The sequence below is a fragment of the Crinia signifera genome, chromosome 1 (assembly GCF_055691185.1).
Source record: "Crinia signifera chromosome 1, ASM5569118v1, whole genome shotgun sequence".
Classification (NCBI taxonomy): domain Eukaryota; kingdom Metazoa; phylum Chordata; class Amphibia; order Anura; family Myobatrachidae; genus Crinia; species Crinia signifera.
In genome coordinates, this window is record NC_139217.1 from 186,489,867 (window position 1) to 186,778,224 (window position 288,358).

Here is a 288,358-nt window from a genome sequence, read left to right on the forward strand (position 1 = left end):
GCAGTCATATATGACTGCTTTTTAAATTACCCTCCGGAACACGACTTTGCATACGGCTGAAACAGCCGTATGCAGTCGTAGGGAAAAATACTAATATTTTTTCCCTATGTGTTATTTAACCCTACAACCCACACATTCACACAACATTCATTTGTTACCCTTCACTTGAAATTACGTATATAAGTTACATTACACATGTGTATATGTACCTATGTCCACATGACCTTACAAACACTCTAACATAATACTATAAAAACCACAGACTACTGCTAACTTTTCCAAAACTTTAATTTTAAAAACAAAAATAATAATGCAAAAAAAAAAAATTATTAATGAGGCCATGCAGGCGGCCAAGTAGGATGGCCACATACCTTAATGCCCACTGTAATTCACCCACCGTGTGGGCCAACTCCTCCTGGTGCTGTTGATTTTCTGTTTGGGAGGAAAAAAAATGATTTTAGTTTTTTATAAGTTAAACACAAATTATTTTTCTGTTTTTAATGAAGAATAAGCTGTCAGTGAAATGTGAAGGACACACACATTTTAAAAGAGCATTGAAGATGGACCTGCTGTGAAGATGTTACAAACTACTATGATGTTGACACAAATATATATGACATGACTTCAAATAAGTGCCCTCCGCCTTCTTTTGTAGTTCCACAGTAAAAAAAATAGTTAAATAAATACACACTGACACATAAGAAAAATAAAACTTTAATACATACATTACACACATACTGATACTTACCTATCTTGATCCCGTAGGTAGGTCCCAGGATCTTGATCCGGTGCCTTGTCTTGCTCCATGTCGGTGGTGGGCTCCATGTCGACAGCGTCTGTGTCGCGGCGTCTGTCGTCGTCCATCTGGTCCGAAGAAATCCATGGGGGACCTGTGGAAGGAAATCCTACTCACCCAGGTCCACCATGGAAGCTCTGAAGTCTTGATCCGACATAGTCCTGGTCTTCTGTCACCTTCTGTGACACTCCGGCAACTCCATCAGCCCCGGCTCTTTCAGCCTGGTGCTGGTTACAGCCTTGGGGGGGGGGACCCCACGCTGTTTTTTTTATTATTATTTATTTTTCAATTTTATTTTTACACCTTGCAGCCTGCACGGATCTGACTGATCCGTGCAGACTGCCTCCACTAATTCGTATTAGCAGCCGTATATACGTCCGTTAATACGAATTACTACGACATAGGAGGGTTACAAAGCAGTCATATATGACTGCTTTGTAAATTACCCTCCGGAACACGACTTTGCATACGGCTGAAACAGCCGTATGCAGTCGTAGGGAAAAATACTAATATTTTTTCCCTATGTGTTATTTAACCCTACAACCCACACATTCACACAACATTCATTTGTTACCCTTCACTTGAAATTACGTATATAAGTTACATTACACATGTGTATATGTACCTATGTCCACATGACCTTACAAACACTCTAACATAATACTATAAAAACCACAGACTACTGCTAACTTTTCCAAAACTTTAATTTTAAAAACAAAAATAATAATGCAAAAAAAAAAAAATTATTAATGAGGCCATGCAGGCGGCCAAGTAGGTTGGCCACATACCTTAATGCCCACTGTAATTCACCCACCGTGTGGGCCAACTCCTCCTGGTGCTGTTGATTTTCTGTTGGGGAGGAAAAAAATGATTTTAGTTTTTTATAAGTTAAACACAAATTATTTTTCTGTTTTTAATGAAGAATAAGCTGTCAGTGAAATGTGAAGGACACACACATTTTAAAAGAGCATTGAAGATGGACCTGCTGTGAAGATGTTACAAACTACTATGATGTTGACACAAATATATATGACATGACTTCAAATAAGTGCCCTCCGCCTTCTTTGCTGAATGTTTGCAGCATCACAATTGGGAAGTTTGTGTTGGGGAAAACAGCTCAAACCTCTGAACTAACCTATGTAGTGTAAGGATCATTACATTGTTGATGCTTAACCACATTATCCTTCTCAAACTGTAGGACAGTGGTGTCAAACTCATGGGCCTCCAGCTGTTGTGGAAATGCATGTCCCAGCATGGCCTGCCACAGTATTAACAACCCAATATATAAATGTATGTTGAAGATCATGCTGGGAAGTGTAGTTCCACAACAGCTTGAGCACTATGAGTTAAACACCACTTTTTAGGATCTTTCAATGGATGTAAGGTATGTCAATCACTGAAGGGGTGAGGCATGTCCACACTCCAAACCTACACCAAGGGACCCATTGTTCCTGGAGGAGGACACCCCACAGGTCACGGTGGGACTGAAGTGATGTGGAGGAACTAACAATGTTTTGGATTGCACATATGTGGGTGTAGTGAATGTAAATATGTATGTCAACATTAGGCACATTGTTTACTTACGTCTGCCATTGCCATTCCTCATTTGAGGTCCTGATTTGGCCTGGTTGGGGATGGGGGACCAATGAGGGAGGAGGCAGGGATGGGAGTAGGGATGAAGGTTGTGGGGGGGGGATTGGTAGGGGTTGGGGGTGGTGAGTAGTAGGCGGGTTGGAAATGGGGTGGGGGGGTGGGGAGTGGATGGGGGAAGGGGAGTGGATGGAGGAAGAGGAGTGGGTGTAGGGAGAGGAGTGGATGGAGGCACGTAAGTGGGTGGTGGTAGAGGAGTGGGTGGTGGTAGAGGAGTGGATGGAGGCAGGAGAGTGGGTGGTGGTAGAGGAGTGGGTGGGTGGGGGCAGGGGAGTGGATGGGGGAAGGGGAGTGGATGAGGGCATCATCCTGTTGGTGCTCCTTCTCCTCTTGCACTGGTGCCTCCTCCACATGCTCTTTTGCTTCTTGTGCCCGGATGCGTGCCCTGGCGCGTGCTGCTATGTGAATGTTGTTTGAATTGTTTTTGAAGGTGGTGGGATATGAAATGAGGAAAAAACAGTTAGTCATTAAAACAACAAACACAATTTATAATTTGTTATTGCGTGTTTAAAACTTACAAAACACACAAACACACACATACATACACACACACATATTTAGCATACATTTGCATACATTTGCAAACATTCGCACATACATTAATGTATAAACTACTTACAGTGGCGGACATGACGGCGGATCCTTCCCAGCAGATCCGGCTGTCTCCTCCGCAAATCCGACCACCACCGCTCGAGCTGAGCGTCGGTTCGCCAGACTCCCGTCCTGTTCCTGATTCTGTGCCGAGCCGCATAGTAGGCCTGGTGCTTATAAGCATTGCTGATATAGGGGCCCATGGGCCCCAGGCAGTGGTCCGTAACCTCCACGCGGGCCACTAGTTCCCTCAGGGAAAAGGGTGCGGCCCTAATGGAAGAAATATTGGCAATGGCGCAGCACATAATTGCAGGTACATATATAAGGTAGTCTGTTCACTGATTGGTTGGAAACATTCATATTTGAATTAAACTTTATTAATCCTTTCAATATTAACAGTATGTGTGCGTTAAAATTTACGCCACCCTTTACATCTACACAGGCGTACACATGCTTACACATACCGTCCATGTAGGGTACTATTCCTACGTATGAATTATACCACACACAAAAAAACAGCTGCCCTACCTACGAGCATTTTTTTCGCCGATTATTTCGCATATTCATGCAACCATACCTACAAATGAATATACATATCACCTAATGAGATCTGTTCTGGTGTCCATTTTGGGAAACTGTGGCATGGCATTTCAATCCGGATTGCATTATAACACTAAAACACACAAACACATATACACAAACTCTACCTACATAGTGAATGAAGAATGACTGTTGATCACATTGGGCCATGGTCCACATATTATACAGAGCCTGTGTGTGAGCATGCACAGGTGCGTTAAGGCAGGAGTTTCGCTTTAAATAAAAAAAAATTTAAAAAGGCGGGAGGCTGCATGTATATAGGTGGTCACCTAGAAGGGAAGGTTGCTGCAAACATGTCTGACTCTGGGTCTGATGGGTCTGGCTCTGACCAAGAGCTGATTTTAGCCAAGCTCCAATCCATGACAGAAGCTATACAGAGGAAGGCAGAGGAAAGGAGGAGGAGGAGAGAGCGCCGCGGCCCAATGGTCAGCCTCACAGCCAGAGGCAGGCCCAAGTTCTGTGGCTCAATCGGGCCAAGCAACCAGGCAGAACCAGATGTGCCATTACTTGAAACATCTGAGACCCAGCAGGTGCCTGCTGAGGTGACTGCCCACCTAAGCAATTGGCCTACATCATCTAGGAAGCGTGCTAGCCAGGATCCCAGCAAAAAACACAAGAACACTGAATTTCTGGAGCCTGAGCTACAGATTTTGGTACCCCGAGCACGGGAATGGATTGAGTTAACCGCCAGGAAGCTGACCCCCTCTGCGAAGGAGAAGATTTGGGGACAAATTACAGATGAAGTCAATAAGGTGGCACCACTGCAGACGCATGTGAAGTCTGTGTGCAAAAGGCAAGTGTGTTGTTTGAACTGATATGTAGTTATTTGTCTACAAATATAAAAATTGGATATACCATTTAGTATAAAGGTGTGTTTGTTAATATGTTGTGACTTCATTTAGTAACTAAATCAGTCTGATTTAACCATCTGTGCTGAGTCATGGATATAGTTATAACCTGGAGTGTTGTGGTGCACTGAGTGCCGCCTTTGGGTTACTGTGGTGTATGTGATGTTTCACCCATAATTGGGTGTGGAAAAAATAGCCAAAAATAAATGTGTGGCATGACTCCTCTTACTGAAACTTTACCAAACATGTTGTTACCCTTCAATAGTTGGAAATATGTGATAGTGTGTTGCTGTTTTATGGATGCAAAATTTTTGAAGCTGCTAACTTACATTGATCCATTCCATACCAGCCACAATGCTAACTTTTCAATAGTAATGATGTGTGGTAGCAGATGCCATGAGATATGTAGAAATTATACATTATTGACTTTGTTTTTTTTAGGTGGCAGGACTTCAAGTGTGGGCTGAAGAGGAAGCTGAGTGACAGGTGGATCCACAGCATGACCACTGGGAGTGGCCCTATGCCATCACAGCTGGAGATGACCCCACTGAAGGGTACTGCATTGGATGTGATCGATGAGGCAGAGATCAGGGGGGTAGCTAACATGGATAGTGAGCTCCCGGTGGAGGTTTTTGCTGCAGAGTTAGCAGGTAAATTTGGCAATTTTATTGTTTTTGTTAACATACATTGTTTATTGATGTGATGGTGCCATGTTTTTTTTATTTTCATAGCTGAGGAGGAGCCTCCACTGTCACCAGCAGCTTCCCCTTCAGGCCCACAAAAACAGCAGGCTGCCACACAGCCTGAGGAGACCATCCAAGCCCAGCTGCTGAGCAACATTTTAAAGCAAGGGGTGGAGAGTGCTTAACGCTATGAGCGCTAAGTGGTATTAATGGACAAGGTGGTTGCTGCCATTAGTAATATGGGGCAGCAGACCAGCCGCCAGAATGACACTCTGGGGGCTGCCATTAACAATCTTGCGCAGCACACCAGCCGCCAGAATGACATTCTGCCGGATCTTGCCAAAAGCACCAGGGCGCTTGTAGCGGGCCAGGCAGCCAATCCATTAGCCGCCCCACCCGTGCTGCCAGAAGGGCCGACAAGGACGAAGACCGGCTGCCCCCAAGTCCCCACCACCCAAGGGGAAAAAAGGGCGGAAGAAATAATTTGGTGCCACCTTATTGACTTTGTGTGTGGTTTGACCCAAATCTTCTCCTTTGCTCTGGAGGGCCACTTCCTGTGGGAGAACTTATTCTATTCCCGTGCAACGGGTACCAAAATCCAACGCCTAGCATAATTCCTGCATGATGCAGATCCTATGCTGGGGTGTGCTTTAATTTCAGCACGCACCTGTTGTGTCTCACATGTTTCATTTAATGGCACATTTTGTTCTGTCAGGTTTTTTTCAAATATATTTTTATTGCAGCACCAAATGCAACAGGTACAAAATAAGAGAGCATAGTCAAATTTTGAAATGACAAATAATGTGAAGTACAGTACATTGGAAATTGTCTTACAAAGAAAAATATGTCGTGGAAGATCTTATACATTTTCAGGAAATGTTAACAATATCCAATTTATGTTTGTTAGAAGTTATAATAAACAAAATAAAAATAAGAAGGAATATAAAACAAACAAACAAACAAACCCCCCCCCCCCCCCCACCAAAAGGCAGTGCGACTATGCACCGTTTAAAAAAATATATATTATTAAAAAGTGGCAATAAAAATTTAACAAAGCACTTAAATGAACAAGTTTTGTGTGCAGTGTTGAACATTAATTAATTATTTGTGTGTATGTGTCACACACATACTGTGTAGGGTCTTGAAGTGGATGAAGTGATGGGTTAATGTGAAGTTTGTAAGAGAGGAATAAAGATGTGTGCACACTTCCCAAACAGCAGTGATGGATGGTGATAGCGAGTGGTAGAGGGAAAAATGTGTATTTCCTCCAAAAGTGTAAAAATGGAGAGTGGAAAACAGTCACCTAATAAGCTCCCAAATTTCATGTTACAGAGTGGTGGGCAGATGTAGGAATCCTTAACCAGATATAGGTGGTGGCAATCATGTCCTACCTGCCATCTTACATACATAGTGTGAAACATACAGTTAGGAGCAGATTGTCTGCTAAAATAACAGTGTCCAAGGTAACAATTTGTAAGCTTGTTACTTGTTTCCCATAATGTGTGCATGAGCAGCACCTATTTCTGAACATTGAAAGGAAAAACGGTTTATAAACACATCAGTGGTGTTGTTGCAGCCGATAGAGGTGTGTCATTTAATGATGTGAAGTGTATGTTTTTGTTGAATTGTGAAAGTTGGCACATGTCGACTCCTGTGAATGGTGTGTTCTGTTGTCCTAACATGACAGGCACACTTGCATGAACGGTATTGATGTTTAAAAGAGACCTAATTACATACCTCCCAACTTTTGTCGTCGTCGATGCAGGACGCAGTTCCTGCGCGCCGGAAATTTCGGGGGGTGTGGCCTAATTTTGGGGGCGTGGCCTATACTAGCGGCTCTCCCGCGAGGCCACGCCCCCATTTTGCCGCTATGGGGGCATGACCCAGAGGCTCTGTGAGCCTCTAGCCATGCCCCCAGCCCCCTGGCTGCGGAATAGACGCTGTGCGCATGCGCACAGCGTTTATTCCCCGCTGTTTAGCAGCCGACAGGGGGGACTCCCAACAGCCCCCCCACACCGCAGGACACTGCCGCCCGCGGGTGGGACAGCGGGACAGGCCCTGACAATCGGGACTGTCCCGCTGAAATCGGGACTGTTGGGAGGTATGTAATTACACATATTCCAACATGTGTATTTGGCCTACAAAACAATACAAACAATCCTACCTTGGAACGGTGTAAAGTGTAGAAAGTGAATCTTCCAATGTGTTTCAGGGCTGTGTATGGCTTGCAGGTACTCAAATTAGCTTATTAACTAAATTGCTTATTATTGTGTTCAGGTGTCAGTACTGTAGGTGTGTTGCACGTTAATTAGCAGACCGATTGCGGCCGGACTCTGGCGGATGGTCTTAGAGTGCCATGGAGCATTCTTTGGTGGTCTGATGGTTTTGGGGCAGAAGCGTCCCGACCACTCCCCGAGTGAGGCGGATGCACCTCCGTGCAGTTTGAGTACACACCCACATGAACGCCCAGGGATACGTCCAGTTTTGCCCTATTTTATGGCCTCTTCCCTAAAAACGCCCACATTATGCCAACTTTGTTCGTCTCTGATCGGACAGGACTTTTTGATCAGATAGTTCCGTCAGCGTTGTTTGGGGTTACCCACTGCGCTGTCATTTAGGACAGTATAAATGTAGATGATCTGAGGTATATGGCACACCAAGCAAAATGAGGAGGACACGCTGTGTTTAAAACAATTGAATTTTATATAGACAAAAATAATAATAAGTCTCAGGTTGGTATAAAAACACAAATTGGAATATAATACATATATAGACAAGCACTCATATACTCATATATAACATTTGTAACAGGGCCAGTACAATAACTGTAAGGTAAAAAGCAGACTTGGTATGATCACATATATGGGTATGCTGGCGTCCCAGCGGGAAAGATTTTTCAAGGTCAGAAATGGGAGAAATCCCCTCAGAGAGAAGCCAGTTAATATACACACGGTTAGGAGAGTTTATGCAACGGCAGATGAAGAGTTAAGCCAAAGCCGGACCTGGGTTAGCGAGTAAGCTGACACGCAGAAAATTCATGCAGGTAGAGGCTTTAGAGCAAATTGCTGTACCAGCGTGTTAGTAGGCAGATAGACACAGTTAATAAGCCTAATTATAGGCAGCCCGTATTGTAATATCGGGTATGGTAACACTCACAGGTTTTGCGGTGGAGTAATGACACCTCTGTGGATTGAAGCGGCAACACTGTGAGTTGCTTTGCAGGTAGTGTGTCTAGATGTTGACAGCCTCCCGTGTGGAGGTAGGCGCCGGCGTCCACGTGGTTTTGCAGGGAAGTAAGTGTAGCTTCTCAAGCTGTGTGCCGAGATGTTGACAATCTCCCGTATGGGAGCAGGCGCACGCTGGGTAAGGGCGGAAGCGTAGCCGGATGTAGATGTAGATGCGGCTCCAGTCTCTGGGGAAGTGGGCGGAAGTCGATACCAAGTTTGCAAACAAGTTTGCAAACAGTTCTGGCGGAAGGGGCAACGCGTTTCGTCTCCAAAGCACTGGAGACTTTTTCAAGCAGTCCGTCAGCGTGCGGTGTGCTGTCGTTGCACATGCGCATTGAAGCCGGTACGCATGCGCAGAAGAAAAAAAACAGAACCGATCAAACCAGAATAACCCCCATAATGCCTGGTACTTTATCACCGGCCAATCAGCTCCTGACTGTTAAGTTACAGACTTACTTTTATTTCCGATGGGGATAAAAATTATTCGATGGTCAGCGACCATTGAATGATTTCTCTCCCCTTCAGTCGCAAGCGAGGGGATGTGATCGCGTACATCTGCTCGCATGGTACCGAGGGCATTCAGCGGTGGGGGCAGATGGGGCGCATGTTCGGGCATTCGACCAGGCGGCAGCCAATGTGAAGGGGCTCGCTAGGCAGCGAACGACTGCTGCCTAACAAGCCAACCTGAATCAACCCCTTTGACATGATTTTAGGCTGCTAGTCTGAAAGTGGCCCGAGTTTTCTCTAAATAGTCTGCTAACCATGCACACATTTTCTATGCACTAGTGGAATGCAGTTAGAATACCGGTGGTCGGGATGCCGATTGACAGAATCACAGAGCCAGAAACCCATCAAGAATTCCAAAACTCTGAAATATAAGAGAATCCTAACAGCCAGCATCCTGATTGTAAGTATGTGTAGCAAACCGTTGACCTTGGAATAAGTTCTCCATGGGCTACCACAATAGCAGTGACAGACGAGTCTCTGGAGACAATGTTACCTTTTGGTACATGTGGAGATGTTAGGTTTTTGTGAATTATTTTGTTTCTGTGCAGGGTAAATACTGGCTGCATTAATTTTACACTGCAATTTAGATTTCACTCACCCCACCCAAATGTAACTCTCTCTGCACATGTTACATCTGCCCCACCTGCAGTGCACATGGTTTTTCCCATTTTGAGAACAAGTTTGTACTGCAATCAGATCAGAATAAGGGCCCTTGTCTGGTGAAGATGTTTTTAGGAGGAGATAGTTTGAATATGGGATGATGGTAATACTTTGTTGACAAAGAGACACAACCATGCATGCCATAATCTTTGTAAAGACATGCAGAGCTGATGACAGGCCAAAGGGAAGAGCCCTGAACTAGAACTGTAAGTCCTGAATCGCTAATCGCATAAAACTCTGGTGTTGTTTCCAAATCAGCACATGCAGGTATACCTCCTTTATGTCTAGCAAGAGTAGATACTCCCCTGGTTCTAAGCTTGCGATAACTGAATGGATGGACTCCACCTTCAGGGGCAAACGCAGGATTTTCAGAAGGGGGTTTCCAGAGGGGCGGAGCAAAGCTGGGTCAGTTAAAGTATTATAGATAGACCAAATGTATATAAATAATAATAATAATAAATATATACTGTATAGTGGAGTGGGCTTATTATTCATAATTTTCAGGTGGGAGGACAGCTTGCTTGACTGCAGATATCTCCAGTTCCCGAAAATAGATTTCTTAGATTTTAATGGAATTAAAAACTAGAGAATCCCACCTAGCAAATTGTATTGGGGACTAGGGGATCAGAGTTCAGGAGACAGAGCAATCTGCCAATGAGAATATAAAACTACATACCAGGTGTGTGGAGCTGGAGCAGTAACCAGCTGCTGGAAGGCTGATATCTCTGGTTCTGGGAACAGTAGAGACAAGCTACTAGTGCTCTTCAAAGGGGGAGAGTCCCAGCTTTTGGAATATACACTCATAAAAACTCTACATCAGACAGAACCTGAAATATCTGACTGGGAAAGCAATTAACAGGCTTGGATGGGGACCACTGCTTTGAAGTCAGATATCTCCGGTTCCCAAGGGCCGATTTTTAAAATTCTTGTACCCATGGAAAGAGGGGACCCTCATCTTTCAGCCTAGTGCTGTTAGACTCCTGGAGGGGTTGCTGGGTACTCAGAAACCCCCCCTGCATGCGCTACTGCCCTTGAATTTGTGGTACGTGATATAAAGATTCAAGGACTTGAGGCTCAATATGGGACGTACTGATCCATCTGGTTTGGGTAAGACAAAAAGATTGGGATCGAATCCGTGACCTCTTTGATGCAAGGAACCGGTACAATCATTAAGAACTGGGAGGTTAGTAAGAGAATTCCAGCCTGTAGCCATGTGTTGTGATGTTCATGACCCAGTTGCCATCTTTCTGTTCAATATTGTGATCCAACGTAACAAAAAACATTCTGTGGAAGTCTACCCATAACTGAAAACCAGCCTTAAACCTTTAAAGCAAGGCTGGTAGTGAAAAAAAATCAAGGAAAAATGATGTGGGGTTCCCCCCACTTTTTTTAACCACCACTAGGCTAAACTATCCAGGACTGGTGAAAACATGGTAGAGAGACAGTCAGTGTGGGGTCCCCTTTCCACAATGTCAACCAGTCCTAGGGCAAGATGCATCAAGATTCAAAAATGATAAAGTGGAGAGTAATATAAAAACAGACAATCAGCTCCTAACTATCATTCTTCAAACCCAGCATGTAAAATGAGAGTAAGGAGCTGATTAGCTGGTTGTTTAACACTCTCCACTTTAGCACTTTTTGAAGCTTGGTGCAAGTGGCTTCTCTAAACTGTTCAGCTCATGACTAGAATTCTGTTTCCCCTTCCCTAAAAAACAGTCCACAAGTAACCCTAATCATCTCCTATGAATGTGTAAGTGACAAATTGGTAAGTTACTGGTGTTGCAGGGTCTTTCTTCAACAACCAATTCACACATAATTGGATTCCTCTTAGAAACGGTATCACAACTTAAAATTATAAAGCTGGGGACAGACTATATGATTCACAATATCATTACAGTGCACGTGGATGAATGATCAAGTGCTCAAATCGTTCAGTGCCCCCCTAAGCAATTTTGAGAGAGATTTTGGCTAGATGCACTGGAGATTTTGACTAAGCAATTTTGTCTAAGTAATGATAGTCTATGATCTATTCAAAATTGCCTTGCCGGCACAGTCACTATTCTAAACAATCTATGCTAGACACTATTGACTAAAGGTCCATACACACTGGGCGACTATGCCCAGCGTGTATGAACAGCGATGATGAAAATCATTGCTGCGGGGAAAGCCGCTCAGTGCATACACACTGAGCAGCTTTCCCCCTGCCCGGCGCCAAGGGAGGGGGAGGACGGCATTGCATAGCAGAGCGTTATGCAAAGCCGTCCTGAAAGCCGTTCATCTGCTGGTATAACCAGCAGATGAAAGACTTTCCCAGAGATTAGAAAAAAACGTGGGGCACTTGGGTGAAACAAGAGAAATTTACAAATTATTAAAAACAAACATATAGCACAACAGTACATACATATAATCAAACAATCTAAAAACTGAAGTGTCACTAGGACACTAATACGTGACCACTGGAAATAAGCACTTGGAAATACTTTTCCCCTTAATATTGAAGCGGGAATAAGGATTGAATAAGTATCAGTCCAATTTTTCATAGTGTCCTTTCTCCTTTTCAGGACAGAAATAGTTCACAATGATAAATTGGCTAGTGTGCACACTTTAGCAGCTGCAGCAATGGCGCCTTGCTTTTAGGTGGAATGTGACAGTCACAGAATGGGAACAGGACTTCTGTCACAAGGGTGTCAGTGACAGTGTCCGTCCTGTTACCAAAGATGATTCTTACCGCTCTGTAGCGTAGGCAGGGGTCAAGATAGTATGCAGATGGATCTGCGCCGCAGCGCCTGCTCGCTCCGTACCTCTCGGCTGGCTCAAATGATGTAATGTGTGCAGCCGGCTGTGGTTCCCGGCAAGTGCCGTCTCCTCGCCGCAGTTTGTTTCTCCTGATGTTTTCAACCACGCGACGCTCTGCCACAGCGTCTGCAGTGGGGGGAAAAGTCTGCGGCTGGTGGAGGCAATCTTCCCTCTCTGTAGGCAATGGTAGGCGGGTTACATGGGCAGGTAATCCAGGTATCCTTTGGAACGCGTTTCGCCGCACACTGAGCGGCTTTCTCAACCAGGTATGGAGTTCATTCTCCATGCCCAGCTTAAATAGATGCTCTACTTATTTGTGCAGGTGTTTCTTGTTGGATAATCACCTCAGTCTCAGGTGATGGCTATCTCATTCAAAGTGCTTAGGGTTTCATTTTCCCTTATAAAGGTGTTCTGTTACGCTCTTGTGCCTATATAGCAAGTTGTCATTCCGCATGTTTAGCTCTATACATTTCTAAAATCACATACATTCTTTAAAAAGCATTTAAGTATTTTGGTTTTCTTGCTATGCAGGATAGATTCACGGTATCTAAACTAGGTAAGTATATAAAGACATGATACAGTACTAAAAAACATACATTAAAAATATATATATATTGTTCTATACAATGTTATAGCAGTGCCACTATTACTGCTAAGTTTATTAGCAGAATCTGATCACGTTGACAATGGAATAAACATTTAAAGGTGCAGGTCGCAATATCCAACATAAATCAGCAGGGTATTTTCAATATGTATACCATACATGGTGCATATCGATACTGGTCAAATTGCTCCACAATATGTTGCAAAACATATATAAATAAACTTCCACTAGTCAACATAATGTACATATAGAAAGTAGTTTTCTAGTTTTTTATTATTTTTTATTATTATTTTTTATTTTATTATTATTATTAATTATTGCAATAAGAGATAAGAAGAGGGATTGGTGTATTCATATACATACATAAGGGGGATGAATAATGTGTGCATAATAAACCTAGGGATAAAGGCCATATTTAAACATGAAAAATAGTCTAAAGGCATAAGTAAATGTATCAGCCTATTTATATATGCATATCTTAGCAAACAGCTCGATTATTTTATGCACTATACACTTACACCAATAAGGTATCATAGCATCAGATCTTAAAGTAGGACACGGCAGGAGGGGGCATAGAGAGCTAAAAGATGTGGGGGAGTTTTATTAAACAAATGGTACTTATGTAGTATCTGGGCTACCGATTTCTAAATCGGGTACATCGCATCGCATCGCATGCGACCATCGGATGCGATGCGATGACCCGATTTTTCCATAGGAATCAATGTTAAAATGGACTGAGTCCATTTTAACATGGAATTCAATGGGAAAAAGGGGTCCTTTTCATACCCCTACTATCCAAGTGGGCATGGAGTTGGATATAAACCTGTGGCGAGCGTAGCGAGCCACCGAGCCCGAAGCGTGGCGAGCGTAGCGAGCCCCGCGAGGGGACACAGAATACCGTTCGCTCGCCACGCTTCGGGCTCGGTGGCTCGCTACGCTCGCCACAGGTTTATATCCAACTCCATGCCCACTTGGATAGTAGGGGTATGAAAAGGACCCCTTTTTCCCATTGAATTCCATGTTAAAATGGACTCAGTCCATTTTAACATTGATTCCTATGGAAAAATCGGGTCATCGCATCCGATGGTCGCATGCGATGCGATGCGATATCGCATCGCATCTGATTGTATGCCTTAACTTAAGGCATACAATCAAAAAATCGGCAGCCCAGATACTACATAAGTACCAAACAAATATATATGTAACCATAAACCATCCTATCTTTCAACATTGTCTATGTTAGATGAACTCGAGGTCAATATTGTCATTGAGGCCTTGGGGTTTTAGGGATTGCAGCCTCAGGATCCATGCCACTTCTTGTTTGCAGAGGGTCCTGAAGCGGTCCCCACCCCGACTTGTTGTTTTTATTTGCTCAATACCGACCACCAGCATCCCTTTCGGATCGCTATTGTGTGCTTCCAAGTAATGCCTGGGAACACTGTGATTCATATATTTTTTCACAATATTTCTCCTATACTCTGTTATTCGGTTCTTAAGTTGGCGTGTGGTACGTCCCACATAATATTTTTGGCATGGACAAATAAGGAGGTAAATAACATAACTTGTGGTACAGTTGATAAAGGACTCTATCTCGAAGGATTTCCCAGAGACAGAGGCCTCAACTGTCTGTCTTTTATTGCTTACAAATTCACAGGTTATACATCTTGTGTGGTTACATCTGAAGAAGCCACATACCTCTGGGCCTATCAGGGTTCTCTGTGCTGAGTTTTTTCTGCTCTGCTCTCTATCTTTGAGCATACTTGGGGCTAGAATATTTTTGAGGCTACGTGCCTTTTTGAAGATTATGGTTTTTTTTTTCTCAAGGTTTGGTTTTAGTATTGGGTCGGTGCTGAGGAGTTTATAGTTCCGTTTAATAATGGAACTAATTTTATTTGCCGCTACGTTATATGTGGACACAAAAAAGGGAGTTTTATTTTCATAGCTATTCTTTTTGGTTGAAATTTCTTTGTTGTTATCTCCATTTTTGTTTTTATTCTTATTAAGCATATCATCCCTATTGAGATTTTCAGAATAGTGTGAAGCTTCATCTAGCAGTTTTTGTGGATACCCTCGCTTTTTGAAATCACATAGTAGAGACTCTGCTTGTTCCTTGAACTTCTCATTTGAGGAGCAGTTCCTCCGAATTCTGTGCAGCTGGCTTTTTGGTACATTATTTAGCCAGCTTTTCTTATGGTTGCTAGAATATGGAATGAAGCTACACACATCCACCGTTTTTTTTGTAGCTAGTAACTGTCACTATTCCCTCCACCACCTCCACCAAAATATCAAGAAAGTTAATCTGTGTAGGATGGTGTGTGCAGGTGAAGGGTAAACCAAAATTATTAGTGTTTAAATAAGTAACGAAATCTGTGGAAGTGTCTCCGTGCCAAATAAAAAACAGGTCGTCGATATAGCGACCATATAGGACCAGGTTCGACACATAGCTTCCTTCCCAAATGTATTGGTTTTCAAATGCACCCATGTATAAATTTGCGAAGGTCCATACACACTGGGCGACTATGCCCAGCGTGTATGAACAGCGATGATGAAAATCATTGCTGCGGGGAAAGCCGCTCAGTGCATACACACTGAGCAGCTTTCCCCCTGCCCGGCGGCAAGGGAGGGGGAGGACGGCATTGCATAGCAGAGCGCTATGCAAAGCCGTCCTGAAAGCCGTTCATCTGCTGGTATAACCAGCAGATGAACGACTTTCCCAGCGATGTTGCGGGAGCGAGCAGCAGCGCTCACCGATCATCGCTGGGGCATAAACACTGGGCTGATTTGTGCTGAAAGCCACTCAAACCTACTGTTTTGAGCGACTTTCAGCTCAAAGTCACCCAGTGTGTATGGGCCTTAAAAGCAGGATAAAACTAAAGATTTTGGCAAACCTTCTAGGAGATTTTGACTATCTAGTCAAAATCTCCTGCCAAAATCTCACCGTGTGTACACCCCTTAAATGTAACTGCTTGTTTAGTCCTCTTGGTTTACCAGTATCCAAGAGGTGTATATATTTAGCTTCATTATGTAGCAAGTACTTGTGAGAGATCTCTCAAGAAAGGAGTTTGGGAAGAGGATCTTGCAGACCTACTTTTATGCTCCACTGGCTCTGAGGGACTGTCCAGGGGATGTCTGTTCAGCTGCGTTGAAACTGCTTCATAAGCAGAGGATCCCACTGACGTTCAAGGGAGACTTTATGTTAGAGGGAACGTTACGTTTCGAAGTGCCAATAATCGTGATTGTCCACGTGAGGAATGGAGAGATGGACCATTTCTTTCTTAAATGTCCTTTCAATATAAACATTTATCAAGATGTCTCAGTTGCTCTTATGGGAATTTTGATTTATGCACAATTTATATGATTAGTTTAGCAGTCAGGTATCACACGTGGAATGCACGGTGTCATTTTATATTGAGACAAAAGATCTTCCCTGTTAGGACGGTGGTGGGTCTTATTCTACATGAGGTGAAGGTTATGATGGAAATGGAAAAGGAGAAGCTGGATGCCATCCGCCGGTCTCGCTTGTGGGGCCAGATGAAACCTCCTTAGTAGGTGGCAAATAGTAGAATCTGGAACATACTGGGACTCTGTTCTTTTTCTTTTCACACAAAGTAGGGGGAATATGGAATATGACATAAAAGAATGTTTTACATACATGTTTTGCTAGTACCAGATCCTTCAGTTAAAAATAAATGTAAGTGGAGAAAGGGGTTGGGGGGAGTAAATGTAGAGATGAAAGGCGTCTCGTGGGTAAGGGTAATGAATGTGTTATGTATTAAAGGTGATGGGTATAGTGGTGAAGGTGGAGGGGATGTTTGATAGGTATGAATGAAGTGGGAATGAAGGTGGAAGGATGGGAGGATAAGGTAAGAATGATTGTAAGTATAAAGTGGAGTGGAAGGAGGGATGAGTATGAGAGAGTATGAGTCAGGGTGAATGTTCTGGAAAAGGAAAAAAAATGGAGAAACTCAAGATCAGGAGAAAGTGTAGAATAGGAAGGTTTATTTTTTTATAAGATTGTTAGGTGGTGAAGGTAAAGGTGGAAAATGTTTCAAAAAGAAAGGGGGGTGGGGTGGGGGGATGGTGGGAAGTATGGGGATATGGAACAAATTGATGTTTGTAAATATATGGGTAATTATATTTTATAATGTATATGAAATGGTGTATATTTTTGTATAAAAGGTTGTAATCTTCAATAAAGAAGCATTGTATATTTAGCTTCTTTATGTAGCAGGTACTTATGTCTGTCACCCATTTATTTGTTTTTATGGACATTATCGATTATGCGATATCTATAGCTATATAAATTACGTTTGTAAAATGCCTAGCCAGTGAGTGCCATTTTTTTTAAATGTATATATACACTGCTCAAAATAATAAAGGGAACACTAACATACAGGGCTATTTTTTAGCAGGCTCCAGCAGGAACTGAGGCCCTTATTCTAGTTCACTCTTTCTGACAAAATATTTCTTAGATGGACAAAACCATGTGCACTGCATGTGAGGCAGGTGTAAAACCCCACCCAAATCTAATTATCTCTGCACAAGTAACACCTGCCTCACCTGCAATGCACATGGTTTTGTCCATCTAAGAAATATTTTGTCAGAAAGAGTGAACTAGAATAAGGGCCTCAGTTCCTGCTGGAGCCTGCTGAAAAATAGCCATGCTAACATAACACATCCTAGATTTAAATGAATGATATATTCTTATTAAATACTTTGTTCTTTACAAATTTGAATGTGCTGACAACAAAATCCCACAAAAATTATCAATGGAAATCAAATTTATTAACCAATGGAGGTCTGGATTTGGAGTCACACTCAAAATGAAAGTGGAAAAACACACTACAGGCTGATCCAACTTTGATGTTATGTCCTTAAAATAAGTCAAAATGAGGCTCAGTAGTGTGTGTGGCCTCGATGTGCCTGTATGACCTCCCTGCAATGCCTGGGCACTGTATGACCTGCCTGCAATGCCTGCTCCTGAGGGATCTCATCTCAGACCTAGACTAAAACATCCACCAACTCCTGGACAGTCTGTGGTGGATGGAGTGAGACATGATGTCCCAGATGTGCTCAATTGGATTCAGGTCTGGGGAACGGGCGGGCCAGTCCATAGCATCAATGCCTTCGTCTTGCAGGAACTGCTGACACACTCCAGCCACATGAGGTCTAGCATTGTATTGCATTAGGATGAACCCAGGGCAAACCACACCAGCTTATGGTCTCACAAGGGGTCTGAGGATCTCATCTCGGTACCTAATGGCAGTCAGGCTACCTCTGGTAATCACATGGAGGGGTGTGTGGCCCCTCAAAGAAATGCTACCCCACACCATTACTGAACCAATGTCAAACCGGTCATGCTGGAGGATGTTGCAGGCAGCAGAATGTTCTCCTTGGCGTCTCCAGACTCTGTCACATGCTCAGTGTGAACCTGCTTTCATCTGTGAAGAGCACAGGGCTCCAGTGGCGAATTTGCCAATCTCTGTGTTTACTGGCAAATGCCAAATGTTCTGCACAGTGTTGGACTGTAAGCACAACCCACACCTGTGGACGTTGGGCCCTCATACCACCCTCATGGAGTCTGTTTCTGACCACTTGAGTAGACACATGCATATTTGTGGAGGTCATTTTGTTTAGGGCTCTGGCAGTGCTCCTCCTTGCACAAAGGAGGAGGTAGCGGTCCTGCTGCTGGGTTGTTGCCCTCTTACGGCCTCCTTCCAATCTCCTGATGTTCTGGCCTGTCTCCTGGTAGCGCCTTCATTCTCTGGACACTACGCTGACAGACACAGCAAACCTTCTTGCCACAGCTCGCATTGATGTGCCATCCTGGATGAGCTGCACTACCTGAGCCACTTGCGTGGGTTGTAGACTCCATCTCATGCTACCAGTGGTGTAGCTAGTTGCCACGGCGCCCGGAGCAAGGGCATATTTCGCGCCCCCACCAATTTGTAGTAGGTGAGGCTCCTGCGCAGTGAAAAGTGGATACGGACCAACATTATACCACACACCGTAATGCCCATTGCACATTTTAGTGAACTTTGTAATTCCAATTACACATAAGCCCACACATGATGCCCATTGCATACTATACAACACTCCACAATGCCCAAGACATACTATATAACACTCCACAATGCCCGTGACATACTATATAACACTCCGCAATGCCCATGACATACTATATAACACTCCGCAATGCCCACGACATACTATATAACACTCCGCAATGCCCATGACATACTATATAACACTCCTCAATGCCCATTACACATTTGACACAAAAGTGCCACTTACCTACATGCTCAATGCTAAGGGGCTTCATGCTCGATGCCAAGGGGGACTGAATTTGCTCATTGCCAAGGGGGACATAACTGTGCAGCGGCCCACTCCCTGCCGCTATTTTCAATTCAATGCACCGCCAGTAGTGTGCAGCAGGGAGTGAGGGAGCGGTAGTGTGCAGCAGGGAGGGAGGGTGAGAGCGGTAGTGTGCAGCAGGGAGGGAGGGTGGGAGCAGTAGTGTGCAGCAGGGTGGGTGGGTGCAGCAGGGTGGGTGCAGTAGGGTGGGGGCAGTAGGGTGCAGCAGGGTGGGGGATGATGGCAGTAGGGTGTGGGAGGGTGGGTGCAGTAGTGTGCAGCAGGGTGGGTGCAGGAGGGTGGGTGCAGTAGTGTGCAGCAGGGTGGGCTGCAGTAGTGTGCAGTAGGGTGGGTGGGTGCAGTATTGCAGTAGGGTGGGTGCAGTAGGGAGGGTGGGTGCAGTTGCAGTAAGGAGGGTGGGTGACTGCAGTAGGGTGGGTGGGTGACTGCAGTAGGGTGGGTGACTGCAGTAGGGTGGGTGACTGCAGGAGGGTGGGTGGGTGTTTGACTGCAGGAGGGTGGGTGACTGCAGTTTGACTGCAGGAGGGTGGGTGACTGCAGGAGGGTGGGTTTGTCTGCAGGTGGGTGGGTGGCTGACTGTGGGTGGGTGACTGTGGGTGGGTTTGAATGCAGGAGGGTGGGTGACTGCAGGAGGGTGGATGCAGTTGCAGTAGGGAGGGAGGGAGTACACCTACATAGCCAGCCGCTCACCTTCCCCCTGCCAGTGTGCGTCCTGTCCTGTCCCCCGCTGTGTCCGTGAGACAGAGAGAGAGACATGCACTGCTTAAAATTCATATCTTCCGCGCTGGACCGCTAGCCAATAGGCGCTCGCGGTCCAGCAGCCACCAGTTGATCGGCTGCTGGACCGCAAGCGCCCATTGGCTAGTGGTCCAGCCGTGAGAAGTGAATATTACATATCAGCAGTGGACGTCTCTCTCCGTCTCCCGGTCACAGCGGGCAGGGGAGCGGGGGAACGGGCGAGCTGGCTGTACCAGCACAGCTCCGGCGCCATGCTATCTTCCGGCGCCTGGAGCGTGTGCTCCACCATCGCTACGCCTCTGCATGCTACCACTAGAGTGAAAGCACCGCCAGCTTTCAAAAGTGACCAAAACATCAGCCAGAAAGCTTAGGAGCTGAGAAGTGGTCTGTGGTAGCTGCCAATAATGAGCGTCACTTCGGGTCTTAATAAGAAAGGTGCCATTCAATGCTTATTTGTCTACGATGTTTCGGGCCTACTTCCAACTTAAGGTGTGTCCTGAAGACAGGCCGAAACGCCATAGACAAATAAACACTTAAATTACACAGTTCTTCTTAAGACCAATATATATTTATTTATTATTATTATATTCAACATAAAATAAACTGCATGCTGTCAACGAAAGATACACACAATAAGAAAACGCAGATAAGATTTGCATCATTCAGTAAAACATGTTTACAGATCCCTTCAGCAGATGAAGGCAGATAGGTGTCCTCAGTGACCCCATCTTATGCTTTGATGTATCTCTTATTGTACTGTGCAGCTATGTATTAACTGACAGATGGTTCCAGGAAGCCACATTCCTGCAGAACAGCAGTCACACATACAAGTCTCTATAGTAATCCCGTCAACCAGCCATGATAAGCACACTATTTATTTGTCTGTATAATATAAACAGCCACCATACATATAATAATCCAGCAGGAAGCAAGCTGGGCAGTACATCCAGGAGAGCCAATAAGGGGGAGACTGCAGGCGGCCAATGAAGAGCCTTAAGAGAGCCTCCAATCTCTGAGCAGATAACATGCTGCATTCACATACACAAGCATCCTGCCTGATTGCTGCTGCTGCTGCTGCTGCTGTTGTGTGTTTGCTGCATAGGAATCGTTCCTAGTGGCTGCTGGGGCTTCTCCCTGCTGCTGCCAGGCTGCTCCCAGCACTGTGCTTCCCTCCTCCTCCCACTCCTCCTCCACTTCCTAGTCTGCAGCCCAAGTGACAGCAGAGAGAGCCATAGTAACACCACTGAGGGCTAGGGAAGGGAAATACCTGAAAGGGTTCCTTCTATTGATTGATGGAACAGCTGAGCCAATAGCAGCTGGGAGAGCTTGAGCAAGGGGCGGGACAAGAGTTGTAACCCAAACTGGGTGGCTGAGGATAGGTTGGGAGCTGATGGTGTAGAGCGAGTGTTAGTGCCTTTGGTGCATGCATGTATGTGTGTGTGTCTGTGTGAGAGGGAGAGGGTGAGTGCGTGGAGGCAGTCAGGGAATACAGTGTAGCAGTGTCTCTGTCTGGAGATAGGCTGTTGCATTTCAGTGCTAACTGCAGCAATCTGTGTCTATTCTTTTATATTATTGTATCTGGGGGGAGGGCTGCTGCTGATATACATATTCCTTCTCTTCATACTGGAGAACCATATCTGAGGATCCGCAGGAAAGGACAGAAACTTTGTCGCTAAAACGGGATTTAAAGACACTGAGCCCAGTGACAGCTTCTGTATCACACGCGGTGCACCCTCCATCTGGACATGTCTGAGCACAAGGCAATAGATCCCAAGTTGTCAACGTTGGACAGGGCGGTGAAAGGTAAGGTGGCTGCGGAAAATGGAGGTGTCCTGTGCTGCTGTGTGATGGTGCTTGTCTTATTCTGCATATGGGGGTCTGGGCGAGGGGGAGGCTGCTGCTGCTGCAGCTACAGTCAGCTCTGTGGTGTTGTGGCTCAGTGTTACATTGCAGTATTTGGGGAGGGGGGTTGTGGTTGTGTAGGGAGGTGGGGACTGCACAATCCTCCCAGCAGCACATACACACCAGGCAGAATTACACTATTGGGGTGTCAGTATGTGGCCATTGCTCTGTCGTGTCGTTGGCCCCTTACTCACTACAAGTGCCAGGGAGCCCATTGTACTCCCCACTACCACCAGTGAAATGAATCATTAGGATGGCATTGGGTGGGGTGGTGTTAGGTTGTAAGGGGAGGATCTCAGAGTCTCATTCCCTAATCTACAAAATAGGGACTATGACAATTCTGTCTAATTCTTACAATGCTGCAGAAATGACATGTCAGATGTGTGTGGGCGGCAGATTGTTCGCTGAATTATGCTGATTTGCTCCCAATAGTGTGGCCTCAATGAATTATTTGATATCGCCTTCAGTATCCTAGCAGTATGTGTGCACCTATCAGAATTCTCACCCAGTTTCATTATCATGGATGGATGCGTGCTAGATGCACATTATTTGTGGTGGTTATCCCGTGCATTGTTTTTTAAGGGGAGAAGGTGTCTTTATCACAACATATGATATATACAGTTGTAACATTCCAATGCTCTGTATAACACCAGAGGTTCCATCTTTCACAACAAATGGTTGCTTTTATGTTTTCTGCAAAAAATACCTTTTTTTTTATACAAAGACTAATTGTGATGTTCTCTATAATGAGTATAGTGTAGCTCAGATTTTTCTATAATGATATGAATTATTAGTTACTACAATGTGGTACAGGGATTGGGTTATGCCCTGGAGGAAGCTGTATTACTCAAGAAAAGCCTGCAGTCAATATATGTCCTCAAATTGGTGTTTCCCCCAGAGACCGCTTCCATTATTATACATGCTGTACCTACCACTTTATAAGTTTTCATGCTTAACCCCTTCGATGCCAGTGGAGGCCTTCAATACAATATTATTGCATATTGCTTTATGTGAGCAGTGTCTTTTGATACAATACTTCTTAATAGAAATACCCTTATGATTAGCATCGCTATTCTTTATTCTGGGTGTTTGAAGTCATATATACTGTTATGGGGATACATTTTGGTGTATACTGTAGGAGCAAAAATACATATAATGAAGCAACACATTTTGCATGCGTACATATAGACTCATCCTTGATATTGATAATAGTATGGTTGTAAACATTGCTTATATAGAATGTTTATTTAGCATGATAGAATATGTTTGCATTTTCTATGGCAGGTTAGATGTCTGTGCTTTGGAACATATCTATTTTTTATTTTATTTTATTATTCTATGATTGGGTCTTTTGCTTGTCATCTGGTATGGCCTATCGGTAAATAAATACATGTTGGCATTACAGCCATATGCTTAAACATGTATATATGTCTACCTCACTATATCAATATTGAAAATGTCATGCTTTGGGCTTGCAGCATTCTTATGACCCTGAGTCATTGTTGTATACCGTAAAAAAAATTGCATAATTAGGAACTGGTTGAACAGCTTTAATCCTTTTTCCTTTTTTTTTGGAAACCTTGCTTACCTACATCATAATTATGATTAGCCACCCACGAAAATTGCAGATGATTACCTTTTTTAACTCCTGTTTCTCCTCAGCTCACTTAAGACACCATAGAAAATAACTTGAATTGCTATTAACAGTAGAACAAGATACACAGGCTTATTAATATGTAAAAACAGAAGTACTTTATTGCATTTTTTTTTTTTTATTCACAGTATGTCAAAGGTGAATTTTGATCATTGATATCTTGCCCAGAATGTATTTGTGGATTTCATTTGGACTAATGTTGATTTTGGTCACACAAAATGAATGCTGTGTACGACTGTGGTTTTTCGATTCTGTGTATGAAAACATAACAGGAGACTTTTGATAGCACTTGCCTCGGTAATTGGTTCTGAAAAATTCAATATTAATGGGGGTATTTATTAAAGCTTGAAGAGAGTTATAATTGTGAGACAGTATTAACCAATCCGTTTCTAATTTACGTGTTACAAGCAGTGTTTGAAAAATTGCAGGTGCTGATTGGTTGGTACTTGTCTCTCAGAATTTTATCTTTGATAAATACCTTTCCAAGAGTTTTTGCATTGTATAGATTTATTTTCTACAGGTGGTACAGTACTGTATGCATGTTAGACACAGCTATGCTGTGCTCTGTGCCTGCAGTCATAGCCATTTCTTGGCTGCTGAAGAGAAGAATGTGGTAGTTTATTTAAGGACATTAATAATATATGTGTAAAAGTGGAATCCACTGTAACAACACACCTACTGTGTACCGGGTTATTTATCAGGTGACCTAAGAGTGGGGTTGGTAACTAAACAGAAGCCAGTGCATAATTTTGTTGATATATTCACTTTGGCAATTCAAAGCCCAAAAGTATTTTTTGCATATGCATCATTTAAATTACTCATGTTTATTCCTGTTTTTAAGTAGGAAACAGTGGAGTTTCTTTACTTCAAGGAGGAACTAGAGTAGGGTATGTGATAAAGAGTGTGTGTGAGAGAGGTTAGGCAAAATTCATTCGGTTTTAGGGTTTAGAAACTTTTTCAAATATATTTTTTTTTTTTATTGGGGGTGGATATATTCTGCTTACCAAGAGACTGTAAATATCTATATTCATGGATTATTTCCTGCCATTATATAAAAAGAGGGAAGTTAGGGGTAGATTTATTAAGCTTGGTGAAGTGATAAACGGTCTGTTTTTTATCACCGGCCAATCAGCTCCTACTTGTAATTTTTCAAACCAAGCCTGTAACTTCACAGGTAGGAGCCGATTGGCCAGTGATAAAAACCAGACAGTTTATCACTTCACCGAGTTTAATAAATCTACCCGAGTTCCCACAATGGCAGGTATTCAATGCTGTTTGCGAGTGGTGACAGAGAGCAGGGCTTCCTGCTCGCTGTCACCACTCACCCTGACAGCATTCAACACAGCCCCCTCATACGCCAATTTCCCCTCGCTCCGTTTTTTGAGCGAGGGGGAATTGGCGGATGCGGCTCCAGAAGCAGCTAGACCCGCGGCTACAAAAGCTGCGAGTTTTCTGCAGCAGCCGCGGGTCTCGCTGTTTTGGGGAATTCTCGCCGTCCTGTGACGGCAAGGATTTCCCCAGAAGGTTGAATAGAGCGAGCGGCCGGCGCGGGGGTTAAACAGCGTGGATCGCTGGTTTTCAGCAATCCTCGCTGTTTAACCCCAATGCCGGCCGCTCGCTGTGGCATTAAATACCCCCCAGTATTGCATGCAAAGTTAGAACTGTCAGATAATACTGTATACAGGTAAAGGTGTTTTTAGGTGAAAACAAATAGTATATTTATAGACGTGCAACATTTATTTGGATATCAATATTGGATATTTTTTTTTTTTTAAAGCGCCAAAAGTACTTTTAAGGTGCCCATACATGGTGCAATACTTTCATGCGCTTTGATCTAGATCGCATTGCACGCAAATTGCACACAAGCGATTCGATCAGGACCTAGTTCAAAAAGTATGTGCTGCACATACTTTTCGATCTGTGCGATGGGTTGTGCTCGGGGGTGCGCAACACATCGCACCTGCAAATCACACAGTGTATGGGCACCTTTTAAAGATGCTGATTTATGAAGGGTTGTGCACTGTTACACGTAATGAGGGCTGTATACTGACACAGTGGATAGTGGTTGCTACTACTTTCTATAGGGCCTTGGGTTTAATTTCAGTCCAGGTTGTTGTTTGCATGGAAATTGTATGTTCTTTCTGTGATTCTCTAGCTGGGCTTCAGTTATTCTCATAGACAAGTTAAGAAATTGTCTTCTGATTAAATTTGTCCTGTTGTCGCTGGCTGAAATTTTTGTTTTGTATGCTTCACTGAGGATTGCTTGTATGACTTGAATATAAATACTGTATTTGATTTAAATAGTTTCTGTAATTGTGTAGCAAGTAACTATAGCTTAACAGAGATTTGCCTCCATCAGACCAACTTGTAATTTTGCTGTGTAATTGCTGTGAGGTATCGTACTTTTAGAGTATTTAGCAAATTAAATGGGCCAATAACCAGTTTATTAATGTTTTACTTTTTAAAATGATTTCAAATGGGACATACTATAGTGTTAAATGTGTCGGTATAATATAGTATTACTGCTTTTATTGTCTTCATTTATCCAAAGCAGTGGTGGCAGTACCAATGTTTCTGTGGTTGTGGAGGATGGAAGTGAGAACTATAGGGCATCATGGTGCTTACATCAGCCCAAATGCATGTTCAGAAGAGTAGAGTGTGGACCTCTGGCACAGACCAGCATTGCTGGGCATTTCCATGCAAATTTAGTTTTCCAATGCGTCCACTGAAATTAAATGTTGCCAATAGAAAAATAAATGATTTGAAATAATTTGATGCTTCAAAAGTTAAAGTGCATACCCCCCCCCCCCCCAAAAAAGGAATTTTCTCCGTTATCATTAGCTACTGATACGCCAGTTACGCTAGCCGCTACGCCATTGTCCCATTGCAGGCTTGGTGGCTCGCTCCGCTCGCCACAACTTTACTAAAGGTAATACATGGTGGCATATTACCTTTTGGTGGCTTCGAGCGTAAGCGGTGGCTGCAAAGATGAGGAAGTACCAAGAAAATATTTATGGTCTCAATATCTAGATGCATAATGGTAACGCCACTGTGTGAGTGTAGCTTAAAGCTACAGCTGTAAAAATAATAATTTCTCCTCGGAGGCCAATATTGGCAGTGGATGGGAATAAAGTAGCCAATATAAGGTAATATATAAATGCATTATATAAATGCATATTATGTATCTCTAGCATTTACTTTCAACACCTGCTGGGCTCAACTCACCTAGCCGGCCTGTTAGTTACCACGGCAACTTCTCCCCTCTCCTGCTAGCCAGGCTACACCCAGCTGCAGGAAGACAATGTTACTGCAGATGGGCTCTAAAAGCTCAATGCAGTTCTCGGGACCAAGAGCATAGGGCCAACATGCTCTATATTTTTTTGTAGCAAATTACGTACAGCTATTTTAACTTTGTTCATTATTATTTTATTAAGAAATCAGCATATTTGTAAAAAGAACATGCTTGATCATGTTTAATTATCTAGTGTTTACATAATTTAATTTAACAGAATCAACAATTTTGGGAACAGTTAAAAAACAATCTATGTATATTTTTCAGTTTAGTGGTTGTTATTATTATTATTGTTTATTTATATGGCGCCACAAAAGCATTAAGGCAAATTAGTACAAGTACATGGTAAATAAAGACCGTTGCCGGGGGACTGGACACTGACGCAATTATATCAGTGATCTATTATGTCAGTGATATATTACACACTGAGCGATTTTTGAGCTAAAAGCAGCTCAGTTTTGCAGTTGGAGTTGCTTACAGCTCAAAAAGTCGCCTAGTTTGTACAGCTCGGGTGGGCAGCTTTCCATAGCGTCCTGCTTAGATGGGTGAAAATCACTCAGTGTATGCCCTAGGGTGGCCAATCCAGATTAGAGTATTCAGGATTAGACTACATACAGTATGCGCAGTGTAATGCTGGTCAGCATCTGAGCACCTGCTTTGCGCAACGTGATGGTCAGAGGTCATGCAGTGAAGGCCGCACCACTGCCCCCCCCCTCCGTTTCCGGTGTCACCCCCGGAAACGGTGCTTGTTGTTGTTGTTGTTTTTTTTAAATTAGGGAGGCCAATCCCGTGATTGAGCATTTTTTCAATCCTGATTTCCAGGATTGAAAAAAAAAATTGGATGTGCAGGTTCAGATTTAACCGGAAATCAAAATGGGATCTTATTGGCTATTGGCTGTCACATGATTTTGAGTCAAAACATGTGACAGCCGATAACCAATAAGATCCCGTTTTGAGTTCCGAGTAAATCCGAACCAGCACATCTCTAAAAAAAAATGCCCTGGGATTGGCATCCCTAGTATGCATTGAACGATTTTCAGCCCCATGATTTTCTCCAATGCTGTGCATACATGATGGGCAAGAACACCCAGGGGGAAATTTACTAAGATGTGAATCCTACTTCACATGTGATGTTGCTATGGGAAACCAATCAGAATCTACTTATTTATTTAGCACCCTCTAGAAGATAGTAGACCGGATCTGATTGGTTGCCCATAGCAACATCACATGTGAAGTAGAATTCACATGTTACAGTAGTAAATCCCCCCCCCCCCCCCCCCCCCCCTATGAGGATACCGGGTTCCCTAATCATTCAGACACCGAGCAGATGAAACCAAAATAACGGTTTATTTTCCACAGCACACACAAATAGATAATAAACATGAACAACAGGCAAATGTAGCATAGAAACAATATCCAGGTAGCAGTTCAAACAGGCAGTCCTTGTAGTGTCACAGTTCCAAACCAATTCCACAGAGCAAAACTATCGCTTATCCACACAGAGGTGATAGCAGATTAGTCCTCCGAATTCCACAGGGATCCACACAGCCGTGATAGTGCAGGAAACCTGTATTTGTAAGTCCACACAGCACTGGACACTCAACACAGGATTATAGTTGGGCCCACCCAGAGCAGATGATGCGTTCCACAAGATACCTAGGCAGAGTATGACCTCTTAGCCCAGGATCGCGACTAACACACTGAGCTGACCTGCGCAAGCTATTTTAAAACCTCCCAAATTCCCACAAGGTTAGCACCATCGGGGGGGGGGGGGGGGGGGGCTGCACCTTTTCCTAATTGGTGGGTTCAGATATCTGGCCTCTTCTTCCCCCTCCCTCAGCTGTCACTCTCCTGTTGCCCCCCTGCTGTGTCAGGCTCCACAATGTCGTATGCTGTGTACACACGGGGGAGATATATTGCTCAGCCATATATGGCTGAGCAATATATTGCTTAGTTTCTACATGACATCAGCGACCAGAGATGGTCGCTGATGAAAAAGAAACTGCCGGGGGGAGCCCGGCAGTGGTAATCAGCTGGTCGCAGGAGCATGTTCCTGCGACTAGCGATCACCACAGGGGCAAAAACGGGAGCGCGCACCCGGTGCACACTCCCATTGCGGGCAATATGGTCGCTCAGCGACCATATTTCCCGCGATTTTGCACAAAATCGCCCCTGTGTGTACGCACCTTTAAGGCCCCCATACATTAGGCCGACTTGTCCTAGGGACAAGTCGGACCCAATTTACCTGCGAGCCGCCCGGCAGCTCCCCGGGAGGCTCACATACAATTTGGCACTTGATGTGCCATTTTTTACATGGGATAAATCGCATGCGATTTATCCCATGTTAAAAAAAACCCGGGGAGCTGCAGGGCGGTGAGGAGTAGTGGGGGCGGCCAGCGGTGGTGGGGGCGGGCGGCCAGCGGTGGTGGGGGCGGGCGGCGGGTGCGGTGAGCGCTGCTGACCTGGCCGGGCAGTGTACTTACTTACACATAGCAGCAGCGGGGACGGGCAGCGCAGTGGCGGCTATTAGATTTTTAAAATACTTGTCAAATGACCGGCCGCTCTCTGATTGGCCGGAGAGCTCTCAGCCAATCAGAGAGCGGCCGGTCATTTGACAAGTATTTTAAAAATCTAATAGCCGCCACTGCGCTGCCCGTCGCTGCTGCTATGTGTAAGTAAGTACACTGCCCGGCCAGGTCAGCAGCGCTCACCGCACCCGCCGCCCGCCCCCACCACCGCTGGCCGCTGCCCGCCCGGTGTCTGCATGCATATGCCTGTCAGGTGGCAGGCATATGCATACAGGGAGGTCGGACGTGATCGTATGTACAGACCGTCCGACCTCCCTGATCCGGTCCGATGCGCACGGGACCGCGCATCGGATCGGATCAGATATCACACGCATATACGATTTTGGGCCGATTTCATCCGATTATCGGCACAAAGTGCCGAAATCGGATGAAATCGTACCAAAATCGCATAGTGTATGGGGGCCTTTAGAGTTCAGGAAGGCACAAGGGAGGGTAAATCGAAGGAACAAAACAGGGTAATTGGATCATCCCCTGTGGAGATTGTCTTTTGGTGAGATTATATAGTTTCTCCTGGGATCCTTCCTGTGTGTGACCATACGGATAACACCATATGATGTACAGGGTGATACTACAGTTGGAGTCCTGGAAATGTACCCACCAACGGGGTCACATAAGCACGATGGACATAGGGTACAGACGGACTAAAAAGTACATTAATCACTACACATAATAAAATACCATCATTGCAGTTTTGCTCTAAGCATGATTCCACCCCCCCCCCCCCCCAGTGTGTATGCACCTGAGAAGAGAGCACCCTGCTTGTGTGGGATTACATTCTAAAGCAGGGCTGGGCAACACCGGCCCTCCAGATGTTAATGAACTACACATCCCAGGATGCTTTGCATTAGTTTTGCTATGTGGTCATGCTGAAACTGATGCAAGGCATGCTGGGATGTGTAGTTTATCAACATCTGGAGGGCCGGTGTTGCCCAGCCCTGTTCTAAAGGGTAAAGTGGTGTTTCTCAGACCGGGTACTCATGCATGTACTAGATCATCTTGCTGGAATTCAGGTGTGTTGATTGACTAACACAATAGACCTACAGATGGCAATAACTATTTCTGAGGATACCTTGAAAACATGCTCTGTAGGGTTCCATGAGGACAGAGTTTGAGAAACCTTTAGGCCAATGGTTCCCAAACTGTGTGCTGGGGTTTCTTTGGGACACTTGCAGGGGTCCCCTGGTTTGGTGGTCCAGGACCAATTGAAATTATTTATGGTCAATGTACCAGGCAAAACCAGTGGTTTTGGCTTCCAAGTCTAAAGCCCTGTACACACGCTTAGATTTTTGCCTGTTTTCGATTCGATTTTGCTTATAGAAGCAAAATCAAATCGAATCCTAATCGAAATCGAATGGTTTTTGTGTCACTTTTGATCTGCTTTCGATTCGATGCGCGCTCCCGTTTTCACCAAATCGAACACAAAAATCTTCTATGCAGCCAAGGAAATCTCAATTCGATCCAGTAAATAGAATGAGTACATTGTGCCTACATTGTGAAATCCTAATCGAATCGAATGCAAAAGTACAGATCTAATGCCAAATCTAATGGGAAGATCCAATGCCAGATCTAATAGAAAATCGAATCTAACATCAAATCTAAAGCAAATCTAAGCATGTATACAGGGCTTTAGGATGACATATAAATACAATTTACTTACCCCTTTGAGTGCCAAGTGAATTTGTCAAAATTGGTGTGAAAATTACCAAGCAAACATCATAATGACCTGTAATGTTTACCTTTTTATAGGAAATATAATCTTTTTCTACACAACATTTTTTATTGAATTCATATAATATGAGCGATGCTAGCATTTTAAGATATGTGAGCTGTTGAAACTCATATTTTGCGCATCTCTCACAGAGCTATTAGCACTCAAAGGGTTAATTCCATATTTTTTCCCCTAAATTTCTCAATAAGAAACTTTTGGCCTAGGCCCTGGATTCTGATACTCTAGGGCAGGCATTCCCAACCCCGGTCCTCAAGGCACACCAACAGTGCAGGTTTTGTAGATATCCAGGCTTGAGCACAGGTGACTTATCTGAGGGATTCTAATTAAACCATCTGTGCTGAAGCCTGGATATCACTAAAACCTGCACTGTTGGTGTTCCTTGAGGACCGTGGTTGGGAATGCCTGCCCTAGGGTGCCATGGTTCAAAAAAGTTTGGAAACCTCTGCTTTAGGCACTTCATTTTGCCCATGGCTTTTTTTCTTTTCTTTTTTTCATTCAATTTTGTTTATGAAGTTTTGGAGACTGGCATGTCAGGGACACATATTGGTGTTTTTAATTAGTTTTGTTTATCAACATTTGTTATTGTTTGCACTGATCTACATGTCTAAACATCACTGCAAGTTCACTTGGTCTAGTAATGTATTTGAGACGGATTATTTCACATGAGAATCTGCAATAAGTGTCTGTTATGAGCAGTGCTGGGTAGTGTTTTGCACTCCCATCCGCTATGGGAATAAGGCACTATAAGGGTTTGCAGCTCATCCATTTCAAGGCAGATGCTCCTGGCTGTTTATCATTACTCCTAAGACATGTCAACAAAATTTCTTTTCAAGTGTTTATTTAATTTTGTTTTTATTAATTTAGCTTGGAGCCGGCTCAGTCTTCCCATCATTTGCACTTCTGGTTGCAGTTTTCAGGCATTGTAGTTTTCCAATTCTCAAATGAGTTATCCGTTTGTCATGTATGGTTTTACTACATAAGTTATAAACAACAAATATTGGGCCAGATGTATCAAGCTTTAAAAAGTGATAAAGTGGAGAGTGATAAACAGCTACCATGTTACAGGCTGGGTTTTAAAAATGACTGTTGAGAGCTGGTTGTTTATCACTCTACACTTCATCACTTTTTAGAGTTTGGTATGTCTGGCTTGTTAATATTTTTAGTTATTATTGGAGACTTTTTTTTAACTAAAAACTAATGGGACCTTTGAAATTCTAAATGATGATTTGTCTATGATGAAAATCTTTGAATATACCTAACTATCTCTTACATATAGATAAAAGATCTAAGAGTGCATTATGTAAAGGTGTGTACGCAGTAGGTGATTATTTTGCATAATGAAATATTGTAACAATATTATTGTGCATGTGTACTATTTTATTAAAGATATGGGCTCCTCCCCCCTGACAAGGTCGTTTCAATACAAATTTTATTCTCCCTAGGACCGCACTGTTCCGTCCCCCCACCACTCCTCCCAATTCCCTCAATTCCCACCTCTCTCTATTCTGCTTCTTTCTTTCTCACTCAGGGGCAGATTTATTAAGCTCGGTGAAGTGATAAAGTGTCTGGTTTTTATCACTAACCAATCAGCTCCTATCTGTGAAGTTACAGGCTTGGTTTGAAAAATGATAGGTAGGAGCTGATTGGCCGGTGATAAAAACCAGACACTTTATCACTTCACCAAGCTTAATAATTCTACCCCTATCTCTTTCATCTTTACTCTGTTGAAATTTTGTGTGTGTATTACCTTTTTTCTTCGCTAGATAACTCTACTTTCTCTCTATTGTTAAATTGATTTTCTGAGCATATAGAGGTGCTCACACTTGCCATACTTTGCATACTATTCTATTGCAACCTCTGTATACACCTGTCAATTGTAAACACCAAAATTCTGTATCTGTATTTCTGAGTGATATTGTTCATATGTTATACACTAATATGATAAACTAATAAATACAGTTTAAAAAAAAAAGGGTACTTGTGTATTATCACGGCGCCCATCGCATCGCAGACCATAAGGCATGCGATGCGATATCGCACGATGTTCCCCAATGTCATACAATGTTAAAATTGTATGGCATTGTATATGGCATACAATGCCATACAATGCGATGCGATTATAAATTGTATAAGTACCCTTATGGGTGCTTACAATGTTAAATGCACCCCCACGCCACCCCCACTATTAATGTGAACCCGAAGCGTGGCGAGCGCAGCGGTACGCGTCCTCCGACCTTTTCATACCCCCACTATCCACGTCGGCGTAGAGTTGATTTTATATATTGTGGTGAGGCCCGCGAGGGGACGCGCATTACTTCACAGGTATATGCGTCCCCTCGCGGGGCTCGCTGCGCTCGCCACGCTTCGGGCTCGATGGCTCGCTGCGCTCGCCACACTATATAATGTCAACTCAACGCCGACGTGGATAGTGGGGGTATCAAAAGGTTGGAGGACGCGTACCGCCGTGCATCGGGTGTATGGCATGCGATGCGATCAAAAATCGTGCGACTAAATATCGGGGGCGCCATGATAATACACAAGTACCCAAAAAAGATATGGGCTCCTGCAGGTTGTTAGCGATAGTGTTCATTCTAGCAGCCTCCATCTTTGAAAACCCATGCAGTTCCTGTTCCCTGCCTGGGGTGTCGCTGTCTGCTGAGGTGTTTGTAGCACAGGTCTGGTTTGCATATCAGTGCTGATATACAGACCACACTGTGTTAGAAGCACTACAGCAGACAGCGACACCCCAGGCAGGGAAGAGGAACTGCATGGGTTTTCAAAGATGCCTGGTGCTAGAATGAACACTAAGCGGTGTCCTCCAATGAACACTAAGCGGTGTCTTCCATCGTCTGTACATGCATGCAACAGAGGATGCACCATGGCTCCTGTGCTCACCCTCCTCCACCCGTGTGTCATCGCTTGTGCCCGGCACTTGTAGGTGTGTATGCACTTGCTGATGCCAGGTCCCATTTCTCCCGATATTGCGCTGGTTACATTGTCTAATGTGTACCCAGTTTAATAAACAGGATGACACTATTTACCCTTCAGAGAATCATGTAGTTGAAAAAATTATTTGGTCTAGGATGGGAAGGAGTCCCTGCAGCAGGGCCCTCCTACCTCCAAGTCTGTCTGTTGTTACCCAGTTTGTTTTATCACTGTCTACTATTGTAAAGCGCAACGGAATCTGCTGCGCTATATAAGAAACTGTAAATAAATAAATAATATATGCCACGTGGAAGGAGCGTCTGCCTAGGGCGCCGTGCGCAAGGAGCGTCTGCCTAGCGTACTGCTTGGAATGAGTTTTTGCATATGCTATGATGTGTATTTCTCTTTGACTGATGACAAATCCATCATTGTGGTAGAGCACGTGCCTGCCATTATGGAAAATATGCCCACTATAGCTGGTCTGATTTCCCTCCTCACTATCCCCCGATCTTTTTCTCTAGTATTTAGTTAGGGTGAGGGTAGCATCAGGATCGGATTAAGGGGAGAGGTGCTCAGGGGATCAGTACCCCTGGGCCCCCCTCTATCTAGGGCAGCATGTATTTTTTTTTTTTTTAAGCTAAAGGCTTTGCGCATAGGAGTGGGGTACTGCTGCAGCTTCACCTATCTGCCAATGTTACAATGATTAATGGTGCTGAGCATTGTGAACCAAGGCACACGGACTGCACAAGGTTGCAGTGCATTACTGGGGGTTGACCCATGAGACTTTGCACAAGAGGTCACAGGCTGAGAAGCTTGTGCTGAGCTTTGATTGATGGAGCTCATCACATGCTTATCAGGCTCATGGAAGACCGCAGCAGCAGCCTCGTCATGTGAAGAGTTTTTAAGCAGAGGCAGCACTGAGCCTGTGAGGTCTCGTACAGAGGGACAAACACAGGCTTTTAATGTGATATATATATACCCATTGACCAAGTTTATGCTGCCTTTACTCTATGTTTAGACAGTGTAATATTCTCTAATGCAGTTTACGGGCGGTAATGACAAATGGGAAGGGGCTATCTAAAGTGTCCCGGACCCCCAAAGTCTTATCCCCCCCCCCCCGGTAGCATGGCTGTATATTAGAACAGTTAAAAGCCTGTTAAAATGTTGCTTAGGTATTGTTTTATTTTTCCATTAAGTGATATTTGACTATTATACATAACAAACTTTTCATTTTTTAATAAGTATATTGTATTGTAAGTAGCAGTGGGGGGAAGTGAGATGCATGTTTTTTTAATGGCATGCAAATAAAGTACTTTCTGTAACCTAAAATTGTGTGAAGTGTTTAGCAGATGAGAGATCGGAAGGAAAGATCAAAGTGAACCTGCTGTTCTGAGAGCACAGTGTGTGGTTTCATCTGTTTTGTTGAGAACTTGTCAAGCAGTGATCCACATTGTACAAAGAGGTTTTTTTTTGTCTTCTATACTTTATATGTACATGAATGTTCTTTATTGCTTTGAAAGCATTTTTGAATCTGTTGTGGCTTGTTCAGTGGTTGCTTCGGGATTAGACAGAAGTAAGGGAAGTAACTTATGGTTAGTACAAGACTCACATGAAAACTTGTGCAGTTTACTCTAAACAGGCTTTCTCAAATCTAACTTCTGTTTATTCTGTTATTGTCCAAACGATGAGCCTGATTTAGAGGTGGATGCTTAAGCAGTAGCGGCATGCCGTTTTATTTGCAATACCGAACTGTGCCCCATAGTGGTAACTATCTTGGCACATGCTCAGTGCATCTCTGACTCATGCGTGTTGGTAAAACATCTTGCGACCACCGCTGAATCAGACACCTTTATCTTTAATAAGGAAATGAGGATGATGATGATTTAGCACCAAAGAACTAAGTCAAAAAGTGAACTACAAAGGGATTTACATTTATTTCTGTAATCTGTGGTTACGCTGATTGCCATATTAAGGTGTTTAGAGGAGATCAGAACTATGTTTGTGTGTGTATGTATGTGAGAAAAAAAAAAAAAATATATATATATATATATATATATATATATATATATATACACAGTGTATGTATATGTATATATATATATACTCATAAGCACAGTTAAGAAAGCCATATCTCGTAGACTATAAACACAAATTCACACAATCCTTTTTCTGCAAAGCCTCTGGTGGCTGCTTGCTGCTAAAAAATCTGCCTTTTATGCAAATGCAGTAATGCAATTTATCTGTAACTCTTTATTTTAGGTTTTTTTTTTTTTATACAAGAAGGTAATGTATATCCCACAACACCGCCTACTAGAGCATGCTCTTTTTCCTGCGCACTCAGTGGCTGCAGGGAAACATTACTTGCATAGTAGCTTATGCATCCATGATTGAGGCAGATCAGTGGACTCAAAAATTTCTGTATGCCAGAACTCTGTATGAATCAGGCATTGCTGTCGCAAGTATGTTGCTACTGTTCATTCTAGCACCCTGCACCTTTCAAAAGTTCCTCTTTTCAGCAGCAACTTACACTGTGTGCCTCACTCAGATGGCTGCATGGATGGTTTCTTTATTGGCAGGTTGCACCACGTATTGATATGTAAATGTGTGGCTGGCATTCTTGGCCTTGGTCCTCAGGGTGCACTAGCAATGGGCCACAGTGCAGGGTTGTTAGGGGTCAAGGGTGCAGGTGGAGGAGGGAGAGGACTACTTTGCCCATTCTCTCTACCTGCTGCCTTATGTCCTGAGAATCCCTGCTATGCTCACTTCTTGCCTTCAGGTCTCCTTACCTGCACCTCATGTCACCTGTCTGTCTCCCCCCTCCCTCTAGACTAGTGGTCAGGAAACTCGGTCCTCATTACCCCACACAGTGCATGTTTTGCTGGAAACCCAGCAGGTGCACAGGTGTACTAATTACTCAGACACATATTATAATACTGTTCATTCTAGCACCCGCTATCTGTGAAAACCCATGCAGTTCCTCTTCCGTGTCTGGAGTGTCGCTGTCTGCTGTAGTGCTTTTAGCACAGTGTGGTCTGTATATCAGCACTGATATGCAAACTAGACCTGTGCTAGAAACACCACAGCAGACAGCGACACCCCAGGCAGGGAACAGGAACTACATGTGTTTTCAAAGATGGCGGGTGCTAGAATGAACACTATTATAAGGTCCGCAGCTGGAGTTAATTATTTCACTTGTGATTCTGTGAGGAGACCTGCAAAACATGCGCTGCGTGGGGTTAATGAGGACCGAGTTCCCTGACCACTGCTCTAGACTCCTTGGAGCAGGGCCCTCTTCCCTCCTGTTCTCACAGCACTCTTCTTGCATTTCAATTACAGCTCTCTTACTCACCTACCATCTATACCTGCTTCTCTTCTCACTCAGGTAGAGATTTATTAAGCTCAGTGAAGTGATAAACCGTCTGGTTTTTATCACCGGCCAATCAGCTCCTACCTGTGAAGTTACAGGCTTGGTTTGAAAAATTACAGGTAGGAGCTGATTGCCCGGTGATAAAAACTAGACCGTTTATCACTTCACCGAGCTTAATAAATTTACACCTCACTTCCCTATATCTCAGCTGTATTGTGTACTAAGAATGTTACTGTTAATTGTGCTCTGTTTTTGTTCTTCTGTTGCTGTTATGTCTTGTTATGTCTTGTTCTGTGTATCCTGTACGGTTCTACTGGCTGTCTAGGATCTGTGCTGCTGGTGAAATATGTACCCCGTTTCACCCCTGTAGTGCCCTATATCTGTACCATTTTTTATGGTGCAGCTGATTGGCTGCCTGGGTGCTGTACAGCTCAGTAAATATGTCCCCCATGTCCGTGTCGCTCAATAGAGTACATCTAGTATATATTTGTAGGTGTACTATATCTGTACTGTTTTACTTGTCTACCTATCTGGCTGGTGCAATCATCAAGTGGCGCAGCTGAATGGCTGCCTGTGTGTTGCACAGCTCAGTAAATATATGTTCCCCATGTCTGTGTCCCTCATTAGAATGCGTCTAGTGCAGTGGTTCCCAACCTGGGGTACTAGTACTCCTGAGGGTACTCTGCAGACCAGTTGGGGGTACTTGAAAATTATATTGGTAATGGCGGAAGAAGAAAGTGTCTCCCAATGGCAAAATAAGTCTACCATTGACATGGAGACGAACCACATTGTGTCATTTCCGGTTCCATCTGCAGCGTCATTGTTGTCTCCTTGTGCTTTTGCCCATCCAACAATCCACTGAGAGCTACCTGCAAACATCTGCCCCACACTGACATGGGTGGAAGAAGCATTCATTTTACAGGTGTTAGCGGGAACTCTGGAGACAATACACAGCCAGCGGCCAGACAAAGACAGACCTGATTCCTGACCATATACTAGTCCACGGCTACTCCTTAATATTAGGACACGCATACTGCTCAATTCCACTCATAAGTACTGTGGATATTTTATATTGAGAGGAGGGGTACTTATAAATGAAAAGCCTAATCAAGGGGTACGGGAGAGAACAAAGGTTGGGAACCACTGGTCTAGTGCATATCTGTACGTGTGATGTATATCTATACTGCCATTGTTGCTCGTTCTGATGACCCTTTGTATTACAGAATGTGCATTATTTTTAATGTCTGTAAAGTGCCTTGAGTCCTGTTGGAGAAAGTGCGCTATATAAATAAAACTTAATTTTCTGCCTGGGTGTCACTGTCTGCTGGGGTGCTTCTAGCACAGTCTGGTCTTTTCCCAATACAGACCATACTGTGCTAGAAGCACCAGAACAGACAAAGACATCCCAGGCAGGAGAGAAGAACTTCATGGTTTTTTGAAAGGTGCAGGGCACTAGAATGAACATTATGTTGCAGGGGATGAAGTAAAAAAAAAAATATATATATATATATATATGTGTGTGTGTGTGTGTATTCATTCATTCATTCATACAATAAACAAACAAACCATGTGTTTGGTATGCACAGGGAAAATAATGTGCTGCCCCCAGGTTTGCTCCAAGTGATATTTGTGCTTTAAATGGGACAACAGGACAATATTGGGCGGTATTCAATGAGCCTGATTCGCCATGTTTTTATGGCGAATTTGTGCTGTTTGGCGAATTTTTGACTAAAACGGTGAATCACCCTATTCAATGACCACATGGCGAATACATTTGAAGGTTTTTTTCGCCATGATTCACCGAGTAGCAATCGCTATCTTTTTATGGAGAAGTGGAATTTGAACTTATAAAATAAAGTGTTTTGTTTTTTACATTTGGTGTCAAAAAATCAGGAATTTTATTCTGAGGAGGGGCATGCTACTTTTATTCATGTGCTGTAAGCACATGAATATATATTTAATTGTTAAACAAATTTTTTTTTTTTTACACAGCAGCCAGCAGGGGGCGCCGGAGCCGAGCCGCTCATTACATATTCATATATTCACTGCACCCGATCATTACGATCGGGTATAGTGAATATAGGTCCCCTGCTGGCACCCCCGGGGGGCAGCCTGTGCTGCCTGGCACCCGGGGAGCCCACCTAACCCCCACAAACGTTCTGGGCTATGCAGAGAGACTTCCATCTCTCTGCCTGCCACCGTCCTCAGGCTCCCTGCGGCATACGCCGCAGGAGCTCATATTCGCCAGTCAGGGGCAGCGAGCACCTGACACGTTGAATACCGGAGCCCGCCGGCTCCGGAACGTGGCGAATGTGCAGCGAATCCTAAAAAGGATTCGCTGCACCTCGCAGGTATTCTCATTGAATACCGCCCATTGTGGTTACATTTGAAAATTGCTACAAGCTGCTTCCCCCCTGCTATGTTCTATCCTGAAATAGGAGATCAGGAAACTCTCTCAGCACTGGTTGACATGAGTACTTTTTGGGGAACCTTTAAAATGGTGCTGTGCAATTAACTTTTTGGTATATTATTATAATTGCATATATGACAAAAGCTTACAATGAATTTTTAAAGGTCCATACACACTGGGCGATTATGCCTATCATGTATGGACAGCGATGACCGCTGTCATCGCTGGGGGAAAGCCGCTCAGTGTATACACGCAGACACTTTCCCCCTGCCTGGCACCATCAGCAGAGGGAGGACGGCTTTGCATAGCGCGGCACTATGCAAAGCTGTCCTCAAAACCGCTCATCTGCTGGTAATACAAGCAGATATGCAGCTTTCCCGATGATGATGTGGGAGTGGGCAGCAGCGCTCACTGCTTATCTCCGGGCCATGCACACTGGGCGGCTTTGAGCTGAAAGCCCCTGAAACTTGGTGTTTTGAGCGGCTTTCAGCTCAATGTCCCAGTGTGTATGGGCCTTAAGAAAAACACTGGCACCTATGACCCAAAGCTGACTCACATGATGACAACATACAGGGAGGCAGCAAGAGCTGTTCCGATGTGAAAATGCATTGACTATACGGCATTTTCCTAGAGGCTCAGATGGGGTGGGGACTTGTGGAACAATCCCATTCAGCACATGCATTTGGAGACACTGTAAGTTTTTGTTTTCAACACAAACCGTGTGCAGAAAAAAAGATTTAAGTAGCTCCCATTATGATTAATTAGTATGATTATGGCGATGACTTAATAGACATGCGATGATAAAACATAAATAGCCACAGATGTACTACAGCATTTAGCCTGATACAGAGCAGTGCACAAACCTGATGCTTTGTGTTCTACTCTACGATGGCGGGTGTACTGCACATGTGTTGCGCAGGACCGGTGGTCGCTTGCTGTGCTTTCAAGTAGCAGCATGATTGGGGGCAGTGATGGGGACGCTACATGGTTATGCAGTGACCCTCAGAAAAAAAAAAGCTCAGTGATTCTGGATCATGATTACCCTTCTGTAAACAAGATAACTCCATTATTTTTCTTTATTCATTTCATTAGTTTGCTTTTAGGTAATGTAAGGTGTTTTTTTTTTTTTTAAATGCATTTATTTATTGGACTTTAAAAAGGTTGCATCTCCCCGGATATGGTGAGATAACATCCACTTCCTATTCCAGACATCTTCTTCAAGTAAAGGCTACAAATTTAGTTTCTTTTTTTGTTGATAAAGTGTTTAGATGGAAATGTATCCTTCTGTGGCATGATGCCATACCCACAGAATGTGTAAATCTATCCGTGCTCCGAGCTGTGGAAGTAACAGAGAGTACGTGCATGTTCATCCTTTTGCCCTGAGCTAAATAATGTTTTTCTCATGACTTCATTATCTTCTACCCTTATATGTCATATTGGATGAAAACTGAAGCTTTAGGAGACGGACATGACTTGCAGAGCATAAAGGGGAGTACACCAACAGTACTACAAGTGTAGCTTACTCAGAACCATAACAAAAACCCTACGTGAAAGAGTAGAAAGGCATTTTTTTCAAACTTGCAGCATATTTGGAAACTAGGGTTAGGGAACCAAAACAGTAGCTTTGCATAAAAACAATCTTATTTAGATATAATCAGTCATTTATATGAATAAGGGTGGCAAAATTACCACTATGGGCCTATTTTTGTTGTCACCCAACAATTTCACTTACTTCCTTAGGCAAGATCCCGTAGGCAAGGTATTCCTTTAACCTATCTGAAAGGCCGTTCCAGAAGGCAGATTTTAAAGCATTGACTGCTGTGTACACCAGATATATCTTTTGAATTGCATTGTTCAGACATATCAAGTTTACCCTCCAGCACAAATAAATCTTTCAGTTATTTAAGCATGTGTGGCTGTGTAAGTGCAACCTACCGACTGCTCGTACACAGGGTGTACACACTGATTCGACCCACTGGGTGGGAAAATTGAAATGTTGGGATAGACTCCAATTGGTTAATGTAAGTGTGTATGCTTACCAAATCGGCAGTAAAGTTGGTGTGTCTGTCAGTTGCGTCAAGCAGTGTTTACTGTGATTTAATGCTTTTCGCATTGTGGTTTTGGTGCACCTGCCACTTAAGACCAACCTTAAGTTCCTACTTTATGGAGGAATCTGTGGTAAATGCAATCTCAAGTCCTGGTTGCACAAAACATTTGAATTCTCTTCTGATCGTTTTAGACAACTCAATGGTCCCCCTAAGTGTGAGTGCACTAACTTGAGAGCTGGTCCTAGTCTACTGTAGCTAAAAAGGCTAGCATTGATAATGCTCACATTGCTATACTCAAGTCACTGCGGAATGCTCATCCCATGTCACATGGTGGGAACACTTGTACTCTGAAGATGCTGCATGGAATGACTTCACAATGTTCCCTTGTCATTTCCGTGTCTATATTGTGCGATTTAAGCTTTGGGAATGCTGGTGCTTTTCTATCTCTGTTCAAATCTGACGGTCATACAAGCATCTGACCATTGGAAAGATTTAAATGACCAGTCATTCGGTACAAGGCTGGACTCATAAGTAAAAAAAAATCATGAATTGTGTGGTCACTTTTTGTGTATTACTTCTACTACTGTACTAGAAAATGTACGTCAAATGGCATCTTAAGTACAGTGGAGAGCTCTGTGGGTGCTGGTGTGCATTGCAGATACTACACACATCTATGCATGACATAGAGAAATGGGTCATTTTAACACCACAATTTATTTTTTAAAGTCGACTCTTGTAAAGAAGCAATTTGTTAGAATTAGTTTGCAATGATAACGGTAATAGTAATAGCAGCAATAGAGTGAGATTTACTTATGGGGAAAAAAAACCTTACAAATGACCTACTAATTAAAGCATGGACATGAAAACTATAGCGGAAAGCAGTCATTGAGAACTAATGCATAGTAAAGCTAAAACAACATGAGGTTAAGCAATTAAAGCAGATTGTAAACATTAACAAGTAGCGATTTGTATACAGTGGTATGTTTTTATTATGTGTACTTTACATATTACATAAGGTTGGCCTACTGTATGAAATGACAAGGTGGTATGATTCTGTGTGTGAATAGCAACAACAATCCAGTAGACCGGGATGCAGTACACATTTCACATAGATGCCACCAAAATGGGGAAGTTTAATGTACATATGGCTGTCAAAAAATGTAAGGTTCATACAGTTTTCACATTGCCAAAACGTTTAAAAAACGGTATTTTGAAACTGTATTTAAAACGGGTCTGAGCCTTCACATTGCAGTAGATTACCATTTTAAATACCATTCACGTCAGTCAACCCGTTTAATCCCCTGAACACGTTTCAAGGCAGCCAGCCTATCACAGCTCTGTAATCTGTTGATTTTACTAAATATCATTTCAGAGCCATTCTCACTGCATAAAAAACGGCTCTGAAACGTGTAGGACTCTGCTATTTAAACGTTTTGAAATACCGGTTATCTTTAACCGGGAAATGAACTCTGGTGCTTTCCCACTGCAGCCTTAAATGTTTTAAAATGGAAAAAAAAAAGTCAATATACCATTTAACAAGTGCAGTGTGAAAGGGGTTTCAATTCAGCTCTCAACTGTTACACACACTGAATTTAGGTGCTGAATGGTCTTGGTCCTTGTATCACCTTATCTTCCAAAGCATTTACACAAGGCATTTTGGGACCTGCGTGTTCACGCAGGGGAGTGATGGTGAACGACTGCGCATAAACTGTTATGCGCATGTGCAGTGGATTGGTGCCAGCGGGCACGGCAAACTGCTTGTTCACTGTCTGGTTCACACCTTGGAGTGGGGGGGAGTGGGGCGGCAGCGACAGGCTGCGTCCAGGGAAGCGCCCAGCGTTTCTTAGGTGTTCTGATGAAAACGCTGGGCATTCCCATGATGATTTCCCAATGGTGTGTGGGGCGAGCAGCTTCCCGCACAGGGTGCTTGCAGATGTAAGACTCCATAGAGGTGTTTTACATCTGCGAGCATTGTATTTATTAACAGTTTCCTATATAGCGCAGCATATTCCGTTGCGCTTTACAAAGGAAACCGTGATACAACAAACAGGATATTTACAGACAGTCAAAAGGTAGGAGGGCCCTGCTCGCAGGGCTTACAATCACTGTAGAAATCCTAGACCATCAAATGATTTCCTCCCCGCACGCAAGCTGCAAATGGATGTTTATGCAAAATATCCATTCACATGCGTGCAAGGAGATTCAGCAGGGGGGGGGGGGGGGAGGTGTCTTTCGTGCGGGCGGCGTTAAAATGACACGCAAAGCTGCCAATTTCACAGCTTTGCGTGTCAATCCAGAATAAGGCCCATTGTGTGTGTGTGTGTGTGTGTGTGTGCTTCATACACTGACTATTCAGTTTCACTTTAGTCAAATGTAGAACTCAAGGGAATTTTAAAATTAAACTTTGGCAGTGCAGCAATCTTTGTTTGCTATAATTAGGGATCCACTTGTTCTTTTGAGGCAAATTAAGGTGGTTGTCTCAGTTACCAGGATTTGTGCAGTGATGGCAAAACATACAGAATTTCAGAAGTGTGAGTAACATCATTATTATTTCTTATTACATAGGTTATGGATCTAATCATTTATAAAAGAGTAAATGTCTATGTTTATAAAACCCAGTCTGTAAAATTTGAGTTAAGCAACGCCATCGACCACTCTCATAGTGCATGTACTGTCTTTCTTATGCTGGCCATACACGCTGCGATACGGGTGTGCATTCGGTGCTTAACTAGCATGCATCTCATCGCATTGCATTGTGATGAAAACGAAGTAAAAAAAGTGCAAGCACATACTTTTTGTACTGTGCGATGAGGTGCCGCGGGAGCGCGCACCTCAAAGCACATAACGCACAGCCCGCATCGCAGCGTGTATGGGCTGCTTTAGTAAGATTATCTAGCAAGCATAGGAAAAAGTGTTTAGTGCAGATCGCTCAGCACGTATCGCTGGTGCATAGCAAGTGTGTCAGCGATGTGTGCAGAGCCAACTGTATAGACCAACAATCCGAAAAGAAAAATTAGGCAACTCTAATAATTGGTGACATGCGGTAACAGGTATGGTGGAAGATTTGGAAGATAACTTAACTTGTCTTTAAGAGAGGTGGCCTATAAACAGAAGAGCTAGTAGCATAGGGGTCAATCTTGTGTAATCCAACTGATAGAAGAAGGAAACATTTGAATTAAAGGTGTTAATAGATAGGATGGTAACCAGTGCAAGATGGTGCTCTATAAATCTAAGGAATGCGGCATTGCATGAGTAGTGATTGCTTAAGGGTAGAAAATCACAGCAATGAATTGTCCAAGCATTACAAGAGCAATAGTGGGAGGTATCCAATTGGACACAAAGATATTCTCACGGTTAGTGACATTGTTTTTGTTTTCTTTTAGGGGCTATCTTAGATCATCTGAAAAAACAAAACACTATTTCTCCCGAATACAAGCAGGTTCAGTGGAACATATGTGTTTCTGGCCAACCCAAGAACAAGGCTGCTTTCAGTGAATTGGTTTCGCTTGCTTAAGGCAGGTAAAACAAAATCCTAGATAAACTGCGACCTGTGACGGCTTATCAGGGCTAATTGGATAGCCTTGGGTGTAGAAGTTGCCACAGTCAGTGATTATGGGTAACTACTGCCTTTAAAGATGGTCAAAGATTTGATCACTGCTTTATAAAAAGTCAAGTATTTGGAGTGAATGCATTAAGCACAAGGTAATATTTTGCCTAATGGGCAAATTTAATCTAGCTATTTTGGCTAGATGCACTGGGGATTTTACTACAGGTCGAGTATCCCGTATCCGAATATCCGTTATCCGAATTATTCCGAAATACGGACATTCCAGAAAGTGAAAAAAAAAAATTTTTTGCTAAAAACTCACTGGGGACATATGTAACAGCATCACTGGGGACATGATATGTAACTGCCACTATATATGTGCAAGACAATGATTGCTTGGCATTCAAATTCAGTGCTGAGATAGTACACACATTTTGTTTCACGTTTTGAAACCTTGTTTTTTGAACAATTAAAATATGTTTGTGTGTATTTTATGTGGTAATAAAATATATTTGTGTGTATATTATGTGTTTATACAGCATAAATGCAAGATACTTCAAAATACATCATTGAAATATTAAAATATTCCGAAATACGGAATAATCCGTTATCCAAAATTCTCCTGGTCCCGAGCATTTTGGATACGGGATACTCAACCTGTATCTAATGATCTGTTATCTAGTCAAAATTGCCTTGCCTGCACAGTCTGTCTATGCTGGCCAATGCTGACTTAGCGGAGGCTGTACATCGGTATTTTAAGAAGCGGAAACACTGTGAGATTTTGACTGAGAGGTGGCTAGTCCTTTTTTAGCTTGGTTTTGTTGTAGAAAATATATCCTGTAAACGTTTTTCTTCAGTGCTGTTGTAAAGTAAACAATAGCAAACAGAGGCAGCCCTGCTCTCATGAGAGCTTACTATTAATAAAAAAGGCAAAAATAAACAAAAGTAAAATCATATAATGTGTCATATGGAGGACAGTTTACCCGCTTAGGATGTGGTATAATAGAGCTACAATGTCTAGGTCAACAAGCAGTAGGTCGACTCACATTAAGCTGACAAGACAATAGCCATATCTTGTAATTCCATGTTATCTGACCACCATCAGTACAAGAGTCTACCCTTGTAGACCTACAACTTGCATCGCTTTGGACAAGGGTACTACTCTCAAAAGATGTCCATGTGGATTAGAAATGAAGCAAATGTTGGGAAAACAAATTAAATGCACAAACGTGTTAATCGTTGTCATGACAACCTTTTGTACGTGTTGACCATATGAACTGTCAAGCTATTACCTTGACGGCCCAGTATTATACCATCTGGATACAACCTATTTATGTATGGTATACTAAATGATATGTAGCCAGCACAACATTGCTATGTCTCTTGTCGATGGGGGGGGGGGGCATTTGGTAGCATGGCGTCACTAGCGAGGTTTTTCGATTAAGCTGCACGTAGGGCCAACGTTCACAAACGCAGGAGTGCGCATTCAGTACCTACACAGTGGATCATTTAATTCATTTTTCAGAATTGGGTAAATCGTTCAAAATATTGTTTGGTGTGTACCCAGCTAAACACCAGGTAAACACTAGCCAATGTGTATACCTGGTGATATTGTCTGAGACGGAATGCCGGTATTGGCAAGTACATACGTGTGGAGGGACTGATGGCGGGAATGGGGTGTCATGCAGAAGCTGCAGCATGGCCCTCATTAATGAGGTCCTCCCTCGTCTAGATGAGAAGATAGCCCTCATGAGGACCCTTCTCGTCTAGTATATATAGGGCTTAACAGTTTTATAGCTCTATTATTGGGGCAGATGTATTAAGCCTTAACAAGAGATAAATGCAATGGTGATAAAGAGAGATAAATGTCCAGTCAATCAGACTGACTTTTTTCAAACACAGCCTGTGACATGGCAGTTAGCAGATGATTGGCTGGACATTTATCTATCGATCACCCTTGCATTTATCTTTTGTTAATGCTTAATACATCTGCCCATTATTCTTAAGGAGCCCATACACGGTCCGTTGTGTAGGGCTCCGTTCTGTACTATGCGATGCGCGCTCCCGCGCATCACATAGTACGGTACTAAACTTTTTGTACTAGGTACACATCGGAACGGATCGCAGTGCATGCACACTGAATGCACTTGGGATGCGATCCAAAAAAAACGGACCATTTATGGGGGGCATCAGGGCAGTATTCAATTAACATAATTGCGGCGTGCAGCAAATCCTGCGGCTGATGGCGGCAGGCAGGGAGATGGAAGTCTCCATGTATGTGGAGGGGAGGAGGGCTCCCCGGGACCCAGGCAGCACAAGCTGCCCCCCCGGGAGAGCCAGCAGGGGACCGGGTATTCACTGCTACTGATCATGCATATGTAATGATCGGGAGCAGTGAATAACTGAATATCAAATGAGCGTCTCTCGGCTCCCGGCCCCGGCCCCCTGATGGCTGTTATGTGTAAAAAAAAAATGTTTTAATTAAATATATATTCATGTGCTATAAAAATAGCATGCCCCTTCACATAATAAAATTCCTCATTTTTTATACACCAAATGTAAAAAAAAAATTATTTTAAAAGTTCACATTCCACTTGACCATGAAAAGATGGCGATTTGCTACACAGTGACACACGGCGAAAATCACTTAGAAAGACAGCGAAAAGTGCCTGTTGAATAGGGTGATTCACTTTCTGACACAAAAATCACCTTCCAACGCGTAAACAGCGCAAATTCGCAGTGAAACATGGCGAATTGGCCACATTGAATACTGCCCTTAGTGTACGCTGATATTAAACTCAAACTTGTAGATAACCAATTGGTTTTAATTTACAATACAGTATCCTGTGCCTGCTCTGCCAGTAGTGTGTTCTATTAAGCTTATATTTGTAGTTATTTCAGGCAGCATTAGCCTTCATTTTCAGTTTATATAAATGGATGCTCATCTACTGAAAGTTACACATATACTTTTCAAATGCATTACCTAGTGGCCAACTGCATCCTTTATTGAACTTCGTCATATTTTGTGTCACATTGAAAGCAATGATGGGAAAAAAGAGCCTTTATTCTTCTAGCTTCTCAAATGTCAGGTATATAATGGCTGCTTACATAAAACATTACTGGGTAACGTTCCTGTAAAATGTGTGGGCTAACTGTAAAGCAGTATAGCCTAGGTACTAGTATTTAATGAGAATCGGCTCACGACAACACCCACAGACATCCCTGGCAGAAACCATACAAATGGCTTTCCTTTTGCTGAGCCAATAATAAGAGCACTTGGTAATTACATGTGGAAATTACTTTCTTTTTTTTTCTGTATAAGCTGTCATGTTATGTCATTCATCATGCACATACAGTAATCTGTGTAACGCTTGTCTTTCTTATACTGATAAAATGAGGTTGTACAGAATGGACTATAGTTTTTCATACTTTTTTTTTTTTTGACTTATGGATTTTTAACACTTGTGGTGGGGGCTGTGGCTATGTAAAACAATAGAGGAAGATTGGTAGTAAGTTACAGCTCACACAGTAATCTTGGTAATTGTAACTTTCCTCGCTTCTGTGTACAGGCTGCTTCCAACATAAGAAAGCTGTAATTGTAAGATTACATGGCTGGAGATAAATCATACCTAATGAAGGATCTGGGCAAAATGAGGGGAAGGGGACACCGTTTTGGATGACTTCATCAGAACACTTTCTTAATTGATAACTACATTTTTAAATACATTTTTGCTTCCGTTTGTGGAATGGCTAGTCCTTTTTTTCGGAATAAATTGTTCTGGATTATGTAGTGTATTAATTGGCTTTATTCCTGTGACCTTAGAAACCTGCTTTTATTACAGAAGACCGAAATTCCCCTTTACCACTGACATCGTTCTTGACTCACAGTCATGCCCTGACTGGTCATAAGTTCAGGAGTATTAATTCCAGAGTGATTTACGGCAGTCTCTTCTAACAGACCAGGCCTTGTCCCAGATACGAGTTATGATTTTATTACGAGAGTGGGGCTAATTCTTGTTGGATCTCATAAGCGATCCAACCCCCCAACATGCCCAATGTTTTTGTTCTGCATGTGCCCAGGATGGTTTCTGCGATGACTGTGCAAAACCGCAAACTCTTTTGCCTAATATAGAGGCAGAGCCGCTCACGGGGAGGGCCGGGAGCTGCCTGCAGTTTTTGGAAATGGGGGCATGTCACCCCGCTTTCCATGAGTGACCTTGCAAGCTGGGCTATGTCAGGCAGCTTGACTAGTTAGACTTACTCAAGCTGCAGTCGTTGAGGGACATCACTATCAATCGCCGCTATGATCCTCTAAACTACATTTGCATCACAGTTTGATGCAGGAGGAGGTGCATACCACCACCTGCACGCATTTGCATTGCTCAAGGATCGCATATGATAAGCTGCTCTACGCAGCTTATCATATGCTATCCAAGTTGGATCTGGACCTGTATCCTATAAGGAAGGGCTGCATATATCATTTAAATTATGGAGAAGCTGCTATGAAGTTCAAGCAATAAATACATTGTTTAAGGAATGATAGTAAATGCTAATGACTTAAAATTATTTCTGTAATTGTAAATAATTTTATTTATATTGTAGCTACTTCCCATCTCAACAATGTGATCACCATTAGCCCCGGATGAAAGCCGCACACAAAATTTAGTGACTGTAAGTCTCGCCACACTGCAAAGTAATTTTTGCAGTCCCTTTTATATCTGCATTATTCTACTATGAAGGCTTATCACATACAATTATTTTACCACAGTATCTGGATTATTGTCGGGTTGGTGACAACAAAGGTCTATATGGGCCAAGGTCGAAGTGCGGTAAGGAAGCACTATGCCTTATAACCCGGGTCCTCCAACCTGGCAATTTGACCCAGGTTTAATGTGAAAGCATTGAACCTGGGATCGTGATTCTGGGTTCAACCTGGGTTTGCGATGTGACAGGGGTAATACAATTTTATGAACAGTGGCTCCAGAGAGTTTTGTGGAGAATGGCGATTTTTAAATAGCCACTATAAATCTACAAATACGTTGATTCATTAGTATACATTTCTTGCAACAATTACAAATATATGCTGTAAAAAAGTCTGTTCTTCAGATGCCAAGTCTAAAGGCCCATACACATTGTCGACTTTTGAGTTCACTAGTCTGAGCAGCTTTCAGATCAAAAGCCGCCCAGTGTGTACGGGGCAGCGATAAGTGGTGATTGCTGAGGAGCACTCCCGCATCATCGCTGGCCCGGCCACTCATCTGATAGTATTACCAGCAGCTGAGTGGCGAAGTGGATGGATTTCTGTAGTGTCCTGCTATGGAAAGTTGTCCACCCCCAAGAAAATCATTAAAAGTGGTAAAAAGCTCAGTGTGAATGCACTGAGCGTTTTTCAGCCCAGAGATTTTACCCATCATCGTTATCTATACACTCTGGGCAAAAACGCCCATGTGTGGACCTTTTTCTTAAATGTCCTTTACGTGACTTAATAGCAAGATTCTACGTGCGTAAATGAATGGAAGTCATCTAAAAAAGCTTCTGTATGATCAGATATTTTTTTAAAGGCGTGTCTTATATTTTTTTTTTTCTGCTGGCCATTAGGGCTAATAGATCCTGTGGAACCTGCACCTTCAGTAGCATGCATTTATAAAAAGACTAGCTACCAGTCTGTCAAAATGGCTGAACAACATAACCATAATGTCAGTGCTGTAGACTCTGCCTGCCCAATGGAGTAACACTTGAATTGGTCCTTCAGGTGTCAACTAGTGCCCTCTGAAACGCACACATCTTGAATCCCCGTATAGAGGTTAGGAGCAGCATTAGCCTTTTATTATATAGGATCAGAAATTGTGTCAAATATTTAATATTTTCATTAATTGTATTACATTACAGATGACTAACAGCAGAGGGAAAAACTACAACAATTCCTCTGTTTTGCAGCTATTTATCAGACTGACAGCATTGTCCTTCAGTATTCATGACAAAAATATATCCCTCCTCCTCCTCCTAATTATAACTTTGCCTCAAATATAATCATTCTGCACAATAATGTGAATCTATTGGCTGCAATACCGTAGATTGTGATCGGTTAGGTACACTGGATTTTAGCCTAAGAAATCCAGCACTTTCATTTTCCCTGCGCACAGCAGCAGTGTGTGCTGCCAGCGGCATTCACAGAGCGTGTCCATGCTCATGTGACAGGAACTTGGCTCTCGTTTTGCCTACGTTATGAGCAGCACAGGGTGAAGAAGCAAGGAATATCCTGGCTTAAAAAAACACAGGTGTCCAACCCTTTGGAGTGAAAAAATAATGATGTATCTCTTATTAATTAATTAACTGCAATTTTATTACAGGTGTATGATATAATATAAGGCAGCATGACGTTTTACAAAAATGTATATGCTCTTAAGGAAATAATTTGTTTACTCATAGATTTAATTCATAAAATGGGTTTGTGATTGGTGACTAGTGCAAGTAATGTACAGTACTGTTGCTAGAACTCACAGGATCGTCCACAAGCAGTGACTACCTACAATAAGAAAACCGTTCTGTCTTTGGGAATCACATTTCATATTAGTGGATCATTTTACTTACATTATTTCATAGTAATTGCAAAGTCTGTGCTGGAAATACATGTTATTGCTAGAGCTATTGCAGAAAAATTGTTTTAAAGAAGCTCTCAATAAATATCTTTGAGTGATATTTTGTGGGGCCAGATGCACGTAGCTTCAAAAGTGATAAAATGGAGAGTCATAAACAGCCAGCCAATCAGCTCCTACCTGCCATGTCACAAACTGTGTTTAAAAAAAATGTCAGGCAGGAGCTGATTGGACGGTTGTTTATCGCCATTTTATTACTTTTGATGCTTCGTGCATCTGGCCCATAGTTTGAAAAGGGCAGTCTTTTAGAAGTAGAGTAGTTGCTTATAGCAACCAGATTCTAACTTTTCTCTTCTGGAAAGTGCTAGATTAACAATAAGTAAAATCTGACCGGTTGCTGTCTCCTTTTCTGAAGTCCAGCACTTATATCTTAACCTATGTTATGAGTCCTAGATGACTTCCCTGCCTGGTACTGTCAAGTGCAGGATAAGCAAAACACTGACTTTTTATGCAGTGATTATACTGTTATTTAACTGTTCATTTTATCCTTTGTATGTCTTAAATCAATGTAGTGCAGACTTGCAAATTGTAACCAAAGTAGTGTACCCAACATGGCTATCTCACCTGGTGCTCCCTGTAGAATGACAAAAGCATGGATCTTTTCTAGTATGTCTGTCTCTCATTATGTGTCATCCATTCCAAGCATTGCCTATCCTTCCCAATGCAATCATCTGTAGTGCAGCTAAAAGGGCTGCCTCAACTGGGTCCTTCATGGGTAGTATTGATGAACCAAAATGGCTGCCACACCATTTGTATTATGTGCATGATCTGTGTGTGTGTATTATCTGTTAGTGCCTTGTCCTTTTTTAGAAAGAAAAACAATAGAAATAAAATTATTTCACCCATGTAGCATTGTATTAAATTTACAAGATAATTTTATTTTTTTCTGTTCTTTTGATTTCAGCTATGGATAATTCTATTTATAAACCTAGTGGGTACAAGTTAAATGCTCAGATCCAAGTGATGACTGAAGTAATCTAGTTTTAGATGGTCATTCAGCATATGCTTAAAATCAACATTTAGTCTTCTATTCAGCTTATCTCATATTCAATATTTGCTCTTAGTGCTATTCTTAAAGCTACTCAATGTTTTTTTCTTTGTCTTTTTCGTCTCTCTCTCTCTCTCTCTCTCTCTCTCTCTCTCTCTCTCTCTCTCTCTCTCTACGCAAATATATCTTTCAACTTCTGACACCTTTTAATTCAGTCACTGCCCCTTGTTATAAGATTCGAATATTGGGGGTTATTCACACCTGATGGCTTCTCTGCAAAGTGGGCAGCTTTTGAACTGCAAGATGCTCAAATAACAAAACTGTCACCCAGTGTGTATGGGCCTTTAGAGTGAAAACCTGGCTGCAAATGCCTTGCGAAAATCAAGCCAATCAGCGAATAGCTGCAAATCCATTCACAACTTACTCACCATTGAATTAATTTCTAAGTCTTTGTGTAACCCTGAACCTAGCAATCAAAATGGGCTGTTCGAGCCCGGATCTGACATCACACACCTTCCCTAAAAACGCCTAAGCACACCTGCATTTTTCTCTGGCTCTCCCAGAAAACATCCAGTTACCACTCCTAAACATTGGCTTCCTGTCACTCAACTTGCCTACGGCTAGCAATCAAAAAATATGCTGGATTCTGAATGTTTTCTGCAGGTTACAGTCCTTACGCATACGCAGGTGCTCAATAATCATCTGCTGTATGAATTCGCACAACAGTGATCAGGTCTGAATAACCCCCATTGACTGTACTCTTACCACAGTGATCCCCTTTCATTTGCATGGACATGATTTAGGTACAGTACCCTTTGTACAAAGTAACAGTTGGCCAACCGGTTGCACAGCAGTCTGATCATATGCAGCTAATCTGCTCCACACTTTGCAGGTATGACAATTTGGGAAAGTTTTGACCTTGGGCAGGTTTTTTTTTCATAATGAGAAAGATTCTGCCTAGAGTCTGTTAACATTTAAAAATGGTCATCGGATTTCAGCACACTGTCTCTGCCCTTTCCTTGCTCATTAAAGTGTTAAGCTTAGCTTCTTATAGGGGGAAATTATGGTCTGGGAGAATTTCTCTCAGAATGTTGAGAGGTATAGGGCCTTGACCTTTCATATGTTGACATTCACACAATGTCAACATTGTGATTACGCCTAAAATCTGATTAATAATGAGGCTTCATGCAGACGTGCTGTTCCCAAGAATGCACCTCACCCCTTCCTTATTATAAAGGTATGATTTATCTACAGTCAAAATCCATATGGTCAAAAATAACATCCACCATTAGAAAAAATTTTCAATATCGACAGGTCAAAAAGAAGACATAATTGTTTACTATTTTTGAGTGTGTATGTCGACCTGGAGATTGTATGAGTGTACTGCGACCTGGAGATTGTATGAGTGTACTGCGACCACTCACTGCTTTCTGCACACTATTGTATTCCCCTCCAATGGGATGTGAAAGTATGGGGAAAAAAAATGAAAATCTAATGTTAACTTTTTGACCTTTTATGTGTTGGCATTTTGACCATGTTGGCATTTTTGAACATATTACTTTAGGTAAATAAGCTGTCACCGTGTAAACCTATTGGCCACTGATGCTGCCAGAAATGTAGGTCCCTCCTTGTTACAGCCAAGGGATCCAGATTATTTTTTGGGGATATCCAAATATATTTTAATGACTATTAATTATTGAATTCTTGTTAGAGAAACTTTTTGCTTTACTTGCTACAGTGCTACAATTTTTTCCTTATGGGGATAATACTTAACAGATAAAACAGCCTTTTTACTGTTTCCACACTTTTTTAGTTGTTCTCCAGTTGTTAACCGTCCCCAGCTAGTGTTATGGCTGGTGATTATCCCTGTGGCTAGATGACAGGTTATCATAAGGAAACACTGTGATACTAAATGACACAGATGTTTCCTGAGATCTCTCGTTATCACACAACATGCCATGTATATGTGGCATTAGTAGATGAAGTGCACACAGATTAATTCATTACGTTTACATAATGCCAACCATGGAGTATTTGCATCAAAATATTGCTCTTTGTATTAAAGTTAGTGAGTGGATACTTATTACAATACTGTAACTCCAACACTTCTATTTGGATATTCTGATGCTGGCTCACTTAACTCTTCCTTGGGAAATCCTCCATGACCGGAGTTAGAGCACTCTGTATACACCCTTGTGAGTTTATATGGATACAGCACACTTCTGTTTTAACATTATCCCATATAGCAATGTTTATTTTTCATTCAGACAAAAAAAAGATTTCAGAAATTAAGCTCGGATCAATCCGCGTGTATACCCCTGAGCGACGGCGATGCCCGGTCCTGCAAGTTGCCATTGTCTGACTACATTTATACTGCATGCACTAGAAACTTAGAGAGGTCACAAGTGTTCTCATGGACCGCACAGTTCGCTCAACACACATCGCTGGTGCCATTGCATGTGTACCGAGAAATCTTTGTTAACCTACATCGCTTAGCACGTGTCTACTGCTTTTGAGTTCCTGTTTTAATATAAACTTGTTCAATTTGCCACATTCAATAATACCACATACATGGACACATGCATCAAGGCTTGGAAAGAGATAAAGTACCAACCAATAAGCTCCTGTTATTTTTCAATAGCATAGGGGAAGATGAATGAAGCAGAGAAAAGTGTTTATAATTTTATAGAATGTATTTGTCAAATGTTATACATCAAAGCTTGTTGCCATGGGCAACTTCTCCAATGGCTCACTTCACTCTTGTTACCGCTTCGTACATTTTCCACTGAGTCTGTAAAGGGACTGCTAGGAGCTGATTGGTAGACACTTATCTCTCTCTCTCTACTGTATTGCTCTCCAAGCGTTAATTCATATGCCTCATAGCTTTATTAATTTGTTATAGTGATGATTTATGATAGTTTATCTATTATTGTGATAACATCACTGTGAGAAACAAATATATACATTTCATTTGCAGTTTGAGGTTTTGACAGGTTCACTGTTAAAGTCTTTTTGTGTGTGTGTGTTTCCCAGTGGTGTATTGCACAATGACAGTTCATGTGTTCTGTTCCTTTATTGAAGGTATAAACTGCTGCAGGTGAGGTTGCAGGTTCCCTGCATTAGGTCTTTATACAGTCTTCCGTTCCTTGTAATGATCAGCAGTTAAACTGTGTTCGTGGAAGGTTGCCTAGCAACATGTTACAGAAGAGGGCAAAAACAATGGGAAATGAAAAATATGCTGGCTTTTGGAATATTAATGCCATCGTGTTTGAAGCTTCAAATCAGTCACAGTTCAGTAGCAGAGTCATTATCATTTAGATGAGCAGAGGGCAGCAATAAGATGCTTCTGCCATTGCCTTCTGATTGTGTTGGATAAATATTGGATATTCTCAGAAAGTATTTCTTGAGAAATGTTTTCATTTATTACATGGCCACAATATAAAGCAATAAAAGTGAAATGCAAATGACTGTGCCAGCTGGCTCCACCTTACATATTTTCCACACTTTGCCATGGGCTAGACTGGTATACAGAGAATGCAAGAATTGTGTATTTTCCATTGACAACTGATTACATATCACCACATAGGGGGATATTCAATTAGCCGTAGCAATTTACCTGTGGCTAATTGATCACCTCCAGGATATCAAATTAGTCGCAAATGCCAGCAGTCATTAGGGATTTATTTCCACCTGCTTGAGGCAAGAAAAAAAAAAAACTCTGATAAAAGACCTGCTTTTGTGATCGCAACCACAAAAACTCATGGGTACAGGAAGTGAACCATGATCCTATGTGTTGTCACATGGGTTATTTATCAGATGAAGAAAAACAGGCCTTAATTAAATATCATGATAATAACCACCTGTCATCGATCATGATCAAAGCGTTTTGTTTTTTATCACAATTTTTGTTGGGGTGGAATTTGAATATTTCTTATAATAATCTTACATTCCATTTTGGTTTGCCTTTAAATAGTACAGATGAGGAGTAGTGGATGACTATGAAGGTACACCAGTGCAAAGAACAAATATGCTTTTTACAAAGTAGTAAGATATTATATCTTCTTAAACCATTTATAACTTGCAACTGTATATCAAGAGGTGTCTGCATACATCATTGCTGCGGTTACCCCAAATTGACTTCTCAGCACACATGGTCCCATGAGACTGCTAGTGTTGTGTGTCTTTTTTGCTGAAAATATAGTTAGTTAGTTACAGTATGATGAAGCTTAGACACACCAGGAGTCTCTGCTGATTAACATGACATGACACTTGCATATATATGTGTGCGACTGAGTCTCTGAATCTGTATATGCAGTGTTTTTTCCAATACAAGTACCATTCTTCTCTGTATACAGACACACAGTATAAGTGTCCTATAACAAATTAATTGGCAGAGTCTCCTTGTGCATGCTAGTCTCATTGTGTTGCTAGTAAGACAAATTTTTGGCCACAAAGGAGCCCAATGCTGGCAGAGTTGCACGGAGCCAAGCGACTCACTCACGCCAGGCGTCTCATGTTGAATGGCTTATCGAGGCTGAATGTTTGAGGACACATCTGAAGATGTTTACATTACATATGTACATTATTCTAGTTACAGTAAGTTGGAGGCAACACGCAGATACGCTGAGGCTATGTTTTTTTCTTCTGAGTGAGCAAACTTGTTTTTCAGGTCTGCCTATTATTCGTCAGCATTTTCTGTTCTGCTGCTGGTCTTTTATTTGTGCATGGCATTGTTTTACAACTTGTACGAGTTTGTTCTGGTGGAAGATGATCTTGTGATTTTGACACCTGTTCTCCGTCAGCTTGGGAAAAGGGCACCAAGTGCTCATCAGTCTGCCACTGCTTGTCCTGCTGTCCACAAGGAGTCTGGTTACTTTTCTATTAAAAGTTATGCTCACATCGTGGTTTGCAAGCAGAATGCATTCCTATTTCTAGATTTATTGATTGCATTACTAGTATTAAAGAAGTCAAGTGTTGTTTACAGATCTTTATTGCAGTATATTGCTACTGAGTAAATCATTTCTAAGAAAACCCCAGCATCTTCTGCTTTTTGAAATGGCAATGTTAGAGGACAGTGACACAGAATTGAGCAGTATGGTGTGATTTTTTTTTTTCTTTCCTGAGAAGCCTCATGTTGAAGTTGTAGGCATTCCAATTGCTGCTGTATGGGCTTCTGTTTAGTACATCTCCTATATATTTGGCTACATCTGTCACTCAAAGTGGGTGTCTGTGTCTATAACGCTCTGTTCCTGGACTTTCCTCTTAATGTGTGATTGCCTTCATCTGTGCTGAACACCTTTCTGAGAAATTAACCTGTTTAAAACAGGTGATGGCAATCATACATTAAGGGGAAGTCTAGAAACAGAGCATTGTGTCCCTCCTGGAGAGGGTCATGTTGGGAGGTATGTGACAGAGAACCAGCCCAGTGAGCCCACAGACAGTGCCAGACACCCACTGTCTTCCCATGTTGCCCAGCACTGCTACTCCACAGCCACCAGGTGAGCGCCCCCCTCCCGCGATTTGCGGCAAAACCTCCCCCCCCGCGCGCCCCCCCCCCCCCCCGCGATTTGCGGCAAAAATACCCGCTCCCCCGCGACCCCCCCTACCGCGATTCGCAGCAAAAACACCCCCGCGACCCCCCCTCCCGCGATTCGCTGCAAAAATAACCCCCCACGACCCCTCCCGCAATTCGCGGCATAACCACCACCCCGTGACCCTCCCGCGAATCGCGGCAAACCCTCCCCCGTGACCCCCCCCCCGATTCGCGGAAAAAACACCCCCCCCCCGCGGCCTCCCTCCCGCGATTCGCGGCAAAAAGAACCCCCCCGCGACCCCTTACACGATTGGCGGCACCCCCCCTGCGACCCCCCTCCCGCAATTCGCAGCAGCCCCAGGATTAAATGGCACATGCAAAACACTGACATGGCTATGGTCGACAATGAAAAAGGTTGACATGAGTTTTTGAAGATTTATTTTTAATTTTTTTAATTTTTTCATATTCATTGTCATGTGTCGACATGGACACCAATGAAGTGGCACACTTATGTCAACATTTACATGTGTTGACCTTTCTGTGTTGATTTTTTCTTGTGGCGATTCGCGTCACACCCCCCCCGCAAACCCCCCTCCCGCGATTCGCGGCACTCCCCCGTGACCCCCCACCTCCCGCAATTCGCGGCAACCCCCCACCGGAACCCCTGTGAACCCCGCCCTCCCGCGATTCGCGGCACCCAACCCCGCGACCCCCCTCCCGCAATTCGCGGCACCCCCCGTGATTCGCGACAGCTCCGGAATTAAATTGCACATGGAAAACAATGACTTGGCTATGGTCGACAATGAAAAAGGTTGACATGAGTTTTTGAAGTTTTTTTTTTCATTTTTTGAATGTTTTCATATTCATTCTCATGTGTCGACATGGACACCAATGAAGTGCCACACTTATGTCAACATTTACATGTGTTGACCTTTCTGTGTTGATTTTTTCTTGTGGCGATTCGCGTCACACCCCCCCACCCCCCCGCAACCCCCACTCCCGCGATTCACGGCACACACACACCCCCCCGCGATTCTTGGCAACCCACCCCGTGACCCCCCCTCCCGTGATTCACGGCACATCCCTCGCGACCCCCCCTACCATGATTCGCCGCAACCCCCGCCCCCGTAACCCCCCTCTCGCGATTTGCGGCAACCCACCCCACAACCCCCCCTCCTGCAATTCGCGGCACCCCCCGTGCCCCCCCCCCCCTCCTGCAATTTGCGGCACCCTCCGCGACCCCCCCTCCCGCGATTCGCGGACACCTAAGTTGCAATACAGGGCATCTTTCAAACAATTCTAACCATATTTCTCATATACAAACGTTCACAAATTAAGGGGGCGCAGCCCCTTACGACGGTGTGAAGAGCGCCCGTAGGGCGCGATGAATCACCTAGTGTGAAATAACTAAAGTTAAGGCCCATACACACTGGGTGACTTTGAGCTGAAAGCAGCTCAGTTTACTCGTTTGCTTTCAGCTTGATAGCCTCCCAGTGTGTATGGGGCAGCATCTGCCAGTATAACTGTGGACAACTCCATAGCATCCTGCTATGGAAAGTCATCCACCTTGGGAGAAAATCGCTAAAATGTGTGTATGCACTGAGCGCTTTTCAGCCCAGATATTTTCCTCATAATCGGTCTGCATACACGCTGGGAAAAAAGCCCAGTGTGTATGCACCTTTAATTGTGTTATTAACTCTGCCATGCAAATATTTGTCTCAACCTCTGTCCTCAAGGACCCCCAACAGTTCACGTTTTGCAGGTCTCCTCACAGAATTACAGTTGAAATAATTAGCTCCACCTGTGATCTTTAAAATGTGTCGATTGAATAATGAGTAAACCTGTGCACCTGCCAGGTGATCTGGAAAACATGCACTGTTGAGAACCACTGGTCTAACACAGGGTTGCCTACCTGACCCTCTCCATAAGGTAGAACATGCTCTGTTCCTGGACTTCCCTGCTAATGTATGATTGCCAGCACCTGTGGTGAAACACCTTTCTTATCAATTACCTAGCTCCCCACAGGTGATGGCAATCATACATTACCAGGGAAATCCAGAAACAGGGCATTTTCTCCCGCATGGAGAAGGTCAGGTAGGCAAGTATGACTTGCACATGGCATACTGTTGCATACAAGTTCTGCTCTGGCTGGCTGTATTTGTTTACAGATGTATTTAAGACAGTGTACAAACACAACCGTCATACAGTAAAGTTCATATAGCTTACCACGCAAAGGAAGTTCCTAGAACTGCTTAGGCTGAGGAAATATTTTTTTTCTAGAGGGATACAATAGATATCTGTGCAAAAATTAAGGAAGATCATTGTTTTAGTTTTTTAAGTAATTGACTATTTGAAGAATGCTATTACAGTTTTATGTAGAATTCCAATGAATCGCTACTAGTTGAGATTATGATTACTACACACTGCTTCCTGTACATATGTGATTTCTGTATGCTTTACTGTAGCCAGGCATTATTGATCTTTAGATTTCACAAATACAGCACAAATCGCTTTTTGAATCTCTTGAATTGTCTCCAATTTTCTTTATCATTAATGCACGTTACGATATTGCTTAGTGCATTGGATACCATTTATCTGCTTTGTACAGACACACTCTTGTTATGGGGCCTAGAACAATTTTTTTGCTGACCAGATTGGTCAAGTTTACGGAAAATCGGACAATCACGATCAGATGCACGCTCCCGCGGATCTTTTACTAAATCTTCTGATCTTACATGCTGCATGGAAGGTCGGAAGATTTAGCAAAAGATCAATAGGAGCGCACATCGGATCTTTGTTGAAAATGTGCGCTTGCCTGAAATCTTTTTTCCTGGATGGACAAAGATGCGCACATCTTAAGATTGCTGATCTTCCTAGTGTGTGGGCACCTTTTAGACAAGAAAGAAGTTGAATGTCTGTCTAAATCTAGAATCTACAAAATACTATTATAGCACAGTTTTACAGGTCCGATCAGATCAGTTTCCAGGTTATGGATAGACACTGTCTAAATAGAAAAATAGGTCAACATAGGCAAAAGGTACACAGGTCAAAAGATTGACAGGCTCAAAAGGTTGGCAATGGGTAATACCCATGTTAGACACTAGTTGGGTTCTTTTTTTTTCTTCACGTTTTTGGTTTACCATTCACATGGACTACAATTGGGAATAGTAACCTGTGCCCAGTGCAGCAAGGCACAGGTCAACCTTTTTTATGTCAACTATTTCCATGCTGACATTTTGTATCTAACTCTTACCTGTCAACCCTTTGACTCCATTGACCTTGCCGACCTAGTGCATGTCGATAATATGTGGTTAAGCTATTGATTGTCTATGTAACTGATTGTCTATGTAACTGTAGCTCTTATATACAGTACCACCCCTGAGCAGATCACTGCACTTTGTTGGCACACACACATTCTTAGAAGTTTATGTGCTGCTCTTTGTTGTTAGTATGGCTTTGTATTGGTTTATTGGAAATAATGATTATAACTTCATTAATTTAATGTAAAATAAACTTTTTATTTCACTTTTAAAATTTGTCAACTTTTCTTGTATGCTGAGAGTATATGATGCCATGTAAAAGCAGCTGACTGGTAATCACAGAGCTTTGTAATTGTGTGCACCAGGAGATATCAAAATAATACCTTATTGTTATGATGTTTTCTCTGTTACTGGTACTTCAATTCCCAAGGTTATCTCTAGGATGATTTCACATATTCTTATGGGGATTACTAGTTTGCTGGAGCAATCAATAACAATTTGTTTTGAGAAGTGTTTGGATGTCTTAATACAACTTTTTTTTTTATAGTAAATTTCCCCCTAAATCTGTAGGTGTGTGTTCAGCTTCAGGAAACAGACTTGGTGAGCACATTTATGATCTCCCTGCTGATGCGCAGGAAAAACCTGTCTGTTCCACTGAATACTTTTAATTGTAGCATAAAGGCATACTATATAGGTAAATCAGAGGACTATTCTCAGATATCTCATGTGTAGTATTATTGGGGTACAATGAGGTGTGTGTGTGTATAATATTTGATGTACTTTTTGATGTGATAAGCCCAACGGGACTGCCGCCTCCTGAGGTAGAATAGGCATGCCACAGGCATCCAGTAGTTACGTTTAAATAGATCACCATTTTGTTAATGGAGGATAGTAGCAAATAGGTTTACATTTTCCCACACTGGAATAAGCAAAAGCTATTGTAAAACCAAAATCCTTTCCTGGCCAGCACTTGGTAAGCAAGTGGTTTTCTTAGATTACAAGGCCTTGTGCCAATTCTCAACACATCTTTAAAGATAAATGCTAAATATGATGGCAGCAAGCAATTAACGTGGTTGCCCCTCAAGTACCCCAATAGGTCATTTTTGGAAGATTTCTGTAATTGGGCAAAGGTGCGCTAATGTATTTTGCTTGGACAGTAATTAGTACATCTGTATCCACAGATAGAAATCCTGCAAACATGGCCTGTTTTGGGTTCTTGAGGATTAGACTTGCAACCCACTGGCTTAGAGAGTGGCTGTCCTACCAAGCACATAGCTACTTACTCCATGGTTCCTCTTTCCATTGGCTATAGTTAGCCCAACACTCTTTTATGCCTTCCCAAAACATATGTCCAGTAGTTTTGAAAAAAACAAGGGCCAAATTTACACAGTTTATATGTGTGTGTAACTAGCAATCTACCTTAAGCATTTGTAATAACCAGGAAAAAGATTGTCAGTTCTTTTCTTTTCAGGTAAGTATTATTGACATGCTTAATTATACTGCAACTGGATAGGCCTCATTCTGAGTTAGTAATAATGGTTAGACCACAATAAGCAATCACATACTGTACGTCTCAAAATAATAATACCAGCAAATTACTAAAATACATTTCAGTAACACCAATATCATTACAAAAATAAACAAAGTTCACGCTTATTTTCTAACTGTGTTTGCAATATAAATATACTGCTCCTTTAATGCATAGCTTAAATTATGAGTCCTTGTTGTGATAGCTCTGTACTAATCTCCAATATTGAGATGCAAGAGCTGTTGCTTCTGACTGTTCTGTTTTTTCCTAAACAGGTCACTTTTGGGTGGCAAAGGACTAATGGTTTAATTTTGCAGAACAAAGATACTCTGATCCTCCTGTCTTGTATATATGTAATCCAGGGGAATTTTAGGTTACAACCTTAGAGGTTAATGGTCATCAAGCAATGTATCCTTCCTTACTTGTATAATAATGAAATACTTTTCATACTGTATGTGAAGTCTGTTAAACTCTATTTGAAGCAGTTCATGTTAAATTAGGTTTAAACTATAGATACTATATATATACTATACTATAGCTTTATATAAGAATCCACAACTGGAGTTTTGTGCACATGAAACTTGTACAAGTAATATTTATGACAGAGTCACTGCTGGCTCTCAAGATATAGTAGTCTGATTGTACACAGGGCTAAGGATCCTTAACTGAAGTAGTATGAGAGCATTATAACAGGTTCATGAAAATCAGTCTCTCTCTCTCTAAGGTGGTTAAATCTGTCTCCTTTTATATTTGCTGAGGCTCATATACTATTTTTCTTCTTTGACACGTAATTGTAGAGAACAATGCTCTGATAATCTGACTTTTATGCCAGTATTTGCAGTCTCTTACTGAGATCTGTAGGGAGTTCAGGGATTCCCTGCCAGTCCTTCCAGCAGTCCATTACCTCTAGGCTGCATCTCCATTGCCGCCCTCTGCCAGCCTCCTTACAGTTAGGCTGCATCGCTGTTGCTGGGTCTCCCTGGAAGGCTGCCACATCACCTGCAGTTAGGCCTCACCTCCTGTCAGCTCTGTCTGGCAGTCTCTCCACAGACGCCCTTCAAACCTTGTATGTCTGTAGGTGTCTGCTTCCTCACCCACCTCTCCTTCACAATCTCTACAGGGAGGCCGTCTCTCACCATCTGGCCCCGAGGTAACACACTGGGTTTTTATCATAACAGTCCAGTGTAGCTCAGTCTCCTCAAAATGGCTACCTTCAACCCTCTCCTCCGAGCCCAACTGTCAGTGCAGGGCTTTTATTTATAGACTGCAGTCACATGACCCACTGTCTGCACATGCTGCTGTAACTGTTAGCTGCCCCTCACAGTTCAGTATTAAAGTCTCATAACATTTTACAAACATTGGGGTGCCATGTATTTTCAGGGTATCACACATGTCCTCCGCAAAGATGTACTTGTCAACACTTAAGGAGAAATGTACTGTATCAAACCTTGTCAGGAAGAAGTTGCTCTTAGCTATGAATCAGCTTCTAGCTTACATGTATCAAGTACATTCTATAAAATGATAGGTAGAAGCTTATTGGAGTTGCATCCTGTATTTACAATCCAGATGGTTAGGCTGCAGACAGTAGCTACATCCTCTGTCCTATCCCTACAACTTTAGTAATTCCCTTCAGGATCTGCAAGGATCCTGACCACATCCTTTTGATTTGATTTGGTTGCTATGGGAAACTCATGCATCTGTACAGTTCCCTATTTCTTAGATGGTTTGATATGATCTCCTCCCTGGGTTAATAAAATGGTAATACGTAGGATCTTTCTGTCACTAGATTTGTATCTTGCATAATATGTGGTTGTGGTGATCGCTAGTGAGGAAAGTGAGGAATCCCTGACTTGACAAATTAATTTAGAGAAATGTGAGGTTGGGGTCAACCAATGTAAATGGACAGATGGCACAAGAACTGATTGGGCTGCTACAATTCCCCGGGGATAGATTTGGTCCGGGCAGCTGTTAATTGGAATTGATGTTTCTAGATGATGCAAAATGACTTTCCACAGCTTACCAAATGCAATGATTTACTAGTGTTACAAACTGGTAGAATGAAACTTGATAAATCATTTCATAATAAAACAAATATTTATGTTTAGAACATTTCTTCTTCGTTTTATAAGGACAACTACGACACCTATTTAATAGTTGAGTGTATTGTCTTGCACCGGCACATCATGTTGAAATATATACAGTTCCTTTAAAATATCAATCCAAAATCATTCTTCTTGCAAAAAGTTTTCATTTGAATTTAAAATAAGGCTGCTGTAGTGGTTTGATAGCCATCTATTATCACAATTAAATGTATCTATTGATTTACATAGCACAGTTGATGATCAGAAAATCTAGATGAATCTTCAAATGGGGCAAACAGGAGGATGGGAAACTGCAGTGATGAATAAGTCAATTAGATAATTAGATCCCATATCATTCCATTGTGAGGCCCTACATTAATGTTTTTGCAAAGTGTTTGCTGAACATCGTGACATCATTGTAGTAGACCCAAGGCAAACCTAGGTGGTCCAATGTATGATACGCTTACATAGTCCTGCCCAGCAACTGTAGTACAGATACACCACCAATTTTCTGGAACCCTTGGTTCCATCATTGTGCCGAATTATGAGTTTTGTCATACTAACAGAGTTTGGGTAATACTAATAAGGTAATAAACATTTCTATCTTTCCCTGAATCTTTTTGTTTTTCTGGTCTTGTGTTTCGACTTACCACCACCACTGACACTTGCACGGTTGGTCAAAGCCATAACCATGTGTTGTTTGCACAGAATTTAAAATGACTGAAAACACACAGTGCAACCATGTGTCCTAAATTAGGAAATCTAAAAAAGGTGCCTGGCCTTAAGTTGTTGGAAAATGTATGGTGCAATAAGAAGAGCTGAAATTGGTTATGTTTAAAACTGGTTCAGACACCTGTGTATGTGTATTATCCACTGCAAGCGCATTGGAACAAACTCCTAGCAAGGGGTGTATTTTGTATTTGACTATGTTTGCTCGGCTGATTTGTCAACCTCCTAGTGAGCTAAAATGACATGTGCGAGCATGATTTTTATCATGTTTGAAATATAAGATCTTTATGCCTTGTAATGTAGGGGAGGTTGCTTTTATTTTAAACACTTCCTCTTTTTCTACTAAAGCTTCTCTAAAGTGATTGCACAATATGCAGTTTACCCAATAACACATTTAAACTTGCAAAATATCTAGTGCTGAGTAGTAAATGAGGAATTCAAAATATTTGTCCCATTTACCAAAAGGTTGTACGCCAGGGGTAGCCAACTCCAGTCCTCGAGAGCTACCAACAGTTAACATTTTCCAGGTCTCCTCACAGATTCACAAGTGAAGTATTTTGAAAATGTGTCAGTCAGTAATGAGTGCATCTGTGTACCTGTGAGGTGAGCTGGAAAACTTGAACTGTTGGTAGCTCTCGGGGACTGGCGTTGGCTACCCCTGTTGTACGCCTATATTACTTATTTATATTATTTCTAATGTGTGTGAGGTTGACTCTAAGGGATATTCTACAGTGGTCTAAAGACTTGTTCGTAGGCATCATAGAATAGATCTACCTAATGAGAAAATCACAAAGAACGATATGGTTTCATTTGCATTGTTACAAAGCAACATGTTTCTAGACTCGATGATTTAAAATTATTCTATTCATCAAAAAGCTGTTGTATTCAGTTTGTCAGAAATTAGGTGTGAAGAGTGAAATATTGAGAATGCAGAAACCTCCTCCTCTACTAAATGGAAAATGAGCCATATACATGCAAAATTACAATTGTCTTGTTTAGAAATAATTGTTTTTCATATAATGTGTTCCCATTTGTAGCTCTGTGCTTCATTTTTCATTGGTTCGACTAACTGAATTTCGGTGGATGCAAGGATTCCTGTGTGTCCCTTCCCTAATATACAGTAGTGATTTTATCTTTATCAAAATATTCCATTGAAGGCAAAATAAATTTGACTGTTTAACCATGTCTAGCAATATTTATTTTGGGAAGATTTGGGTAATTTAGACCAGTACCATGATATGACCAATCCATGGCTGAATCAGGTGATAATGCACCCTTACAAAAGGTAGAAAATGGACCCGGCCATTCATTTCTGACCGTTAACAGGTAATGGAACATTTAAACTGAAAACGTGAATAAAATAACTGAAAAATTGTTTTTTAAATTGTCTATTATATTCCATTGATACCCCATTCACACAGAAAACCAAATCACCGGGTGAGGCAGTTCCACCTGGTAATTTGCACTTTACCAGGTGGAATTTAATTTACCAGTTCCACCTGGTAATTTGCACTGGTCCTTTTTCGGTGTGAAAGGGTCAACCTGGGTTGTAAATTCCCGGTCTCTGACCCTGGAATTTACTAGGGTCGAGGAACCAGGATTTACGTCCCAGGTGGCCATTTCACACAGAAGAAATACCTGTGTTATTCACAAATTACCGGGTTGAAATTTGCTGTACAGTGTGAAAGGGGGTCAGACTACACCCAGCCTAATAACCCGGCACTCTAAATGTAGTGTAATTGCCGGGTCATATGTTTGAAAAGGGTATTACTCAGCTTACTTCAGCGTACTAAACTGCTCAGAGAAATGACCATCATATAACTGCTCAGCTTGTCCCCTGCCTCATTCATCTGGTGTCTTGCAAACTACAAAACACCAGCGTTTTATTTATCCACGGCGTTAATTCCTAGGCCAGTATTCAATGATATTTTTCACGATGTGCAGCGAATCCGGTTTAGGATTCGCTGCACATTCGCTGGGTTCCGGAGAGGGCTGGTGGATTCGCAGACAGCCCTCCCTCTCCTCCTATTCAAAGCATCAGGGGCTCAATGCCCCTGATGGCAAATGGGGGGTGGTGGAGGGCTGGCGGGGATACAAACAGCACAGTGATGGCCGCTGTCATTGCTGGGGGGAAAGCTGCTCACTGCATACACACTGAGCGGCTCTCCCCCTGCACGGCACAGTTAGCAGGGGGGAAGACGGCTTTGCATAGCACATCGCTATGGGGGTCCCTGCAGCGAATGAGAACTAGTAGTTCCCATCCGCTGCAGGGACCACACTGTTGATCTCACATATGCCGTAGGGACCCCCCCACGCTATGCAAAGCCGTCTTCCCTCCCTGCTGACTGTGCCATGCAGGGGGAGAGCCGCTCAGTGTGTATGCTGTGAGCAGCTTTCCCCCCAGCAATGACAGCGGCCATCGCTGTCCATACACGCTGGGCATAATCGTCCAGTATGTATGGACCTTTTAAGACACAGCTAAAATCTGGTTTGATGAAACATCACACAGAGATAATGATTTTCCAAAAAGTGTCTGAAGGTGAAATCTGTGTAGAAAGCATGGAAATGTGTAACTATGGTAACAGTGGATTTGCAGCGTTAAATCTTTGTATTTCGATAGCAAGGTTTTTAAAAGATCAAGGCTTCAACACAAAGTAACAGATCTCCAATTAAGCCATTTCAGTCTTTAAAACCTAGTCAACAGTGATGGAAATGAAAATGTTCCCAATGCTAAGTAAAATGGATTGTAAATGCTAAATTAGAGTCCTGACGCACAATTATGCTACAGTATCCTTTTCCCTGTGATGCAGTGGCATTTGAAAATATTAGGTACATTCTATTGCTTAAGGTGCCCCTACACGTTGCGATTTTAACATGCAATTTGAACTTTTAAAGTTCGAATCGCATCGGTTAAAATCGCACCGTGTACCTGCGGGGATGCGATGCGCGTCCCCGCGGGTACAATATTGTATAGTACAAAAAGTATCTGCAGGCATCGTATCAGTTTTGTAGTACATGCGATGCGATGTCCATTAGGTAATTATAAAATAAAATAAAAAAAAAGGCTAAAATTGCATCGCAACTGCACAGTACAGTAGTTTGCATCTCATTGCATACCCCTACAAGTGCTAAAATCGCACGCACAAATGAAGTTCATAATGCACAGCACACATATCGCAATGTGTATGGGCACCTTTAGTATTAACATGGTCTTAAATCAATATTTATATCACAGAACTTGTTTGTTGTTTAGCAAAATGTGCTTGCATGTAGTGAAATGACAGTGCAGTTACAACTTATAAAGGACTGTTTTTCTAAAGCCATGTACACACTGGAGCGATGTCCATATTCCATTTAGTAAAGACATACTGCCTTCTTTGCTCAGTATTACACACTCAATATGCGCACTCCTATGGTCACATGCTACTTTGTCTGGTTTGGTGTGCTGAGTATCAAATCCGATGATATCATTTGTGTCCTGTAATATGCCGATGATGGACAGAACGTGATTGTTAATTTTATTTTCATCGCTCCGGTGTGTAATTCACAAAAAGGTCTTCAGGCAATGGTTCCCAAACCGTGGCTCCCTGGGGTGCCTCGGGACACTTGTAAGGGCGCTACAGTTGGTGGTCCAAATTCTTTATGATCAATTATTTATGCTGGTAGCTGCCAATCATAACATGTGTGTACAATCAGAAGCAAATCATGCCCTTTAACACATAACTGAACCTAAGAAGCACATATAAACACAATCTACTTCATTTTATTTGTGTGTGTGTGTATATATATATATATATATATATATATATATATATATATATATATATATATATATATATATATATATATATATATATATATATATATATATATATTTTGGCCTAGGGTTGCCGTGGAAAATTTCTGATACTTTAGGGTGCCGTGATTCGAAAAAGATTGGGAACCCCTGTCTTAATGACATTTGTTATGATGTTGGAACAAATGCCCTTTGCCAGCTTATACCTGTTTTAGAAAACTCTTTTCCTTTATTGCCAGTTTATAACCTAAAACCTAAAGAATGCATTAGATGTTTCTGCTATGTATGACCCCCATTTGACTTTACCATTATTATAGCAGTTCTTGGGGGTAGTTTAATTACATACACTATTGAATAGCACCAGTTAGCTGCTAGGTGCCCTGAACGTAGAACCTAGAATTCTATTTCAGCTGAAGGCATTTTAGGAGATAGTTGCTTCCTGTTAGCATTAGCCTGCATGTGGTTACATGCATCCATTTTGAAGAATAATGCCGGTGCCACCCGTGCTCCACCACTCAAATGCTGTAGCATGTCAATCTTGCTGAGAACTAATGTTTTAAGCTTGGTGTGTAACCTTTGGTAGAGAATTTGGTTTATGATGTAGCCACACTCATCATTGCCATGCATATCTACATGCAATATATGTGGCGATTGGCGAACTACCTTCACCATGCTCATGTGTAGAATTCGCTCCCGTGGCTCATAGAAAAGTAGCTAGTGGGATTTCGCTGTATGGCGATTCCATTCCGCAGGGCTATTTTGGCGAGACACACACATGAGTGGCCTTGTGGCAACGATTCGCATGGCAACATCTGTGGCAACTAAATGGCTTCTTATTGCAATCTTTGACTGCACTAGATAAATTACATTATCTATTTGGTTGCTATGGGCAACGTCTCCGCTTCCACCTCTCTCAAAGATTTTATGGTCTTAGGGGTTTATTTACTAAAATGGAAGTTCTATTTCAGGTGAGAGGTTGCTATGGGCAACCAATAAGAATCTACTTTTTATTTATGTAGTACCTTCCAGAAAATTATTTTCTGGAAGGTACTAAATAAATAAAAAGTAGATTTTTATTGGTTGAATATGTATAGAATCTGACTGATTGCCCATAGCAACATCCCATCTGAAATGGAACTCCCATCTTATGTAAATTAACTCATGCGGATAATACCTGATTAGTGAAAGAGATCAAATTAGTATTCTGATCAAAATGAAAGATGCAGTTTTGTGTGTGGGGTTTGCAGAGAGAAATTACATTATTCTCAAACTGGTGCCACATTTATTGAGAGAACCTGGATCAGGGGAGTGAAGGTGTGTATTGTTGATTTATTGTTATAAAAGTTTTCTTGCTTTGCTTTTTTAACAAGCAAGAAAGGAAGAGCCAATACTAAATGAAAGCATAATTCAGCTCTCTTTACAAATATGTTATGTTATTATCCACTACTATTCTTCTATAATATAGACTGTAAGCTTGCGAGCAGGCCTCTCCTACCTCCATGTTGGTTTGTATCTACCCAGTTTGTTTAATCACTGTTGTTTCCAATTGTAAAGCACAAAGGAACATGCTGTGCTATATAAAAAACTGTAAATAAATATATTTTTTAATGTTTACCTATTGTGGACGCGTTTTTCTTTTCTTTTTTATTTTATCGAGTTTTATTCAGATTTAATTTACCTTGACCCCACACCCTTTGAATGCTTGCTAGCCAACCTTGACTGCCTTTGCACAGATAGCTGGGCACACAGTGTATCGTGCACATGTGCTATCGTTCGATAATCGCCTGTGCTGCGAATTTGCAGTTGTGCGATCGGTTCTTAATTGAGCCCTTAGCACAGTGGCTCTATAGGATAAATATTAACTCCTGAAACGACTGGGGCCCTATTTCATATAATCTGGTACCAGGCAACTTTTAATATATACATTCCCACACCCCCCTAATACCACTTTAAGACCGCAAAAACAGGGTGGCATTGGGACTTTGAAACAGTTAAGTCTCGTGCGACACTGCATTTTGGTCTGTTCACATTGCATCAGTAAACTGACAATATTTCCAGTTCGCTGACGTCATGCAGGATCGGTGTTGAGCGGCAGGGGAGGAGGAAGGGCTTAGAGATGGCGCTGCCTCATCCATAGTGTGATCAGGAAATGGGTCACTCGACCCGATTAACCCGTTCACAGCGCAAAGCAACACTGCAATGAGCCAGTAATAACCCTTCTTTATTACCGGTTGGTATTGCTGTGTTGCCACAGGTTTGCTGTAACTGGTTACGCCTTTCACATCGAACAAAGTACCGCGTCGAACCGTCAAGAAACCGGCAGGAACCCGGTAAGTAGGTGCAATGTGAAAGGGGTATTAGTGTTTGGCACCGGCACTATAGTGTCCTTTACCTATTCTAATATGGGCTCTCTTTGGGACCATCAAACTGAAAGTTTTCCCTTAAGAAAACTTGCGTGAACAGCAAAAATAAAAATGTATAATTTATTCTCCTCATTTTGGCCACTGAGCATTATATGATAAACCTCTTACCCGTTAGGAGAACCTGGCCTGTATTTAATCACCATTTTTCCAGATCCCCCCAGGGTGGAATTGATCTCTAATGTATTGAATGCCTCTCTAATTGGAAAATCTGGGCAATTCTCTCTTTTTAGAATTACAAACCTGTTAACATTTATGCTTTAACTCAAAATGATGTTGGTTTTTGTTAACTGGCAATGACATTTTATTTATGTGAAATAAATTCCAATATAAATGCAATCAAACATAAATTGTTAATCTGTGATGTACAAATATAGTGATTCATTTTGGTGCATATTCCAGCACTTTTTCATCAATTAACTGTGACCATAACATGTATTACTTAGTCCTGGAACATGACAGTATAACAAGCTTCCTATGACAGATGGTTTTCCTCACTTAGGAGTTTTTTATGCAGGTGGAATTGAACTGTCCATCTGGTTCACTAACTACACATTCCAGCCAATCATTTCCTGCAGCTTGTGAGCAGGCATGGGCGCTTTGCAGATTTCCGATCCAACTTATGCGAGTTAGCTTATTTACAGGAAAAAAAAACATATCCAGCTTTCAAATGGATATCCTATTATTCCCTAAACGAGCAAAAAAGGACAATATGTGTTTTATATGGGATCCATGAAAGCAATATGAGCAGCTTAGGTTTATAGCAATAATTTCTTTACATATATTAATTTATTTCACATGGAAAAAGGTTGAGACTTGTTGGTAATCTTCCTCTATATCTTAAAGCAGGGCTTGACAATTTTTTCTAAAATCTAGGAGCCAAGACAAAAGTTTAGGAGCCAGACAAAGTAAATCTAAAGTAGTATGAAACATGACACACATATAACAAAAATGGCGGGTCATGTTACACATCAATACACCTCGCCAGTTGCGTAACTATACATTTTGCTCCCCCCCTGCGAATAAAGTTTGTGGCGCCCCCCCATGTGTGTGTGTGTACGTGTATGGTTAGTGTTATAAGCTGCAGGGGTGTGTATGTTAGGTTTAGGCTGTGGCAAGGGAGATGGGTGGTGTTAGGCTGCAGATGGGAGGTGAATGGTTGGGCAGTGGGGGGGGGGATGTAAAGATAAGGTTAGTCTATGGGGATGTAAAGTTAGGGTTAGGATACAGGGGGTGTATAAATAAGGTTAGGCTACGTGGGAGGGGATGTAAAATTAGAGTTAAGCTGAAGGGGAGGGGGTGTATTATTAGGGTAGAGTAGTAGTAGTGTATGATTAGAGTAGGGGGGGGGGGGATTTTGTCAGGTTTTAGGGAGTGTGTGCATCACTACTAACCTTTCCAGATTTGCTTGAAAGGAGACTGCTTCCTGTGTGCCAACAGTGCCGGGTCCTGCAGGAGAGGCTGTCATTGGCACTGCCGGGTCTAGCAGTTGGGGCGGCAGGGGTCAGCCAGGAGCTGTGTGTCATCAATTAATCGGGCCTCCTCTGCGCCAGGGTGCACGTCGGCTGCAGGTCCCGCAAGCCGCAAGGGAACAAGTTAAAATGCCGACCAGCCTGGAGCTCCAGAGCCACGCCCCCTCCCTAACATGCCGCTGGGACCTGTTTGGCTTCTGTTCCAGCGGCTGGCCTGGCAGGCACTGTGCTCACTTCTGCTTCCTCCAGTATCCCCAGGGGATAGGCGGCCTGACTCCTAAACAACAGCGGCGTGTGCGGACGCGCTGAGGGGAGGTACGCAGTACTGGCTGACAGGATGCCGCAGTGAAACAAAAGTTTCAACCACTTAAAGATTTTAAAAAAAGTCAGCGGCTGCGGGTCCTATGATTCTCTAGGCCAGGGACCTAGCTGGTCTGGGACTGGTAGCTCTCGTGCATCTTCCCCCCGGTGTCACTCGGCAGCTGCCCCCGGACCTCTGTCTCCTCCTCCCCGACCGTAGCGATGCTGGAGACATCAGTAACCCGCCGCAATCGCAATGTTCTGCTCTATTACACGGCTGAGCACTCTCTGGCTACATGTGCAGCGCGCGCGCGGGGCGCGGGGGGTTGTGAAAGGATGTGGATTAGGCAGGAGCTGCTGGGACACACTGCTCCTGCATGCTATCTCCGCAGCAAACGGCAGGCCAGAATCTAGTCGCCAGACAAGAAAATCTGGTCGCCGTGGCGACCTGGCGACCGGGGTTTGTCGAGCCCTGTCTTAAAGGAACACACACACACACACACGATACGGTCATTGGGTCTACAACAACCCCATGCCGACCAACTTTGTATGGAAGGCCGGCCACGGGATTGCTTATCTTCTGGTAATACATCAGAGAAGGGGGGTGGCTTTCGAGCTGAAAGCTCAAATGACAAAACTGAGCAGCTTTCATCTGTCACCCACTGTGTATGGGCAATTATTTATTTATTATTTTTCTATCAATTCACATTTTTCTTTGTGCCTTTTATTTAAATTCTATAAGGCAACAAATAAACAGGATAAGCTCACTCATGTGTTCAAAGTGTACTTTGAGTGCCAAGTGAATTTGTCAACATAGGTGTGAAAATTGGCAAGCACACATATGTATTCATCATGACCAGTAGTGTTTACCTTTTTATATAGGAAATATAATCTTTTTTTTACACAACATTATTTATTTGACAAACGTGAGCATTTTTAGCGGACATTTTGAACATCTCTTATAGAGATGTTGGCACTCAAAGGGTTAAAGGGAAATATGTTTCAACCAATATGCTTAAAGGGTTTATCTCATTTTAAGCAAATCTACTGAAAAAATTATTTGTAGATATACAATTTTAAAAATCAAAATTGCTGTTAAGAATTAAAAGTATTGAGCTGAGAAAATGCCATGGCAAATTTATGCTGCTTTCACACTGCAAAAACAGCATCGACACGGTATTTTAAAACGTTTCTAAAAACGGGTCAGACAGCTAAAACCCCTTTCACACCGCATATCTTAAACGGTATATTGCTGGTGTATTACCATTTCAATGCCGTTTTTGTCCCTTCACATTAAACCCGTTTTAAATAGAAAACAGGGGATGTCTTGTGGGCAGCGGCGTAGGGAGGGTGGAGCCGTCGGAGCACAAGCTCCGGGTGCCGAGAGATCAAAGGGCGTCGGAGCCGTTCACTACAAACTGTGCCGCCGGCTCCTCGCCCGCTCCCTCCCCCGCCCGGCTGTGGAACTTTACAGGCGGAGACCAGCAGCAACAGGATCTCTGGGTGAACCCAGCGGCTGCCGGCTGTCAGGTGAAGGGAACAGAGTTGTCCCAGCAGCCACAGTCCGGCCGCTGTCAGTGCTGCTGAGGGCGGCCGCCTCCTTTACCTCCCCCTGTCTCAACTGCGCCCGATGCCACCCCCATCCGTCTCTCAGTTGCTCCCCGCTGCCCCCTCCTCCCCCTCTCTCCATCCCGCCCTCCAGCACCGCTGCTGCTGCTGCCATCCTCTCCCTCCATCTCTGTCCGGCACCCACTCCCTGCCCATGCGGCCGCCGGGACATCCATGCCTGCACCATAATGACAGGCATCACTTCATGCGGCCTCCTTCTCCAATGCCTGCCGGTTTGGTGGCTGCGGGCTCCACTTCACCACCCTGACCGAGCTCTTTGAGGACAACCATATCAGTGAGTACCAGCTATTTCCACACCCACCTATCACCCTGCTATGCCAGAGGTGGGGGCAGACTATAACATTGCTCCTGCCCAGTATGCCCACGCTCAAGACTGCAGCCATGCTCTCATCAGCTTTGCCCCTGTAATAGCAGCATGCCATGCTGGGGGTACCCCATATGGGGTGCATGCTTGCACTGAGGACATGAGCCGGGCACGGTGCCAGCCCCAGCATCACATAGGCTCACCTACCCAGCCACCACCTCTGGCCAGGGAACATGCACCACTGCAAGTAGCGCCCCTCTCTGCATGCCCTGCTGCTGCTTAGGTGCAGTGTCCAGGTGGGGCAATCAATGATGCTGCAGCCACCCCTGCCTGGGTGCACATGCCATGCCAGCAGGATGAAGGGCATATGTAATAATAATAATAATGATATTTATATAGCACTTTTCTCCCAATAGGACTCAAAGTGCTTCACACATTGTCTTTACAGCTCGAAATACAAAACAAGCTTAACAGTAGATGTCAGTGAAATGCTTGAGTAAATAAGTATGTCTTTAGTCTATTGTATATATATGTCTATGTATACATATATATTAATAGAGCCAGGGGCGTCTTAACTGCTTGCTCTGTGCAGCATTAGATTCACAGTGGTGCTGCCAATAGAGAGTGTGTTGTAGTGGGGTTAGGCCTGAAGAGGAGCAGGAGGGGGTGTGTGGGCATGTAGCATGGACCACATAGTGCCCGTTACGTATATCCGAGGCAGGGAGCAGTGGAGCAGCAGTGGCTGGCAATGGGCACCCGTGCGCGCCATGCACCCGCAGCTGCCCTCTTCTGTGGCTGCATGTCACAGTGTGATGACACTGCTGCAGCATATAGCCACCATTGCATGTATATGTCTCCCTGCAGGAAATTACTTCCAGCAATGACAGTGGTTTATCTATATCTATATTCAGTGGCGTAGCTTGGTTTGGGGCGCCCCCCTCCCGCCGTTAATGGATATGCACTGAAGTGCCCTCTTAATGACTGGCTTTTTTTCATACTTATTATTATTATCTTTACTGTTCTTTATGCATTTGTGATTCTTGTTATATTTAATCATTTTAAATCAGTCTCAGATGTGTTGTATGGCTGCTGTGAATGTGTTCCTGAAACCACCCCACTACCCACGCCACCCCGAAGCGTGGCAAGCGGCGGCGGAGCGTATCCTCCTTACCGTTTCATACCCCCACTATCCACTTCGGCGTGGAGTTGATGTTATATAGTATGGCGAGCCACCGAGCCCGAAGCGTGGCGAGCGCACGCGGATTACTTTACATGTTTTCCACGTCCCCTCGCGGGGCTCGCCAAGTTTCGGGCTCAGTGGCTCGCTGTGGCTCAACACACTATATAAAATCAACTCCACGCCGACGTGGATAGTGGGGGTATGAAAAGGTCGGGAGGACGCATTACGCCGCCGCTCGCCATGCTTCAGGGTGGCGGGGATAGTGGAGGAACGCTGCGCTTGCAACGCTTTGGGGTGGTGTGGATAGTGGGAGGGTGGCTAAAAATGGCAGTACAGTTAATGCCATCACACCCTATAAAATCGCATTGCATCGTGAGGTGCAATGCGATGCGATAAGCCAGTGGAAAAATAGCAGTGACTAAATGACTTAGTAATATCGCATCACATCGCACGCATCATATGCCACTAAAACTGGTCATGCGTTGCGATGCGTTTTTCTTACGCAGAATAGACCACAAAGCAACGCTCAACTACTACATAAGTATAACTGCAAGCATGACGGCTCCCGCCGGCGGTGTAACTAGAAATGTTGTGCCCTCCTTCCAAAAAAGTTTTAGGTTTTATGTTTCAAATGTGTAGTAAGCATTGGGGTTTGTTATATAGTATGTAATTGACATCATGTGTGGCCTTATGTGTAATTGGAATTACGGCATGTGGCTTTATGTGTAATGGGCATTACGGTGTGTCTTTTAATGATAGGCTGCGCCCTCTTTTTTACGTGCAAGAGCCATGCCTACTACAAATCAGGGGGGGGGGGGGGGGGAGGGTTGCGTGCTTGAAACAGGTGGGTCCCTGCTTTTTACCAGTTAGAAATACCTGTAGAAGAACCTGTAAATTCACGTTGGTAATACTGGGTAATAAGTGCAGTCTGAAAGGGGCATACTAGTAATTTAATTGCCATTTTTTCTATCATAGTGGGTCCATTCTAACACTCTGTGTTTGTAATGTGTTGACGCTATATAAATTTAAGGATAATAACTACACTGCACAGAATTTTTATATCTCAGCACACACGCTGTAGTTAAGTGACTGCCAATTAGAATAACTCAAAAAAAGCAGGTGGCACAAGGCTACTTAGCAGAGACTGTTAGCCAGAAACCAAAACATCTAATCAGTAGAGGTGGTAGGGTAAAGCAGGCTCATGAAAATAATTGGGTAATAATAGAAAACTTTTAATTAACACTAATTGGAGTACTGTACAACTTTCCACATTGCAAGCATAGTGCATATATACACCTTCATTGTGTGCTGATTAGTCTGGGCACATTTTAAAAACAACAATGCATATTGGTCTGTGTGCCCAGCAGGAATTATTATAGATTGGTGTGTTATGCACACGGTATCTGCTCTGTAATATACGCCTTGCCTGCCAATTGGCTGCACTATTAAAAGAAAGAAGAAGACGACAGAAAAGTGTCTTTGGCAGATATATTTTGATGTCTCTTCTATGAAAATCATAGTATGTAAACAGTGTTGAAAAACATATGCTGGAGCATACATTGCTGCTAATGGTGTAGTTTATTTATTAATCCAAGATGATGAGGATGAGGATGATGATGATAACTATGGCAGCATGCAATTTTCAAATAATGATTTATTTTCTTGTTAGCCAGAACTGTTCCAAAAACTCAAATATAGCATATTCTGATCTGTATGGATGTTTATATTTTTGCATGTCTTTAGTTCTAATTTAAGAGATACTTAAGAATAAATTGGGTATTTTGAATTAATATCTTGCATATACTTTAGTTAATTGCAATTTCATAGAGCCTAAAACATACAAGTCAGCACACGTACAAGATGTTGGCATTAGTAATACATTGAAGTGCTCTATTTTTTCTATATTTTTACCAGACGCAATTCCTTTTGATTTGCAATCTAGTATTTCATATTAGGGCTCTTTCAGCGATTAGGCAGAGGCGCGGCGGAGGAGAGGGAGCGGGGCAGTGCTGAAGCCAGCTGAGTTCAGCAGCGCTGCCCGGCGCTAAACAATGGCAATCAAAAGAATTTTCCAGGCTGGCCAGTCTGGGCATTAAGGCATAGCCCGGAAAATTCTCGGGATTACCATTGAAGGGGTTAACAGCCATAAATAATTCTCTCTTCATGATATGTTTCAATTAAAATGTATAACCGTTAAGTTGATTTGGTTATCTAAAACTAAAATAGTCTGATTTATTTATTCAGATTTTGAGATATTACCTGAAACTTCTGTTTTCTATTAAAGTTTACAATGCTTATTACCCACTTGGTGATTCCATTACAGGTTGAGTATCCCGTATCCAAAATGCTCGGGACCAGGAGAATTTTGGATAACGGATTATTCCGTATTTCGGAATATTTTAATATTTCAATTATGTATTTTGAAGTATCTTGCATGTATGCTGTATAAACACATAAAATACACACAAATATATTTTATTACCACATAAAATACACACAAATATATTTTATTTGTTCAAAAAACAAGGTTTCAAAACATGAAACAAAATGTGTGTACTATCTCAGATATTGAATTTGAATGCCAAGCAATCATTTTCTTGCACATATATAGTGCCAGTTACATATCATGTCACCAGTAGTGCTGTTACAAATGTCCCCAGTGAGTTTTTAGCAAAAAAATATTTTTTTTTTTCACTTTCTGGAATGTATGGTTTTCGGAATAATTCGGATAACGGATACTCGGATACGGGATACTCAACCTGTACCACAGTATGGTGATAACATTATTTAAAAATATTTTCAGGTTACCTAAATGGCCATACATTTACCAAATGTATCTAGATTCATCACTAGGATGTTCCCATCTTGCAATGAATGTATGAAAATCTAGAAGATAGCACATAGGCTAGTATGGGATTTATTGTGGGCTGTTTGGTTGGGATGATTTATTCACATTAGTGGTGGCAGTTGTATAATGAATAGAGTTTATCACTATACAAAGGTTATTGCCTTTAGATAATGAATTTTTTTTATGTCTTCAAAATGTCACAGCCACATTTTCTGTAGTTACTATATGCTATCCTGTTAAGCAGCGGTTCTCAACCACTATCCACATAGTGTTTGTTCTAGCACCCGCCACCTTTGAAAACCTGTGCAGTACCTCTTCCCTGCCTGGGGTGTCGCTGTCTGCAGTCGTGTTTCTACCACAGGTCTGGTTTGCATATCATTGCTGATATACAGACCACACTGTGCTAGAAGCACTACAGCAGACGGCGACACTGCAGCCAGTGAAGAGGAACTGCATAGGTTTTCAAAGTTGGCGAGTGCTCGAATGAACACTATTCACAGGTTTCAGTCTGCAGAAATAGATGTGGTAATTACTAACCCAGAGAAATAGATTACGTCACCAGTGCATGATTATAAAGAAATCCCACATAATATGTTGGTGGTATTTGAGGATTAAAGTTGACAACCTGTGATGTAATGGGAAAAAGATGTTCTCTTCTGCAGAATACAGGTATTTATCAGTTGGTGCAGAGTTTAACATACTATAAAGGTGCGTACACACAGGGGGAGATATATTGCTCAGCAATATATTGCTCAGTGTCTCCTTTTCATCAGCGACCAGAGATGGTCACTAATGAAAAGGAAGCTCTGCCGGGGTAGCCGCAGAGGTAGCAAGCTCCTGCGACCAATGATAAGAATGGGGCTAAAAAGGGAGCGTGCTCCTGGCGATTTTATCACCGGGGCACACTCCCATCACTAGCAATATGGTGGCCAGCGACCATATTTCCAGCGATTTATAGCCCATATCGCTGCCGTGTGTGTACACGGCTTTAGCCTATTTGTGTTGCATGTCTTGAATTACTTCAAACTGCTCATGTTCATAAAATGATACATGCAAATGAGGCTACTCAGAGTAATACGCAGTTTGAACATATATCATACCTCCCAACATGACCCTCTCCAGGAGGGACACACTGCTCTGATTGCATGATTACCATCACCTGTGCTGAAACACCTTTTGTTATCAACGAACCTGTTTAAAACAGGTGATGGAAATCGTGAATTAAGAGGGAAGTCCAGAAGCAGAGCATTGTGTCTCTCCTGGAGAGGGTCATGTTGGGAGGTATGCTATATAAATATAGACCCTTAAAGGCCCCCATACACTAGTGAGATTTGATCCGATATGTATTTGACATTCCATCCGACCCGTTGCGCAGTCCCGTGCACATCGGAACTATTCTGGAGGTCGGATTGGCTGCACATAAGATTCGATAAATCTTATGTGCAGCCCAGAGCCAGGCAGGGAGATGCACAGAGGCGGCAGACATGGGATGCCGCAAGCCTGCAGAGAGGCAGGCAGTCACCTTTTTTTAATGCAGCTTGGCTGGCACCCGGTTCCTGGCTCCCCCCTGCCCGACTCTCCGTGAACCCCCCCCCCCCCCCCCGGCTCCCTCCTTCAGTCAAGTCGGCCTAATGTATGTGGACGTTAACACTGAAGATGCAGAACTAGGATAGAAAGAAGAGTTCTCATCTAGGCAATGGTCATGTATTTACAGTGTGCCTATTGGGATTCCTATCATGTATAAAGGTAAATGCAACTTGTGGGTCTTTTATTTGCGGAAATGGTTTCTGTTGTTTTTTTTTATTTGCTTTTGTTTTTCTGTAAATGTTCTACCATTTCACTTCCAGTTATGCATCAGCCTCTAATTAATTATAAAAAATAAGTACGCAGGATGCAGCCACCATGTCGACATTCTACATGGAATAGGTGGTTACGATGTGGGTGTGGAGGATGTGGAAGGGAAGTGCTAAGGTTAGGCACAATGGGAGGCTCAAGTTTAGGGGTGTTAATGATTGAACCGCTGAGGGATGTCCCAGAAGGCCTCGTGACTTCAACACTGGATTGAAAGACTCAGGCTAAAGCCGCCAAACTTTTTAAGTCACTGCTGGACTGTTAGGAACTTTGTTGTCATAATAATCCTGCTGACATATTGTCCCTGTTAACATAAGGAATGTCAACATGTTGAGAAAATATAACAAATGCTATGCAAGCAATATTCCATTTTAATTGCTTAAACCTTTTATTAAGAAGGTTATGTTTTTTTATGGCATTTTTATTGCTCAGATGATCACACTATTAAATGTGGACAACTTTTTGCCAATAAGCGTATACAAGTTTCAGACTGTTCAAAGTAGGACTTCCAGTAGAAGAGCAAAGAGTTGACTATGGTAGTTAGCAGTTTTATGGCGTATATGTAGGTGAGTGGAGGCAAGCAACTTTTGATGATGTGGCATGATATGAGAACCAAGGAGGTGACATCATTTGAGAACCAATGAGTCCAAACTGCATGTTATTTTCAATGCAGGTATTAAGTAGCCCAAAAAATTTACTCTAAACTCTAGGGGTAGAGTCATGGTGTTTCCAATTACATGCAAGTTAGTGTCTTGCTATGCATGCAATGTGGATATTTGCAAAGATTTTATTACTTATACTAGGCCTATGGTATTTTAGGGTAATCGTGATTGATGATCATTGTATCTTATCCGGCCAAATGTAATACAGTAGGTGAGAATCGGAAAGTGAGAGATTTTGGGATCAACCTGTTTTTTCAGTGTAAATGATTGCCGCTTAAAAAAAAAAGAGGGAAAACTCTCCTGAAATCTCTCACTTTCTGATTCTCGCACCCTATTATATTTAGCCCATCATCCGTAACCTGCGCACTTAAGGTGGCCATACATCAGAAAGATATTGTACCCAATCATACAATCTCAACTGATTGTAAGATGGATTGTATGCAGATTGTGTGCACATCTTATGTACATAATCATACAATCACCAGCAGATGGATTGTATGACTGATTGTAAGATGGATTGTATGCAGATTGTGTGCACATCTTGTGTACACAATCATGCAGTAGATGGATTGTATGATTGATTGTATGATCGATTGTGTGTAGATTGTGTGTCCAAAAACCACCAAGGACTGCCGGGGATTTCAAGGGAAATTGTACACAATCATGAGCGCAATCGATCTTAAGATCGATCTTTCTGATGTATGGCCAGCTTAAGGTTGATATGACCTATGAGTGGCTGCAGCTAGCTTGCAAGCCCCCCGCCTTGCTAGTATACAAAAAATTGCTTGATAACACCCATAGGTGTTATCCAGACATTTATGGTATTTGAGATTACGCACCCTTTCTGCATCATTGGTTGACCAAGAGGAAGCCATTATGTGTGACGTTGATCAGGGTTCACCCTGCATGCTTCCTACCTGCCATAGTGAGGGCCCTTGCTGATCTGTCTCACTGTTAGACTGGCAGACTATAATGTGTGGAACTAAATTGGCCAAACTATTTATGGGCTTGCTGTTCAAACAAATAGCAAAGTAATGACTTCCTCAGCCGAAACCTGCTGCTGTTTCTAATCCTCACAAAAACGTAATTCTTATTTTCAAGCAATGTGTTTTAATAGCACGTATTCTAATAGCTTGAAAGTCAAAAAGTGATTTGTTCTTAAGTGCTTATGTCAAGTTACACATTACGACACAAGAATTATATCATTATTCCAATGCTAGATGTTTGATATTTTAAGGAACAAAAGGAGCTCTAATATGGGATTACTAGAATTGTTATCAGCACTTGCTTTTGAAAGGTTCTTGTATTAATAATCCTGATGGCTTTTTAACTTCCCATTTCTCTTATAATTAGCTTTCGCTCAAAGTGCACCCATTATCTGCAGCAATCTCATATTACTCATACTGACAGTTTGTCTCCTATCTTGTGCTGTCCACTAGTGATATGTCTTGATGATGTTTGACAACGTCAAACCTTTCAGAATCGGCTGAATGTAATCACTCACAAAACATCACAACTAAAACTAATAGTAGATTCTGCCTTTGTAAGATGTGACAAACAAGCTAATGCATGCTTATTGCTTATTCAGGTGCATGCAGTACATGTATTGGGTTTGGTTATCAGGAAAGCAGAAGGGCAAAGAGGGGTATGCAGCACATTCTAAAAGATATTACCTTTATTCTTGTTGGTTGCTATTGGCAACATCTCCACTTCTAGAAAAATGACAGAAATGGTAGTGGGTAAATGGAATAGCTTCCCCTCAGAGGAGCTAGATGTTTCAAGTGCCCATACACTAATACGATTTGGGCTGATTTCACCTTATCCTGAACGATCGGGCCTAGAAATTGTTTGTTTTTTTTATGTCCCCCTTGAGTCCAATGCACGGCCCTTGTTTGCATTGGACCTGAGCCAGAGGACGTACCTGCTGCCTGTGTGGTTTCCGACTTTGCCACCCTCACGGCGGCAGTTAACTTGGTCGCATAAGATGGTATTGCATGTGATCCTGCTGCCTGGGTGGCTCAGGGGGGTTGGACCAGTGTCCCAATCCCGGATACATCGCAGCAGTGTATGGGCACCTTAAAACCTAAAGTTGCTAAAAAGATAAATGCAGAAGGGTAGACTAGTTGAATCGAAAGTCTCTTATACCCCTTTCATACACGACCAGGGTTGAACATGCCTGTGACCTGGTGAAATAGGGGGGTTTTCACTTGCGCTAAAGTAGTGTGAAAGCTGCTCAATGAATATAGTAATGCAATTGGAGGGAATGAGCGCTAACAAATAAGAAAATAATTTAGAATAAAGAGACAGCGAAGAAGAAAAAGGCAAAAAGCACCTGCAAAGAAAAAGTGCGCTTGGTGCATGAAACTCATTGATCCTTGCTGCCCGTGGAGGAGAGAAGATCCTGACTGCCTCACCCCGCTACCCAGATTAAGCCCAGCGACAGCTTCATCAAGCAGCGCTAAGACGCGCCGCAGCAGTGGAAGTGACGGAGCGGAGAAAGACGCGGCTTTAACAACCACCGCCGCCAGCTCCATAAGCACCACACGCAGAGCCTGGATAGAGGTAGGGATAGTGACAGGACTCCCCACGGACTTTTAAAAACACTCCTATAAAGGAGCATAAACATATTTTTTTTTATTTTTCTTTGCAGGTGCTTTTTGCCTTTTTCTTCTTCGCTGTCTCTTTATTCTTAATTATTTTCTTATTTGTTAGCGCTCATTCCCTCCAAATGCCTGTGACCTGGGTTGCTGTGCTATAGAGGAGGCAGTGCTTGGCTACAATGTGGCTCCGAGCGCTACCTTCTCCTCTGCCCCCCCCCCCCCCCCCCCACGGCGCTGCTCCGCCCTGCCGACATCTAACGTCAGTGACCCGGCAATAAGATGGGTCACTGCGGGAGCTTTCAGACCACAAATGCCGGGTCACTCCTGGGACGGACCCTGATCCCGGGTGCGACCTGGCATTTTTTATCTGAAAGGGGTATTATTTGCAGTCAAATTCTATGTTTCTAAAAACCAGCACCTTAGCCCAGATACCTCATTAGTGGGCATATTTACAATGTCGGGTCATTCATTTTTGTGGAAAGTGTCTGAAATGTGCATTCGTTTTCTAGTAAGTTTGGATTGCCTGTGGTGTGTATTTACAAAGCCTTTGGCAAGAGATAAAGTGAGAGCTCTGAAGGAGCTCCACCAATGCTGCGGCCCTATCAGCAGAAAAGCAGAAAATATTTTCACATTCTCCCCCTCTGATCTGGTGATATTTCAAGCAGTGACTGTTGTTACTGACATATTGCCTGTAGAATTATATGCAGGACAAAATGGAGAAGCAACAGGTATGCTTACAATTAGAAAGCTCATCCTGTATGTAACCTTCAAGGTCCTTATGTCCCTTATAATACTGGATATTCTGTTTCCAAATTGAATTATCATTTTGTAAATGTTCCCTTAGACATAGAATAAACTGTATTGGCTGTTACACCCCAAATTTTTTCCCATCATTTTGATTTAGTCTTCCTTGTAAACAATTTAGCTCAGCAGATAAAAACGCTACAGGAAAATTTGCTTCTATTGAAAGCAATGGCATCTGACAATTACCTAGGATACAGGGCATAATTAAGCTGTTAAGTAGCGCCTTTAATCTGAGCTGCAAGACATGGTCGTTTCTGTTGCCTACAGCTTTAAATCAGTTGTTAATTTAATGAATTTAAAAAAGCTGTTATTACTGCCTAAACAAATCAGAAATTCAGCAATGATAGGCATACACATATAAACCTTGAAACATGTTTGTGTAATACAATATACATTTGAGCCTTTCCTTGTAGTAAACGCTTGTGTTCATGACAATTCATAATCCTTATGCTTAATATAACTACTATTTATAACTTTACGGACGTAGATGACATTATGAAACCAATATGTTGACAACCCCATGACTTGGTTTTGATGTCTGGAAAAGTGTTCACCTTAGAGAACTCTTAAGAAATATGCCTGATCTATACACATGTATGCAAGGCTGCACTCCTGGATCTCTCCTCTACATGCAGATGTCAACAGGGGGCACACGGTTGGCAACAAAGTCTTGGAGCTTCTGAGCTGTAGGAAACTTACAGATAAAACAGGCTGACTACAGTCAGACTCAGAGGAGTTAGCTATCAATATGCAGGACTCTGAATCTGTGAAAAAAACTCTTGTAACTAAAGGTGCATGCACACTGGGCCCAGCGTGTATGCACAGCGATGATGGAGAAAATTGCTGGGCTGAAAATCTCTCCGTGCATACACAGTGTGCAATTTTCGTTCGTCTAAGCGATTTTCCCTGGGATGGATGACTTTCCATAGCAGGGCGCTATAGAAAGCAGTCCACCCCGTCTCTCAGCTGGTAATATCAACAGATGAGCATTGGCAGCCGGCGATGATGTGGGAGCATGCATCAATGCTCGTGGCCAGGCCGTACAAACTGCACGGCTTTTCAGCTGAAAGCTTAAACCACAAAACTGAGCTGCTTTCAGTTCAAAATCACAGTGTGTATGGGCCTTAAGTGTAATATGGGGTTGTGGTGGGATGTCATCTGCGGCACCAGGAGGGGTTGTTCCAGAAAATCGCATCAGGGGAACATGGAAGGAAAGGAGAGGAGAACTGAGCACAGACTTTGTGGTATGTGTCTATGGAGGGGAGAACAGGGAAAAACTCAATAAGTAAAACCCACTGCCTCACTCTTCCATACCCACTGCCTCCACACTGCTTTAGCAGTCACTTCACTTGTGCCTTTGCAATGCTTTTGTGCATATGCAGTCTACTGTCCATTCTGCGGTGACATACTGAGGTCCTGCACTCATTTTTCATTGTCCAACGTGGTCACAGAGCAAAATAAATTGAGAACCCATGAGCCAATGTACAGTATTCTCTACATAGTGGCATAGGATATATCAGCTCAGGGGACCTTACACCAAATAAGGTAGGCCAGTTTTCATACAGTTTCCCTTTCAAATACACTGGTAATAATAGAAGTTTGATAAATAAGTTAAACTTGATAACATAGGTCAGAAGTTATGGAAACACCATTGATTTTTATTGCCTAGTCACTCATGCTGTGCATATCAGTCAGTAAAGCTGGGTTTGCACTCGACTGATCAGGTAAAGTCTTCCAATCAGCCGAGTAGTGTGAGCCATCTGCGAGACCCTTACAAACTGTAAAATACTAGAAATATCTTAGTGTGCACAGGCTGCTAGGGGATTGGGAGGTCTGATAGATAAATATTAAACCGCACAAAGGATGCAACCTTCCGATCCATTGCAGAAGTATTTTGAGCTGTTTATTGGCTAATGGTCCTGCATGCACACTGATGCAATTAGGTAAATGGGCCAATGATTGTATAGCTGTCTACTCTGCTTAATGCATAATGGATGTTAATATTAACAAAAATAAATGAGAAGAACAATTAGAATACAAATGAATAAATATCAATGTAAAATTACTTTACAAGTCATATAAAGTAGCTCTGTTACAGGAAAGGTGACATGCTAGCTATCGTTCTCAAGCAGTCATGTGCATTGTGTGGTCTGCAGTGTCAGATGTCAAGATATGTTTAATTCATCATTGCTTCCCTGTAAATTCCTAAGTGGGATAGTTGTATATTTGTGTGGGTGACGTTTGGTCACTACATATATATACAAATATTGTCCTGGAGGCAATTGGGACAAATTTAGCATGTATACCCTGTAAAGGAATGTATCTACAGATGTGTCCACATACATCTATCCATGCACTATACGTTGCGTTACACATTATTATTATTATTATTTTATTTATAAGGCGCCACAAGTGTTTCACCGCGCTGTACAAAGGAACAGTACAGGGAGACAAAACTTAGTATTACATTGAATAAATAAAAAAATAGAGTACAGCTAAAGAGCGCCACAGTTCAATACACATTGCAGCTTAAATATAAGTAATGAGGACGCAATCAAGATACTACTAGAGCAGGCCTTGGCAACACCGGCCCTCCAGATGTTAATGAACTACACATCCCAGGATGCTTTGCATTAGTTTTGCTATGTGGCCATGCTGAAACTGATGCAAGGCATGCTGGGATGTGTAATTAATCAACATCTGGAGGGCCGGTGTTGCCCAGCCCTGTACTAGAGGCTTGTGGCCAATGATGGAGATGAGCATATGCGGACAAAGATGGTCACTGAGTATGGGAGTGCTGTTAGTGAAATGTAAAGAGAAGAGGGCTTTGACAACCGGAGGGAAGAGGGCCCTGCTCTGAGGAGCTTACAATCTAGTAGGAAGGGGAGACAGACAGATTACATGAGGTGCAAGCAAGTGGGCGGTGACTTGATAGCAGGAGCTTGCTTCTTACTGAGCTTGAAGGAGCCGGAAGTGCCGGTGACTTTCACCTGGGTGAGAGTTTCTTTGGTAACCAAACTTTTCACACCCAGTATCAACATTGAGATACAAACCAGACTGTTCCTGAAGTACCACAGCAGACAGCGACACCCCAGGCAGGAAGGAGGAACTACAAAGATTTTATAAGGAGCAGGGTGCTAGAATGAAAACTAGATATTTCCCATAGCAACCAATTAGATTCTGTCTATCATTTCTCTATTGCATCCTAAAAAATGATAGACCGAATAATCTGATTGGTTGCTATGGGCAATATCACTACTTTTCATTTTTAGAAGCTTTCGTAAATGTACCCCTTAATGTGAAGAATGTCACACATACTTTGTTTGATAGACTGTCATGCTTCCTGCTTGAGAGATCTTTTCACATTAAGGAATTAAAACTGGAAAACCCTGACCTCTATAAAGAGAGATTAGCCAGGCCCATTGCACTGAAATAAAGCACCTTCATTATCTTAGCTTTCACCTATTCAGTGTGCTCTTTACAAAAGCATAAATGTATTTCAATTACTCTACAAATTATCTGTAAGATTCAAAGTTTAGTATGAAATTGATTTTTCTTTCAATTCTCGCTTAAATGAAATCATTCCCTGAAAACATAAAAGCTTTATTTAAACGAAATCGCTTCTTAGCGCAATACTGGGAAAAGGAATGTAAAATGAAACGTTAAGAATTTTATTTTTTTAGCCTTCTGTCTATACTAAAGATGGATAATGATAAATCCAGGTGATAGCTTGACATTACACATGGGTAAAAGAAACAGAAATTGAAAATTTGATCCTTTCTTTGGGATCTCTAAATAGAACTATGGGAGTTTAGACTTTTTAGAAATTGGTCTTTGTTCATTATTTTAATTTGTATGCTATTCATTGATATTCAGTAGTATTGAGCAGACCTTTTCTATGTGGGGAAATATCAGCAATGAATTGTATTGTTCTATAGGTTTGCATGGTATGAAGAAATGATTTATATGGTGCTACAGAAATATTCTTCTGTTAGGTTACTTTTTTGTTTGGTATAATCTATATGTGAGATTAGTTTCTACAAAACTGAGGAGAGGTGTATAATCGAACTCTCCAAAGTGCACTAAACCTTAGAGAAAATGTGACATTGTAAGTAGTTCCTCATAGGAGGTAAAATGGTCAAGATATGGTTGACAGTGTGCAGTGTTAAGGCCCCCATACACTATGCAAATTCTCCAAGGGGCGAAGTCAAGTACATTCTCACTTGAACCAACCATCAGCTTCCTGGGTGGCAGGATATGATACATAGGGTGACATTTAATAGGATGAGAAATTCAGAAAGTGAGATTTGGTAATTTAGCTCCAGATTTTTTAAAGCGGCAATCATTTACACTAAAAATCAAACTGATTATGCTGTGTAAATGATTACCGCTTTAAAAAACCTGCAGATTTCTTTCCAAATCTCTCACTTTCTGAATCTCTCATATTAAATATCACCCATAGTATGGGGTTCCTTTGATTTCAGCAAGGCCTGCGGGATCAGATACATCTATAGTGCAGATACAGATACATCTATATTGCCTTGCAATATCCGGCACAAATCCTATGAGGACGGACCATGTATCAAATCGGAGCTTAATGCGACACTTTTCATCCAATTTCTAAAACCAATCTGTCAAAAAAAAGGGTGTAGAGTGTTCTAGAGTTCTTTTGAAGATGATTTTTTTACACCTTCTGGAAGATAATATATTATGATTGGTTGCCCATCGCAACATGCCATCTTCAATAGAACTCCCATCTTAGTAAATTAACCTTAAAGTGCCCTAATTGCACTAGATTATGGGCACCTTTTACTTGTGGTGGAGTGTTGGCCATGTACTGATGTACAGTATAAGCCTGAAATACACACATGGATTTCCCCTAAAGTTTTGTAGATCTAGCTATAAACTGTGCTGATTTGGATTGAGTTTACAACAGCAAAAAAATAAATAAATAAACTATTTGTCAAACAGATGTTTCTGTGTCACAAAGCTAAAGCTTGGTTTCAATGTCCTGATTAAAAATATGCATATATATATATATATATATATATATATATATATATATATATATATATATATATACTTTGTGGCCACTTTATTATGGGTTGGGTCCAGGTACACCATATGACGACATCCTGGCAGCAGATACCTGATGTTAATAATCCTGACAGATAACCATAAGTATTATAATTAATTATAATTCTTAACCCACCCCATCTGCAGCTTAACCCAGAACAACCCTAGCCCCCGTAGTGCCTATCCCTATCCCCAATACTTGACATCAATAGTCCAATTATTTTGAGTGTCCAGATTCTGCTGTCAGAATTCTGAACTTTGACATTCTATGCTCCAAGATATTTGCTATGTATCCCTCCTTAGCTACACGTGGGTGGAACCCTTTTTGCCCAAGGAACCACTTGAATTTTTCATGGCATAAGCATTGTGGTCCATAATGTTAGCTTCGCAAAGTTACTGCAGATTTCTCAACTGTCTGTTCATCCTGCAAATCTCTCATTTAGCAATATGCTAAAGTACATTGGACATTTTCATATATGTGTGGTATATAATAAAGTCCAAGTTCTGTAGGAAGTGCAGGGTTTTGCCGTGTAAATGATCGTCCCTCTGAAAAAAGTCAGATGTCAGCCAGCATCCCGCATGGCCACCAAACGTAAACTTCATTACTTACTGCCCAACGTGTGTTTTGTGCCCTGCCCAAGTAGCCATCATGCACCTTGTCTAAAATAATACTTTAGCTGAGACATATAGACTATGCTTAATGGACTACTTTTTGGCAGATAAAAACTTCCATGGTCACCAGCCTGAGCTGCTCGTAGAAGTCATTGAATTATGCTACTTGTACCAAACTCTGGCACAAAGAAGAAATTTGTCAGACCAGGCAACATTTTTCCTCTTTTGGTGCATCTGTGTCCACTGTAGGCTCAGTTTCTAACAATTGTTGAACCCACTGTGGGCTTTCTGCTATTATAGCCTGTCCATTACAAGCATTGTTGCATAGTTAAAAAGATTAGTGCTCACAGAACTTCCAACTCGACACGTTTTGTATTGAGTTCTCCTTTTGTAACTCTAGATTGTTGCGCATGAAAATCTCGGTAGGTCCGCAATTTCTTACCACAGCTAATTGCTACAGAGAGGTGAGACCTTGTATCTTTGTTTCATTATACAAAGTATCTGCTGATATTGCCTGATTGTTCTATAAAAGAGGACGCCTCACATCTGTCTCTTTAGTATCGACTCCCTGCCTCTGTGGTTAAGGGTGCTCAGAAAGCACACTAATACTAATCTGAGCATTCAAACTGCATGCACATCCGGCTCAGCAGATTTGGACACCGCTCATTCAGCCAGTAGCACGCCACTGCATGAAGTCCTTTTCCAGATTCCAATGGATCCATACTTTTAAGATGCATACACACGGTTCAATTTGAGCTTTCAATTTTGACTATAAATTCAATATGCGCACCCACGTGGAATTGGAATCGCAAGATACAATGAACACCCTTATTGAGAGAGACTTCTCTATGAGACAACCCAAAATGTGATCAGGGGCGAGGAACACACTGAAGTTTTTCTTTGTGGCAAAATAAAATAGACTGTGCAGGAAGGCTAATTTTGGCTATATTGTATACAGTCTAATCAAAATCTCAAGGAAATCTAGTCAATATTGTATGGCTCTGGGGAGTTCAAGGGAAATCGCATAGCCAACATTTTTTTTAAGGTGGTGAGCCTATTATACTGATTTTAATAACCTGAAACTGTGGCTATAGGAGTTTCTTTGAATATTTTATTTCATATCCACATATGTTGTGATGATAATTTTGTAACCACAGTTTAACAATTATTTAATACAACATTAGAATGTTGTGTATCCTTCTTGTCATTTGTTGTTTCTAGACTGGCTACCTTACACAGCTGCCAAGCATTGCTAATTGAAAATATCTCAGTTTAGATGGCCAGACAGCTCTAGGAATAGTCTCGGTGGTTCCGAACGTCTTCTATTTATGGATGATAGAGGCCATTGTGCCCATTGGGACCTTCAAAGCAGCAGATCTTTTTCTGTACTCTTCACCAGATTTGTGTCTCGTGACAATCCTGTCTCAGAGGTCTAAAGACAATTAATTTCACTTCATGCTTGGTTTGTGCTCTGACATGCACTGTCAAGTGTTGGACCTTAAGGAGCCCATACACGGTCCGTTGTGTATGGCTCCGTTCTGTACTATGCGATTCGTTCTCCCGCGCATCACATAGTACGGTACAAAAAGTATGTGCTGCACATACTTTTTGTACTAGCTATACATCGGATCGGATCGCAGTGCATGCACACTGCATGCACTAGGGATGCGATCCGATCCGATGTGTGCTGTTTAAGCACACAACGGATCCGATTAATGGACCGTGTATGGGGGGCTTTATATAGATGTGTGTGTGTGTGTGTGCCTCTCCAAATTATGTCCAATCAACTGAATTTACCACAGGTGGACTCCAATTCAGTTGTAGAAACATCTCAAGGATGATCACTGGAAACAGGATGCACCTGAGCTCAATTTTGAGCTTTGTGGCAAAGTCTGGTAATACTTATGTACATGTGATTTCTGCATTTTTTATTTTTTTTTATTTTACAAAAATCTCCCAAAAACTTTTTTCATGTTGTCACTATGGGGCATTGTCTGTAGAATTTCGAGTGGGAAAATAATTTGTTCAATTTTGAAATAAGCGCTGTGAATACTTTTCGGATGCGCTGTATAGCATTTTACAGCTACTTTCCAACCGAGATCATAAGCAGCATTCTATCTCTTCCCAATGTGATGGTTGTGAAGTAGCATTCCCTGTACATTTTCATTGATCCCCATAGGAATAACTATTTCAGCCTACCGTACAGTTCCCATGTGCTTCTCTAAGGAAAAGAGCAGCTCCTTTAAACTTTAACATTTAACCTGGAATGCAGCTTCACTTCTGTTTCTTTTACTTATTAAACAAAAGTTGTTTTTAAAAGACTGGTTTGTGTGGTCGTTGATGGCAAATGAAGAGAAACGGTGACAGTGGAAAGTGGTCTGGTAAATCCACCAGTATAAAGTTGCTGCTGTGGGAACACCTAACTTAAAAATAGCCATATACTGACCTCTGGCCATGTCATGTTCAGACAGAAACTGTGCAATAAATTCAGTGGTTGTGACAGGTATTTTCTAGCAGTGTAATTCCATTTCAAGCAGTTTTCCTTTTCGTAACATCAACCTGCATTGCAACTCAGATGATTTTCTCTTTGTCATACAGGCTTGCATTGTTTTCTCAAAGATTGGTACTACAATTTTATAGTAAACATCCATCCATTGGCACTGCTTGTGAATTTACGCATTATATAATATATTTGGATTTTTTTTTTAACAGCATAATTCATAGTGGTATTCAAACATATTTCTTGGATTCGTTAAGTCTGTTATAAACAATTGATCAGCTTAGTTGCTATGGTAGTCGCATATAACTGCTGAACAAGGCATTTGAGGTAGTAAGGCTTTGAAAACACCCCATCACCATTCTTTGGTCAAAAATAAATGAGAAATGGCTCCTCCTAGCAGGAAAACAAATATGTGTTTCTTAAAAACAAATGTATGAATAGAAAATGGGTTTAAATGGCTAGGTAGAGAATTTGCAATCCGGTCAGCCATCGATTAGCAGGTACGGTACTTATGTATTATCTGGACTCCCATGTTAAATGCACCCCATTTTTTCATACCCCTACTATCCAACTACGCATGGAGTTGATTTTATATAGTGTGGCGAGCGCAGCGAGCCACCGTGCCCGAAGCGTGGCAAGTGCAGCGAGCCCCGCGAGGGGACACGGTCTCATAAGAAAACCGGGAGCCCAGATATTACATAAGTACCGCAGGTACATTTTTATTGTCAAGAAGCCAGCATTAAGGGCAGAAACATTGGGCTCGATTCCGACCTGTTCGATAGGCCTCTGATCACCGAATTGGGGGCAGGCGCTAACGTCATGTGATATCAGCCGCACGCCCTACGCCGCAATCGGCACGGCTACGTTCCCTGGGGAACATTCTCACTGTGAGAATGCCTTGGCGAGTGTGATGCTCCAAATGGGTCTGAATCTGCCCCATTGTGCTTTCTGGATGTGTTATCGATGATGCAGGTGGGCCAAGGCGTTTTTTGGCTGGTCTCGGATGTCACTGATGACCACATTACAGCAATTGTATCCCTATTTTTAAGCAATCTGCCTAGATCGCTTAGGAGTGAAGCACGTATCACTAGCATGCAGCATAAATCTAGTTAGAGCACCACTGGTCCATACAAGTCGCTCAGCACACCTCGCTGGTGCATCGCATGTGTGTCAGCGATGTGTGCTAACCTAGATCGCTTAGCATGGGGCTGAAGTATGCCCCGTTAGACTTGCTCAGGATGAAATACAGCAGTTTTTTACGAGTGGATCTGCGATGCTTTCGCAATTTGACAATGAGTGTTTATTCTTTCATTTGGAACGGTGACTTTTTGTTTGCATGCGACTGCTTTTTCCTGAATTATCAATCCATTCTGAATTAAGGCCTTATGCTGTGGACAACCAATCAGATTCTATCGTATCTTCTAGAAGGCACAAAATAAATAAGTACATTCTGATTTTTTGCTATGGGAAACATCCCATCTTCACTTAACTCTTAGTAAATAAACCCTGAGTTTTGTTTACTTTATAAAATATAAGTTTCATTTTATGAACTTTTTATTTTTCAGGTGGTGGGTAAATTTATGTTATGATATATTTAAACTTATTTTTTTGGCTGCATAGTTCTGTTCTTTCACTAATCTCTGATTACAGATGTGTCCTGCTACAGTGTTGCTGCATAATAAAGCAGGCATCGCTAGCTGGCTTCCACTCACTTGCATATAATACACTGCATGCGCACCTTTTACATACGATCATTGCCAGATTAAGCCTTCGGGGGGGCCCGGGCCACTTAAGACAGGGGGGCGACCTTGCACTTGCCATTACTGGCAGCAAAGTGCATGGGAGAATATTACATTGTCAAAAACGCAGAGTAAAGGCAGTATAAACTTGGTTAATGGGTAACTGCAAGGGGGGGATGTGTGTGTGTGTGTATGTATGTATATGTATATGTGTGTGTGTGTGTGTGTGTGTGTGTGTATGTATATATGTATGTATATATGTATATATATATATATATATATATATATATATATATATACACAAGACTGTGTTTGTCCCTTTGCACCTTACTCTGTAGGAGACCTCACAGGCTCAGTGCTGCCTCTGATTATAACCCTCCCATGACTAGGCTGCTGCTGTCCTCCATGGGCCTGAGAAGCATGTAATGAGCTCCACCAATCAGAGCTTAGCCCAAACCGCTCAGCCTCTGCAATCTTGTGCAAAGTGTCATGGGACTTAGTCAACTCCCAGTAATGCACTGCACACTTGTGCAGTCAGTGTGCCTTTGCACCCGATGCTCAGCACCATTCATCATTGTGACATCATTGTCACAAAAAGAAAGCCATTGTGGTTTGCAAAAGAAGTAGCAAGTATTGTGAAAGCAAAAAAGTTGGCCTTTAAGAAATTTAAGCAGAAGCAGAAGAATGAGGACACAGAGGTGTATCTTGTTAGACAGAAGGAGGCTAAGAAGATGTGCAAAAGCACAGGCTGAAGAGAAAATGGCCCAGTCAGTGGGTAAAGGGGGGGAAACTTTTTTTAGGTATATAAGTGAAAGGAGAAAAACAAAAAGTGGAATAATTAGACTGAAGACAGAGAGTGGAAGTTTTCTTGAGGGGGACAATGTAATTGCAGATAATATTAATAATTATTTCTGCTCAGTATTCACTGCTGAAAGAGAGTGGAAGGGGCCACAGTTAAGTTGCAAGTATAGTCAGAAAACTGAGGGAGAGACAAGTACATTTACAGAGGAGAAAGTCCTCACAGAACTCTCAAAACTGAAAGTGGATAAATCAATGGGGCCAGATGGGATACATCCAAGGATACTAAAAGAGCTTAAAGGGGAGCTGGTAAAACCAATAACAGAATTATTCAACCAGTCACTAGCTACTGGAGTAATCCCAGAGGACTGGAAAACAGCGAATGTAGTCCCACTGCACAAAAGTGGAAGCAAGGAAGAGGTAAGCAACTATCGACCAGTGAGCCTTACATCAGTAGTAGGGAAATTGATGGAAACACTCTTAAAACAAAGAGTTGTAGAATATCTCAAAACCAGCAATTTACAGGATCCAAAACAGCATGGGTTTACTGAGGGAAGATCATGTCAAACAAATCTTATTGACTTTTTTGACTGGGTGACTAAAGTAATAGATCAATGTGGGGCTGTAGATGTAGCTTATCTAGACTTTAGTAAAGCTTTTGACACTGTCCCACATCGCAGACTGTTAAATAAACTTGAAAGCTTGGGATTGGATTCTAAGATAGTTGAATGGATAAGAGCGTTGTTGCAGGACAGAAAACAGAGAGTTGTAGTAAACGGAGTACAGTCAAAGGAGGGAAAGGTTAGTGGAGTACCCCAGGGATCTGTACTTGGACCGGTGCTTTTTAATATCTATATTGGTGATATTGCAAATGGAATTGAGGGTAAAATGTGCCTTTTTGCAGATGACACAAAGGTATGCAACAGGGTAGACACACCAGGAGGGGTAAAACAAATGATTGAGGATCTAGGTAGATTAGAGAAATGGTCAAGAGAATGGCAACTACAGTTTAATGCCAAAAAATGCAAAATCATGCACTTGGGTCTCAGAAATCCAAAGACTCAATATAGTATAAATGGCACTATAATGGAAACTACTGAGGAAGAGAGGGATCTAGGTGTCACTATTTCAGGGGACTAAAAGCAGGTAGGCAATGTAACAAAGCAATGAAGAAGGCAAGTCAGATGCTTGGTTGCATAGGGAGAGGTATCAGCAATAGAAAGAAAGAAGTAATAATGCCACTGTATAGGTCATTGGTACGACCTCACCTAGAGTATTGTGTTCAGTTCTGGAGGCCATATCTCCAGAAGGATATAAATACATTAGAGACTGTACAAAGAAGGGCAACTAAAATGGTGCATGGCCTACATCACAAAACGTACCAGGAAAGACTAAAAGATCTTAATATGTATACTTTAGAGCAGAGAAGGGAAAGGGGGGACATGATAGAAACTTTCAAATATATCAAGGGTTTTAACAAGGTACAGGTGGGAGACATTCTTCACAGGAAGAGGAGCAGCAGAACACGAGGACATGCACTGAAACTAGAGGGAGGAAGATTCAGGGGAAATGTGAGGAAGAATTTTTTCACAGAAAGAGTAGTAGATAAGTGGAATAGCCTCCCAACAGAGGTGGTAGACGCAAATACAGTAGTACAATTTAAACATGCTTGGGATAAGCATATTGATATCCTTACAAAAAAATAAGGATCAAATATGGTTTGAGGTAACATGTTTAAAAAAAGGGGCAGACTAGATGGGCCAAGTGGTTCTTATCTGCCGTCAAATTCTATGTTTCTATGTTTACTTGCATATTGCTACTTGCCATAGCTGCTGCAGCTGCCAGCTCTCCCCATTGATCTCTCTGGGCAGTGGAAATCTGCACATGTGGCGCTTGGGCCAAGATGTCAGGGGACAGATCTAATTATTACCTGTATGTAGATACTGTGGAATATATCCCAGTCTTCAAAGTCATTTTAAAACACAACCTTATCATGAAACAAGTTTGTACAACCGGAGCAAATGATCAGGTAACAGGCTGTTTCATAATGTTGTTTACTCTGTGTTCCTATCCCATTGCTTTCTAACATACTTGGTATTTTGACAGGCCTCCTTATGCATTTTTCTACAAATAATTATGGTGCATGGATTAGATTTAATCTTATTGCTAATGCATTAATGTCGTGCTGAGCCATCTGGTGGTTGTATAAATAAGGGTTGAATTTCCCTGCCCCCTGTGGGGAACACATATCATCAAATTGTTACATTCATTGTTTTATTTTGTTAGGCTTTGCAGAAAAGCTAGAACATGACAATACTAGGAGACTATGCAGAGTAGTGTTTTTCCATTACTTTTTTCTGTATTTAACCTTGTTTTCTATGTGCTTTTTTGCACAAGCAAAGAGCCTATAGTAATGGCATGAGGTCTATGCGGAATAAATCCCTCCTATGATTCCAGGTGATTTGCATTAGGCAATAAAAATTGAACAATTTTTCTGTAGGCACAGGAAGTGCTTGATGTTAATAACATGTAGGCGGTCAGTGATGTTGATCTAGTATTCGTTGATTTGGTATGTCACTTGATCTAGTATTAGCCCTGGTATTAACATGTGCTGGTTTAGAGCAAGAGCAGCTGACGCTGAAATGTGAAAACAAATCTAATTTCCCATTCATAATGTTTTAGTGTAAGCGGGATTTCCATATCACAGCTGTCATATTTTACCAAACGTCATATTTTTTTTTCTCGTTCAGTGCAAAACGTACACACAGTGCTACATATATATTGAAATACCAAAGTTCTTGAGATTAGAACCAAAAGCTTGTTTGATCTTTAACTTTATATTCATTCATTACTAGCATTCTGGGTCTGTGTTGTGTTTTTTTTTTTTTATAAATGTGGTGAAGCATCATCAGAGTTTGTCTACTTTTAATGGTTTAAGGTCTAAGGTGGCCAATACCATCCTCGAGAACTACCAACAGTTCATGTTTCTCAGGCATCATGTGGATCTGTAGTAGAAAGGAATGCAGCATGTTTAAAAATGTGACAGTTAGTAATGACTACAGCTGTGCACCAGATAGGTGATTTGGAAAACGTGGACAGTTGGTAGATCTCGAGGACCGGTTTGGCCACCCCTGGTTTAATTCATACGGTCGGTAACTCAAACTGGCGATTCAAGTGAGAACCACTGACCTTTTCAGGCCCATATCAAGGATGAGACCAGAGCAATATAAAAAGATATGGATAGTTTTATTAGAAGCAATATAATTTTATTGATGAGATCACTTTCTTAAAACATAACTAAAATTGTTGTTTAATCTTCTGAAATGTTGAGATTATTACATTTGGCATACCTCCCAACAGTCTCGAACACCGCGGGAATGTCCCGGTTTTCAGGGACAGTCCCGCGTCCCTCCCACGGCCGGCAGTGTCCCACGGCGAGGGGGGGATGTTGGGAGTCCCCCCTGTCGGCTGGTGAGCAGCAGTGAATAAACGCTGTGCGCATGCGCACAGCGTCTATGCCAGGGGGCATGGCTAGAGGCTCCAAAAGGGGGCGTGGCCTCGCAGGTGAGCCGCAAGTATAGGCTACGTCCCCAAGATTAGGCCACGTCCCTGAAACTTTTCGGCGCACAGTCCCCTGTCCCTCCTCCGGCTCCCAAGAAGTTGGGAGGTATGCATTTGGTATTATATTTTCTGAACTTTCTACTGCATAGGTGGTCGCCTGCCTAAAAATCACATGATTTTGCTGGAAATAGGTACAGTGACTAGAGGTTGAAATGCTGCCAGTCAGACAGACAGCTGCATCCCGATAATGAAAATTCTCCCTATAGCTGTGTACACACGGAGGAGATTTCAACAAATATCGCTTGCAATATGGTTGCTGAATGACCATATTGCCAGTGATTTGTTTGTGCTGCAGCAATAAATTGCTGGGTGCATGCTCCCATGGTCAAGCTTCTGTGATCAGCTGTTTCCCTCTGCTGCTTCCCCGGCAGAGTCTCCTGTTCATCAGCAAGTGTTGCATGTAGTTTCAGCATACAGTATATTATGCCCACTTCTATTTCAGTAGTTCTGCACAATTTATTTGTAATTAGTTACCTAATTTAGACTATTGCAGGGCAAAGTTTTACTCCAAATCAAAAAAAACATACGGCACTTTAGGTGAGGCAAATGTAAATGCAGAGATTTTAGCCCCATACACAGTAGGCGATAATGTTCACATCAACTTTTGTGTCAGTATCATTAAGTATGCGTGCTCCCGCGCATTGTTAAAAACGCCCCCGATGCCGGCACCGCACTGGGTCTCCGGCGCTGCCAATATTGACGTCAATTGATCCATTTATATTCATTTTAGTTTTTCTAAAAAGGAACTGTGTATTAATGGTGTTCTGATAAATAATAGCATGAGGTTTTGCTAAAACTAATGAACAGATCTCTTTTATTGCACTTGAGGTTCCCACACATGATGAGATATTTTAAAATGATTGCGCCATTTCTGACTGATCGGATAGTCCAATTGTTTAATCATTACATCATATGAAAAAAAAAACATTACTGTACATCATCCGAGTTGCCCTTTTACACAAAGTCCAAGTGAAAGCTAATTAATGCACAGTGCAGTTTTTCAAATAGCATACAGGTTGAGTATCCCTTATCCAAAATACTCGGGACCAGGAGAATTTAGGATAACGGAATAATCCGTATTTCGGAATATTTTTTTTATTTCAATGAGGTATCTTGCATTTATATTGTATAAACACCTTGAACTCATGAAATACACACAACTATATTTGTGCAAAAAACAAGGTTTTAAAACATGAAACAAAGTTTGTGTACTACAGGTATCTCAGGCACTGACCTTGAATGCCAAGCAGTCCTTTTCTTGTACATATTTATTGCCAGTTACATATCATGTCCCCAGTAGTGCCAGTTACATACAGTATCATAGACCCCAGTAATGCCAGTTACAGATGTCCCCGGTAGTGCCAGTTATATATCATGTCCCCAGTAGTACTTTTAGTACATTCTGGAAACCATGGTTTTCGGAATAATTTGGATAAGCGATACTCAACCTGTATTTATCTTATATGAATTTCCAGCCAGCTTGTGGCCTGAACAGATAGAGGGACTGATTATACTAAGCTTGAAAAGTAATAAAATGGAGAGTGATAAACCCCCAGCCAATCAGCTCGTAACTGACATCACAGGCTGGGTGTGAAAAATGACAGGTAGGAGCTGAGTGGTTGGTGGTTTATCACTCCATTTTTCAAGGCTTAGAACATATCAACCAAATCATGCAAAAGGGGTTATGCTTCTTGGCTAAAGAAGATAATGTAATTAAAATAGCCAAATGTGTGCTAATCTTTTCACAAAATGAAGAGTATTCCCTCATTGGCTGATGAGACCTGTACATCTATTACATGTATAGCGAATTTCCCATTTTGCCAGGGTTGGGGAAGCTTAACTTGTTGGGCTCTCCTGATTCGCTGATCCCAACCAAAAATTATTGGTATCGCTGAGCGTCAGACCTTGACATCAAGAGACTAAGGGCCAGATGCACTAAGCTTCCAAAGTGATAAAATGGAGAGTGATAAACAACCAACCAATCAGCTCCTTCCTGACCTATTTCAAACACATGGAGTTTTTCAATGTTTTTTAACCCGAATGTTGACACTGTCGACATGGACACATTTTTAAAGTGCACCTCATCCCCTCACTGCGTTTGCCATGCTTTGGGCACAGTGCCTCGCTACTCTCTGCACACTATTTTATTCTCCCACCACACCCTAGTTGATGGTAGGGCATAAAATACCACCTGTCGGCTCAAAAAAACCCAGTGAAAACTCCCATGTCGACCTTTTGACTGTCGACATTGCCCATGAGAACCTAATGATTGTGTCGACCTAATGACCTGTTGACCTAGAACCATATCGACCTTCCTGCATGACCTAGTGGTGTCGACACAATGCTTGTCGACCTAGTTGTTGTATCCTATGACCCACCCCTTTCAGACACATGGGTATGGGTCATAGGGTCGTCAGAATTTCGGTCGACAGTCACTAGGTTTAATATGCATTAGATCGACATGGTCATTAGGTCGGCACAAGTACACGGTACAAGTTACACGGTAATGTAAGCATATGCTTGTTATAAGTGTTAAAAATACAGCCTTTGTCCTTGACTCAGAGTTCAGTGCAAAAACAAAACGGGAGCAATCTGCCCCTGGAACAAACCACATACTTACCTACTACAACCTATGGAGACTCCTAATTTATTATTTTAGAATCAGGCAGGATGTGGTTCATAAATATTGTGATCACAGTTGATGAGGGCAGGGATGGCCATGCATTCTTGCCTACCTTCCCCTCTCCATGAGGGAGAAAATGCTCTGTACCTGGACTTCCCTGGTAATGTATGATTGCCATCACCTGTGGGGAGCTAGGTAATTGATCAGAAAGGTGTTTCACCACAGGTGCTGGCAATCATACATTACCAGGGAAGTCCAGGAACAGAGCATTTTCTCCCTCATGGAGAGGGTCAGGAAGGCAAGTATGGGATGGGGCCAATATTATGCAATTCTATGATGCACATGTCTGGCTCCACCTCCATTCACTGTGTCTGACTCACTTCTCAGGCTTCTCCAGGAGAGGAGATTAGAGAAGTAGGTAGTTATGATAAAACATGTTGCAATGGAAAGAGTGCAAATTATTTTATTTATTATTGTTATTGTTAAATATAATTTTTTGCATACAGGGGGAATACTAGTTGCTTTTGCATGTAGTAAACAAATACTGGACAGCATTGTTTTTGCACTAAAATGTAGGGGATGCGACTGCTAGGTCGACACTATGAAGGTCAATATACATTCGGTTGACCACTAAAGGTTGACAGGGCTTAGGTCGACACAAGCATTAGGTCAACAATGTGGAGGTCGATAGTCAGTTTTACCAAGACCAAATAGTAAAACTGTAGCCGGGCATACTGGGCAGTGTAGTTCAACAACAGCTGGAGTGTCAAGTTTATCCATCACTGCACTAGGGCATTGAAGTTACATACAATAGAACGGTGCCGACCTAAGCCCTGTCGACCTCCATTGGTCGACCGAATGTAAGTCGACCAATAGTGTCAACCCTATAACCCATTCCCAAATGTAGCCTAGAGCCAGAACACACACCCTCCAAACTCTAGGTCAATAATTACGTTTAGACTTTGTCCCATTGCACATTTCTCAGTTTATTTTCTGCCAACTCTCTTTTAGATGCTTTTTATATGCTCTGAGCACAAGTGAGACATTAGATTACTTATTAATAATAATAATAATAATACTTTTTCTTATTATTATTATAATAAGAAGAATAAGAAGAATTATTATTATTTTATTTATATAGTGCTCTTTCTCCAATAGGACTCAAGGTGCTTATCGGATATAATAAATGTAGTACAGTACAGAAACAGTGAAGTACATAAAAGCTTTTCATAAACAATACTTAAGGGAATGAAGGAAATGCTTCAGTAAACAGGAAAGTCTTGAGTCTGTTTTTGAAGCATTTTAGAGTGGGGGCCTCTCAAACTGTGTGGAAGTGACTTCCATAAAGTTGGAGCCGCATGGCTAAAAGCTCGACCCCAGATGAATTAAGGGAGATTCTATGTACTGATAAAAGTGCTACATCTACAGATAATCTGGTGGGACATTATGGAATCAGAAGCTGCTTCAGATACTTTTGGCCTTGGTCATGTAGTGTTTTAAAACTCAGTTAATCTTGAAGATAATTTTATAAGCAGTCAGTGTAGGGAATGGGAGTTATGTGGCTAGAATTGGGCTGGTTGGTTACCAGCCTGGCAGCTGTGTTTTGTACCAGCTGTAATCGGTGCAGTTCTTTTGCTGGGAGACCAAGGTAGAGGGCATTGCAGTAATCCAAAGGGGATGATACATACGACTTTTGGCAGATCTTCAGAGGGAAATAAGTGTTTTATTCTGGCTATGTTCCTCAGATGAAAGAATGAGGATTTGATTGTGGCTGATATCTGATGTTTAAGTGTCAAGCAACCATCCAGCACCACGCCAAGATTCCGCAGATGATCAGAGTTTTGTAATTCTGTTCCCGCAAGTGTCAGTCCAGTTGGATGGCTGTGCTGCAGTCTTTTCCTTTGACGGTGAAGCCCTATCATAAGGACCTATGTTTTATCAGGATTCAGTTTCAGCCAACTGGCACTCATCCATTCCTGGAGCTCAGCTAGACATACATTTAGGGTTGTTATTAGGTTCTCAGTGCCCGGAGCAAAGGACAAGTACAGTTGTGTATCCTCTGCATAGCAGTGGTAGAGCAGGCCATGGCGCCTAATTATTTCATCCAGTGGCAGCATGTAAACTGCAAAAATCATGGGAAATAATATAGAACCTTGTAGGACACCACATGGCAGTGGCACTGATGAAGATGTGTATACTCCAGATGACACTCTCTGTGATGTGCCAGTAAGAAATGATTTGTACCAGCTTAGTACTGTGCCATCTAGTCCACAGAAATTTTTTAGGTGCTCAATCAGATGCCCATGGTTCAGAATATGCAATGATGCAGAGAGATCCAGACAGATTAAGATTGAATAGTCCCCTCTGTATCATTTTTTTTTAAACAATTTGGCCATCTTAAGTCATTTCTGAGAGACTTGTCTACAGTACAACAGAATAGCAACCATCTGATTAATTACTAAACAATGTAGGTGTTTGTACTGTGCCCATTCTGTGCTTTCCCAATGATGATCTGAAGTCCTGGAGGCACTTGCACTGTATATCCTGTAAACACACTCATAGCCTAGCCTCATAGTGCTCACGTTGATCAACAAACAATCCATCCGCTATACATACAGTAATTCTAAAATCATGAATAACTACTGGGTTGTTTAATTTATCTATAGATCCCTGACTTATTTTATTTTTATTTATTTTTTTGCAGTTCTGTACATTAAAGCTAGGTACACATTAGACGACACTGCAAATGATGCAATGGTGTCAACTATTTCCCTTGAACTAGCTTTTCTCCCTGGCAAATTTTATTGCGCATGCACATTTATACCTCTTTTTTCCAAAAACAAACTGGGTCACACCCAGGATTTTGTACATGGCTCCAACCTGGGTGCGACACGGCTTGTAATCCCTTTTACACTGGCATCCCCCACCCGGTGTAATGCCAGGCGGGTGATGTCACCTGAGCCGGTGCTGGGAGAAGTAAGCATCTCCCAGCGCCGGCTATTGCATTGCAGTGAAAGGGCCGCTGATTGCATCAACCCGGGTTACCCGATTTACACTGCCCCTTGACCCGGGAGCATCCTGGGTCCAACCCAAATAACCTGGGTTGGATTGCCATGTTGGTCGACCTAGGATTTTTACTAACACTCTTTCCACTAACAAAAAACTTGTGTCGATGCGCATCCCCGGCAAAATCACGGGTTATTTTTACTGGTGGAAATGGGGTATAAATTCTATCATTGCGTGTTCACATCCAGGATCATGCAAGCATTTAGGCAGGATTCTAATGCATGTACAGGTGACACAGGTGGTCGATAAGGATATATGGGAGTTGCATACACACTAAACTATGTGCAGAAAAATCATTTAATGTGTACCCAGCTTAAGTTAAGAGGTAACCAGACCTCATACACACATATACCAAAACTAGAGAAAAAGAGGAACCCAAACATGACTGCTGAAGATGTGTATTGAGAATGGAAACCCCAGTCATAGTATTTAGATTAGTGGTATTTTGCATATGCCGAATAGTTTTGCAAGAAAATGTTAATCAATATTTTGATGGTAATGTGTTTCCTAACTATACTTCTTACCTGACCTCCAGCTTTTCCAACACTGTTTCCAGAACTGTGCCCCTTCAGCAGAGTACACACTGGGCGATATATCTTTACCAAATGCACAATACCAATATCATCAACTATACATCGCAAATACCTGTTAGTGTGTGTGCTCTATATCGTAAACGATGCCCACGCATCGTTACCGACTCCCCTGTTGTCTCTGCATGCAGCTCAATCTGACCAAATAGTTATACAGTTAACGATGTTCACATTGTACAAGGGATACTCGATTAGTACTTTATACACACTTTGGGGTAGATGTATGAAGCAGTGCTAAGGGAGGAGAAGTGAGCCAGAGGATGAGTGGCCCATGGCAACCAATCAGCTGCTCTGTATAATTTTGTATTATGCAAATTATAGATGTTGCGTCATGGGCCACTTTTCCTCTGGCATTGCCCCTGGGGGATCCTGTACTGTACCTTTTGTATTGTACTTTTATCGCATTAGGGCTAATGCTGGTCACACATTAGACCAACTTTCCTACAACCATCCAACTAGTTGCTTGGATGTAATAAAAATATGGTACTAAATGGGAGAACATGTAATATTTGCTTCAGAAATTTGCTCCCAAAAACTCTCACTCAGACACGGTACTGTAGTAGAACCTGTTTGATTTAAACAATGTGAATGTTTTCCTGGGTTTGTGAGCACATTTCTGATTGTCCTTTGTTCCCATCCAGTACCATATTTTCATTCCATCCTCATTTATCGTCTTTATTGTTTTTTTTCATATAAAAAGACACAAACTTATTACAATACAACATATAACATTCTTACATTCTTACATATCTTACCCCAAATCATTATTTAGCTCCCTTGTCAGTTCGTTGCGTCCCTTGTCTATCTCTATCTAGATTTTCCCCTAGCTGTTCTTTTCTGTCACCCCTCTCTTTCTTTGTTTCTTTTTTGAGTTATATTCTATTACCTCCCTCCAATGCTGTCTCAATCTGTTGTCGTACTTGTTGATCCAACGTTTCTATGTAGTATCTTCATTTTTTGTGGAACCTCCTCCCCCCTCCTCCTTCTAGGTCCACCAATGCTCCCTGTTTCTCAAAGTGCATTTTTTTTTCCAGGAGGAGCTTTACATTTTCTATCCTTGGTGTTTTCTTTGAAATCCAGTTATTCAAAATCTCTTTTTTTGCAATTGTAACTATTATTGTTAATATAGGGGTTAGTCCCTTTTGCTCTTGTTTAAGGTCCCACTTCGAGATATCTGCAAATATCATAGCTTTGATATTCTTAGTTATTTTAAGTCCAAATGTATTATTTATAAAGTTTATAACTTTATACCAGAAACGTTGGATTTTAGAGCACTCCCAAAAATTATGTTTGAAAAGTATGTTTTGTGCCCTGCACTTAGGACATATCCCCTTTTCCTCTTGAAACATGCGCTTTCTTTGTCCTTGTGCTATATATGCTCTGTGTATGGTGCGAAAGTGTACTTCTTGAAGCATTGCCGAAGGCAGTTGCTTCATAACTTTTTCTATATGTGCTAGTGCATTTAATAGGTATGTTTCTTCTATTTGGTCTCTTGACCAAGCTGTCCATATTTTATGCTTATCTATGGGCATTAAATCCCAATATAGCTGTTTTACCTTATATGGGCTCACTCTGCTTATTTTCAATAGTCTTGTTATTGTATTTGCTTCATCACTAATATTAATGTGAGGAGTGAGATTCTGAATAAAGTGCCTTAGTTGGAGGTAAGCAAGCAACTAGTTGGATGGTTGGAGGAAATTTGGTCTGATGTGTGGCCACAAAATTTAAAGTTTGTGTACGATCGCAGGCACTAATTTTAAATGCCATGCAATCATTTTAATGCACGTATTTAGTGGCAGTTACATGCAGTATCATGTCCCCAGTAGTGCCAGTTACAAATGTCCCAGTTTTTAGCGAGGAAAAAAAAAGTACATTCTGGAAACGATGGTTTTCAGAATAATTTGGATAACAGATATTTAGATAACATATATTTAGATAAGGGATAATAATGTACATGAATCTTAAATATTATGCCTCTCTTATATCAAATGACTTCCACTCTGATACCTTTTTTATACAGGTGTTTTGTGCTCATGACATTCACTATCCACAGCTGATTTCCTCAGGAAATGTACACAGACCCGTAGTCAGAGGAATTTGCTGCAGGCTGACTATCCCATAGTTAATGATCCATGTGTCTGCAGCATAATTCTCCGTTCAGACTCCCAGTGCCTTCTGTGAGAAACTTACCAGAGCACGATGGACCACACATGCATACAATATGTAGCTGCTCCCTGACACTACACTGGTATCCTGACCCTTGCACATATTTTAAAGGGAAAATATACTTTGTTCGAAATTGTGCAGTGTTTATTTGTGTGCGTAGTAAATACTTTGTATTAGTTTACATACTCCAAAGAGTAACTTCTTCATTAATCATCTTTAAGTACAATGACCGGTTTATATAATAAAAGTTCTACGTGTATTACGGACACCTTCACAAATTTAAAAAGACTGACATGATTATCTGTATGTGGCATAGAAAGGATTGCAAGTAATCTGCATAGCCCATCAGGGCACCCACTCAAACATAACACATGTATTTGTGGGCTGCCCTATCCGTGTCTTCAGCACAAACTAATGCAGTCCAACTCAACCTTGCAACATAAAAAAATCACCCAGTATGGTGGTAGTGCTAACCCCAGCAGTGTGGTTTAAACTTCAGTCAAGGTGATTGCACCTAAAACATGAAATGCACCCTGGCTGATGACCTGCCATTTTTTCCTGTCATATCAAGGTTCTGGATATAGAACAGACACCGCCACCACCCTACAAACTTGCTTAAACACCTCAAGCTGTGATGATTAAATTGGGTGCCCGATGACGCTCCGACAGGGGGGATCCCGAGTTACAGGGGCTATTCTCCCTTGTGGGGGTCCACGACCCCCATGAGGGGAGAATAGAACCTGTGGTGAGTGTAGTGAGCCATCGGACCCACAGCGCAGCGAGCATGCAAGGGACATGTTTGCGCTCGCCACCCCAGTCGGAGCACCGGCAGTCGGTATTCTGACGTCGGGATCCCCCCTGTCGGAGCCCCATACCACATCCAATTAAATTGATATTTGACAATTGTGTATATCTGAGTCTGTATATGTAGCATAAAGGAACTTGGTGTGGAAAAAGTTGCACTCACGGCATTATAGCACTGTGTACACAGATTCAGAGTCGCACACATATATATATATGCAAGTGTAACATATTGGATTAATCGGCACAGTCTACTAATGTGTTTGATACACCGCACAAATAACCCGGGTATGACCCCAGTTGCTGCCGGGTCAACCTGAATTAACTGTGCGGTGTCAAAGGGCCTTTTGAAACAAACCCGGATCCAGCAACCTGGCAATCTGACCCGGGTTAAAAGAAGGGTAGCGTGCGGGGCCAAAATCATTTAATGGTCATTGGCCATCTAATGATTTTTTTTTGTGCTCGCAAATCGAAATCAGTCTGGGCTGACTTAGACTTGCGGCGTCCGAGAGCTGGACAGGCGGCTGGCATTCTGTAACATCAGCCGCCCGCCCCTGTCTGGTGGGTGCCTGTCTGCATTTTTGTGGGTATGCCCAGGACACACTCCCCAGGAGTTGCATGTGATAAGTCACATGCAAAACTAGGCACATCAAGTGCCAAATCCTGTCAGAGCCCTCCCGGGGAATTGCTGGGAAAATAATGTCGGTACTTGTGTAGTTTCACGGCGCCACTGCGCGCACAGTGAAACTTTGAAACTTGGCAGTCTGCCAGACTCTGTGTTTAACTGTGCGCGTGCCGCTCTAGCTGTTCTCAGCGCAGCGCGTGGCTGCTTTCCTTATGTAAGCTACGTTATCAGCATAGTGCTGGGCAGCATCAGTGCACCCAGTGCTGACAGGTCACTGTGGTACTTGTAGTTCCACAGTGAAATAGGCAGTCCTGCGCACCGCTGACAACCCGGCAATTTAGACGCTAAAGCGTCGAAATCCAGAGACTCCCTGAACCGGACACCCGGCAATTTAACGTCTAAATCCAGACTCCCTGCAAACGGCTAAGATGGGGGCATCTAAATTTAGACGCTAAAGCGTCTAAATTTAGTAGGGTCTAGGGGTACACTATTAAACCTGTTCACAATGACACTAGTCGACGTAACAGCTGTCAACCTTGTTAATTCCACTATCCACGGCAACCCGAAGCGTGGCGAGCGCAGCGAGCCCGCGAGGGGCGGCGGTACGCGTCCTACGACCTTTTCATACCCCCACTATCCACGTCGGCGTGGAGTTGATTTTATAAAGTGTGGCGAGCGCAGCGAGCCACCGAGCCCGAAGCGTGGCGAGGGGACGCCGATACCTTCACAGGTATCCGCGTCCCCTCGCGGGCTTCACAGGTATCCGCGTCCCCTCGCGGGCTTCACAGGTATCCGCGTCCCCTCGCAGGGCTCGCCACGCTTCGGGCTCGGTGGCTCGCTGCGCTCGCCACACTTTATAAAATCAACTCCATGCCGACGTGGATAGTGGGGGTATGAAAAGGTCGTAGGATGCGTACCGCCGCCCCTCACGGGCTCGCTACGCTTCGGGTCGGCGTGGAATTAACAAGGTCGACAGCTGTTACGTCGACTCGTGTCATTGTGAACAGGTTTAATAGTGTACCCCTAGACCCTACTAAATTTAGACGCTTTAGCGTCTAAATTTAGATGCCCCCATCTTAGCGGTTTGCAGGGAGTCTGGATTTAGACGTCTAAATCTAGACTTCTAAATTGCCGGGGTGTCCAGTTCAGGGAGTCTGGATTTAGACGCTTTAGCGTCTAAATTGCCGGGTTGTCACCGGTGCGCAGGAGTCTAAATTGCCGGGTTGTCAGCGGTGCGCAGGACTGCCTATTTCACTGTGGAACTACAAGTACCACAGTGACCTGTCAGCGCTGGGCAGCAGCAGCGCACGCTGCCCAGCGCTGACAGGTCACTGTGGTACTTGTAGTTCCACAGTGAAATAGGCAGTCCTGCGCACCGCTGACAACAGGTATCCGCGTCCCCTCGCGGGCTTCACAGGTATCCGCGTCCCCTCGCGGGCTTCACAGGTATCCGCGTCCCCTCGCGGGGCTCGCCACGCTTCGGGCTCGGTGGCTCGCTGCGCTCGCCACACTTTATAAAATCAACTCCACGCCGACGTGGATAGTGGGGGTATGAAAAGGTCGTAGGATGCGTACCGCCGCCCCTCACGGGCTCGCTACGCTTCGGGTTGGCGTGGAATTAACAAGGTCGACAGCTGTTACGTCGACTAGTGTCATTGTGAACAGGTTTAATAGTGTACCCCTAGACCCTACTAAATTTAGACGCTTTAGCGTCTACATTTAGATGCCCCCATCTTAGCGGTTTGCAGGGAGTCTGGATTTAGACGTCTAAATCTAGACTTCTAAATTGCCGGGGTGTCCAGTTCAGGGAGTCTGGATTTAGACGCTTTAGCGTCTAAATTGCTGGGTTGTCACCGGTGCGCAGGAGTCTAAATTGCCGGGTTGTCAGCGGTGCGCAGGACTGCCTATTTCACTGTGGAACTACAAGTACCACAGTGACCTGTCAGCGCTGGGCAGCGTGCGCTGCTGCTGCCCAGCGCTATGCTGATAACGTAGCTTATATAAGGAAAGCAGGCACGCGCTGCGCTGAGAACAGCTAGAGCGGCACGCGCACAGTTAAACAGAGCGTCTGGCAGGCTGCCAAGTTTCAGACACAGACTGTGCGCGCGGTGGCGTTTACACTCATGGCTGGGACAGGCTTTTATCAGGGTCCATGATGCGGCAATTGCATCATGTTAAATACCACCCATAAATGTTCCTTTATTACCCTGATATATGGCCAAAAGGAACGCTCCTTTTCAGGTTGCCTCATGTTTTGGCTTATTCTTCTCACTGATATATTGGGCACAGTATATGATAGTAAAACACTTTATATGTGGAAATAATACAATATTATTGAGGGAAGGGTACAGCTGTGCTACAGTCTGTTTACATTCTGTAGTATACATGCCACTTGTAATCACTGGCAATCTGTCTAATTGTTATGGAAAGTAAATTTAATGCTGTGGTAAAGGCTAATATTTCTACAGATTGGGTGTCTGTAACAATGATATGTACATCTGTTGAAGCTACAGTGGAAATGGTTTTGCTTTAGAATGCATATTTATATTATCCTTTTGTACAGTATGTAAGGATTTTTCCTGTAATGTTGACTAAACCGAATACTGGTAAATGTTGACTGTTGTCCTATAGAAGAAATCTCTGTTTTCCCAGCTAATGGTTAAATGTCTTTATGGAACACAATGGGTTTTTGTTCTAGATCAGATGTCTTGCTATTGTCGGCTGCTGAGCAAACATCTTGTGTTTCAAAGTGATAAGGTTTTTTTAATCTATATATTGTGTCCAGAGACCAAAGCAACACACTAAACGCTCTATTTTGGTCGCAGGTAAAAATACTTTATTCTCTTTGACATCTATTCCATGTTTATATGTCTGTGTAACAAATAATCCCTATTTTACAGTTAAACTTCATTTCATTTGCAAAACATGACTGTTAAATCTAAAATAATAATCACTTTATCTGGCCTCTCAGTAGGGTTTATATTTACTAAATGCAGTTTAAAACTGCAAATATATTAAACGCAAACCCAGGTTTATTATTGCCATTTTATATTCTGTAGGAAAAATTAAATACTTATTTTTGTTTAAAAGACTAGAGGGGCTATTCAATAAGCCCGCCCTATCTTATCAGGGATTAAAGGTGTCTCCCTGTTACCTGTGATCTGGAAGTCCACCTGTACATGTGAAGAGTGACGCCTGTAGCTGTGGAGCATGCTTGGAGTGTTAAATACCTCTGACATGGCTACGTAGAGAAATACATAGACTTCTTCTTTGGGATAATGCTAGTTACAGTTGGCGTAACCCCAAAACAGGGGTTTTACTGCATTCTTTTTCTTTAGCACATCCTGCCCAGAATGAGGTGGATAGGATTGCGGAGATACAGAGAGGCAGATGTATTAAGACAATGGGACAGATGTATCAAACTTCAAAAAGTGAAGAGTTATAAACAGCCAGCCAATCATCTCCTACCTGTTATTTTTCAAACCCAGCCTGCGACATGACAGGTAGGAGCTGATTGGCTGGTTGTTTATCACTCTCCATTTTAGCACTTTTGAAGCTTGATACATCTGGCCCTAATACACTTTAATTTCACTAATACTAATACTTAAAGCTGTGATAAATTGGTAGGCAATAACGCACTAGCCAATCAGCTCTACTAAAAAATATATTTTTTTAAACACAGCTGACTTTATCACAGCTTCATCACTTCACCATGAGGCTGAGAGATACAGAATGCAGAAGGGCAGGCTGAGAAACTGTGTAGGGTATGAGGTTTAGAGATGCGGAATAAAGGGGGCAGGCTGAAGGGGGGGGCATGTTTAGTGACAATGAAGGGTATGAGGCTGAGAAACTCAATGAAAAGGGGAAGGCTAAGCAAAAAATCAGAGTGGAGATGAGTTGAAAGACAGTGTGAGACGATGCAGATAGGAGATGATAGGGTGGCTGAGTGATGATGCAGGTAGGAGATGGTGTGCTGTGAGACGTTTTATATTGTGAGTGCCAATAGGTGTGGCGAGACATGCCCTGTGGGCAGTGCTAGGCACACTTAATAGCTGGGGATGGACACACCCTTCCGACAGTGCACCCCCTAATAAAATATGTTGCACATGTCTGTTTATTGCTCTTATTACACCTGTCTATCTTGTTAACAAGACTGGAAGTTAAGTTAAACCAGCATTTTCTAATTTAATAGGAAGATTATTCCTTATCCGAAATGCTTGGGACCACGAGGGATTATTTATTTGTGACACATTCACCTGGTCCCCCAACTTCCGGCGACCATCGGATTCATCTTCAGTGGCATCCCGGGTTTTCTAAATATTTATGTTTTTGGGATTTTCGGATCAGGGATACCCAACCTGTACCTTACTCAGCATGATTTTTCTTTAGATATACTACTGGAAATGATTGCCCCTTCTCAAAATATTTCTATTGCCCCAAACACCGTACATAGCACCACAGCTAGCTTCATGTTACCCAGCATATCATGTGAAAATAGAGTGGCGGGAGGAGGAGCATTGGGTGTTCCAAAGTCACTCTACTCATTACACTTGAATGTGTTTTACCATGGTAGTCCCTTCTCCTACATTATTAATCGCAGCCTTAAGGAAATAATATATGATCAACTAGCAAAACTATTCTCTAGCCTACCTTAGTGTTATGTGTTCAATAAAAATAAGCGGTTTGTTTGATTTCATGGGATTGCTGTTTTTTAAGCAATGGACCAAATGTATTAAGCTTTAACAAGTGATAAAGTGGAGAGAGATGAAGTGCCAGCCCATCGGCTCCTAACTGCCATGTTATAGGCTGTGTTTGAGAAATGACAGTTACAAACAGATTGGCTGGTTCTTTATGGGAAATATAACATGAGTGATATCTGTAAAATGTGTGATAGGAAGAACATGATTTGAAGAGCAATTCTGGAACACCTAGCAGATCTCCGTATTTGTTGTATAAAGGATTTGTATTTTCCAGTGCATTTATTTAAAAAGTTTGAGAAATATTAAACCGTGATAATATATAATGTTTCAGTAATACAGTTCCGTGATTTGGAAACCTTCTGGATGTAAAGATGCATCTTAACATATTGGAGAAAGCCCCAAATTCTGCTTTATTATTTGTATATTCTTTTGAATGATTTTCCAAACACCTTTTTGTTATTGCTGCTTTATGACCATATATACTTGCTGTAACTTTGCCATATTGATAGTGTGGTGCCGTTCACACATGGCATAGGCTGAAATCCATGCTGCTGATAAGCACAGCATAAAGTAGATATCCCTTATCTTCATTGTATGACATTGACATTGGGAGGTAGATATTTACAAACATGCCTAACAATGTGGACTGGTAAAATTGATAATTGAAATACTTATTTTTCTAGAAATTTGGTGAGAGAAGGGGAAGGTGCAGTACTCTTTTTATCTGTGATACATTGTCTCCAGTCTATTTGTTAAGAGCCATCAGTACTATTGGAGAAAAATAACTATATAAATATTAAATTATTATTGTTATTAATATTGTTATGATTTTTGTTATTGTTTTTATTATTATATTCTGACTAATTTGCAGCACCAACTAAACTTTAAGTAGAACAGAATAATCAGTTGATTGTATCATCTTTTACCTAGTAAAGCCTTTTATACAACACATGGCAAGAATCAATTTCAAGGCAGAGGGGGGTATTCAATTCGTGCTGGTTTTTCTGACAACCGACGAATTACTCACCGATCCACATATTTTAGTCGCAAAGGCAGCCATTTTCAACTTATTTCTACCAATGCATGTCCGACTTTTTAACAAAGTCGAACCTTCATTGGACGATAAAAACGGCCGTATTGAATAGGTATGTCCGGATTTTACGGCTAGCTAAAAATAATTGAATACCCCCCCAGACTCAGAGTACAGAAGTCCTGAAAAGTGTGTATATAATTTGTAGCTTAACTGACAGCGCCACTCCTACTTTTAACACAAATTTTGGTAAGTATTCCAAGTAGAAGAGGGAGTTTTTAATATTGGGACTGATCCATAATTTACAAATAAAAGGTGTAACTTATAAGCTTAAATGGAACTAATTCTCATGTCGTTCGTCCCAAATGAGCACACTACAATGCTCGTAAAACAGAGTCATGCTCTGCTCATCTAGCTCTTTCTCTTGCACATTAACATTTGGAATAGATAGATGGCTTGGAGCAGTTACATACATTTGGTGTTATAAGAAGATAGTGCAACCAATCAGCGATTCTCAAATGGAGAGGGATAAACAACCAGCCAATCAGATCCTGCTATTTTTTCAAAGCCAGCCTGTAGCATAGCAGTTAGCAGATGATTTGCTGGTTGTTAATCATTCCTCAATTTATAAAGCTTGGTGCATCTGGTCCATGGCGTTTTAGAACATATGATTAAAATAAACCACTCCTCAGTTGCCTAAAGCACAGAGATCTAATAAAAGGATATTTGTAAATCCTTTCTGCTCTCGGAATGTGTTCAAGCTTAAAACATTTATATATATATATATATATAATCCAAAGAGCAATCGCACCCACTGACAAAGATATTGTGGACTGTGCTGGGAGATGATTATGCAGAGGTATCTTTCCTAAAGCAATCCAGCAGGACTTGAGGAAACACCCGCACCAGTCAAGATAGAGTCCAAGATGAATACTTGTAAAATGGCATATTTATTCAGCTCAAGCTCGCATCAATCAGAGCTATATATAGAGCATTTTCAGACACCCAACAGGCAAATAACGTGTGAGATACATTACAAGTCTCCTCGACGGCCGTTTCGGCGCATAGTGGCACCTTTCTCAAGAGGGGTCATACAAAATATGCTAGCCAGAGCCCAAATATATAGGTTGTACATGCCTTACTCACCTGTCAGCAATCGTGATCACCGGAGGACCAGTTACCTTGTAATCCCAGCCCGCCATTGCCGCCACGCATTTGGAATACAGAGCCGCCCACTGACAAAAGCAGCAGCGGCGTTGTGGAACCAATATGCTGGGCGCGCCGGCGGGGGAACCTAAACAAAGTTCCTTTGTCCCCGGAAGCAGACGAGAGCGCGCACAGGTGATTACCATGGTAATATGATGCACATAGTGACGTGCATACTATCACGAACCAAAAAACCAAAACGTGCAAAAATGTAAATAAACAAGATGTACAAAACATATAAAACAGCGTTCCCAGAGAAGCAAAGCATATATGATAGAGGAAGGCATCCTACTACACAAAAATATAGAATATAGAATATATACAATAATAATTTCATTGTGTCAACACAATCGCCATGTCGATATGGCAATCCCGCTGACACAATAAAAAGGGCATCAGTAGCGGTGCATATATTCATAAACAGGGCAAAACATCACCTAATGAATGGGGAGAAAGAAAACTCCTCATTCAAACCCAGCGGACTCATACAGTTAAGTTCATGAATCCAGTAGCACTCCTTTTTCATGAGTATCCCGTGCCTATCTCCACCTCTCCTCAAAGGGGGTACATGTTCCAATGGCATAAAAGCAAAATCTTTAATGGAATGTCCATGGTTGACAAAATGTCTCGCCACCGGGGGCGTACTGGCCTCAATTTTGTGGTAGGCCTTGTTAATGGAGGACCTGTGGACACCAATCCTCTCCTTTAACATACGCATGGTCTTGCCCACGTAAATCTTATTGCATGGGCACCTGATGAGGTATACAACGTATTTTGTTTCACAGTCCATGGAGTGCTTTAACATGTATCTCTTGCCTGTGACTGGGTGTGTAAAGGAGTCTGTGTGGATGATATGTCGACAATTCACACAGCCTGAGCATTTATGTGAGCCAGCAGCTCTGGATAACCAGTTTCTTGTCTGGCCAACTTTAGGACTAATGTCCGAGTAGGTTAATTGCTGCTTGAGATTTTGGCTGCGTTTAAAGCAGAACAGGGGAGGACTTTGACACACATTCCCCATTATGGGGTCAGTCCGCAAAATGTGCCAATGCTTTAGGATGGAGTCTTTGATAACTTTGGAGGCCACTGAGTATGTGGTTACAAAGTGAAGCCTCTGCTCCTTCTCCTCCCTAAGCTTAGGGGACAACAGGTCACTCCTCTGTAGGCTCATACACTTAGCTCTGGCCTCCTCGACCTCCTTATGGTCATATTCACGTGCAAGAAATTGTTGGCACATGTCATCAAGAATACCATCAAGTTTTGCAGGGTTCGATGTTATACGTACTGCTCTCAGAAGTTGTGAGTACGGTAGCCCACGCTTTAGTGGCTGTGGGTGAAAGCTACTTGCCAACAAAAGCGTATTTTTGTCAGTGGGTTTCTTAAACAACGAAGTTTCAAACTTGCCATTGGAGATGGTTATGAGCACGTCTAGAAAATGGAGCCTATCATGGCTGTAGGTGGATGTAAATCTAATTTTGCCAGGAATAGCATTTAATACAGTAATAAATTCAATGAGTGAGGCCTCAGTGCCAGTCCAAATAAAAAATAAATCATCTATGTAGCGAACATAGCATTTAATAAATTTGGAAAAAATTGAGTTTGTAAGAATGTGTTGCTTCTCGTACTGAAACATAAATAAATTGGCATACGATGGGGCCATGTTTGACCCCATCGCAGTACCACGTTGCTGCAAAAAAAACGCATTATCAAACAAAAAATAATTCTTGTTTAAAACCATTTCCAAAAGCAACAAAAGAAACTCAATAGGGGGACCAATGTATAATGGACTGGCACTGATGCACTCACGCACCGCTCTGATGCCTTCTTCATGCATAATATTAGTGTAAAGGCTGGCAACATCTAAGGTTACCAGCAAACACCCTTCAATTGGTTGGTCAAAATTAAGCAGTTTGTTCAAAAAATGGGTGGTATCACGGAGAAAGTAAGGACTCTCTTGAACCACCGGCTGCAAATAATAATCTATGTACTGTGAAACAGGCTGACTGATTGAGCCCATGGAGCTGATAATTGGTCTCCCAGGAGGGGAGACCAAGGATTTATGCACCTTAGGCAAGCAGTATAGGAGGGGGATGATGGGGAATTCCTGGATCAAAAAATTGCTAGTTTGCTCATCAATCCAGGCGTTACCAACACCCATCATGATGATAGCATCAAATTCTTTTTTGAATTTTTGAGTGGGATCATATGTTAATTTTTTATAACATCCAGGGTCCGCAAGTTGCCCCTTAATTTCATTAACGTAATAATCCCTATCAAGCATCACCACGCCCCCGCCTTTGTCGGCGGGGCGGATGATGATGTCAGGATTATCTCGTAGTGATTTAATCGCCTTTCTTTCATCAAGTGTTAAATTTGAAAAATACTTGGCAGGTTTTTTAAGGGTGGGCAGAATGTCATTTTTAACCAAACGCATAAATGTGTCAATTGACGCATTAGGTGAGGGGGGGTCAAAGTCACTTTTCACCCGAAAGGGTGTAGGAGATTTAACAGTAATAGCAGTAGAGGTAGACGGTAGCCTCAAAAAATGATCTTTCAGACGTAGCTGTCTGTGAAACCGATAAAGTTCGGTCTCACATTCAAACGGTTTTTGTCTATGCGTCTGAACAAAAGACAGACCCCTGTTTAAAACAGAGATCTCAGCTTCTGAAGGACTATAGGCGGAGAGATTGAAAACCATTAATTCTGGTTTCCCCTCTTTCCCCTTCCTTTTTGAGTGACTGTGCTTGACGCCCCCTCTCCTGCATCTTTTGCGTCTTTTTTCAAGCGATTTCGGTTGCTCACCCTGTTTCCTAAAAAAGTATTTTTGGTGGAATGGTCTGAATCACTATGTGACGTTTGGGAATCTAAGTCCGTAAAATGGACTTCTCTCCGCTTCCTATTGGTGGAGTATTGTTCTCTCCAAGGGCGTCTACTATTCTGTCCAGTCAGCCATGGATATACCCGTAACTCCCTGTAGTCATCCTTCACTTTTTTATATTTACCTTTTTTAAAGGCTAGTAGATCAGATTTAAAGGATGCTACAGATTCATCCAATTTGGCCAACCAATCTACTGAGGTGTCAGATTTTAATACAGCAGTACCCTCCTTTTCACATATAGCAATCTCTCTCTTGACAATATCAATATCACAGTTGACCTGCTGCACAACCAATACAATTAAATCAAAACTACATTGGTTTAATATTGCGCACCAATTTTTACAAAAATCTTTATTGGTGCGACCAATTGTAGGTTGGTTTCTGATGCGAAAGCCCCTGGGAATAAAACCTTCCCTATGATATTGTGATAGGGTTAAACCGTGGAGTTCTAATTCCACTAACCTCTTACGTAATTTTAATAAATCTGTGTGTACTTCCAGGGGACTGTCGACATCAAATGCCAACTCTTTTGTGTCGGTAAACAAGATTTTGTTGACATCTTTGTCCAAAAATCTTTTGGTGCCAGTCAGGTCATTAGCATCAAAATCCATGATAGATAAGCAATAAACAACACAAGACGCACAACATATAACAGATAATATGTACACAATCAACATGGGGGGGGAAGGGATCCTCCCCACTATTGAAAACGGTGGTGCAAAAGAAATGTCCAACAGAACTTTGAATAATCCAAAGAGCAATCGCACCCACTGACAAAGATATTGTGGACTGTGCTGGGAGATGATTATGCAGAGGTATCTTTCCTAAAGCAATCCAGCAGGACTTGAGGAAACACCCGCACCAGTCAAGATAGAGTCCAAGATGAATACTTGTAAAATGGCATATTTATTCAGCTCAAGCTCGCATCAATCAGAGCTATATATAGAGCATTTTCAGACACCCAACAGGCAAATAACGTGTGAGATACATTACAAGTCTCCTCGACGGCCGTTTCGGCGCATAGTGGCACCTTTCTCAAGAGGGGTCATACAAAATATGCTAGCCAGAGCCCAAATATATAGGTTGTACATGCCTTACTCACCTGTCAGCAATCGTGATCACCGGAGGACCAGTTACCTTGTAATCCCAGCCCGCCATTGCCGCCACGCATTTGGAATACAGAGCCGCCCACTGACAAAAGCAGCAGCGGCGTTGTGGAACCAATATGCTGGGCGCGCCGGCGGGGGAACCTAAACAAAGTTCCTTTGTCCCCGGAAGCAGACGAGAGCGCGCACAGGTGATTACCATGGTAATATGATGCACATAGTGACGTGCATACTATCACGAACCAAAAAACCAAAACGTGCAAAAATGTAAATAAACAAGATGTACAAAACATATAAAACAGGCAAAACATATTTTATTTTTTTCGTTTTTTTTATGCAATGACAATATTTAACCCTACCCTTTATTTGATGTCTTCTAAAATGTGGGAATCAATGCACTAGTCACTGCGCACAGTGCTTTAGAGATATGCTGGAACGGCAACTTTTTAATTGTTCTGCAAATGCTGACACCGTTTCCTCAGAACAACCCGCAGCACGTGTAATGAATAATGTATGTATTGTAGCAGATTCATGCTGGTAAAACATGTTATTCAAGCAGCACACACAATCCAGAGAAACTAAATCAGGGATGCACAGTAGACAATACACTAATCACTGATGGTCACAGTCCACTGGGGTACATTTAGCACCTCTTTCATGCAGTGATATAGGCCAATGAACTAGTTCATTCATGGACTGATGTAAATGATTCAGAATTTTTATTGCATTTGTTATGCGGTTGCTATACAGATTAAAGATGTTCATAATACACCATACTTACCTACTTTTTGTAGTATACAACATGTCACTTTGGGAGGGGGGGGGAGGGGGGCAGTACCAGACTGTCCATGTGATCGTGGGTCTGTGGGTAGAGGGTGTGTCTAAATAAGAGCATCTGGTTGGATACACTAATAGGCTGTATAATGTTTTTATGAATGCCATGGAGTTTGTTGGGTATTTTATATTTTTGTTATTAGACTCTTTCTATGGAGGATACAGGATGTCATACTCCGTTTTAGAAAAACATACGGTAAAGGGCTATAATTTATGCCAAAAATCACAGACTATACCAAACAGTGTTGTCTGCTATATAAAATATGTTTTACTGTGTATTGAATTCACGTCATGTCTTACTAGCTAGATTTCCTGATGCTTAAACTAAATAACAAAGTCTGCACTTGCCTCCTCCCGCTACAATCCAACTGACTTTAATGCTTAATTGTTTTATTTACCATGAATGGTAACCTTTCTTTAGTGGGTTTTGAACAAAATCCACTTTAAAAATTAATAATCAAATCCCTTTATTTTTAGAATATTTAGTAATAGTATTATTAAAATAAAGATATTTATAAAGAAATGAAAGTGTGCAAAACATTCTGAAATTACGCTATATACATCATATACAGCCCCTATCATACCAAAGTTTTAATAAAGAGTATTGTGACTGGGTTGTTTTATTGACATGGAGGAGGCATACAGCAGCTAGTGTTGTAAAGGCTGTACATGGGTAATACTTTCCCTTACGCACTGCACCTGATATCACTGTTCTGCCAGCTAGCGAATCTGACATGCCTATCAAATCAGGACTGCAGTGTTCTGAAGTACAGTATATAGCACAATATAATGAAGTTCTATGAATATGCACATCAATAGAGCATTAGACTGTAGAGCAGCTTTCAAAAAAATTATTATTAATCTTCTAATACTCCGTTAAAGGATATATGATGTACATGGCTTTATCTATGCTATTAAATAGTTCTGCATGGACGGGCTCTTTCACTAAATGAAAACAGCACACCTATAAAGGTACAGCATTAATAGTAACTATCTTTGAGATAATTCCAACAGCGTTGCTGCGTTCATTTAAAGAATTAAATGAAATAATCAGTAGTCTTGACTTAAAAGAGATTTGTTTTTGCTTTGACGAATCAAGAGAAAGCTAGCACCACCAAAATCCCACATCCCTGCAGTTAGCCAAATCTGCTAGGGAAATATTGGGATTAGCAGTCAGTATGGGCTGGAGATGTACAACCATGAATACTCTAAGTAACTTGCATTTTTCCAGAAAACAGACACAACAACAAAATGTTTTATTCTGGAACTTGAGATGCTAAGCACAACTATAAAGATGCCCATACTCTAGGGTAACTTCCCCAAGTTGTTTTGCATACAATGTATCGTATGCGATCCTAGCCAAGCCTGCTAGAGGCTTGGCAATGCAATATATCTGTAGTGCAGCAGGTGTGATCTTCAGGCTCTGATGCAATGCTCACAGGACTGTGCATCGCATCGCATCACATCTGATGGCAAATACGTGATTTTGACAGTTCATTAGATTTCTCAATCGGAATCTGATGAAAAAAGCCTAGTGTATGGGCACCTTCAGGACTCAATCCAATTTGTAGCAAGTATGTGAAAGTGAACTTGTTTCATAATCTTATTGCACAAATAAGATTATGCCCAAGAAATGCCAATTTAAGGTACTCACAGTAAAGGAGCCCATACACGGTCCGTTGTGTATGGCTCCGTTCTGTACTATGCGATGCGCGCTCCCGCGCATCACATAGTACGGTACAAAAAGTATGTGCTGCACATACTTTTTGTACTAGGTACGGATCGGATCGCAGTGCATGCACACTGCATGCACTAGGGATCCGATCCGATGTGTGCTAATTAAGTCCCAAATGGATCCGTTAAACGGACCGTGTATGGGCTGCTTAAGGCTGCATGATATTTTCATGAAAAAATACGTCAAAGAGCTGCATGAAAAATTGGAGACTGTTGAAGAAGTGCATCAAAAAGTAGAGAATCCATCAAGACCAAAAACGGTCAGCTGATTTCAGGACCTTACAGAAGGTACTGTAGTTAGACCATAAGCAAAGTATCAGAGTTTTGCAAAAGGTGCCTAATGGATGTTTTTGCTCTTTTTATTAATAGTTGAAAGATGAGCACTATTAAGTGTTTTTCAGCTGTGGTGCTTCTAGCACACTGTGGTCTGTATTTTAGCACTGATATACAGACCAGATGTGTTGTAGGAGCACCACAGCAGAGAGTGACACCCCAGGCAGGGAATAAGAACTGCATCGGTATTGAAAGATGCAAGATGCCAGCATAAATACTAATAATATCCCACCATAGGCATAATTATGCATTAAGAGGGGCGTAGAAAATAAAAATTATTTTTGCAATAATATTTACATTTTCCTTTACAATGTATAAAAATAGGTGCTTAGATATATGATTCATTATTTTGGGAAGGGGCTGTTAAAATACAGAATAAAATATTTTAAAAAATTGCATTGCTTATCTAATAAAAAAACTGACTATTGTGAAAAATCTCAAAAATACATTTGAAAATCCAGGGTCCCTGGAAGTCTTTTGTACCTTAGTACTGGAAATATTGGATCTTGTGAGAATTACTTATCTTCCAGGCTGTTTTCTTGTTTGTTGCCTCTTTTTCCACCTCTGTTTAGTTAAAAATAGTCTGCATCTGAAACTGTGTTTAAAGCTGGAGTTCTTGCCCAGGAAATGCTCTGTAGGCGCGTACAGTACAGCATGTTGTTGCTTTTTTCCTGTTGGCTATAGACAATACTGCTTTTTTGTCTGAACACGACTTAAAATAAAGCTTTGTTCCATATACTCATAAGTAGCCAGAGTTGGCAGAATATTATATTAAGTACTATTTATTTTGACATTTCCAATGCACGTTTGTATTTATAAAAGCAGATAACATAGAAAAAAATTACTTTTCACATCATTTGCAAATGCCTAATGATTTAATCTTCACCATACTATTATATGGCGACAAAAAATAAACACACTTGGGCTTTCTGCATAAACCAAAGCTTACTCATGGGCTTTGGTTAGCAAGGTCCAGGACAATTGCTTCCGATGACTCAGACCCTTTGTCGAAGTATGCTTGCAATATGGACCCAATCCCCCCCCCAGATGCTGAAGGATGTCAATCATAATGTGGCTAAAGCGGGGCTGCAGGCCTTTTCTGCATCGTGAGGTACTGAATTGAACTTCTGTTTAACTTTTACTTACATCATAATACTTCCAGCATTACTCTTAGCAGCACAGTAATCATTACTTGTAGATTACCTGTGGTTTTCAATAAAGTGGGTTTTTTTTTTTTTTTTTTGTAATCATTAGCTAGATTATTTTGTTGGCAGAAAAATATATCACATTCTGTAGAGTACAGGGAGTAGCAGTATATATTCTCTATTACTTTTCTGTGGACTGTTCATTTTATCTACCCTAGTTTTACCCAGATAAACATTGTTTAAATAAAATCTGCTTACTGGAAACTAGCTGTCAAATCTACAATCAAGATAAAGTTATATTGATAATATTGTTTTTGGCAAGACATATGAAGCACCAAAGTGTGCACAAATTTAATTTCACTTTATTCAGATAATGTGTGTATTTTGTGGCTTTCTTTCCGTTTGGGTAAATAGATCACGGTGAATAGAATTTGTTGGGTAAATAAATCTCACGGCCTTGTAACTGATTTGTTGTGCGCCACCATTCTCGTACTTTTCAGAGGACATCAGATTAGAGAAATTACTAATTAAAGGTGACATGATCTTTGACAGTCCAATTAAAGCTAAGGTCACTTTTAAGCTGGAGTCTTATGTTGATATGACATCAACAAATACATCTCAATAGTGCGCAGGGAGTCATTTGAAGTGAGATTTAGGAGGATTAGCTTGTTGTACTGGACTGTGATGCCTCCTGACGGTTCTATAGCTTCCAAGATGATTATTGTGAAATGTGAAAGCTTACTGCAAGGAAATACATACCCTTGAATAGTTTTTTTTAGAGTGTTTGATTATTAAAATAATTTCTGTGGAGCTTAAAAAGATTTAACTAGGTAGATGAGACATCTGTTGCTGAACCAAATCTGCCATAATGCTTTGCCACATCTTAGTGCTATCTGTTATTTTGTTGAGTTGCAAATGGCTTTTGGAAAGGTATTAAATACGTTATTCAGTCCCAACCACTAATGTGTTATACTAAGGCCTCACTTGCTTCACGCTCCTCATATGAGTATAAGTTGTGTGTTTAGGTGAAGCAATTTTGAGCAGTTATCGGAGCCTGGCTTGAGTATAAATGATACTTTTAAAGCTTCTTCGGTACTTGTGTATTATCACGGCGCCCCTGAAATGTGATTGCGCGATTTTTCATCGCATCACATGCCATACAACCAATGCGATGCGATTTTAGCCCCCTATGTGATGAAAAATTGTATAAGCACCTTAATGGGTGCTTATAATGTTAAATGCACCCCTACGCCACCCCCCCAGTATAAACGTGAACCCGAAGCGTGGCGAGCGCCAGCGGTACGCATCCTCCAACCTTTTCATACCCCCACTATCCACGTCGGCGTGGAGTTGATTTTATATAGTGTGGCGAGCGCAGCGAGCCACCGAGCCTGAAGCGTGGCGAGCGGACACGTATACCTGTGAAGTTATGAGCGTCCCCACGCTTCGGGCTCGCCACACTTTATAAAGTAAACTCCACGCCGACGTGGATAGTGCGGGTATGAAAAGGTGGAAGGACGCGTACCGCCGCCCCTTGCGGGCTCGCTGCGCTCGACACGCTTCGGGTTCACGTTTATACTGGGGGGTGGCGTGGGGGTGCATTTAACATTGTAAGCACCCATTAGGGTGCTTATACAAGTTATAATCGCATCCCATCGCATTGTATGGCATTGTATGCCATATACAATGCTATACAATTTTAAAATTGTAGAACATCGCTCACCTTATGGTATGCGATGCGATGGGCGCCGTGATAATGCACAAGTACCGCTTCTTCTACATTGTTCAAATTATCTACAGGCAATGTAATGCAATGTTTCTGCATATCTTCAATCATTCAGCAAATGATTTAGAATATTCCAGTGTAAATGGGTGGATGCGGCATATTTCTTTCAATAGAGATGGTTGAGGTACATTCACCTAGTTCTACTGCCTTCCATTCAGGAGATCCAGAAGGTTAGGTACAACATAGATCCAAGTGTGATGGTGTATAGATGGTTCATCATTGTGGCCCTGCAGTTTATGCAGTAACGGTAGGGGGCCAAGTCACAATGACTCCATTTACTGTAAATTGGTTCATCAAACATGAGATCCGGACTAGAGCAGAGCATTCCATAACCTGGCAATGTATGTATGTTTTAGGGAAATTCAACATATCTCCATTCTAAAAAATTGCATACACTGGCTTGCGGTAACAATACTTATTTGATGCCAAAGTGACTATTAAAAAAGTGCAGTTGATGATGATTTTTTTGGTGGGAATATAACTATATAATGTGTGGTTCTGGAACTATTATAAATTGGTCAATATTCAGTATACTGTATAGCGGTCACCGGGCATTTACAAGATAATAGTGAACTCTATAATTATGAGAATTGGAGACTAAACATTCATTTTGTGTATCCCTTCACTTATACCCTTTTATGAGGCCATGTTTTTTAAACAAGTTAAAATGCATGAATACATTTTATGGATACCGGTATCATCTTGCTATATTGGGCGGTATTCAATGAGCCTGATTCGCCATGTTTTTATGGCGAATTTGTGCTGTTTGGCGAATTTTTGACAAAAACGGTGAATCACCCTATTCAATGACCACATGGCGAATACATTTGAAGGTTTTTTTTCGCCATGATTCACCGAGTTGCAATAGCTTTCTTTTTATGGAGAAGTGGAATGTGAACTTTTAAAATAAAGTGTTTTGTTTTTTACATTTGGTGTCAAAAAATTAGGAATTTTATTCTAAATAGGGGCATGCTATTTTTATTCATGTGCTGTAAGCACATGAATATATATTTAATTAAAAAAAAATATATATATATATTTTTTTTTACACAGCAGCCAGCAGGGGGTGCCGGAGCCGAGCCGCTCATTACATATTCATATATTCACTGCACCCGATCGTTACGATCGGGTATAGTGAATATACGGTCCCCTGCTGGCACCCCCGGGGGGCAGCCTGTGCTGCCTGGCACCCGGGGAGCCCACCTCCCCCCCCCACAAACGTTCTGGGGCAGGCAGAGAGACTTCCATCTCTCTGCCTGCCACCGTCCTCAGGCTCCCTGCGGCATTCGCCGTAGGAGCTCATATTCACCAGTCAGGGGCAGCGAGCCCCTGAAACGTTGAATACCGGAGCCCGCCGGCTCCGGAACGTGGCGAATGTGCGGCGAATCCTAAAAAGGATTCGCTGCACCTCGCAGGTATTCTCATTGTATACCGCCCATTGTGTCTGCTGCATTTTTGGTGTACCTAGTTTTTATTCAGTTAAGCTGAATATTGATGTGCTCTCGTTCTGCGTCCCGAGTCTTTTTTTTTTTTAATACAACCCACAAATATGTCAGACACAGGCTAACTTCTTGGCAGAAAAACAAAGCATTCACCTAATGTACTTTATACATAAATGTATATACGTTGTGTGCATTGCTTTTATCTTTTGTTAATTACCATTATTTTCTTTTTTGTTTTCTAGCTGTACCATTTCCGCCGAATCATAGGCTTACAGCAAAGGAAGTATTTGACAATGATGGCAAACCTCGTGTGGATGTGTTGAAAGCTCACTTAATGAAAGAAGGAAGACTTGAAGAAAGTGTTGCCCTTCGAATTATAACAGAGGGAGCTTCCATTCTTCGCTTGGAAAAAAATCTACTCGACATAGATGCTCCAGTCACAGGTGAGTGAATAATGCAAAATGTATTCATTTATGTTTAATTCAATTAATGTCTAATGAATGTAAAGCAAATCCTTTTGATAGGTCAAGCAGGAATACAAAACAGTGACCACATTTCAGTCACTTTTATATACAGATGTTTTATATATGCACTGTGTATTCATACACACATAAATCAGGTATATTTATATGACTCTATTGATCTTAAAGGACTTCCACCAAAACAGAATTACAAATTAAGGAGTCCACTGAATAGGCAATAAAAAACAAGTACTAGTAGCAGTATGATTACACTTCTCATGAATTTGCTGGTTGTCAGACATATCACATATTGGATATAGGAATATCCATGTAGTCAAACCAAGGCATTTACCGTCAGTTGAAGTTTTTGGATGCATCAGAATACAATTAATTTTAGTTCAGATTTTTGTTTGTGTCTAGATGTAGAATTTACCTTGTTGATTGAGCCGATTGCTACTTTTATAAATTCCATTAATAAAAATGCAAATGTGTGTTTATATAAAGGATGCTGTTCTGATCATAGAACAACCCACACGAAAGCAAATTTAAATAAGCTAATAATTGTAGGCAAGAGTGACAGTTTTTTATGCTGCTTAAACAAAATGCAATTTTTAAGTGTTAATATTTTGGTTTTGCAACTTTTTCTTTTACTCGGGCAGTACTGTACTATAGTTATGCAAGTTTAAAAATGGTAGAAAAATAGAGATACACTTCAGCGCTATCCCAGTTTTGGTATTCTGGTGACCCACGGACATACACACAGGTGCCATCCGGGGCGTGACCACTTTCTTACATTCTTTTTGTCAAGTTTTGAAATGGCCATACTAAGAGAGAAGACCGTATTATGCAGCTAAAGTAGAAAAAAAAATTTAAATTGTGCTTTTTTCCTCCCTTCCAACAGTAACTTGACAGTCGGTATTCAATACCGACTGTCAAGTGCCGTAAAGTCTGCAAATCGGCAATCTGCAGCCGTTTCGGATCTGACTGCCTTTAATTCTTTGGTAACGGCAGCATTAAATAAGCTTGTGCCGCTATTTCCACCGGCACAGATTGATTTACTCCCCTTAAGGTGTGTACACATAGGGGCAATATTGGCTGAAATTGCCGGGAACATATTGCCGTGTGTACTTCCTAATGGTCGCTGGTCGCAGAGCGGCTTCCCCCGGCGCTGACCAGGAGGTCAGCACCAGGGAGAACAGCGGCAGAAGGATTCCCTTGCTGCTCCCCTCTTCCAGACACTGCTCCCTCCCTCCTCCCTTCCAAGTGACAGCGGCTACTGCCCCCCCCCCCCCCCCATGCCGCTGCTCCCTCCTGCCTTAAAAGTGACAGCAGCAGCGTGTGCTGCTGCTGCTCACTCCCTCCTGCCTTCGGGTCTCTTCCCCCCCCCCCCCCCATCCTGTAGCAGTGTCTCCCTTTCATCGCTGATGAAAAGGAGATACTGAGCAATATGATTGCTGGCGATATATTGCTAGCAATATATCGCCAGCAATCATATCGCCCCGTGTGTACACACCATTAGAGTCCCTCAAAATATATGCAATCACCTTGAGTTCTGTTGGAGAAAGAACACTATATCAATAAAATTATTATTATTATCTTTAGTGTATGTCATGTCACCTTACACAATCCTTTTTCTGTTGTTTTTTTAATCTGGATAAAAGTATTTTTGTAATTTGTAGTACTGTATTGTGCCTAAAGTTATTTGAAACTGATTTTAAAGCCTGCCTATCTTCATGCCTTCCTATATTTTTCCTATTGTTGGAAAGCAGTGCTCTTCACAGTGCTTGCAGGAGGAGACTGCTTCTAGTGTTGGGTCTGTGTGCATAACATAACCTCTGAGCCAGGAGTAATTATTTTCTCTTTTTTTTTTCTTTTCTTCCAATTTTCTGAACTTTCTGATTACCATTTAATACATCTGTATAATATATCTCAAATCTGTGTACTAACTGTGAAGTGAATCCATTACTTAGAATATCTGTGAATGTGAAATGTTTAATCAGTAGCTGTTTCATTCGTTTTAAAATTATCCTATATAAATATGGCACATCTGTCATAAGTCAGTTTGTTAAGCCTCTCCGAGCTTTATTTCCTTGGCTATCTTTTCCACACACCACTAACTGCCTGGACCAATTTAATTTATTTAGTCGTTTGCTCTGGAACCCGAGTCATGTGTTTATAATCCTTCACTAAGCTTATTAAAGAGATAGACTGCTCTGTATTACCAGCTTCAAATGTGTGTTAATTATGTGAAGAATATTGCTGTATGGCAAGCCATTGAACAGAAAATGTGGCATGTAATCAATTTTGAGGATGTGCACAAAATTGTAGAACACCTGCAGCGTTGAATCAAATAAAGTTGTCTTTACCCGATTATCTATACAGTTTAATATGCTGTATTTTATGCCTGACTTGCTATTGGGAGATGCGGATAGAATGGGAATTTGTACAATAAAATGCATTAGCAATAAAATATATGTTAAAACTAGTAGACCGTTATAGGGAAACATGGCTTTGATTAAATGTTTTGTATAGAAACCACATATTTTAGACTAGAAAAAAAATAAACATGGTAAATACCTTGTCAGCTGATAGTATTTGATCAATTGTTTTATTTTGCGTGAAATGCAATTTTTTTGTTCCACTTTTACGTTTTAAGATATACCTAAAATTGAATTAAAAATGTACTTTTAAAGGAGCTGTACATCTGAGTATCATTAAACAGACTGCTGAATTGAACAGTTTTTGCAAAGGGAGGTTGTTTAGGACTCCTCCGATTTCACACTATTGGACTCTCCCCTCTACAAAAAAATAAAATAAAAACTCCATGCATACATCTTTCTCGTTATTCCTTCTTTTCTGTGATCTAGAGCTAGAAAAGCTTTTAAAGTAAGTTCGTGAATGTAAGATTGTTGCTGTGGAGGTGAACAGGAGAGATGGCAGAGATTCATATCAGAAATTTCCCATGCTCACCTATTTCCCCCTTCCCCTGATGCATCACATATCCCATTTTCCTATAGCAGTGATTTTCAACCTTTTTCAACTCATAAAAAAACAACAACTTTCACCTGATCCCCCATAGAACACAAAAATAAAACACAGATGAACACAGCACAGATCAGGACCCGCTGACATCAGTGAGGGGGTGGGCTCTTTCGCCTAGGATACATACACAGCACTGGAGCAGGAAACGACCAGTGCCTAATATGAATACTTGAACTGACAGTGGTGACTGTTCCAGTGGCACACTTGAGAGCTGCTCATGCCACACAAGTGTGCTGCAGCACAGTGGTTGAAAAACCCTGTGCTATAGGCTGTGAGAAAAACCAGATAAACACCGCTGTATTGAGCAACTTGAAAGTGTAAGGAGCAAATGAGTCATACTTAAATTGGGTGTAGTGAAGCTCACAGACAATGTCTAGTGGGTCGACATGGAAAAGGTCTACACATGAAAAGGTTGACTTGAGTTTTTGAAACAAAATTGGTGTCCAACCCTGGAGCATGTGGACCCCAAATTAGTGTACCGCAGCACCTGGCTTCAATGGCCATGCTCCGTGCCAAGTCTGAGTCCATGTGGACTCACATTAAAAAGTATTCAGTATAAAAAGGCAAAAAAAAGAACAACAAAATACTAAAAAGCTTATCCTGACTTTTTCATGTGTTCACCCTTTGTCAGCTTCAACCTTTTTTTTCAACCTATTGACTATCGACCTAGACATTTTCTCTGAGGCATCAGGATTCCCTCCAAATATTAGGCAATATTAATGTAGCTTTAACTAGTAGTCATGTGTCTAGTGTACAATTCATGTTCCTTTATTTTTTTAGTTCTGCTTTGTGCTGCATTTAATATGCTGATGTTCACTTAATTGCAATTGCATTAGATGTAAACTAGCCACAGACAAAGGAACTGAAATTGATCCCTATCAAATACTGGACAGCACAGTGTTTTCAAAATACACATCTATAGATGACAGTAGTTTCTTTCCTTCAGTTGGCTCTGGCATCTATGGAGAGTATTCTATACCTGTGTGTATTTGTGAGAATTTTTTTTTATGTGGTCATAATGTAATGGGAACAGGCTCATAATGAATGGAGCAGGATCCGGGAGTTTGACCTAGTTTCAAAGGATTCCTGAAAAACAGTCTAAAGGTGGCCATATACTACTGCAATATATTGCAGGGTATGGCCATCCGACCCACCCTGACCCCCCTGGGACCTTCCCGAGCTGCAGGATTACATGCAATACTTTGCGTGCAATCCTTTCACATGCGATGTATCGCATGCGACCCCATTCCCCGCCACCAGAAGGTAGACCGAGTCGGACGGCAGCAGGTCTGACCTCCAGCTCAGGTCCGATGTGCACAGGACTGTGCATCTGACCCAAGTGGGACAGCAAACACATCCGATTTGGGTTTAATTCTCAGCTCGATCGATTGGGATCGGGTTAAATCTTCATAAATCGGACTAGTATATCGGCACCTTAAGGTTTAGGAGTGTTTTTTGCAGCATTTTCAGATTTTTTTTTTTAATAAAACTTTTTATTAAGGATTGAGCATGTTTTCATCATAGTTTACAGTCATAGTGAAACTTTTGAAAATAACATTCTTCCTTTTGTGTGTGTGTATATATATATATATATATATGTATATATATATATATATATATATATATATATATATATATATATATATATATATATATATATATATATATATATATATATATATATATATATATATGGAAGGGTATGGAGAGAACACAGGCGCCAGACCACAAGTGTATAATAAAGGTTTATATAACCAATCTACACCAATAACACAAGTTTCAATTAAAAAGACATTTTAATTAATAATCAAGATAAATACAATGTAAAAAAAGGAAATTTGTAAAAATTGGACAATATAAATAAGTATATAAAAAACAACACAATTGATATAAAAGGATAGCGGGTGGGTGGGGGATGGGAGCAATGGGTTATAGGGTAAATGGATACGAGTGAATATCTTTTCATGCGTAGAAATTTTCAAAACAAGGCACATAAGTCAAAGACCATAGTTCTTGGTACTTAGCTCATGAAAAAGGAAGGATAGTATTGTCCTTTAAGGGTTCGTGGAGCAGAGCATTAGTTCCACAGCTGATTAGCATAGAGGATTCAAGGAATGTCCCAACGCGTTTCGTCCACCTATGGACTTCTTCAAGGGGAGCAGGATAGTAAGGGGGTGTTCAGTAGGGGTTTATATACCGTATTTGATCAGATAGGGGTGTGGTTAGTGCCGGAACCGGAAGTGTCCGTCCCGATTGATCCTAGCCTAAAAGATGCTAATAACTCAGTCCCGATAGCTAGGGTTGATCTGTTATACTCTGGCCTCCTTGCGAGTGCCGTTATATGTAGTGTTCTCTATTTGTTTCTTTGCGGTATCGACCGCATCCTGATCGTGAGTTCCGGATGTTCCTTTGTTTCCGGAAGCGCGTCATCATACTCCGTCTGTGGAACGCGGAAGTTCTTTCTTTGAAGCGCAGATCTCTTTTGCTGTTATCAGCGTCATTCATATGGAACGCGGAAGTCTTTCAGCATTGGTCTCTAGTGGAACGCTTTGTATATTCGTAGGGTTGTTATGGAAACCGTCTAGACATCTGGCTGCCGGGGTCCGTAGTATTGTGTGATATCAGGTTTTCTCACATCAAGTTCAGTGGATGCTACAATAAAGTGTAAACGGTTAGACTGCAATTCCAATACGTTTATTCCTTGGGGGAATACTTGATGTAAGTTCTTTTACGTATCTATATGCATACGGAAATTAGCATAAAAAATATTTGCATAAAATAAAAAAAAAATAAAATATATATACATATTTCTTATAGAGCTAATTTTCACATATTTCTAAAGTGGTTCTTGTGCATAGTGAACCCCTATGTGATCATTAATCTTAGCAAGCAAGTAACATTATGGGGAATATATCCAAGTGATTATAAGTATATATATATATATATATATATATATATATATATATATATATATATGTATACAAAGTGAATAAGGTGAATATATTTATTTCGTGAGATTCATTTGTAAAAAATTGGTAGCTGGTCGGTTTTCAGTGATAAAGTCCATATAATTATAATCAGCTTTTCGCTGTTAGTTAGTGAGGTCAGTGTCGGAGCTAACTTGTTCTTTTTCTTTTTTAGTTATTTCATTCTGTTTTTTTCTTTTTTAATTTATTGCTGAGTTCTTGATACCAAGTTTCTTCAAATAGGTGCTTTTGGTTGGTAATTTTTATCGACTTGTATAAACGGGAATGTTGCTTGTGGAAGTTGGAATGTGTCTTTCACATGTTCCTCTTCTTTTCTACAGACATTCACCAGTTCCATATGGTGCTCTCCCTTTACACTTTTTTATGCGAAACCCAATTTTCCCCGGTGGTCTCCCTCCCGAGTACTTGTTGGGCCCACTGCTTATTTGCTTCCGAGTTCGGATGGAGTCGGGCTTGTGCAGAGTGGTATGATCGCATTTTCGTGTATTAGGTGTCACTTACATATAGACTGGGATATCTATGATCACAATTCATAGAAATGGAGCTATTTCATAGCTTTCGTTCAGGCCATGGGGCGACAAGGTGTTTAGTTCATAGATCCAAAACATTTCTCGTTGTGACAGTCTTTTCGCTAGATCTCCACCTCGTGGGCCTAGGGTAACATGTTCAATGGTTGTGAATGTTAGATCTTCAACAGATGAGTTATGATGATTTAAAAAATGTCTGGATACAGAGTGGGTCGTGAGTTTGTTCTTGATACATCAAGAACAAACTCACGACCCACTCTGTATCCAGACATTTTTTGAATCATCATAACTCATCTGTTGAAGATCTAACATTCACAACCATTGAACATGTTACCCTAGGCCCACGAGGTGGAGATCTAGCGAAAAGACTGTCACAACGAGAAATGTTTTGGATCTATGAACTAAACACCTTGTCGCCCCATGGCCTGAACGAAAGCTATGAAATAGCTCCATTTCTATGAATTGTGATCATAGATATCCCAGTCTATATGTAAGTGACACCTAATACACGAAAATGCGATCATACCACTCTGCACAAGCCCGACTCCATCCGAACTCGGAAGCAAATAAGCAGTGGGCCCAACAAGTACTCGGGAGGGAGACCACCGGGGAAAATTGGGTTTCGCATAAAAAAGTGTAAAGGGAGAGCACCATATGGAACTGGTGAATGTCTGTAGAAAAGAAGAGGAACATGTGAAAGACACATTCCAACTTCCACAAGCAACATTCCCGTTTATACAAGTCGATAAAAATTACCAACCAAAAGCACCTATTTGAAGAAACTTGGTATCAAGAACTCAGCAATAAATTAAAAAAGAAAAAAACAGAATGAAATAACTAAAAAAGAAAAAGAACAAGTTAGCTCCGACACTGACCTCACTAACTAACAGCGAAAAGCTGATTATAATTATATGGACTTTATCACTGAAAACCGACCAGCTACCAATTTTTTACAAATGAATCTCACGAAATAAATATATTCACCTTATTCACTTTGTATACATATATATATATATATACTTATAATCACTTGGATATATTCCCCATAATGTTACTTGCTTGCTAAGATTAATGATCACATAGGGGTTCACTATGCACAAGAACCACTTTAGAAATATGTGAAAATTAGCTCTATAAGAAATATGTATATATATATTTTTTATTTTTTTTATTTTATGCAAATATTTTTTATGCTAATTTCCGTATGCATATAGATACGTAAAAAAACTTACATCAAGTATTCCCCCAAGGAATAAACATATTGGAATTGCAGTCTAACCGTTTACACTTTATTGTAGCATCCACTGAACTTGATGTGAGAAAACCTGATATCACACAATACTACGGACCCCGGCAGCCAGATGTCTAGACGGTTTCCATAACAACCCTACGAATATACAAAGCGTTCCACTAGAGACCAATGCTGAAAGACTTCCGCGTTCCATATGAATGACGCCGATAACAGCAAAAGAGATCTGCGCTTCAAAGAAAGAACTTCCGCGTTCCACAGACGGAGTATGATGACGCGCTTCCGGAAACAAAGGAACATCCGGAACTCACGATCAGGATGCGGTCGATACCGCAAAGAAACAAATAGAGAACACTACATATAACGGCACTCGCAAGGAGGCCAGAGTATAACAGATCAACCCTAGCTATCGGGACTGAGTTATTAGCATCTTTTAGGCTAGGATCAATCGGGACGGACACTTCCGGTTCCGGCACTAACCACACCCCTATCTGATCAAATACGGTATATAAACCCCTACTGAACACCCCCTTACTATCCTGCTCCCCTTGAAGAAGTCCATAGGTGGACGAAACGCGTTGGGACATTCCTTGAATCCTCTATGCTAATCAGCTGTGGAACTAATGCTCTGCTCCACGAACCCTTAAAGGACAATACTATCCTTCCTTTTTCATGAGCTAAGTACCAAGAACTATGGTCTTTGACTTATGTGCCTTGTTTTGAAAATTTCTACGCATGAAAAGATATTCACTCGTATCCATTTACCCTATAACCCATTGCTCCCATCCCCCACCCACCCGCTATCCTTTTATATCAATTGTGTTGTTTTTTATATACTTATTTATATTGTCCAATTTTTACAAATTTCCTTTTTTTACATTGTATTTATCTTGATTATTAATTAAAATGTCTTTTTAATTGAAACTTGTGTTATTGGTGTAGATTGGTTATATAAACCTTTATTATACACTTGTGGTCTGGCGCCTGTGTTCTCTCCATACCCTTCCATAAAATCCCAGCCGACCTACCAAGTCGGATTTTAGAGAACTAAGCTGCCAACCAATCCAACAAAACTTGCTAGATTAAATATTATATAAATGTGTATGGGTAACTAGAAGCGCCGGTGTCTTAGAGCTACATTCTAAAACTATATATATATATATATATATATATATATATATATATATATATATATATATATAAACACATTTTACAGTAAGGAAACAAAACAATGTCATCTGAGGGCGGACACGACCTAGACCATATCATCACTCAAACAGTGATCATATTTGCTGGAAAGTCTATCAGGTTGGGCCTGATGAGGACACGGGTCTCATACCATTGGGTGGAACGGAAACATTTTGTGGATTTGTGATTTCAGATTATTGGATAATGAATCGATAAAACACTCCCATATCTGGAAAACTGTTTCCATACGTTCTTCTTTTTGGAGGGATGATTACACCCATTCCATATGGAATAGCTTTGCTCGAAACAGGGGCATAGAAGGAGGGTCCTTATGTACCCATTGATGTAGGATACATTTGCGGGCTACCGCAGATATAATAAGCATCATCTTTTTGCTCTCCTGTAGGATTGGTGTCCCTATTGGGAAAACGCCATTGCCCACTCCGCCCACAGGGGAAGACGATTCAGTAAGAATGAAATGGAAACTCCCTGAACTTGTTTTCAGAAACGTTTAATAATAGGGCAGTCCCACATGAGGTGTTGGAATGTTGCATCAGGACGATCACATTTTGGGCATAGATGCCCATTAAATGTCGTCAATGTGGGGAGAGGTAACCATTGTGGTAGATATTGTAACACCTCTCTCTGTACATTGAAGTTGGTAATGTTTTCCAAGAGTATAAGAAGGAGCACAGTAGATGTTTTAGTGTGAGTTGGGGTAATGTTCTCAGCCATGTGGATAGGCCAGTGTGTTTTGTAGAATGATCAATGGGTGTAAGAAGGGTCTGGTAATAAGTAGAAATTGCTTTTCTGCCAGAAGTGGGTTTGGAGAGCAGCGTGTCAAATTCGTTTGTATGTTCTGTAGGTGATAAATGTCGGAGTATTACATAGTAGTTACATAGTAGGTAAGGCTGAAAAAAGACTTGCGTCCATCTAGTTCAACCTGGTATAGATATCCATTGCTGATTTGGTAGGTTCTGGTATTTTACAGACAAATTATATTTCATATTTGTACCCATGGATGTTTTTCTCCAGTAAATGTTTGTCCAACTTTGCCTTGATCGCATTTAATGAGCCAGCCATTACCACCTCTCTGGGAAGAGAGTTCCAGAGTTTGACTGTTCTGACCGTAAAGAAATTCTTTCTACTAGCTGAATGAAATCTTTTTTCTTCTAATCTATACTCATGCCCTCGCGTCCTAGATTCCTTTCTAGTAGAAAATAGGGTGTGTGACAGTTCCTTATATTGGCCCTTGATATACTTGTACATGTTGAGCATGTCCCCCCTTAAACGTCTCTTTTCTAATGTAAATAGTCCCAAATTGCTTAATCTCTCCCCGTAGCTTAAATTCTCCATTCCCCTAATAAGCTTTGTTGCTCGCCTTTGGACTTTTTCTAATTCTATGATGTCCTTTTTATAGTGTGGGGCCCAGAACTGTACTCCGTACTCTAGGTGAGGTCTCACCAATGCTTTATATAGTGGCATAATTACCCTTGAGTCCCTAGTTTCCATTCCCCTCTTAATACATGCCAGAATTTTGTTGGCCTTTTTTGTAGCTACATTACAATGGGCACTACATCCTAGATTGCTGTCTATTTGGACTCCTAGATCCTTTTCAAGTATGGAATTACCCAGTTCCTCTCCGCTAAGGTTGTAACTTGCACACTGGTTGTGTCTCCCAAGGTGCATAACCTTACATTTATCTACATTGAACCTCATCTTCCATTTTTTAGCCCACTCATCTAGAATTGCAAGATCATTTTGAAGCATGGTGACATCTTCTGGTGATTTGATGACTTTGCTAAGTTTTGTATCGTCCGCAAAGATGGATACATTGCTGAGTAACCCTATCCCAATATCGTTAATAAAAATGTTAAACAAAATGGGCCCCAAAACCGAGCCCTGGGGCACTCCACTTAGTACCGGTATCATATCTGATACAGCACCATTCACAACCACTCTTTGTTCTCTATTACATAGCCAATTCCCTACCCATCTGCAGATATTTTCACCCAATCCTAGGTTCTCCATTTTATTAATCAATCTCTTGTGTGGGACAGTATCAAATGCTTTAGCGAAATCTAGGAAAATCACATCTACAGCATTTCCATTATCGAGGTTTTTGCTAACCTCTTCATAGAACCCTAGTAGATTAGTTTGGCATGAACGATTTTTCACGAACCCATGTTGGTTAGTACTGAGTAGACGGTGATTATCTAAATATTCCTGGATACCATCCCTTAAAAATCCTTCAAATAGTTTACCCACAATTGATGTTAAACTAACGGGTCTGTAATTAGCGGGATCTTCCTTTTTTCCTTTTTTGAATATTGGCACTACCTCTGCTATTCTCCAATCTTTTGGTACTATACCTGACGATAGTGCCTTGCTAAAGATATAATGTAGGGGGGTAGCTAGTTCATCCCTTAATTCCATTAATACCCTCGGATGAATCCCATCTGGCCCTGGTAACTTATTTGTTTTGAGTTTGCTTAGCCTCAGTATTATTTCCTTCGGCGTGAAATCCACAATGAGATCTGGCTTATTTGTCCCGTTTGTGGTAAATGTTCGTTCCACAGTCTGCTCTCCCTTAGTAAATACTGATGAGAAGAACTCATTTAACAGTTTTTCTTTTCCCTTGTCCTCAGTAACACTTTTTCCACTAGTATCAGTTAGTGGGCCTATGTTTTCCTTAATTAAACGTTTACTATTTATGTATTTAAAAAACTTCTTTGGGTTGGTTTTGCTTTCAGTGGCTATGCACTCTTCATATAATATTTTAGCTGCTTTGATATTGAGCTAGCTGATATTGAGCTAGCATAGTGTTGTGCCTGGTAAACTGCCAATGCTTGTGTGGCTGGGAGATCATATTTATCTACCAAAGCCTGTGCCGTCAGTGGAGCTGTGGCCGTGTTATCGACAAGGGTCAGAACTTGTAGGATTCCCTTAGTCCTCCATGAAATAAACGCGTGCGTTGCCGAGCCATCCTGGAAATCAGGATTGTTCAGGAGCGGAAGGAATAGTGAGTGGTGGCTATTCAGATTTAATTTTTGTCGTGTGCAGTGCCAGATAGTCCATGCTATCATCAGTAGGGGGTTTTGTGTGGTAGGGTCCCTTAGTTCCTGTTTGTGGCAGTGTAAAAAGGAAAGTAGGTGTTGGTTTGGCAGAAATGATTGGTAAATGTCATTGTCTGTATGCTTGGTAGTAGCGTGAATACAGTCTCGGATATATCGGATTATTCCGGCTTGATTATAAAGTGATAGATTTGGGAGATTCACTCCTCGATTGAAGACTGGTTGTTGTAGTTTAAGATAGCTTATTCGTGGTAGTTTAGTATGACAAATGAATTTGCGAAATGTGGTGTTGATGAGTTTCTCATCAGAGGCCGTTAGAAGAATTGGTAACATTTGGAGCGGATATAATAGTTTAGGAAACGTGATCATTTTTAATAAGTGAACACGTCCCAGGTTTGAGAGCATTAAGTGTCTCCAGTTGTCTAGTTCTGTCAAGATAGGTTTCAGTGTTTTGGTAATATTGAGCCTATAAAGGTCGGAAATATGTTTAGGGATATATATCCCTAGGTATTTTATTGCGGTCGAGGCCCAGCGTATGTGGTTTTTCCTTGCCCAGTGAGGGCGAGTTTGTGGGCCTAGATATAAGCCTTGGGATTTATCTTGGTTTATAGAAAAGCCAGAGACTGTACTGTATTGGTTGATTATTTTTTTTTTTGTAGAATAGGGAGAAGGATGGATTTGGGGTTTGTTATATAAAGTAGGAGGTCGTCCGCAAAGGCCATGACTTTGATTTCACGTGAACCCATGAGAATCCCTTGAAACGTTGGCCAGAATTGTAGGAGCCGTAAGAGGGGGTCAAGTGCAATATTGAATAGTAAAGGGAAGAGAGGACAACCCTGACACGTCCCTTGGCAATCATGATGGGGTGGCCTCGTTGTCTGTTTACTAGCAGAGATGTACTAGGGGAAGTGTATAGATATCTAAACAGTTGTATAAAATTATTGCCAAATGCTTGAATTGTTAACATTTTGTGGAGGTGTGTCCAGGAGACAGTCAAAAGCTTTCTCAGCGTCTAGGCTGAGAAGCATCGAGGGTGGGGCATTTTGTCTAGGGAAGTCTTTATCACCGGAGCCAATGCCGTACGGACACCCCGTACCGAATATCTGTCACGAGTGAAACCTAGCTGGTGAGATGTTAGTAATGTGGGCAAGATGGAGTGGAGATGGTTTGCCTTGATTTTGCACAAGATTTTCAGATCTTGATTGAGAAGTGTTATTGGTCTTTAAGAAATTACAAGTTCTGTATCTCTATCTGGTTTAGGGAGGAGTATGGTATGGGATTCGGTGAACCCGGAGAACGGGATTTGGTCTCTGTGAATTTTTTGGAATAGTTGTGTAAGTATGGATGTTATATGTGGCTGGAGTATTTTGTAATATTCACCCGTGTATCCGTCGGGGCCTGGGGATTTACAGATGGGGAGTTGGGAGATTACCGTAGAAACCTCTATCTCTGTGATATCTCTATTTAGGCATTCTTGTTGGTCTTCTGTGAGTTTGGGGAGATGGGCTTGTGTTTAATAGACAATCATGTAGGCATTCGTCTGTAGTGGGTGCAGTGTATAGTGTGCTAAAATAAGAATGGAATTTGGATAGGATAGTCTGTGTCGTGTGTTCCCTATGTGTTGTGGTTGGGTATCTAATAAGTTTAATATAGTGTTTTGTTTTGTGTCCCTTCGTCATGTTGGCTAAGAGACGGACAGCCTTATTACCCCACCTATATTAACGGTTAGACGTAAAGCCCACCTGTCGTCGGGCATCTGCCAGTAGGAAGCTCTCCATTAATTGTCGTTTTTGTTTATAGTCAAGGAACGTGGAGTCAGATGGGTTATCTACATATATTTGACAGGCCTCCGATACTGATTTGTGCAGAGAGTTATATTTTTCTCTGTGGTCTCTATGATGGTTAGATTGGTAGGCCAGTATGGAGGACAGCCTTAGAGGTTGCCCAGAATAAGGCGGGGTCATCCCACTGTTCCAGGTTGTTATCAGCAAATTTGTGCCATTTGTTTTGTAAGAATTGGGTGAACTGTTCTGATTTGTATAGCGAGGATGGGAATCTCCAGTACCTTGTCGTGGTTTCTGGGTTGGGGTGCTGAAGGGATACTGAGATAGGGGCATGGTATGATATTATAATATTGTGTATGTTTACTGAGAGGACTTTGGAAAGTAGGGGGTTAGAAAGCAGCAGGTAGTCGATTCTGGAAAATGAATGGTGGACATGAGTAAAAAGTGTATGTTTTGTCATTTGGGGTTTAGAATTCTCCACACATCATGGAAGTTGTGTATATTTTGAAGAAGGTATATGCCTTTATCTCCCATAGAGGAGCTTGGTTGGGGCTGTGTCGATCTGTCTAAGTGGGGGTCAACTATACAGTTGAAATCTCCCCAATCACGAGGTTGTGATGAGTGCGTTGTAGTAAAAAATTTGAGAGACTTAACTATTTTGTTGAATATATTCCCAAAAACAGGTATAGGTTTATATGAGTATACCAATGGCGAACACACTCATTGCACCTAATCACATAAGATTCTTGACATGGAACATAGAGGGCTTAAACACCCCACTTAAGAGGAGGATGGTTCTACAACGTTGAAAAAGATTAAAACCAGATATAGCGGTTTAAAAGATAACTGGTTCACGGAATTCTACGCAGCCTCTTACTCAGCTAAGCATTATTATTAACAAATCATTAAGGTATGAAGTACAGTTATGCCCAAGTACATCGTGGTTTACAACGCGCTTTTGAGGTCTCTGAGTCTCGAGTTGTAGATTGCGTTATGTCCTGCGTTATGTCCCACACCATGTAATACATAGTTTGACCACTGGGTGACAAATGTTCCACGTTAAGACTACGGTGCTGAATACAATGATGTTGCAGTTGACATTGATCTGTGAGAAGCTGGCCAATCAACATTCTTCACTTTATAAAAGAAAAAAAAATCTGTCTTCTACAAAACGAAATGTCAGGCTGCCACGCAACTTCCCACTACAGATTTTGTCCAACTTCCCACTTCAGATTTTTTCCTTACTTTAGGGAAAAAGTACTTGGATTAAATTAAAGCAGATCTGTTTGGTTATACATTTTGTTGGTATATGGAATACATGCTAACCTTTACTAATGCTGGAAACTTTCACATGGTATATTATTTACGGAGGTGTCTATCATTATGCTGTACTGCGACATAATGAAAACAGCGCAATCTACTGGGCATGTCTCATACTTGACTGTACAGTATATTGTACACCAATGTAGCAAATGAAATCACAGGTTTCTGTGGCCTAGCGGTTAAAGACACAGTTACTGTATACTGTTAGCAGCAATACTGGTTCGATCCACAGTGTGGTACTGTTTTTTTTTTTAAACGTATAATTTTTTTTTTTTTTTTCATTTTTTTAATCAATAAAGTAATTTGGTGCTTTGCAAATTCCTTTTGCACAAAAAAATTAACAATGGCAGGCTGCAATTTACATGATACAGTTATTGTCGTTACATACTGTAAGTTACAAAGAACATTTTTATTTTCGCAAGAGTAAATTTTCCACTTCAGGTAAAAATCCTTAATTTAGGGAAAGAGTACTTACTTTACAGAAAGAGTTCTTGGATTAAATTCGCAGGAGGAGATATGATCAGATATACATGTCATTGGTACAGATTGCTACTGTATAAATATTAAATCCATGCTAACCTTTACTTTTTTTTTAAATGCACTATTTTTTTTTTTTTTTTCATTTTTTAATCAATAAAGTAATTTGGTGCTTTGCAAATTCCTTTTGCACAAAAAAATAACAATGACAGGCTGCAATGTACATGATACAGTTATTGTTGTTATATACTGTAAGATACAGAGAACATTTGTTTTTCTTGCAAGAGTAAATTTTCCACTTCAGGTAAAAGTCCTTAATTTAGGGAAAGAGTACTTACTTTAAGGAAAGAGTTCTTGGATTAAATTTGCAGTAGGACATATCAGTTATACAATTTGTTGGTACAGATTGCTACTGCATAAATATGGAATCCATGCTAACCTTTACTAATGCTGGAAACTTTCACATGGTATATTATTTACAGAGGTGTCTATCATTATGCTGTACTGTGCCATGAAAACAGCGCAATCTACTGGGCATGTCTCATACTTGACTATACAGTATATTGTACACCAATGGAGCAGCTGAAATCACAGGTTTCTGTGGCCTAGCGGTTAAAGACACAGTTACTGTATACTAATAGCAGCAATACTGGTTCGAGCCAAAGTGGGGTAAAAAAATTTTTTTTTAATGTACTATTTTTTTTTTTCCATTTTTTAATCAATAAAGTAATTTGGTGCTTTGCAAATTCCTTTTGCACCAAAAAAATAACAATGGCAGGCTGCAATGTACATGATACAGTTATTGTCGTTACATACTGTAAGATACAGAGAACGTTTTTTTTCTCGCAAGAGTAAATTTTCCACTTCAGGTAAAAGTCCTTAATTTAGGGAAAGAGTACTTACTTTAAGGAAAGAGTTCTTGGATTAAATTTGCAGGAGGAGATATCAGTTATACATGTTGTTGGTACAGATTGCTACTGCATAAATATGGAATCCATGCTAACCTTTACTAATGCTGGAAACTTTCACATGGTATATTATTTACGGAGGTGTCTATCATTATGCTGTACTGCGACATAATGAAAACAGCGCAATCTACTGGGCATGTCTCATACAAAATATAAGTCAATAAAAGTCAATACAGAGAAAGATGCAGAGTTTGAAGTCAAAGGAATCATAGACTCTCATTATCGCAACTCCCGGCATCAATTTCTGGTGGAGTGGGCTGTTTTCGGACCAGAGGAGAATTCCTGGGTAGATCAAGCTGATTTACACGCTCCAAATCGCGTTAAAGGCTTTTTTCTGAAGAATTCCCATAAGAAGCCCAAGCGTCCTGAGGTTACCCGAAAAGAGGGGGGTACTGTCACACGCCGACACGGTGGTACACGGCGGGTACTGTACTCACCCGCCCGTGTCCGCTGCTGGCTGGCGTGTGTAGGCCTCCATGTCAGGTGAGGCGGCAGGCAGAGGTCCGGCAGTGTTTGAAGGCAACATGGGAATCTGCAGCATGGTCCCGCTCTAAGGCTATAGATGCCGGGAGGCCAGCGCCGCCATCTTGCTTGAGGGCAAACAGGGGATTGGGCCAGGTCAGGTATTCTCACCTGTTTCACTGTGACAGCCAATGGCAGCAACCCTCTTTGCATAAAGGGGATCTGCCTAGGTAGCTCAGTGCCAGTGCAAACAGTCTTCTGTGCCGTGCACTTCCTGGAAGGCTCCTGACTCCTCCTGGAACTTCCAAGAATCCGTCTCCAGCATCCTCAGGTCAGCCATTCCTCATAATTCTTTCAGTCACCGGATCCACTATTGTTGCCATCTTCCCACTTCTTTATCAGGACATTTCTCATCATTGTTATCTGGACATTCCTCCTCATTGTTATCTTGATTTTCCTCCTCATTGTTATCTGGATATTCCTCATCATTTTTATCTGGACATAAAAATGACAAAAAAAAAAAAAATAGTACATTAAAAAAAAAAAAGTTGTACCCCACTTTGGCTCGAACCAGTATTGCTGCTAGCAGTATACAGTAACTGTGTCTTTAACCGCTAGGCCACAGAAACCTGTGATTTCAGCTGCTCCATTGGTGTACAATATACTGTATAGTCAAGTATGAGACATGCCCAGTAGATTGCGCTGTTTTCATGGCGCAGTACAGGATAATGATAGACACCTCCGTAAATAATATACCATGTGAAAGTTTCCAGCATTAGTAAAGGTTAGCATGGATTCCATATTTATGCAGTAGCAATCTGTACCAACAACATGTATAACTGATATCTCCTCCTGCAAATTTAATCCAAGAACTCTTTCCTTAAAGTAAGTACTCTTTCCCTAAATTAAGGACTTTTACCTGAAGTGGAAAATTTACTCTTGCGAGAAAAAAAACGTTCTCTGTATCTTACAGTATGTAACGACAATAACTGTATCATGTACATTGCAGCCTGCCATTGTTATTTTTTTGGTGCAAAAAGAATTTGCAAAGCACCAAATTACTTTATTGATTAAAAAATGAAAAAAAAAAAAAATAGTGCATTTAAAAAAAAAGTAAAGGTTAGCATGGATTCCATATTTATACAGTAGCAATCTGTACCAATGACATGTATATCTGATCATATCTCCTCCTGCAAATTTAATCCAATAACTCTTTCTGTAAAGTAAGTACTCTTTCCCTAAATTAAGGATTTTTACCTGAAGTGGAAAATTTACTCTTGCGAAAATAAAAACGTTCTTTGTAACTTATAGTATGTAACGACAATAACTGTATCATGTAAATTGCAGCCTGCCATTGTTAATTTTTTTGTGCAAAAGGAATTTGCAAAGCACCAAATTACTTTATTGATTAAAAAATGAAAAAAAAAAATAGTACATTGAAAAAAAAAGTTGTACCCCACTTTGGCTCGAACCAGTATTGCTGCTAGCAGTATACAGTAACTGTGTCTTTAACCGCTAGGCCACAGAAACCTGTGATTTCAGCTGCTCCATTGGTGTACAATATACTGTATAGTCAAGTATGAGACATGCCCAGTAGATTGCGCTGTTTTCATGGCGCAGTACAGCATAATGATAGACACCTCCGTAAATAATATACCATGTGAAAGTTTCCAGCATTAGTAAAGGTTAGCATGGATTCCATATTTATGCAGTAGCAATCTGTACCAACAACATGTATAACTGATATCTCCTCCTGCAAATTTAATCCAAGAACTCTTTCCTTAAAGTAAGTACTCTTTCCCTAAATTAAGGACTTTTACCTGAAGTGGAAAATTTACTCTTGCGAGAAAAAAAACGTTCTCTGTATCTTACAGTATGTAACGACAATAACTGTATCATGTACATTGCAGCCTGCCATTGTTATTTTTTTGGTGCAAAAAGAATTTGCAAAACACCAAATTACTTTATTGATTAAAAAATAAAAAAATAAATAAAATAGTGCATTTAAAAAAAAAGTAAAGGTTAGCATGGATTCCATATTTATACAGTAGCAATCTGTACCAATGACATGTATATCTGATCATATCTCCTCCTGTGAATTTAATCCAAGAACTCTTTCTGTAAAGTAAGTACTCTTTCCCTAAATTAAGGATTTTTACCTGAAGTGGAAAATTTACTCTTGCGAAAATAAAAACGTTCTTTGTAACTTATAGTATGTAACGACAATAACTGTATCATGTAAATTGCAGCCTGCCATTGTTAATTTTTTGGTGCAAAAAGAATTTGCAAAGCACCAAATTACTTTATTGATTAAAAAATGAAAAAAAAAAAAAAGTGCATTAAAAAAAAAGTAAAGGTTAGCATGGATTCCATATTTATGCAGTAGCAATCTGTACCCACAACATGTATAACTGATCATATCTCCTCCTGCGAATTTAATCCAAGACACTTTCCCTAAAGTAAGTACTCTTTCCCTAAAGTAAGGACAAAATCTGTAATGGGAAGTTGGACAAAATCTATAGTGTGAAGTTCTCTTATAAAGAAAGTTGATTGGCCAGCTTTCTTTTTCCCCCGTATACCTTATAAACGAGCGTTAGAGTACTGTACAGTATGTGTGAATTACTGTATACAGTATTACAGAAGACACCAATGACATGTACAGGCATGCGCTGTAGTGTTTAGGAAAAGTGACATCTGGTGGTCAATGAGTGTAATTGCAGGTTACATTTACAACATTACGTTACATTTATAACGCGATCTATAACGGGACTATAGCGCAAGGAGGAGGCGCGATTCATGCGTGATTTGCATAGCGCAACACAGCCACGATGTATGAGGCCATATCTGTAATTGATAGTTTCAAAGATCCAGAGGGTAGATACTTTTTCGTGAAGTTAAAATTGGAAGGGAAATTGTTCACAGTGGTGACATTATACGGCCCCAATAATGAGTTATTTACGGAACTGTTTGTACAACTACAGAAGAGGGCCATATAGTTTTGGGTGGCAACTTTAACGTAACCCAGAAACAATCACTAGACAGGAGTGGTGGGGCAGTAAGAGATATGCCGCCCCCTGCCCTGGATATATTGACGAGCTCTTTAGGACTCTCAGACCCTTGGCGAAACATACACCCAGTTGAAAGAGACTACACCTTCTACTCCCACCCTCATCATACCTCATCGAGGATTGATTACTGGCTCCTCCCTACTACACTACTTAACAGAGTCACTAGATCAAAAATAGAACCGATAATGATATCGGATCATGCTCCCACATGGTTTGAGCTTTCATTACCTATTCCCCTCATGCACTCATACAACTGGAGGTTCCCGTCATACCTGGCCGAATCTCCTGACTTCCGATCAGAATTACAGCAACACTTTTTAAATTATGTAGATGACATCAACATGTAGAAGATATTAACCTATTCTGGGCAGCTTCTAAACCTGTCATCCGCGGGCATATAATTGCATATACTGCGGCTAAAAAGAAGAAGATAAATGCCCGGTTTATAGAACTCAGCACAACAGTTTCTGGCTCATATGCAGCCATGTTGAGAGATAATACCTCTTCCTCTAGACAAAATTACTTAGATACTAAAGCGTTGTATGATACCCTCTGCACAGAAAAAGCTCAAACTTCTTTCGACTTTCAAAAACATACATATTTCCGTTGGGGAAATAAGTCAGGCAAATTGTTAGCTTCTGTCGCCCGGGGACACCATCCACAAACCCATATCACTAAGATACATACGGAGCAAGGACAACACACGAGTACAAGGGATATTGCAGACTCTTTTTAAATTATTATACTAATCTTTATGCCTCGCCTCCCGATCACCCAGCACTAGGAATGGAATTTCTCAGACTAGTAACACCCCCCACATTAACTCAAGAGGAAGGGGAAGCCCTGGTAGCCCAATCACTGAGACGAAGCTTGAGCAAGCCATGAAGGGCCTTCCCAAAGGAAAATCACCGGGACCAGATGGGCTGGGAGCTGATTATTATGAAATGTTACTGCCACATCTTAAACCACACTTACTCTCATTATATAACTCAATCCTCTCCGGTAATTGTTCCCCCCGGACTTTAATCACGCTAGAATCATAGTATTGCCTAAACCAGGTAAAGATCCGCACCTCGTTACTTCTTACCGCCCCATATCTTTATTGAACCAAGATCTAAAACTACTTACTACGATTGTAGCTCACAGAATGCAATTGATCTTGCCAAAACTACTTAATTCGTCACAGACAGGATTTATCAGGGGTAGATCTTCGGTACACAATATAAGACAGGTGGTGGCAGCCATAACTAGGTCCCCAACAGAGATAGATGGAAAAACTCTATTAGTTAGTTGTGGCGCTGATAAAGCCTTCGACAGAGTCTCTTGGTCACATCTCTTGCGTGTATTGCACATTCCATGATTCGGAGTAGGGTTTATTACCTTTTTTCGCAGGCTTTATAATAAACCCACAGCTGTCCTGACTGTCGGTGGTTTAAATACCAATAGCTTTAAACTAGAGCGCGGTACAAGACAAGGATGCCCACTTTCCCCATTATTGTTTGACTTGGCCATAGATCCTCTAATTAGACTGTTTTATTTGCAACATGATTGGCATGGAATACAATATGGAAGGTCTGAGCTCAAGGTCTCAGCATTTGCTGATGATCTTCTACTCTACCCACAGGAAGCGCTTCTTGGCTTCTTACGTACATTAGCAGACTTTGAATTAATATCAGGTTTCTTGATAGATAAATCAAAGACCAAGGCACTGGCATTGCATAGAAGGGCGGCATTAGGATGGTGCGAAGAGTTCCCATTTATATGGGCGGATAGGTCATTGACGTACTTAGGTCTTACAATACCAATAGACCCGGCACACTTATATTCAGCAAATTACCCACTGTTGATAGCGAGATTATTGGCTGATCTCCGTTCTTGGAAATCCCTGCCCTTTTCATATCTGGGCAGATGTCATATGATCAAAATGATCTCCTTCCCCCGGTTGCTATATGCCATACAGATTCTCCCAAGATTCAGACTTGCGTATTATTAATTCGGCAATTAGTAAATTCATATGGGAAGGCAAAAAGCCTAGAATATCCATGTTTAGACTGTCACAGAACGCTTCCTTAGGAGGCATTAATATACCATGTATAAAGAGTTATATGTTAGCGGCCAACTTCCGCTACGCGGTTAATTGGATACATTCTACTAGCAACTATGCCAACACGGCCATGGAACAAACATTCTGCCCTGAGATACCACTCACTAGCCTCCTACACATAAGACCATCAAACTATTCCCCTGAGATTTCTGAGAATTTATTGATAACCACGACCTGTAAAGCGTGGCGAAATTCACGTTCTAGGTTGGGATTATCCACACATATCACCCTATTCAACTCTCTTCAATATAATGCATGCACCAATAAACAAACAATACAAAACAATAGACTGGCCAAACACTGCGAAGTGGAAGGTCTTAGGTTACTATATCATTTTATGGATGAAGGATTTGACTCGATGTTATCCTATCAGCAACTTGGCGATTAAATATCCAAATATAACTATTCCTCTATTTGTTTACTTCCAATTGAGAAGTTATGACCAGTCAACTCAAACGACTCCCGATTGCTGACAAAAATGCAAGACTAGACGTCATGATTAAACCAGAACAGATCTTGCAACAACGCTATATTGTATTTACATCTTAAGAAGCGTTTAGATATAGACACTCTAGATACTGGATTAGCAAAATGGTCCACTGATTTACCCAATGTATCATTGCCCTTCCTACTATCAGCTTTTGTACGACTGAATAAAACGATGATATCAGCCTCATACATGGAGATGCAATATAAGCTGCTACATCGTGTGTACTACACGCCGAAACGGAGATTGATAATGGGCACTGCCACTGATTCCTGTTGTTTCAAATGCAAGGTGCCCGACTCAGATATATTGCATTGCATGTGGAGCTGTCCAGAAGTGAGAACCTTCTGGGGTATGGTATGTACATATGTAAAGACACACTATGACATAACATTTACTGCAACTCCCGAATGGGCTTTGCGGGACATATACTCAACTCCCCATATGGTTCATCAATCAGCAGGGCAGAGAATATTTATGTCTAAATTAGTGGCTGCGACACGTAAAACCATTTTGTCGCAATGGACATCATCTAACACACTGTCCATCTCGTTATTAATACCACGGATCTCATACCTGTTCCACATGGACTGAATGGAAATGTCCCTTAATAAAGATGTTAAAGCGAAGAATTGTTTTGCATTATGGTTGCCATACGTAAGTTCTTTATCTGAAACCACTAAAAATGCTCTCAGAAACGCTGTTCAATTAACATCTTGGTATAATTGAGCAACCTTACAAAATAATGCTCCTCTCTTCTGATATGATCCATCATTTATATGCCAGATACGATGTTCCTGAATTCTTAGCCTTATTGCACATGTTATAAAGATAGCTTATGTGAAGTATAATGTATTTTATGAGTGATATCTATTGTTATAACAAGACTTAACCACTTATTTGATGTCCAAAAACACTTTTTATTACCGTTTATTGCATATCATACTTGTAATGTTGACGTCTTGATTTTTTTTTGTATCAATGTGCCAAAGTATATATTTTATTCTTGTACTGTGTACAGCTCTTCAATAAAATATAAAAAAAAAAAAAAAGGTGCTGTTTGGAGATGGTGGGGCATATAAGTTTAGGAGGGTGTAATGTGTGTCCTGTATGAGCACATCTAGTAAAAGGAATCGTCCCTCTTCATCTTTAAAGGTGTCTAGAATTGTGTATCATAGGCGTTTGTGGAATAGAATGGCCACACTACATCTTTTAGAGGTGTAAGAGGCTGAGACACATTCCCTGATCCAGGTATCTCTTAGCGACACATCCTGGGCCCATGTCCAGTGTGTCTCTTGTAGGAACACTACATCTGGGGAGAGGCGTTTTAGATGGGTAGAGATTTTTTTCTGTTTTACCGTTGAGTTGAGGCCATGTACATTCCACGAGACTATGGGCCTTATTCTAGTTCACTCTTTCTGACAAAATCCTTCTTAGATGGACAAAACCATGTGCATTGCAGGGGGGCAGATGTAAAAGTGCGGAGAGAATTAGATTTGGGTGAGTTATTTTGTTTCTGTGCAGGGTAAATACTGGCTGCTGTTTTTTTTTTTTACACTGCAATATAGATCTCACTTTGAAGTAAAACCCCATCCAAATCTAATTCAAGTTACATCTGCCCATCTGTCCATCTAAGAAGGATTTTGTAAGAAAGAGTGAACTAGAATAAGGCCCTATGTGTAGTTTGTCGTGTGTAGTAATAGTAGGGGCAGTATGATGTGAACTATATGTCATCCTATACCCTGTTTTCGGCTTTCAACCATCAAGGTGAGCATCATGTCCGTGTCCCCAGCCCCGCTTCTGGGGATCCGGTTAGCGGTTGAAGTTGCTAGGCTCCAGCCATGTTCGCCTGTAACATCACCACACAATAAAAATAATAAGAAAATTTCACAATTGAAGTAGCAGAACATTTTGTAAACACTCCAATCCTTGCCTTTTTCAACATTTTCCAACAAGAAAAAAACAAAAAACCTGAGGCTTCAAGCGCGCAGGTAATTGGATCATTAACCATGAACAAATACAAACATATACATAACTGTGTTTGAAATCTTAGTTTGTGAGAGATAAAGGTTAAAGTTAGGAATAGAAAAAAAATGGGGCATGGGTACATTAGTTATCAGTGGATCAGTGTATCTCCCGTTTATAAAAGGGTTGGTATCTAGGACTATTCCTGACCAGCTTGTTGTGGAGATCTTGGGTGGGGGAGGTTTCAGCCAGTGACAGCGAGGACACAAAAGATCTCGCCGAGCGAGGATCGTCATAAGGCCCCCATACACTATGCGATTTGGGCACGATTTCACCCTAATCAGGCCGTGAAATCGGCCCAAAACGCACTTGCAGACACCCTGTCCGATCCGATGCGCGGTCCCGTGCGCATCGGATCGGGGTCGGGAGATCGGACGGGCTGCACATAAGATATGCTAAATCTTATGTGCAGCCCAGCCCCAGAGCCGTGCGGGGGATGCCGGCTATAGAGAGCCGAGCAGGGGGAGGCTTCATAGGGAGCCAGGCAGGAGGCACTTGAAGCTGTTGTGGTGGGGTGACAGCGGGAGCAGGGCACCGGGCAGGGAGGATGACGCTGGCTGCCGGGCAGCGGCGGGAGCCGGGAGGAACAGATAACTTGAAAAAAGAAAAAAAAGCCCATACAGATGACTAGCAATCCATTGATTGGCTGAGACCCCTCTCTCAGCCAATGGCTTTTTTTCATCAAGTTATCTATCTGTTCCTCCCGGGCCGTCTCCCACCGCTGCCCGGCAGCCAGCATCATCCTCTCTGCCCGGCGCCCTGCTCCCGCTGTCACCCCAACGCAACAGCCTCCTCCCGCCCGGCTCCCTATGCAGCCTCCCCCTGCTCGGCTCTCTATTAGCCGGCATCCCCCGCCCGCTGATGTCCCCGCATGGCTCCCTCCTCCTGCAGCTCCCCGGGGACTGCATATGACAAATCCATGCGATTTATCATATGCAAACCTTGGCTAATCAAGTGCCTAATCGTGTGTCCCCCTCCCGGGGAACTGCAGGGTGAAATCAGGTCCGACTTGTCCCTAGGAATTGTCGGACTAATGTATGGGGGCCTATAGTGATGAGTGCCATTCACTGTGACTTTTAATTTAGCTGGAAAAAGAAGCGTAAACTGATAGTGTCGGTCAAAGAGCATCTTGCATATTGGGGAGAATTCCCTGGATTTCTGGGAAACCAATGCAAAGAAATCCTGAAATATCAGGATCTTCCGGTTGTCTTTTGACACTGAACCAGCTCTACCATATGCGCAAAGTATTGATTCTGTGGGCCAAATGTAATAGGGTGAGAGTTTCAGAAAGTGAGAGATTTTGGGAGAGTTTTCCCATGTTTTTTAAAGCAGCAATCAATTACATGGCAAATTCAACCTGGTTTTGCAGTGTAAATGATTGCTGCTTTAAAAAACATGGGAAAACTCTTCCAAAATCTCTCACTTTCTGAAACTCTCACCCTATTACATGTGGCCCTTTGTCTCTGTAATTCAGATATTTTGCTATGACCGGTCTGGGCCGATCACCCGCTTCCATGGGGGCAGAGGTCAGCCTCCACTGTGGAGTAGGGAAAGACTTGGTCTGGTTTGAGAGGTGATGTGCATGCGTTCTGGGGCAGAGATCACCTTCGCCTGAATTGGCCCAGTCCAGGTGTGGCAACCTATGGCCTGTTGTTGTGTGCAAAGGGCCGAGCTGGCAGTTGACTGGTTTCTGTGTGTGGGTTAATGATGTTGTCGTCTCTGCTCGGGGCCAAAATGCTGTGGGGTCAGGGGCATCAATCAGTAATGCTGTTATTTGACTGGCCTGAGTATGCCAGAAGTCTCAGGCAAGTAGGGCAGCTTTTGGGTGGGGTAAGTAGGTGGACGTATGTCCCAGTAAGCGGTTGCTATCTGGGGAGGGTTTGGTGTCACTTGGTGAGGGTGACCTGGGTTGAATGGGGGAGGGACTGGAGGGAGATCAGGGAAGCAGTATCAACTGGGAGGAGTGGGTGTGGCTAGTCAAGAGGGCTTCTCAGTCTCTGAGACATATGGGGCTTCGGTACCTGATTATAATGGCTGTTAGCTGCGGCAGCCATGTATAGTGTCCCAGAGGAGCAGCCTGTGGAGAGACGGTATCTGGTGGGGTGCAGGCATGGGAGTCAGGAGCCGGCCGTGCAGGGAGAAGACCTGCTCAGTGTTTATCTGCTCCGGTGTATAGTCCAGCAGGGCATCGGTAAAGGCCTCCCCGGGTCCCAGTTAGGCAGCCACCGGAGCTGTCACCACCATCAGCCCGCTGAGCAGGTGATGAGCAGGCTGGCATGGAGACATTTGTGTTGACACACAGCAGACAGCCAGGTGCCGAGCGCGACACCCGTTGCTGGATGCCCCGTCGATCCCCGACAGCCAGACACCCGGCGGCACCCCGCGGAGGATGGTCGTCTCTGTTAGTGGTCCCTCAGGGTGGTCAGGGGTACTGGGAGGAGGGTTGTGGAGCTGGGCCGTGAGATAAGATGTACTCCAATACAGAGGAGCCGGTCCCCGGTGGATTGGGGCAGGCGGGAGCCGGTGGCAGCTGGAGACACTTGCCGACGCTTATCCCAGATGTTAAGGTTGTCACGGGGGTCATTTAGAGCCGCGTGTGCGGTCATGTTTATTTGCTTTGAGTGCCGCGGTCTGGGAGCTCGTTAAGAACGCGTCCTCCTTGGAGTAACGCCCACCGGAAAACCTTTAGACTTATTTTGACATTCTACAGGAGTACACCTTTCCCTTTCCTAGAAAAGTTACTTTGTATATGTGATACCTGCCTACCTGGGTTTTTTCTCCTGTACTTTATTTAGAATAAGGTGTTAAGGGTATGTATTAACTTGTTAAGGCCACGACAAAGCAAATGCAGCAGCGTATTTTGGTGTGTCTTTATGCAAATGCCATATAAATATCTTCCTGGATGTACATTTATGCGACTGAATTGGAAAGGACTGAGACGCTCACTTTTAGAGCCTGTGCACACTCTTGGAATTGCCTTAATTGACTTATTTGTTTTATAGGCTGCAATTTATATTTTTATGAAGCAGTAAGTAACTGGTCTTTGGCTTCATCGCACCCAGTCTCTGTTTTCCATCACATGGCATATGACTTTTCATGAACTTTCTTCTTCTAATGCGTCTCCAAGATTCTAGTAGCATCTGCAGTACCGCTTCTGCAATGTCTCAGCTAGTTAGTTATCTATACCCTTCACTAATGTATTGTGTAAACTGTTCTGTAAAGGGCCTAAGTCCAGAACCAGTTCCTTCCCCTGGAAATGCCCATTTCACAGGAGGCCATGTTCGCTTGCGCATCATTGTGTACAGTGTAATTTGCTGCTGTATACGTGTTTCAGAAAATCAGGCTCATAATGTGTTATAAAGGTATGTAGGTTACTTACTTAAAAGCAGCAGCAATGCATAGATATGAAAATTCTGGATTACGGTGCCTATTATATATAGATCAGGCATGTCCAAACTATGGCCCTCCAGCTGTTGTGAAACTACCAGTCCCATCATGCCTTGCCACAATTTTTCTATTAGGGAATGCTAAAACTATGGCAAGGCATGCTGGGATGTGTAGTTACACAACAGCTGGAGGGCCACAGTTTGTACATGCCTGATATAGATGCTTCCTGCATTCATTCGAAGATGCAGCATCGAATTGCTTGTGACTGCTTTGGCCAGCTGAATAACGCTTAGGGTAACACAAACTAGCCACCGCAGCTCCTTCCAAGAAGCCTTGGAACACCCACAAAACAGAGGCATTCGGGATGCTGAGGACATCGCCGCCACCTCCCCGCCGCCAAACGGTGGTCAATCGCTTGACGTCTGTAGCCGCTCTGACACAACGCATGGTACATGCACAAAGTGGTGGACATTAGTACTTTGCAACAGCAGGAGCAAAGGAATCTGGATCAGGAGCGTTATTTCTAAGAAAGCTGCTTCTAGATACTTGCATCATTCTAAATCATACAAAAGCAAACACAGCGATTGGTGGTAGATGCTAGATGACATACAATCTCCTTCCCTTTATACAGTACCTAAACTGAGAATAAGATTTAAAGCAATCAGTAGGGGGCTGCGGGGGTGGACTGCCACTTGCACAACACTACTGTAGTAACTGAATCTTATAGAAGCTATGCAGTAAATGTGCGGTATCATTATTATTGGCCAACAGCAATCATGTCACACTTCAGTGCAATTTAATTGCCCAATTTTCTCATTCAGTTTTTCTGAACTGTTTCTGTATCCTGAAATGACTCCTGAAATGCATAAATTGAACCTAAACCATCTTTTCCCACATTCTGCTTGGCACAGTGTAAGCTTAGGATACAGAATTGTAAATTGTTTGCTGGAAAAGAAATATAACAGGAGTGAGAAAATACAACATGAAAATCAAATGGTATTTTGTCTAGACGCGATAGTCGGTAAAGCAAGTAGTGTAAGCGATATGCTTTTTTTTTTTTTTTTTAGCAGCCTGCTGGAGACATGACTCATCTGAATTATCTGTAAAAGATAATTATCCACTGATAATGGTTAATGTCAGTATGGCGAGATGCCGACACAGGCATTTATGTTCTACTAACCAGATTGCAATTTATTTCTAGTAGAATATTGCATTGTATTTATCAAAAATCTGTTTATTCATTGACATTTGTTAAGGTGTTGCAATTGTGTGCAAAATTTATTGGAATAAATGAGCAAACCTAAAAAGAAGGAAATACATAAAACCAGAGTCTGTTTTACAATCTGTTAGGTTTACACTATATTCTTATTTTATATACCATATATACTCGAGTATAAGCCTACTTTTTCAGACCATTTTTTATGCTGAAAAAGCCCCCCCTCGGCTTATACTCGAGTGAGGGTCCCACTTGAGTTAATGCATTCTCCCACTTTTTTGTTGTAAAATTAGGTGCCTCGGCTTATATTTGGGTCGACTTATACTCGAGTATATACGGTATTTAATTAAATATGTTTTTTACAATGTTTATGTAATTGTATGTGTAATATACACCCCAGTAAAGGGTGTGTGTATAGTTTTTCCTTTTTAATACATTTCCTTTTTCTTACTGTATCATACCTCACGACAGTCCCGGGGCCAGCAGTGTCCCACGGTCAGAGGGGGGGGGGGGGGGTGTTTGGAGTCCCCCCAGCTTGAAGGAATAGACGCTGTGCGCATGCGGATGAAAAGGATGAGGATGATTGCTTGCCGACATTGTGCATGTCAAGCTTTTGGTATCAAGTTGTGTTGACATTGACACAAATGTTGACATTTTCATGTGTCAACCTTTTCCATGTTTAGCTTCTATTTGTGTTGTGGTTTTTCAGTGTTGACCTAGGCATTGCCTGTGACCTATACCACACTCTTGATGAGGAGGAGGATAATGTAATCATGACAAAGGAGACCCGACACTGGATAATGCATCAAAATTGATCATTGATGTCTCCTATTTTTTAACACTGGAATATAGACCTGGTTGATGCTGAAACAAAGGAAGAGGTGCATTGCTGCCTTAAACTATTGTGGGCCTTTTTTTCCTATTGTAAAGTAAAATAATTATTAATATCATAAATATATAACTAAATATGCTAAGAAGTCATTTATGTGACTTGCGTGTCGTTCACGATGAAAAATAACAAAGGTCATCTGTGTTACAGACCAGAATATCATTTAGGTACCTCATAGAATTGAAATGCTAGAACGTTCACAGTCTTCCATGTTACTGGTGTCAGAGAGCTGGCTTGTTCTTCCTCTTTTTTACGGAAGTGAGCACACCGTAAACCATTAACATTGTTACAGTAGAGCTCATGTTTTGTGTACATAGACACAATCCTGCAGCGTCCAGAACTATGGTAAAAGCAGTATTTCTTATTAAGGTAACATGATTTTGTTTGAGGAATCCCCACACTATCCGCTACATGTAAGGGGACAGAATTAATTAGAAGCAGTACAATGTCTCTAACATGACAAATTGGGGGACATTTAATAGGATGAGAGATTCAGAGAGTGAGAGATTTGGTAAGAAATCTCCAGTTTTTGGTCTTCTGCAAATCTGGATTGTCAGTGCTGCGATAATCATATCCCATAACAGTGCATGGGATCGCATGCAAAATGACTGCATACAATGTATCGCATGCTATCAAGCTGCCGGGTGAGTTGTCGGGGTATCGCATGCAATAACTTGTACTAATGTATGGGAGCCTTAGCTCTCCAACTAGAACCTACCTCTAATCTCTCCACCTGCAGCCTAACTCTAACATTCTATCCCTGCAGAATGTCGACATTGGACATGTTGACATTTCAGATTCCAACATTGTGAACAGGCTTATTCTACAGATGTTGGCATGTTGCATATCAATATTTTAACTATGTCAAGGTAATTGTTGATATTTAATCAACATGATGACTGCATCATGCTAGATTCATCATTTATCTTACTAATTATTATAAATCTATGGGCGCTGTATCCTACTGAAAATGCAAGCAGACTTAGTAAGCTTTTGTAGAAACGAGGAAAATCCTACACTATGAACATTTTTTGACAGTTTGCTGCGATTTCTCTACCTAGTAAAAATCACCGGCAGTTAGGAGTTGAACCTTTTATGACAGCAAAAAAGCAGTAAAGAATGCTACTTGGCATCAACAACTGACTTGATTTAAAATGTACCTTCTGATTGGTTATCTGTCAGCTGATCTAGCAAACCTTAGGACTACTTTCTGAAATGCTTTTTCTGATGAGTCTGCAAATACTCAATGAATGCAGCCCATTACATTAGTTCTCTGAGCATTTTAAAATGTTATTATCTTCTTCTAACAATGATGGTAGTCCAATACAAAGCTCCTTTCCCATTAAGACACAAAATGCATTTTGCATTAGAAGCCTTTCTCTTTGACATCTCATAAACATCTCATCACTGATCATTAAAAGCTTTTTTTTTCTTTGTTACAATGTCATTACTAAATGGTGGATTGCGATATTTGTCAAAATAAGGTAAAACTGGACTGTGAGAACATCTGAATGCTAGTGTCTGAGAATATTACTCAACAACGATCATTATATTAAAGGGTACTTTGAGGTGCTTTTCCGTGTTCCTTAGTTGGAACCCCTTACATGACATTATTTCTGTCCCCAATGTCTTTCCCAGCATTTCATGTACAAATAGATGAATTTTATCAGGATGTGACTGATGTAAGTGGAGGAATGCCTATAAAACAGGTACACACTGAAGCATTGGTGTGGATTAGCTCGCAGACAATGGCCAGTAGTCAGTGGTGCTGTTCGCGATGTTCAGCAAATCCTGTTTAGGATTTGCTGCACATTCATAGGGTTCCGGAGGGCTGGAGCATTCGCTGCCAGTCCTCCTTGTCACCCTATTCAAGGCTGCAGGGGCCCGCTGCCCCTGACGGCATTTTGCCACAAGGAGCCAGGGACGGTGACAGGGAGATGGAAGGTAGATGGAAGCCTCCCTGCCCGTGCCGGAATGTGTGGGGGGGAGGAGGGCTCCCGGGGAAACAGGCAGCACAAGCTGCCCCTCCCCGGGAGAGCTGGCAGAGGCGCTGTGTAGAGAGCCGCTGCACTGGTCCCGCTCGTGCATATGTAATGAGCGGGACCAGTGTGTGAAGTGAATATCTAATGAGCGGCTCCCCGCCCCCTGCTGGCGAATGTGTAAAAAAAATTAAATAAAGTTAAAAATTAAATATATATTGATGTGCTGCAAGCACATGACTAAAAATAGCATGCTGATTTTTTTTTACACCAAAAAAAACCCCAAAACCCTTTATTTTAAATACTGTATATCACATTCAAGTTCACCTTGAAAAGATGTCGAATGCAAAACGGTGAATCATGGCAAAAATCATGCTGAAAGCAGTTCTTCGTCCTTGTATTGAATACACTCTCTGCAAATCCCAGTGAAAACCCCATTGAAATACACCAGCGAATTGCAGTGAGCATGAAACGGAGAACTGGCCGGCATTCGCTGCCCGCTTTTGGCGAACAGTAAAAAATATTCACCGCAAGGAGTGAAAACAGCCCAATAAACAGTGACATAAAGGTCAACACAAGCAAAAGGCCGACACATGAAAAGATAGACATTAGTTTTTTTTCATGTTTTTTTTTTTTTTTTTTGATGTCCATGTCATCACCCGAGCATGTGGACCCCCAATGATGTAGCAAGTACCATTGCTCACCATGCTTCAGGCCAGGTGCTTTGCTGTGCTCAGCATACTTTACCATTCTTAGTCCACGCAGATGGTGCAGCATCAAATAGTCCCCAAAATTGGGAAAAAATCATGCGTGTACCATTAGCATGTCGAAGTTTTGTCATTGTTTACCTACTGCATGTCACCCTTTTTTGTCATCCGTATACATGTCAAAAATACTTTTCTGGGGAGATCTATTGTATGAATGTATGTTCTCATGGGCTATGTATTACCTCCTATTTCTACTTCTGTCCTCCTTTTTGTTCATGTCATTATATTGCTCTGTTTGCCGTATGACTGTGTACCGCAAACTATTTTTTTTCTGACCTACGGGTTAAAAACAAGACTCAACCAGAATGATTTCTTGCATGTGTTTACAACAAGACCCATATCTAAAGGTACCCATACAATTCTGTGTGGTATCACATACCTCCCTCACGTGCAATATCCCCCAAACTGCCTGCCAGGCTCCCAGGCGGCATGATTGCATATGATATGTCTTATGCGCTCCTTTTGCATATGATGTGTCATATAGGATCCCAGCAAGGGCTGCAGGATCTGACATCCTAAGGGCAGCCCTAGAGATCTCCGACTCCAATCCGATGCGCGCTGGACATCGGATCGGAATCTGAGGTTAGGCACATACAATTTGACACTTTTTACCTGATTTGTTTGGCCCGATGCATCGGAATTGGGTGAAGAGTGCCCACATTTATAAGTGTATGGGCACTTTTAGAGTGGAAATACTTTGTAATTAATCAAACCATTTTGTACTGACTGACATTAGTAAAACAAGTATCCAAGTGCCATCCCCACAACAAGAGGCACAAAGGACATCTATGGATGCAGCTGCTGTGTGGAAATATGCTAATGCTGCAAGAGACCTCTTGTAAATAGAGGTCCTGTACATGCTCGATTAAACTAATATTGGAGATGTACTTAAGCCATTGGTTTGCATACGATTCTGAATCAGCCCCTCATTCCGTAATGATATTTTGTCCCAAAGTTTTGACCATGTGAAACAAAATTCTTGTGTACTACACTATTGATTTGGACTGGTTTCCATCTTATCTTAATATATAAATATATATATATATATATATGGTTGTGGGGGACGGCGGCACTCGCAAAATGAAGACACAGGAGACCACTTTCTCACAACGTTTCGGGGCTGTGTTGCCCCTTTATCAAGTGCAAAAACCACTGGTTGGTCGATTGGGCAATTTCCAGATATGAAGATGCAATCTTTAGATGGAAAAATCTGCCGATCACTGAAATAAATCTGTAATGTGTGGGCAAAGTCAGATAGATTGTAAAATCCATTTATCTGGTCAAAAAAATCCCTGTATCTGGAAATCCATAAATTGTGATTGCTGATGTATGGGGCCCATTACTCCTGTATCCTGGCTGAGATGAGGGTCTCTAGCAGGCACTGTCAAAGCATGTGATAAATTTACTAGCCTGAACATAAGAAACACAATTTGCCTTTTTGAGCTCCTGTCTCCTACTGTGAAGGCATGTCTGCCATCTGCTGCTGTGCTGAGCCCAGGACTTTGTGCTTTCACAGCAGTTTATGTGGTAATGTTGCATTAAAATTAAGCAGTCTGTTCATCATTTGATGTAGCTTGATTAGCCTGAATTGCATTGTACAATATTTCCTTCCAAGAAATATAATAATAGGAAAGAGATGCAGCGACCCATTTTTTCCTAGCAAATATATTTTATTATGATGGCCAGTAAAATATAACTTACAAATTTAAATTGTGTGTGTGTGTGTGTTTAATAGGAAGTCTTATATACTTATTTTCAGAACTGCCAAGTGAATCACAACATTAGACCACCATTATCACACATATTCGATTGCCCACAAAAAAATGAAAAAATTCCTACAACCCAATTTGTATTACTGTGGGTGTGCGTGCTCCAATACCCATTGTATTACATTTTAAAAATCTGCATTTGCTGCCGTACACAGGGGCAGGGAGGCGGCTACATGCTCACTGAGCTCTGAACACTTGCAGCCCATCGGGCAGGTCTGAATCGGGCCCATGTTCGCACATAGCTACTGCAGAAGACCACCTTGTCTGAAAAGCAGAGCAACCGTTAAGTTATTAGGACTAGTTAAGCTAATTGGAAACTTCCAATTGCTTAATTAGTCATTTTTGAAATTTCCTATTGGTTCTGAAGCTAGATCCACTATTACCCCCCCTTCCACCCCCCCAAAAAAAAGATTAAAAAAAAAGTCATGTTAAAAAAAATGTAAGCATCCCAAAATACCCAGTGTTGAGAGATTTTTGCCCAAATTAGTTAAATATGCATTTGTGTACTAATCTGGAATGTCAGTGATATGGTCTGGAGTAGGGATGCCATAAAGGCTTCCATCAGAGTCATCGATAGCTGTCCACCACTGTAAAAAAAAACACATCGAAATCTTGCATTTAGATAAACTTTATGGACAAGTGATGTGGTTTTTTTCTAGCAATATTTTTTACAAAATACTATATTACCAAGTCAACAATAAGTTTATATGGCAAAAACATATGTGCAAACAGATCAAATTAAGCCCCGTACAGAGGGGGCAAGTTGAGTCCTGTGCTAAGCGGGGTGCTTAAGAACAGATCACTCGGCACACATTGTTGCATACATGCGGTGCACCTGCCATGTGTTGTGAGCGCTCTGTGCTGAGCAATGTTTTCCTATGCTGACAGGCGATCTAAGCACTGTCTATCTTTGTGAATGCATCCTCATCACTATAGGGTGTACACACGGAGAGATCCTTGAATCTAGTCAGATGGCTTAGAAATAGGGCTTTAATCACCCCGTGTGTACACCGCAATTTAGATTTCAATTTGAACCACCCCACCCAAATCGAAATCTATTTACACATGTTAAATCTGTCCAACCTGCAGTGCAACATGGTTTTGACCATTTGTGTGTTTCTCTTTCGCTTAGCTAACCAAGCTGATTCAAGTCATTAATGTATCTTGATCACGGCAATATCTAGTACTGGCCATCTTTCATTTTTGTAGGGGATCTCAGAACTTTTGTGTGTGCCTGGACGAAGACGGGGCGGGCGGTTGATGCCATGCAACGTCAGCCAGCAGGCATCGGCCCGCCTGCGTGCCCATGGAAACGCTCAGCGTTTTCATGAGGAGGGCTATAAAATGCTAGGAGTTCCCATGGGCGGCCCTCGCCACCATCAGCACCTGCTGCCGTCAGCCCCTGTCCATCCCTCCCCATTGTAAACGTCCTGGCGTGTGTAACTTGCTGCAGCCATTCACTGTTATGGGTTTGCACATGCACATAAATGTGAATGTGCGAATCCCGACCATCGCGGCAGGGTAAGAATTCTGATCACTGTGAGTGATCCAGAATCGGCCCCCTTTGTGCTGTTCTAAACAATAGCAGTAGAAAATACGAATGATTCATTACAAACCAGTTGAGTTGGCTTTTGTGTCATTTTATATATTGATATAAGTCTGTAGACAATTGGTATTAACATTGGTTCCTAAAATATCATGTAAATCTAGTCCTCTGAATATAGGCTGATTGTAGGCATGGCTGTGAAAAGAATGCAGCTTGTAGATAAAACATTAGATGAGTCTGTTGAAAGCACAGTAAATGCAGACATGTCTGCTGCTGCTGTGCCTAATATTCCCTGTGGCCGTTTTAAAGGCTTTCAAATCACATAAGGCAGTTTATTGCAGTGTGCTTGGATTTTTGTCTGCATGCACTAATTGTTTTCAGGAGTCACTTGGGTTAGCTGTTATGAAAACATTGAAAGCTTCTTTCAGTTACCTTCCTTTTGTTGTTGATCTAATCTGGTTAATGCAGCTGAGTAAGAAGACTTGTAAAAAGAAGAAATTCTGTATTAATAGGCTACTGCACCAGTCGGGTTATTGTGATTTGCCTTTGCGGATGTTTTTTGTGCATCAGAGCTGATCTCACTGAAAAGAAGATACAAAAAATAGTGGCAGGTTACCTTAAAGGGACATTTTTATTTTGTAGAGTAGAAGCCTGTTTTGGGATATTTAAAGAAAAAAAAATGCAAGTCAGCTATTGTAATTAGTTTAAGCTAAGTGACATAATTGTATGCACCTTTCAATCCAATGGAATCTAGTAGGTTGTTGTTTCAACCCAAAACAAATAACATTATTTAGGCTGCATGCAAAATAGACACTTGTGTCCACAGAGGGCAGTACTATGTAATACCACAATGCAAAGAGGGACGATCCTCCAGAACCATGATGGTCATGCATGAAATTGTTAGGACAATTGCTCTTGTATAACCTACCTTTAGCAAGCTACTGATGTGGAGTACCTAGCTTCAGCATACGGTCTTCTGTCTAGGCATGATACTCATGTATAGTAAACTGAGATTATTGCTTGTTTATTAGTAGAAGCGATTTTATGTATGCAGCACTGTGTATAGTGAATGCTATTTGCTACAACAAGCAGTGCTGAATAAGGGTGTGACTGATGCCTGTTCTAGCCATTGACACTGAGGGGTAGATGTATGAAGCAGTGATAAGGGAGAAGTGATAAAGTGCCTGGTACTTTATCACCGGCCAATGAGTTCCTAACTGGCCCTTTTTAAACCCAACCTGTAACTTAACATTCAGTAGCTGATTGGCTGGTGATAAAGTTCCAGGCACTTTATCACTTCTCCTCCCTTATCACTGCTACATACATCTACCCCCTGAGAGAGAAGGATGAAAGTCAAGTGGCAAGGTAACCACATCCGCAAGATGGCATGGTGGCAGAACACTGTAAAATTGGGCCCCAATATTCAAACTGGATGTTGACACTGCCAAGTAACAGTGCCTGAAAGATCTTTTTGATTGCAATGGTTATAATTAACCAAGATCAGTCGGCTGGTCAAGTATTAATAGATTGACACAACCTCCTCTTCCCAAAGCTCAACCCTAACCCTCCACCTAATACATAACTCCAACCGCATGTACTTACCTCTGCGATGTGTAAGGATTCTGGATGTCGGGATTCTGACTTGACAGTATTTTGACTGCATCCCCATTATAACTAAGTGACTATGACAGCAGACTTTGCTACCAGTCAATACTGTAGGTAACAATTTACAGGGTACTTGTGTATTTTGGCGGCGCCCATCGCATCGCATACCATAAGGCATACGATGGTATGCGATATCGCACAATGGCATACAATTTTAAAATTGTATGCCATTGTATATGGCATACAATGCCATACGATGTGATGTGATGCGATGCGATTAAACATTGTATAAGCACCCTAATGGGTGCTTACGATGTTAAATGCACCCCCACGCCACCCCCCCACTATAAACGTGAACCCAAAGCGTGGCGAGCGGCGGCGGTACGCGTCCTCCGACCTTTTCATTTCCCCACTATCCACGTTGGCTTGGAGTTGAGAACAGAAAGTGTGGCGAGTGCAGCGAGCCACCGAGCCCGAAGCGTGGCGAGCGGACGCGGACACCTGTGAAGCCCGCGAGGGGACGCGGATACCTGTGAAGGTATCCGCGTCCCCTTGCGGGGCTCGCTTCGGGCTCGGTGGCTCGCTGCGCTCGCCACACTTTCTATTCTCAACTCCACGCCGACGTGGATAGTGGGGGTATGAAAAGGTCGGAGGACGCATACCGCCGCCACTCGCGGGCTCACTGCGCTCGCCACGCTTCGGGTTCACGTTTATAGTGGGGGGGTGGCGTGGGGGTGCATTTAACATTGTAAGCACCCATTAGGGTGCTTAAAAGCACCCTTTAGGGTGCTTATACAATCTTTCATCGCATAGGGTGTAAAAATCGCGTCGCATCACATGCCATCGGGTGCATGGCATGCGACGCGATGTACACATCGTGCGATGGACATCGGGGGCGCCGCCAAAATACACAAGTACCATTTACAGTACAGCTGAGATGTAGGGAAGCAAAGCAGTGGTCCACATATTACTGTACAACATTCTTTCTCTGAATAGGGAATCTTATGTTCTACAGCACAGGTTCTCAAACTTGGTCCTCGGGAACCTACCCAGTACATATTTGGCAGGTCTCCTAACAGAATCACAAGTAAAATAATTAGCTCCACCTGTGGATCTTTTAAAATGTGTCAGTGAGTAATGAATGTACATGTGCACCTGCCGGGTGGCCTGGAATTGTGAACTGTGTGGGGTCCCAAGGACCGAGTTTGAGAACCCTTGATACATCTTGCACTTTATAAGTGAGTGTTCTGAAAATAAATGCACATTACACAGACATTAAATGCAAAATACCTAACTCGTCTCAGAACATTTATTATGATGTAGGTTGTAACATTGCTCCTCGCAACAGCTTCAGTTTTGCCAATGTAGTCACATGCCTCCCTAGTGTGATGGTGGTCCCACCAATACTAGACCCACTACTATCTGAGGTCCAGCGACATATAGTGAGGTCATGGGTAGGGTATCTAAAACAGCTCAAGCCCGCACCATCGGACAAAGGTGTGAATTTTCCCTCAGCGAGCGGGTCTGAATCACTCCTATGTACAGTAGTGATCTTCCTGGGTTGTGTATTCAGTCCTGCCTAGATTGCATTGTTCTTTCCATGTTTCCATTTCTGAAAATGATCTACAGCTGTTACAAAGTATGGCGTGATGATTACAGACCCTCAATCCACCACCCTAGAAAATAGATTAGTGATAACATTACAGTACAGTATGTACTCTGTGACTTATTTTATCATCAAGAAGTTTCCATAATGCATACATGTTGTCTCATTTTGGTGCATGTCATATGATAACATAAGTATTATCTTTCTTTGCAGTTTGTGGGGATATCCATGGACAGTTCTTTGATTTGATGAAGTTATTTGAAGTGGGAGGATCACCTGCCAACACACGTTACCTCTTCTTAGGAGACTACGTTGACAGAGGATACTTCAGCATTGAAGTAATTACAGTATCCTATTCAATATGTCATTTGTTAAGTTCCAGAAATACACATGTGCTTTTCATTTATAAGAGCAGGAGCATTTATAAACAGTAATGTTAAATTGAACTTGCCATTCCCGCTACTAGTTGTTGTCTTTCAGTTTTGTTTTTGTGTTTTCTTTGTTGTAATGTTTGCGTAAAAACTTCATCAAAATAATATTTTTGGGGGGAAAAGTGGACCACCCAGAGACACACACACACACACACACCTGCCCATTAGACAATTATTAACTCCATATGATCATATATGTGTGTATACATCTCTGTAGTATCTTCTATACTGAGCTCTTGATTATATGTTCATAATGTAACCTCAAATTATTCCTGAAATAGACTGTGCACAAACAAACCATGTAATGGCAGGAACGTCCTTACTGAGCTGCTATGAAACTTTTTAGGGGTACATTTACAAAAGCTTCAAAAAATGAAAAGAGGTGAATGTTGCCCATAGCAAGCAATCACATCCTGGCTATACTTTCTCTCATTGCATCCTAAAAAATAATAGACAGAATCTCATTGGTTGCTGCGGGCAGCATCACCTCTTTTAATTTTTAGAAGCTTTAGTAAATGTACCCTTAGGCTCATCAAATTGTAGGAATTCTACCAGGTTATAAAACTGCCTGACTTTGAACGATCACGTCAGGTTGTTTCAGGCACTGCAGCCCGTGCAAGTAGCTCATTTAAATAATACCTAGGGCATTTTAGAATGACTGGCTAGAGACGTTTATCTTTATATCTTATTGTAAATGATGGTGCACTGTGGGGGAATGTTATCACAGAGTTTACCAACCGGCTCTTTTCTTTTTCAGTGTGTGCTGTACTTGTGGGCCTTGAAAATTCTATATCCCAAAACTCTGTTTTTACTCCGCGGGAATCATGAATGTAGACATCTAACAGAGTATTTTACCTTCAAACAAGAATGTACGTATATATATATATATTTCATCGCTTCTTTTTGGAAGTTTAAACAGAAATGACATAAATAGGCACATGCCTGTACCTGCTTGTTGAATGTTGTACGGAAGCTCCTAGCTGTGTCCATTAGTGATCCACCCATTCCAGCTGCAGGTTGGTGTCAGACCGAGGTGAATCACAAATACTTAACTCACTGGAGTGATGACAGTTTGTGTGAACTACACCTTTCTTTACTATGTTTGTCAATATAGGAGGGATTAACCCCCTCATAATATAAGTCTCCCAATTCGCTCAGCGTCTACTATATGCACATTTAGATTGTTATATAACATATAAATTCTTAATGTAAACCCAGTTTTAGCGCCTGTCTTGCCAATATTAATACCGCTTATCTGTACTTCGTGATGATGAGGTATTTGTTGACGTGTCACGGTATTTCAGTCAAGTCACTTTTTATCCCTAATGCTAATTAGCACTCTATAGTTTGCTTTAAGGCACAAAAAAATCGATGATTGTGTATAGGGAAGTCATATACCCAGGTAGATGAGGACAGTCTTTCTAACATTATGCAGATAAACATTCTTATCACTTTAATAGGATTGTACTTTCTCGACAACATTCACTATTTGTATAACCTGTTTATTTGTTTTTTACTTTTTAAAGTTATTTCCTTTTTTTGACAGTGATTAATCTTCAGATTGTTAATTAAACAAAAGAAACATTTTTTCCTGACATACCTGTAATTATCCTTGTCATCGTCATTTCAATGTGTGATTCCATTATGTCATTAAAAGGTAAAATAAAGTATTGCGAGAGAGTGTATGACGCCTGTATGGATGCCTTTGACTGCCTTCCTTTGGCTGCTTTGATGAACCAACAGTTCCTGTGTGTACATGGTGGCCTATCTCCAGAAATCAACACTTTAGATGACATTAGAAAAGTAAGTATTTATCAAGAAAACCTCCAAAACTTCTTATAATCATTTTTTGTGTGTTTTAGTGGCAGTGTTGGACAGGGAAAACATTAAGGATTGATTTAAACATGTTGGAAGATATAGTGCTACTGCACTTTTGGCATGATTAAAGATACTGTACACTGTGTTATGTGCCCTGCATGAAAGTGCTAAATGTATAGTTATTGCAGGCAGGACACATCTGACATAGTAAGGGGTGCTACTTGTGCACAGGTGCAAATACGATTTCTACTCACAGATCCAGCTAAGCTATGTTTGCTGTGGATCACCTAACTACTAAGTAAAAGTTTAGTATTGAAATATAAATATCTTGTGCCAGCGGCACTCAGCAGAGAAATAAGAGGTGGACGCCTGTGAGACTGGTCTGGTTAACATTTCAATGCTATTACGTTTTTGTGACGTAAAATGGTTATGAGTGCCGCTGACAAAGATTTACATTAGAACCTTCTGCGTTTATACACAGAAGCGCCTCTTCAGAAGGCACCAGCCACAGTAAATATTGGTAGGGTATGCACTATATATATATATATATATATATATATATATATATATATATATATATATATATATATATATATATATATATATATATATATATATATATGTGTGTGTGTGTCTATATGTGTGTATATAGATATATTCACAGCGCTTCACTTTTTCCACATTTTGTTATGTTACAGCTTTATTTACAAAATGGAATAAATAAATTTTTTCCCCTCAAAATTCTAAATGCAATAACCTGTTATGACAACCTGAAAATGGTATTTTGCATATTGATTAAAAATAAACTAAGAAATCACTTGTGCATAAGTAGCCATAGCAGATACACATTTACACAGCAGGTCTTCATATACGGAAGAGGGTGTGGCTTCTGGCACTAGTTGACTAATGAGCGAAAGCTCATGCTGTGTACACACAGTGAGATTTGACATTAGGGGTGAGATTTAATAGGATGAGAGATTCAGAAAGTGAGAGATTTGGTAAGAAATCTCCATTTTTTTTAAAGCGGCAATCATTTACACAGCAAAACCAGTTTCATTTTGAAGTGTAAATGATTGCCGCTTTAAAAAAAACTGGAGATTTCTCACCAAATCTCTCACTTTCTGAATCTCTCATCCTATAAAATCTCACCCTATATTTTGGCTATATAGTCAAAATTGCATGCAGATCACACAGGTTTTTTACCTTGCAATCCCGATGTGCGCTCCCGTTACAGTACAAATCGAAACCCAGAGAGGCGGCAAATATTGTATAGCACTCAAATCTTACAGTATGTCGAATAGCAAGGGAATCTCACAGTGTGTACACACCATTACTTAAATAGGTGTCAAAATACAACTGAAAATAAATCTAATGCTGTGTACACACGGTGAGATTCCCTTGCTATTCGACATAAGATTTGAGTGCTATGCAATCTTTGCTTACTCTGTACTATTTACATACAATTCATACAATCTGCTTTAGATCTGTACTATATAGTCATTGCTGCCCTGTCTATCTGATTTTCGATTTGTGCTGTCAGGGGAGCGCGTATCGGGATCGCAAGGTAAAAAACCTGTACGATCTGCATGCGATCCCAATGCGATTTTGACTATATAGTCAAAATCTCATGCTGATGTATCTATGTGTACACACCATTAGTAACATTTATTAATAAATTGAGTTATTCAGGCTAGTTTGAGGGTTCAGCAGAAAATGAAATATCAGTAATTGAGGGGTAGAGGTATGAAGCAGTGATAAGGGAGGAGAAGTAAACCATGGCAACCAATCAGCTATTCTGTATAATTGTATATTATGCAAATTAAAGATGTTACTTATGTGCTGATTGGTTGCCATGGGCCACTTCTCCTCCCTTATCACTGATTCATACATCTATCCCCCAGTGCTTTAGGTGTCCTGTAACCTTGGCTTCAGGTCTCCTAGTGGTATCAACATCCAAATACACACTGTTAGCGTAATCTTTTGCTTTTTGTAGCAAGAGTCTGTTTTCATCAAACTTCAGCCTACCTGTTCACTGGAAACCAGTGACCTCATTGAACCTAAAAACGGGTTTATATATTTTTTTCAGAAGCATATTGTACCAGCGTTTTTCATGTACCTGGTTAATTAAAGTTTCATTGTTTATTTTTTTATTTTTTGGTTTGCATCTTTGCTGCTCTTTTTACCTGTACTCTATTTTTGTTATTTATTTACTGTGATGTTTTGTCTTCCTGTGCTGTTCCTTTATACAGCGCTGCAAAACACTTGTGGCGCCTTTATAAATAAAATAATTATAATAATCTGACATATAAATACTTCAGATTACAAAGTTTTATTCTGTATATAGTATCCTTTAGGTTGGTGATCGAAAATCCACCATGCATTTATGGCCTCCTCATACTGTACCTTCTGGAAACCTGTGCCTAAAACTGTTTTCGTCCTTTGCATCAGGGATGGGAATATCATAATCACCCTAATGAAATGTAAATGATTGCATCTCCACATCGTTTATTTATTTTTTACTCAGGGGTTCCACGCTTAATTGCATGCTTACTTGGAGTCATTAACTTTTTTTTATGGAATTTGCAGTTGGTAATAAGTCTGTCCCTGGCATTTCTGAACACAGTCTGCATATTTATCAACACACATTATTTCATTGCTGGGTATTTCACTTACAAAACTATGAATAATTTAGAAGCTTAAAATAAGTTTGGAAGTCTAGCTTAGTATTGCATATTTTATGACACGCATTTGAAGCTGAATCTGTGAATGCATCTTTTTAATGAAAGTTTTTTCTTTTTAATTGAACGTCAAGGCAATGAAATATCATTTCATTCCCCCTCAAATAATACTAAGCCCTAGGCTCGAATTTCACTGTTTCTTAGCTAAGTTGATGTTTTATTCTGCTTCTTGGCTAACTTCGAGAATTTGATAGATGTATTAATCAAGGTGACAAGTCAACTGCGGCTTATTTTTATGAAAGGTTTCCAAAGGTACAATATCCAATAGCCTTATATGCTTTGAAAAAAAAAGAACACTTCAAAGACCAAGAACTAGTTAGAATTTCTTGCTGTCTGCTATATTCTTTTAAAGTTTGAGAATTTATGTTTTTTTTATCTTTAGTAATGCTAAAACTTGGTAGTTACATATTTGAAACCATATTTCCAATTTATTAGATGTTTGGTTTAAGACTAAAAACTTGATATATTACTAAACAATATATCAAAACTTATCTAAACTAATCAGCTTTGCTAATGAGTATAGTTCAATCTGAATTTAACTATTTCTCAAAGAAAAGGTTCTATTCAATTGGATTTTTACATCCATAATTAACGCAGCTATTTCTGACAATTTCAGTTTCACACCGCTATGCAGGCTCTCAAATCTCACTCACTTTAATTGCAAAACATTGGGCTTGTTAATGTTTTCTGCATAAAATGTAAAAGAAAACAGGGAATCTAACAAAATATGCAAATTATTATTGGATTACATTCTAGATATCTTTTACTGTCCAACAAAAAAATATTTGGGGCTTTTAAATGTCTGTTTTTTTTTTCTCTTTTTGTAAGAAAAGTTTTTAAAAAATTATGATAAGAATTTGAATTGCTGTAGTTATTTTTCGGTGAGCATAAAACGCATGTACGCAAATTGTTTTTAGTTATTTAAGCCACTTTAAAAAGAAATGTTAAGCACCTGTAACTCATATTTGCAATGTTAAAAACACATGTGCCTGCCAAACAACATTCCTATATATACCCATCCCACATCTTATTACCTGTTATTTAAAAAATTCTATTTAAAAACCTCGGTACTTGTGAGTTATCTGGGCGTCCGATTTTTTGATTGTATGCCTTAAGTTAAGGCATACAATCAGATGCGATGCGATATCGCATCGCATCGCATGCGACCATCGGATGCGATGACCCGATTTTTCCATAGGAATCAATGTTAAAATGGACTGAGTCCATTTTAACATGGAATTCAATGGGAAAAAGGGGTCCTTTTCATACCCCTACTATCCAAGTGGGCATGGAGTTGGATATAAACCTGTGGCGAGCGTAGCGAGCCACCGAGCCCGAAGCATGGCGAGCGAAGCGAGCCCCGCGAGGGGACGGTATTCCGTGTCCCCTCGCGAGGCTCGCTACGCTCGCCACGCTTCGGGCTCGGTGGCTCGCTACGCTCGCCACAGGTTTATATCCAACTCCATGCCCACTTGGATAGTAGGGGTATGAAAAGGACCCCTTTTTCCCATTGAATTCCATGTTAAAATGGACTCAGTCCATTTTAACATTGATTCCTATGGAAAAATCGGGTCATCGCATCGCATCCGATGGTCGCATGCGATGCGATGTCCCGATCCGACCCGATTTAAAAATCGGACGCCCGGATAACTCACAAGTACCAAAACCTCTAATTGCCTTAGTATTCGTTAAAGTGGGAGAAGAGGTTCTGCACCAAGTATCGTAATTTTTAACTTCCTGTTGGGCAAAGAGCGCTATATAAATAAAATTATTATTATTATTATTATTGTTAACCCTTTGAGTGCCAAGGGAATTTGTCAAAATGGGTTTGAAAATGATTCCTCATAATGCCCAATAATGTTTACCTTTTTTTAATTTTTATTTGAAGTTATATAACAAATGTGAACGACGCGAGTATTTTTACTAGAGATTTTGCACATCTCTCATAGAGATTTTGACACTCAAAGGGTTAAAATATAAATTATTGCCCAACTTTGCACATGCTCATAAGCTGCAGTAAATTCTATTGAAATTATCCACCAATGATTTGACTTTGTGAAACAGTAGTATGAAAACAATAAACATTGTCTGTTACTGCAAGGACCAGTAAGGGTGTATACACAGATGGTAGATATGCCGTGCTATGCGAGTCCCGATACGATCAGATCATATCGGGACTCGCATAGCACGGCATGCTGCAGAGGTAAAATTTTGACTATATAGTGCAGATCTGCACTATATAATCTTGGCTGCCCTCTCTATTTAGCTTCCAATTTTCGCTCCCACGGGATCACGCATCGCAAGCCCTAAAAAAGCACACAATCAGCATGCGATATGGCTTCCATTGTTCACTATATCGGCAACATCGGAAGCCATATCGCACAGTGTTTACACACTATAAGTATTTGCCATGCTTTAATCTCCTGTGAAACAGCCAGCATAACATGTTTCCAAGAAATGGACAACAGTTGCAATGGAAAGTTTCTAAAATGTTTATTCTGATGTTAATTTTTGCTAAAGATTATGCTTTTTTTACATGTTTTAGTTTTTTTTTTATTCTAGTTTTCCAATGCATAGAAAATAAGTGGTTTGAAATTTAATTTTTATGCTCCATTTGTTTTTCTCAGTTAGATCGCTTTAAAGAACCCCCGGCATATGGGCCCATGTGCGATATCTTGTGGTCAGATCCTCTGGAAGACTTTGGTAATGAAAAAAGCCAAGAACATTTTACTCACAACACAGTTAGAGGGTGTTCTTATTTTTACAGGTAATTCTGTCATCTACTCACTAACCATCTACTATCCATAAAACTCATGAACAGCTTGCTTTGTCCTTCCATAATAGTTCTAGGCAGATAAGCATAAATAACCATGCCTTGGGCTGTCCATTTTTTGTTCATTACTCTTTTTTCTTTATATTTGATTTATTTTGTACAGGTATCTCCTCATGCTATTTCCATACATATGGTATATGTATGTATATCTTCTCTATAAATATGGCTGACACTACCCCTTTGGCACTTTAGGCAACACCTAACCACTTCTGACAGGTGGCACCTGCCGCCTTTTGTCATTCACACTGCTTACCTTAGCGGCTGGCGGTGGCATTCTATCCAGCTGGGACCATAGAAGTATTTCACAGAATATTTAAGAAAGACTCAAGTATAATTACTTAATCTGATGTATTCACTCAAAGTGACATGCTTTTTTCCCCATCTCATTTTTAACTTTTTTTAGCCCACCACAAATCATAAATAAATTAATAAAAACAAAAGAAAGATGCAGCAAAGAACGGTCTCCTCCCTATCAATTAAGCTACAGTATGTGACATAAAAACAAAGGATGATATTCTATTAGCAACTGTAATTTACTGCTGCAAATAGGATCACTAGGTGCTATCTTATTATGCCCAATGCAGCGTCCTGATCCCCAGTGCCTCCAGCACGTATTGGGTATTATGCAGCATAATAACCAATAAGTGGGTAATGAGATTTTATCTCTGGATGCCATGTGCTATTACCTGATGGTGGCACATTTTTCACCTGAGAAGCTGTAATAGGATAGCCTGATCCTCACCATCAGGCTAAAATTGTGATATAAGCCAAAAATTATCTGGGTCGATAGGATACCGGTTAACGAGTTTCATAGGCCGTGACTGGATTGTTTGACGTAAACAAGCTGTTGTTAAACTACACATCCCAGCATGCCCTGCTATATTTTTTCTATTTGGCCATGTTAAAACTGATGCAAGGCATGCTGGGATGTGTAGTTCAACAACAGCTGGAGTGCCAAGGTTAGCTATCACTGATCTAGTTCAACCTATTTTTAAATTTATGCTATATAATTAGTGTTCATTCTAGCACCAGGCATCTTTGAAAACCCATGCAGTTCCTCCTTCCTGCCTGGGGTGTCGCTGTCTGCTGTAGTGCTTCGAGCACAGTGTGGTCTGTATATCAGCACTGATATGCAAACCAGACCTGTGCTAGAAGCACCACAGTAGACAGCGACACCCCAGGCAGGGAACAGGAACTGCATGGGTTTTCAAAGATAGTGGATTCTAGAATGAACATTAATAATGACCATCCTATATTCTAAGACAATTAGGTTGTGGCAAGAAAGTTGTCCTGGCCACTGTGTGGTTGATGCTATTTGTCTTCGTTGAAATACTGGATATTTTTTTCTTTTTAAATGCTTGTAACCCCTTTTTAAATATATTAATAGAATCGGCCATTACATCCTTTTCTGGCAGAGAGTTGCAAATCTTGACAGCACTGACTATGAAAAATCCTTTCATGCATTGGCAAGGGAATCTCTTTTCCTCTAACTTTTCTCAAAACATCTCTTAACCCACTGTAAAATGTATCACGTAGGAGTATATCTGATTGCAATACCAAGCTCTCTGAAGCATTAGGTGCTTATCCACTTTAAATATATCATATTCCACTGTATTCTGTAGAGTTTTTTTGTTTTGTTTTCACCTTTTAGAAGTTCGTTTAGGACCTTTTTATTTCGGACAATGTTTTCCAAGTAAAAGAATTATATTGCGTGCAGCTGATGACACCTACTTCATTGCCTTCACCGTTTGCTTGTAAGATCATGAATATGTATCAAAATTAGCGTATTTATGTGCATGCATTGGTAAATTGCAGCAGAATATGCTGGCACTATATAAGTAAATGTTGATAAAGCCTCATAAAGAGAGTTCTAGGTACTTCAAGTAGCTTTGGTTTTCTTAAACTCACACTTGAAGTAATAATAGTAGTACATGGAATCTCCTGCTCTACAAAGCTTCAAAATCTGTATTACCTATTTGGTCAAACATTTCATTAGTGCACCTCTACCATAATACCAATTGCTTAGCTCTCACTTCTGTAATCTGATAATCTTTTCATGTTTATTTTTTATCGTGTTTTTATTCTGCAAATGTAATGCATTGATTCCTATAGAGAGAAAAGCACTATATAAATAATACTTTCTAATTTATTAAAATTACCGTATATGGGCTCTGTGTTTTATCAGGAGACAGTGGAAGGTAAATTCCATTCTGTCAGTGGGGGCTCCCATTTTAATTGAGCAGCAGCTTGAACTCTCTTAGGAAATTATTATTCTATATGTAGACAGACCTCAGTGGGGAAAGCTGCATTTTGTACTGCTCATTTGACGGTAAAAATCCTGTGACTGTCTTGTCAGGCCACATCCATTCTAAGCGTGTTACACACACTGCTTTTGGCTGTACCTGTCTTTGTGAACAGTTTTTGATGTTCCTAAGTCTTCTATTCTATAATCAATAATAATTAGTTATTTGAGACTCAGAAGAGGATCACTACTCAATACATTATGCACCGGTGTGTTTCAGGAGTCTTGTAAGGTTGCTTATACTGCTCACTTCTATGTAACTAAGGGCCTGATTCAGACCTGTTAATTTATTTAAACATTATTAGTTCCCATTATACATCCCAACTATTATTTTTTGTAACCCTACATTTTCTTATTTTGCAACTGCTGAAAGTAACTTGTTTATTAAGGCTAGCTTTTTTTTTTTTGTTTTTTTTTTGTTCTCATAATAGTATGTGTCCACCTTGATTTTATCTTTTTCCATTTTGATATCATGTAACCACTTGTCTGATAAAAACTTTTGACTTCCTGCCTCAAGGCGCATTTGAAACATGATGGTCAAACAGTTCATTTAAGGCCAGGAAAGACACAGCACTGACTATCACTTGCCATCTACTGAGAGTAACTGTTTTAAATGCAGTATGCTTTTCTGTTTACAGCTTCAAGGTTCTGGTGCAATGGTTTTTCAGCTGCCCTACACTATATTTATTTATTACCAGGTTCTTATATAGCACACACATATTCTGCAGCGCTTTTACAGAGCATAGTTATGAGCAAAAACACATACCGAATTAAAGCACAAGACAGTTTAGGGCCAGTACATGGTTAATATGGATAGTTGCATCAGTGGACAGGACACTGCAGCAATCATCAGGGTGGCAGAGGTTTATATATTCTAAGAAAGGCACATGAGGAGAGAGGGCCCTGCTCGTGAGAGCTTACATTCTAAAGAAATACAATATACTGTACAGTGGGGTCTCCCTCAGGTCATGATAAGAGTTACTTAATTCCCTATTTTTGGGTTTCTGGCAATCATTCCTTGCATTTGCAGTCATTCCCTATTTTATCTATATGACATTTGAGAAGACTTTGGGGGGTATTCAATGTCTGTCGAGCTCCTTATTTTTGTCGAGCTTTGTTGTTTTCTCGACGAGAGGTTGGTTATTTAAGAGGTCGCCTATTCATTGTCTAGTTTTCTCGACTTGTCGAGCAGAGCTCGCCTGATTTGGTTTTCGGTTTGCTCGACTGTCGAGTTGAACATAACTCGACTTGTCGAGTTATTTTGGGTAAAATCTGTCGAGATAATTCCTGCAGCCTATTCAATGTCAAAGAATTCACCTGACCTCGACTGTTTGAAATCACTCTTCCCTCAAATTTAACTCGACAATTATTTCTGTCGTGACAAGGGAGTTTCTCTTGTTGCATGTTCATAAATTGTGTTAAATGTATATGCAGGATTGTACTAATGTTTGTTATGCTTATCTTGACTTCTGTCTTTGTGATATTTTGCTAAATATTCCTCTTTTGAATAACTTTACATTTGCTGCATGTTTATATGGTATGCTTTAACCCATTATTCCATTGTCAGCATCAGTTTTCAGCTTGTATTATTACGCATTTGTTTAAATTATTCCATTTGGCATATAAGAAGTATTATCTTTTTTTTCTGCTCACCTTTCATGTTCACTGTGCTGCATTTTGCCCATTGAAAGTCTTCTGTATACATGTCTATTTATGTCTACTTCTGGTTTGATCAAACACCTATGTTTAGGACTCTTGTATCCATGCTGGGGCAGAATTACTCAGGATACAATGTTTGTTTGTTGCCATTCTTTTGTTTACTTCTACAATGCAATGCATTGCAATTTACCTCAGAGCTCTCATTCCTGTACTGAGACTTCAGGGAGATACCAGCATTGTGCAGTCTGCTGATTTGGAAATGGTTTTTATAGGAGAATTTTCATTTTTAACAAGATATCTACTTTTATAAAATTGACTATAAAAATGAAGCCTATCTCTGACAATTGCCACTTTCCTCTCTAGGGGAGAACTCGACTTGTCGAGCAGGGGAGAACTCGACTTGTCGAGCAGATGAGAACTCGACTTGTCGAGCTAAATTTTCAGTTAGCAAAATTAGAAAAACAAATGCAAATGCTCGACAATTCGGACTGTTACTGGTGGGATTGAAATTACAGTTTGAATAGGCGAGAACTCGACTTGTCGAGCTAAATATTCATGTCGAGCAAAACGAGAAAAACAAATGCTCGACAATTCGGACTGTCACTGGGGGGATTGAATACCCCCCTTTGTATAAGTCAGAATAATTCGGGTGTAAGTGATAAATATATGATCACCTCATGCATTATAATGTAATCTGTACTTTTTTTTATATTATTGTATGGTTTGCTGGTCTCTGACTTTCTTTGACTGGTGATATCGCTATAATATGTATGTCTGGTATTAGTAGGAGTTGCCATGTAATGTGCGTCACCATTTAGACAATAATATTTATACAAAGCATCAACCTTCTCCCAAATATCAGAACACTTTGGATATGTGACAACTGTGGCATCAAATATCACCTCTGTATCAAATTCCTCATTTTGGTGAAAGCTGTCATCACTACCCTGTAAATTACCTATTTAACAGTTAGATTGTGGCTTTGTTGTTGGCGCTCTTCCTCTCTTTACATCACAATTGGGAGCCCCGTAGCAGATCATTCCAGTTATCTGATGGGCAGTGTCCCCTGAGAGTGAGGGGCCCTCAAGTTTCTAGTTTCTCCTTCCCCATAATCTGTCTGAGCCCTTGGCAGCTGTCTCTGCTTATCTACTGTTTACCACAAGATCAGCATATTAATACCATAACTAATGTAATTGGTGCCCCAATGAACATCCAATTATGTTTGCTACCGTTCATGTTGTTTTATCACCTTGCTGGGAATGACTTCCTGCATGTTTTCTGCTTAACAGGGATCAGCACAGCACACCTCAACAGGGATCCAATGTATAGGTAGACTGAGGGTTTGCTGTTTCCACTGAGTTTTAATACTTGCAACAGGCATCCTTCATGGGCTGAAATCAGCCCTACTTTGCTCAGTTTTCAGAGCCCTGTGGGGCAGCAAGTGCTTTTTATACAAATCGGCTGTAGTAAAGTGTGGCCACTGTCTAGATGACTCGCTCCCGCTAGATCATCACTTGGAATTGGAATTACCCCATTTTCTACAGAGACGGTCAATAAGTCAACCCCAGAGGATCAACCGGCACAAAAACGTTGACAGGTTTCAAAGGTTGACATGTCAATGGTCAACACACATGGTTAGCACAAGGTTTTGGGGGTTTTCACATTTTTCTTAACGCATGCTTGATTTACCGTCCACCTTTACTACGATTTGGGATAGCAACAGCTGTAGAGGAGTGAGGCACCTTGCCTAAAGTGTGGTGAGGGTACATGATTACTCTTTTTTTTGTATGTTTCACAGATGGAAAATACAAAATGACACTAATGGGTTTTTTTTCTCTTCTTTAAATATAATAGCTGAATAAGGCCCTTACATACTGTAGAACCATGGTGTGCCAGGCCAGGACTTCTGCTATCCCAATGCTGTGATGACAACAGTGTATATGGGCTTATTCTTTAACCTGACATTGTAGGATTGGTAGGATCTGAACAAATTGGTGATATTTGGTTTACAATTATCATATTGATAATTTTGCTAAACCACAACATTGTGGTATCCGGATTACAGAAGCAATGTGTCAAAGCTTGAATTGGGATAAAATACCAACCAATCCACTACTGTCATTTAATAGCCCGTGTTTGAAAAATAAGTTAGAAGCTGATTGGTTGGTACTTATCTCTCTCCAAACTTTGATAAATCTCCCCTTAGACCTTTTACATTTGGAGGCATAACTTTTTCTGCTAATTTATGGAGGTAGGACTAATCTTTGGGTTTTGATTTAATAATATATGAAGTGTTAATAGCATTTTTTTGTTTGCCATCCATCTAAAGCAGCTGTTACCATGGCAACATCTCATGTTCCAGTGTATTAACCTAGATGCAATTGGATAAATGTTTTGTGCATTAAGTATAATGAGGTCAGTGTTGTCTGTTACTGTACTGGTATATATTCTATATAAGTTTCAAGGAAACCGATTTCTTTTGATCACAGGAAAATCACAGTTTCCTTTCCCTTTGTTCCTGGCACTTATGAAAAATATGTCTCTTCTAATTTGCTTATTTGCTTTGAAGAAAACAATTTTCTTCTCTCAGGGTTTAACCTGATATACATAATTTTCAGAGCTCAGCCATTTAACAAATATATTTCCTATTTGGGTGTGGAAAAGTCCACTCAGCAATAAGAATCTAGGAAAACTGGGTTAACAACTAATGTCTCTTGTGTCAATGTAGGACTCTGATCATAGTCTTCTGTTTGAGGACATTGGGCTGTATTCAATGCGGCCAGCGAAGGGGTTAAACGACAAGGATCGCTGAAAAAGCGACCCTCGCCATTTAACTCACCGCGCCGGCCGCTCACCCTATTCAATGCGTCAGGGAAATCCTCGCTGTCAGAGGACTGCGAGGATTCCCCCAAACAGGGAGGCTCATGGCTAATGCAGGGAGCCTGCTGCATTTAGCCTTGAGCCTCGCTGTTTGAGCGACCGCACACGCCTTTCCCCCTTCACTACAAAAAAACCTAGTGAGGGGGAAATGGCGTGTGCAGTGGGTCAGTTGAATACTAACCCTGCGAGCTGTGACAGCGAGCCATCAGCACGGCTCACTGTCACCCCCTTGAGTGATTAATTGCGTGTTTGGTGAAAACTTGTTTTATGTGTAATTTAGTAGTAACTAGGGTTACCGATTATTTTGCCACAAAAAAACAATAATAATAATAAAAATTCTATCTACCTAGTACACTATTTGTGAACGAAGGCAAAAAGTTAAAGGAAAACTATTCAAAATGGGAACTGCTTCACATGGGTTTAGCCATGTATCTTACTCCACAGATGTACAGATGTGTCCCACTACAGCTTTGCTGCGTTTAGCAGCTTACTATAGCACGATCGTGAAGTGTCTGCATCACTGCACACCAGGTGTGCCCACATTGCAGCCAGCTCCCATTGAACACATTGTCGTGGCCACATGCATACGCTGGTCCCATTGCAGTGTGTGGTGGAGCGTGCATATACCCAGCATTGTATGCATCACAACAACATCTAAAGAGGGATGCATCTGTATCAATTCTTAAGCTGGCCATACATCAGAAAGATCGATCTTAAGATCGATTGCGCTCATGATTGTGTACAATTTCCCTTGAAATCCCCGGCATTCCTTGGTGGTTTTTGGACACACAATCTACTCACAATCCATCATACAATCCATCTGCTGCATGATTGTATGATTGTGTACACAAGATGTGCACACAATCTGCATACAATCCATCTTAAGCTGGCCATACATCAGAAAGATTGATCTTTAGATCAATTGTGCTCATGATTGTGTACAATTTCCCTTGAAATCCCCGGCAGTCCTTGGTGGTTTTTGGACCAACAATCTACTCACAATCCATCATACAATCAGTCATACAATCCATCTGCTGATTGATTGTATGATTTTGTACACAAGATGTGCACACAATCTGCATACAATCCATCTTACAATCAATTGAGATTGTATGATTGGGTATAATATCTTTCTGATGTATGGCCACCTTTAGGGTAACACCATAGGTAGCACAGCTAACCACTATCTGGCAAAGCGGTGAATGGAGATTTACTGTTTTTAGCCAGTGCTTTTTTATTTTTATTTATTTCTTAATTTTGTACTTGTGTACTAGCACGGCGCCCATCGCAGACCATATCGCATGCGATGCGACGTGATATCGGATGATGTTCTACATTAGCATGCGATTTTAAAATTGTATGCCATTGTATATGGCATACAATGCCATACAATGCAATGGGATGCGATTATAAACTGTATAAGCACCCTAATGGGTGCTTACAATGCTTAAATGCACCCCTACGCCACCCCCCAAGTATAAACGTGAACCCGAAGCGTGGCGAGCACAGTGAGCCCGCAAGGGGCGGCGGTACGCGTCCTATGACCTTTTCATACCTCCACTATCCACGTCAGCGCGGAGTTGATTTCATAAAGTGTGGCGAGCCACCGAGCCCGAATCGTGGCGAGCCCTGCGAGGGGACGCGGATACCTTCACAGGTATCCGCGTCCCCTCGCGGGCTTCACAGGTATCCGCGGGGCTCGCTGCGCTCGCCACGCTTCGGGCTCTATGGCTCACTGCGCTCGCCACACTTTATAAAATCCACTCCACGCCGACGTGGATAGTGGGGGTATGAAAAGGTCGTAGGATGCGTACAGCCGCCCCTCGCGGGCTCGCTGCGCTCGCATTGCTTTGGGTTCATTAGGGTGCTTATACAATTTAATATCGTATATGGGTGAAAATCGCATCGCATGCCATCGGGTGTATGGCATGCGATGCGATGAAAAATCGGGCGACTAATTATTGTGGGCGCCATGCTAGTACACAAGTACCCTTAATTTTTTTTTTTTTGAGGGTTGCAAAACAATTATTTCTTCCCTCCCCATACCTCATTCTTTACATCTACCATAGGTCCTGCTTGATATTCCCTCTCTCTGTGAATTACTGCAGTTGATTGATCCCTGGGAGTAGTTCCATTGATGCTAATAGCTACTAACACTACTCATAGGTAGACATTATAAGCTTTGTTTGTACAGCTGTTAGGTATCCTAAATCAACCATTGGTAGGTAGGTAGCTTGATATTCCCTCCCTCTTCCACTGTAAATTACTGCAACTAATTGATCCCGGGGGTAATTTAACTGATGCAGATAGCCGCCATGTTTGGGAATTATGTTTCACCAGACAGGCAAACAAAATCTGTGATAAGTGTCTTTTTTTTTTTCAACGTGAGGAGTTCCAGGATAAGTTCCCGGATCCCTTCAAGAAAAATGTATATGTATATTTTATTGTGAAAAAAGGGAATTAATTGAATTGCCCAATAAAAAATGTTTGAAAAAAAAAATCCAGAAAAGTCCTGTTTTGTTTGCGGTGTAATTTACCAAGAGGATGTCCATGCAGCCCCCTGCTATTTTCACTTTCATTGAAATGGAAAGTTCTTTGGGGAGGAATTTCAAAGCTCTCATCCAAACTAATACTGAACCCCACCCCACCCCTTCCTGCAGCCTAACCCTACCTGGCATACCAATGTTTGGATTTGCAGCTTCTGGTGCGTGCAATATGACAATTGTCAGGTTTTCAGCACCTGACCGCTGGGATCCTACCTACTGGGATGCTAAATACATCAGAGAAAGATGTTATTTCAAATGATCTTTAGCGTGAAGTGAAAATTGCTATACACATTAATAATATTATGTTTGTTCTTATTGCCCTGGTTATTACAGGGATTGTAATAGCATTTACTTTGCTAAAATTTAAGATATTGTATAATTTCATGTACCAAAGGTTGATTTATGTTACCAAACAGCTGTACAGAGTTTGTAAGGTCTACCTCTGAGTTGGTGACTCTGCCCTCTGGCTTAATGTGCAACTCCGCGAATGGGCTACATGTATGTACTGTCAAGTGACCATGTAGCATACTTGCCTACTTCTCTGGAATGGCCAAGAGGTGTCCAAAAAAGTTGGCAAGTTTCTCGCTTCCAGCGGGCACCCTCCTGCACCCTGGTCTCTCCCCCATATCTGTCTACTTATAGAGGGAAAGTAGCCGGTGCGATGATGCGATTCATGCTGAATGGCGTCATCATAGCCACACACACCCTGCCACATGTGTCAATGTGGGCAATGCATGGCAGATGCAGTGCCCACACCCCCAGACCACCCCCCTTCTTCTGGATATGCGCCTCCTGGTTTTCCAACCCCCAGTAGGAGCAGTCAGAAACACAACCTATAGCTTTTGCGAGTTTATACTGCATCAGTTATGCTAAGTAGTGACCGTAAAGCAAGAAAGAGGCTCATACTCAATTATTGAGCGTTCAGAGCATTTGTAACTACCAAAGGGAAATGGAAATATTTGGTTGTATGAGCTTTTCTCTGTCAATGCAAAGTTAATGAAAATAGTAAATATTTTTAAATTAATAACAGGTGGCGACCTTGATACATATTATAAAACAGTGCAATTATTATATATATTGTAAAGGTACATACACACAGCGATGATTGCTGAAAATCGCTCAGTGCATACACCAGGGATGGGGACCTTTCGGCCCTCCAGATGTTGTTGTTGAACTACACATCCCAGCATGCCCTGCAACAGATTCAGCATGGCCAAATAGCAAAACTGTAGCAGGGCATGCTGGGATATGTAGTTCAACAACAACATCTGGAGGGCTGAAGGTTCCCCATTTCTGGCATACACAGTGAGCGATGATTCCCCCCCCCCCCCCCCCCAGCCAGCTTTTGCCGCTTTGAACGACTTTCCATAGCAGGATGCTTTGGAAAGCTGTTCAGTCTGCTGGTATAAACAGCTGCCGAAGACAGCGGCTGCAGGTGGTGATACGGAAGCGTGCATCACTGGGCGGCTTTGGAGCTGAAAGCCGCACAAACAATAAAACTGTGCTGCTTTCAGCTTAAAATCGCCCAGTGTGTATGGGCCTTAACACTTGTTCGATAAGTAATATAGTATAAATAAAGTTTATAAGGAGCAATATAAAGCATGTATTGTTCACTGCAGCAATGTTGCAAGTGGGTCTTATTTTTAGTTTTCCATGAAAATTTAACTATATCTCCGTAGCTATACCTCCAGTTCCACTGCACAGGAAATTAATAAGAATCGTAAATACTGTATGTTATTAATTATATTCTTTCAAACTATTTTCTCACATAGGGGGATATATATCAAAGCTTGGAGAGAGATAGAAAAAGTGCAGAGAGATTAAGTACCAGCCAATCATCTCCTGTCCTGTTGCAGGCAGTGTTTACAAATAAAGTTAGCGGCTGATTGGTTGGTACTTTGTGGTCTATTTACTAAGCCTTGAAGAGAGATAAAGTACCAACCAATCAGCTCCTAACTGACATGTTATAGACTGGAAAATGACAGGAAGCTGGTTTGTTGGGGCTTTATCTCCATCCACTTTATCTCTTTCCAAGGCTTATTGAATAAACCCAAAAGTACCAACCAATCAGCCACTAACTCTCAGGAGCTTATTGATTTGGACTTCATCTCTCTCCAAGCTTTGATAAATATAGTAAAGTGTTTTACATGTACAAAGACCACATACTCATAGGCACCTTGTCCTTTAAATGGCTGTTTTTTTTTTTTTCGCAAATAGGCAACAGAAGGATATTGTATATGAGTGGTCATTCCACTAATCTTTATAAATAGTACGAGATAAAGTACCAGCCAATAACTGTCCATTTACATGCTGTGTTCGAAAATTAAATGGAGCTGATTGGTTAATACTATATCTAGCTCTAAGCTTGAAAACTTATGCCCCTAGATCTATATTAGTGGCGTTGTGGGTCATTGGCCGAACACAGACTTTTTTTTTTTTTTTAAAGCAGAAATTTACAAGGCAAACAATTCATTGTTAATAATTATCATTTTATAAAAAGTCCAAATTTGGCCAGCAACCTTTATCTCTGGCGAACTGTACTACAATTTTGTAATACAGCCAAAATTATTTTTACTTTTTAAATGGTGGAGTCATTTCACAGTTTTCAGCTGAAATAAAAAAAAATTATATTTCTGCAAAGTTAATTAAGTTGATATTAATATAAAATATGCCGCTTCCTAATGAACACTGTTGTTTTCTCTTAACAGCTATCCAGCTGTCTGTGAATTCCTTCAGCACAATAACTTGTTATCTATACTTCGAGCTCATGAAGCCCAAGATGCTGGGTGAGTTCTTTTTCTCAATTTATAATTTAGTGTGTAACATGTCAAATATAGTTGTTAAGGTTTATTATGATATTAACTGGGGAAAGAAGGGGAGGATTTGGAATGTAAGCAGGGTTACCATTGAGCACCACCTTGTGTGTCTGCTGGCCAGAATGTAGTTTTTTTGGGGGGGCTGTTTGTTTTGTATGACATAATAATTTACAGATGTGCAAATACTTATATGAATCTTTTAACAATAGGCTGCATTCACAATAATTATGTCTACAGCCCTGCATTGGGAGTGTGGTATTCTATGTTTACACCAGAATCTTAACAGTATGGAATGTTGACACTGACTTTTTATAGTGTTAGAGCCCTGACAGCAACCGAACACTATCCCAGGGCTGGATTAAGGATCATAATGGCCTTGGGATGAAAATGTACCAAGGATTATACTGAGAAGGGAGGGAGCTGTGATGGTGTTGTGTGGGTGTGTAAACCCCCTTCATTATCTGCTTAACTGTCTCCCTAAATTCGTAAAAATGGACAAATTGAAGAATGATGTGAAAAACTAGATATTCCGTTGTAATACTAATGATTTATGGTTGACTGTGTGGCACGCTATACCACCAGACTTGCAATAATACCACCAGACTTGCAGATTTTTGTTTGAAGCCACATAGGGCTGCATGCATATATCTACAAGTCAGAGATGATATCAGGTGAATTGTGGTGCGGTTGCCAGCATTTACACACAATGGTTACTGACCCTGTTCGCACCATCAAATGATCTCTCCAGCAGCGGGCACCTGCCAGGGGGTGTGTTTTTTTAGAACACATCCCCTCACATGATTGCAAGGGGAGGCAACGGTTTGACTCCTGTGCATGCAGTCATGTTGGCTGGTGACATTTTAGCCATGTTTACACTCTGAATGTTGAAATCCAGGCCATGTTGATGTTCTACCCACTTTAAGTTGCTAACATTATTAATAATTCAATTTTATTGTATGAGACATTGTCCATATTGATGCAAGGTATTTTTGTATCCAAGTCTCATATTCTCCCTGGTGATGAGTAGTACTGTACATATATACTCTCTGTGATTTACACATGAATTATGTATTTCATATTATTAATCAGAATCATCTTACATGCTTCCATTGAGATTCTCCAAAATATGTGCCTTCCATTCTGAAGCAAACCATCTAGCCCTGGCATGTACAAACTATGGCCCTCCAGCTGTTGTGACACTACAAGTCCCATCATGCCTTTCCCCAGTTTTGCTATTAGGAAATGCTAAAACTATGGCAAGGCATTCTGGGATGTGTAGTTTCACAACAGCTGGAGGGCCACAGTTTGGACATGCCTGATCTAGCCTATAATATAATGATGGACCAATAACTAGTCTTATTTATTTTATAGGTATCGTATGTATAGGAAAAGCCAAACAACAGGCTTCCCCTCCCTAATCACAATATTTTCAGCACCAAATTACCTAGATGTATACAATAATAAAGGTAAGACTTAATATTCTTTGATCTTTTCTTTATTTTGCTGGAAATCAAGGACATGGTGTAATGAAGCCAGAGTTTGGTGGCCGTGCAGGATGCCAAGGGAACTGGGGCTTCTTTTTAAATGGGCAATCATTTACAAAGCATGGTTTTGCCTTGTAAATGATTGCCCCTTTATAAAAGTTCTTGTTCACCCAGCATTTCGTACAACCACTGAACTTGAACTTCATTACATCCAACCCAAAATATGTTAATGTAAAAAAAAAAATATGTAGATTATGGGGTATATTCAGTTACAGTCGAAACTGCCGTTTTGTTGGAAAGACGTCAGTTTACAACTGATTCGGTCCGAATGGACCTATTTAATCCTGGCTGCTTTTTTTGACAGTTTGAAATGCTCTGGAAATACTCACCACAGAAGGGGCAGCTGCTGCCTTCTGCAGCAACCCCTGCTCCCCTGGGCCTGCTGCCGGCTGTTTGCAGCCGCTTGAAGAAGTTCGGGCCACTTGGGGAGGCTTGGGAGTGCTTGGGTGTTCGGACGCTCAGCCATTCGTCTGTTTGGGCATTTCTTTGTTTGGATGCCCGAATACACGAGCAGCCGAGCACGGCTGAACCTTTCCGAGCGTCCCTGATCCTCCATGAGCATCCCCGATCTGGGGGGTGGGGCAGGATCAGTCATAGGGAGGATGGTGGTGCGCCACTGGTTCATCGCTGGAAGTACCACTGGCGCACCCTTTCTTTACATTGGCATGCACAGAAATTTCACGGGAGAGCCCGCTCCTGCAGCACAGCTCAGCCCAAGAAATTTCCGGGCATACCACCAAAAGGGTTAAAGGCCTATAAGGATCCATCAAAGGATAAATTTTCACTTTACACAACTTTGAGAATTGCATAATCATAAACCTTCGCCGATGGGCCTTAAGACTAGTTAATGAATAGTTTTCAAAATAAGGCAAATGAGTCTGTGACGTGTTTCCCAGAATCTGTCTTTATAGAGTTGTCCATTATGTGCCTTACAGGACAACCACAAACAATGTTTCATAATAGTTTATTGCTTTTATGAATGATTAATTAACCATTTTTTTATAATAGCTCAAAAAAGGTAATTACTATGCTTTCGTATAGTTATCTGTTCATTTAAATGTTTACATGATTTGATATCTATTTGTGCACTGCTGTCTTTTTTGCACTTAGCTGTTCTTGCAGCAGTGATTGCGAAAACCCCCCAAAATTATGGGTCCCTGGGACCCCTCACTTACAAAAATCGGGGTCTTACTTTACCTTTTCTGGGTCCCAACGGAATAAAGCCTCCTCTCCCCTTCCCCAGCATGGCACATACAGAAGCCACCTCCTCTCTTCCATATGGCATATACCCTGAGCCAAGGGCCAGCCTGAGCCTATTTTTTTTTGGTAAGCAAACATAGGTTTGGGCACCCCAAAACTGTGGCTATTGTGGGTTGGGGGGTAATCAATTGGCAATTTGCCCACTCACATAAAGCAAGATACACATATACTAGAAAAAGGCATAATGTCGGAATAGGGACACCTGTGCTGAACCAATCAGGATTTTAAAAGTAATGGCAGCAGGAATAGGAGGGATAGGGTGAGTGAAATCCCAGCACAGTCTATAGGTTCCTCTCCTACAGGAAGCTCTGCCTGTTAAGAGTTAATTGGTGAGCTGCAGCCTCTCTGCCAGCCGTGCAGTGAGGGGAGGTGGGGACAAGTGGGCCATTAACAGCCAGCACTCAGAGCCTGGAGGAGGCGACAGTGACACACAAGAGAGTAGCACCGCGAGGTAGGAGAGGAGGAGGGAAGTCTGCAGCCCGAGTCCTGCTAGCAATAAATCCCCTTACATGACACAGCCAAGCAGCCTGCTAAATGGACCACGCACCCCTCTTACCTCTACTTCCTGCCCGGGTCTGCTCCATCCTCACTGTCACACCTCCCTGGTTCTGGCCCCAATGCTGGTTTCAGTTCCTGTGCTCTGTCCTCACACCAGCCGCAGCTCTGCTTCTGGTGTTGGCTCCAGCCCTCTGTTGTTGAGGCACAGTGCAGGAGCCAGCTTACGCGGCTTCCGTGCACTGCTGCCTATGACTCTGCGGTGACAGGGACCCTTTCATTTTCGCGCCCAGCAGATGTATGAAGCGTCCGTAAGTCACGCTGTGTCTTCTCCACGGTTGCATCACAACTGAGGGGGAAACAGATCCCTCCTCCCTTGTCACACATATTAACACGGCGTGCACACCGAAATGGCTGGGTCCCAGGGGACCCAGCCATTCATAAAAAATGAGTCCCTGGTGCTCCAAAGTGGGTAAAATACTCGCTATAGCGAGTATTTGCGAACCCTGTGCAGTGTTCAATATTTCATCACTATTGCTTATGACCTAGAGCCTGATTCTGAGATAGGAGTAAACCAAAATAGAGCGAGTAACTGTGCACCTTGATATACCATGTTGCAGTGCAAGAGTTGCAAATGCATACATTTTATTGAGCCAAGATTTTTTTCTTTTCTGATACATAGTGTCACCAGGAGATTAGGGACCCACATGTTCCACACACCCTGTACCTTTCATAGATACACCATTGGCTTGCTCTATTAGTAAACCACACCTTTACTTTAGAAATACAAAAAAGTGAAGACTTACTTAATGATTTAACAATCAAAATTGAAATTATCTGTAGACTATAGAATGGAGGTAAATATCGCCAAGCAAGCTTTTGCTATGTCTTTATATTGTCATCAGTCCAGTGGAGCGTCAGGAAGCCATTATTCTCTTTACCAAATGTTACATGTGAGCAGGTTTCATCACGGTTTACGTTTCATTTGAAACACGGCGAGCATTTTAGGGGTATCCAGCATGGAGTCTTGGCTTTTAGAAAATTACTTTTTTCCTTAGCAGTGGTCTTGCTATCAAACTTGACCTGAAAATCTATTTTAGGATACAATCTCTACACCTATTTTGACAATGTTACAATTGGTGACAAATAATCAGCTCAGTTGTACTTTATACCAGCCACATGTTTCTCTGTCTTTATTATAGCTGCAGTATTGAAGTATGAGAACAACGTCATGAACATCAGACAATTCAACTGTTCCCCTCATCCATACTGGCTTCCAAATTTCATGGATGTCTTTACCTGGTCCTTACCATTTGTTGGGGAAAAAGGTATGTTTTTAATCCAGTGTCAGTTAATACCCCTCAATGGTTAGCGTTATACTGTATGTAATACAATCTATAAAATATTTGTAAGTGGCTGGCCTTTTTTGGTCATGCATAGTTTGCTCCAGTAGTTAGAAACTCTAATAGAGTTCACTTTCCTCCATGAAAAGATTGACTCACTTGTTTGAGTTAAAACTGTAGCACCAGACATAAAACCCCCTTTTGTTTTTTTTTGTAGCAGTTGCTCTAAAATTAGGGGAAAGGGGTTAACAAATGATTATGATGAAGTAACTGAAATATTTGTTTGAAACCGGTTCATATGAAAATGTGTGAAAATACTTAATTTGCAATGTATTGGATAAAACACTATAATATACCTCTTGTTTAACTTTATTTACCTACTTTATCTATATTTATATATTATTTTTTTATACAGTGACGGAAATGCTTGTTAATGTACTTAGTATCTGCTCTGATGATGAACTGGTATCAGATGAAGATGCTGATGGTAAGAAATTATACTTACTGTATCATGTACATGTTCATGTTCAATTATTACTGTGCTTTCATTTAATGCATGATTATCAGCAAGAATGGGTTTTTTTTGTTTTTTTCGCACTAACCAAAAAATAAATAAATAAAATACTAAACACAAAACTTTCATTTTGCTAGTTTGGTAGGTTAAAGGTATAATTTCAGTCAACCAAATTGCAATATGACATTCCTTTTATTCATAGTATTTTTAATCTTCACTTTTGACCTATTTAATAGGATATTGATTGGCCAAAACAGTGAAACACTTTAAAATAGTTGCATTGTTATAATAATTAAGTTGTTACCTTTATAATTCTACTAAATATGTTGTCCTTATTTTACAATGTCTACTTCTTTCCCATACTATCAAATATAGTTTACAGTAATAAATCGGATAGATGCAACACCATAGAATAAACATTAAAGGGGTATTCAATCCCAGCAAATTTTTTGTCAGCCAAAAAAAACTTGGCACACCCTATTCAATCCCTGTGCCAATTTTTGCTGCAAATTCATGTGGTTTTGGCAAAATGTGCCACCATTTTTGCAAAACTATTCACCCATGCCAGTCCACCCCCCCCACCCCCAAAGAAAAAAATGAAATGGCAAGGGCGAAAATGTACTAAAAAATGGATGAGAATGGCTGTGATTGAATACTGTTAGGCAAAGTTTTGCTTTATTTTTCACCAGGCAAAAAATTTAGCCAGAATTGAATACCCACCTAAGCATTTTATTTTTCATGAGTTAAATATAACACCCCCTGTAATGGAAATGTTTTTTATTTTTAACTTTCTCAAAACAGTGTACTGACACTCTGGCAGATTCAATTAAACATGATAGTTTGATTAAATATTGAAATGTTTTAACAGGGTAATATAGAATTTGACGGCAGAAAAGAACCACTTGGCCCATCTAGTCTGCCCCTTTTTTAAACATGTTACCTCAAACCATATTTGATCCAAATTTTTTTGTAAGGATATCAATATGCCTATCCTACTAGATCAATATAGTATCCCATGATTATTTGAAACCCCCATATAGACTGGCAGCATTTATAGGGGATTATTGTATGCCTCTGAACAGTGGTAAAAAAAAAAAAAACCTGATAACAAGGGTTTAATGGGTGCACCGACAATTTGAACATTCAAATCTGTGAAGTTCATGTTTTTTGTGTGTGAACACCTATTAACACGTGAAATGAATGGGTGTTAACCAAAAGCATTGGGTGATAAATGGAATACGTTTGAATAGCCGCAGGTGTTAAAGCCTGTCTTTTTCACCTGCCAATTTACCGTGGGTGGTTGCATTCCCCCTTATACTAGTCTCTCAGTACTCCTTTTCTCCATGTTAACAGACCCGCTTATTCATGTATGTCTTCTGACTATCTTATATAGTCTCAATTAAAATTTGCTATAGTTATTAATATAAACAGACTCTGAAATGCCATTGCTCTATATTGTACATTCACCATCTACTTAATTATTTTTTAACCATCCAAAGTGTCCATTCAGTGGGCTTATATCTAATGAATTATAATATAGAGAAGGTGCTGAAATGATCATACGGACTTTCCACTAGAACAGGCATGTCCAAACTATGGCCCTCCAGCTGTTGTGAAACTAGACATGCCAGCATGCCTTGCAATAGTTTTATCATTCCCTAATAGCAAAACTGTGGCAAGGCACAATGGTAGTTTCACAACAGCTGGAGTGGAGGGCCATAGTTTGGACATGTCTGTACTAGAATAAGACCTTTTATAGATTTCTATATAGACAGTAGCAGAGCAGGACATCTATCACCTGTGGACTAATTTAGAAGAGGTCTTGTCCTAGGAAAAACAAAAAAAATTTTTTTGAAAAAGATATATATACCATAACTCGAATTTTCCATCCGCACTACATAGAGCAGTCCTATTTTTTTTATATCTTTCTGAAAGACAGAGTTTTATTTGAATCGCCTATTTGCAGAAAATGTTCTCTTTTACACCATTGCTGACACCAAGGGCTTCTATTGCCAGTGGCATATTTAGCTGAGTATCACAGTGATACTCACAAATATGCTGCTGGTATTTAACATGCCTCACACATCCGCCTCCTCTGTGGTACCTTCTGCTGAATTTCTAGCAGCTTACCGCTGTTAGTAATAGTTTTGATGCACCACCGCCAACAGCACATGCACATTACACTTCATCCCGATAGAAACTCTTTTGTGCCTTGAAGGCTTCTTTGAAGTTGGAAGCTAAACTACCATTAAATACTGACCCCAGCGCTCATAACCTCAAAAGCAAGTGCTAAAGGGGTTAAAGCTTTTAGATTTAGCCTGGAATGTAACACATTAAAAAAAAAAAAAAAAAACTATGCATTCTGCATAACCATCAGTCACTGATAGGAAAATGTAACTTACACAGAACTATGGTCAAAAGGGGGCTTATTTCTTCCACATCCTATGATGCTAAGGTGACAAACTGTGTATTCCTAGCATCATTGAACATCGATTACACATATTTACATGTACTCATTTGGCAGGAGATAACAAGCTTTATATAACAAGGTTTACAGATGATCACTTACATTACCAGTTTGAAGCCTAATGGGCCATACACACGGAACAATTACAGCCTCATTTCTAAGTGTTCTGTCTAGATCGCTCCATGTGTATGGCCCCAGTAATGGCGATACACGGTCCCGCACATCTCTGTCGCCTGACTAGATTTATACTACATGCAGTATAAATCTAGTCATCGCCACTGTTCTCTCAATTGAGAACACTGGCCATGACAGATCGTTCAGCATCACTGTGTGCTGAGCGATCTGTGCTTAACTAAATCACTCAGCACACTGCTCCCTTTGCCCCATGTGTACGGGACATTACACTTTGAGATTGCTTTATCTACAAGAGTATTTTAACATTGTTATAGCTGTCAGGGTTGCTTTGCTATGTAGACAAGGCCGTTTCATTCTCCTATTGGTTAAATGACTTCCTGATGAAGGCGTGGTCCAGTTTTCAGCTCAATCTTCATTTGCAGGTTGTAATACAACTTTGGAGGAGTGCGACTGGATCATAAATTCCCCACAGTCCAAGCAGGTGCAGTCCCAGTGTATAGTGTTTTTAGGGATTCTGTTGGACACACATTTTCCTTGTAGAGGGAAATGTGGCAGCTCTGTAGTCTCTGGGGAGATGGTAGCTGCATACACCGTATGGAACACTACTGTCTTGTATGAGACTTAGGGAAAATAGTGGCCTCTTTCAAGGCGGCCTCATATGCAAGGTTCCACTCCAGCGGTCTTCATCAGATTCTATTCAGCTGGTACCGACTGGAGCTGACACTGGACTAACAGTTGTTTAGGTGTTTGCTTCAGTTATGCTATTCACTACTGTGGTTGCTTCACACCCCAAATATGACAAGTGGGTGGCAGTTCTCAGTCTGGGACTGGACCTGGTCACAACAGATGTCTGTTTATCCATTTGGGTGAGGTGCTTACCTTGGGGCTGCAATTTTAGGGTAGCTGAAGTCTGGTCTTCCAATCAATATTCCGCATCTAAAGGCAGTGTTCATTGTTCAAGCTCAGAGCCTGTTGATTCCATTCCTGTTGATTTCATTTCTAAGCAAATTAATTGAAGTGGAAGATACTTTAATGGAGAGATGACTTTTTTTTCATTGCATACTGTATAATGTACTTCAGCTGTTAGCACATGGAAATGTCTATTAAATAAGTTATCTCCTTTCCGAAACCCTAATACTATTCTTTATGAGAATATATCTACTGTAGTTCTACATATCCCATTAAATGCAAAAAATATATAAAAAAAAATGTTCAAGTATTGTTTGGATCTTGCAAAAGTTTCAGACTTCAAATAAAAAGACAAATCTAAATCAAATCCACAAAAAAAAATCATTATTAAAGAAAACAGTGATTATAAGAGCATATACACACACATCTGGAAATACAAATACGTAGGACAAGTAAAGGCAAAGTCATACCCTAGTACATACAGAAGCAACCACCCCAGCCCAAATATAAGTCAGCAGAGGGAACAGAACATTTAGGACACAAGTCACAAGAAGACTCACCAAATTCACAAGGTTGAGATATTGTCCAGTAGACCTTGTGCAAGATACATAACTGAATCTGCTAAATCCTGGCATACTCCATGGTGCCTAATCAGTGAGAGTACAAACCAGTGAGGGGAGTAGACCAATGAAATGGTGTGGTGCCCAGGTAGTGTATGCACTAAGCGACAAACTGAAGACTCAGAAAGAGCAGGAGTAGTAGCCACCACTGTGCACAGTGAGCATGAAAGATCTGCCGGTATCTAAACAGATGTGCTGGAAGACCATATGTAGAGGACTGAAAAACCACCCAGAACTACCTTCAGGTTTACATATGAAAAGCTACATTTTGACAGATCATGGAGCAGGAATCGAAATCTGTTTCCCCCAAAATTCGAATTGCATTTCTTTTGGGCATAAATACTTTTAAAAACACTAAATCCAGTTACAATAATTGCTTATATTTAAAAATAAATAATGTTTTTGAGGTATTAGGTAAATGAGTAGTTTCCATGGTACGACATGCACCATGTTTGTCACCTGGCAACAATAACTACAATAGATATTTAATACCATTCTGATGTTATTCATTTTTGAGCAAATCATTTTCTGATTGACAAATGTAACAAATATATACTTGATGCAAAATATAATTGTTCCTTGTATTAATTAACTTGCATTAAAACAATGGAAGAACATATAGCTACAATAATCACTTTACTTTTATGTAAGAGGAATTACATTGCAGAAAATTATACTTTCCAACATTTAGAAATGTAAATAAAGGACAACTGCTTCTGATCCACCCCAAAATATCCAGTTTTGGAACAAACGCCGCTTCTTTTCTTACAGTAGAAGCTACACAAATTTTGAGATCTGCTAATTAAAATGGCACTGAACTGTATCGTTAAATTGTTCATATGTGCTCAGGTTACATTTTCATCACAAGGCAAATCGAGAGAGAGGGCTTATTACAGGCCCCAATAATTTCTGGCATGTATAATGACACATAACATGTAGCAGTTTAAATAGTGTGTATATAACATACAATTGATTGCTCATTACACATTTATACATTTTGAGCAAGTTTTACACTACAGTATGTCCTCAAGGCAGAGTCCGTTTTAGACATCTCAAACTCTAGCTGAACACCCAGTTATTTTGTTAGTAACTCTGTAATACATTTTTACAATACTAAACTTCTGTCCAGGTTATATTAATACTTTTTATTAAAACCTTGGGATTTTTCTACCAAATGGCAGCTTGCAGACCCACCACTTTACAATATGCCTTTTGCTATTACTAGAATTACTTTTAAAGTTTGACCTTTAAATATCTTTGAATGCACTTCTACTTAGTAAATAACCCCCTTATGCTCTCAACGAGTGCTTTTCTCTCAGATGCATAGGCACAAGATTTCCACAGTATATACCTTACTGATGCAAGATAGGGCTTTTATTTTAATGCACTGATATGTTAATTCGTGTCCTTAATTTTTAGGTTAAGAAAATTAAGCCCCTGTTAAGGCCCATACACACTGGGCGATTTTGAGCTGAAAGCCACTCAAAGCACCAGTGTGTATGGCCCGGCAGTGAGCGGTGATGCGCGCTTCCGTATCATCACCGGGAAAGCTGGTCATCTGCTGGTATTGCCAGCAGATGAGCGGCTTTGAGGACAGCTTGGCATTGCGCTAGGCTATGCCAAAACGTTCGCCCCCCCCCCCCCTTGCAGACAGAACCGGGTAGGGGGAAAGCTGCTCAGTGTGTAAGCACTGAGTGACTATCCCCCCAGCAATGACAGCCTTCAGCGCTGTCCATACACGCTGGGCATAATCGCCCAGTGTGTATGGACCTTTACATGTGCAAAAGTTTGTTTAGCCTTTTTGGTTTGCCCCTTTACATTTGTATTGTCTGTTAATATGTATAATAAAAAAACTCCATTGTTACAATGCTTGGTTGGCTTGCTGCAATGAGTAAACAGAATCTTTACCCTTTGCTGACTATAACTCCTTCACTTTTCGACAATATCTCACTGATTGCAATTTAAATGCTTTGCAAAACCTAATTCACTCACCATTTCTACTTTGGTTTTGTTCATTTTCAAATTCTTATTTTTTTCCTTGTTTATCATTATTTTTTGTTTTATTTTACAGACTCTTTAAGTCTTTTCACTTTAGTAGATGTTTCATGCTTTTCCTTTTCTTTCTCGTCTTCAAATTTCATTTGTCTTTGTGTTTGCCTCTGGATTTTCATAAGAAGACCATCTTATTTATGCACAGAAAAAAGGTATTATGTGCTTTGAACTTGCAGAGTTGATAGCTTGTGGGTTTCAGCTTCAGTTTGATGCTTTTTACTCTGTAACCTAGACATGCAGAGATAACATTCAGTGCCCCATTCTCTGAAACAATTTAGCTTTGTTTTAGCTGTGGGCAAAATCTATACTTATCTGCGGTGCGAAAAGAATCTGCAATCTGGTCTATGAATTTGAATTTTTAATGCTTTGCAAATTTGTTGTGTTTTGGGTCTGTTTTGATTTGCTTGCATTAACTCGTGTATTCCTTGTACAAACAACTAACATTTTAAGATAGCAGCAGTAAACCACTTTAATTAAAAGAAATAATAACTTTGCCAGCTTGTTTTAAGCTCTATACTTTGTAGCTCTCTCTATTTTATTTCATTTCAAATCCTGTACTGATTTAATTCCCTGTGATATTAATATTTTTTTTCGACAAAATTAGTTTCAGAATTTGACAGTCAATTTTGTGTTTATGCTTTGGGCCAAATTAATAGAGTCTGAGTTTGGTGGCCGTAAGGAGTTTTAAAGGAGCGATCATCCCACACAGCCGCCGAACTCGGACTCTATTACATTTGTCCCTTTGTCTTTTTGGCTTTATACCTTGGTTTTTGTTTGTGCTATTCTATCCTCAGAAATCTGCTAATGTGCGCACTGGTATGCTTCTGAATCAGTGGCATAACTACATTTTCTTTATACCCCCATGCAAAAATAACCTCCTACCTCATAGTAACTGCTTGTTGTCAGGGGTTCTTCTCGTTCTCAGGAGATCCCCCGGACATCCTGCATCAATCTTAGTACATAGCAACAAGTCATAAAGTTATGCAAGAACTACAGTTTTTATATCATTTTATGGAAATACAACTCTTGATAAACAGGCCCCTTATAGATGAAAATGTCATTAGGAAGTTGATGTAATTCCATCCTTTGCTGTAATTCTTCATAGTCATCAGCTGGGAGAGCTTTGAAGCAGATGGTTTTGCTTAGATAGCCATGGATATGCCCTAAAAGCCTGGATTTCGATATATATATATATATATATATATATATATATATATATATATATATATATATATATCTATATATATATATCTATATATATAATATATAAAATGTTCTGACACTGAAACGTTGCCAGACACTGGCATGTGTGGCGACCTGGCACTCCGGTACTGGTAGTCGATGGCCTGGGTGCCTCTGCAGAATTGCATATATATATATATATATATATATATATATATATATATATATATATATATATATACCAGAGATGATAACAACCTCTCGAGGCGAGAGTATGTTGGTGCACAGTATGTATAATACACCACAGTGTATTTTCTCTGTATAATACATATTATTTATGTTGCACTTTTTAATAGAGGAACTGTAACCTTTTTATGCAGTTTTTCAGTATGTTCAAAGCCGTGTGTAGGCTCAGCCCAGATCCAGTCACTGCCATTGTGCCAACTTCCTAATTTTTGCTTTTTTAGAAAACGATGAAAATCTTTTCTTGGTGTTCCCTTTACAGTCAATACCATGTGGTTTGTGATGGCCAGATTACTGTATTTAAAAGCTGCAGGAAACATGTAATATCAAATACAGTGTACTAGAGATCAAAACTAACTGTAATATGCATGCAGGCCCATTGGCTGGCTGCAGTGTCCATTGCAGCCCTCCAATGCCCACTGCCCTAGGGAGTGTGGCTAGACTCACAGGGGAGTGAGCCTAGTAATAAGCCACCTCTACTAGTCCTCTGTCATCCTTTTCCCTTAAATGTCAATCTATCAAACAATATGGGCTAAATGTGATCGGGTGCGATTTTTGGTCAAAAACATGTGAATTGCAGTAAAAATTGCACTTTATTCTGCAAATTCGCACATTTTGACCTGGTGATTTTGGTCACACTTCAAAATCGCCATCCAGATGTTTTCCCATTATAAAGTATACAACTCGCAAATGTAATAGGGTATGATTTTTGGTAAACGTTACCATTTTAATTTGAACTTTTACACATTTTTTAAGACCGAGCCATGCAGTGCTATAGAAGCACTCAGCCCTGACTGGCTGTAGGCATCTCCATGGAGATGCTTTCAGCCAATCAGGAGAAGCCACTCAGCCCTGACTGTCTGAAAGTGTCTCCATGGAGATGCATAGAGCAAATCAGCGCTGAGTGCTACTAAAGCTCTAGGACCGTGGGGATCCCCGCTGTCATTAGTGCGAAAGAAGCCGTCTCACCTCGCAGTCAGGTACATGCACTTAAATTAGTATATGTAGTAAAGTTATACTTTTCTCTGTGTGTATGTTTGTGTTTTTATTTGAAAATTCTTTTTACAGGTGAACTACAAGTCCAAGGAGCCCATTAATGCTCCGAATGCTGGGATTTGTAGTTTGCTAAGTCTCAGCATACAGGGGAGACCTGCTGGGACTTGTAGTTCGACTGTAAAAAGCAATGTTCTTTTTTATTTAATATTACACTTACTGGTCCGCATCCACCACCTAGGGACGCTGGGGCTAGCACCCTGGATGGGTGAAGCCTGGGGGGACCCCTTTAATGAGGGGGTCCCTACTCCCCCAGGTACCCTGCCCAAGGCTGACCAGCCGCAGTGCGCATGGTACAGCCGTGGGACCTTACCTAAAAAGTGTCCACCGGCATGATACCACATTCTGTTTTAGCCCTGTGCAAGTTCAAAAATACGGGGGACCCCCAGTTTTTTTGTCTCCCATATTTTTGGAAGGAGGACTGGTCCAAGATTCTAGGCTGGTTTTAGAAATACAGGAGAGCCTTATGCTTATTGTCCCCTGTATTTTTGGTACCAATGAGCCCGAGGCCGGTTATGCTCTGGAGGGGGGACCCCACACCATATTTTTATTTTTTACTAAATACTGCACTTTCATGTCTAAAAAGTTGCACATTATCATTACTACAAATCGCACATGTCTAAAATTCGTTACTAAAAACTGCACTTTTTTTTTTTAACTTTGTCTAAAAATTCAGACCCTGTTACATTTGCGAGTTTTTTTTTTTAATTTGCGAGTTTTTTTCACATGCAATTTAGTGCGATCTTAAAACATAACAAAAAAATGCACCCTATTACATCTCGCCCTATGTGTGTAAACCTGCAGATATTTAGGGGGCTTTTACACAGTGTGCCTTACATGCACATCTGTGCCACACCGTTTTATAAAAATTTCAGATAGTCAGGAAAATGGTATTGACTGTGCTTCTCAATTAGAGGTCATGAGTCCAGGAATGCATATGCACATAAATAGCACACCTGTTGTTAATTTACAAAAGGGTGGTATACGGGTGCTGGGCGGGATCCCGACAGGCATTCACCTGACTGTCAAAACACAGACAGCCAGGTTCCCGACAGCCACCCGCTATTTTCCCTCGTGGGGGTCTACGACCCCCATAGAGACAGAATAGGTGGCTCCCAACTGTCGACCCCTATACCACACCCGGTAGATACAAAGATTGTAATATACAGGTAAAATTTATAGTGGGCTCGGAACTATATGAATGAAAATAGCTGGAAAAGACTGCATAGAGATAGAGCTCCAGGCAAAAGCTCCCCTTAAGATCACAATAAATGCAGAAGTGACAATATTGGTTCAATCTAGTCAAGTCTGACTAATTTTAACATATTTCAGTGCAATCATCTTGTTGCTGTGTCCTGATTATATGGGTGGCCAATATCCAGTGTTTCTAGGAGGGATTTTAAACATTGAAATATATTTAGCAAGCGAATCTTGGAGCTAAAGGTGTATCTACATTGCAGTGTAAAAAATTAAGTCCTGCTTTCACAGTATTTGTCAGTAATAGTAGATCAGACTAAAACCACTGAAGATCAGTACTCAAAAAATTGGTGTATCGTTAATACCTATAAGGGGAGAGAGATAAAGTGAAGACCTAAAGTACCAACCAATTCACTCCTGTCCTATTTTAATCACAGGTGGTAAAATGACAGATGCTACAGTAATTGGTTTGTACTTAGTTTCTCTCCACTTTTTCTCTCCCAAGTTTTTATAACTCTCCCCCCATAGATTTACTTTGGGTTTTGTTTTTATTTTTTGCATGTGAAGAGTAATTAAATGTGATTTAATAAACATGTAATTTGTCTCCGTACTGTCAAGGTTCACTAATCACTTTTTCCTCTTGCATGAAACCAAAATGTTATTCCTTATCAGCAATATGTATGAAGAATTTCTATTTAAATGTACATTTGAATCTCTGACTGACATTTGTTGTAATTGTATTAATTACAGGAGCAACAGCTGCAGCTCGTAAGGAAGTAATCAGAAACAAGATTCGAGCTATTGGGAAAATGGCAAGAGTGTTCAGTGTACTGAGGTGGGAAATCATGTCATTGTGCTCTTTTACTTTAGTGTTTTTTAATGCATAATTCATCTTCCAAGGATTCACTGTTTGTATCAATGGAAATGCCTCCAAATGCTGTAGTCTGGATAAGAAAAAGTTTAACCATTTTCACTTTTTGGTGGATGGCTTTGGAGATTATCTTTGTGCAGATCGCAGACCAAGAGTTACATTGACTAATATCCAGGGGTTGTTTTTTGGGGGTTGGTGTGGTTACCGGCCTTTTCTTACAGATGTATCCTTATACATCTAGTTACTGTACTCTATAAGTCATGTTATACATAATGAGCGAGCACTGTGTGACCTCTTCTGTTAAAATGTGCCTTATTTGCTAAATGGAGAGAACAAGTAGCTTCTGTTAATTAAAATGATATGCAGCATGCCTATATTATGTGTGCAACTGCATGCATAGGAAATGGAAAGCTAGTATTTTCCAAAATGTAATGTAACAAAAGCTGCTTGTGCATCATATTTGCTTCTTTTTTCAAATAAGACACATTTAAATGGAAACAAATTGCAAAATAAAAGCCTAGAGCTACCAAGTCACATCATGCAATGGCAAGACAAGAAGGGCTGTTTATCCTAGAAAGGAGGCTAGATGTACTGTATGTGGACACATTCTTATGAGGTGTCTGTATATATATTTGACGGACCTCACCCTATTAACTACCAAAAGTATCTTCAAATCTTCCATTTCTTTTTTAATATTTGTATAGTCTTTGGCATTTGCAGTGTATAGTCAGAAGTTAGTTGTGCAATAAAATATAGGACAACAATATTATGGGTCAGATGTATCAAGCTTCAAAAAGTGATAAAGTGTAGAGTGGTAAACAACCAGCCAATCATCTCCTAAATGCAATGTTATAGGCTGGGTTTGAAAAATGACAGGTTCCTCCTTTTCTAATGTATATCATTCCAACACACTTTAATGTTTGCTTTAATATCTTCATTGCTCTGCTTGCATCAAATTCCTTTGTTTAAATGTGGTATATTACTGTCAAATACACTTGTTAAAAAGAATCTCTACAAATCTGATATTGTAGTTTTATAATATTTAAGCAATACATGAATTGCCATTGTTTGATATACAACAGGGCAATTTGTGTAGTGCGTCAGGGAGTGTAACAGCCCTGACAATTTGTGCTGACTTTCTTACAGAGTGCTCTCCATAAACACTGTATCTATGTTGTGAGCGGTAACATGTGCATTTTCTTTGAGATCATGGAGCGATTATCTGTCACTCTCCTCTGAGTACCTTTTGTTGTGCTGTAAAGTAATTATTTGAGGTCCTTGGTCTTGCTTGGGATTATGTTTCAATTTATTCTGGGAGATGAGCCAAGAGCACCGGTACAATCATCATAGGTGTAAAGAAAACTTTCAAATGGTGTGTGCTCGTTGCTGTGTATCTGTACATATAAATACATCATATTTGCAAGCCCAGGTGAAATCATTCGATGGTTGCGAAGGGATATGGCGCAGGGTGTTTCGGCAGGGCAAGCACTCTGGGATTTGGTAAGTTGTGATCTTTGCAGCTTACTGAGTCAATCAGAAGCAGGCCCATTATGGGAGGCATTCAATATGGGATTCCGACTATCGGAACGTCTTGAATCCTTTCCATTTTCGGCGGGTTACGACACTTATTTGACTGTATGTACTTAATGTACCAACAGTCGAGTGTTGGAAAGTCCTGATATGGTCAAAAACAGACATGAATTTGGCAATCCGCGGCCGTTTCTGACAAAACAGATTTGAACTTTAGAAAAAAAATTCGGATCAGATAGCCTTCAATGCTGTGGGTAAGGGCAGCTTTATTGGCTCAACGGTGGATCTTCAAATCATTATGTGCAGATTTTTCAATTGAGCAAATTTGTAGGTTGTGCTCTGAGGTTTTCTTAATTGATATAGTATAAAGGTTGAAATTGGGTAGTGACATCTATTACTATTCTTATGGACTGCTATTCTGAACACTGGGGGGGGGGGGGGGCTAGATTTGCTTGCTCATTAGAATTTAGTACAATAACAGCCTGCAAGTCTCCGATATGAACTTGTGCCTAAATAAATGGCCAAAATTTACTAGACATTTACATATAGTTCTGTTTTCATATGTTGGATAGTTTATCTCCAGCAGTTATAAATGCCTAATATAGAAAATAATGTATGATTAACATTCAGTGGAATTGCATTAATGCATTTTCACACAGGGAATATACTTGCTTTAAATATTAGCTGTATTTACTGCTGGTTTGATGCAGGTTAAAGTGCACACTTCAGCAGCCACTTGCTGTTACTCTTTCTGTTCATACAGTACTATGAGTAGCTGTACAGTGTATTAGCTGTGTGCTGCTCGGTGTACCCCCATGGGGAACACCACTCAAATAACCCTCCAAACAGGGATGTCTGAATTATAAGCAACTTTATGCTCACTTCACATTAGCAATACACTAGAAATAGAAGATTCTGGAGGTAGATTTACTAAAAGATTGATTCTAATTTATTAAATTTGATGCTGGCTTTCAGAGGCTAAATCAGATTTACCGACATACATACCAACATACATTCCTTTCACCACACAAAATAGAATGTATAAAGACACCACTTTTAGTTCAAACACACTTAGGGGTTTATTCTAGTTCATTCTTTCTGACAAAATCCTTCTTAGATGGACAAAACCATGTGCACTGTGGGTGGGGCAGATGTAACTTGTGCAGAGAGAATTAGATTTGGGTGAGTTATTTTGTTTCTGTGCAGGGAAAATACTGACTGCATGATTTTACACTTCAATATAGATCTCACTTTGAAGAAAAACCCCACCCAAATCTAATTCTCTCTGCACAAGTTACATCTGCCCCACCCGCAGTGCACATGGTTTTGTCCATCTAAGAAGGATTTTGTCAGAAAGAATGGACTAGAATAACCCCCCTAGTCACAATGTAAATATACATCATACATTATGGCCTAAGCATGCACTCTCTAAGAACCCTTACATAATTGCCAGGAGATGAAGTGTAAAGACCCCCCTGCACTAGTACTAGGTATCTCATGTGATACCTCTTCAAATGGCCCGGTTTCTATATTGCCTGCAACACACCATGCGATCGCATTCACCAGCTAGGAATACGACAAATACTGGTTGCAGCACTGACCATCTCTGGATCTGATCTGATGTGCACAGGACATTTGATTGGAACACATATGATTTGACACTTTTCAAGTGATTTATGGACCTGATGTGTTAAAATAGTCTTTAGCAAGAAATTATGGCTGATTTATGAGGTCAAAGTAAATTATTTTTTGAAATAACCTGCTTTAGAAGTAAACCTTTTGTACTAGATTGTAATATCCTATTTGCTTCAGAAACCTGACCATATGTTTGACTGTCAATTAACACAACAAATAGATTTTGGAACGTGGTGTAATAAGTAAACATCTTATTGAGTAAACGTATAAACATTACCCTGTGTTCTCATTAAGCCAAAACTGTACATATTCTGAGCACACCAAATAAAAGCTGTCCTGACAGACTTTGTTCTGCAGGCAGAGAAGAAATAAGCCTTGGGCAGTACTGCTCAGGAGAAAACCTACAAATCATTCTAGGTCAACTGGTTTCAATTGATCTGCAGATATCTATAACATATTCTCCATACACACTGCCTGATCCGTTATGATTGACAACAAACCTGGGCGGGCATTTGTATTCGCCCACCCATTGAGCTGTCAATCACCAAAAGCTCCTGAAGCGGCTTTACGGATGGTCGGCGTATCGCCGTACACACAGAACAATGCACCAATATGTCTTTAGATATATCAGGCATCAGTTGTGTTGCACAGCCGACACGATATATCTGTGACACACTTCACAGATATATCGATGCTACACACTGGCCGATGGTCTGTTGATATATCAGCCATTCATTTGAATGGTTAATATATTGGCCAGTGTGTACGCACCTTAACTCCAGATTTCAGAATTACTCTAACACCTTAGACATCAAGGGTAGCTTAATAATCTTCCATACAGTTTATACAGTTTAAAAAATGCAATACTTTAATCCTACTGATTTTTTTCTTGAATTTAAAGTTTATATTGTTTTCTTGCTAATTGTTATTAATAAGCCTATTTAAAAGGGAATAAAGGAACACAAGCTAATTTAATATAGTAAAAACAAGAGTAGGGGCCCGCGCTTCCTATTGGGGAAAATGTTCTTTATCCTTTTAGATATAGGGTTTTCTTCTTTATTCAATAAGGTGTTTTTGACCTCAGGAAAAAACAGAAAGAGATCTCATGGTGCAGACTAAGTGGTATACGCTTAATTCTATGTTTGTAATAGTGAGATGCCCGTACCGTAAAGGGGCCTCTTCTAGGCCAAACACTGCACGTAGATCAGGGGTCACACACACTTGTTACACCAATATGTCAGTTCCTTCCACTCTATAAATACCACCACACCACGAGGAGGACTGACCGGACTGGTCGGGACTACGCACCCGCTCTTCTGTCGTCTGTGGGTGCGTAGTCCCGACCAGTCCGGTCAGTCCTCCTCGTGGTGTGGTGGTATTTATAGAGTGGAAGGAACTGACATATTGGTGTAACAAGTGTGTGTGTGACCCCTGATATACGTGCGGGCCCCTACTCTTGTTTTTACTGTGTTCTTTGTAGAAGGTGATACTACCAGGGACCCTGTCGCATCCAAGTGGAAGAGCAGAATCTTACCTTCCTTAATTTAATATAGTATCTAGTCGGTGTGCATGCTAAATACAACCTGATTTATGCGAAAAACCTATTCCTCTGGATGATAGGTCACTAACAACAGATTTGTATGCACTAGAAGAGTTTCTGATTTCATATATTCAGGGTGTGATGAGAATTTGCTGCACTATTAATCTGTCGGACTATGCCTTTCTTTATATGTGGTAACAATACAGTATGAAATGTTCCATGAGAAATAACATTTCCAGAAAATCTGGTTAATGTCAGTGGTATTTGTAATATGAAGTTTTCTAGAATAATTACATGCCTGTCTTGTTTATACATTACTGATGATTACATTTTTGTCTCCTTCAAGCCTAAATTGTTTATTACTGTGATCGGAGATTTAATTGCTATTTGGTCTCAGAGTTGTTTTCTGAGGCATTAAAGTGATCTTGAAAAACTCCTCATTGATGCTACTCATTACTATGTTTAAGGATCTCTTCTTTTTAAATACCAAAACCAGTTCACATCTGTGACATGACGTTTGCCGATACCATAAAGTGAAAATAAACACTGTAAATCTCTGGTTATGGTGCCAAATGCAGTAAAGCAGGTGTACAGTGTAATGAGCACGGATGCTAAATGTGCCTCAGACCTGTAATGAGTGCACATTGACATGAGTCAATTTAAAACTCCACAACTTGATTGCAGTTAATATAAATCTTCAGTATTCTTTTTTTAATTATAAACATAATAATATTTCTATAGTGCTCTTTCTCCAATAGGACTCAAGGTAGGTTTGTCCATCGACTACCAATGGTTACCAATGATGGTTTCATGCCAATATCTGATAGTTGGGCCACGTGAAGCCCTACTCCCAAGTCTCTGATTGGCCCATGGACCAGCAACTGAAAAAGCAAGGATGACTATCAATGGACAAAACCATCAATGGTCCTCCATTACATAGTTTGCTACCGTCAATTAAAATGTCACCATTGATGGTGAGCGCAAAGTTCGCGGTTCCTAACTTAAGATGCTTTTACTATAGCTAGATCTATTTGTAGATCACAAAGTGACTTTCTTCACTGTGTGGTGCAGCAAAGAAATAGCATTGTTAATCTTGCTTTTTTTTATATGTGTGTGTGTTAATGGTTAATAATGTTATTGTTTCTTTTTGGTTTTGGTACTCAGAGAAGAGAGTGAAAGTGTGCTGACTTTGAAAGGTCTGACACCGACTGGAATGCTGCCTAGCGGAGTTCTATCTGGAGGAAAACCATCACTCCAAAGCGGTAAGAGAGATTTAATGTGCAATCTGATGAGTGACATCCCTCTCACATTTTTATGCTAGAAAAATAATACATTTCTTAATCAACTAGCAATACATTGGTTATGTTCACTGTGAAAAATTTCTAATTCAGCAAATTATAATATAATACACACACACATAAACACACCTACACACAGCAGTGGCGGAGGAGTTGATGGTAGGTGGGTGAGTTTGCATAGCCTTGCCTCCTCCTGTTCTCTGATTGGTTGGTGAGCAGGGTCATCTATTGCTAAGTGTGTTCTTGCTGACATATATTGCCTGTCTGCATCTTAGAAGTAGCTAGTAGATGTTCCTGGCTGTTAGCTCCATTATATAGTCTGTGCCAGAGGCAGCCTTCCTCTAAACACTCATACACATCTATGGGGATTCTGTAAATCCATACTTTTTCCATACAAACTGCTCATTTTCTCACACTCCTATAACCATATAAATGGCACATTTCCCTGAATGTCAGAGATTATGTTAAAACTGTAAATGTAATCACCAAATACACTAATCTACAATAACATCAGCAGACATTTTAATGTAAGATAAATAGCTTTAGAAGTTGTACTTAGCAAATCTGACAATGCAGACTTCTGGATGACCAAATCCTCCACAGGCTTTTAAAACATGCGTGGAGCTGACACAACATAATTCTGCAGAGACTTTTCCAACCATCCACCTTTTGCACTTGTTGTCTTTAATGAACTCTGTTATAGAGGTTGTCCTTGGAACCACTTATGTGGGGTACACACCAGGACGATATGGCCCAAAACGAGCCAATTTAGATACAATCTCGACCCATTGTATGTATATTGGCCGTGTTTTGGGCCATTTCGCTGCCCTTTTGCTGCGATTCCGATGCGTGGCCCCGTGGGTCGGTCTTTTCTGAGATCCTACCTGCTGCAGAAAGGACCATTGTAGTGGGTGGGGGTCGCGATCGGATCACGATCACATTAGGGGCATTTTCACTGCAGGTTGGCAGCGCCGTCAGCTCGTGAGCGGGTCGTACGTCCTTGTGACGAACCGCTCACGAGCACCATCTTCCTGGTGTGTACCGGGCATTAAATAACTTTACAGCAAACTGATACAAAACAGGGTCTTCCTAAAATTCTTACCCTGTTCTAAAGTAAACCAGTATCACACAGCAGAAAGGAGAGCATGTTTTGTAGACTGCATCTCCGTTTAGCTGTGATATGCACCTGTAGCTGCCTAATCTATGTGCATTGCGCAGTGCAGCTCATGTGATATATCAAGCAAAGTGTATTTTCAATTTCAGTCTTAAGGTGCCAATACACTGGTGTGATATGGCCAGTTTTCATGCCATCTAATGAAAAATGGCACATCGCAGGTGGTTTTGGTGCGATTGTGATGCGATGCGCGCTCTCACTGGTTGCCACAAAGATTTGTCGTAGTATTTCAGCCCTAATAGGATTGTATGAGATACATTGCATGCAAGAGGACTGCATACAATGTATTATATCCAATCCTGTCCCCCAGGAAGGTCCCTCCCACATTGCATGCAACCAATTGCTGAGATACATCAGTGTATGGGCACCTTTATTCTGTTTTATGTCCCACTGAAAATTCTCAGCTGTTCCTTCTGATATTTAATAAGTGGTGGGGTTGCTGGTTAAAAAGCGATATTGAATAAAAGTGTTTCTAAACTTCCCTAAGGGTGCATGTTTTACATGGCTCCTAGTTGGTGCACTGATGTTTTAAAGATCTACAGATAGAGCTTATTATTTAAATTGTGATACTGAGGAGATCTATAAAACAGCAGAACACCTAAAGATCTATCTGTTCAATCTATCTGGTGGGAACAAAAGTCTAGTAATGTATGCGAGTATATGAGAATCGAGCATTTGCTCCCAAACACTGGAAACCCCAAAAAGGTCATTCAGACAAATTAGTCGTATCCATGTAATTTAACAAATTTATCCGAACAATAATTTTTTTTGATTTTTCAGCATTTTGGAGCAAATGGCTTACTGTCATATGATCCCATACATTATCAGATTTTTGTTCCTACCAGATGAACAAATAAATCTGCGGTTGTGTACCTTGATGACTGGAATTAGGAATCACTGATCGAGATGGTAGAACAAAGTTTCCCAATGTCAGCAATTACAGTCCAGGTTTAAAGGATATCCATGCTTGAACACAGGTGATTTAATATGTACCATCAGTCAATTTGATTTAACCTTCTGGACTCAAGCTTGGATATCCATAAAGCCCGGACTATATTGTCGGAGTTTGGGAAATTCTGGTTAGGGTGTTCCAAATAAGTAAAAAACAAAAAATGTAGGCAGGCAGCAAGAATCTAATTTGTATGGCTAAAACATCATTAATGAAACATCATTAATGCTTCTTAAAAATAAACTTCACTGTTCTTCTTTTTGTTTATTAACCCCTTCACGACATATGACGTATATATACGTCATATGTCGGTTGCGGGGGAATCAAGCCAGCTCACGGAGTGAGCTGGCTTGAAAGAGAGCAGGTAATGGCTGTATATTACAGCCAGGTCCCTGCTCTCACGGCCACGAGCGGCGAGTTCGCCGATCGTGGCCGTTTAACCCTTTAAGCACCGCGGGCAAAGCGCCCGCAGTGCTTAAATAGCTGATCGGAGGGGGGGCGCCCCCCTCCGGCGCCGATCGGGGCCCCCCGCAGCGAGATCGGAGGGTGCCGATCGGTTGCCATGGTAGCCAGGGGTCTAATGTAGACCCCTGTGCTGGCCGTGTATGCATACCTATTACATCCTGCCTCAGGCAGGATGTAATAGGAAGTGCATAAAATCACTACGTTCAGCCATAGAGCTCTATGGCTGAACCTAGTACAGGCGATCGCGCCCCCTAGTGGTCAAGTACACTAGGGGGCCTTGTAGTAAAAGTAAAAAAAAAAAAAAATAAAGTTTAAAAAAAAAAAAAAAATATTAAAAGTTCAAATCACCCCCCTTTCCCCATTTCCCAAATAAAAATAAATAAAAAATAAAAAAAATAAACATATTTGGTATCGCCGCGTTCCTAAAAGTCCGATCTATTAAAATATAACATTAGTTATCCCGCACGGTTAAAGGCGTAAACGGAAAATAATCCCCAACGCCAAAACTACGTTTTTTGGTCGCATCGCGTACCCAAAAAAAAATAACTAAAAGAGATCAGAAAGTCGCCCATATCCCATAATGGTATTAATTAAAAAGTACACTTCAGCCCGCAAAAAATGAGCCCTCACCCAGGTCCGTAGGTGGAAAAATAAAAAAGTTATAAGCCGCAGAACATGGCGACGCAACGCAAATTAGAAAAACCGTAAAAGTTGCGATTTTTTTTTTTTAGTGGTAAAACATAACGAAAACTATATAAGTTTGGTATCACCAGAATCGTAACGACCCATAGAATAAAGATAACCCATCATTTTAAACGAACTATGAACTCCAAAAAAACCGTAACCAGCGCAAAATTGTGCAATGGCGTTTTTTTTTTTTTTTTACCCCACATTGAATTATTTCCTGATTCCCCAGAATATTATACGGTATAGTAAATGGTACCATTACAAAGTACAACTTGTCCCGCAAAAAAAAAGCCCTCATGTGTCTATATAGCCGGAAAATTAAAAAAGTTACGCTTATTTGAACACAAGGAGGAAAAAAAAAAAAAAAATTACCTTAAAAGGCAATGTCGTGAAGGGGTTAAAATGGTTGCTTTAACATGAAGACTTTTTGGGACTAGGAGAGTAATAATATACTTATGTATTGAAAGTGCAATATGACGTTTAGAAATATTGGATAAACACAATATGAATAAAAAAGTATTTTTATGTGTAGCAAAAGTATATACTTTTAGGAATAAATTGAGAACATTAGTCTGTAGACACCCATAGCTGACCAACAGAAGATTATACATAGGGCATATATTTGGCATTGCTTGTCTAATGTCAGATTTCTCGGACTCGCAAATAGTCTCATTGCAAGCTAATACGTTTTAATCACCAGTGTTCTATTAAATACCTTATTTATTTATTGTACTTTATTTTCTAAATATTATATACTAATGCATATGTTTACTTGGTTATTAATGAGGATGTTAGAATTTATTTATGTGCTATTTACATGTCATATTCTATGATTTATTGTATTCCATGGTTGTCACAAATACATATATGTATTAAATATGGCAATTCATTATTCTTCCTCAATTATATAATGGGAACAGGTACATGAGTATATACAGGGGATGGCGATATCTGTATAGTATTGCTCATTGTAGCAAATGTTTCCACTGAATACTGGTGATGTCGGCAGCACTTGCTATGTATAGAGAGCTTATTTACAGATTTTTCATATGTATCCTCAATGTCAGGTATATTTTATATAACATAAGAAGGTTCATCTTTTTCATCATTATGTCCTATAGTAAATAACACAATTTTAGTTAGCTTGTTAGAGTACTACAATCTGGTTACAAAATTAAATACTGCATATTGCTTCATTCTTCTTGATTTTTAAAATTCAGTAAAAATAAATCGAATTCAACTTGTATATCCATAGCTAAGGTAATATAACATTGTTTTGACAGGCTACTTATATAATTTAAATATTAATATATGAAACCTGAAAGTAAATGCTATGTGCATACTTACGAAGACTTTCCATTACAGCTATAAAAAAAAAAAAAAGTGAAGAAATGTTTCCTGTTCCATCTATAGAAAGTCATGATAGACATCCGTCATCTATCAGGCAATGATTAAAGGGTTTCTGATAAGGGCCAAACAGTTCAAATGGCAAAGGAGAGCATGTCCGTTTTTCCTCTTTGAAATGTTCTGTTATCGCATGTTACAATTAAGATCACTGACCTTTACCAACATTTCCATTATAAAAGAGACTGCTATTCAATCACTCAGATTTCTGTACGTTTTCCACTTTTTATCCACAATAATGCAATACAGAGGTGAATCACCATGAAGACAGATGTTTAATAGATTTAGTGCAGAGTAAAAACATATATTATTTTCTGTAGCCATAGATTTAATGTAGTTAATGTAAATTTTCTTTTATATTATTATATATAAGCAAATTTAATTGTTTAGTTATTCCTTTGAAATAGAACCTTTTATTGATTGATAATGCAATTATTACCCTAGTCACGAGGGTGTTCTGGATTCTTTTTGTCAACTTTAGCGCAATCAAATTAGGGTAATGTATTTTTAACTACAAAAATACAGTTAATGAAAGTATAAAATATACATATAAAAAAAATCAGAGCGAAGATTTATTGGCCACATCATAAGAAACTTGGTTATTCTCCCACACTCCTTTTACCTGAAGCTTAAACTGATTGCCCTGTAGTTCACTCTGCTGGAGGAATCAGTTGTTATGATTTGCAGTATTGCTTCAGTAAAAATAAGCCCATCAGAAATTAGTCTGGATTGAGGAACAAGTTTGACGGTCACTTTTGAACATTTACAGTAATAAGGGAGTCAAATCACACGTATGTGTGTACAAATACAACACAAGAAAAATGAGTTAAAAAAAGATTGATACCTCCCACTCAGTTTTTTGTATCCATTCCAGACCATTCCCACTGCAATCCATATCCTTTGTCATCTTTCTTACGGAGGTCATTTTGAAAGCGCAGTCACAGTATGGAAAGTGTCTATAATTTTAATATAAATCTGCAAATCCAGAAAATTTATTTTTTTTATTTAATTTTTTTTGTCCCGTTTGTTACACACTACGCACCCAATGCCTGATGGGGCTAATATATTGCCATTTCCAGAAGTCTCTGCCATATGGAATGTTCATTGCAATGTTGCCCAGGGCAACTAGAACACTGACTAATAATACAGCCACTTTCAGGCAGTGTGCCTGGAAGTGTCTGTATTATTAGTCAGTGTTCTAGTAAAACACTTTATTTTTGCAAATTGTTTTTATTTTGTAAAATAAGTTGCCTTTTTAGATGAATAATATTCTATATTAGTTAATGTCCACTCTTGGCTTTCATAACATTGAGTAGGTTTTGATTATGTATCACAGGGGAAGATGTCTGGTAAAGGAATAAAGCGGTGATAAAGTGGAATGTGGTAACGCACAGCCAATCAAATCCTGTAATTTTTTTAACATAGCTGATTGGCTAGTGTGTTCTCACCTTCCACTTTATCACTACTTTATCACTTTACCAGACTTAATACCAGCCCTCAGTGTGTGTGTGTGTGTGTGTGTGTGTGTGTGTGTGTGTGTATATAAAGATGTCATCTGACACCATTTGGCATGGCTACATTGAGCCAGGCATCTTTTGCTGCATGGTATTCTGAAACTTAATATACGAGGACGCATCTGTATGCACAAATCAAGTAACTTTGCAGAATGGGTGAAAGTGACACCTAGGCACACTCAGTGTGTTAAAGCCAGAGTATCCTAATGTGATATTATTTATGAGAGACTCAGGTACTGTAGCTTTCCTTTGCTCCTTCTGTTCTAGTGATCTATTTATACAGTTGTTTAAGCTGGTAATTGTTCACTCTTAGCAAACAGATTTTATGGATTTGCCTTTTTTGGTAGTTATGTCAATTTATTGTTGACTAGTACCCCAGAATGTAGGGATAGGAGTGACTATACTTTGAAACACATCACTAGTAGCCTGCCTTCAGCTGGCACATTAGACATATAGCTAACTCTGTGAGAAAGTCCAGTATACTTATGTGATGATGAGATGATGTAATTCGCTGTGCAGTGACAAATCATGATGAAGACGTTCTCTGCATTGTGTAGCAGAAGCTGGACCATAATAATCAATTACACTGTCACCCAAACCCCCTTGTTTTCCTACTGGAAATCCACATTGATCCAAATAGAAGGGTAGCATGGAGTAGAAAATATAAATAGAAACAATTGCACGTTCACTTTTATTGTGTACATCGTAGGCTAAATTAGGGTCAGGCTGACTAGCTGGCACTTCTGGCATATAAAGAGAGAGTGGGCATAGCATGTGGTCACACACTTGTGACTGGCACACTACATTAACTCATGGCCTTGCCCTCTTTAGCACACACACAGAAAGGGAAGCCAGGGCCAATTTATAGTCCCAGTCTATCTCTGGGCTAACTCCATTTTTAGTAAATACCAAATATCCCTTCCTGTATATGCTCTTTCTTCTTGTTATTTCTGTTTCTCAGGAACAACTGTAGAACCCAATCTCCAATGTTGGAATCAGATTCTGCCAATTCCCTGAGGGATCAGCTCATTTACTGGCATTAACATTGAGAAAACTGTTTCTGTGTTAACTACTTCAGATGTTACTGAATACATTGCTTTATATCCCTGGATCTCCATCTCCTATTTACTAAAACGTGTACTAAATGCAAGTTTCTTTGGTTTCTATTGCCCGCAGATATGGCATAGTTGAGCTTTCATTATAGTAAGAAAACTCAAAAAAAGCACATAAAATAAAGCAGATGTACAGTATTAATCTGCCCATAACGTTTTAAAAATAATGGGTCCTGTTTCTCCTGCATAACAAGGAGAAGCAGGCACCCGTAGCGGCCAAATGTATTAACCCCCCAGCGTTGATAAGGAGAGCCGTTATTATCGCAATATCTCCAGTGCAGCCCGGAGCCAGCAGCATTGTCCTCGCAGTGGGGATTGGACAACACTAGTCCTGAGCTGGCGTTGCATTCGGGGCAATTTAACGCCTAGGCAGATGTAAATACTACACCCCGGACGCTAAATACTTGGGGGGATTGCAAGAGACAGCCCCGCCGAGTATTACTCAGCAGGATGTCCCTAGCACACGTTAGGTGCGCTGTTCATACATTAGAAAAAACGTAATCCCCCCAGTTAACCAGCGTTAAGTGCAGAAATGCACTTAACGCTGGTCAATACATCTGCCCCAATGTTAGTAAAGGTGAAAAGGCGAGGACTAGCATATACAAATAGGTAAAAACAGTTTGAGACAAAATAGTTGCTTAATATTGGTAGAATGGCACATTATATTCCTGCAACTGAAATCTAAACTAACCATAAGGGCCATGACATAATATATATGTTCTAGATCAGGGGTGGCCAAACCTGTCCTCAAGATCTACCAACGGTGCATGTTTTCCAGGCAACCTGTGGATCTATAGTAGGAATGAATGCAGCTGGTTTTAAAATGTGACAGTTATTAATGACTGAAGCTGTGAACCAGATAGGTAACCTGGAAAACGTGGACCGTTTGTAGATCTCGAGGACCGGTTTGGCCACCCCTGTTCGAGAAAGTAATTTTTTTTGACATTAAGAACAGCATTTACTATTGTTTGTACTGACTTGACCATTAAACATGTATTTTTTCTCTTTTTGAAAAATGTTTATTAGCAGATAATACAGGTATGAGCAGTAACTTGTTTTTTCATGAACCAACTGATGCCATAAAAATGGTTAGCTTCAATTTTAGTATTGTTTACAGGTGTCTACAGCAAAGTTGTCTAGTTTTTTATGAGTGTTTATAGCTGCCATCTTTTAACAAATGCAAACTTGCTTTGATATTGAATATCTTGTTTTTATACATCTAACAATTATCAAATTGAAAAAGCTGCATAAAATAATGTAAAAAAAATAAATAGTCATGCTCAGCCTATTTTCTATGTAGCATTTATGTTGTCTTCTGTGCAAAACAAGTCCGGCACTTCCGGTAACATTGGTTCCACCTGCTCCTTTGCTGCTCACTGACTTATGTGTAAGAGTTCAAATCCTCTGCTCATTTTTCTCATCCATTTTGCTACCCTTTCTTCTCTTTAGCTACTGTTGAGGCTATAGAGGCCGATGAAGGTAATTGGCAAGCCCCCTTTCTGTTGTCATTGCAGCAGATAAGGGCTCTGCTGGGTGTATTCATTTTGCTGTAGCTTGTTGAAAGTGTGTGGGTGTTGGGCTAACGATTGTGGCTAAGTATTAACAAAATGTGTTTGCTTTAAAGGGGAATGTAAAACTAGAATTGGCCAATGTTATCCATGTAACAAATATCAAGGCTGTAACTACGCTTTTGTTTCATCCATGCAATGAAGAGATGAGCAGGTGTTACAGTACACCTTTCACACCCTGGATTTAATCGGTTTCTCTTCTAACTCATTACTTGAACTTTTCATCAGCCTCTCATAAAAAGAGCACAATTTGTACACATTACGCAACATACATATAATACTCTTTGTTTTTAGCCTCTGAATTGTGCCATTACTCAAATTGCTGCCGGGTTTTATGCAAAAGCAAAGCACCAGGCTATTAAACGTGAGAATGCTTTGTGCCATATTCAGTATGCCACAAGATTGAGCAAATCATTTAGCTTTATTATTACTGGAACATTTCTAGATATATTGGTGTTATTTATATGTAGCAATAATTATTAATGGGAATTCTTCGGAAACAAAAAAAACACTTAGCTACAAATGTTTTTCCAAATGATCTTAGCCACAAATGTTCCCCTTTAAAACAATGTTTTCAGTTGTATTTTATTCTTGAACTTGAGCTTAACATCTACATCGACTATAAATTGGATTCCTGTGATTGGTTTCATCTTGGAATTAGATCATTGAAATGGTAAATGGAAATTTTTTTCAACCCACTCACAAGAGAAAATACAACTGTTTTCTAAATAGCAGCACTTTGGGCTGTTATTTATGTTGGAATTGTCTATTCCTATCAGCAAAATCTAATTTGCAGTGTGCATTGTTGTTGCCAGTTTGGCTGTTTTTGTGTGATTTATGTGATTCTGTGTTGTGTTTAATATAATATTGGTGTATATTGCTAACACTTTCTGGGTCTCATTTACTAAACGGCAGTAAGTCAGTTATATATATTAAAAAGGGTATGGATTGACGAAATCTTTTCTTGGATTTTCCTTTTATACTTATTAATTTAATAAATGCAAATATGCTGAACAATTGCTAGCTGCATTATACTCAGCTATGTATCATTATATATCTTAAGAAGAAGACGTTATTTTTATGATACTGAACCTAAATATTAAACAAAGTAATTTTCATTTGCAAACCCATATAAATTCACCTGTGATAATATAATATAGCCAAAAAAATGGATGCTACAGTCTCTACTTTATACCCAAATATTGTTACCTATCTCTACAAATTGATTTCATTGCATGCAAATCAAAAAATGAGTATCTTATTTCTTACTGCATATGTACAATGTTTATGTTGGACATTGTTACTGTCCATAAAACTCGTACTGGCCATCTTAAGTTACTGCAATGCCTCTATGAGAGACAATTTTATGTATTTTATCTTGTTAAAATAACTTTATTTTATTATTATAATTAAGCTATAATAGTAAGCTAGTTCCATCCATTACAATCAATATTAAAGTTTATTTATTACAAAGACTATTCATGTACTAACCAGTTGCATCAATTTATGTATGTTACGGCCGTATAGTCAATTGGTCCCTATGTCTGATTGGCGAAATTAGCAGAACACATCACTGCCAATGAGCAATGAATTATTTTTCAATATATATAAATACCACAAAGCTCACTAGTCTCTTAAATCCCACATATGGGATTTTCAAATGTATGACCAACTTCATGATGTCTTTTTCATTGTTTATTTTGATTATTTTATAAGCATCTTACCTGCAATAAACTGTTGAAGGTATAGAAAAATAACTGGGACTTATATGCAGCATTTGTTTCTGCAATTTGCAAATTTATTTTCAAATTTGAAAAATGTAAATAAAATGTTGGTCTTCATTTGCGGTTTTAATTTTTTTTTATATTCTTGTTTTTTGTTAAAGTTAGAAGCAGTCTGAGAAGCTTTGATATGGCCTTTGCTTTTCATCCATCCTTTCCCTTCCATGCTTCCTAATCTAATCTAATTACTGTGTGCTTTCATATTAACCTGAGATGTATAAAACAATGGGGTCATTTTTTTCTTTCCTTTTTTTTTATTTTTATTTGGCAATACTGTAGGGTGTTTCAGAAATTGTCCATAAGAGTTCATCTCACAAATAATCTGTAGGACTGTACTCTATAAGTGCAACATCTATAGTTTGGGTTAAGGTTACTCAGTCTGAATAAATTTGTACAGTACCATAGTTTTCGGAAAATAAAAATGTATTCATTTTTTCATACATTTTTTTTTTATTGGGGCTGAGGACACTTAATTCACAAGATGTGTGGTATAGTTCATGGTTAGTCAATTTCACATCTTTGCCAGAAATGTTGTATTCCAAAAAATACTAGAATAGGTTAGTGTAAATAAATTAAAGAAACATACTTTTTCTATACATTTTTTAAAACACAAATCATAGATGATATTTACAGGTACAGAGATTGTAAGAAACTGCAGAAGAGCATTTGTGCTGAAAATTTATTTTTTGTATGTAATGTTATATATATATATATATATTTGGTAAGTATTACACTTTTTTATATAGTGTGCATCTCTTTACGTAAGTGGTGTGGTTATATTTATTTAATTAAAAATTTTAATTAAATTTCTTGTTTGAATTATAGACTGATTTTAAGTGACCATAGTATGACAATTCATTATAGTTGTCTGTACATCGTAAATTGTGTTTTCCATTCAAGTTTAAAATTTTATCCAAATTGGGTATGTGAAATTGAAAATATTTCTCATATTATTTGCATGTCATCAGGCAGTTTTTTGCAACAAATATTAACTTGTTTGTTTCTTATTCGCTATACCTAATATTACATAAATGTTATTATTCTGTGGAATTGAACTATTGATTTCTAATTTAGTTTGTGTTACACAGAAACACAGTTTGTACATTAAACTACAAGCCAACATTTTTATTTGGCATACTTTTTTTTTTTAAGCATTCAAAATTGCAAAACTTGATCAAGTAAAATAATATTCATCATAAGCAATTATTCGGCATACACATTTTATTTCTCAGCTGTGGTATTTGCTTTATTTGCTTTTACGCTTCCACATATATAAAAGTTTATATATAGCATGGCAGAATATTTTAATTAAATAGTTTAAAAAAACTTGCCTAATTTGTTTTATGAAGGCAAGTAATTATGTGTGTCAACTAATATAATGTTTATTTCATTGCACAGTTTAATGATAACTAGACTTGCATTTAATAACAAATTTGAAATATTTTAATATTCGGAAGAACGCACAATTGTTAAAATGAGTTGAACTCAAATGGATAGCACTATATTTCATATTATATTGTTTGGGTGGCATTATGTTTGTGTTAAAGTTTTGAATCCAGTGAATTTTCTATTTCCCACTTCATATCATTTGCAAGTTTTCTGGCTGTCCTTATTTATTTAATTTGTTTTTGCATTTTGTTTCAATTCTCTGTCTAGCAATCAAAGGATTCTCGCCACAGCATAAGATCACAAGCTTTGAGGAGGCAAAGGGCTTAGATCGCATTAATGAAAGGATGCCACCGCGCCGAGATGCTTTGCCTTCAGATGCCAATCTTAACTCAATCAACAAGGCTATTTCTTCAGAGACCAATGGCACTGACAGCAATGGCAGCAATAGCAGCAATATCCAGTGACCACTTCCTGTCCATTAATATATATTTTTTGTAGCTGCAAAGCATGATGGGATTGCTGCTCATCAGCAACTGGGTGATCCTGGTATGGGTAAATGCTACTTACTCTTGGGGTTGGTGTTGAATAATTCAGTTTACAGTGTCATTTAAAGAGAAAGTGATCTATTTTAGTGGAGGCACTCGCCTCATCTGGAGATGCCTAAAAATGCTTGTAGAAAACATACACACAAATATTACTTACCTATATAGAACATATTTTCCAATTGCATTGGAAACCTCTAGTTACATTACTGAAAGGCCTTCTTTTAGTTACTCAACATACAGTGCATATTTGTCTAATTTCTTACTAACTATTGTATGTTTACATTTGCAGCTCTAAACTACAAATAGACATTAAAACATTTTTAACATAATGTACAAACTAAAATAAGGACTATTTATTAATGATATTTTATTACTCCTGTCAGATTGGCTGTTTTCTTCCCCTTCCTTTCTCTGTGTGAGGTGTCTGCAGTGCATTGTCGTTAAATGAATTGCAAGCTCCTCCAACAGCACATGGATTACACAAACCATTGATATGAGCAGTCTTAATGCTACTGGTATTGAGACATGGACTTCTGTGCATTGCTTTGGCAGCAAAGAGGACAAATGGCAAAGAAATAATAGATTAAATAAATAATGAAATTGTAAGAATGTTGAAAATTTGTCACAGATGCCAAAAAAAGGAACGTTTCATTTTGTACAGATTTATGCTTACCTCAGGTTACATTATTGTGCTTGAATGCCCATTTATTATACAACACATAGCTTATTTGGCAGTGAATATATATATATATTTTTTTTCCTTTAAGAAGCAAAACTGGAATAATAATATCCATTTAATTTTATTTTTTTTATTTTAATTTTTTTGCTGTTCTATCTAAGGTTTTTTGGTAAATAAAGTATTGGTTGTGGCTTGCTGAATTTTAATATTTATGAGTGGTGCATTTTTAAGTATAGTGAACAAGACACCATATTAAGTGCGGTGAAAAGCATCTATATTCTGTAAAAATCTGCCTATGCATGTTTTTTAAGACAAAATGGCTGTATAGGCCTGTATGGGACTGTAATGCGCTTAGTGGTTGGACTTATACTGGAAATGTATGTATACTGGCATACTTTATATTCTCTGAAAACGCTTAATGCCTTTGAAATTTTGTAATCAACAATGAAAAAGCTTTGAAAAAATTTTAAAAAGGAGAAAAGTATATTCGTAATGTTTTATAACATACGCTTGTCAGTGCACACATATATATGGTTAGCATGTTTAGCAGAACCTGTGAAATTTAAAATAAGTTTGTGGTTACATGTGAAACTAAGTGCATGATAACTGTTAGTGTCATAATAGTTTGGTCATTATGTTATGTTATGTGCCACGAATGTGTAATTCTTTTCACTTTTTTCCCTTTATAATATGAATTACGGGTTATTACTGACTCCTTATGACGACAAGTGGAAACAAAAAAAAATGAATTCAACAAAATAAGTCCATTGATATTTTCTAAAAATTGTTTAAGTGCCCGAGTAATTCACTACAGCCTAAAGCCTTGCCTTTGTAATTTGACTTCTGAGATGTTGGCAATCGAAGCATGCACGTGTAACAATGAAAAAAATAAAAAAATAAACATTTTATATTACTATTCAATAAAATGTGCATGAAATTAAGCAGCCGTCTGCTTCCTAGTCTTTTTCTCACAAATAATTCTGTGTTTTATTGACCAATGAAAGAATTGTAAAGAGTGTAGAATGTTTTCAGATTCACTTGATACTGGTCAGATGGATCATCCTACTAGTAAGCTGGTTTGTTAAAAATAACTTTTTAGTAGGTGCTTTCCTTTCAACAGAAGGTAACACACTTGGGCCCTTATTCTGGTTGGTGCGGATATGTCCGCGTGCGTTCGTTCCGCCGATGTTTTGTGTTTGCGCATGTGCAGAGGCATATCTGCGCATGTGCGAAAGGGACATACGTCCAAATTCCGCATGAATTGTTTACACTACGAACAGGGGGAGGAGAGGGGCGTGAAGGGCTGTTTGGCCTCATTAACATATGCATACGCCCCGCGTTTCATGAGCGTTCCCATGAAAACGCTGGGCGTACGTATGGTAATGCAGGCGTGACGCACGTGTAGGGGGCGGACATATGACATTGCCGGATGTCAGCTGCCCGCCCAGATCCCTGCTTTTGCACGGAGAAATGCCCGAGTGGTCTGAGCTCGCGGGAGCTGCCTGACCACTCGGTCCTGCATTTGATGGTCTGCGACCATCGAATGATGGGGGAGGTTCCCAGAGATGGAGGAGGTGTATACATGAGAAATCCACTCGTGCTCCGTGCGGTCAGCGGCTTACCGCATTCGGACGGAGTGAGCGATCCGTACGGAAGGCGGGGTTTTGGACGCACGGTCCTGGCCGCATATTCGGCTCCGGCCGCACAGACCAGAATAAGGCCCATGGTTATATGTTAATTCCCAGTTCCTGTACTAGCATTATCCAAATATTGTATTATGTAAATACAACACATTCTGCAGCTTCTGCATTATTTAAACAGGCACATCAGTCCCTGTCCCAGTGGATTTTATATTAAAATTTGTCTAACGCACAAATATACATTTAACAACCAGTATGCTCTTATACATGGGTCTTCAAACTGTGGCCCTCCAGATGTTGTGAAGCTACAAATCCCAGCATGCCTTGCCACAGTTTTAACACTCCCTTATAGAAAAACTGTGGCAAGGCATGCTGTGATTTGTAGTTTCACAACATCTGGAGGGCCACAGTTTGAAGACCCATGCTCTTATACTGTACATTGGATAGAGAACATGGATGTGCCAGTCAAAAATGACTCTGAACCCTAGGCACCAGGAGGGATTTGCTGAGTTCATAGCCTCTGTGGAGTTGCGTTTTAAAAAATGTTTTTAAATGCATTTGTAATGAGTAAAAGAGCAAATAATACTTAGTCACTAATAAAAATTGTGAAATACATTTTGGATAGTCACAAGTTGAGTACTGTAGTATCTGATATTAAGGTGTCCATTGTGCTGTACGTAGCCATTTAAAAATGATACAGAAAAGCGGTACTGTATATAAAGAGTATATGTTAGGATAGAGAGACTTTCTAAGGATTTTAAAAATTAGCAATGATGAGCTACTCTACATTGCAAAGGGGTATAGTATGGAGCGGAGCAAACTGCAATCAATGTATCAGTATTCACTAAGTAGACAAACAGAATCACACTTACTATGGGATAAATAGAGACAGACTAATAATGGCACACTACTGACAAGATTGTGAGAAAAAAAGCCCATGTGGACTTACAATTTAAAGGGGCCTACACACAGTGTGACACTGCCGAGCAATCTGAGCAACGTAGATCGCACAGCACTGCTCAGTGAAGTGTCAGCACTGTGTGCTGAGCAATCTGTCAGGGCCAGTGTTCTTCGGGGAGAACACTGGCCCTGACCAGCGATCTCACTAGATGTATCCAGCATGCTGGATGTCAATCGCTGGGCGATATTGACACTTGGGGCCACAGTTCGCAATCGCCTACTCACAGAGCAATGTGGGGGCATTTTCTAAGCGATCTACTGAGATCGCTTAGAAAATGCCCTTAAATCTCCCCATGTGTGTAGGCCCCATAAGAGAGATCACAGTAATCAGGAAAGTAAACAACAAATGAGGTGCCAAATATATTTAATGGTTGTTATGGAGTGGGCTCGTTTGACATTTTAGAAGGTGGTTGAAAGTCTGATAAAGTAAAGTAGTATATTTCAAAGTGAAGGGGCAGCATGGGAGAAATGCTAGAGGATCATTTAAAGTATGTATAAGTGAGTGTAAGGAATTTGAACTTCGGTATTTTGTGGTGGAAGGGGAGCCAGTGGAGACATTTTTCAGAGGTGAAATGTAAATGAGATGGGCTTCAATTAAGCAAAATGACAGGAAGGCCAGCGACGAAGAGTGACCTAGCAGTAATCTGAGCCAAAATGACAAGTATATAATAGGATTTGGTGGAGACACTGTTGACAGTGTCTGATTCAGACATATTGTACAGTAGAAGCATTACAATTCTGAGATCGGCTGAATGTGGGAAGTGAAAGAGAGGGACTGGGGAGTGAAACACTGTTGCAGTGGACTTGATGAACAGGGATGGATGTAGTGGTGTCAACAGATAGTGAGAGTGGAGGAGGGAAGGAGCAACAATAAGCTCAGTTTCCTTATTTTCTTTCATCAGCACACACATGGTACTGGAAGCTACAAAAAGCTAATTAGATCTTCATGGGAGGATATATATATAGGGGGCCAGGAATAGAACATTGTGGAACATTAACAGGTAGATGAAGGTATAATCTAAGACTGAACATTTAATGAGATAGGTTAGAGAATTGGGTACTTATGTAGTATCTGGGCATCCGATTTTGTGATTGTATGCCTTACCTTAAGGCATGGGTCCTCAAACTGCGGCCCTCCAGATGTTGTGAAACTACAAATCCCAGCATGCCTTGCCACAGTTTTAACACTCCCTTATAGCAAAACTGTGGCAAAGCATGCTGGGATTTGTAGTTTCACAACATCTGGAGGGCCGCAGTTTGAGGACCCATGCCTTAAGGCATACAATCAGATGCGATTCGATGCGATTTTGCATAGGATTCAATGCTAAGAAGGTCCTGTTCATTTCCCCACTATCCAAGTGGGCATAGAGTTGATTTTATATAGCGTGGCGAGCGCAGCGAGCCACCGAGCCCGAAGCGTGGCGAGCGAACGCATATTTCTTAAAAAGTATTCTGTGTCCCCTTGCGGGGCTCGCCACGCTTCGGGCTCGGTGGCTCTCTACGCTCGCCACAGGTTTATATCCAACTCCATGCCCACTTGGATAGTGGGGAAAGGAAAAGGACCTCTTTTTCCCATTGAATTCTATGTTAAAATGGACTCAGACCATTTTAACATTGAATCCTATGGAAAAATCTTGACCATCGCATACGATTTGGTCGCATGCGATGCGATCCGATCCGATTTCTAAATCGGACGCCCAGATACTACATAAGTACCGAGAATTGCAAAGACTGAAGTGTAATAAAGAATAAGAGGTTGGTCCATTGTAGCAAAGCCTGCAGAAAGAGGATGAGTAGTGAGAACTAATGGGCCCCATACATCAGCAATCACAATTTATAGATTTCCAGATACAGGGATTTTTTGGCCAGATAAATGGATTTTACAATCTATCTGACTTTGCCCACACATTACAGATTTATTTCAGTGATCGGCAGATTTTTCCATCTAAAGATTGCATCTTCATATCTGGAAATTGCCCAATCGATTGCTGTTCATAATGTAAATAGATGAAGAAGACGAATTGGGAATGCCCACACATATAAAAAAGATCTGCAGATAATACCAGATTATTAAACATGTTTAAAAACCTGATTAAGCAATCGATTGGCGATTTTGATTGGGATTGCCAAAAGGGGGAGCCCACACATCTAAAATTAATTGTGGCAATCATCTCCATATCTGAAAATTGTCACAATTAATTGCTGATGTATGGGGCCCTTAACTCTTAATAGATATAATCTGATTGGTTGTCCATAGCAACATCCCATCTTCAATAGATCTCTTATCGCTCCATAAATGATACCGTCAGTTATTTCTGTTGAACTCCCTTCAAATGATATATTGCATACATGCTGACCCATATCATTAACAATATCGAGATGCCATCGGGTCCCTGCTTGTCCATGCAGTCGTTGGCTATATAGTTTAATTGAGCTGCATGTACAAATATCTGAGGACATCATTAACGACCTGCTGGAGTGTGCATCATTGAGAGTACACACTAAGCGATATTACAAATGATATCCCTCAGAAGGGCCAAAATGGGCGATATTGTTTGAAATATTGCTTAGTGTGTATGTAGTTTCTTTCTACAAGAAAAATTATACACACCTGCATATAAAGTATCCTAATATTTAATTATGATTTAAGACTTAAACCTTAAGGTGCCATACACTAGTAAGATTTATCTTCAGATCTGGCTGGTTGGAACAAAAACATGGTTATGGATGAGTGACAGTTTGGCAGTTTTCCAGCATTTCCAAGAAAATGGTCAACTGTCATTTGCTCTCATCCATAACCATGTTTTTGTTCCAACCAGACAGATCTGCAGATAAATCTGCGTGTGTATGGCCACCTTTAGACAGTAGTTAGGAATAATGCTACATTGAAGGTTTAAATTGATAGACACAATTTGTTAGAAAATTGTACAAAATTGTAAAGACATATTTCTTATAAAATTGAGCGAAAAGTTTTGTTCTATAAATACAATACAGTAATACACACATATTACTGTGTGAATCGCGTCATTTGAACGGGCCTTTGCACCAAACTGTGTCAACTGTAGAAGGAGGGGGGTTTTGGCTGTCATTTAACACTTTCATTATATTACCTGTACTTTTCAGATAAATTGTATTAGTGTTTTTCTTGTGTTACATTAATTTAATATCACCTGTGTCCTGTTAAAAATGTTAGATTGCACTTACTGTATATTAAGAGTTATGTTTCATTATGAATTCCAGCTAATAGCTGTACAAATTCAAAGGAGGTTTTTGAGGAAGTCAAGAGTTTTACAAGGAAAGTACAAGTTTTTCATGTGCACACAAACATGTCTTATTGTATAACTTAATTTCACTGTAAATGCAGTGTTGCACCCAAAATGCTTAATAAATAGGTGGAAGAATACTTTAGCTGTAAAACCCTAATTCCAAATTCTTCAGACTGATGTTGGCAAGAATGGTAAGTTCCAATAAAGTAAAACACAATCTAAAGTACTTTGATCATCAGTTATGTGAATTACCATCTCTTGATGGCATTATAAAATTAATTTTTGTGAATAGTAAAAAAAGAAGCCCTTAAAATAATAGACCGGCTCTATCTACTTACACATACCGTAGACCTACAGTAGGTATACTTTGCAAGGTATGCAGTTATCAAGTTGACAGTCACAATGCTGACAGTTAAGGTTCATTAACACTGGATGGTTTTGCCCAGCGTGTATGGACTGATGATGTGAAAATCGCTCAGTGTATACACACTGAGCAATTTTTACCCTGGCCAGCAATTTTCACAGGGGGTGGATGACTTTCCTAGGTAAAACCAGCAGATGAGTGTCGCCGGCCGGTGATGAGGTGGGAGCATGCATCAACGCTCACCATACATCACTGGCCCATAAACACTGGGCGGCTTTTGATATGCTGATAAAGTGGGAGCGTGCATCAACGCTCACCATACATCACTGGAGTGAAAGTGAACTGCTTTCAGTTCAAAATCGCCCAGTGTGTATGGGCCTTTTTGCTGGACAGCTGAAAATATGAACATGGGCAGATATTTTTTGATTTAAAGGTTAGGGATAGACTTACTACATTAGTACATTGTTGATATAGTGATCATGTCACCATGATAGTCATTTTTCAACACTGTGGAATAACTTTTTATTTACACTTAATAAGGTAACCCTACAGTGGGTAATTCTCCTGCATCCTGCTGGGCGACCCATGCATTGGGTGAGACAAGGGTCACAATGACAAAACCTCACAATTGGCTTGGCTGCAATCACTAGTTTCAGGAAGTTCTGCTGCCATTACGCCTATCTGCCTGCTCCTCTGCTCAAACCTCTAGGAAATACACCTCTCTAGAACTATAGCAACCAGCAGTAGCACTGGTTGTTTCCATGGTTACATATGTCATAATGTTGGTAAAGTATGTTATGGATAACTGACCTCTCTGTAGAACTGTGTTACTGGGATTTCAACAATCTGTTTTAAGCATAAATCCATTTTCAAGTAACCGGAATAATTATATTAGCCCTTATTTTATTACAATCTACAGGTAGAATAAGATTAGTATTCTAAGGAAATTAAGATTCACACACTTGCTGATGGGTATAACCATTAAATGAATTACATACTACCCCTTGATAATGCTGACAGCATGATATCGACATGTTCTGAATGTTGACATTCAGAGTGTTTAATGTGTACAGAATGTTGACACGGACATCATTTATGTCCAACAATTAGCATGTCAACAATTGGATTTGCTCTTCCCTAGTTGTAGCCTAAACCAAACCCTTAAATGTCTCAACAAATGGACTGTGTATCATTTGATTAGCAATTATTTTTGCTTAAAATTACTTTCTTTCTGTCAAATACTTCCTTGAACAGTTCTCATTAACACGTCTTAACAACAAAAATGACTCGTATGAGTAACTAAAATAGCTGTTGTCAAAGCACAAAAACAACTTCCCAAAACAAAAGAAAGAAATAGAATATTATAAAAACTACAAAAAACTTTGTGAGTGAGTAAATTAATTGAGGCACTTCAAGTGAATTGCTTGTATTTTTAAAGATCTAATTAGCCAATATGTAGCCATAATCTTTCATTCAGCAAATGTTTTGGTGTTATATTTAAGAGGCTGTACTTGCAAATTTGAATGTATTAATTAGCTAATTTCTGTCAGAAGATACATTGATTAACTAGCCATATACAAATAATCACAGCAATTAACCATTACAGTGGCACAACATAAATCTCTGGGGATTAGTTAACCTGAGACATACATCTCCAAGCCAACATAGATTCAACCTGTATGTCATGTAGTAATGCAAAGCAACAGGCCAGAAGCTACAACTGCTAAGCTAAAAAAAAATCTATTTATTTTATAATAAAGATAATATAAGTTGGCTTTCTCATTGTTTGCTTGGGTATCCTCCATGTGCTACACTTCCCTCTTACAATCCAAAATCATACTGGTAGGATAATGGGAATGTGACAAAAACAATTAATTATGCATAGAGTTTACTGTATGTGTGTGCGCATGTGGTCAGGGGTACCTACAGCTGGAATGGAGAGGGTGTGGCCATGCCCATGAGAAATAAAATACCTAACTTGTGCAGGGCTGGTAGGCACTGATAGAGGTGCAAGTGTTATTGCTCACACGCACAGGAAGAGAGGACAGGCTGCAGCTGCCACTTTCTCTCCCGAGCTCAGCACTGAGCAGTGTGTGCTGGGTTTGGGGGAGAGGCAGTGCTGCGGCAGCAGTCTATCATCTCTCTCCCTACTGCTCGGCTCTTTGCTATGGGGGAGAGGGAGCTGGACACAGGCCCCTCCACTTGACCCTGGCCTCAGTGAAAAAAGTACCACTGCACATGGTAGGGAATATAGATTGTAAAGTCCACTGAGGCAGTGACTGATGTGAATGTCCAAATATTTTATGCAAAAGTACTGTACAATATACAGTATGTGTGCTATATAAATGAATAAATTGCTTTCTTCAGATGCCTTCACTGCTACAATGTACATTCCATAGATTAAATATAAATAAAGAACACCATCTCTGTACGGTCTTATAATATTGTCCCCTATTACAGATGGAGCGCCTCTCGGTATTGCTCCGGGATCGCCAGAATCTGTCCGCTGGCGATCACCGGCGGAGAGGCGCTCCATCTGACTGAGACGCGCGTGCGTTTCACACGCACGCACGTCTCAGTTTCCCATCGGCGGAGGGGACGGGACAGGGTTAGGGGGGGTGTGGCAAGGTGGCGGGGACCCGGGGTGACCGTCGGCGAGGCAGCAGGGACCCAGGGGGGAGACCCGTTGTAAGGGGACGCGCGCGCATCTCCTGCGCGCGTCCCCTTACGGCGGCTGTCGGGGGGTGACGGATGGTGAATCTTCCGCTATCCCCTGCAAAGATGGGCCACACTCCATCTGTATATCTGACAATAACAGTTGGCAGCAGCCACTGGGGTAGCACAGACAGTGTAATGGTTAGCATTACATCCTCACAGCACTGAAGTCATGGGTTTGATTCCCACCATGGCATTAACTGTGTGGCATTTGTATATTCTCCCCATACTTGCGTGGGTTTCCTCCGGGTGCTCCATCTTCCTCCCACAATCCAAAAATATTCTGGTAGGTTAATTGGCTCACAACAAAACTAACCCTAAATTGAATGTGTGTGTGCTTCATTGGGACAGGGATGTGAATGTTTAAATATTCCCTGTACAGTGCTGCAGAATATGTGTGGGATATACTGTAATTAACTGGTAATAAATATAGGGGAACGGGTGGATAGTTTTGACAGAGTGCACACACTTTCAGAAAAGGGGTGTGGGTTCTTGACAAAGGGCGAGGCTTCACAGCATCGTGGATGGCGGAAGTATATAGAATGATAGTGAGAGGCAGTGAGGATGGGGAGATAAAGAGGATGACAATCTGGGTGATTGATATGTTGTGGAGGACAAAAAGGAAAACAGGGAGAGAGGTGTGGCATGGAGAGGCAGAGGTTGACCAAGAGTGGGTTGAAGGGAGATATAGGCCAGTATTCAATGCTCCCGATTCACCGTTTGTTTGTTTTTTGGCAAATCGGGCTGTTTTCACTCCTTGCAATTAATTTTTTTCACTGGAAATTATTCACCCTATTCAATGTTCACTGTTCCGCCGAAAGCGAACAGTGAATGCCGGCCAGTTTCATGCTCGCTGCAATTCGCTGGAGTATTTCAATGGGATTTGCAGAGAGTGTGTTCAATTGCTTTCTCCCTGATTTTTGCCATGATTCACTATTTTGCATTCGACATCTTTTTAAGGTGAACTGGAAAGTGATCTTTTAAAATAAATGTTATTTTATTTTTTGGGGGTCAAAAAATCTGATTATTTTTTTCTGTGACGGGGCATGCTATTTTTATTCATGTGCTGGAAGCACATTAATATATATTTAATTTTTATTAAATTTTGTAAAACTTTTATTTTTTTACACTTTTACCAACAGGGGGCCGGGAGCCGCTCATTAGATATTCATATATTCACTTCACTCTGGTCCTGGCTTGTTGCGTGCGGGACCAGAGGAGCAGCTCCCAACCCCTGTCCCATGCCAGCATTCGCCGCACGGGTTAAAATTCGCCAGCAGGGGCAGCGAGCCCCTCCTGCATTGATAGGGAGACAGGGAGGGCTGGCAGCGAATGCTGCAGCCCTCCAGAACCCTGCGAATATGCAGCGAATCCTAAACAGGATTCGCTGCACATGGAGAAAAAAAATCATTGAATACTCCTCATAGAGTGTGATGAAGAGAAGATAAGTAGAGAGTGACGTGGAGAGGAAAAGGGTGGAAAATGGTTTAAATGGAAAGGCAGTATGTGGCAGTGTGTGAGAGGCAGAGGGTATCTGGTCTGGATTCAGTATTAAATCCCGGCGTTCTAAATCCCAATGCCGGAATCCCGACAAGGGGGGGGACATGGATCGCCCCCCCCTTGTGGGCTCGCTGCGCTCGGCACACTAATTTATTCTCCCTCCGGGGATGTCGTGGACACCCACGGAGGAAGAAAGTGTCGGGATTTCGAACGCCCAGATCTCGACCGCCGGGATTTACACTGCATCCCATCTGGTCTCTATGGGCCTTATTTTGGTTCACTCTTTCTGACAAAATCCTTCTTAGATGGACAAAACCATGTGCACTGCAGGGGGGCATATGTAAAATATGCAGAGAGAATTAGATTTGGGTGAGTTATTTTGTTTCTGTGCAGGGTAAATATAGACTGCTTTATTTTTACACTGCAATATAGATCTCACTTTGAAGTAAAACCCCACCCAAATCTAATTCTTTCTGCACAAGTAACATCTGCCCCACCTGCAGTGCACATGGTTTTGTCCATCTAAGAAGGATTTTGTCAGAAAGAGTGAACCAAAATAAGGCCCTATATGAGAGTACAGGGGATAAATTGAGCTTATTGGGCTCGCTAAGACATGAAGGGAAAGTATAAGTGGGAGAGACAGGCAGAAAAAAAAACACATGGAGGTTTAACAGGAGATCTGAAAGAAGCAAGAGCGAGGGAGAAAGAAAAGTGGAAGAAGATTGGAAAGGAAGATAAAAAGAAAAGTAGGGAGAGAGAAAATGAGAGCAGAGAGAAAGGAGAGCAGAAAGAAAAAAGGAAAGCGGAACTGGAGAGATGGAGGGAGAGAAAGTGGTTGGAGAATGGAGGGTGAGAGAGATTCAAAACAAAGAGATGGAGTACAGAGTTGGAGAGCGACAGAAAGAAGAGAGAGAACAGTAGCCTTTATTCAGATCTGATCGCAGAATAAATTTGTTCTAAAAATCGTCAAAACCATGTGCACTGCAGGTGGGGCAGATGTATCCTGTATAGAGAGAGTTAGATTTGTGAGAGTTATGTTGTTTCTGTGCAGGGTAAATCTTAGCTGCTTTATATTTACTCTGCTATTTAGATTTCAGTTTCAACACACCCCACCCAAATTTAACTCTCTCTGCACATGTTACATCTGCCCCACCTGCAGTGCAAATGGTTTTGCCCATGTTGAGAACAAATTTGTACAGCAATCAGATCTGAATAAGGACCAGTGAGAGAGAAATGGAGAATGGAGGGAGAGAGAGAGATGGAGAACAAAGGGAGAAAGAAAAATGGAGAATGTAGGGGGAGAGAAAGAAAAGGAGAGCGAGAGTTGGAGATGGAGGACAAAGACAGGAAGAGAAATGTAGAATGAAGGGGGAGAGATAGAAAAGGATGGAGAGAGATGTAGAGAGACAGTAGCAATACTGTGTGTATATATCTCTACCTCCCGCCCCCTACAAATAGAACCTGCCCTGCTCCCCTCTTGCCCTCAGCAGGTACCTAAGGCACCCGGGACACGTCCCCTTGTCAGGTGCGGACCAGGCCGCAGAGCCGAGTTAAGGCTCCAGGGTGCCTGGGGTACTTAAAATGGGGCCCCCTAAAGACGGGTGAGAGTGGATGAAGTGACGAAGGGTGCTTGGTCATAGGGGTGAAGTGATGTGTGGTGAGAGGAGGCACGTCTCCTTTTAGCAGCATTGGCAGTCTTCTGTTCAAGACACAGGGCTGTCTTGCTCCATGGCATCCCTGCAAGTCTCCCTGGCACTGCCGCACGTGTCCTTTTCCCCTGGTGCCACTGCACATATCCCCAACTCCCTTCGACTCTGTTTAAGGCATAGACCTATAGTGATTATAGAGTTTGTTAGTTTGCTTACTGACTTAAAGTTTATTACTGGTTATCAAATGGGTACACGCATTAAGAACAATGCAGTAAATCCCAGCCAATACACTTAAATTAGGCCATGATGGGGGGAGGTTTGGGTTAGGCTGTGACTTGGGAGAACAGTAGAATGATAAGTATACTTACCTGGTCCCTGCCTGGATTCTCTGCATCAGATGCTAACACCTGTATTCTGACTTCCGGCATCTCCACCACCTGTCATCCCATAGGACCACTGTCTTTATAAAGGGTCTTGTCTTTCAGACCATGACTGCATTTGTCATAAGCTGTATTACACTTCCCCAAAGATCTCTTTTTTTTCCTGGCACAGGACTATTTAAGGCCCATCCAGAAGGGACTAGGTTATCTTTTATTACCAGCTATTTGTATAGCGCACACATATTCCTAGGTGCTTTACAGAGAATATTTGGCTCAGTGAAGCTTACAATCTATAGTACCTACCACATGTACCCACAAACACATTCACGCTATTGTTCATTTTGTTGGAGCCAATTAACCTACCAGTGTATTGTTGGAGGAAACCCACGCAATCATAGGGAGAATATACAAACTCCACACCGCTGAGGCCATTGTTGGAACTGAACCCATCACCGCCCACAATGCCCTAATAGAGATTTGTTTTTAGGCCATCTGCGTTGATGCCTTGTTTTTATCTTTGCAACTGGGCTGTAAGAACAGTAAGAAATATTATGGCAGGATGAATGGTTTTTCAAGAACAAATCATATCATCATCATCATCATCATCATTTATGTACTGTATTTACTATGACATTTTTACAAAAATATTGTATGTATTAGTTTTTGATGCACCACTTAAGCATACATTGTGATTATGCTTTGTACATAATCTCACAAATTTGCCTTTTTTTATATATGTTTTAGATGGGAAGGCCAAGTCCCTTTAAAATTACTCACAAAAGAATATCAATGTATTGTAGCATTAATTTACTATGATACAGATGCTATTACACCATTGGCCTATATATCTTTACTAGTATTAAAACTTGAGAGCTGATGAAGTTGATAAATGAGGAATACATTGATAAAATGTTATATTTAAATAATTGCATATTTAATTTTAAAAAGTCAAGCACAATTAATCCATCGCAATTAGTTTTTAGTATGTCAAATTAAAATTAATGTTTTATTAAAATGTTGCCATCAAATTAATTTATTCAAACCACATTCAACGGATCTACATTAATATGTTGTATTGACCAGAGAATAATTAGTGCTATATCAATTTAATGAGTGTTCTTTCATTTGCAGTTCTGAGAATATGACTGTATGTCATGTTCAATTTTAAATGGCAGGCATCCAAAGCTGACATTATGTAATTTAATATATAATTTTTATTAAACTGTGAACTGCACCATCCAAAACATCTGATCAGACATGCAATTTGGTATTATTATAGTACATCTAAATGCTGGTAGATGGTTCGGTACTTGTTTCCTAGCACGGCGCCCATCGCATTGCATACCATGTTACGCGATGGCAGCCGATATTATACAATTTTACTTTTTATACCATCGCATTGTATGCCTTATACAATGGTATACAATTTAAAATTGTATAAGCACACTAATGGGTGTTTTCAATGTTAAATGTGCCCCTATAAGATAATTTACTGTATAAGCACCGTAATGGGTGCTTATAATGTTAAAAGCACCCCTACGCCACCCCCACTATCAACGCCAACCCGAAGCATGGCGAGCGCAGCGGTACGCGTCCTCCAACCTTTTCATACCCCCACTATCCACGTCGGCGTGGAGTCGATCTTAGATAGTGTGGCGAGGGCTGTGAGGATACGAGTTCGTCATTCACTCAGACACCGAGCAGATCAAACCAAAATACGGTTTATTTTTATCACAGCACACACAAGTAGATAAAGACAGGAGCAAAAGGCAAAATGTAGCATAGAAACATCCAGGTAGCAGTCCAAGTCCTTTTTAGCATCACGTTTCCAAGTCACAAAACTATCACTCTCCACACAGCCGTGATAGCAGATGTTCCACACAATAGTGTAGTAAGATGCCCACCCCAGGCAAACGACGTGTTCTACAAGATCCCTTGGCAGAGTTTGACCCCTCGGCCAGGATTGCGACTAACATGAGGAGCCGGCATGTGTACAAGTCATTTTAAAACCTTCTAAATTCCCACGCGTGCCCATACCATCAGTGGGCTTGCACTGGGTCTCGATTGGTGGATTCAAGAGTCAGGTAAATCCCCCCTCCCAGCTACAGCTGTCCATCTGCTGCTGCCCCCCCTGCTGGGTCTGGTTCCAGTGAGTCTGCTAGTGACCAGATATATGCAAAGGAGTGTCAATACAAGGAACAGGTATATCCCCCCAGGTAATCTACAGCTGTCCATCTGCTGCTGCCCCTCCTGCTGGGTCCGGTTCCACAGAGTCTACTAGAGTCCAGAAAGGCACAAAGGAGTGTAAATACAAGGAACAAACACCAGCTGATTACGTTGTGTGCTGATCACCCCCTGTGAAGATTGTCCCTCAGCTATCACCCTCCTGTAAATAGCAGGGACAATAGCAGGGTAATTGGATAACCCCCCTGTGGAGATTGTCCCTCAGCTATCACTCTCCTGTAAATAGCAGGAACAATAGTAGGGTAATTGGATCACCCCCTGTGGACATTTCCTGCCTGACCATATTTGGGTAACAGCCTCTGATCTACAGTCTAATACTATGGTTCTGGAAATACACACAGATATGGGGAAGAGAACAAGAGGGTACAGACGGACTAAAAAGTACATTAATCACTACACATAATAAAATCTTACGGTGAGTCTGATAACCTCACATTCCTTCCCCTACTATTTAGTCCCTGTACCAAGTTGTTCAGGAACCATTAACAACCTGGGGCAGTGGGATGCAGAGCAGAGAATCTGAGGTTTGGATGTACCACCTGAGTCCCATCATACCAAACCCATCTTGTAAATGGCGGCTGGTTTGCAGAACCAGCAAGGGCAATATTACAATCTAAGTTATATATTTGAACTAACAAGGGATTTAGCAATTCCTCTTCTTCAGATGCTGGGTACCCCCCTTCTGCAACATTGTAACCTTTTACACTGGGCACACCTATAGGGTGTACTAATACTTTTACCTCTGGCATAATGGGGCAGGGAGCACTTTCCACCTCCCCCTCTTGCACAAGGAACAGCTGCCCAACAGCAGGCCAATATAGGGGCTCTGGCCCTGCCACTTCCGCCACTCTGTCACATCCTTCCTCCCTCAAACCCAAACTAGGGGCATGGCAAATTTCAGTGCAGCATTTGGTCTCAATGCCCAGGGCTGAGGAGGGACCCTCCATCAGGAACAATTCAGTGGGTGGCTGCAGGACAGGCTGTGCCAGCACTGTCCCCTGTAAAAGCCAGTCGCTCACCTGCAGCTACTTCCACGCACACCTCCTCCTCCTGGATAACCTCCTTCCCCAGCTGAATATGCTGGGCAGCCTGAAATAAGACATCATCTGTGACTGGTATTCTTGTGGCCTGGATGTTGGCGAATACTCCTCTAACCACGGTGATCTCCTCTTGGACGCAGTCCTCATAGATCCCCTGGCAGCAGGATAATAGCTCTTCATCTTCCATCTCAGCAAAAGGGAAGCTGTAGTGCAGCTCCTCCTGGGGTGCATGGCTCAGAGGCACCACTTCCTTCACTTTAGGGATAACCTCCCCCAGTATTGAACACTGACCAGCTTCTTCCCTAGGCTGTGGGAGACGCTGTTGCAGGCGGTGCCTTTCATCAGCCACCCTGCGACACTGGTCTCGCCATGCTGGGGTGTCCAAGAGCCCGTGATCAATCGCCTCTTCCTCTGCCACAATAAAGCACTCATCCAGACACTCCAATTGTTCCCACACACTCCACTGTGCACCGAAATTGAGGATCCATGCCCGATAATCGGTAAATGCTTTTGTAGGATCCCCCTGATCATGAACGATCTGCTCGATGATTTCCCTGCGCGTGCAGGATTGGACGGGTATACCTCGCAGCTGACATTCTGAGATCATCTCCTCCATATTCATTTCTTTAATGGCAGTTAGGGGCCCCCTGACAACGACCCCTCTTTTGTGGTAATAAATAATTCTGTGGCAGACCCCTCGGTTGTCTGCCCAGATTGCAGTAGCCCCCTTCTGGACCTTTCCTCTGGCTCTATCTGGGGCATCACTTTATTCTGAACTTGTCCTTCAGCCTCAGAATATTGTCCTCTTTGTAGCATCTGGGTCACTGTAGCAATCACTTCCTCTGCAAATTCTACAAACTCTGGCTCCCCCAGCAGATTCCACGAGGTGCATCCCCCACGAGATTCCACGAGGTGCATCCCCCACATAACACAACTTGTCCTGTGTGCTGGATACTCTCCACCCACTGATCATCTGCTGAGCTTCTTCCCATTACTCCCAGATATACTGCATTTTTCTGACAATAAATAACAGATCCGGCTTCCCAGCCTGCTGATACACTGAAGAACCTCCATCCCTGAGCTCCTCTGCTCCAGGGGTCTTGAGGCATCGATTTTCTTTACTTGGAAACATTTTCCCTTTCACAGGACTGACACCTGCTCACTTGCTGAACTTCACCTTACTGCATTTTCCGTTTCCTTACATATGGTCTGATCCTCTGTTCTCTGTGCTTTCTGTGCTCGATGGTTGGTGTCTGAATGATCCCACTGTCGCTGCCGCAAAATGTGAGGATACGAGTTTGTCAATCACTCAGACACAGAGCAGATCAAACCAAAATACGGTTTATTTTTATCACAGCACACACAAGTAGATAAAGACAGGAGCAAGAGTCAAAATGTAGCATAGAAACATCCAGGTAGCAGTCCAAGTCCTTTTTAGCATCACGGTTGCAAGTCACAAAACTATCACTCTCCACACAGCCGTGATAGCAGATGTTCCACACAATAGCATAGTAGGATGCCGACGTGTTCCACAAGATCCCTTGGCAGAGTTTGACCCCTCGGCCAGGATTGCGACTAACATGAGGAGCCGGCATGTGTACAAGTCATTTTAAAACCTTCTAAATTCCCACGCATGCCCATACCATCAGTGGGCTTGAACTGGGTCTCGATTGGTGGATTCAAGAGTCAGGTATATAAGCTGTCCATCTGTCCATCTGCTGCTGCCCCCCCCTGCTGGGTCTGGTTCCAGTGAGTCTGCTAGTGACCAGATATATGCAAAGGAGTGTCAATACAAGGAACAGGTATATCCCCCCAGGTAATCTACAGCTGTCCATCTGCTGCTGCCCCCCCTGCTGGGTTCGGTTCCAGTGAGTCTGCTAGTGACCAGAGATATGCAAAGGAGTGTCAATACAAGGAACAGGTATATCCCCCCCAGGTAATCTACAGTTGTCCATCTGTTGCTGCCCCTCTGCTGGGTCCGGTTCCAAAGAGTCTACTAGAGTCCAGAAAGGCACAAAGGAGTGTAAATACAAGGAACAAACACCAGCTGATTACGTTGTGTGCTGATCACCCCCTGTGGAGTTTGTCCCTCAGCTATCACTCTCCTGTAAATAGCAGGAACAATAGCAGGGTAATTGGATCACCCCCTGTGGACATTTCCTGCCTGACCATATTTGGGTAACAGCCTCTGATCTACAGTCTTAAGGCCCCCATACACTAGGGCGACTTGTCCTTAGGACAAGTCGCCCCCGACTTCCCCCTGAGCTTCCCCGGCTGCTCCCCGGGGGAGCTTGATTAGATTGGCACTTGATGTGCCATTTTTTACATGTGATAAATTGTCTCGATTTATCACATGTAAAAAACCCGGGGAGCAGGGGGGGGGGGGGTACAGAGCAGGGCTGCTGGTGGGAGCAGGGGGGCTGGGGACGCTGCGGGGGACACAGGCGGCATAGAGCCAGGCAGAGGGAGCTGGGAGCTGTCAGTGCTAGAAAAAAAAGCCTATACAATGAATGGGCAGCCTGTAATTGGCTGAGCGCTCTCTCAGCCAATTGCTGACTGGCTGAGAGAGCGCTCAGTCAATCACAGGCCGCCCATTCATTGTATGGGCTTTTTTTTATTATTCATTACTGACAGCTCCCGGCTCCCCCTGCCCGGCTCTATGCCGCCTGTGTCCCCCACAGCGTCCCCAGCCCCCCCTGCTCCCTCCACCGCCGCGCCGCCCCACTAGGTCCCAAGTCGGGTGGTCGGACGTGCAGCAGGTCCGACCACCCGACGCAGATCCGATGCGCACGGGACCGCGCATCGGATCTGAGGGGACATCAAAACTAGCCTATTTTGGTCAGATTTCGGCCAGATCCGACTGATCTGGCCGAAATCTGACCAAAATCGGCTAGTGTATGGGGGCCTTAATACTATGGTTCTGGAAATACACACAGATATGGGGAAGAGAACAAGAGGGTACAGATGGACTAAAAAGTACATTAATCACTACACATAATAAAATATAATAATTACAATCTTACGGTGAGTCTGATAACCTCACAAGCGCAGCGAGCCTGAAGCGACGCGGAATACATGTAAAGTAATACGCGTCTCCTCGCCACGCATCGGGCTCGGTGGCTCGCTGCGCTTGCCACACTATATAAAATCAACTCCACGCCGACGAGGATAGTGGGGGTATGAAAAGGTTGGAGAATGCATGCCGCCGCCCCTCACATTTAACATTTTAAGCACCCATTAGGGTGCTTATACAATTAAAAATCGTATAGGGGCTTATACAATTTAAAATCGCATCGCATTCTGGCATATGGCATGCGATGCGATGCCATGCCATACAACTTAATATCGTGGGCGCCGTGCTAGGAAACAAGTACCGATGGTTCCTATATAGTCAGTTTATTTATTTCCCAGTTCTCCATGCATATATACTAGGGATGTGCACTGGCCACTTTTTGGGTTTTAGGTTCTGATTACCTTCAGGTTTTGGGTTCTAATGGGTTTTGCCAAAACACCCCCTAAACGTTTTGGGTTCTGATTTTTTTCTAAAAGAACATAAAAACTGCTAAAATCGCATACTTTTGAATTTTATTTGCTCCTACGCTATTATTAACCTCAATAACATTCATTTCCAGTCTATTCTGAACACTTCACACCTCACATTATTATTTTTAGGCCAAAAGGTTGTACTGAGGTAGCTGGATAACTATGCTAAGCCACACAAGTGTGCGGCACAAACATTAGACTGATATGGCACACTTAGCATCACCCCTGGACTGATACTGAACACTTTGGCTCACCCCTGGACTGATACGGAACACTTAGCATCACCCCATGAATTATACAGAAGACTTGGCAGCAACCCATGAATTATATGATGGGCAGTACGGATGGTGTAATGGTTAGCATTACTGCCTCTAAACACTGAGGTCATGGGTTGAATACCCACCATGGCCCTAACTGTGCAGAGTTTGTATATTCTCCCCGTACTTGCGTGGGTTTCCTCCGGGTACTCCGGTTTCCTCCCACAATCCAAAAATATACTGGTAGGTTAATTGGCTCCGAAAAACATAATCCTAGAATGTCTGTGTGTGCATGTACATCATGTGGTAGGGAATATAGATTGTAAGCTCCACTGGGGCAGGGACTGATGTGAATGGTCAAATATTCTCTGTAAAGCACTGCGGAATCTGTGTGCTCTATATAAGAAACTGCTAATAAATAAATAATATGACACATTTGGCTCACCCCAGGAATTATGCGTCACACATGCGGGCATCCCTGACCTAATACAGCACACATGGAATTATACGACACAGATAGTGGCACCTCTGGACTGATACTGCACACATGGCAGCAGACATGGAATTATACGGCAGACATGGCAACATTCCTGCAGTAAAAAAAGAAAAACTTTTATTCTTTTAATAAAAAAAAGAGCAGCACACCTGGAATTATACAGCACTCTTTGCTCACCCCTGGACTGATACAGCACATTTAATAGCCCTTGCAGTAAAAATAACACCTTCCCCCCCCCCATTTCATTATGAAAAAGGGCAGCTCCCCTGGACTGATACGGAACACATGGGGGCACCCATATAATTATACAGCACACATGGGGGCACTCCTGGACTGATACGGCACTACTAGGCACCAGCAGATAGGTAGTTTATATAGAGAATGAGATACGGCAGTACTAGGCACCACACAGGTAGATAAGGCAGTACTAGGCACCAGCACTAGCAGGTTGTATATATAGAGAATGAGATATGGCAGTACTAGGCACCAGATGGTAGATATGGCAGTACTAGGCAGCAGACAGTAGAAACGGCAGTACTTGGCACCAGACAGGTATATACAGAAGTACTAGGCACCAGACGGTAGATACTGCAATACTAGGCACCAGACAGGTAGATACAGCAGTACTAGGCACCAGACAGGTAGATACGGCAGTACTAGGCACCAGACAGGTAGATAGTTGGATACGGCAGTACTAGGCACCAGATAGGTAGATACGGCAATACTAGGCACCAGCAGAATGATATTATAATTATTATATTGCAGTAGGTAGGTACGGTTGACAGGGCACCAGCAGCCTGGAATTTATCACAGCACTGCAGGACAGGTATTATTTATTAAATATAATAGCCTAGGTAGTAGGTACTACTAGGTAGGTAGGCAGTGGCAGTGGCACCAGTGGACTGAGTAGGTACTGACAGCCTCTATTTACTCAGTGCAGGCACTATCAGCACCAGTGTACTATATATATAATATATTATATTATATACAGCACAGCACCAGAGGTAGGCCGGTACTTGTGGAGTATCACGGCTCCCATCGTATGGCATCGTATGCCATATGTAGTGGCATACGATGCGATGCGATGTTTTACCAATTTTTGAGCATTTTTGCTCAAAAATCGTATGCCATCGCATGGCATCGTATGCCATATGTAGTGGCATACGATGTCATACGATGCGATACGATGTTTTACCGATTTTTGAGCAAAAATGGTCAAAAATCGGTAAAACATCGCATAACATCGTATGCCATATGTAGTGGCATACGATGTCATACGATGCGATACGATGTTTTACCGATTTTTGAGCAAAAATGGTGAAAAATCGGTAAAACATCGCATGGCATCGTATGCCATCGATGCGATACGATGTTTTACCGATTTTTGAGCATTTTAGCTCAAAAATCGTATGCGATCGCATCGGATGCCATACGATGGCATCCGATGCGATGCGATGGCACCCAATTTTGCACTGAAATTCATCAGAATGCATTGAAATGTGTATTAAAGTAGTGAAATGCCCCCAAATGCCATTTTTCATAGTGCACCACCCCCACTATCAACGTCAACCCGAAGCGTGGCGAGCGCAGCGAGCCCGCGAGGGGAGGCGGTACGCGTCCTACGACCTTTTCATACCCCCACTATCCACGTCGGCGTGGAGTTGAGAATAGAACAGTGTGGCGAGCGCAGCGAGCCACCGAGCCCAAAGCGTGGCGAGCGCAGCGGATACCTGTAAAGCCCGCGAAGGGACGCGTATAGCTGTGAAGGTATCCGCGTCCCCTCGCGGGGCTCGCTGCGCTCGCCACGCTTCGGGCTCGGTGGCTCACTGCGCTCGCCACGCTATTCTATTCTCCCGGGCTCGCTGCACTCGCCACGCTTCGGGTTGACGTTGATAGTGGGGGTGGTGCACTATGAAAAATGGCATTTGGGGGCATTTCACTACTTTAATACACATTTCAATGCATTCTGATGCATTTCAGTGCAAAATCGGGTGCCATCGCATCGCATGCCATCGTATGGCATCCGATGCGATCGCATACGATTTTTGAGCTAAAATGCTCAAAAATCGGTAAAACATCGTATCGCATCGTATGACATCGTATGCCACTACATATGGCATACGATGTCATTCGATGTTTTACCGATTTTTGACCATTTTTGCTCAAAAATCGGTAAAACATCGTATCGCATCGTATGACATCGTATGCCACTACATATGGCATACGATGTTATGCGATGGCATACGATTTTTGAGCAAAAATAGTCAAAAATCGGTAAAACATCGCATCGCATCGTATGCCATCGTATGCGATGCGATGCGATGCGATTTTTAGCATACGATCTGCATACGATGCAGGTCGTGGGAGCCGTGATACTCCACAAGTACCGGTAGGCCCAGCACAGAGGAGACAGTAGTACTACAAGTACACAGTTAGTTACACACACAGCATATCACTAATTACAGTACACTGCAGTTACACAGCTGACTGTCCTCCTTGCTAGGGTGATCTCACCCTAAGCAGAGAGGACAGAGTGCACAGCAGCACTGAGGGAGCCCCAGCAGACAGCCCCAGCGACAACTTCAGTTAAAGTTCAAGCCCCAGCAGAAGCGCCACCAACACACCCTCTCCCAACCCTCTCCTTGACTGGAGTGAAGATGGCGGGCACGGGAGCCGCTATTTAAAGCATCGCGGAAATCCTGCACCGGGCGATGACGTTTTGCCCGCGCGGCCGGATCCGAGTCAGGCAGGAAGCTAACTCCGAGCGCCGCTCGGATCCGGGCTCGGATTGATGACGTTCGTGCGGGCTCGGATCTCGGAAATCCGAGCCCACACATCCCTACTTAGACCCAGCTGGGACAACTCAGTGCAGTTGCTGATAGCCACTTGTATTCTAGTCTCCTAACAATAGCCAGGATGAGGAATCAATAAATTTAAAACATTTGTAATTCACATATCCGACACTGTGGAATATTAGCACCAAACCAAATAGATTAATCCAGTAGAGCTGGCAAGTGTGAGGAGAGGCTATTCCACTTTATGTTTCCAAATATTATTAATGTCTGCCACCACACTTGCATTTGTCCTGTACAGTAATGACCACCACAGAAGGAGTACAGTGGTACTAGGGAGGCCAATCCCGGGATCGGGATCGGCGGGATCCCGGGATTTTGGCCTAAAATTGCCGGGATTTGAATCCCGGGATTGAAGCTTCCAATCCCGGGATTCCGGGATTAGTAACCCCATTAGTTTTTGTTTAAAGCCGGGCAGCGCTGAGCACCAGAATATGGCTCAGACGCTGCCCGGCTGCCTGTTTCTTACACTCAGTGGCCGGTGCTGCTGTCGGGAGCTGGGACTGATGTGCTGACAAGCATGGCGGCGCCCAGGCTGCGCAGCGTGACCCCTGACATCACGTCACGCTGCGCAGCCCGGCCGCTGCTCTGCCTGTCAGCACATCAGTCCCAAAGCCAGACGCCCGCTGATACGCCCCCAGCCTTCCGCCCACCCGCCGGAGATACTGTAGCTGCTGCCCTGTCACCACCACCGCCGTAAGTGACCGTGCGGGGGGCATCTTTAGAAGAAATTTATAAGTACATCTCGGGGAGGGGCCTTTTTTTTTATTAGGGAGGCCAATCCCGGGATCCCGGGAATCCCGGGATTGAGCATTTTTCAATCCCGAATCCCGGGATTGAAAAAATGCCCCGGGATTGGCCTCCCTAAGTGGTACACAATGTGGTTACACAATGCATTGCAGTTTGGAAAATGTCAAAAATATGGCATACAGATGGTGCAGGCCTCTTCTTTGCTGGCGGATCGCCAAAACGTCACCGCTGGCGATCCGCCAGCAGCCTGGCTCGCCATCTGACTGAGACGCGCGTGCGCACGCACGTCTCAATCACCATCGGCGGGGCGACGGGAACCCTGTCCATCTCCGCTTCAGGGAGACGGACAGGGTTAGGGGGGGTGCGGGCAGGCGACGGGGACCCCGGGTCACCGCTGACAAGCCGGCGGTGACCCGGGGGAAGCGCTGGAAGCGCCTTCGGAAGGGGCCGCGCACACCACTCGCGCGCGCTCGTCCCCTTCTCGCTATAGATATGGCGCTGGCGGGGGATGGCGGCTGGCGTCGCCATCGCCATCCCCTGCAAAGATGGGACCTGCCCCATCTGTATAGCTCCACAAGGCGAGACAGAGGGGTGTTTGGTGAGATTTGTACAAAGTTAATTTATTTGATTTATTAACAGTTTCCTATATAGAGCACACTTTATTCCGCAGCACTTTACATAGAATATTTGAACATTCACATCAGTCCCTGCCCAGTGGAGTGGAGGTGGTAATCCTAACGTATGTGTATGTGAGGTGGTATTGGGTATATGTACAGTTCGTTTCAATATTCCTATAATGGTATAAATGAATCTGCATATATAATGATTTCTAGATTTCTTACACTCTAACAGAATAACTTACTCTTACTTACCTACTATTACTACGGGTTCTTTGAATATAACTGACATAGGTGTTTATTCTAGTTTATTCTTTCTGACAAAATCCTTCTTAGATGGACAAAACCATGTGCACTGCAGGGGGGCAGATGTAACATGTGCAGAGAGAATTAGATTTGGGTGAGTTTTTTTGTTTCTGTGCAGGGAAAATACTGACTGCATGATTTTACACTGCAATATAGATCTCACTTTGAAGAAAAACCCCACCCAAATCTAATTCTCTCTGCACAAGTTACATCTGCCCCACCCGCAGTGCACATGGTTTTGTCCATCTAAGAAGGATTTTGTCAGAAAGAATGAACTAGAATAACCCCCATACTGTGGGAAATTTACTAAGATGGGAGTTCTGTTTCATATGGGATGTTACTATGGGATGTAAGATGGGAGTTCTGTTTCATATGGGATGTTACTATGGCAACCAATCAGAATCTACTTCTTATTTATTTAGCACTTTCTAGAAGATGATAGATAGTATCTGATTGGTTACCCATAGCAACATTCCATGTAAAATAGAACTCCCACCTTAGTAAATTTCCCCCACTGAGTCTCTAGATTTTAATATGACAGAATTAAGATGATTTAGAGATGCATCAAGCTAAACTTCTGCTAGACCCATATCTCTGCACTACTTCTAAAGGAAAAGGATTTATTTTTTTGTACTGTATTTTTTGCATCATTTAAATCTAATGTTGTTTTCTCCATATTGCTTACTTCTGTCATTCACCTCTTGTCAACATTCTCCCTAGTGCGATTGTCAGCACAGTCTCTTATTTTGTGACTTGAAATTGGCTTTCCTAGCAGGCTACCTAATTTTCACACAGTTTCAGTTCCGGAGTAGTGCTGGCTCCAGGCTTTTATATCACATATCTAGCAATTAGCCTAATAATGTCATATGTACTGTATGATTCCAAAATGAACACCGTGCCGTATAGTGATTCTAATAACATTATTTCACAAACAAGTTTGTCATTTAAATGTTATTCTTCCAAGATAATGGACTCTGTGTGCTGTTACCTTTTAACTTGACTAACCGGCTTATGTGTTAGAAAGTGATCAGCCCAGCCCGAGGGTCGGTTGGCCACCTCTAAGTTGGCCAATTTGGAAGTGATCCAACAGCATTTTGTCACCAGGTTAAGGTTTCTTTGGCATGGAGGTTAAGTGCTTATTAAAGGTATTACCATTTACTCCTATAGAAATGTAGCATTCATTTCTCACAAATGCAATGCAAGAGTGGATTACAAGTATGATGCATGAGTCAGTCTCCATTTTTAAAATATTTAAATAAATACAGGGTACTTGTTTCCTAGCACGGTGCCCATCGTATGTCATTGCATACCACTAATTAAGGTATGCGATGGGATGCGATGGGACCCGATTTTCGGGTCCTAAGACCCGCACTGTACAATTTTAATATTGCGTCGCATCGCATGCCATTACAAATGGCATGCGATGTGATTTTTAATTGTACAGGCACCCTGATGGGTGATTACTATGTTAAATGCACCCCCATTGTTAATGCCACCCCCACTATCAACGCCAACCTGAAGCGTGGCGTGCGCAGCGACCCCACGAGGGGCGGCGGTACGCGTCCTCCGACCTTTTCATACCCCCACTATCCACGTCGGCGTGGAGTTGATTTTATATAGTGTGGCGAGTGCAAGCGGAATACATGTGAAGTAATCCGCGGCCCCTCGCCACGCTTCTGGCTTGGTGGCTCGCTACGCTCGCCACACTATATAAAATCAACTCCACGCTGACGTGGATAGTGGGGCTATGAAAAGGTCGGAGGACGCGTACCGCCGCCCCTCGCGGGCTCGCTGTGCTCGCCACGCTTCGGGTTGGCGTTCATAGTGGGGGTGGTGTTAACAATGGGGGTGCATTTAACATATTAATCACCCATCAGGGTGACTGTACAAATAAAAAATCGGGTCTGATCCCATCGCATCGATGTGATCGAAACAATGGCATAAGATGAAAATCGTGAGCGCCGTGCTAGGAAACAAGTACCAAATACAGTAATATATATATTATATATCAGATCTGTTGACATAGTCTCAATGTCACAAATTAGGATCTATTTGTGTACACAGGTACTGGCATGTATCATGCTTAAACTGTAGTGGGAACTGAAGAAGCAGTTAACTCTTTGGCCAAATGGTATTTGCAACGTAGACTCAACTGGAACTGGTTATAAAGCAAGACTAGAACTCGTAATATGGGCCAGATTGAAACCACTTATGAGACTGGAACTGGTAATATGAACCAGACTGGAACTGGTGGATGCAAGATTGCAAGCTGGGTACAGCTAAGCAGGATGCCATGTTGGAGTGGCAAAGCTGGATGGAATCAGGATGGGGGGGGGGGGTCCTAGACTGGATCAGGTTTTGGGGTTCCCTGCGCCCCAGATGGTGACCCCATAGTGTTAGGGACCTGGACGATTGGTGGGCAGGCCAATATCACTGGCCAATGATATACCAACAACCTCTTATGATATATTATATAGTCATGTAGTGACTGCATAATGCATTTGCATCCCCTCTGTCTCTGTGTATACCACTTTATTCTCAGCAGATGGCACCTTTCATTACTGAGGGTGTGCAATTTAGAGCCATTTTCCCTGGAATCAGGCTGTGCAGTTCTCAATGATTGAAAATTAGTCCTTTAAGCAAACAACATATTTTATCAAAAGTTTATTTAACGCAACTTTCAGAAACCATAAATTACACAGGTTTATAATTTATAAAATAATATTGTTTCCTTGACTAGTTACTGTACATGACAATATGATACAAGGAGCTAATGCATTATATCCCCAAAGTCAGAGCAGGCAATATCAAGGAGGTATATACAAACCTGTTTTCTGCCTCTCAAAACACATATGTAAACATTAACCCAATTTATTTGAAAGCATGTTTTAATTTTGAAATAAAGGCAATAATAGTTTCCAGCTTCTTATCTTCCTTTTTTTCTCTTCCAATTTATGTGAAGAGTAAAGTTTACCAAAAATTGCAAAAGTGGCCCGCAAAGGACCGTACTGCTATCTTTTATATTCCATCAATAGTCACAAATGATTTCCCTGTCAAGGATGTTTCCATTGTCGAGTATATTGCTTGCCAAATCCAGTCCTCCACAATGCATGTTTTACGGATCGCCTCAGAATCACAAGTTAAACAATTACCAAGGCCCCCATACACTATGCGATTTGGGCATGATTTCACCCAAATCACACTTGTAGACATCCCGTCCAACACGATGCGCAGTCCCATGCGCATCGGATTGGAGTCGGGAGGTCGGATGGGCTGCACATAAGACCTCTCTCAGCCAATTCGCTGATTGTCTGAGAGAGGTTTCAGACAATCAATCTGTATGGGCTTTTTTCCCCAAGTGCTATGCTCCTCCCGCCGCTGCCCGGCAGCCAGCATCTTCTCCTGCCAGGCACCGGGCGCCCTGCTCCCGCTGGCACTGTGAGTCGGAGCGTAACAGCTTCCTCACCTGCCGGCTCCCTACGCTGCCTCTCCCTGTTCCTTCCGCCCAACTGTCTATTAGCCGGCATCCCCCACCCGCTGCCATCCCCCACAAGGCTTCCTCCCCTTCCTGGATCTCCACAACAGCTCCCCCCGCCCAGCCAGTCTTAAGGCTCCCTCCTCCTGCAGCTCCCCCTGGACTGCATATGATAAATCCATGCGGTTTATCATATGCAAAACTTGGCACATCAAGTGCCTAATCGTGTCTCCCCCTCCCGGTGAGCTGCAGGGGAAATCAGGTCTGACTTGTCCGTAGGACAAGTCGGACTAATGTATGGGGGCCTTAAGTAAAGCACTCCAGTATACTAAAATGCACAGGTTGATTGTGCAGAAAATTCATTCTCAAGGAATGTCTTTACATAGGCTGTAGCCGCATAGGATGTGTGCATGGTCTAGCTGTGTGCATAGATTTGTATGCATAACATTTTAGAAGTACATCATTTTCGAAGTACGGCATAATTGAAAAAGAACTGCAGCATTACACTGAAGTGAAACAGAAGGACAAAAAACAACCACAACTCTGACAACCAAAAGACTACTGTGAGTGAGTTCACTTTCACCTTACAACATACAACTCCTGGCTTCTTTATGTGGATATCCAGCTGTAATAACACCTTGTTTGGCATCTGGAAAGACTTTCACTAATGCACAGCTGTACCCAGTGGCGTAACAACAAATTTTGCTCCCCCCTGCCAAAAAATGAGTGGCGACCCCCCCCCCAATCCTCTCCAGCGTGTTTCAGCAGTGTGAGGTGATGACACCACACGCATAACGTAGAAGCTGAAGCAGGATAGAGGAAGAGAGACCAGCAGACACTGCTGCTTCCCTTGGCTCCGATGCATCCCAGGGAGCCCTAGCACGTCCATTCGCCCGCCCATACTGTACACAGTAGCCAATAGCCGGCTCTGTGGACAGTCAATTGAATCAGTGGAGGGATTTGTCATCTCTGCCATGGCCACACCCGCACTGTGACTGACTAGCCTCCGATGCTCAGCCAGTGGGCAGCGACAAGCAGCAGCATATCAGTGCATCCAGCGGGTGCTGGAGCCCACACAGACCCCACTGTGGCTTGCTCCCCCAAGCGGCAGCTGGGGCTGCCTTACAGTAGTTACGCCACTGGCTGTACCTCTAATGACTCTACCTCTGCTGCACTTCCACTAACTGTAGGAGAGTCTCCTAAGGTTCTTTCTTTTGGTCCTCTTCTTGTCTCTCTCTATGTCCTCTCTGGGTGAGCGTTTTCACTCATTCGACTTCTAATATAACCTCTATACTGATAATACTCAAATCTAACTCTCCTCTCCTGATCTCTCTGCCTCTCTCCTCACTCATGTTTCCAACTGTCTCTCTGCTATCTATTCTTGGAGGAAACAGTGCTTTATTAAACGTATGGTAAAATGTCTAATCCTCTTCCCACCATCCTGCATAAAACTCTGCTATCTATCATCCTAACCTTTTGTTTATGCTCACTTCTACCCCTTCTATGTCACCCCTGTCTGTCCCTCCCTTTTAGAATGTAAGTTCTTATGTGCAGGGCTCTCTCTCCTCATGTGCTTTTCTTAGAATAAGGATATATTTCTGACACCCTGATAATGGCTTCAGTGTCCTGTCCCCGCATGCAACTATCCTTATTTACCATGTATTTGTCCTTAATTGTTTTGTATTGTAATTCATTATTTATTTATTATTCGGCACTGCGGGAATCTTATGGCGCCATATAAATAAAAATATTAATTATAGTACCTAGATCTAGATGTTGGAGTCACTGGTGGTATAGTAGCAGAGTGCTGTTCCGGAATGATGCAGCCTGCTAGGCTCAAAGAGTATGGTCTGTGCATTGCTCCCCCATTCTTTCTGGAATAATGTCACTGTGGCCAACTCGTTATGAGCCTCTCTGAGCTGATCTTCAAGGCTAGTGGTCTTGTCTTCTACGTTAAATAGTCTTCTAGAAGTACCTACTCCTCCTAGAACAAAAGACAACTTTCCCTTATTATATGCTCAGTAAAAACAATACTATTTTTCAACAGTTTCATTATTGATCTTGACCAGTGCCTATGGGCTAATTAGGCTGCATCCTAGGGAGCCAGGACTGGGGGGAGGTGGCACCTTGCTGGTGCCAGCGAGGAATAAAATGAATGCTCAATTTTTTCCATTCTTGTTAGCTATCACCCGTCCCATCCCAATTTACTGTGGGGTAAAATTCTTGAAGTGACTACCAGATGTCAATGAAACTTACTGATGGAACCGTTATTTTATGTACATTGTGTTACAACCTCAGCTGGGCAGCCTAAAGTTCACATGCCATAAGCATTAGATCCTACATGCCAGTTGTATAACCTTCATTGCATGCACCTATAGGGCTGGCAACAGAATTCTTGGGGCCCCAAATACCGATCTCTCTAGAGGCCCCCACCCCCTCGAGCACTGTAAAACACCCCCATGCTGGAACATAAACTGAAAGTGCCCCGTGCCCTATACTGAAGTGGTGCGGAGCAGGGAGAAAGGGTGGCAGCAGTGGTGTGCTGCAGGGAGGGAAGGTGGTAATGGTGGTTCAGAAGAGATAGGGAGGGCAGGAGTATGTGTGGCATGAAGTCCCAGTTAATGGCATCCCAGATGACCTCAACCCTTGAGTGAGAGAATTCCCTTCATTACATGGTATCCCATTCATTGTACCCCATTCATTACAACCCCCCCCCCCCCCATCTGCCAAACAGCAGCACTGGCGCCTGGAGGGGGGTCCCTTTACCAATGACTGGAGCCTTGGAATGGATAGGATCAGAGCTGGAATAATACTTTGGGGGTCCTAGGGCACCAATAGGCCCTAAAAATCAACATTTGGGATATGGAATGCACCTAAGCTGCCAAGGCCAGTAAATCTGCATCTGAGGGCGCAGTTGCTGGTTTTGGAATGCCCCAGAAATGTCATGGCTCCATTTTCTGACTCTTTCAGTTTCAGACCTCCTCCAAATGCCAGCATTTCTAGGGATGGATAAAAGAAGAGCATAGGGGATGAAAGATAGAGTATATACCACTGCACCCACTCTCTGTCTCGCTGTCCCCACTGTCTGAGCTGAGCCTCTATGTGGACTGGCCATTCCAGGCTCTTAGTGGCAGCCTACCTGTACTGTTAATTTCAAGCTGAAGGCAGGAATATACACTTACCTTGCCAATAAGGTGCAGGAGGTTTGGAAGCATCCACATCTGAGCAGCAGCAGCCTGCTATGTATGACCACTGCTGCTGAGGCCATCATCCCTAATTGCCAGCATCTGTATCCACAGTGGCACCCTGAGCACCTATACATGTGTGTTTAGCAGGTGGCTACATTGTTATTAGCATGGGAGCGACACGAGTATTAGTCTAGGGCCCCTGGAACCTTTAATCAGGTCCTGATTTGGATTCTACTTTCTATGGCTGGACTACTAGTAAAACTGATGGTAATAGAAACAATGCATCAAAAAATTTACGTACAGTTTACATTAAACATGTACTGTACAACAGTTTATATTAAACAGGAACACCACCGATAACCCACCACCTTTTGGAACCAGCACTGTGCTGGGTTTTCTATTTTCCTGGATTATCAGTGGTAAATACACCTGTTGTCCTCCCACAGCTTGACTCCCTCTTGTAGTCCAGCAGCCTAACAGTGGCCTCCAGCAGCCTACAAACTAACCAGCCCTGCATCACCTAAACCTCCCTCAGCCAAACTAGCTCCCCTTCACAACATAACTCTACCCCACATCATAAACGCATCCTTCTGCATCATATCTAAACCCTCGCACATTGCAATCCCCCCCCCCCCCCCCCCTCCTTCACAGCTAACTCTCCACGGTTCCATTTGGTGCTGGATAATCAATGTTCTACCTGTATAATTAACAATTTAATTGAATTCTAGTTCTAGAAAACCCTCTATTTTCTTTTTTTAATTAATTTTTTATTTACTCAATACTAAACTTTACCTTTACCTCACTAACTCGCTAAGGGTTGTCTCTGACCAATTTGATGCCCTAGACAAAATTGTCTTCCCCCTTACCTTCTGTGCTCCTGAAAATGGGTGTAGAATTTTCAGAATGTGATATGAGCATCTACTTATTAAATTATGTAATAAATAAAATATTTTCTAACAATTTTCACAATAAAGGGTTTTTATGTTAAACTGGTATAGTGCTGGTTTATTTAATTTGAAACTGCTTTGAAAAACTCCTAGTTGATATGTTGGCACACAGTATGTGTGTGAGGTTGACAAGCATATGTTACAATTCTGTTATATAGTATTCCCTTTCAACAACTTTTATTTACACAGATTAACTGCCATAAGCATGCACTGGTGATTTCATTAATACCTTTTTTGATACAAATACACTGACAAATTAAATTTTTACATGTATCTATTGGAAACCCTAACAAAACAAATCTGAAAGTGGCCTTATATACTGTAGGTGGGGTCAATTGTAATGTAGCCAGAGACAGCCCTAGCCATTTTAATGCTGTAGGCAAGATATTGGCTGCTGCCACTTAGCACCGCCACTTGTTTTGACTCTCTGCCCCTCTACATCCTTCTATTCTGTTCTACACCACTATATGCTCCTTTGCATCTCTTTGCTGCTTCTTCTTCCTCGATATTGCTATACATAACTCTATACTCCTCTTCATCTCTATGCTGCATGTCTTCCCTCTACACCACTCTATGCTCCTCTTCATCTCTACAATGCTCTACTTAACTCAACACCACACTATGCGCCTCTTCATCTCTATGCAGTGCTTCTTCCTTCTACACCCCTCTATGCTCCTCTTCATCTCTAAGCTGCTCTTCCCTCTACACCACTCTATGCTCTTCTACATCTCTATGCTGCATTTCTTCCTTCTATATTGCTGTACACCAGGGGTTCTCAAACTGTGGGTCCTGACCCCAAAGTGGGTCCCGACCTTCTCAGCATGGGGTCGTGACTCCATGCTGCTGACCATCAGGCTGATGACTTTTCTAATCTCAGTCAGTGATTCAAGGAATCTGAAAAGTCTGTTGAATTGTCTTTTATTTTAGACTCCTCCCATTATTCTATGCCTTCACAATGCTGCCATGTATGTGCTGTCAGCTGACTACACATGTGACATGATGACCTTCTGCAGTAACTTGCTGGGGTCCCGTAATTATTTTTATTGTCTAATGGGGTCCCAGAGCAAAATAGTTTGAGGAACCCTGCTGTACACAACTCTATACACCTCTTTATCTCTACAAAGTACTTACAGTATATAGCCCTCTATAGTGCTCTGCACCACTTTATTCTTCTCTACATTCCTCTATATTCTACTCCACTCTATGCTCCTCTAAATCTCTCTACGCTGATTTACATTCCTTTATACTGCTCTACACCCCTCTATATCCTTCCATACTGCTCCACACCACTATAGGTTCCTTTACATCCCTCTATACTGCTCTACATCACTCTATACTTCTCTACATCACTTTAAACTGCTCTACTCCACTCTATGCATCTCTACATCTCTCTATACTGCTTTAGTTTCCTTTGTACTGCTCTATACCCCTCTACATCCACACCATTCTATGTTCTGCTACATTCATCCAAAATGCTCTACACCACGGGTGTCAAACACAAGGCCGGCGGGCCAAATCCGGCCCGCCAGACCTCATCATGTGGCCCGCGCGAGGAGATAGCATGCAGGGGCTGTGTGTCCCAGCTCCTGCCTAGGCCACCTCCTCTAACCCACCCCGCGCGCACTCGCTCGCTCGCCGGAGCTGCGGGGTTGGTTGCTGGGACTGGGACGTCACGCAGCTGGTGATCCGTGCTGGACTGCTGGTAGTAGCGGTAACCGTGTGTGCGAGGCGGCTGACTGAAATAGGTTAGTAGTGTATAGCTCGGGCTGGTCGCTGTACGTGGGGATCTCTGTCACTGAGGGTGACATTTACACACCAGGCCATGCTCTCCTCTAGTCACTGCGTGTCTATCTTGCTAGCCCACATTAAAATGTCTTTCCCAAAATGGTGTCACCTCCTCTAGCATCCCTAAGGCAGCTCTGTACCTTCTGTCCCTGTCTTCCACTGAACCCTGCACCTCAATATAATTAGTACTGGATGTGGAATTAAATTTCTGCAGCATAGCTCTGTGTTTGATGGCCCACCATTTTTGTTATCGCATTATTGTTATATGCATGTCCTGTTTCATACTGCTTTAAAGTACACCTTGTACAAGTTTTCTGTCATTTGTACTTTTTGGGGGACAGGCCCTTTGAGGGTGACCAAACTGCTGATGCGGCCCCTGATGAATTTGAGTTTGACACCCCTGCTCTACACCATCTATGTTTCTCTACATCTCTCTATACTGCTCTAATCAACTCTATACACCTCTATATCTCTATACATTGCTTTTCCTTACTATATACTTACTACACCCCTCTAAATCCTTCTAACCTGCTCTACTCCACTCTATACTTCTCTATATCGCTCTACATACTTCTATACTGCTCCACACCATTCAATGTTCTGCTACATCCATCTATAATGCTCTACTCCACTCTATGCTTCTCTAAATCCCGCTATACTGCTCTACTCAACTTTATACACCTCTACATCTATATACACTGCATTACTTTACTGCAGGGCTGGCCAAGCCTGTCCTCAAGATCTACCAACAGTGCATGTTTTTCAGGCAACCTGTGGATCTATAGTAGGAATGAATGCAGCAAGTTTGAAAATGTGACAGTTAGTAATGACTACAGCTGTGCACCAGCTAGGTGATTTGGAAAATGTGGACCGTTGGTAGATCTCGAGGACCGGTTTGGCCACCCCTGCTTTACTGTATACTACACTATACCCCTCTAAATACTTCTATACTGCTCTACTCCACTCTTTACTTCACTACATCTCTGTATAGTACTCTACTCCACTATGCTCCTCTACATCTCTCTACACTGCTTTCCTTTCCTTTTATTTTAGTAGAAACCACCACATTTCTTTATAAATGATTATTGACAACCCACATACTGTATACTGTAAATAATGCCCCACCATGTTGAATTAGTTACCCTATCATACTTTTAATGTGTGCTCAGCTCTCCCAGTGTCAGCTGATGGAGGAAGCTGGACAGCCATGAAAAATGAGCAGGGGCAGCACCTCAAGGTAACGCAGGGAGAAGGGGGTAAAAGAACAGGGGCGCAGAGAAGCACAAAGTTCAGAGGAGGCTGACTGGAGGATGGAGTAAACAGCTGAGAGGAGGGGCTGCAGAGGAGACAGACGGGAACCTGGGGACAGAACAGATATAGGGGAGGAGAGCAGATGAGGAGGAGAGGGGCGAGACAGGAAAAGAAGGCAGCTCAATTGTGATTGGTTCTAGAGGCAGGGCCAATTTCCAGGAAGAGCAAGCAATGATGCTAATGGAGAGCCGTAACTCTGGGCACAGTGATGACATTCCTTTCACTACATCGCCCACTGTGTAACATTATTAAAGGGTACTATGGTTGTTCTGAAATTCTGGTGGTCCAATACACCCCCTCTGCCCACTGTAAAGCTGAGCTGGACCTAGGCTCACATGCCTTAGGCAATTTCAAATGCCCAAGGCATTTTTGCCTATGCTTAGGGCTGGCTCTGAAGGTATCCACAGCTAACACATCATTATACTAGCCAATAACACAAACCACAAACAACTGGAGAACTTTTAAGAACCTAGTTATAAGGCAGACTTTTTTTTTGTATTTTTTTACAAATCTATACATAATGCAGGAAGAATTAAATAGATGAATAAATAATACATATACTAACATGAAATACAGGGGGTTACTGTAATGCAATCGGTCCCCCGCGCGTTCGCACAGGGGACTGATTTTTCGCGACTGAGCCAGTGGCGTAACTAAACCCACACCCCCGCCGGAAATAACAGAAGTGCCCCCCCCCCCCCCCCCCGTAAAATAAATATTTGTACTTGGGTATTTGCAGGGCGCCCACTAAGCTATTTGGTTAGTGGGCTATTCTGCATAGTGAAATCGCATTGCATCGCATGGCATGTTCTCGTGCCGTGTGATTTGATGCGATGCATTGCGATCACGCTAGTTAATTTATTAACTGCACCCTGACCGCTGATCGCATCGCATGACATGCAAAATCGCATGTGATTTAGAGGGCAATGTGATTTAGTGTACATGTCTATGTGATGCAATGGGATTTAGACACCCCCACTATCCACATCAATCTCAAAGCATGGTGAGCACAGCGTGCCCCGTGAGGGAACACATAACGCGTCCTCCCTACCTTTTCATACCCCCACTATCCACGTCAGCATGGAGTTTATTTTCTAAAGTGCGGCGAATGCAGCGAGACACCCAGCCCGAATCCATGTGATGTGATCGGCGGTCAGGGTGCAGTGAATAAATTAACTAGCGAGATCCACGCCGACATGGATAGTGGGGGTAAGTAAAGGTCGGGAGCAGTGGCGTAAGTTTGTCCCAGTTGCCCGGAGGCAAGATTAATATTGGTGCCCTTCTCCCTCTCACACACACAACCTCACATTTTACATTATATATATTTTCTGAAATGTGTGTCCTCTATATATATATATAGAAAGATAGAAAGAGAGAACACATATTTCAGAACTCCATTACAAAAGAGATATTGACAGTTTTCAATTAACTGATTTAAACTTGAAGGGGAGGAGAAGTGCCCCCTTGGGAGCAGGAGCCCGGTGGCAGATGCCTCCATTGCCTCCCAGAGTTCTGCCTCTGGTCGGGAGGACGTGTAACGCGTTCCCTCACAGGGCTCGCTATGCTCGCCACGCTTCGGGGGGATTTGGGTAGTGGGGGTGTTTTAGGAACACATTCACACCTGCCATATCATGTATCTGAGACAGTAATGACGACATGTGTTAACTGTTAACTTGATTTTACTTAATAATTAAGATGGAATAATCAAATGAACAAATTACTATAATCACATTTAATCAAGAAAAAAGAAAATAATAAAAGAGTAATTCTTCTGCATCAGCCTTTTGGAAGAAGCGAAAGTGCATAAATAATATGCTGAAAAGCATTTTCTGAGCCAAGAGTTTTTCGCCATATAAACTCCTGTAAGTAGGAATCCAGATTCTGGCGCGCGGTGCCTCTTTGATGCTTGTTGCGCCATTTACAGGATCCCCAAAGGCGCTCAATGTTCTGTGTGTACTGGCATCACATCTTTGTACTGACAGGGGCGGATTTAGGGATGACGGCGCCCCCTAGGCACAACAATAACGCCACCCCCTGTATAATTATATTATTTTTATTGATTACTTATAAGCCCTCATTTGATAATAGCCAATATAATGGATTTATTAAAAAAGCCACTAACTGTGACATTCTTTTATTATGTATACATATTACTAAGTAGGACAGTTTACAGGGGCAGTATCTGCATGTCCTATCATTTACACTCTATTTTAAATGGAATACGGTACAGTACAGTGGATATTTTGCAGTTATTGGTACACTTTGGGCTGACAGTACCATCACAGGCATCCAAGTGCCGCCCCCAAACATGTGCCGCCCCTAGGCACGTGCCTCACGTGCCTAATGGGAAATTCTGCTCTGTGTACTGATGTAACAAAGCACTCCCCGTTGTCTCGTGAAATGCCTCTGAATAGCCACTGTTGAGGCAGCATCCATCCCACGTGACTTTTCCTCTGCACAATGGTGCAGGCCTCCCGCATCAGGTTGTTATATAGCACCGTGGTTTTATTTGACAACTTGAGTTGTCGCTTACAGAAGCTGATAGTTCTGAGCTCCGCCCATGAATAAATGAAGCGTATCTGCATCGGGAAAGGTAAATGGCAACCCGGGAACCAATGTGCCGCACGGAGGCTCACCTTCTTCCGACACGTTATGATATGGCAGCACCACTTGCACTCCTTAATTCTTAACGCGCATTGGGCGGCCATTAACACAAGTTTGTGTCACTGGCAGCAAATGGTGCTGCTGGAAGAACACCACTGTCTCCTCCTCTGTCTGCGGCAAGGTTAACATTGTGACAGGTTCTGCAGCCATTACATAGTCACTTCAATTTCACCTCTGACTGAATCTGACAGGAAGCGGGAAATCTACGCTACTTCTGACTGACTAGGCTATCTACGCAGCACTACGCTGATCCTGACAGCGTTGCTATGCTAACTGCATAACGGGCGCTGTGCTAAATATACAAGTACCATATTAACTAGTGAGATCGCTTCGCACCGCATCGCACGGCACGAAAATGTGCTATGCCATGTGATGCAATTCCACTACGCCTGCATACGTATTTTAATTGGGCGCCCTGCAAATACACAAGTACCTAAATATTCACCCCAACCCTGCCTTACCCCTCAAATGTGATGCCACCGCCGGGACCGCAAATCTCCTTGTCTGCAGTCCGAGTCCCAGCGCTGCTCCTGGCTGCTGCTCGAAAATGACCATCACAAAATGGTTGCCCCCTAACAGCAGACCATTTTTGAGGATGCTAGAGGAGGCCGCCGCCTCATCTAGCACCCTCAAAAAGTGTCTGTTGTAAGGGACAAGGAGATTTGTAGGTCCCAGCGGCATCACATTTGAGGGGTAAGGCAGGCTGCTGCTCCCGAGCAGTGCAGCGTAACAATAGACCCACAGACCGCCAGCACCCACCCTAAAGTCAGTGCCTCCCCGCGACTGCGGGGCCTGCCGGGCTATTGTTACGCCACTGGACTGAGCATGTGCATAAGTTTTATATGCATGTGCAGCCACTGTGTGCATGTGCCCACAGTGCACACACACAGTCTGGTGTGTGCACTGTGTCTGGGCGCGGAGGGGTGTGGGGAGCCGGGCCAGGGAATTTGCCTATGGGCATTTCCATGAAAATTCTGGGCGTTCATGGTAATATACTAATGACATGGGTGCAGGGGGGACGGGCTGCTGATAGCAGCTGATGTCAGCTGCCTGCCTTGTCCTCGCCCACAGATCAGAGACATCATAGAGGTGTCTCAGATCTGCGATCGCTGAAGAAATCATTCAATGGTCTTTGACCATTGAATGATTTCTCCCCCGCACCTAATGCTGCGAATGGATAATTATGCAAATCATCCATTCGCATGCCTGCGAGGGTTCAGGTGGGATAGGTGGGGGACTCGTAAGGCTGCGAAATTCAGAAAGTATTCTAATAAATGCAAAGTTTGCAATACAGAAAGCATAGCAATGAACGTCATTCAATCTTGGATCACCCAATTGACCATCAAACAATATACAGTAATTCACCATAACGAAAAGAACTGTGTGGCGCTTAATAATGCATGTGAAACAATGGCAATAAAAAAAATACAATTTATTAAAGAATACAAAACAGAAAAAAGCATAACATATGCAAAATTATCAAATCAGCATATAAATAAACATATAGATAGCCAGCCGCGGTATCAATAAAAAATTCACCGATTTATCTTAATGGTATTTCATATATATGGGGAGTTATGCCACCTTAATGGCGAAGTGGGTTGCTCTCAAATCTTATATAACTGTAGTGTAAGCTGGAGAGATGATTGGATTGGGCAATAGGTGGCAATTTGCCCATAGGTGATTTTTGAAGTCCCTTATTTAGAGTTTCTTCATCTGCCTTAAGGTACAGTAGGCAAGATTTGCCACGGGCAGTTCCAGTTCAAACACCACTAGATGAAAGAAATTTGCAAAGTACTACAGTAGGTGGGTGGTACTCATGTATAGATTAGTTGAAGTCATATGCCACTCCTTTAGAAAGGAAATGTCCAGCAAGGTGACAAAGATGATAAGTGTGCAGGTTCCAGTTAAAACGCATTTCGCTGCACACTCAGGCTACAGCTTACATAGAGCATTCAAGTTAGAAATATTCAACAAAATAATTACAAGTGTTTGATGCACAATACTGTACATGTTTGAGTGTTTATATTATAAGTGTTTGATACACAATAGAGAGAGCACACTTATGACCAATCTAAATTAAAAAGGGCACCCAAGTACCACATTCAATACAGGGCATCTTATTTTCCACAGTAAAATAGGGAGCATCCTTGTAAATAATATCCAATACATGGAACATCCAAGTGACCAGGGATATTTCTATATTGGGTAAAGGAAGTGCCATGGCAAGGCCTGGAGATTTAGGACTATTGAAAAAGTCTTGGAGTTCAAGATTAATCAGTTTGGTCACAGCTTTCAGATTACAATCAGTGACTGTTGTATTTTCTACATTGTCTTTGCTCATTCAAGAAATCCCTGAACTGTTCATTCACTGGACAACTCACTCTAGATACAACGCAGAGCATCTTAGTTACCACTGACGCTACAAAGACTATCTTAGTAAACTATATCCAATATGAAAAGCCTCCTAGTATTGCCAATATAAAATATAGAGACCATCTTTTGTGTTCATCATAGGATAGAGAGAGTAGAGAGAGTACACTAATGAAAACTATGCAATACTGGTGACCATACCTCCCAACATTCATATCTCCTCTGTCGGGACTCCCTAGTGGCATAGGCGGGCATGGTTATATGGTAATGTCTGTGATCAGGAAGCCATGTCCCCATTTTGATGCTGTGGGGGGCACGGCCAGCACTGTGAGCTGCTGGCCATCCCCCTGTCCCTCTGCCTTTCATGAATAGACACTCCTCTGCTCCAATTGCCCTCCCCACTGTGGGATACTTCCAGCTCTGGTGGAGCGCTGGACCATCCCCAAAAAATGTGACGATCCCGTGAAAGACAGGATGGTTGGGAGGTATGCTGGTGGTCACCAAACACTACAGAAAACATCATGGATACTGCCATACAATACAAAAAAACATTTAGGGGCCTGTATACAATACAGTGAGCATCACATGGACCATTAGACAATACAGAGCAGTTTCCCTATATACTTAGCAGGTGTGTCTCCTTTTCTTGTACCGACTTGGTGAGAGGTGAACACCGTTTGTGTGTAACAAGGTCAAAGGTTCCTTCACATGAGTGCTGTACATGAAGATGCTGTGATGCTGATACAAAAATTAAATTCCATTGCAAAAATGCATTGCATAAATTAAGCATGTATAGTCAATTTACCTGAGGGTACAGAACACTGTTGTTTTATGCGCCCATCTTATGGGTCTATAAACATTTATATTCCTAAATACTATTGCACACAATTTTAAATGCCCAAGGCATTTTGCCTATTTTGCCTATGCTTATGGCTGGCTCTGAAGGTATCCAAAGCTAAGACATCATTATACTAGCCAATAACACAAACCACAAACAACTGGAGAATTTTTAAGAACCTAGTTATAAGACAGACTTTTTTTTCCTATTTTTTTACAAATCTATACATAATGCAGGAAGAATTATATAGATGAATAAATAATACATATACTAACATGAAATACAGGGGGTTACTCTAATGCAATCGGTCCCCCGCGTGTTCGCACAGGGGACTGATTTTTCGCGACTGAGCCAGTGGCATAACTATACCCACACCCCCGCCGGAAATAACAGAAGTGACCCCCCTGTAAAATAAATATTGGTACTTGTGTATTTGCAGGGCACCCACTAAGCTATTTGGTTAGTGGGCTATTCTGCATAGTGAAATTGCATTGCATGGCATGTTCTCGTGCCGTGTGATGTGATGCGATGCATTGCGATCACGCTAGTTAATTTATTAACTGCACCCTGACCGCCGATCGCATCGCATGACATGCAAAATTGCATGTGATTTAGAGTGCAATGTGATTTAGTGTACATGTCTATGTGATGCAATGAGATTAAGACACCCCCACTATCCACATCACCCCAAAGCATGGTGAGCACAGCGTGCCCCGCGAGGGAACACATAACGCGTCCTCCCTACCTTTTTATACCCCCACTATCCACGTCGTCATGGAGATGATTTTCTAAAGTGTGGCGAGTGCAGCACGACACCAAGCCCGAAGCGTGGCGAGCGGACACGGAATACATGTAAAGTATTCCACCTCCCCTTGCGGGGCTCGCTGCGCTCGCCACGCTTTGGGCTCGGTGGCTCGCTGCGCTCGCCACACTTTAGAAAATCGACTCCACGCCGACGTGGATAGTTGGGGTATGAAACGGTAGGGAGGACGCGTTATGTGTTCCCTCGCGGGGCGCGCAGTGCTCGCCATGCTTCGGGGTGATGTGGGTAGTGTGGGTGCCTAAATCCCATTGCATCACATAGACATGTACACTAAATCACATTGCACGCTAAATCCCATGCGACAGAAGCTGATAGTTGTGAGCAAAAATGCATTGCATAAATTAAGCATGTATAGTCAATTTACCTGAGGTTACAGAACACTGTTGTTTTATGTGCCCATTTTATGGGTCTTTAAACATTTATATTCCTAAATACTATTGCACAGAAACAATACCTACCCGATTTCCTTTGTTGGTTACAATAATGTTTACATTTGTCACTTTTGATTTTTTTTAACCAGCCACAGATGTAGAATCACGTCAGAAGCAGCATGGCACTGTTAGCTTCACATGGTAATTCAGCTGCAATCCTACTGCAAATCCTAAAGTTGGGTTATTTTACCCTGTTCCGAACTGTGATGCTAATGAGACAATATTTTACATTGCAGAACATGTTGCTTCTTATTTTCCATTGAGGCATATTTAAATTGACCGATTTTATGCAAACCTTTTGGAAAATAGTTGGGTACATGTGAGTTATCCGGACGCCCGATTTGAAAATCGGGTCGGATCGGGCACATCGCATCGCATCGCATGCGACCATCGGATGCGATGCGATGCGATGCGATGCGATGACCCGATTTTTCCATAGGAATCAATGTTAAAATGGACGGAGTCCATTTTAACATGGAATTCAATGGGAAAAAGGGGTCCTTTTCATACCCCTACTATCCAAGTGGGCATGGAGTTGGATATAAACCTGTGGCGAGCGTAGCGAGCCACCGAGCCCGAAGCGTGGCGAGCGTAGCGAGCCCCGCGAGGGGACACGGAATACCGTCCCCTCGCGGGGCTCGCTTCGCTCGCCACGCTTCGGGCTCGGTGGCTCGCTACGCTCGCCACAGGTTTATATCCAACTCCATGCCCACTTGGATAGTAGGGGTATGAAAAGGACCCCTTTTTCCATAGGAATCATTTTAACATTGATTCCTATGGAAAAATCGGGTCATCGCATCCGATATCGCATGCGATGCGATGCGATGCGATGCGATATCGCATCGCATCGCATCTGATTGTATGCCTTAACTTAAGGCATACAATCAAAAAATCGGGCGTCCAGATAACTCACAAGTACCAATAGTTGTATTATAGCAGTTGATACTATAATTTCTGGAGATGTTCCAATCCAATTCTGTATGTAATCCAGTTTTGAATTTTGCCTCTAAAAATACATTGCAGCACATTTAAAAATCAATTTCTTGAAGAAATAAAAATAGAAATTCACTTCCTGCTCATGTTGGGTCTCAGCAAGTGGTTATTACAATGAAAGCTTTTTATTGAGTTGTAGCTTGATAAACTTTTACTATATTGTGACTTGTCTTGTAGGTTTTAATTTGTAGATAAATTGAAATCACTGTAGTCAACATACTGCTTACAAAGCACTTTGAGGGTCAACTGTCCAATTATAGGGTGTTAAGCCCAATGCACTCATTCTAACATGTTCAGACGAGGGAGTCTTCGTTAATGACGGTCATGTTGCAGCCGCAGCATGACCATCGCATCACCCCCCTGCCGCTGCTCCCTCTTCCCCTCAGCATCAGCAAGTGTGTATCCACGTGCTGATGTTGGCAGACTACGGGTCTTCTCTGCCGCCAATATCGCCGCAGCGGGGTTCATTTTGTGTAGGGGGCTTGACTCAAGAAATGTGAATAGTTTATAGCAAGATTAATGTTTATTTTTTATCCTTCTGTATTTATAAATCTGTTCCTCTTGGTGGGTAATGCCTGGGGGAATATATATCAATGCTGGAGAGTGACGGGGAGAAGATAAAGTGAACCAACCAATTAGTAACTTTTTGTTTACAGATTGTGTTTTACGACATTCAAAATATCATTAATAGTCTTACCTGGCAGTAGGACAGCAGCATTTTATAAGTAAAAGCTAGACTTAATTCAGACCAATGTTGTACCTTATTTAAAATTTGTGCAACTTTGGTGTACTGAATGTGGGTGGTTAGTAGCATAGAAAGTCCATTAAGTCACAAAGAGATTGGTAAAGGTGGAGGTAGGGTGGCCAATCCAGGGATTTTGCCTGGTTACTGCTATGGGATCTTATTATTATGAGGATGGGTCATTCACAATAATGAAGACATGTATTGTATATAAAACCTTTCCTGCATAGTTTCTATTTTATATTAATTATTTTCATGTTTGAGGATTTTTTTGCTCCCACTAAAGTAATGCCGGCCCTAGGCATAGGCATACTAGGCAATTGCTTAGGGCGGCAGCCTATGCCTAGGGGCGTCAGCCACCTAAGACATTGTTGATCAGTGGGGACTGCCGGCTAACCAGCCACAGCGTGGATCCTACTCCACTACTACAAATAGCAGCCGAACAAAACCCTTTCTGGGAGCCGCGTGACGTCAGGGCCGGCGGCGCTGCATACATCAAACAGCTGCGGCCGCCCTGGATTAGAGTAGCGTGCTGAGCAGGGGGGGGGGGGGGCGCCAGAGTAGCAAGGCGGAGGGGGTGGAGAGCTAGTGCAGCATGACGGACCGGAGTAGCATGCCGGGTGGGGGGTTGGTGCCGCACGGGGCTTGTAAGCCGGAGTAGTGCACTGACAGAGCCCCAGGAGCCTGCTTGCTATTTGAACCTGCATGTTAGACTCGGCACCTGGATGCTGAAGAAGAAGACAGACTGTCCAGAAGTCCGGAGTGTGACTGCAATGTAAGTGTTGGAGTCCTTTAGCTGCTGTCTTGAGAAAAAGGGCAACTTGTTGGCTAGTGTATAATAAGACCAGCAAATGATAATGTTAAAATAAGTTTAAGATGATTTAGTTACTGAATATTTAAAAATATGTTTCTAACCTATATGGATGGAGCCATGTGAATGTTTCCTGAATGCGGCATACTGCACCGAGCAGTGACTATTCGCAGCCACTAGGATTTAATGGAGCAATCACCGGCTGCCAATGTCAGCCTGGCGCAGCATGCCGCAGGAAACATTCACATGGCAATCTGTATAGGCTAGAAACATATATTTAAAACAAAAATCACATGGCAAATATTCAAGAAATACAAGGTTAAAAATATCACATGCAATTAAGATCTCTTATAAAATAAATAGCACTACTAATTTTTTTATATAGCGCACACATAAACCTAGATCCCTAACAAGTGCCTAACCCTCAACCCCTCTCTGCAGCCAACCCCGTGGCTTCCCTGTTTTCATCGAGTGCAGGGGGTGGGGGCCTTTCACTGCAATTCTTCAGTATTTAGAGGGTGGGTCTAATGCAGTTATGCTAAACATTATGGGCCAGATACTGCATTCGCACAGGGGAACGGTGTTTAGCGACTGCACATGAGCATAGTCTTTTATGCTCATGTGCAGCAGCTTGTTACGAGTGGGTATAGCAAATTGATTATTCGCCGGCCTGTTCGCACCTAGCAGTGTGGTCATGGGGCGGCGGCAAGGGGTCGCGCCCATGGGGCGCCAAAAACAAACTTGCCTAGGGCATCAAATTGGATAAGGCCGACTCTGAGCGAATGGCTTCGGCGAGTTTCACACTCGCTGGGATGTTTGTATCAGATGGGGCGGACAGGGGTGGCTAGGGGGCTGGACCGGGAAACACCCAGTGTTTTATGGGCGTCCCCATAAAAACGCTGGATGTTCCCATGCAAACACAGGCATGCTGATGCCTGCTTGGGACCGGAAGCTATCGTTACATGACATCAGCACCTTCGATGGTCAGTGAACCATTTCTCTCCCTTTTGGCCGCATGTGACGGGAAGTGTTCTTGGCAGCTGGGGGGGGGGCAATCGTCAGTGCGGCAATTACCTGCGTATACGAAAATACGCAGCCTAGCGAACTGGACAGAATCAGGCCCTATATTTGCAGAATAGAGTGTTAGAAATACAAAGGGGAAGATTCCATAAAAGAGAAGCAAATGAAATAAAAGTGTTGAGCAGAGAGCTCTAGGTACTTTCAGTTAAATTCTCATGGAAATGAAAACTGAGTACTTCACTGCATTCTGCATTTAACAGCAAGCAATCAAAAAAATAAACCTTTCCTTTTCAAGATTGTGTTCTTTTGACAAAATCCATAGGGGGGTACCTTTATAAAGTGCTGTGTGGGAGGTTGGTACACAAAGCCCCATCATTTTTAACGGGATTTAGGCACATTCTTTCTGTTTCCTCCTGTTTTGAAAATGATTTTCCTTGAGATGCAAAAGCAGTTCTGCTTTCCTGTGACCCTAGACTCCCTCAAAGAAATACTGTATATAAATGATGAAGTCAAACCTTTCCGCATGAGTGTATGACTCACAATGTTATTATAAATAGAAGAATACCATTTGTTTTTGTGCATCATTATGTAATATACAGTATATATATATATATATATATATATATATATATATATATATATAAGAACAGACGGGAGAGTACTCCACACCGACACAGCTTACCCGGTGCCTTCCCAGATCCCCCAGTCTGGAGGTCCACAATAATAGATCGAAGGGCGGCACTCAGAGAATAAACTTGGCTCACAGACAGCAATTGTAGCATTTGCTGTCTGTGAGCCAAGTTTATTTTCCAAGTGCTGCAGTTCTGTCATATATATATATATATATATATATATATATATATATATATATAGCGGGGGAAGATTCGCGGCACTCACACGGGCTTCCAAATAATCACACAACACAGATGATGCAGATAACGTTTCGGATGTTAATCCTTTTTCAAACCCAAGAACCAAATGCATACAATACATTGCTTACCTATATACCGTGCAGGGTCCGGCTCCTCCTCCAAACTCGCTCACCAGGCGCGCTCTGTTCTCCCGTCGCTTCCGGGTGTACCACGCTGTACACCTAGTGACCTCACATCACCGCGTCAATGTGCGTCAAAGATAGCGTCTGGTTGCCAGGCACCCAAGACGTGAGGGGACGCTGGAGAGTCTCCTGGACCTAATGTAAATACAAAAATAAAGCATAACAGTAAATACAAAAAATGACACAAGGACCACATAGAGAAACATAACAACAAGACTGCGGCCATTATAGAAACATATTGAATGAAATATAATCATTCAGCCCTCTGGCTCTGACTGTACCCAATTTATGGATCCAGAATGTCTCCAACTGCAGTAGTCTCTTTGCCCGATCCCCACCCCTCTTGTCTGCTGGGACATGATCAATTATAGTATATTTTAAATTGGCCAGGCTATGCTTTGCCTCAGCAAAGTGCCTGGCCACAGGCTGGTCATTCTCTTTTTTACTTAGAGCAGATTTAATAGCATGCCTATGTATGGCTATGCGCTCTCTAAATGTACGTATGGTTTTACCCACGTAGCATAACCCACAAGGACAGTGGATCATATATACCACGTGGGTTGTAGTACAGGTGACGGCATATTTGATCATGATTCTATATCCCAAATGTGGGTGGCAGAAAAATTTAGTGCTCGACATCCCGTTACAGGTTGTGCAGCCCACACACCTATAACAACCTCCAGATTTTACTCGCGTATTGGGGGGTAATCTTTTGGAAATGTCAGTGTTGACGACCCAATCTCTCACATTGCGTCCTCGTTTATAACAAGGCATCAACGTGACATTTCGCAATTTCTTCAGATCTTTATCCTGCTGGACCACCGGCCAAAGTTGTTTGGAATGTTTTGTAATTTCGCTATCGGCCTGGTTGAAGTCCCTCACCCAGCCCAACCTGTCTTTAAATTTGTTCTCATCTTTGGACTTCCTTTTTAAGAGATCAACACGCGGAATGGCATCAATCTTAGCTCTTGCCTTGGCCAAGATTGATGGGGAATAACCCCTTTCTCGAAATTTGAGCATCATTTTATCCAAGTCAATGAGTGCCTGGTCCTCATTGTTTGTAATCCGCTTGACTCTGATAAGCTGTGAGAACGGCAAGCCTCTTATTAATGCAGGAGGGTGGTGACTTTCAGCACTTAAAAGTGTGTTGGGATCTGTGGCTTTAGTATAAATGGATGTCTCAATCTGTCTACCTTTGATCAAAATGTTGACATCTAAGTAATGTATCGAGGACTGGCTCATCTCAAAAGTGATGAATACGTATATGCATAATGTGGAACAGAAATTGTTCTTTAATCCTGATGTCGCCCCTTTTGTGAAATTCTACACTAGATTTATCGATGACGTGTTGTTGTTTTGGGTGGGCAGTGAAAAGGCATTCAGAGATCTGGTCTCCTCCATTAATGGACTTGACTGTCCGATCAAGTTCAATTTTGAGATGAGCCAGTCCTCGATACATTACTTAGATGTCAACATTTTGATCAAAGGTAGACAGATTGAGACATCCATTTATACTAAAGCCACAGATCACAACACACTTTTAAGTGCTGAAAGTCACCACCCTCCTGCATTAATAAGAGGCTTGCTGTTCTCACAGCTTATCAGAGTCAAGCGGATTACAAGCAATGAGGACCAGGCACTCATTGACTTGGATAAAATGATGCTCAAATTTCGAGAAAGGGGTTATTCCCCATCAATCTTGGCCAAGGCAAGAGCTAAGATTGATGCCATTCCGCGTGTTGATCTCTTAAAAAGGAAGTCCAAAGATGAGAACAAATTTAAAGACAGGTTGGGCTGGGTGAGGGACTTCAACCAGACCGATAGCGAAATTACAAAACATTCCAAACAACTTTGGCCGGTGGTCCAGCAGGATAAAGATCTGAAGAAATTGCAAAATGTCACGTTGATGCCTTGTTATAAACGAGGACGCAATGTGAGAGATTGGGTCGTCAACACTGACATTTCCAAAAGATTACCCCCCAATACGCGAGTAAAATCTGGAGGTTGTTATAGGTGTGTGGGCTGCACAACCTGTAACGGGATGTCGAGCACTAAATTTTTCTGCCACCCACATTTGGGATATAGAATCATGATCAAATATGCCGTCACCTGTACTACAACCCACGTGGTATATATGATCCACTGTCCTTGTGGGTTATGCTACGTGGGTAAAACCATACGTACATTTAGAGAGCGCATAGCCATACATAGGCATGCTATTAAATCTGCTCTAAGTAAAAAAGACAATGACCAGCCTATGGCCAGGCACTTTGCTGAGGCAAAGCATAGCCTGGCCAATTTAAAATATACTATAATTGATCATGTCCCAGCAGACTAGAGGGGTGGGGATCGGGCAAAGAGACTACTGCAGTTGAAGACATTCTGGATCCATAAATTGGGTACAGTCAGACCCAGACGGCTGAATGATTATATTTCATTCAACATGTTTCTATAATGGCCGCAGTCTTGTTGTTATGTTTCTCTATGTGGTCCTTGTGTCATTTTTTGTATTTACTGTTATGCTTTATTTTTGTATTTACATTAGGTCCGGGCGACTCTCCAGCGTCCCCTCACGTCTTGGGTGCCTGGCAACCAGACGCTATCTGGGACGCACGTTGACGCGGTGATGTGAGGTCACTAGGTGTACAGCTTGGTACACCCGGAAGCGACGGGAGAACAGAGCGCGCCAGGTGAGCGAGACGTTTGGAGGAGGAGCCGGACCCTGCATGGTATATAGGTAAGCAATGTATTGTATGCATTTGGTTCTTGGGTTTGAAAAAGGATTAACATCCGAAACATTATCCGCATCATCTGTGTTGTGTGATTATTTGGAAGCCCGCGTGAGTGCCGCGAATCTACCCCCGTTATTCTACTTGTTTACGTGCCTGCACCCCGGCTGAAGTGTTCCATAGTATTGCAGAGTGCCGGTCCCCTGGTCTCTCTCTCTCTCTCTCTCTCTCTATATATATATATATATATATATATATATATAAATATATATATATATCGGGTTGTCATGCCCGACACTCCAATTCAATCATTGCAATGTGCCCGGTGCCCTCACAATAAAGAAATTTGTACAGGAAAAGATGCCGGCGACACTCACTGACTTTTCAAATCAGGGATGCAATAATCCCAAACAGGCAGGCTGGGTTCAACGTTTCGATTTATTATCGTCTTCAGGAACAAAACTGAACAGTTGCATACACAGGTTATTTATGGGTGCAGGGGACACCATGTGCTCCATAGCCGGGAGGAGTGAGTGTGTCATCAGAGGCAGACCAGGCTACCCTCTATGACATCAATAATTGAACAATCACCAGAAGGAAAAAACAGATATTTACATATTTACAGAAACAATGTTGTGTTCTTTCTGGTGGCTTGCCAGATCTGTCGGGACCCCCCTCAGAGCTTCTTATCCAGTGAGAATGTACTGCAAGCCTGTAGAGATGGAAGAAATGAGGGACATGATGTAGTCCCAAAAGAGAATTGCAGGTACGTCACAGTAGGTCACTTGCTCCTGAGGAAGCCGGAGTTCATATTATCTGAAGAAACGCGTTGAGGTATCTATTGACCTACAGAGATGCTGTATACCTACCTGTGATCCACCATGCATCTCCTGAATTTATAGAGCACCACAAGGAACTGGTAAAGTGACTGAATATATCTATTGGATATTTAGTCCAATCCCTATATACACAAGATGTTAGAGTGGTTTGCCATCAGGAAACCTTGAGCATTTGAAAATACAGAGCACCTCATTGGGAATACTGTGACATACCTGCAATTCTCTTTTGGCACTACATCATATCCCTCATTTCTTCAGTACCCGTCAGTGGATCACCATAGGAATGATAATATAAACAACTTCATCTACCCAGTTTTGAATTTTTAAAAATAGATTTTTATTAACAATATATACCAATATATACCACTATTAAAGTCACTTATGTGATAATTACCCTTTCCTGTTTTCAAATTTGTATAAATTGTATTTATCATTATTTATATTATTATTATTATTATTGATTTTTACATTTCTCTGATTTTCAGTTATTAAATATAATTTATCATTGTGAACCGTCTTGTGCATATTATTAAGCCAAGGCTGGTATACCTCTTGTTCTAGTATGTACTTTTGGGGGAGTGACTACCCCTTGCCAGCGGCTGCTAATTGCACACCATACAATACTTATTTCAGGGATGGAAAATTGGTTGTATACATTAATGTTGCATTTGTCATTACAAACACAGACAGACACACACATACATACATACACACATACATACATATATACATACACACAGATACACACACATACATACATACATACATACATACATACATACACACATACACACACACACACACACTCTCACACACACACACATACATACATACATACATATATACATACACACACATACATACATACAAACATACATAGATACACACATATACATACACATACAGTATTTAAAACATTAACAATTGATAGTACTTACGGTCCTGCTCCTCATCGCCACTCACAGACTCTATTTCCTCCTCTTGGGTTTGGGTGGAGGAGTCCACATATTTGGTTGGTGGTGTTTGGAAGGAAGCATGGGGTGGAGATTGGTTTGGGGAATGGAAATGTTGGGGGATGGAGTGTAGGAAACAAGGGGATGGTATTGGTTGGGGGAATGGGAAGATTGTGGTGATTGGGAGTTGGAAGCTTGGGGTGGTGTTTGGGTGGTGGGATGGTAAGTTTCGGTGGATGTGGAGTGGTAAGCTTGGGGTGGGGCTTAGGTAGTGGGATGGCAAGTTTGGGTGGATGGGGAGTGGTAAACTTGGGATGGGGTTTGGGTGTTGGAATGTGAAGATTGGAGTGATTGGGAGTCAGAATCATGGGTTGGGGATTGGATGGGTGAATGGACAGGTTAAGGTGAAGGGTCAGATGGTGGTGCAACCTCCGGCTGACGTTCTGCCACCTGCAATCTTCTGCTGATGTGCCTGCATTAGTTGTCTGTGTTTTTCCAGTATTAAATAAAAAACACATTAGTAAATTGTATATGTTACTAACAGGTATAATATAATATAGAGCATGGCACGCCCCACCCGCCTTTCCATCACTTGTTTGAGGAGCTTCAGCTCCATCCTGGTGAATTCTTGGGCTCTCAAATTGGCAATGGCACAGCAAATAAAAGCACATCTATATATCTACTATCCTAAACTGTTATTGGTTGTTTCAGTGATATTTGTTATTACCTTTATAAAAAATCTGCAAATGAACATTCCTATGCATATTCACAAATATATATATATATATACATATATATATATATATATATATACACATATATATATATTTATATGCATTTATATATGTGTGTTTATATACGCATAATTATGCTGTATATATACACATTGAGAACAATTATTACCATGAAGAATTGTATGTATTTACATACAAAACTAACACAAACAAGTGTTGACATAATATTATTACATATAACAAACCACCAATCAAACACACATTACAAAAACAACAACCATCAGCAGCAAGCATTCAAGATGTCCCCATCCATGTGATTTAACATGGTTTTAAAGGAAATAACATAGGGCAAAACTCACAAACCAATCCGCTGAAATCAGCTTGAAAAGAAAAAAAAAACACAATATTTCTATAATCAGTACAGTATATGAATATTCCCATTCAATACATTTCACACCCACCAAGCTTGGCTTAACAAAGTTGGCCATTCACATTATACAAAACGTTGCTCTTCATTTTGCATGCATTTTTATCAATATGCATCAACTTTTATTTGAAGACATGGTGGATTGGTCCTAAACAATAACAATATTCAATACTTATTTCATTGAAATACCTGAAAAATCGAGCCACAACATTATCTAGCAGGAGGTTTTTCGGGTGTTGCCCGTACATTCTTCGGCTCTGGTGGCTACATGACATCCAAGGGGAAGAGAACATTCCTCCTTATAGCAATTTTATGCAAGAAGCAACACATCCCCAGGATCCTCAACATCATTGCCATCAGGTTACCACCGGTGCAGTGGAGCACACAAAAATGGCCCTTTAACGGGCCAATCGTGTGCCCCACCACTTGACAGGTGGTTAGCCTGGCATTGTATGCCTCCTGTGGGCCCGGTGTTGGGGAGCTATAAGGAGTCAGCAGCCATGGCGAGCACTCACAACCGGAGTCACCAAGAATCCAAGCATCATGTCCTTCCAGCACTTTTAGTCTATGCCAAATCCCGGTATGACAGATGTGCGCACCATTAGCCGGCACGCGCTTCACAGTTCTAGCTTCTTCAGGGCCCTGAAGAAGCTTGAACTGCAAAGAGTGTGCCGGCTAGCGGTGCACAGGCAGTTTTGTGCACTCTGTTATTATTTATTATTTTTCTTACAATCCATTTTGATTTTGTGTCCGACAGTGTGATGTTCTGATAGCCCTTATAAGGGCTGAGACTTCACTGACATGCTGCACATCTCTGACTGTGATCTTCCTGCGTTAACCTATGGCACCATGCTTGACATTAAGGCATAAGTGACCACATTATTTAGCAACAGGGTTTTATCCCACACGTACATGCCCGAGGGGATACCCAGATTAGCAGGTTACTAACGCCATTGACACAGTGTTATTATACACATCCCATTGAGGAAAATACTAAGTGTCAACTATGTGAGATATTGTTTATAGCAGGCATGCACATACCTTCAGTGAGCTCAGATATGACTATTGAGGCATACTTAGTCATTGAATATAGTGAAGTCACATGACAAAATATACCATAAGAGTTATGTATCTCTGCAGCAATATTACTGTTTGACTCGGCCACGCACTGTAAAGAAAGGATACATATCCATGTGAATTACAGAGACCCTTTGTGCACCTTCTACTCGCCACCTTTGTTTTGATATAGTGTGAATTCCACTCTTTGTCTATATATGTTCTTTTAAATATTTTTGCAGCCTTTTAATAAATGTGAAATAAAGGTTATATTTTATGTCTTATATCTCTCTAGGTGCACCAACACACTAGGACATTTCTTTCTCTTTAAATTCTCTTCCAAATTTACAATGTCCGTTGGTTGCACACCCCCGCCCTGAATACCACAAATAAATTAAGGGTATATTAGGGGGTCCAACAATCCTTAGTCTTGTGTGACCAGCAATTCCCCCACTTTTTTTCCATACCCTGAGGCACAGAAATGCAACATCACCAACCACTAGGTGAGCAGCGGTATTGCTGTCAGGAGCTTGTGACAACTTTCTAGATCACTCTCTATTAAGAGAGAGTCTCTCGGATGACATGTGGAGGTAAATGATACCTAGTTAAGACATCATCGTCAGGAATCCCAAAGAGGGAAACACATGTGCGAAAGATTCATGCACACCCTGCCCTCCTTACCCTTAAGGTTGGAGGCATGTGTTGGTCCTGTGGAGAACATGCATTGACACCTCTGCAAACTACAATTCAATTAAAAATATATTTTTAATCACAGCAATCAATGTTAACACATATTAAGATCACGTTTAAATGTCTTTATCATCAAATACATACTGGTGACACATTTGGAATGACTTTCATGCTTGAAGCAAGCTGTGAGTTAAATATTTTATTATTTTTATTTTGGTACTCTTTACTTAGAAGGGCGCCCACGATTTTGATCGTGGGCATCGTTAGTAAAAAATCTCGGGCATCTCGGGCATTGAATGCACTAAAAAATCGGGTGCGATCAACCGATGAGATGCCCGAGATTTCCCATAGGGAACAATGTTAAATGTCTCAATTGACCCAATTTTCCTGTTCAATGCCTCAATTGACCCGATTTTTCCATAGGAAACAATGTTAAATGGGCCACAGAGGCCAAAAGGCACCCTGAAGTGTATAATGGCCACCCGAATTGTTAACGCCACCCCACGATCAACGTCAACCCGATGCGTGGCGAGCGGCGGCGGTACGCGTCCTACGACCTTTTCATACCCCCACTATCCACGTGGGCGTGGAGTTGAGAATAGAAAGTGTGGCGAGCGCAGCGAGCCACCGAGCCCGAAGCGTGGCGAGCGCAGCGAGCCCCGCGAGGGTACGCGGACAGCTGTGAAGCCCGCGAGGGGACGCGGATACCTGTGAAGGTATCCGCGTCCCCTCGCGGGGCTCGCTGCGCTCGCCACGCTTCGGGCTCGCCACACTTTCTATTCTCAACTCCACGCCGACGTGGATAGTGGGGCTATGAAAAGGTCGGAGGACGCGTACCGCCGCCCCTCGCGGGCTCACTGCGCTCGCCACGCTTCGGGTTGACGTTGATCCTGGGGTGGCGTTAACAATTCGGGTGGCCATTATTCACTTCAGGGTGCCTATTTGGCCTCTGTGGCCCATTTAACATTGTTTCCTATGGAAAAATTGGGTCAATTGAGGCATTGAACAGGAAAATCGGGTCAATTGAGACATTTAACATTGTTCCCTATGGGAAATCTCGGGCATCTCGTCTGTCGCATCGCACCTGATTTTTTAGTGCATTCAATGCCCGAGATGGGCGCCCTTCTAAGTAAAGAGTACCTTTATTTTATTTGATTTATTATTTTCTATCTCACAACATGGTGTGTGTGTATGAACACCAGACAATAAAGAAGTTTAATTTCATCAAAATAATTTTCACAACATTTACATATACATCATGGAGATGAAAGTATTTCTAACAACTTTCCGAGTGTTTGGGGGTGAAGGCAATGGGTTATGTTTGGGGTTTGAAATGTTTTGGACCATCAGCATCAAAACAACTCATGCATTTTTTGTAGTGAACAAAATTACACACGCTCAAGATACAATCAACAATATTGTACTGTACATATCGACATAAGGTGGCCATACATCATAAAGACATTGCACCCAATCATACAATCTCAATGCATTGTAAGATGGATTGTATGCAGATTGTGTGCACATTGTGTGTACACAATCATACTATCACACAATCTCCTAGCCCTGGAAGATTGGAGGATTGGTCCTCTAATCTGACGCGCTGCATGTGAGATCAGTTGGGATTGGGAGCAGATTGCATGTGCTTTTAAGTACATGCAATTGTCTTTAGCTGGCTCATACAACCAGAGGCACTCTGAGTAGCAGAGAAGAGTGGTGCAGCTTCTGGGCAGTCCATGGCAGTGAAGATGCTGGGAGTTGCAGAAGTTTCCAAGCGGCAGACAGGGGGGAGGGCAGGTGAAGAGAGAAGTGGATGGCATTTTGCACGATTCTGTCACTACTCTGAAAACAGTTTTCAGAGGATTGCTTTATTAGGGCTATTTAATAATGGCATAACTCATCAGATGTGAGCAGATTGGTAGTTACTGGCAACCTGTAAATTAAAAAAATGCATTTTTGGTACTCCTATCCTTTTGATCCTAGTAGGCCAGCCCCCTATTTGAATGAAGCTTCAATCATATAATCATGCAGCAGATGGATTGTATGACGGATTGTATGACAGATTCCGAGTACATTGTATGCAGTGGCGGAACTACCATGGGTGCAGGGGGTGCAGCTGCTATGGGGCCCGGCAGCTGGGGGGGCCCCATGGACAGCAAGCACTCCCCTGCCTTTTCCTGCGCTGGCGCTTAGCGGTGGTAGACCAAGCAGGGAACAGCATTTGCCGGCGCCTCCTGTCTATACACCCACCCACCCCATGTGAGGGGGAGAAGCAGCTGCCTGCCTGCGCATCCTGTGCGCTGTCTCCGGCTCTCCGCCCACCCAGCGGCGCATGTGAGCAAGAGGTCTGGCGGGGGAACTGCAGCACTTGCCGGGACCCCGACCCCCCCCGGACCCCCGGAGTAGAGAAAGTGGGGGCAGCGGCTGCCTTCTCCTCCTGTCACTGCCCACCTAGCGCATGTGAGCAGGGGAGACCAGCGGGGAGCAGCAGCACGCGCGTGTGAGGACTCGGAGAAGAACAAGCAGGGAGTAGAGGCTGCCTGCGCCTTCTGTGTCTCCACCCAAGTGAGCGAGAGAGACCAAGCATGGGGGGGAACAGCACTTGCCGGGGTCCCCCCCCCCCTCCAGCGGGAGATCCATGTCTGCACCCTGATGTATGAGTGTCATCCCAACGAGGCCTGGATCCATTCTATGCATGCTTGGTGAGTAGTGATGTCCTGTCCCTATTGTCCTGTGCTTGTTCCTAATGTCCCCTCCTATCTCTATTGTCCTGTCCTATCCCTTGTCATCCCTATTGTCCTGTACTGTCCCTACTGTACTTTGCTTATAAATATAATAATGTCCTGTCTTGTCACTATTGTCCTGTCCCTATTGTCTTGAGCTTATGTCCAATCCTGCCTCTATTGTCCTGCCCCTTTTGCCCTGCTTTTGCTTATACCTAATATACCTTGTACTGTATGATACCCATCCCCCTTTGCTACTTTTACTCTAACCCCCCCCCCCCCCACCCCCACCATTCTCATTTGGGTGAAGTGCTGGGGGGCCCTTTCAAATTTTTGCTATGTGGCCCACAACGGTGTAGTTATGCCTCTGATTGTATGTCCAAAAACCACCAAGGACTGCCGGGGAGTTGAAACGAAATTGGACACAATCATGGTTTTAAGACAGGTCTTTCTGATGTATGGCCACCTTAAGACCGGACTTTCTGATGTATGGCCACCTATAGATGAGATATTGGTCAACCACTTCCAGTCACATGTCATAATTTGGAAGCCATTCTTCACAATAAGGGAATGGTGGCGGCATACACATGTAGATTATGAACACAAAAAGATGGGAAAATTTCTAGTAGTGTTTTACATATAGATTAAACAAGTGGGATAATTATGTCTCCAGTGATGGTATTGAGCAAGGTGTCTCTCCTCTTTGAAACTTGATCTTCCTCTTTAGATTACCTCATACAAACAAAATAGTTAAATAATCATAGTGTAGTAGTTCTCAGAGTTCTGAGAGTTTTGCCCATATATATGGATTACAATGATATTCGCATTCCGAATATAGGTAAATCTGGCAGCATTGCACACCCCCCCCCCCCATTGGAACCTATGGGGGATGAAAGTGTGTGTGTGATTGGAGGGATCACAGGAAGTATCAGAGAAGTACATGATATCTTTACATTCTAGTAGCATTTTTGAAAGTTTGATATACTGTATCACTCTATATCAAATTCAAAATGTACATGGTACAGGTGGGAGATATTCTTCAAAAGAAGAGGAGCAACAAAACACAAGGACATACACTGAGGTGGTAGAGGCAAATAGAGTAGAGCAATTTAAACATGCTTGGGCAGAGGCGGAACTACAATTGGTGCAGCAGGTGCATAGCACCAGGGCCCCTGAGGACTAAGGGTCCGTTGCTGCTGCCGCCCACTGCTGTGTGGCATATTGTGAACTTCGGTTGGAGTTGAAGAGGAGGGCCCAAAAATGTAGTTTTGCACCTGGGCCACCCACTCATAAGTTCCGACTGTGCTTGGGATAGGCATATTGATATCTTTACAAATAAATAAGGATCAAATATGGTTTGAGGTAACATGTTTTAAATAGGGGCAGACTAGATGGGCCAAGTGGTTCTTATCTGCTGTCAAATTCTAAGTATATAAAAGGCTAAAACCACCTACCGGTAAGTTTTTTGAGGTGAAGTACCGCCAGTGACCACTAGATGGATCAAATGACTCCTTAACAGAAAGTGAAACCAAAATTATATGTTTCAAACTACCTGGATATGGACAGAAGGAGCTGTGAAAACAGATATTGGAGGTAGGGTAACTAGCAATATATATGAGAGATGCATGTGAAATGATACATTTTGGATATAAATTGTTATCCTGTTTTGTTTTGGATTTCTTAAAATAGGTATTCAATTGATAAGTCTACAGTCAACACCAAAAGGTTGAAGTTCGAAATACTGTACATTACAAAAGGTCAACATGCAAACGGTCAACATTGCCAAAAAGGTCAACGCAAGCAAGAGGCCAGCATGAAAAAGATTGACAAATTAAAAGGGTTGCATGACTTTTTCACATTTATTAGTTTTTTTACTTTTTAACTCCAACAACCACATGGGAATGGTAAATTGTACCGAGCTCTGCAAGGCACTATGCCTAAAGCATGGAGAGCAAAGCGCTATTAGGGTACATGCTACACCAATTGGGGGTCCATGCATACCTCCCAACATGACCCATTCCAGGAGGGACATAATGGACTTCCCTCTTAATGTATGATACCATCACCTGTTTTAAACTGGTTAATTGATAAGAAAGGTATTTCAACACAAGAGAAATCAGTCATTACTTAAGAGTGAAGTCCGGAAAAAGAGCATTCTGTCCCTCCTGGAGAGAGTCATGTTGGGAGGTATGGTCCATGTCATTAGCATACCCTCCAACATGACCCATTGCATTCTGTACACAATGCTCTGCTCCTGGACTTCCCTCTTAATGTATGAGTGCCGTCACCTGTGTGGAACTAGGAACTAGGAAATTGACAAGAAGGGTGTTTCAACACAGTTGACTGCACTCATTCAGTAAGAGGGAAGTCCAGGAGCAGAGCATTGTATACCGAATGCAATGGGTCATGTTGGAGGGTATGCAATAGGTGTTGACATTGACACAAAAATCTTTATTTGTGTCCACCTTTTGTCAATGCCAACCTTTTGCATGTTGCAATGTTTTGCATGTTGCATGTACAATGTCAGACTTTTGCATGTCAACATTTCACGATGTCAACCTTTTTGCATGTTGACTTTTTTGGTGTCTACCAAAACACAGTAGTCCTTTCCATCCACACCTGTTAAAAATGTATAAAAACCACTAAAATCAGCAGCCTACTTTTTCTACAGTAATATTATCAATATGGTGCATTTCCAGTAATTTTTATTTAATTTCATCTCACAGCTCACAATATTGTTTTCACCAATTTTGGCCAAAAGCTGCAGTGATTTGGCTGGCTAAACTGAGCAACAGAGCAGCAGCATAAACACTTTTTTTCATTAATCAAAAATTAGATCAGTGGCCCAGGGTCAATACAGGTGATTCAAAGCAAAGTAATAGCCTAGTCAAAGCCATGGTGAAAGTGCCATAAACTGTCTATATGCCTGAGGAAGAAGTTGCTGATACAGCACATGGTTTTGCAAGATACAGGGCCAGATGCACTAAGCTTCGAAAGTGATAAAATGGAGAGTGATAAACAGCCAGCCAATCAGCTCCTACCTGCCATGTCACAGACTGTGTTTGAAAAACTGTATTCACACTGTGAGGGGAGAAAAGGGGCAGGCAGGGGGAGGCAACAGAGGAATGCCCAACATTTTATGGGCATCCCCATAAAAACGCTGGGCATTCTCCTGGGAACGCTAGCATTTCGATGCCTACCACATGAATTCAGCCATCTCCGGCCAAGATAAAGGTCAGTCCACACTGACTATATATATATATAGAATTCCAAAGGGTGGGAGGCACTCAAATACATACAAAGCCAGTGAGGTGAAAAAACTGTGTACTGTAGGCGCTACAATACACAGTTTTTTCACCTCACTGGCTTTGTATTTATTTGAGTGCCTCCCACCCTTTGGAATTCTACATGCAGTTACATTGGGAAGGCACCTTGCTTTGATTATTTAGGTGAGTGCCGGCATACAGTGGACTTGTATATATATATATTTATATATATATATATGCTGTGACATGTGCGTGCTAAAGTGCAATGTGCAGTGCTTTGTGGAATAAAGAAAAAACAAGATTGCTCATATCTTAGTGGAATATAACAGGTCTGATACACATGTGTAGGAGCAACTCCTCCCTCCGCCCGGGTGCCGCGGCAGCCGGCGTTTCCGGGTCCATCTTTGGGAATAGTCCGGACAGCTTCTGCTGTTGCTTAGCAACTCAGGACGCGCTAGCAAGGATGAAGTCCTGATGAAGGGGTCATGGTCCGTGGAGTGCCGCCTACAGTGTATGCATAGAAGGAAGGCAACCTGGCATGGAAGTTGATGAGTGATCGTCCAGAGTGCCAGCCCGCACAACCTGTATATATATATATATATATTAGATAACTAAATGGGAAAAGAGGATACACAGAAAGGTGCACCAAATAAGTAGGATATTTTCTTATAAAAAAATGAGAATATATGCTCACACACATGGAAGTAAAAGATAATCAGCTTGCCAGCTAGCTATCACCGCTACAGATGTGTCTCAAGCCGTTTGCAATAATCAGGTCACACAAGCGCTGTGTTCATCAATGAGCCACTCAGTTTTTTCTGACCTCCAGCTCCTGACTGCTGCGCCCGGGTCTCCAGTCTTATGCACTAGGTCTTCATGCGGACAATTCACGGCAGGCAGGCAGAGTAGATAGCAGGTGTACAGCTTCAGTGCACCACGCCCAACACATTTCATCCAATCAAGGACTTTGTCAGGGAGTGTATCTTTTGGCCCACATACATCAGCAATCGCAATTAATTGCTTCTCAGATCCAGTGATTTCCCCAGATAAATGATTTCTTCAATCTATTTGACTTGCTCACACATTACAGATTTGTTTCAGTGATCGGCAGATTTTTCCTGTTAGAATGCCCACACATACAAAAATGAAACTCCAATAAAACCAGATTTTTAAACATGTTTAAAAAACTGATTTGGCGATCCCTATTAATTTTTGATTGGGATTGCCAAAACCGGGAGCCCACACATTAAAGATTTATTGTGGCAATCATCTCCAGAACGGAGGATTGTCACAATTAATTGCTGATGTATGAGGCCCATTAGGCTTCTCCTATTGTCCTTTTATTTGTTCATTTCTAACTGGCACATCTGAGCTTAATAAGCGGCTCAATTAAATCACATAGCTTCATTCAGCTACAAAGTGTAAGACTATCTGAAACTTTTACATTTACATCAATCATCTTTGTACATATATGCATTGTTATTACAATACATTTCATATGCATAAAATAAAAATAATTTCTAACATATAAAGTCACATAATATACAAAAAATAATAAAAATTACCTAAAGCAATACAGCATAAAAAAGAAAAAAAAATCATATCTCCTTTTATTCTAAACCATTTATATAAACGGTTTACTTCTATTATACTAACTGACTATAAATAATGCAATGATTAAATATATAACAATGCAAGAATACATATATCTAAAAGAAAAAAAATATTCTAAACTGATGGCATGTTGCTTTTTTGTATACTGTATATACAGTATATATCTAAAGCAACGGAAATGGGAAAGAATATGTACAAATGTTTTAGTATCTATATACAGATATTTGATTATATTAGAAGTTACAAGGTACTTAAAACATGAAACTATAGATTTAATACGCTTCTGCATATAAAGCTGAGAGTTTTTCAGAAAAAACTGTTTCATCACCGTACTGCATTTAGTGGTGAGATTATGAGTATTTAAATGATATAATATTAGTATAACACTGATATAATATTGTCTTTCAATAAATGTCTGTATATACTTGTGTATTTATGTATATATGCTTTTTGTTTTGTGTTGTGTTGATTTTTTGCACCCTTAATGTACGTACTTCCGGGAACACCACACGTTTCACCATGCGTTCCATTTGGGACTTCGGGTTCCGGCTAAGTAAGATAGTGGATGGAACGTCAAGTGTTCCACCCTGCGTCTCTTAGCAGTTTCTGACTGCAATACTAAGGGCGTGTGGGGATAAGGTGATCCTGTGATCATATGTTTCAGTGTTTAGTGGCGCTCCGCCCCTTCTCTACGTCACTAGTAAGGCAGCTTCATATACGGAGATGCGGGGGAAAATTAAGTAGTAGAATTAATAAATACTATTGCTAAATGGGTTTAACAGACATTAAATATACTTTATTATAAATAATTGTACTTTATTATATTAATTATACACTAGTTCACAATTATGAATAGAGTCAGTGTAGTTTCCCTTTACCTGTTAAATTTACTGTGATTTTTCTTATATAACACTAATAGTCACAAGATAAGTGGACACGCACTATGTAACCCTGGAATTATATAGATAATAACACTTCGACATGCAATCTGAGAGGCATGACGCCACAGGCGATATTAAACTGATATTTCATAATTATAGCATATGAGTCGGACTAATCCTCTATTTATATATACCGTTTTTGATGTAGGCGCTATTGTGTTAAACTCATTTAGCAATAGTATTTAAAATTCTACTACTTAATTTGCCCCCAATTACGTATGGAAGGGGCGGAGCGCCAATTAACACTAAAACATATCATCACTGGTTTACCTTATCCCCACACGCCCTTAGTATTGCGGTCGGAAACAACTATGAGACGCAAGGTGGAACGCTTGATGTTCCATCCACATTCTTACTTAGCCGGAACCCGAAGTCCCAAATGAAATGCATGGTGGAACACATGGCGTTCTCGGGAGAAGAATCCACGAGGTTTTAACCTCCTTTCCCTGTAAATTCTACTCTTCCTAAGCTTTATTATTAACTTCCCAAAGAAGATTGATATGTACTGCTACAGCCTGAGCATAGAACTAGGTTTAAAATGTATTTCTAGCACCTGTAGCGTCCCTTTAGACCATTAACACTGGAAGTGAGGTCACACTCTAATAGGTTATATAAACCAGACAGCCCTACCTCAGTGTATCCTTGCTCCCAGACTGGACACACTGATTACTTTAATCTCCTGGTAGGTTGCACTATTTTGGTCCCATATATGTATACATTTTGATCTGTTTAAAACGTATTGTAATCTTCTAAATGTTACTGAACCTATGTATAATTCCTTGTAACACTTTAAAATGTATAGTTACTTGCTTAGAATATACTACAGTGTGTCATTCATTATTTCTAGAACGTACAGTACCACTGGGTACAAGCTATCTGGAGGAATTTTACTAACTTGAGTTAATACGCATGTTCTAGCACTAGCTATGTGACTATTCAGTATATATTGTTTAAAATGAGATCTTTTGTGTTGCAAGTATGTGTAGCATTTAAAGATATGTTGCACTCCATAATGAATTATGGTATAGATGAATTATGTTACACTTCAAAATGAAGTATGTTACTTTTTAATGGTTTATTAATTACTATGCACTATATTGAAATGACATCTACACTTATGTATGTAAATAGATGAATTATGTTATTATCAATTGAGAATAAATTATGTTGCTATTATTAATTATAAGTTATGTACCACTGAAATGAATTACGTTATTTCCACCTTCTGACTATAAATCTAAAACAATTGTAAATTAGTCTATAGTTTACAAACAATTATACATTGAATAATGCAATTTTGTTATAGGGAATTTACAATAGGCTCATATGAACTATAAAGTTTCGAGTCTATTAGAACTTTCTACTTTTATTTTAGGAGAATTTTTTTTATGGCATCACTTGCCACACCTTGCTCTTAAGACCATCACTTATCATCCCTGGTTTTGAGAAATATTATCTCTTTCATTAGATCTGAATAGGTATGTGAACCTCATTTTGTATAAATTCCACCATATTCACACCTTTATTTACAAGGTCTAATATTATCTCAAAGGTAAATACCTCTCAAATCCCCATCTTCCTCTCATCCTCCACAT

At 41.5% G+C, this 288,358-nt stretch overlaps 1 protein-coding gene across 2 annotated transcripts; it reads left to right on the top strand.

The window, feature by feature from the left end:
• Positions 1-21,148: 21,148 nt before the first annotated feature.
• PPP3CA (protein phosphatase 3 catalytic subunit alpha) lies at positions 21,149-224,698 on the top strand. 2 transcript variants are annotated; one of them, XM_083179031.1, is made up of 14 exons: positions 21,151-21,878; positions 128,832-129,032; positions 168,793-168,917; positions 169,768-169,879; positions 170,668-170,813; positions 176,194-176,333; positions 188,495-188,572; positions 189,974-190,068; positions 193,104-193,229; positions 193,660-193,731; positions 204,367-204,451; positions 210,357-210,454; positions 219,245-219,274; positions 222,801-224,698. In XM_083179031.1, exons 1-14 carry the CDS (start codon positions 21,821-21,823, stop codon positions 222,995-222,997), a joined length of 1,563 nt encoding a protein of 520 aa, XP_083035157.1. In that variant the 5' UTR covers positions 21,151-21,820; the 3' UTR covers positions 222,998-224,698. The 2 variants fall into 2 exon arrangements, with proteins under 2 accessions (XP_083035158.1, XP_083035157.1); XM_083179032.1 differs by lacking the exon at positions 219,245-219,274 and having other exon boundaries at positions 21,149-21,878.
• Positions 224,699-288,358: the final 63,660 nt, after the last annotated feature.

What these genes read in the sequence shown, in the direction of transcription:
- PPP3CA (XM_083179031.1), top strand. Translation starts at nt 21,821, where the DNA reads ATGTCTGAGCACAAGGCAATAGATCCCAAGTTGTCAACGTTGGACAGG. An exon ending in AGATGTATACAATAATAAAG is followed by an intron (nt 190,069 to 193,103) that starts GTAAGACTTAAT and finishes TCTTTATTATAG; the next exon opens with CTGCAGTATTGAAGTATGAG. An exon ending in GGCTATAGAGGCCGATGAAG is followed by an intron (nt 219,275 to 222,800) that starts GTAATTGGCAAG and finishes TTCTCTGTCTAG; the next exon opens with CAATCAAAGGATTCTCGCCA.